At 35.5% G+C, this 218,857-nt stretch overlaps 1 protein-coding gene and 2 long non-coding RNA genes across 3 annotated transcripts in view; 1 reads left to right on the top strand and 2 right to left on the bottom strand.

Moving 5' to 3' along the window:
* Window positions 1–13,600: 13,600 nt before the first annotated feature.
* On the bottom strand, window positions 13,601–193,740 carry CNTLN (centlein). The gene is made up of 29 exons (XM_064405240.1): window positions 193,549–193,740; window positions 193,219–193,410; window positions 176,555–176,641; window positions 164,262–164,348; window positions 151,628–151,762; window positions 150,867–151,046; window positions 144,446–144,579; window positions 134,778–134,937; window positions 125,575–125,599; window positions 116,327–116,496; window positions 109,833–109,955; window positions 104,767–104,888; window positions 84,455–84,500; window positions 84,001–84,027; window positions 83,940–83,955; window positions 78,467–78,558; window positions 75,115–75,635; window positions 72,489–72,538; window positions 70,267–70,546; window positions 62,776–62,824; window positions 50,702–50,788; window positions 47,765–47,929; window positions 44,425–44,522; window positions 42,637–42,763; window positions 40,903–41,031; window positions 40,360–40,545; window positions 23,703–23,888; window positions 22,354–22,431; window positions 13,601–14,531 (listed from the first exon to the last, which is right to left on the bottom strand). Exons 1-29 carry the CDS (start codon window positions 193,738–193,740, stop codon window positions 14,430–14,432), a joined length of 3,846 nt encoding a protein of 1,281 aa, XP_064261310.1. The 3' UTR covers window positions 13,601–14,429.
* On the top strand, window positions 95,196–96,252 carry LOC135289315 (uncharacterized). The gene is made up of 2 exons (XR_010352093.1): window positions 95,196–95,352; window positions 96,027–96,252. It is a non-coding gene; the product is annotated as an uncharacterized LOC135289315 (long non-coding RNA).
* A 23,306-nt stretch (window positions 193,741–217,046) lies between the features above and the next one.
* LOC135289576 (uncharacterized) overlaps window positions 217,047–218,857 on the bottom strand; it is a 42,083-nt gene continuing 40,272 nt past the window's right edge. Inside the window, exon 6 of the long non-coding RNA XR_010352323.1 lies at window positions 217,047–217,107. This is a non-coding gene — a long non-coding RNA (uncharacterized LOC135289576). The remainder of the gene's footprint in view (window positions 217,108–218,857) is intronic.

Here is a 218,857-nt window from a genome sequence, read left to right as displayed (position 1 = left end):
ACTAACCTCAAGGCACACTCTTCCTTTGTGTCATGATCTTTGCAGTGAGAGTATGAACTCTTCATATATCCCTGGCACCGTAATATCTTTCTCCAGGAAAAGAAAATCAAATTTATGCACTCCTTAGGTGTTTTGAAAATGGATTTGAAAGGAAGAAAAGCTCTTCACGTACAAACAGGGTTGGTTTTGGGGTTTTTTTTGTCCTGTTAGAGTAAAATATTATGAAACTCTGTGTCACAAAGTACTTTTTAACATTGCTGTAACACCAGTAATGGTTTTTTTTGTTGTTTTTTTGGGGTTTTTTTGTTCTTGTGTTTCTTTTTTTTTGTTTTTGTGTTTGTTTTTTTTTTCTGGTGGGTTTTTTGTTGTTTTTAATGAGATGATGCAGGCACTATTTTAAGAATTTACTGAAATAGCACTTTGGATGCTACTTAATCCAAAACTTCTGGGAGAAAGCAATTTTTCTATTGAATTAAAGACTGATTTATCTTTTGCTAACTAGGACCTCACAGGGCATTTCTGCGTGATGGTGCACTTGCAGAACGCACATGAAAGGCCTTGTGATGCACCTGCTGTACTTTTGACATTTCTCTTGGCAAGGTTTTGGCTGTTTTGGCTTTTTGAGAAACTGCCAGCACCTGTCCCTGTCTGACAGAGCCAGTGCCAGCCCACTGGTGACAGTGGCAGCACCTCTGAGATAACTTGTTTAAGTAGCAGGAGGGGGAGCAGAGCAGGGAGTGAAATCAAAGAGTTGCTGCAAGAGCAACTGCAGCTGCAGAGAGGAGTGAGAGCATGTGAGAGAAGCAGCCCTGCTGATGCAAAGGTCAGTGAAGAAAAGGGGGAGGGGGTGCTCTGGGCGCCAGAGCTGAGATTCCCCTGCAGCCCATGGTGCAGACCATGATGAGGCAGCTGTGCTCCAGGGTGGAAGAGATACTCAGCTACAACCAATGCAAAATCCCACACCAAAGCTGTGCCCCCATGGAAAGGAGCCCAGGCTGGAGCAGGTATGCGGTGTGACTCTTGACCCTGTGGGGAACCCATGCTGGAGCAGCCTGTTCTTGAAGGATGGCAAATCACAAGGGACTCACACCGAGTAGTTGGTGAGGAACTGCAGCCTGTGGTAAGGATCCATGTTGAAAAAGTTCATGGAGAACTGCCTCCCATGGGAAGGACACCACACTGGAGGAAGGGAAGAGTCAGGAGAAAGGAGCCGTACAGATGAGTTTTGAACTAACCAAAACCTCCATTTCCAGTGTACCTGTGCTGCTCTTGGGGAGAGGTAAAGAGAAAGTGGAGAAAAGTTGAGCCTGGGAAGAAGGGAGGGATGGGGTGAACATGTTTTAAGATTTGCTTTTGTTTCTTATTACCCTACTCTGACTTCCTTGGCAACAAATTAAGTCCGTTTCCCTGAGTCTATTTCACCCGTGACAGTAATTGGTGAGTGATCTCTCTCCATCCTGATCCCAATCCATGAGACTTTCATTATATTTTCTCTCTCCTGTCCAGCTGAAGAGGGGGAGTGATGGAGCAACTTTGGGGGGCACCAGGTATCCACCCAGTCAACCCCAAGCACAACACTGCACTGCTGTGTAGACACAGATTGCAGTGTAGACACAGCCACAAGGTCTGAATCAGAGGTGGAGCCATCCGTACAGCCAAACACTAAACTGAGGGCTGTGTTTATAAAACTCAGTATTTAACAATGGGACCAGTCTGCCTGTACTACTTTGCCCATGTCATATACAAACAAATTCATTTCCTACAGGTTCCTAATTCTGCTTGCAGGATCTTCTCCCACCTACACTGTCTAAACATGCCAAATCAGATTGAAAAATATTAGGCACACAACAAACAACAAGGACTACTTTGATTTCTGCGTCAAAAGAATCTGGTCCATTTTCTCATTCTTGCCACATAGAGAATCCTGAAATTTAAAAGCTCAGTATTACATCTGAATCTGGATGGAGCATGTTGCTGTACAAGGTGAGCACAAGGTAAAGAGACTTCTAGTGAAAAGATTAAGACATAAAGTTTCTGACACTTCTTCCTCCTGCCTGCTATGACAGGCTGGATTTCTGCATCTGTACAACAGTCTGGATCAGGAAACTTACACAGCTGAAAAGGTGCCAAAGAAAAGAAAAAAGGTTGAGTTTTCATTTATCTAGATAGCTGCCAGCACCAGGCCATAGACAGTAGCAGGATGTGCAGCCAAAGCAGGGAAGGAATGGAGAGATCATTACCTTTAACGGCAACCAGTTAGTCTGTTGGTTTAGGGAGATTATAAAACTACACTGCCTGGTCATCATGTACAGAGGAAAGAAACCCTGACTGGAAGGATGGAGCAGCTAAAACCCAAATATTGTTTAAAATCTGTTCAGATGAATACAGGCTTTGGGCCTGTAGACATGGCTGTTCGAAAAAATTTAAACAAAACCTAATTTTGCTAGCAGAATAAAGGATGATATTCGGTTTTGAAGCACATGATAAATTAAATGCCTTTTAGTTGTTGGGCAATGGTGACTGAATTCTGTGAAACCAGCAACAACAGTACTCCATACAAAAAATGAAATATAAGAAAAATGTTCCAATTTAAGGAAAGTGCAAAAAAGAGCATGTGGCTAACCTCATTAAAAAAGAAACAGTCTTATGATTTTGAAGGACTGAACAACTGTCGAGAGAGCAGATCAGGAGAAGATTCTGGGACAAGAAGTTCAGAGCCGTCATGGATCAGGTGAGGTGGGGTGAACACAATGCATTTCTGACAGAACAGTAAGACACTGTCAGGGGCAGGAAGTCAAGAGTCTGTAATGAAGCTACGCAAGAGTTCACAGCACTCTGTAACTGAGCATCCAATTTGAAAGAAACAATATCTGAAGAAGACAAGTGCCAAGTTTAACCCTGGTGGGCAGCTGAGTCCCAAGCTGCTGCTCATTCACTACCACCCTGGGGGGATGAGGGAGAGAATTGGAAGAATAAAAGTGAGAAAAGTCATGGCTCCAGACAAGAACAGTTTAATAGATAAAGCAAAAGCTGTGCACACAAACAAATCAAAATCAGGAATTAATTCACCACTTCCCATGTAGGCAGGTATTGTCATCTCCAGGAAAGCAGGACCCCATCATATTTGGCAATGACTTGGAAAGATCAAACACTGTAACTTCCTCTTGCTCCCTCTTTCTCTCTCAATTCTTACTAACCAAGATAATCAACAAAGAAATAAAATTCATAAGTTTACAAACATCAGCCAAGCATGTTCACTGTACATATATGTGCTCAGATAAGATCTGTCAATGGAAAATGCTGTATAATTGTGGCACTTAGGTACCAGGCACTGGAGGCAAAAACAGTGTCACAGCAAAACAGAAAGTATGGTAAGGAGGCAAATAAAATACAGTGATGAGTTTACCCTAACGTAGCAATACCATCAGAATTTAAATAAATTAATTATGTTCTTCGCACTTTCCCCTTCTGGTATCTCTAGTATCAAAACCATGGTGTAAATGAACATCATTTGTGGGTTGAACAACCAGCAAGGTATACACTGCTGCTTTTGGTTCCCTAAATTCAAAGATCTCAGGATTCTCCCATATTTAAAACTAACAGAATCATTTATTCTGTGACTTGAGTTTGATTAGGAATCAACACCTAAAGCTTAGTTCTATTCTAAATTAAAAATTGCCTCTTCTTGCTGATTGTTTTCTTGCATTTACAGTGGGTCATAAAATTTTAATATAAATATTAGTAAGCAGTACATAATAAGATGGATTATAAACATAATGGCGGTCAAATAATTTTATCTAAGAATTTTTTTTTCAATGAAATATATATATAATTTTATCATAAGCAGGGTTAGGACAGATAGCTTTAATGGGCAACTGCACAAAGTCTAGAATATATATAATACTGACAATATATCTTAATATCAAGTTTAACTCCCAGTAGTTAGCAAGTTATTTATGCTGTTCCTTTTGCTTTAAGGTGGTTTTTATGGCAAATGAAAACTACAAAAAGATGAGCTTATTAGGAAGAGTCAAGGGCAGGCAAGGAAGAATGTACACATGTATATTTCATTAAGCCAATAAAAATGATATATAAACCACTGCAATGTCAGAAACAATTTAAGGCTTCTCAGGGTTGAACTACACTGAAAATTTCATGAGCATCGATCAGGATTATTTTGTGGCACAATCTATAGACATGTTACAATTGATTTATTTTCCTTTCCCTAGTTTGATAGACTTCTGTGTAACCCCTGTGAAGTAAATGCTATTGGATATTTCACAAGAAGGAAGACTTGTTTTTCTATCCATCAACACTTCCTTTTAGCCAAGTAATTGTTTACTTGGGGACATCAGCAGCTGATGAAAAGGTGGGACACTTTTCATTCACTCATAGGAAAGTCACTAAACTTTTAGCAGTGTTTCAGGATTTATGGCTTCAAACTACAGACCATAAGGAGGGGAATATTTATTTTGATTCATGTACTTGGCATTTCACACACTATCAAAAAATATTGTGCAGCAAAGAACCACACATGAACAATGAGTCACTATTGTTTTTTCAGTCAGCAGGTTTCAGAAGAATAAGGCTTAAAAGTGAATAGCCATTACTTTTATTATTATTGTTGCTGGATAATATAAAAATTATGACATGTTTTCATCTCAATTTATGATTTTTATAAAAATGTATTTTTTAAAACCATATTCTATATTTGTGTGCTTTTTTTTTCTTTGAACTGTTTGTAAGAGACAAATTCTTAGCTACTAAAAAGTGTTTCTAAGTTTATCTCCCTTTGGACAGTTTCCCCATCCTTTTCATAGCATCTGCACCAACTTCCAGTTCTTTGATCACAGATTCAAAGCAATCTCTAGACTTCGAGGTTAGGTATCTAATGTACAACCTGCCAACACAGGAGACTGCAACAACACAGCACAACAGGAGAATTAAAATGTAGGAAAAGCAGTGTGGGTGCCCATTGGAAAGAGGATCTCCACAGGCTGTCATATCTGATTATGATTGTGGTCGGTGTGGTGCAGCACTTGAAAACACAGCTCTGGTTTTTATGTCTGTCTTGGACTACAACTGACTCATTCCACACCTCTGCATGGACATAGTAATCCTGTTGCCCAATTTCAGTTTTTGGATGTAAGACATAAACACTACTAGACCTTCTAGTCTACTAGACCTACTTTACATCTTTGTGTTGGTTTTAATCAGTGAGTTTAAATATTAATTACTAGCCAGATGATGCTAGTATGGTTCCAGATGCTGCTGCCATGTGCCAGTCTCCATCACACAAGATAAAATCCTACTGACCTCAGTAATTTGTGGACAGTGGTGGAAAAATTAGGCTTGGATTAGTTTCTGTTACCAACATAAAAATTGGTAACATAAGCCCCACTTAGAAGTCATAAATAAGAACGTATTTTGGAAACCCCTGAAAAGTTGTTACAAAATAAACTTTGCATAAACAGGAAGCTGGAAGACTTCATCCAGGTAGGTTGTTGTAAAAATTATAATCTTAATATTATTACTGCTATGTTTATTGTTTGAGGAATTTTTTTTTTTGTATGAACTGAGCAGTCTCTGTTACTTTATGCATCTCTGACAAAATATAGGATCATATTCCAAGGTAGTACAAGCATCAAAATTAACAGCACGCAGTTAAGGACAAGACTAAAAATTAATCATTATGGTTTCAAAAAGAACAATAAAACAAGGAACATACTTGTATTCCTTGCAACACCAAGAAATATTGTGATTTATTTTTTAAGGGAATTACATGAAGGAATCAGCCCAGCTCCAGCAGATGGCCTTTGTGTCATAGCAAATGACAAGGAACTTGACAAGTTCTTTGACATGTACAAAATAGGAGGGATCCTGCCCTTTTATTGCTCTGCTAAACACAAGACTTCTGAAGACACAGAAATTCTAAGAAAAATCCAAAACTTAAAATTATTTCTTCAAAATCACCCCAAAATGGAATGTTTTGAGACTTTTCTTCTGTAGAATACACAGTGGGCACAGATATGAGAAGGCAGGAAGGAGACCATCTGACGCTTGCATTGCAGCATCATTTTTCATTCTTCATGGTCAGCTCTGAATCAAGAGGATATTTAATATCCAGAGGACTTCTCCTGTGCTTTAAATTCAGCACATGCTCAGTTCACATCCTCATCTGGATTGCACCATTGCAAATCCTTCATATTAATGACCATTGAAATATCCCTCTTAAATAGGAGTCATATATTCAACTCTCAGCAAACTGCATATGTCAGTCAGTAGGTAAGACAGCTTCACATGAAACCAGACAGCTACTTATGCTGCACTGAGTCAGGATAGAGTTTGCACTCTGCCTTGAAGTCTCAATATAAATTTTTTAATTGTCACTATATCAAGTGCCTGCTAAGTTTCTGTCATAATGCCAGGATAAATTCTGAATCAGACCTCACAGACAACTCACAAATCCTCTTTGCATTGCACCTACTATTTTGGGAGAGGTTAATACCATGAAAACCCCTTATCCAGTTAGTTCCATGCAGAATTAAGCTTTATAATGGAACTTAGCCTCTTCCTGTACCCTACTTGGCTCCATAGTGTGTACTTCAGAGCCATCCAGTGTTAGACATGAGGTCATTTACCTAAAAAAGCAATCTGATACTTTAATACTTCAGTTCCTAATTTACCTCTCCCAGTTTATAGCACATCTGTCCAATACACACTAATTAAAAATCTTGTAGAAGAATTAGTTTTTAAATTCAATTGCAGAATTGCAAGTGATAAACATAGAAAAGGAAGAGGATCACAATGATCTGAAAAATTCTATGTCCTGAAAAAATAAAGGATCATTTGACTCCTATTTCTCTTAGTGGCAGCTCATATCAGTTGGAAACAATGCACTCCCTGTCCATTTATTGTTTGGAGAAGTCTGTATTATCTGGAGGGAATGGCTGTGTCCATATTAGAAGGCTGAGAACTTTGTGACCACTTCCTTCCATAAAAAGCCCCATTAAAAACTTCCTCTGAAGGAGAGAATTTTATTGGCAAAATATTTAAAGAATTATCACTGCTTATTTTCTCTTTGAACTGACTCACCATGGAATTTCTTCCATAAGGAAGGGACCATGGTACTTCATTTTGCTGTCTTTAAAGATCACAATATTCAGTCAGTGTTGAACTGATGTACTAGATTTTTTTACGAGCTCTAGCTCAGACTAACACCTCACAGACATTCTTACCAAATATAGATTGCTTCTAAAATAATAAATGAATGCAACCAGAGCCTCAACAATTACATACAGACTTTCATTAACTCCATAGCCATGTAATCATAACTGTGAAGGCTTGGAAAATCATATTGGAAGCAGACCCTGAGCCAAGAAAGAGCAAGGAATCAAAGCAGAGCTAAGAAAGAATCAGCACAAGGGAGCCTGATGGGCTGAATTGGGAAGTGAAATCTGGAAGCAAGAGAAAGTGTCTCAGCCCAGGCTGAGCTATACCCCAGGAATTCTTGTCTCCAGTTCTGTCTCCTGTTTGGCCTTCCTGGGCTGATGCTGGACATGAGTCATCACTTCAGTTGCCTGATGATTGCAGGCTGTCACTCAATACACAGCTGTCAGCAGCCTGCTCGTACAGCTCCTGGATCCAGGTGCTGGAGGAGACTGCTCCTGGAGAAAGCACATTTCAGGGCCCAGGGAGGCCAATGGGTGAGCCCCTGCTCACACAGTATCTGTGGCAGAACATCAACCTGTCCTGTTCTAAACACACAGTTCTCCAGAGCTAGATCTTGTGCCAGCTAGTAGCCTCACAGGCTTCTTTGGCCTGGGTAAACATGCATGAAAATAGAGAAATTGACAAGAGAAATTCCTATCTTGAGCCAGGTGCTGAAGGATAGGCAGTACTGAGAGCACGTATTATTTTTCTTCAAAAGTTAAAAACTCTAATTTTAAAAACAAGCTCAGAATCAGCACCTTCACTGTGTGAACACATCAAATTAAATTTTATAGAGATAGTTACATAAATAAGTGTTCATCCAACCATTCACCCAAGCTTTTCTAGAAGATCAACATTATTCTCCAACTTGTGCTCACAATAGGTAGATCATACAAAAAAATCAGTATTTTTAGTATAAAAATAATTACAGTTTCAACTTACACTTTCAAACCTTGATTTTCACATGGATATGCTATAGTTAGAGCTCCTGTTGGCTACGGTTATGATTGATGGGTGGTTATCAACAAAATAAAAAATCCTTATAGAATAAAGGCTAATCCCTTGAAAAAAACTGTTCAACATGGGTTCCTAATGCAGAGTTTTGGCTAAGAGGGTAAATGTAGTCTGTGCATGTATAACTAGAGAAAGATCAAAGAGAATAAGGAAATAGCACTACTTTTTTCAATAATTATTACCACATACTGAAGTTATTACTTGACAGATATTTTAAAAGTTTTTCTGCAGAATAAGCAATGTCCAAAGATACATCAAAGATGCATTGTAAGGCTTGAGGTTCACTGATGCCCTTTGTCCCCACATGTACACCATGACTTATAAGTTCTGTCTAGCTCACAGCCTTCATTACCAGTGTGGAGGGACTTTTTTTTGATTGACATTCATAAATACCAGGCTTTTAACCTGAATCTAGAAAATTTCAATGGGAAATTTTGAGCTGTGAGAATTCTTGATCATAGAGCTACTGTGCTGGGTTCTCTATCACATAATTTCTTCAGCCCAGGTTGACTACTGTTTTTAAATACAAATTGAAGTTTTCCTCCACAACAATCATGAAGAAAATCTGTCATCCCTCAAAATCTAGGATTTGTTGAATGACAGACATTCAACAAATGTGATTCCTTTACCAAGGGAGTTTTCCTATACCAGAAAATGTCAAATCTGTGCTCTGCAATAGGTTCAATAGGTCAGAGTCACTTGAACCTCTTCTTTATACTGTCTGATAGAGATTTCCAAATAGGCTCTTGATCTGATAAGCTTATTCTCTCACAGGATAAGAGAGGACAAAGACAGGAGCCTTACATTTCCCCAACCTGTTAAACATGCTGTAAAGTAACCCTCACAGAATGCTGGACTTATATGTAGCTGAGCAAGATGTGAATACTTCGCCACTTATATCAGAAAGGTTGTTATCTTCACCTAAAAACCAAGATACTCAGTAAATATCCTGAAAGAGCTGGACCCTTTGCTTACCTGGCTCTGGACCCATTTGGTGTCATATTCCCTTCAAATACTAGTTACATATCAATTTTAAATCACATAAAGCAATCCAATGGTGATGCACAAACTGTGTACAATGGCACACAACTATGGAAATTAGCTTTTGTTTTCCTTGTTCTGATATTTAGCTTGGAGTGTAGCTAGATATTAATTCAGTTATAGAAGTGAAACAGAAAAGAGAATTAACCTAGCTGAAGGTATGACAGAATTAAAATTCAGACCTTCCTGACTCCACAGCCTTTCTGCAATCCTGAAGACAAAAGCAAAACTTAACATAGCCAGCAACACTAATTAATTTCTAAGTTTGTGATTATAGCAGAAGCTAACAAGTGTTCCCAGATCTCTCAATCACTTACTATGTTACAAATATTTCAAATAGTTACACACTGCAAATTCTCAAATCACAAATCAGGAAACTTCAAAACTAGATCCTTACTTTATGTATGAGAACATAGACACTACAGATAAAAAATAATGGTTCAATCAAGTTTCTTTCTTTCAAGAATACAAAAAATGAGATATTACATCGTGGCTATATGAATACTTTGAGATGTTTTAAATCTCTCCCTGAACTCCTCCTCCTCTTAGGTCTTACACTTACACTTCAGTCTCATTTAGAATACCTGGCCTTGAAAATTGCAACCCATTCAGACAGTGAGGAAATCCAGAGGCACATGGGGAGATACACACAGTGCCTTCTCTAACAAAGAATCCTCAGTACAGAAGAAAATGGATGTCATTTGTATGAGATCTACATTTAGGAAGACTTGTATCTTTATTCCTGTCAAGGTAAATTAGGATTTGTGTGGGTTAAACAGATGGCATTACAGAAACCTACTGTGAGAAGTGACGATTACCAGATACTTTGACTTTAATTTTTACATTTTAGAGTACAAAATCATAGAATGGTTTGGGTTGGAAAGGACCTTAAGGATCATCATTCTAAACTCCTTCCACGGGCAGGGACACATTCCACAGGTTGCTCAGAGCCCTATCCAGCCTGGCCTTGAACAATTCCAGGGATGGGGCATCCACAACTTCCCTGGGTAACCTGAGCCAGTGCCTCACTACCCTCACAGTAAAGAACTTCTTCCTAATATCCAACCTAAACACATTCTCCTTCAGCTTTAAGCCATTCCTCCTGTCCTACTACTACAACACAGCCTTTCTTTCCAGCCTCCTTGTTGGCCCCCTTTACATATTGGAAGGCTGCTCTTAAGTTTTCCCCAGAACCTCCTCTTCTCCACACTGAATCATCCCAACTCTCTTAGTCTTTCTTCACAGGAAAAGTGCTCCAGTTCCCAGATTATCTTGGTGGCTCTCAGTTATTCCTTTAAACCTCAGGAGGTTTAATTCATCCTGTGGCAAATTTTAAAACACCAACAAAGTAATTAAGGCACTTCACAAACTTGAGCTGAACAAACTTACAATTAGCTAACTTCAACCTATCCAGACACAACAAGGCACTTCCTAAGGCATTGACAGGAACTTTCTAGTCTGGCTACAATATATTCTGAGAAAAATTAGGAGAAGAAAAAGAGAAAGAAAGAGAAAGTAAGGATAATGGTAGAAAAGGATCAACACCTGTGGATCCATCAATGAGACTTCATTGTTGCATTTTGGTGTCGATTGGTCGAAGTGATGGCCACAGTCTTTATTGATCTGGGGTAGGGGAAAACCACAAAAAACAAATTTCAGTGGGTTAATATACACTCAAGTTCAGGTGGAACACCCAAGTACTTCCCCTGGGGTGGGTACTTTTACACTGTCTGATGCAACACTGTGTAAAACTGTGGATTATGCCCATTCCTCTGCTTGAAGGCCCCAGAAATTACTCTGGGAGCATTTTGGAGGTCTTTGATGGTTTATGACACCTTCTCTCACGTCAGTGTAATAGAGCCATTTACACCCCATCAGAAGGGATGATTGATGTGAATGTCCCAGCAGCTTTTCCTGGCAGGAGGAGGGAGAGGAATGTTACAACTGAGCCAGTTGTGTAAGAGATGACACTGCTAGAACTAAAAGCATTATCCTACCTTGCAGGATCTGCTTATCAGCCTCTCCCCTTCTCTAGCTCAAACCCCAGCTTCTTGCTAAGCAAAGGTTGATTTGTTGTGGTCATCCTCTGGTGCTCACACCTGCTGCACACAGGTTGTTTCTTGAGCGTCAACAGCAAAACACCCAGATTGTTTGAGACATGAACCATCAACGTTTCAGTCCCTCACACCCTCCTGTGGACCTGCTAGTGCATAATGAAGATTTTTGAAAGAGCTAAACATTTAAACAACTCTGAACCACCGTACAACTTTGCATATTTCATATTTAATGAACGCGTGCATAAACACACACACACACACGTTTCTATATACATACATATAAAATTTTATATATATGCATGAATATAAAAATTACCTCACGCTTGTGTCACTGTATGTAAGGACACAGTCCATTAATAGGTTTAATGCGTAAACAGCCCCTTAATTTCACATGCACAGACGTCAGCTGCGGCTGCCCGAGGGAGGGACAGGCTTGCCTGACACAGAACCTCAGGGGCGGCAGGGAGCAAAGCTCCGAGCCCATTTTTTGGACAAGTTTGCCATCTAGAGGCCGCATCAGGCAGCATCAGGAGAGGAAAACCACCGTAACAAAAGAAAAAAACAGGATTAAGTGGATTTTCTGGATGTCCGTAGGCATAGTTAGTTCAAAAGAGGACTGCCTTTAATATATTTAGTGTTTAGCTTGGTTAGCAGCATCATCTGAAAGTGTTGAGCTGATGCTTTTCCCCAAATCAGAATCAGTTCTTCACTCAGTGTAATGAGCTTGGTTATAGTGAAAGGGAATTTAAAAAATATTCATCAAATATAACCAAAATAATGAATATTAATCTTTTTATACTAATAAAGATATTTTCAGAGACCATCTCCTGTTTGACTGGTGCAAGAAAGATCAAATAAGTAGTAAAAACAAGTATGTTCATCGCAGACAGAACTCAATATTTGTGTCAGCAAAAAGGCAAAAATTTATTTTCTTTGAAGCATCATCCTTTTTGTTGTCCTTACAAATATCTCTCAAACTACATGCTGAAAAATGTTGACTGGTATTTCTATCTTCATTTGTTTATATCAAATTAGAGAAGAAAATTATTTTTGAATGAAAATACCATCTTTCTTAATCTTTTAAAGGCATTTTAATGGTATTTGGCAAACTTTCCACCAAAGTTTTCGGAAAGACAGCAGTGTTACAGTTTCAGGAACATTTGTGCATAAATCTGTCTCCAGCTGGGTTAAAGGATTTAATTTTGCTCTCTCTTTTCAGATGAAGTGGATAGTAATTTGGTTATGCAGTGTTGTTGCTTACTCTTGCATCAACAGAAGATGTCTTCTTGTACCCAGTTGCCCAGGAGATACAGAAATTTGCAGGGGCAGTAAAGCAAGATATTTGAGAAAGAGACAGCAGTCTGGAAAATTCCCTCTTTTTGAGATGTATTTTCTAAATGAATTAGCTGATGCTCCCTGCATTTTCACTATGACAAAAGATTTAAAGATCAGCATCAAGATCAGACTTGCACCAGTGGGTGTTTGGCAATGTGGACATGAAGACAGTGGGGATAATTTCCAGAGATCTTCGGCCTCCTGAAGCTCTTTTTACTAAGCTGCAATAGACGTTTTGATGAAATTATTTTCAAATACATCTTGCTGGAATTACTGAACAAAATTAGAGCAGGTTTCCACATGTCTTGATGGATTTATCTTTCCTAATTTTTGTTGTCATTGTTTTATTGGCATTGGAATAATTGAAATAATCCGTGCAAATGCTTAGCTTCTGTAAAATCTGAGGCAAACAGTTCCAACAGCTCAGTTTCATTTGCATCCTTTTGCTTACTTGAATATATCACCACACAATTTCATATGATGGCCCTTATTTCTTGCATTCAGCAGCCATTCCTAAAGATGTGGCAGGGGTTTTTTTATAGAGGGATAGTTCCCAGTCATAATTTACAAGTGTAGGTGGACTATGTATGATTTCCTCTAATTCCAATAAAAATTCTCTCAAGCCCTTGTGTTCACCAGGTGCAACTGAGCAGAAGTTTAGAGACATCTTCCTTTTGTCAGAGACACCAAATAGTGAACTCAATAAATTAGAAGATACATTACTACATCCTAGGAAAACACTGGATTGACATGCAGAAAACCTCTGTTTCATGCTTCATTTAAGTGAACTTAGTCCAATCCTTATTCTGATTCCCCACCCAATATGGATAATGATATCTGTTGTAAAACAATGTGATATCCATAAATGAGACATATATAAGAGCTAAACATTATTAACACATGAACTCAGAAACTTGTGTCTTATTTTTTGCCAGGTAGATTTGTCCAGAGGAATTCAAAGTCTAAGATCAAAAGTGTGAAGAACCAGCAATTATTTGTTAGTAGAACCAGAGAAATGTTGGTGGAAATAACTGGCTAAAACTCTACACTACTTTCTCAAGGCAAGTGAGAGCATGCAGCTACCTGCAGCTACCTGCTTGCAGCTGAAAAATAACTGGATCTACTAGTGAAAAAACCATAATAGAAAAAACTTTATTTTATTGTATTTTTAAAAATACATTGCACATGTTATGCTCCAGTATGCTCAGAGAAAAGTACAGCTTTTATTGCATTACTCCACACAGGACATTTTATTGTGCAATCATTCATTTTTTCTAACATAAAAGCATATCATTTCATGTAGCATATATAATAAAGTTTGGCTTTACAAAGAAACGAAAATAAATTAGGTATTCAAAATCTCAGTGATATTCCCAGTTCCTTTATAAATCCTACTTCTACTGTTCTGATTAGTACAATGAGGTGTACTTGGCTGCTTTTTTTTCTTTCAAAATTGTACAGATGTGTATTATTCATAACAAAGACATCCTTCCTCTACAAAGCCTGCACATGTGTTCACTGCCAATGCATTTAAAGGAAAATAATTTTGAGCTTTGCATTGATTTGCAGCAATTTTTCTCTTCAGGAATCAAATAAGACACTGCTTTCTAATAGGAATTTAATTAATTCCTCTTGTTCAACAATTAATTAGTTCATGGTTTCTGTGTATGTATTGAACATGCATATTGACAGTTCTTTATGAGAAGAGGAAAGACATGAGGAAACAGCACACATTTCAGTCAGACTTTGCAAATACACATCTTAGCAATATCATACAGTGCGCTTCATGAGGGAACTGTACTTTTCTACCAATTTCTTCTTCTCATTTAATTTTTCCAGTACAGCATCCATTAAGTATGAGGCAAAAGGAAACTGAAAAGAAACAGAGTAAGAAAAATGATCATTAAACTTTATTTTTTTCTTCTGAAATACATTTATTAAATATCTTTAAACTATCAGATTTCATTTAGTTCTGACAACTACCACACACACATTTCTGATCTTTAAAGTTCATCTGCCTGGTGTAGTGTCTGAAAATTTGCTCTCTATCATAAAAATGATAAAAGAGCAGTGTAAAATGAAAAAAGATAAACTCCTTATTGAACAATTCATGCTTTACTGACCATGTTAATGATGTAAACTGCAGTACCAGCATCTCTGTCATTTATCTTCAATCAGCTGATCAATAAAAGGTTACAGTCACCTCTAGGGCATGCAGAAATGGTAGCGTATGAGTGTAAGTTCACTACTCTCAGGAGGATGAGACAGAACTACCAGTATAATTCTCAATGCTGTAGCAAATTGCCTTAGACTCACACACAGAACCTTGTAAATAATTAAACAACAACAACAAACAACAAAAAAAAATCCCAAAAAACAAATAAGAACAAAACCCCAAACTAGAACAAACAAAACCACAAAAAAAACTTCTTAAAGCAAAGTAAGATACCAAACCTCCAACTGCATTAATTGGAATATGACACAAATGTCTGCTTCTCTAAAACATGATACCAAAAAATTGCAGTGACATACCTACAGAGAAAAATTAAAACCTCTTTTAACTTCTCTGATATAAAAGATGCATTTGCACAACCAAGAACTTCAAAGAAGATTTGGTACATTTTTCAGTGTCATCGCTTTAATGCTTAAAGAGGTTTTCTTTCAAAATCTTGGTATATCAGTGCACTGTTTGCTGGGAAGTATTTTTAGAGGTGGTACAGAAGAGTGGTCGTGGCAGCTCCATCCCAAGTGGCCAGTCCTGTGCCAGATGAGAACAGGACAGTTTTCCTTCACTGCTGAAAAGTCTCTGCCAGCTTCACAGAACTCTGTCAGCTTACTGAACACATGGTGAGACCAGTGGTGAGTCAGGGGTCAGTACTCCACCAAAAGTAACATCTCATTCAGAAAGAGAAATAACTTTACATTATAAAGCCACCACAAATAAACAAGGTAAAATATAGAAGCTGGTGGAACAAACTGCTGGCCAATCATAATTTTCTGCTTTTCACAACTTTAGTTCAAAACAACACTTTTCCATCTAGAACTCCTGTCTAGTTCCACACTTCAGTATTGCTGCTATAGTTTCATTTTTTCACTTCTCTATGCTGTATTCCAGATAGCGTAGTGCTTGTTTCCTAAATAGACATGAATCAAAAATTATAAAAGAAAGAAATAAAAATCCCAGACATAAAGTACATTAAATGTAAAATGTAGCATTTGAACTGATATACAGACACAAATCTATATACTGATATTTATAATTGCTATAATAATTCAGAAAAAAAGATGTAAAAAAGAAAAGTCTTTTTAATAGAAGGCAGGTACTGTGAAGAGATAAAATGGCATCCTAAACGCTGCTCAACAATCACTTTGTAGTTATAGAAAAAGGACAACAATATGTATTATTTTCTTTTTCTACAGGAAAAGTGGTTTTCAAGGGCTGGCCAAACATGTCTCCATGGTGCTTGCTGGCCAAACATGTCTCCATTTGTCATAACTTATGTGTGTGGTAAGAAATTTCTAGAAGACATCTACACCTGTGTGCTATTGTGATGATTTTTGGGGAATAGAGGGCTCAAATTCACTGAGCACAAATCCATTCAGTATAATATAAGAAATAATCTTATCTGAAATTCTGTGACTTACTTGCTACTATGCTTTAAAAACACTGACTCCAGCATCCTAATTTCATTCTAACTTCTCTCCCTTTTTTTTCTAGGTATGTTTATTACAAGAACACTGCATCATTACCTCAAAGTCTCTACTTCTCCTTGCTTACCTACATCAATTTCTGATACATTTCACCTCCTTAATACCATGCCTGAGATGAATGGCTTTTTATTGATGTCTCTATCTTGTATCATTCTAACTACATTTTACTTGCTGCTCACTACTCTCTGTGGCTTCCATGTCATAGCAAAGTGATCTTTCAAGAACTCTTGCCATTGAAGTGATTCATTTAAATCAAGAGCATTTGAAAGTGGAATATTATGTCATTCTTTCAATATTTGTTGGTTTCAGAGAAAGTGCTGTATGTTTCTCTCTGGTTTTCTTTTCTTGCAGACCCCCAGAACTGGATGATCCGTACAGTCTTAACCTGTAATAGAAGCTTGTCAGACTTTAATGATGACTCTGTAACTATCCTGGGATACCTCCCTTTGCATTTCTCCACAGAACTTCACAGCCACTGAAGTCATCTCTACTGTAAAGCATTCATACCAGCTTCAAAACCTGCCATATGCTTGGGGAAGGCACTGCAAGTTCAATGAGTGCTAAGCGCACACTTAAGGAGTGAAAGCTTGTTTTTACCACTGATCATGAGACACTTTAATACAGAATGATACTTCTTTCAGATTTTTTACAATTATCTGGGCCACAATCCACTTAAAATTAGTACATAATGGTAGGCTTTAACAGAAGTAGTATTTAATTGATTCATGTGATTTCACAACATCTGAATGTGCAAACTACATCTGGGATAAAATAACTTATTTATTTGACTTCCCAGATTGACAAATTTCTTCTTTGATAATAGGAACGTATATAACTGAAAACCATATTTCTTACACAACTTATCAGAAAGATAGCTTGGTGTATGGATAAATGGAAGGTGATCCTAAAGAGTCAGAAATAGTGACAGTCAATTCTCCTTCTCTCACCTATTTATTCTGACCCTAAATTTGCTTCTTTTGGAGATCCCTTCTGTAAAAAAACAAACTAGTAATATTTATTGACCTTAAACCACATGGCTGAGTCTCTGTCAGCACAGAGTGCATAAATACAAGTGCATAAATATACACCAATCTGCCAGTGGAAAGTATTATAATAAATGCAAGGCAATGTTTTTGTTCTAATGAGGCATAGTACCTCCATTTGCAGAGTGGAGCATTACTTAGGCTTCTGTCTCACAAACTCTAAAATATGTTAGCATAAATATAAATGTATTTAGATTTTGGAATATACAAGTTAGTGGTTACAACTATTTCACACCTTCCCATATGGATCATCAGTACAATACATTTTCCCAACAAAATATTATTCAAACACACTGCAGAGCTGCCTTAGGTTGAATTAAGTGAGCCACAAAAAACAATATGAAATAAAACTAGGCACTAAGACCAACAACTAAAACATCCTAAAATCATTAAAAAATAAAAGTCAAAAACTAAAAAAAAGAGAAATGCTTCACTTTATTGTTGTTGTCTTATTCTTTGCTCTTATTCTACTTCATATGGTGGCTGCATATACATCATTATATAAATATATATGTGCCTTTTATCCTGAGTGACCAAGTCAATTTCTCCTTGTTTGCAGTTTAGGATGAGTGATATAATGTAGGTTTTTTTGTGTGCATGAGATAAAACATAGATTTATACTGTAAGGCATTGTCAGTGCACAGGATTAGGCTCTTGTTCTTATAATGAGAAGAAAATCATGACCTGGTATCAGTGCTAATGGTGCCCAGAATGTGGTGCAGACTGTGCTGGTGCTGCTTTTTCAGGTGCAGATACTTGAAACACCTGGTGATGGTGTCAGTGGTGATTGCACACATGTGTTTGTACATTGGTGAATAGACGTTTCTGGGTGTGAGCTGTTCAAAGACACACACAGACTGCAGAGAGAATAACAAAAGCAAAGCAGGCGAGTTGCAAGCCAAGAAATTTGGAAGGAAACAACTGTAGCCATCAGTGTCCATTCCCAGATGACAGCAACAGAAATATGCCTTTAGAAGCCTGTGCAAATCCTAAAAAGGGGTTGGGGAAAATCCTTACTGATGATTAGTGAATATAGTGTTCTAAACCCTATGCTAGAGATGTGTTACACAAAGAGTGCCTCCAGAGTAGAGGAAAGTGAGCCTTTCTGGAGGTTTTCACTATTGGAATATGATTTTTAGACCCATAATGAAGTCATGTGAGGAAAGATTTTATTAGGCAGATTTGTTAGTGTGAGATGTCATATCCCGAGGAGTGCATGAAAGGCAAGTGCTGCTGTAAAAACTTAGGCAGATGATTTGCATTTTATTTCAAAAAAATTATTGGAGACTTCTTGGAGGCAGTAATCGTGATTGGGTTACCATGCTGTACTCACACACAAAATCATTAACAGATTTTTCTGAGACAGTGTGCCTTACAATAAGTCACAGAAAATGAAAGCCAAGGGTAGTATAAGAAATCATGTTCAAGTTACATGAGAAGAAGTCATCCTCTTGGCTTAGCCATAAGTTTCCTATGATGGGAAAAAGCTAGAAAAGATTGCTTTTGTTTGAGTTTTAGGGGGAGTGTTTATGATTATAAGAGAGTGTTACTGTAAAGAGCCAGGCTCAATTAATAAGACATACACACTCAGATATGAGGGATAAAGTGGGCAACAGCCTCATAACTTGCCTTGCAGGATATAAATACACATACATGTTGAAATGACTATTCTTATTCCCCCCTAAATAATATAAACCACTAAAAGCTTAAACATCTATAACACGAGAATTCTCCCAAGCCCAAAGCTAATGTGTAATTAGTCTGATGCCTCTACACATGTGCAGGTAGCAAGTATTTTCGTGCAGTCATGTGAAAACTCTCTGCAAACAGGTTCTTCACAGGCCAGAGAACCTTTTACTTTTATCCCAGTGTCAATTATTGAGACGATTTATTTTTATTCTTTCATTCTTTAGTGAGAACAATCTAGAGTGTTACTGTATAAATACAGAGATAGCAGGAAAAAAACCCCACTTCTTGGCCATTAAAGACTTAGATTTAGACAACAAGTGACTTTTATCAGCTCTGCTGAGTTTATAACATGACTGTACTTCCCTATTATATGGTTCTTGTTTACATAATAACATCACTATGCAGAGATGTCTCTTTCAAATCATAAGCCTTTTAGCAGTGGTCTAGTTTCTTGACATAGTAGTTGATAAAACAAGAACACAAATTCTGTCTGGTATCTGTGAGTTTCAGGAATGTAGGAGTATTTATCACTAAAATATTAATAATCTTGTAAAGCTGAAAGATATGAGACTTTTCCAAGTCATAAGAGTATGGAAAATAAAGGTACAGATGAAGTGAAAACAGAGTTGTGGTATCCTTTGTCATTACACTTTAGGGGAATCTATAAAATGACAGTAAAAAGCAACTAGTGCTCACTCAGTCCCCCCCAAAATTCTAATGCAGCAGTAAAATGGCGTATGTCAGTAATAAAAATAAAATGTCTATGACATTTTAAATGTTATCGTACTGTCATAGTAGAATAAAATTAGCTTGAAGAATGATCTAAAGGGTTATGATGCAGTTCATTATGTATAACAGCAATAGCAGCAGTTTCCCAGTGTTCATAAAGGTTTCTCCATTAAATTTACCTCCAGTCAATAATTAGGAGTCCACAAATAAACCTAGGCAATTAAATCAATACTGCTGGGCAATTATGTTTCAAAGTCCTGGCTAAATGGCACAAAAAGACACTATATCAAACTGCAATATTAAATGATCTGATGCAATTTTCCACTGAACATTTACTCAGAAAAACAGAAAAGGGCAATCCCGCATCTCTGTTCAAGATGCAAATGGGCAGCACAGTTTGCCAACATGTAACACTTAGCAGGCAGTCTGTTATGAGCAAAACCCTGCAGAAAGCTTACATTTCACTGTGGGCTTTAGTTTACTGATCAGAAATATTACCAAAGCTTACTAAAAGAAACCACAACCAAACTCTGCAAGATATGAGTAAAGCATTTTAAAGGTCACAGAGCTGTTCCATGAGCTGCTCTCAAATACAGATGAAGAAATCTTAACTGTTTCCATCTATATGCCTTAGCATGGACAGAAATGAAAAGCAGAGCTGGCTGCTCCCCAAAACCACTATGATCCTCTTGCAATTCTAAAAACGGTTTGCTTGCCAAAAATTACTTTTACCCTCAGTGTTTCTTCTGAGGAACCCCACAAGATGGAGCAAAAATCACAGAAAATCACTATTAACTTGTACACAAACGTACATGGCTAAGAACAATGAGCTCTTCTATCCTTATAGAACATTTGCAATCTTAATGTACCTGGTTTCATTAAACAAATCCTTCACTCTCCATCCCTTGTTTTTTTCTATCTGTCTATAGCAGATGAAGAAAAGTGATAAAATTCTGCTTAATATTTTTTAGCGATTTACCAAATTACAATGAAAAAACAGAACAAGAAGTCTTCATTGTATTCCATGGATCTGATTCACATTTTGGAGCCTATAATATGAACAGAATCTTGAAATTTATATATATTTTTTTAAATTCTTAAAATTGAAGCAATTAAGTGAATGTAAAGAATTGTGCTTTTAATGCTGAATTTCAAGTAGCATTATGAGGTTTAATTAAAATGCCCTTTTTTTGGACAAAGCCAGTAAAAGCACACTGATATTTCTATTTCCTCTGCTGCAGCAATTAAGCAGTCTTCACAGGAGTAAATTTTGATAATGAAAGAGGGAAAACCTGTCATTTCTTAAAAATCTGGCCACAGGATACAATCTCAACACAAAAGTTATTGATGGTTAAATACATAAATCTGATGTGTGTTTTTCTTCAAGATGGCTTTCAAAATATTTTCAATCATTCACATTCTTAACTGATACTAACTACATCACTAATGGACCCATGCTAGTGAATATGCATTTTGCACTGGATTTACAAATCAAGTTTTATTTCTTTCCAGACATCAGCTGCCCATCATTTAAATAAAAGAGAAAACTAAAAATGTAGTAGAAAAGTTTTAAGAGTCAGGGTATGTTGTCAGTGATGTCCAAACAAAAGCTGACTACGGGTAGAAAAGCTGGGCTCTCACCTGCCAATAAACTGCCCTTGATCACTTACAAGAGGGGAGCATCCCAGCAGACTCTGTGTGTATTAAAAAAAAAGACTTGAAAGAGAAGAAAAAGTATCACACAGGTCACAGCAGCAGTCTCAATGGACCCCTCAGGGATTTCTGCTAGTCTCAGACTTGTCATCCTCTATGCAGCTTTCCTCTCTGCCCAGAAAATGTCGATAGGAAAATGTTTGAGGGGCCTCTGGTGGAAATTTTTTCATTCTTTCTGCATTGACAGGATGCCAAATCAATATTTACTTCCCACTAACAAGCTGCTCGAGGTCTCAGTAGAAAATATTGTAGAGAATGCGAGAAGACACGATAATAAACAGCTGTCTGGCTATGAGGAAAACATGAATTGACTGGAAACAGGTCCACAGTAAAAGGTCACAGAAACCCATGAACTCCTCAGGTGTCCATAACAACTAGTAACTTTAAAGGCACATAAAAAAAAGTCTATTTTTCCTAAGAGTTATGAGAGAACAGATCATTTTCACTCTAGCTAGCATTATACAGTGTTTCAATAATTCAATTAACACATTTGCCAAGACCTGTGCTGGTTTTCTTCAGCATTGTTTTACTGGTTATGTTAGCTTAAGTTAGCTGGTAAATTAGCTATCACAACTCCAGTTTTAACATCTCCAGTTTTACACAGTAACTCTGATTTTAACAGAAATACAAAGGAAATGCTACAAAACAAGGATTTCACATTGCTCAACACAGTATAGTTTGAGACCATCAATTACATAATTACATATTTACCATAATTGCAAATACAGTGTATTAATTACAACTTAAAAACACATAGCTAATCAGAGCAGAAAGTTATAATTCATTATGGGATTATATAAATTGAGCACCTGTCCTTCACTAAGTTTCTGTATATGCTGTAGCCATTCTTTATCTTTTTCAAATTCCATTTCTGTTTCGGCTGTTTCCTAAAAATATAAAAACATCACTAGCAATAAAGGAAATGTGTAACTAGGTATACATTAAATATAGAGCATGTGGAAGTCAGAATCACATTTGAAAAATTAGTTATCTGAAGAATACTCATCAAGTATCAGTGCTCTATTACATTTTTAAACCCACCCTTGTCTGTGCATGCCTCTAGAAATGTGCATAGCATGTTCTTTCCATATGAATATACTGGTGTATGTGTGATCTAATCTAAATTGCATGAGCTCAACATAAAGGTGCCTGAGCCTATGCACTGATAGATAGAATATGTAGTGTATGCGTAGTGTAAATTCATCTCCTGTCTAATAAATTTGGTTTATATTTATAGTTAAGTATGTCTATGTGTTTTATACATATATTCACAGTGACTAAAACAAAAAGATACAGGATGTAGAAATTACTCTGAGAATGAGATAAGCATGGAACAACTCTGTCAAAGTGAATCACTTTATAGGTTTGTATAAATGTGAGTAAACATGGCAGGGATCACCCATTTTATTTGTATTCATGAGTGTAATCCCTATCAGTGCATACATATACCATGCACTGCTGTTTCACCAAGAGGAAAAACTTCCTTTTTGTGGCCTCTTTAATATAAAGTTTCACCAAGGCTAAATCTAAGTCATCACCACACTACTGTTACAGGCAAATAATGGCCAGCTCCTAGACACTTGCTGTACAGGCTTTTTCATATATTATTTGATCAGGACTAAATAAATCTGGATAAGAAATCCCATCACTGCATCTATTTAATAGAGTAATTTGATGAAACACTATCAAATATTTCATAGTAAAATGTATGATAGAATCAACAAAAAAGGCTATGAATTCACCCAGAAACCATCTGCCTACCAGAAATACCTTTAATAGGTATCACAATTCAAAGAGGAAGTATCAACAAAATCAATCTGGCACGGCAAGACATACATTCTAATTTTGTTTCCTTTAATGCAGAAGTCTATTTAAAACATACAATCCTGTCAAATGGCCTCACAAAAAGGAAAATAGTGAAGAATATCTCTATATACACATGCTCAAAGCACTATGTGCATATTTATGCATACTGTAAGTCTTGCCACCTTACGAATCTCTAACTTTTTTCATGTAGATTAAATCCTTCTTGATTTCTGTGCTGTATCTTGCACAATGAAATTTCAGTCTTTACTTGAAAATGCTTTTCTTCAAGGAGGGATATAGTCAGCATCTTCTCATCTATGCCTTTTTTACTGAAGTCCTTAAAATAACTTACCTCATCATCTCCTTCTTGTAGTATTTGATAAAGATCACTTGTTGAAACATTAAGGATAGACGCTGCTAACTGAAAACTCTCTTGGGAAAGACCCTTTTTGCATGCTTTCATTTCTCCCACTTTTTTTGCCAGTTTGATTTTTGTTCTCAGCTCTTGTACACTGTGATGTAATTCTCCGGTTAGAGACTAGAAGACACAAGCAAAAAATACTCTACTATCATTTTTTTAATAGTGAAAATAAGATCGAAAAAAGAGTATCATTTAGACTAAGCTCCTTTAGATGGGAATTATCTTCATTCTGTGTTATTGGTGCAACAGGATATGTGCTGGAATATTAAATAACATGCTACTTAGAACACAAAACATGGATTAATACAGTGAACCAAAAAATGTTCTTAAATGTACATACTGTCTTGGTATGTCTTTAGCAAAGTAACTAGTCTTATAATGCCATTATTAATAAAACAAAGCAGCTTCCACAGAATCAAAATCCTTTCCTGACACAGTCTAACAGAAATGTTCTTGAAATAAGAATGTGTCAGGCTTCACTGTGGTCAAATAGAGATATATTTTTTTAAAAAAAGCTTATTGACATTCTCTGCATGCAGAAACACCAGTATACCACTTTATTCAAAATCTGAAATTTTGTTTTCCACCTGGAGAGGGTTATTCAAAACTGTCCTGGCTACCAAGCTCCTACCTTACCTATTTCTTAGGTTCTTTGGTTCAATGAAATAACATTAAACATCAGCGTAATTCATCAGTTTTATAACTGAAGTAATTTTGGTTTAATATTTATGCAACTATAGCAAAAAAGATTTCATCAAAAGCTGAGTAAGACAATTTTATTTAAAAATTGTCGACTAGCAAACAAGAGTACTAATCAATTTTCAGAAGATCTTCCTAGAATATTCAACTTCCATGACTCAAGTAGAACCGTGATTGTCAACACAGACACCTTGGCTGAGTTGAAAATGAGCAAAGGTTTTCTTTTGATCATCCTAGTGAAGCTCATCTTATTAAGATACATCTCAACCGCAGCCAATCACCTCCTCAAAATTATTTTTCTACAGAATACCTTCATATCTTCGAAACTGACTACAGGATTATGAAACCTTTTTTTTGGCATTTTGGGTAAAGTATTCTACAGCTTCTAGTGTATCTGAAACAGTCATCAGGGAGCATTTGCTAATACATTTCAACAAAGGCACAGCAGACTCATCTAATTCCAAGATATTTTTTCCTACCATTTCCCAACTTAACATTTTTCTGTATTTAATAAAATTTAATCATTACAAATAAAAATACACTGCCACAAATCTGGAGAGAGAAGGTACAGTGAAATTTGTCCCATTTCCTGATTCAAGTGTGGGTCCCTTCAACCACAGAGTTTCCAACAAACTATTTCGTACATAAACCTATCTGCAGGTGCAGAGCTGAGAGGAATGAGCAAACTTGACACATAACGAGCAGGGATCTAGGGTAACTTGAACTAAGCTCATACAAGGAAATAGACTAAGAGAAGAGGGAGCCCCAAAAAGAAAAGCACACACTTTGAAAAGAAAAATACAGTTAAATCACATGGTTTTGTAGCCTTTGAAATGGTCTAAGAGTAGATCGGCTCTTGCAACATATAGGAGATATATTTGACAATGGAAAAATAAGTTCAACCCTACTTTTTTGATCAAATTGAATCAGCTTTCCATGTTTTAAAAAGAGATCTCTCTCAGGCATTAGTAAGTACTCTAGAAAATGCACATGTGTAACCTGATGCAAAGAGGAAATGTAAATTAAAGGAGCAAAATAGCAAGAAAATTACCTGCAAATCCACTTGGAAAGGCTACAAAAAAACTACAAAAAACCAAAAACAGACAAAAAAAAGCATGATCATAAACAATGTTAAAAATTCACTTGAATGCCTTAGAAGACACAGAAACACTGCCAGGCAATAGTCATTTGACATTATTACATAAATGTTATTGGTGTATCCAAATTCCAAAAGAATTTCATGAGGAATGAGCAAGCTGATAGCAACAGTGGAACTCAGAAACTGCAACTCCAGTGTGATTGGCTTTTAGTCCACAGTTCCAGAAATGAAGGTGCCAGAAAAAAAGGTATCAGAAAGACACGGAAGAATCTATAGCATCAATTTTTTAAAAAGGAATAAAAAATGGAAAAAAAATTTAAAAAAAAAGAATAAAGAAAAAGCAAGTTTAAACAAAAATCACAGAAAGAGAAAATTATAATGAATAGATTTTAATATGCAAGCATACACTTTATATAATCACAGCAGATCATTCACATGGAGGACTTGCACTTCAATTCCTCTGTCCCTTGAGCAGTTCAAATAGACTAAAGCACATGCAGAGCACAAAGAATATGTGAGAAATAAGGCTACTTTACTGACTTTAAAACTGAACTTTGAGAGACTAGCTATTTTTGAACCTCCTTCCTTCATGTTATTGATATAATGTTTTGATATAAATTTTATCACTAAATTAGGGCCTTGAAATTATAGTCTCCCTATGACTTTAAGTTGCTTTTTCTTCTGTTATTTTCTCATCCATCATATGCTAATGTATTCATGTGCTAAATTGTTTACTTATTACTGCTTTAATTTATATGTTAGTTCATGCTCCAATACAGAAATGTTCAGTCTCAAGCCACACAGCTTTTATAAACTGAAAGACCCATTTCCAAACTCAAAAGTACAGACTCAAGAGTTAAGCAAACAGGTTTTACTGATGAGTGTACTGAAGGCAGTATAACATTGTTCTGTGATTAAGAATTTAATCCAATGCATTCTGGAGCCAGGTGTAGGACTTTGAATGAAAACATTCCCCTCTGTGTATTTCAAAATTGTTTATTTTTAAACTAATAGGTATACATAGGTGATGCAAGCTACCTAAATGAAATCAGTGCAGTACACGACTTCTGTATTATACTGATTTATAACAATGCCTTTATTAGTACCAGTAACACTAGGATTTGAGATTTTATCTTTGTTTTTTACTTTTGCTGTCAAATGTATAGGATATTTTGTTAGCAAAGCCATTTTCCTAGCTTAGATGTTACTATCAGAGTTATTCCTGTGGGACACACTTTGCTGCTAACAGGCAACTAGAATAGGAATTCTTGATTAATTCCTGAAATGAATCTATACCGCTTCTTGTCAAACCAGTGCAACTACCACTGATCTGACAAGGAAAAAAAGAAGCATAAAATTCTAACATAATTTCCTTAAAGTTCCTAGTCCTTTTTAATCATTAGCAACTGTTGAATTACCAACCAACTCCATACGATTTCTATAATATACATTACAGATGTTGGGTTACAAGTAATTCTGAGATATCTCCATTACAAGCCTTTTTACTTTGTTTTCACTACCTCAAATATTCATTCTTAAGAATACATTGTTTTCAAATTTGGCCTCAGCATGTAATCACTTCTTAGCACTGCATCTTTTGCCAGTTTTGAGATGCATAAAGACAAAGGTCTTCTTTCAATTAGAAGGGCATATTTAATTAAACACTCAAAGAAGTCTTGGTGGCACAAAGACCCTGACAGCACACTATTAATAAGGCCTTCACATCCCAAAACACTGACAATTGTTGATCCTGGAATTAACACAATTTGATCAATGGCCCTAAGTAATGTTTTATGAGCAAGGCAATGCCAAAAAATTTTCCTGTAATTACCATGTTAATTTACATACTATTATTGTTTGTAGAATAATAAAACTTAATGGTCTCAAGACAAATTCTGACACTGTACCTACGTATAGCCAGCTTTCAGTCTTGCACTGGTGCAGATCTCATGTTAGAAGCCATGGCTCACGAGTCATGGATAAAGTTTTACTGTATTTTGTACTATAGTAATAACAGTGTGTTGCATCTGTGATGATGTTGCAGTGTGATGATCACAGAATCATCAAAGTTGGAAGAGACCTTCAGGATCACCTAGTCTTTAACCACAGTGGCCAAATTAAGGTTCAGTTTAGTTTTGACCCTTCTAATTTTCCCTCCATATACTTGACAACATCTTTGTAGTTCCCTCAAATGATCTATTCATCCTGCCAGACATGCTACACTCTTTTTTGTCACAAGTTTGAGCCTAAGGTCTCTGTAAAACCAGACCAGTATTTTTCCTGCTGGCTTATCTTACAGCACAAATGGAGATGTAGTTCATTGTCTTCCAACAGCTTCTAAGGTGCAGTGTTTGTAAGGGATTTGTAACTAAACTAGTGCTGATAACATACCAGACATAGGTAAGCAACACTGGCACAGCACTGTTTCTCATGCTGCCACCTCAGCAAGTTGGCTTGGCACAAAAAGTAGAGAGGGAACACAGCTGGGATGGACAACTGGCTCCAAGTGACCAAAGCGACATTTCCCACATACACCACTTAACAATAAAATCTAAGGGAGATGATGATTTGTCTGCTCAGAGACTGGCTAGGCATTGATCTGTGTTCCTTGGGGGATTTGTTGTCCTTTATTTCCCTCATTAAACTGTCCTTACCAACACACAAGTACACAAGTTTTCTCACTTTCGCTTGTCTCCAGTCCTACTGGGGCAAGCAAGCAAGCCCCTGTCAACAAAGAACAATGTGATGTTTAGCTGCTGGCAACCACCACGGCTGTTGGTCAACCAGCCACAAATACACAGAAGAATATAATATACAAAACAACTTTATATGTAGTATTCTGTGTGTAATTCAATATGGAGATGTCCTTAGATACAAGTAATATGTTCTTAGAAACTCACTTGTTTTGTAGATTAGAAGAGTATATGGATGTGGTTCAAAGAATTAAACCAAAAATGAAATGGAAAATATTTTCTGAAAAAAGGTTAGTTTCCTAAAGAGTCAAAAGCATTATGAAGATGTCAGTGAATAACAAGAGAAATTTCAGAGAACTGAACACTGAACACTGAGCTTAGAGAACTCTACTTCTGTGGTGGAATATTTATTGCTGCCCTAAAGTTAGGCCAGATCCTAATGCTGCAAAAAGGCATTCAGAAAGAAATACTATGACCCCAAATACCTCATAATCAACAAAACAAAACAGAATGAATAGACACAATTACACAAAGAGATGATGTCATACACCATTTCAGCAGCTGAAATAAGCATTCAATGAAAGTAGTTATTTGTTCCTTATTCCTTCTCTAAAAATGACTTTTGAAATACTTTCAGTAATAATGTTTGAACTGATATCACAGCATGACTGAAACCTCTTCTATAGTAATTCAGTTTTTAAAATATGTTATTTAATATATATAACATATATATATATATGTTATTTAAATTACCTCAGTTCCTTCACTTGAAAAAAACACACCTTCTAGGCATAACCTTTTTTTATCAGAAAAGAGACAAGACACAAAACCAGACACTACGATGGACTTGTTTTGCTTAGGGCTATAACATGTAGCATTCTGACACAAGGGAAGGAGAAAGCCTCGGGAGGTTGATTTAATTCTTATGATTCTCACAGATCACATGTCATTTTTAGAGACTCAGCAGATGCCCTGTAAGTAAAGATGTAGAGGACATACAGACCAATCTTCACCAAGTTCAGTATTCAAACTTCTGTGGCAAAATATTAAAGTGGGAATAACAATATTTTACCAATGTCACACAGGTCACATTTATGAGGTGATGAGTTGGTTTTATTTACTGTCTACAGTCACAGTTTCTGCTGTGGTTCCAGAATTTACTAATACACATGTTCAAACATGATGTCTCATAGTTTTGTGTATTTGGAGGAATTAAGATATTTTATTATCTTTTCCATTAAGAATAAAGTAAACAAACTTCAATTCAACAGTCACTGAATTTGTTAAACTCCCCCAAAATAAAAAAGATACATTTAAGAGAATATTAGTGTGATACCTAAAAGCTAGCAGAGATGCCAAGTTTCAAAGGCTAATTCAATAAATATCTGAAAGGAAGAAACACATCCTCTAAAACTAGATATCGGACCAATATATGTGATTTAAATTAACCAGTCTTATGTTGATCAGCACTAAGAATAGTGCTCACAGCTTCACAGAGATAAGTGGGAGATGAAGCACACATGGCCTGGAAAAACTGCCTCACCTCATGACCTGAAAGAATTCTACTATACATAAATATAGAGAAATTGCAGTCTGAATGTAAAAACTAATGTGATACCGTATTTGCATCTGCAACCTGATTTTCCACGAATTCCTGATTTTTCAAATAACACAGGCAAACCTCAACACAGATGAGGATAACAAAGATTCTAATAGGCAAGATTTGAAATGTACATTTAAGTAATTCAAAATATTATCATTCTCTTCTATCCTGGCAGCAAAAGCTATCTCCAATTTTCAGTCCAACATCCTAACCTAGCCCTGCCTTCACCATGGCTCTGAGCTATGGATGACAGACTGTGAACTAGAAAAGGTAACATCTCAAACCACACATCTGAAGAAGTGTACACATATTTGCACGGTATTTCTTTTTCAACTACTCAAGCTCAGGCCATTGTGGCTTTTCTGAAAATCCCTCAAGTCATACAGTACAAAACGCACCTGATGATTTCAGTATTTGCATAAAAACTTGGCACTTAGTACTGAAGACACCAAAAACCCAGTTAAAATGCAGTAAGAATAATAAGATACAGTGACAGGAATTAGTAAGTGCATTGCATAAAATTTGAAAATCTGATCCCTATCAAGGGCAAAATTTTTAAAACCGTTTGCTTAAATTGTGCTATTTCTACTTGCCATTAGGGGTGGAAGTCTTCTTTGGCTCACTCCCCATTTCTCCAAAATACCTCATCCTACACATTTGAGCAAAATACCATTTCTTCTAGGTTGAAAACTATTAAAAACAAATGGTTTCTTAATAAGCATATATTTCTGAGTACAAAATTGAGAATGTTCTTTTGACTGCATTTGCTTAACCATCTCCAGGTGCAGAAAACCACAGGGAAGAATACTGAAAATATTTCAACCTGTATTTGACATTATAAGAAAAAGAAATGGAATACATTGTGCTATGTTCTAAAAAAAACCTTAATTTATTTACAAATAAATTTGCTTACAAATACATAGACAAGTGATTTAAATCATGGACAGATGGACAGTTTTTGATGTGAGATTGTCTTCAAAACAAGCCACACTGAAACAAAGATACAGGAATGGACTTACTATGGCCAATTACAATATAGTTTGTATTTCAATATAGAATATACCATACATTCTTAATGGTACACTTCATTTCTTAAAATTCCCTGTGTGAATAAAAATTAAGGGGCTTTGTATTACTGGTCAGCTTTTTTCTCTTTTTGTTTTCTAATCTTCTCTTGAGAACTGTTTAGCTATCATACTTTAGGCTTAAAAATCTGCTTTTTTTCATTATATTCTTTGTAATACCTTTAAGTAGAATTTATTGCATCAGCTGGACACTTCATTTATAGAACATACAGCAGGTACCTACTAATATGGCAGACCTATGGTCATATATAATTTTACAGCTTTACAATTATCTACTCTCTCCTGTACATTAAACTTTAGGACTGTCCAAAATTTGAACTGTAGACCCAAATGTTTTCAGACTGATGCTGGTTGTTAGGTATCAGCAAAGACCCCATAGTTTTCATTTTACTGTTGCTAAATTTTCAGCACAATTACCATGTTTTGTGACCTATAACAGAGAAAAAATAATAGTTTTCTTTATAGCAGAGAATGAGTTGAAATATGTATAATCAGCATGGGATGACAGGCAGAATATTTCTGTCAAAATATATTGGTTTCTAAAATTCTATTTATGTGGAATGGGCAATAATAATAATTTAAATGCCTATTTACTTCTGCATTTAAGTACTACCTCATTTATATTAATTTTTTGCCCGCTGTAAATTCTTTGGTTTCAACAGAATTTCTTCTGATTTACACAGGTGCTAGCAAAACTACCATCATTCCTTTAAAACTTCATATATTACAGTTATTTACACAGAGGGGGGGAAAAAAGGCACTGACAGAAATTAGAGCTTCACACATGTGTAGCAAGAGATGCCTGGGATCTTAGGGAGTTTATTATCTTGAACAGTTAGGGCAGACAAAGTCAGCACAGTTGTACCAGATGTAGCAAACAAAGATATTCAGGGCAGACCTGAAATACTGAGGTGAAGCAACACTCCAAAGGTCACATAGCAGGTCAGTGACCAAGATGTGAAGAACACCATGATTTTCTGACACTCAGCTCAGTGTCTAAGCTTATGCTATCTTTCTGCAGAAACACACAAAAAGCCTAAGAACTATAAATCAGATGCTCTGTGTAAGACCACTGCACTGCGGAAACAAATGTGTCTGAAACCCAACTTAAGAGGTCATCTCTGGCATTACTTAGGTTCTTTTAAAAAGCCCATAAAACTTACCAACTGTGTTTTCTTAAAATGCTGTAATTTATTTGGTTTCTTAATGATTCTGTCCTCCCAGAGCTCTTCCTACTTCTCTGTAGCCCTTTTGGCATGTGCCTTGGGGAATCCCCTTAACTTCCAGTTTCCTAAGTTACTGTGGACACTTCACAAGACCCTCTATATGAATGAGTGCTTTATGCTCAGCTCGCTTTCTTAGAAATTTGATTGACGTACATTAAACAATTATTTCTACATGAACTCTTACATAAATCATTACTGGAGACCTTTTTCGTCCTTTCCAAGTTTTCTCCAGTTTTCTTGGTTTTTTGCCAAAAGGGTTTCTGATCACCTTAAGCCTAGAGCCTTTAGTATGTACTCGTATGTCCACCCCTGAAATCTTCCAGTCATTCTTTTTTCCAGTCAACATTGTTTCTGACTTTTAGACTCCAAACTGCCATTATCTTTAAACAAAGCATCTTTCTAAGTCCAGCAGAGAATGGAGTAAGAGCTTTAAAAAGAGGTCTCACCAACCCATTTAAAGAAATCCCAGATGGATCTAGACACTTCCAGGAAGTGCAGTACAGAGTTTCCAAGCAGCACCCAGACGATGTAGCTAATCCTGTTTCAGTCTCATTCTCTGCTATACTTACTCTGATTTTTTTTTTTAATTGAGGCACAAATGGATTTTTTTTGCAGAGTAGTGGAATGTGTTCAAATTTGTTGGATCTGTTCACATGCTATCTACAATTATAGTCACAGTCTGTGAAAATGGCTCTCTTGCACTCTAAGAATGAAAATAGCACCATTATCAACAAAATCACCTGTGTATGTCAGATATTCATCTAAACTTGGCATGAAATATACATGCACAGCTACAAAAAACTGACATACCTTACAACTTGGTGACATAGTTGAATCATCTAAATCAACATCCCTAAGTTCTTAATACAGAATTAGATAAAAAGTAGGATTTACAAACACTCAATGTATTTTAAGCTGCATCTATTATGGTCTTTGTCTATCATAGTAAAAAACCAAAGTGAAGTGCTAAGTCTAAGAAGCAAAGAAAAAGTAGAAATGGACATGCATTTCAACATCTTCCTCTTTATTCTTCCATTTTATTTATCAAGATTTTTCCATTAAGACATCTACAGTATATGCTGTTCCTGGCACACTGTATGTATCACCAACCATATGCCTCCTGTAAACCATAAGAATTCAGCCATTCACTTAATTCATTAAAATTCACAGGGCCTATTATTCTGTTTACAGTCTAATAGATATTCACTGTCACTACTCAGGCCTCTGATTCAATTTGCTTAAATCCCAGATGCAGAGTAATCCTGATGGAGATTAGCTTAATTTATCACCAATTTCTTCTCAGAACCAAGAAAGGTTGATATTTCATAATAAAAGCTGTGTTTCTACTTTTTTCCCTGAAGTAGCATGCACAATGAAGAAGAAGCAATAAATGCCTAATTTTTTTTCAATGATGAGACTTTCTCAGTTACACAAATTTTGCTTTTCATATAGGACACCATCTTTTAAGGTGTGTATTCTACAGGTAAGGATACTTATCATAGTGGAACATATTCCTGGAATCAAATATTATGCTGATTCTGACTGAACACAGATTGGCAGACTTTTCATGTACTCCACACAATACAAAATAATCACTCTGGGTATACTTTTCTAGGTGAAGTGTTGACAGTTTGGAGTGTAATAAATGAAATATACTTATCTTTTGGCTCTCAAGTGTTCTCAGGGGGGAAAATCTTCTAGCAACTTGAAATCATATTAAAGATGTCCACTTCCAAATCAAAACTGACAGTGCTGATTTATGTGATAATATCTGCTGTTGTTTGCAAAATGTCCCAGTGACTCACTGAAGAAACTTTTGTTTGGTCAAACAACACTTCCAAATTGGCACAGTTTAGATACAATTGCATAAAAATTTCAAAATAAACCAGTTTTCATCTGCACAGCATACCATAGTTCTATTTCCACAAAAAGTTAGTCTGTTTTTGCCAATTATTGAGTTTTACAGTTGCCCATTATGTGCTTCTTTTTTTCAGATAAAGAAACAAATGATCATTCTTCATCTGATCTTGGTACCCACCCGAAAAATGACATTCTGCACATCCTGAGCCTGAAGACCTTGGAGCACTAGTACTGCCAGGAAAACTGAATCCACAGAGTTTGAGAATATATTCAGCAACAGCAAAGTTCTATGAAGAACATCTCTTGCTGTCTCACTGTAACTGGAAAATTCTGAGAGTTGCCTGCAAGGATTTCCTTCTGTCTGAAGAACTGACTTTGTGATTGAAAGACTGTAGCAATGTACTTTTGATGCTCTCACATTGTAAACCTGAAAAAACCAACTGAGTATTTCCCAAATGTTTGTGCCTTCCAACCTGATTAATTATGTCTAACATTTTTGAAGTTCTATTTATAGATATAGAGCAAATAGGACATGATCTCTATACAGCCATCCTGAGAAGAACATACTACTAGCAATGCTCTATTTTGAACCAATCCAGAAGAGTTCAAGACAAAAACACAAGGATAGTAAATAACCAGAATGTGCTAAATAACAGGATTTTTAAATATGACTAGTCATTAATTACCAACTGTTTGCAACAGGAAAAAGTTTTATGTAGCATTCTCAGTTAGCACTGCCACTAAGGGCCAGTCCAGCCTACAACTATGTAAACCTGTGCCTGTTCTGACCTTCTGTGGCACACAAAAGCTGGTGTTGTGGGTTTTCAGAAGATTAATTGAATTCTCATGAACTAGCTCAAAATCGACCCAGATAATGTCTATGATGACATTTCAAAAACGGAGTAGGGAGGAAGTTGCATAAGGGCAGAAATGAGGAGTGAGGCTCACTCAGGGGTGTAACTTTTCAACAGAAGCATTAACTTACCTAAACCTGTATTTTGATCTAAAGCCCAAGATAGCAGTGAGGAAATATGTTATGGCAAAACTTATGTCAGCATTCAAGATAAACTTCAGAAAGGTAATAGAGACCGATATATATCAGGACATAAAGTAAACTGACTGAATGGCAAGTAACTGGCAGAACACCACTTGGCCAAGCCAAGGAGAAATAAGTCCTCTGACACATGTGGCTGGTCAACATAGATGTATGTCAAACAAGAGAGTGAGGGGGAAGTGCACCCAGCTTAAGCCCAGCTCTGAGTAGCCGAAATGAGGGCAGCTGTCTTAAGAGGGTGAGTGTTAGATCCCAACTTAGATCCATTAAGCTTGCCAAGTGAACTGCCATGGGTCTTGATTTTGGCAGTCAGTTTTATCAGATGGTTGTACTGGAGACCGATCAAGAACAATGCCAGAACACACCAGATGTGCTCTGTGCTGCAGAGGGTATCCTCAGTGGAAGGCACACAAGTCCCAAATGACAGAGGTAGTATGGAAGTAAGAAGTGCACTCAACTGATTTTGAAGCATTCAGCTGCCATCACCTACTTATTACCACCACAGCTGAATATAGATGCCTTATCAAAACAATCCTTCTCAAGGTCAGAAAAGTTATGATATTCTCATGCTCAGACAGGCATCATCACCACAGATTAAAATGAGTTTTGCTAATGTACAAGTTGAATGGGACAGACGACACTACTGAGTCTTGGCTTACAAAAGCCTCTAAGAGAAACACACAGTCAGTCAAAGTCTAGAGGAGAATAAAAAAATAGAACATACTGGAAAACAGAATTCATGCAGGAGTTTGGACAGTTTCGTAATAAACTAGTATGTTCTACTATATTTTTGATAGAAATCCAGTCAAGCAGTCTAATAGCAATTTTTTAATGTTATTCAATGGCTGTTTTCTGCATGAGGTCTCTCAAGTACTACAAACACACAACAAAGAACATTTTGCTCTGGTTGCTGTGCTTCACGTAACTGGCAGATCCACCTGAGGATCTGACAGTACATGTTATAGAAAATCCTGAGCAATGGTACACCATAAAAATTGAATGCATGATTCAAAGAGAATTTATGGTGCTGAAGGGAGCAGGGTGTGATAAAGACACGAGCTCTAGAAAACGCACTTGAAGTACTCTCAGAGCCACCTGATCCCTCTTCCAGGTAGCTTGCATTTATAAATATAATAAAATGGCTTTATTTGGCTCAGTTGATATATTGACAGCGCTACTCTCATTATTAATTCTTAGTTTGATACATACTACGAAAAAATTTTATCAGGATATGAAGTTTGTGAAATGTTTAATAATCAAGTTTAGTTCTGGTTGTTATTGGAACTGTAAAAAACACCTACATTTTATGATTTATTTTTCAGATTGACTGCATGAGCTATTTTTAATCTATTTAAATTTAACATACTATTAATACTGCATGGGCTATTTTTTTTGTCTGAAAATCTCAGTGGTAGGTCAGACATCCTAAAAAAAGATATATTAAAACAAACAGTAACCTTTATGAACTGACTTGTGCTACTCTCCAGAAAAAAAAACAGATTTACTCAATACAAGTCACTTTTCATAAAGGTACTCTAACAAGTATAACTATACTCCCATGCTTTACTACTTGAACAATTGAATTTCTTATCAGTATTTTATTCAGAAATGATAAAATACTGCCTTTTCTGAATATTGACTCAATATTATTATTCTTTCAGACTCTAGGCAGTGTTGTAACATATATGCACTGACTTTGAATATTTATTCAAAATGAGGATCAGCAAGATAAATATTTCTTAACCAGCTCTATGAAGTGGCAAGCTATAAAAATTCTCTATCCAAAAATCCTACTTCTTTCTAGAAAATGTTAAAAACTTTCTCTTCGCTACTAATAGATTAAGGATGTTGCAGCATCTTCACAAAGACATCAGCCTACTTCATTCCAGAAGTATTCATTTTATCATATAAATTTTATTTATTTAATATTTTTATTCACTCTATCTTTTTATAGTTACAGAGTTGTTTCATCTAATAATAGATTACATCTGCCCTGTAATAGCTACCTTAGTAGTAGAACATTTTTAAATCCTGCCTGTTTACTACTGTTCTTGGCCTTGCTACCCAAAGATTTCCTCTTACTTACTCAGGATCTTATCCATCTTCTATATTCTATTCTTGCTTGTATTTTCAGGCTATTATTGAGAATCCATTTTCCACTTTGTTTATGTTGCCTTTTATTTCTAAATATTTTGCTCTCTTTCTTACAAAAATGAAAGAGATATTTATAAGGAATTATCACCCAATTATGAAACAGTGGTTTTTTGGTAATTTAATAAACTGTTACAATTTCTATTCGTATTTCCTACTAGCCTATATCTTCCTCATAACAACTTTGGACAAATAAATTGCTCTGAATTAACGTATTCCAGGTGCTCTGTCAGTTCCCTCAGATATGAAAGTCATTCTGCATAAAATATCTGATCCTTATCCCACACTCCAACAAAAATGAATCCAAGAATCCCTTAAAACATATTGGATACAGCAACCTTTGTTTACAAGCATTCCTTAGCATATTTGGAAACCATTACTAGATTCTACAATCTAATGATTTTAGCTCATTGTGTAAGCGTCCCAAATTGGGGTGACCACACCAATGCAACACTTTATTACATTCCATTACAAATATGTGCTCAATTAGTAAGTCATCACATCCTCTACAGTGATCCACTGGTGTATATCAGATTTCTACCACAAACCTCTTCCCTAGGTTTTGTAACTTATTTTCTTGACCCAAAGAGATCCAGGATCCTGTGGTTCTGTATTATCAATAACTTTAAAATTATGTAACGCTGCCTGCTATAAACGCACTCTTCTCTGAAGTTACCCTGTTCTCCCATGTAATGCTGTAACTAGCAGCAAGTTAATTAGCAACTCAGAAATATTTAATTCTTGTATATTAAAAAAGAACTATATCATGTCAAAAGAGATGTGGAATGGGTAGAAAAAGTAAGTGCATTCAATTTGAGAATGAGGAGAAAATTACAGTTGCACTCCAAAAAACAAGTAAAGCTTATGAAGGGTCAGAATAGCAAAGATTAGAGGATTGTATAATTTTGTTAACCTGTTTAAGTGAGATATATATAGGTGAAACTTGATCTCTATATAGAAAAAAATATTTGAATTACTGGAACTGGAATGAGAATCAAGATCAGGGGACAAAAACCTGACAGCTATCCAGAAGAAAAGAAACAAGGCAGACCAGACTTCAAAAGAAGAGCTGTACTCTTCAACAGGAAGGAGTACTGCTATTATTACAGTAAGTTTTATCACAATATCTCATTATAACATCAGATACACAAGAGATATTTTAACAGGATTTACATGATATGCTGCACAATTCCACTGAACTGCTAAGGACTTTACTTTTTTACAGTGGCATATTGCTAATAAAATCTCATTTTAGCATCCGACTTAACAAAGTAGTTTACTTATAGACACTATCTTTGTTTTCAAAAAAATTATTCTGCAGAGGAACAGCAGTCAGCAAAACTGTTACTTGAAATATGCATGAATATTCTTTATATTCAGGCAAGAAAATAGGTGGTTGTTGTTGTTATTACTATTATTATTATTATTATTTCATATTTACATTTTTTCACATCTAGTCTAACCAGGAAAGTGCTAATGAATATGATAATTAACAATGAAGCTGTCATCTCATTCAACAATGAAGTTAAGATAATTTAGACAAGTTGCTAATAGGTGATCCTGCTCACTACTTTTACTTCTGAGAACAGATCTTTTATTTTCTCATTTTCTAATTTTTGAAAAAATTTTCATTATGGAACCATGTGGCTATCAAAATATTGATAGCATGATTTTTTTATCTCCTTATTTCTGTAACTGCTACTTTCACTTTCTTCAGTGAAAACCTTCCAAAATTCATAGCAGTCTAAATGGAGACTGAATTGCTTCTCTCCGTCATCAGTGACATAGGAGTACTTTAATTAAAAATAATAGATATTACATTAGATTAATTCAGGCTTTTCCATATTTAGCCAAAAATAAGCATGCAGCTGTGGAAAGAACACCTATATCTTCCTCTTAGAGTAAGCATTCAGTATTAGAAGAAAGCACATTTTCTGCCATAAAAATTTATAGTCTGTTCAAGAACAGGCAGCATATTTCTGAACAAAGAGGCATAATGATCAGTTTTATACCTCTTTTTCAACAGGTACATCAAAAAGCACACAGAAAATATTAATCACTTTAATAATAAACTTTAAAAATAAAATATCTAATTTTTTAAAGAACAGGCACTTTTCCATGAAAACCAATCATTATTTTCACCTTAGATAAGTCAGCTTATGAATTACTTGAATTTAGGATTCTAAAGCAATATTGAACATTGTTCAGTCTTTTTTTATAAGGAAATTTATATGAACTTAGCAACGGAACTGAACATGGGATGATTTCAGGCAAATGTTAAAGGTCTGAACACTTCCTGTAGAGTGACTTCAAATGCTTTCTTTTTCCAGTGAATCAAAATACCATTACTCTTTACTTTGAATGTTTCAGCCTTCTCAAACATATCTGAAAGCAGCTCACTTCTACAGAAATCCAAGACCAGTAGAGAAGTAGCTGTTTCATGGGTTAATAAACAATAGTCTTCTTGAAAGTTGGTATACAGTAGTTATATACTACATTAATAAAATCACAAAATATTCTGAGTTGGAAGAGACCCGCAAAGATTATCAAAGTCCAACTCCTGGCCCTGCCTAGCATTACCCCCAGGTATCACACCATGTTCAAACCTTTCCTGAACTCTATCAGGCTGATGCTGTGACCACTTTCCTGGAAGGAATATAAGGAAACAATATTCTACACACTGCTCTTAAAACTGCTTTCCACTTTGCAACACAGAGGCTTCCTTATACAGTATTTCTAAAACAAGACGCACATGCACATGAAAAAAATCAGTAATTCACAGTAATCAATAGATATGAATTACTCTATTAAATGTGTTGGGAATTTATTCGCTACAAAGTAATCTGATACACAAATAAGGACTTTCTTTTGGGACCAAGTATATGTCAGCCATATACGAAAAGATGACCAATAAAAGTCATGGAAGTATTTGAAAGTCTGGGAGAGAGGCAGTGATTCTTTCTCCTTATTCAGACCTGACACCAGAACACTGCAGCAACTACAAACACTGTTCTGGACCAGGGAGTGCATCCAAGCCTTGCTTAATCTTTTACATTTTTATTTCAATCAAAAGTACCTTTACTCAGGTGTACACTCAAAAGAAAATCAACATTCAAGCCTTCACAAATGTCTTGAACTCTTCTACTTTGTCACTGGCGAGCAGCAGCTCCTTCTGTAGAGTCTCCAATGCCTGTGTATTCTGCTTAGTCAAGCCATATAGTTGTTGAGATGCAGCAGTTTCAAGCTCACTCAAAGCACATTCAGTCTCAATCACTTTTCTCTCTAGTTTAGCAATCCTGAGATCCTGAAACACATCCACAGAGACACAGCAGTGCTATGACAAAAGCTGATGGTAGATTACAAACAAATGAATGAACAACCAACCTCCCACACCATAGGTGACATCATAGAATAGTTCACTTGCAATATATAGTATGTAATTTCATGGCAAAAAGTAATTTCATTTTCAGTCATTACGTCCATGTTTCAGTACCTAAATTTCAGAAGTGTGACTGAATTACATCAGAGAAACAGATTACTATTATTCTGCTATTTTCCCCCTTTCTGTACTGAAAGTTTAAGCTGATGACCTTGCAACTTTTCATTTGAAATTAAGGTAAGAAAAAGTTCCACAGTGGAGCCATCAAAACTCTAATTATACCTTTTTCTCCAAATCATCTTTAGCTTTGTGATACATCTGCTCATACTGAGACTTCTCTTTCATAGCTACATTAAACCTTTGTTTCATTGAGTCAATGGAAGCTTTTTTGTCTTCAGCCAGTGCCTTCGTCTGAAATAATGAAAGGCCAAGAGCATTGACTATCAAGATAGAAAACTTCAAAATTTGAATAAAATCAGAACTAAGCATACCTATACTACGTAAAAATATACAATTACATTACTGAAGTATCTTTTTCTGAAATTGCAGACTTTAATAAATTTCTACTGTTGAGAAAATTTCTCCAGTAGAGATCAATTCATACACAACCTTGTTACATAAAATTTTGACTGGCATTGAATATAAAGAAAAGCTCAGAGCTGTTTATTCATACATATTTTAGACTCACAGTACTTTCAAAAGGGAGTTAACTACAATTTCCACTAATTTCTTTTGTCAGAGATAAAAACATAAATTCAAACTCAGTTGAGAAAATAACTGTCTATATGTTAATAGTCTGTAAAGATTCTTAGGTAATGAATATCTAATGCAAACTCTGATTGGTGTGAAGTGGGTAAAGTGAAAAAAACGAATGCTCCTAAAAATCGTTCAGCTTTCCTATAGTGCTAATCACAAAGTTTTCCTGACAATATTGAGTAACAGGGAATTTCTTTGATCTTTTGCAGAAGATAATGTAAAATTTATCAATCAGATTTTCCACATGGAATAATCAAAATAATGTATGGAATATGATTCTTTGGAAATGAAATGTTTCAAATACTCAAAGTATAGCACTAAAGCACATTATTCCATACTAAATCTTTTATCCAAAACCAAAATCAGGTATTTTTCTCATGTCATACCTTAGCTGCCTTGCTTACTTGATGTTCTCACTTTCTGGCTGTGGGCTTCTTAATAACACCTTATGTTTAGCATGGAGGGTTATATATTAGCTCTCTTTGGAGCTGAAAATGCTGTATGACTGCAAGCAGGAATAGTGCTTGTGTCACTCAGCAAGCACTTGCATTCTAGGCAAACAAAAGCAATCTGGCAGGTTGTTTATTTCTATTTTGGAGTCATAAGCTGCATAACCTGACAGACAACCAAACATCATGATCTTTTTCTGGCATTGAAGGCCAAAGTGCAATGCATCAGTTGGATAAGAAATATGCTAAATCATATACAAATTCTCTTACCTTCAGTGAAATCATCCTAAAATTTTGCAGGAGAAAGTAAATTGCTATAGAAGTCAAGCACTACCTACACAGTTAGAATTACTTTAACCTAAGAAGTGTGAATCATTCATAACACTGTAGAAGAAAATAGATTAACATATTAAAGCATTTAACTACTATAGCCAGGAGAGCTGCATGGACTTAATTAGCATATGTCATGTAAAATCGCCCTTGTTTCAGGTCTACTATATTTTATGAACTTACAGTGCATAACACTAAATCCCACTACTTACAGCATATCCTTGTAACTGTGTGTTCTGAATACTTTAATATTTAATTACACCTATAACAACGATAAATTAAATTATGCTGAATCCATTCAAGCTATCACCATATACTGATTTCATACAAATTATAGTAGAGGGAATTACACCCTTCAATTAACTGTATGTTCTTTGCTTTAAGCAATATATTGATTAATATGTATAGTGTGTTGAAATAACTTCTGTAAATCCACCAGCTTCTGTTTTTTTGAAAATTAGAAATAACAAGAAAGAAGTACCTTTCTCTCAAGACTTTCCAATGTTTCATTTGAGGTTTTCTTATTTTCTTGATTTGCTTTTAGGCAAGACATTAAGTCTTCTATCAACTGTCTTTTCATAGTAACAGCCCTCTCCAACTTAGAAATTCTGCAGAGGAAGAAGTTGGACTGCATATCACTGCTAGAAAATTTGGTTAATATGCAACTAAAAGGTACAAAGGCAGTAGACAATCTATTATACCTGCAGCACTACAATACTTTCAAAAATGAAAGCTGATGCAGTTCTTGCAATTTATTTGGTTCTCAAGTCTCTTATTAAACAGACCTTTTTAAAATATGCAATATATTTGTGATTTGATTTTTGCTTGTCTGAACGGAAATCACAACAGTTCTGAAACTATTACCAAAAAAAGGAAAAACAAACCTGCTGAGCCCACAAAAGTCAATTAATTAAATTCCTTTGATGTCGCAAACAATCATTCAAACACTATATTTTGCTAAATTACTTTCAAAAGAAAGTGAAATGGGGAAGACTCCTTTCCTCCAACTGAGTAACACATGGAAATAGTTGAAAAAACTATGTGTTTTGCATTTTATCTCATCTGACACATCCCTATGTGTCAGATGAGATAAAATGCAAAACCTAGAAATAACATCAGCTTTTGCCAGAAACTTCTTGTAAAACCCCCAAAACTCTCATGTACTAAAAAGTAATCTTTGTTCAATGAAAAAATTATGCCTTATAAAATCCTTTCACTATAATAACACAAAATAATATTTTAAATATAAACATAAATACCTAAATATGTCCGGGTATCTGGACTTTTTCCAATGAAATCAAAATGAATGGTATTATATTCAGGTATACAATACTTTTAATAAATGTCAATACTGTATTTTAAAAAAAACCCCAGGAATACAATGCATCTAAAAATTTCTTTGATCTATTTCACCTTTATACTCTTACTGCTATTTTGATTATTATATTTTACAACCTATAAAAAAACAACATCTATTTCATAAAGAGAGCATGCTATCCAATAACTCTTTGAAATTTGAAATCTTATGGTGGAAAAATCCACTTTGAAACAGAAAACAAACAATCTACAATTTAACCATTTTTAGAGCTCTCTATATTTCAAATTAACTATTTTCAGATAAGCAAACTGCATTCTTTCTTCAATTAAAAAATCAGAAGTGTTAGAGGAGTTAAAATCTTAGACAGACAAGAAATTCAGATACACATAGCTTTTTATAGTTGATATAATAATATAATTGAAGAATAGTATTATATCAGTTACAGTAGGTAGAATAAAAAAATCAGTTGCGTATTTGACAATTTTTGAATTTCAAAATGAATAACAGAGCTGAGTCAATTCAAATAGAAATAAATACAACTGTCCTTTTGAACTTTTTTATGAATATAAGACTAGCTATTTAATCTTATTTAAGCATCTGAACCTTGACATGTCTCTCAGCCCCTAGGCAAAGAATTACTGAATTTGAAAGACTGTGTTTAACAGTGCTGAGGAATTCATTTTGACTTACATCAAGGATAAAATAGCCTGAGTGCCGACTTAAGGTATTCTTACTGTCATACAGATACTGTAGCTAGCTGCATCAGTTTATAAAAAAATGGAATTTAAGCATAAACTGTTCCAGTTTCAAAAACATCCCTGTAACACAATGCAAGACTGCAATAAAAAGAAGACATCGCTCTCTTAAGAATCGAAGAACAGTTGACGCTGTAGCAATTTCACAGCTGCCACTGGGTGGCACCAGACACAATGGATAGAAGGGGCACCATACTTCGCTTGTAGTTCCTGAACCCATTCTTCTTTTTCCTGGACTTGTTTTTTAAGGGACTTAATGGTGGTCGATTGCTTAGCGATCTCAGTGTTCGAATTCTATATTGAAAAAGATTAAAATATAAATAAAGTAGACCGAATGCCACTGTTGATCACAGTCAACAGTAAATTTTGAAAAAAATTATCTGAGTAAATTTCCACGTATTTTATGAAGGTTCTTAGAAATTAGCTGGTAAAAAAGGAGTGTTCTTACTTTCTAGAAACACTTAAGCAGAAGTACATTCCTTGGAAAATATGATGAAAATCAGTACATTTCTATCGTTCTAATAATGTATGGCTACTAGATATTCTCTGGACACTTGCAAGCACGAATCAGGACCACATTTTCTCTTGCACAGCAGGGTCAGAATAAAATGTAACAGAAGAGAAGTAAAACTTTATCTTCATTTGAACTATATCTTTGAATGGTACAGTCCTACAGCACAAGGAGTCTACATCTATACAGCAAGAATGTCCAGTAATTCCTTTCATCTTAAGTATTAAGAAATACAAAACAATTTACAAGAGCGATTGCTTTCATGTCTCCTGAAATTCAAAGCACAAGACAGACACATTTCCATTTGTCTGTACTAACACAAATTCTACATTTCACTAACAACCAGGTATGATCCTAATTTTCAGGCACATGTCATTTCAGTGAAGGACATTTATACAGTTGTTGGCCATTCCTCATCTGTATATAAGAAAAAAAGTGCTTCTATTCCTCCAGGAAATTACACATCATCTACCCAAGATTTAAATGCAGAAAAACTGAATCATTCTAAAGAAAAAAAAATAGGAAAGAAATTTAACTAAGTAGCCATCTTAGCAATCTGAACACATGCATTGAATGCCATTGCTGAAATGGCAGCTCACACACACCACACAGAAATATTTCAGAACTTCAAAAGGTGTTGCCAAAAGAGACATGTTAAGCATACTCACAAAATATGCATCTGCCTCTATGTATACAGTTTTAGCCACTGTACTACAGCTTTTTATTTGCTATGTATAAACAATAAGCAAACAGATCAGACATGCTGTATGATACTTCAGGAGAATTTCTCTGCTCGGTGCAGACTTGTAATGCCTATTAACATTAATGGGAGTATTGCACATAACTCTGTGCACCTCAAGGGGAGTATATATTCTAGTGTGCATAGTTAGATGTAAAATATTGTTCTTAATAACTTGTCTAGTCTATTTACTATTATTATAATGTGAGGTATAACCAGAAAATTGTTAAAATGATGTATGCTAGCAGAATATTCCTGAGTTTCCTGAGACCTGTTTGTGGAGATTGAGTTCCATTAGTGTAAAGCAGAGCACCCAGTTACGTGGTTTACACACCAGACATGAACTTGAGTACTTTGGTGGGCCTCTGCACACATTCCAAGGCAAAGACATATGCTTATGGTATTTTGCCTCCAAACTCACCACCCACACTTAACATTCTTCCTGTTGGAAAAGATACAAGGAATCATTATATACAATGTAAACAAGCACTGCAAAGATAGCGCTAAAGAAAAAAAAGTTAACCAACAAGGCCAGGTACTTGGACATTTTGAGCTATAAGGAAAGCTTTTGCTGCTTAGACATTCAGATATTCAGGAGAATAACTACGTGTCTCATCTTTAAGTCAGCCAGAACCCCTGGAACAATAATTGAAAACCCTTTGTGAAATTCTTCTGCTAAAAAATAACTTGCAGGACTTAAACCAGCTTTCAGTAAAGTTAAGAATTTCAGAAACTTGATTTAAGTAGTTTTTGAGCTGCTTATATTTAAAACTCTTATCCAATTCAGAAACCAGTGAATTTACTCTACTACTTAGCATTTGGGGTCACAGACAATCTCCATCCTAAATATAGTATTGCATACATGATTTATTTTTCATTAGAAATTTAATGTATCTTTAAGAAGGAATTAAAAATCATACTAGTATTTTTGATATCAGATTTATATATGCTTGCTAAATATTTCCTCTGCTGCAGAAACAAAAAAAACCCTTTGATTTTTCAGAAATTTGTTTTGCTGTTCACATTTGACAGACAAATAGAGTAGGCTTCTAGCATGGGTATTACTCTTAAGCTATTTTAAAAAAATCCCCATTTTTTTATTTTTTCTACCTGCATACATCAATTGACTCCTAAGTTTCTGGATCATGAAGATACTAATGCAAAAGGTACAACCGTAATTAACAGGAACAGAAGAAGATTATTCAATACCAAACCTAAAAACAATACTCAAGAAGACAGTGTGTATGGTTTTAAGACCTCTTTCTCATAATTAAAGCAGATCAATTTATGTGCCTTTTCATGGCTACTCCCTGCTGGCCTCATCTCTTTATCAATGTGACCTACCTTTACTAATCCCTGAATTTAGATGTTATACATCCAGTGTGCAATAGCCACGATCTGTAATACCATGGTTACCATCAACAGCTCAGAGGTCTGAGCATCACCCACATCTCATGTGCTAGCACAGCTAATCCAGCATTTAGAGGCAGCTATGTTGACCATGTAACACAGCCTTTTCTCCTAGCTGATCCTTTGGCAGACTTCTTGCTACTGTTGAGTTTCTTCTAGCAGCATGAAGCTGCACCATTTTGACCTTTTCTCTTTCCTCTACTATTTAACAGAAAACAATTGGAAAAAAAACCTGAAGACATACTGTTGCAAATATATTTTCTCCAGTGAGAAGAGAAGAAGAATTAATATGTTTGAGCCAGCCACCTGCTGAGAAAGCTTTCAGAACAACACAGTCGAGTCTCTGCATCATTCACATGTAACAAAATCACCTGAGACTGAAAAGTGAAATCATCAACCAGTCAGGATTTTCCTACCAGCTAATCTACAAAAATACAAAATAATAAAAAAGTCTCTCTGAAGACAAAGACAGCACTGACACACACACAACACTGCTGCCCCATTAGCTCAAATTCTTTGCTCCACTTTAACAGACAGCTATTGCTTTTCTCCTTAGATTAAGAAAGGAACCAACTGAATTCTCATCAAACTAATTTCACAGCACCTTCCAACAAGATGTACTTAGTCATTGTGCAAAAACCCAGCAAGGCTCCTTGTTTGGCCTATCTGATATGCAGAAATTGTTTTAGAACTTTTAGTTCTGTCTATGACTACATTTCTACTTACCATCAGAGGGAATCTAACACCTAAGCTGCTAATCATTTGCTATGATATACAAATGTTAGGCGTATGTGAGTATATGTATGTCTGCTTGACCCAGTTATGAACTACTGCTCATACAAATTATCCTCAGCACTAGATAATCTGTTCTGTCACCTTTAGTTTGCACTGCAGCTGTTTAATCTCTAAATCAATGTTCTTTGAAGGAGCTGGTGTGGCTTCACTCTTGCCAGCAGTTTGAGACAGATGTTCTCTCAACTTTAATTTTCCTTGTAAATCTTTCTTCTCCAATTGCCACTTGGCCAGGCTGGAGGCCAAAATCTGTTTTACAAAGAATAAAAAAATCACAATTTCATCCTAACAGTATTTCTGATGGATCATATGAGATGCTTCTCCAGTTCACCATTCAAGAGGAATGAAACTGTATACATTCACTGTAATTACATTGCATAGCTGTTGGTTGAATTCTCTAGTACAGGCAAAGATGAAATATGGCAGAAAAAAGAAATCTACTACCACAGAAAACAAACAATTATTTTAAGGCAAAATAATTCAATTTTGATTGAATATGTTGCAGTTTTAACTACAACAGACAAAAATTATCATACAAAACTGTAACAGCAGTTACTGTTGAAACCTGTTTACCTAGAGCTTCCCTGGAATTCAGCAATTATTTCTAACAGAATATGAAGAAATACCATGGTGTTTCAGGTACCAGTGTGAATAAAGGGTAGTTAGATGTCAAATCTGTTCTAATGGTGACCACTGTAAGCTCATTTGAATTGCTTGTGTTGCTCAGCAGTTGTGTTGACAACTGCTATAAAGTGTACACTCTTCTCTTGGCTTCTGTTTTGATATTTCTAGGGCTTGTAGAGGTTAAAGCAAAGTGGACCAGCTGCACTAAAGATCTCCTGGTTGGCTGGTCTTTACCTATGTGTTATTTCATCCCTTTCAATATACACACTATAGCCAGAGAACTGCACATTCCATAACCTTGACTCTAGGGCTGAAGTACTTAAGTGGTAAAAGACAAGCTGGAGCAGGACAGGATAACAGATGTTAGTTGTTTATTCCACTGGGTAGGTCTTACCACCCTATACTGCAGCCAAAATGCTTCTCACTTAGCAACAAAAATGCTAAGTCCAATTAGCAGACGAACCTTGTTAGGGATTTAGTTCAAATAAATATTGTGCAAACAAACTCTATAGTCTTGTTGCACTTGACCGACAACCAACAAGACTTATTCCATTTTTGTACCAATATATTTCACATTACTTTCAGAAGTAATGTTTTAAATAATTGCTTTAATTTAAATAATATTGAATGTTATTCTGCAAAAAGGGAACAGAAATGATCTCCATGCCAGTGATTAACTTTCACAAAACTGCAGTCAGCTGAAAGCCAACAATGGCCTAACAGCTCTCAGCTCCTTACACGGGTTATTAAAATGCTATCTTATTATTCCACATAAGACTGTAATACAGTAGCTTAACATAAGAAACAATTGTACAAATTGAAGTATTGAAATACCTCAAAATGCAAAAAAACCCCCTTACTTTGTGAAGAATCCTGATCAGAAGCATGAGAAGATACATGACAGCTTGAAATAACTAAATGTGTGCCTGATTAAGTGCTGATACCAAATGAAATACCCAATTAGAAATAAAAAAAACAAACACAAAAAAAACCAAAACCCAAAAAACCCACAAAAAAACACCCGTAAAAGCAAACAAAAAAGGTGAAAGTTAAGTATTCTATTCTCAAGCAGTTTATTATTTAACTTACATATTAGATTTTATCCAGCTTGATATCATTAGGAAAAAAAAGAATACACATGTGTTTATAAAAACATGCACTTCCATGACAATAATCTGAAGATCATCTATACAGATAAAAGAGAGTCACATTAATTCCCATTATGAATGAGAAAAGAATATCTGTATATTTTGCATTAGCCTAAAAAAATATCATGGGTACAAGGAAAATTCATCTGGTATTTAAAGTTAAAAATATAACAGTATTTATTTCATATTCACCAAGTGCACTTATTAAAGTCAGTGGGCATTTTACATATGTATCTGAGGTAAGTACTGTTCTTAGTAAAGGAGCTAATCTTTCCATTCCCTTCTGCGCCTGCTGTCATTATTAAACAAGAGAATGATACTGTATTTTCTAATTGACTATTCCTTAATCTGATGTATTCTTCTCGTAATTACTACATTTGCAGAGTAAAAGATAAAACAAGGACTATTTCAACAAGAAAAAACAACATTAATACAGAAGAATATAGTATGGAAAAATATGAAGATTATGTTAATTTGTCCAGTATAACCAATATTTCAACATGCAGAATTTCATGATTCAGTGTCTCTATAATAAATTATTCATAAAAGGAAAAGAAAAAAAAATCATAGCTAGATCAATATTTCTGTTCAAAATTAGAAATGCCTGTATCTGCCCAAGATAGCTCGTGACTCTCAGAAGTTTCTCAGGCTACTGCTGCTGACAATATGCATCAGTTCTAAAACAACAAGAATTGCACTGGCCACATTCTCAAAAATTATAACAAATACATTCAAAAAGAAAAGGTCTTCATGTAGGATATGTACTAAAGATGACAGTTGCTTACAGAAACCACTTAAAGAGGTAGAAAAAAGGATCTTAAGAATCTACATAAATTCAGAAACAGCACAAGAACTACGGATGGAGTGAAAGTAGCATATGATGTACAAGAGCCCAATCCGCAAAAGCAGACAGGCATGCAATTGCAATCAGACATTTGACATAACTTGTCTCTTAATACTGCTGTAGACATTGTAAATTTACTACAGGACTGATAATTCTACTGCATTACTCTTTTATTTTTAATCCATTAAACAGTTATGAGAAAATCCTATGTAAATCCATGTTGGATATAAAAAACAGCCCCCCTGCCCTATCAAGAGATTTATACCTAAAAGATACTCCTTGCATTTACTTAAGAAACAAGTTTATTACCCTGGTGTTCTTCACCACTGCCTATACTTTAGGTCAAATTTTTAATTATTTTTCTTTTTCAGACACAACAAAAGTTTTGTGTGTGTGTTACCCGACACACAAATCCTGAATGACAGAATAAGAAGAATTTACTCCAGGGGAAGAGGTCACCAGGATGAAAGGTAGAAGAATCTTAAACATCAGCTAGACCAGATGTTGGTAAAGGCAGCCTACTGCTGTTCCTCTATGATGTAGCGGCCTTTGTCTGCTGCACCTCCTCCAGAGTGTTTTTGGCTTAACAGATGTTTATAGGTTCAATATTTTAACATCCATCTATCTTAATCTCCTTGCTCCTGGTATACCCATGACACTCTGTACTGCTGTTCACAAAGGAGCAAGTGATGAAAACTCAGTTTCTATGTAGTCAGTATAAAACTTCCAGTGACTCAGCAAGGCTTTTCACTGTGAGCTCTCTGCTCAGAAAGACAGCTGTGTGGAAGGCCCTATGGGTTAACACAGGAAGTTCCTGGAATGGCCTATTGCTCCTTGGCACCACAATCACTCCATAAGGGGCTTTGAGCTCATTTTTGAGAAGTCACTATTCTAGTGCAACTGGCATGTATGAATATAACACTTCTGTTGGAAGGAGCTGATACTGTACTGCTACTGAAGTCACACAATCTCACACATTTCTAGTTGCAAAATATATTATATAAAAATTATGAACCAGGATGTAAATCAGGCATTCCTGACACACTTTTAAAGCAGTGACATAATCTTAGCTTATTACTCATTTTTCAAACTAAAGCTAATATACTTTGATGTGTAAAAATCCCATTTTCTGTGAAGCTTCCCACCCTAAAATCCTGGCAGATGCAAACACTGCTACGGCTGTAAGAAAACTGAAGTTAACACTCATTTTTCTTTTCTCCTAAGAAACCTTCCTGCAGTAGGTAATAGAATACATTTGCTATATGGATAGCTCCTATACAAAGTTCTGTCTTAGAATTTAACACTGCTTCTATAAATGTTTTACATAGAACACTATTTTCAGAGTTTCTGCTTGATCATGAAAAACACACAAAATAAGCAGTACTTGTTGCACATGTAAAACATAACTTTCCAAAGCATGCTTGCAGGCAGAGAGCTAGGTATTTATGAATTTACTCATTCTCTCAAATATTATTACAACATAAGGATAAACCTATTTACAATATCCAGTTTATTGTGTCAATCCCATTACTCTTGAATGAAAACCTTTCTCTGCCTGATGGGTCATAGGAAAAAAAAACCCCAAAATTAATAAAGATGGTATGCAGCTATCTCAAAAGATATATACTAGACCAAAAAGCCATGGTGAATATTTAATGTGATCATATAGAGAAAAGGCAAATAACTTCAAATCCTGGATCAAAGTTCTTCTCATGCAAGTGCTGTAAGTGGTTGATTACTTAGTATTCTAGACATGAAGACAAAGTATCAAACAGAAGACTCTGGTGACTTAATATCCCATCTCTAAATTGAAACAAAGACCCCCCCAAAAGCAAGACAAACTTCTTGTAAAATGTAGAACTTATTTGTCATTTATTCTTCTGAAATTTTAGCAAAATCTACTGAATCATTTAGTTGTAATTTTTTTCAGCCAAATGCAGTTATCAGGAGCTGACTATTCCACAAAATGTCAAATAAATGAAGGTAATATAGAGGACTTTTTGCCAGCGCTTTAGCTAGTTGTTAGACTTCAGTAGCCTTTAGAGACCATTAAGTACCCTTTGGCTAATTGGCCAATGGTAGATTAATCCTCTTTTTATTCCAGCAGCACTATTTTAACACCCTTTGCACTCTGTCAGTGTAGTATCTGAATGACAAAATAATATTGTGCATGAATAATAAGCAGAAAAGTTAAATTAACATTTCATGTTTCACATGCCATACCTATGTGTCAGGAAGAAGAACCCTCTTTTAAAGCCACTGACATTCAACTTTTTTAAACAATCTCATGTTGACACCTTACTGAAGTGAATCTTCCTAATTACTGCTAATTGCCTATCAAGAAAAAAAAAATCTTTCCTTGAAGTGCAGTTGTCTAGTACAGATGAACACAGCTCCACAGTGCACAGTAAAGACAGGCATGACACTTGAGGTGTGCTACATTATTATGAGGTCATACTAAATATGGTTTGCAGTGAACAAAGCAGCTTTTAAGCATGTTTAAGGTACTGAAAATGTCAATCTCTCATGAAGTGTTTAAATTAGTTCCCCAAAGAGAAGTACAGACATTAACCAGCAGATAAGAGGTACATTTCTCATCTCAGGTATTTTACTAAAGAAAAACATTTGGCCTATTGATAGTGGTAACACAATTGCAATTCATCTGCTTTATAACAGCAATATTTACATTGGAATTGCCCTTTCACACATGCAAATTAGAAATTCAGCTGTTATTGGAAAAACATTTGTAATCACTAACCACTCCCAGACTCAAAGATTTTGAGTGTCTTCTTAAAACATGTACTGTTACTGATCAATCATCATTTAAAAAGGGCTATTTGCTGTATAACACTTCATAAACAAGGGTTTTACATGCAATTTTAATTCAGGTACTTACAGTTGACCTACAGCTAAATTTATTCTACAACTTATAAAAGCCTAGCATTGCAACATATGGCTACAGCAACTTATTAAATAATACAGAAAGAAAATCAATGGACTCAGTCCAGACAGGTGCTTTTTGAATTTTGTTTTTTCTCTTTTTGTAAATACTAATAATATCACATAGATCAAGAGCAGAAATCACAACTACATTTTAGAGAAACATACGACAGTTATATATAAATGTATTGGAGTAACAGATTTTGGGCCCAATTCTCCAAGAAACTAACTGCTTCTCTAACAAAAGACAAGTCTGAGCACAGAACTGTGCATTATGCAACCAATGATTTTTTTTAAAATAAATTAAGGGAAGTAAGAAAAAAAAACTTAGTAATAATGTAAATCACAATTTTTAAGACAATGAAACTGCTTCTGATATATGTCATCTGTATAATAATTATACCAATTCAAAGATAAGGTTTTGTCCTGCAGCAATTCTATTTTAGACTTAATTTTCTATCACTTCAATTTCATGTCTCTGTACAAGTAAACATTGCTGCATCCCATGTCTAATTTCTGTACGTATAAAGAACACTATCTTGCTTTCATACTAAAGCAGATGCTGCACTCCATCTGTCCTTGCAAATTTCAAGGGAATATAAGGACTATTAACTATTTATTTAACAGTACTTATACAAGCAGTTTCATAATGATCAATTATATGATCACAACTGTACGATTTAAGTTTTGTTGTGATTGATTTTCCAATATGGAGATGTAAACTGACAAAATATACAGATGGGCAAGACATTGTCTGAAAGGCCTTAATATTTAAACATAAAAACTACAGAACTTGAAGAAAACAATATTTAATAAAAATAGTCAGTGTTTCAGGATATACTATATTCAAACTTATTTGAAGCATTAATATCTGCCAGACACAGCAGTTCATTAAACTGTTTTACTACAAATAAATTAAAACTGAAAATATAACTGGAGACATTTCATGACACCTTGAGCCATTTGAAAATATCTGAGTATTACGGCAAGCCAGATGTGAAGATGTGGCTGAAGTTCAAAACCAATGTTTTCATGTTTCTTCCACTGCTATTTAAATAAATATTAATAAATACTAGTGTTCCAACATCTAACATGCCTGTGCACATCAAGTATTGCTATATACAGGGAAAGACTTCCAGCCCTTGCATAAAATTTGCCCCAAGGCTTCCATGGCTTTATACGTACTAGGGAACTTTCAATATAAGACATGGTATCCATGCGATCTTTTGTAGTTAGGACCAGGTTTTACTGCACGGGTTTTTTTTCAGAACTAGACAGTATTTATCTGATTTCCACCAAACATGAGAGTTGGGGCAAACTCATAAAGATTGAATTTTTCATCTAGGGTCAGGGATAGTGCTTGCCATATTCCCCCTGCTTAATCTTAACACATCTAAGCACTGCAAATGAACTGCTTGCATGAGAGCCAGTCAGGGAATTCCACAATCCCTACAACTCATTACAAATTTAACAGCAGCAATACTAAGTATTCATATGTTTCAGATAACACATACAAATATGCTGCACTAAAACTCATTGGGGGAAAAAATTAATAATGCTTCCATCTGTTTTCCGTATAACTCACATAAAATAGAGAGAAACCAAACTGAAAATGCTATTTTAAAGATTGTGTTTAAACTTTCTTTTGATTTACCCACTTAGTTCCAAAGCATATAGCTTCGTATCTTTATATCTTTAGAAATGAAAGTTATTTTTAAGAGAATATACAAGAGAAAAAAAAAACAAAACCACAAAAGAACTGAAAGAATGGTGAAATATTAATTTAACCTCTCCTCATTTCCATGTGTTTTAGAGAGTGAACCATTTTCTACTGAAATATTTCTGCATCTCTAAGTGGGCAGGAAATCTGTACTTGTAGGGAAAGCTTCCCTCCCCCATATTGCTCTTTATATAGTATTATTTTACATATTATTTTATTTTGCTCAAATTTATATATTATTTTCCTTTGCTCAAATTTCAGATTTTCAACTGTTAAAACCCATTCTCTTTCAACCTACTTTGAGAAAGTGATGTAGCCATTTCAAAATAAGAATTACTAACATGTAAGTAGGTTATAGGCATTCTCAGAAGGTGGTTGCAATATTCAAGGAACAAAATGTATAAAGATAGCTCTATGCTTAATTTTGTTCAATTATTTAAGTATCTCATTTGCAGCCACTTCAGATATCAATAAAAGCAGAAAAATGTCCTCAGAAGGTCTCCTCATTTGTTTTTATGCAGACAGATGTGTAAAAGCAAAACATTTTAAATATAAATTGTATTAACAAACTTAGGTAATGGAGAAGTTCTATATTCTCATAAAGAATAAGAAACATAGAAATAAATAACAAAGAATTGTAGAAAAAACTGTTAAGTATCTGGAAGAAATTTTTCTGATCACATAAAGATGATATTACACAAATATTTATTCATAATTTACATTTTTTAAAAGTAAACAAAGACATTGCTAACCACTTCCGAGAGGTATGAGAAATCTGATGACAAACATGTTGGGGGGGATGCAAAGACAGGAATATTCTTCAAAATAATGAACTGCACTTAAAAATTATTACTAAAATGTACTTCATATAAATTAAATTGGTAATTCATCCCTGGATTCTTGTAAATGAACCCCCACTGTCTTATCTTTAATTTGTAATTTATATTATCATCAGAACCCTTGCTAAAATTACAGGCATAAATGAACAGTTTAGGGTAAAATACTCTTTACATGACTATATTAGTTATATACAATTTATGCCTATTTAATATCTGAAGAGACCATCACATGAAAAAGCCATGTTTTCAGTCTAACGTATAAAGTGAAATATACTTTCCTTTATCACGATTATCATCAACATTATGACTCACTTGGGCAATTGATTATTCTCCCATATATGAACAGTTTGAGGACAACATTGCAATTCCAAATTCCATCTTGAATGAGACCTACAGCTGCACAGTAGTTCCCTTGTTCTCTTCTGCTGGTTTTAGCAAGGTAAGAGTACAGACAAAATGACCCATTTTGTGTACACAATACCCTAAAAACCACAGGAAGACCTTTAAACCCAAAAATAAAGAGAAGACTGTGCCCAGTTCAGCTACCAAAGAGCAGATGCTTTCCAGTGCCTGAGAATCTTGTGGGATGTGCTGTGGCTATGACTATCCACATAGTTCCAACTGCTGAGAAAGGAAGTGAAAATCATGGCACTTTAAGCAGCAGAAGTAGAATGGAGTGATGCAAAGTAAACCTGAGCATTATACAAGCAATGGGAACAAGCAAGTCCCATGACTACCTCATTAATTCCCAATTAAGCCTTAGGAGAGCAAATCAGACCACACAAAAAATTAGTAAAAAAGGATAAATATTCTTCAACCTCCTCTAGCAGTCCATGACGTTCAGGTATTTCAGGTAAACCAGCACCTTGTCAAAACTACAAAATTCTCCCTTCGAGTTACAAGGACAGTAAGAGTGTCTGACTTTAGCAGGGATGCCATAGAATCCTCGGAACTAGCACTCATTCTCTGCAACAATGTCCCCTCTGTCCAACACAGAGAATAACTAAGACAATCCCAAAGAGGAAAAGCTGTAGATATGTATTTTTTAAAAGGAATCTCAGGTGTAGTTTTCTTGTCTCAGAAATGTTCTTGTTGTAACACTTTTTTTTTCTACTCTTGTAGAAGATGTTTTAGCTCTTGACTCCCATTCCTTTATGCCCAGAAAGTCCAAAAATTCTCCCCAAACAAAATAAACCAACCAAACAAAAAACCGACCAACCAACCAAAACAACAACAAAAACAACAAAACCCCCCAAAAAAACAAATTTAAAAAACCCAACCAAAATCAAACAAAAAAAGCTTTAAGAAGGTTCATGCATAATCCTTGGTAAACTGATAAGAATGTCTTGCACTTCTGGCTGTTGAGGTATGTTTCAAAATTTCTTCCTGTAGTGGAAGGGAGTAGCCAGGACAACAGAGCACCAGCATTAACTTTGAATACATAAGTTTAAACAGAGAACTGTGAGAATGAGAAAACTGGAGTAAGATGCAAGCTCTAACAGAAATACCAATTCCCTTCATGCAAAACAATCTAGACAAAGAAATCTCACCATGTGACAGGTAAGACAATAAGGTCAAACAGGAAACTGCTGCTTTTCCGACCTATCAGTGTGGAACTGGTGAAGGTGAAGATGCCTCTCCTGAAATCTAGAGGAGTCCAAAAGAACTCTTTTTCTTGAAGGACAAGATGTGGGAGCTGTTATTGGTCCTTCTTCTGATCACTCTTAAATCTTACTCGAAACCAGAGAGTAATAAAATGCATGGAGGAAACAGAGGACTTGGGAGTCCAAGGAGTAAGAGTTTCCAAGGTTTCTAGTTTGAGATCAAGTTCAAGCTTCTAGAGTTCAAACTTTTCTCTATTAAGGTATATTTTCTGTGCTAGTTATCTTAAAAAAAGGCCTTCCATTTTGAGAATGGGGACAAAAATATTAATTGCTAAATAAGGAAGAATACATTAAGATGTCAAGAACACATTAAACATAAAACATGTACCAAATAGTATAAGGAAAATATTCCTGAAAATTTTTGTTTAAATCCAGAGAAGATGCTCCTGGCAGCCATCCTCAGTGTCCTCAGAGAGAAAATGTGCATTATATATAAGTAGTCCTTTTTGAAAAATTAAATCCGTTCTCTTGAAAGGATATGGAAGAAAAAACTGACCACTAATTTTAAATAGTCTTTTATCCATGGAAAGGTGAGTATTACACTTCTGTCTTTACCATTAATCTGTTATTGTTTTTAGAATTCATTAACTACAAACCTTCAACCTTTCTTCATTGTTGTTATGTTTAAGATTTATTAAAGTTCTTGTTCCTTTCTTCCAATATATGATTTATGCCAAACCAAGGTGCAATATTACAGAGTACTTTGACGTTGCTGAGTAGAAAAGGAAATTTTGTCTGTGAAACTCTCTGTAAAAAATAATGCCTGACACACTAGCAATGGTCCTGCCATGAAGAACAGTAGTTTGACAAGCTGGTGGCCCTCATGCTATGAAGTACCTTTGTGTTCCTAAGAAACACACTATTTGTTCAGCCTGTGGAAATTTGCAAAATCAACACACATATCTGCAAAACAAAATAAATCCTACAAACCAAAGCAAAACCTGCAGCAAACACAAAACCACAACCCAATCCAAAAACCAACCAACTACTATTTTGACTTTACCCACAACTTACTGAGTTTTACTTTATGGTGGATTTCACATAGAGTAATCTTGTAAAGGGAGGGATAACATGTAAAAATTAAGGCCTAGTATATACATGTATTTTTTCACGACCAACAGCAACAACTCTCTCCCCTCTAGGTTTTACTCTTTACGTACAAATACTGTAAAACATTTGAAAAAGTAGATAACATTTCTGTGGTCATTCACAAGTGCTGTTTCAATTAAATCTTGATTTTGTCCTTTGGGATTCAAACAACAGAAATTATTTTTGAAAAACAGAAGAAAATGCTTGGTAGCTTTGGAAAAAAATCCCAAGATAGCTTCACTCAGAACTTCAGTTCAACAAAACTTCTTTCTTCTTACTTTAACTAATAACTGATTTTTAAATTAAATACAAGAAGACTGTAAAAAAGATTTTAATGTTCAAATTGAAAACAAATTTATTGAATATATTTTTTTCATCATGGCTAACTTCCAAATTGTTACTGTTATAATTGCTTTGGAAAGAAAACATGTAAATTAATAATTACAGCTGTTTGTGACTTTTTTATACCAGAAAGCAATTTTTTAAACTGCAACACCATCTATAAAAATGTCTGGAAAAGTGACAAATAGAGGAATAGTACATGGAAGTTTGGGGTTTTGTTACATACCTTGGTTCTCAGTATTTTTTTAATTATCTGCTTTTGATAATGTTTTGATAGCAAAAATGTGCAGCCATTCTCAATCATATTTACAAAGAAAGAAAATATGTAATTATCAATATTACGACAGTTTTACTCGTAGAGACTGTCACACACCCTTTCTGACCACTATTACTTCATGAGATCTTACTGACAAACACAAATTGCCACACATCTCTATAAGTAAAATAAAGTAAGGAAAATTAAATTCCTTTAGAAAATCTAAGCAGAATTTCCTGCTTGCAGCTGTACAGGAATCGTCCACTTGCTACAAAGAAAACAAAAATTACACACTTGCAACACTTTAGATCACTTTCACTGACTTAAAATCTTGTTCTCCCAAGCGACTTAAAAGCCTGAGAAAACCAGCAGTATGTCTGCACTGTACAGGGTGTTCCTAGTGATAATCATACTTTCTTCAACACCTAATACAAAACACAGACATTGTTTTAACAAATACCACTTGGCTGACCTAGAAGATATGATGAAGGAATAAGAGAGTCACGTCCAATTCCTCATGGATTCTCAGCTTGAATCCCGGATTTTGCACAGTTTACCTTACGAACATGATCCGAGTGACATTTCACAAATTCCTGGATAAATGTTGCTACACTCTGCCACCACAGAGACTGGCTGTGTCATGCACAGATCAATAATAGCACTATGTTTCATCAGCCTCGAAATCAAAAGTGCTTCATCTGGCAAAAGCCATGGCCCTTGAGGATCTGACATATATAAAATGAATACTGTACACACGATGTCTACTACAAAAGCTGCTACTGTAAAGACAAGTCTAGAGACACACAGTTCAGTATATGTAAATAGGAAAATATATATTTATATATATAAAGAAGTTTTTAACTCCTATTTAATAAGAGTGTCACAACACAAAGCAGTAGCTGAATAACAACAATGAAACTGACCTTCTATGATGCCTGACAGAAATAAAAAAAACACAGAAAAATCCAATATTCAAGTCCTTGGAGGAATTCTCAAGAAAATAAAAGGACATTTTGAACTGTACACAGTAGTATCTATGATAGTGGGCTGCAATAAAATGCACACTAAGCTATATATAATGACTTCTAATCAAAATTAGGTTAATTGAAAACATGCTTTTATCTTCTCCTTAACTACTCAAAACAGAAGTCTTGAGACTGTCAATCACCATATACTACCTGTAGTTTCAGTCCCCAGTATAGGCCTTCCTAAAACAACAACATAAATTTATGTGTCCTGCCCCTTAGGCTTCTTCATATCTTAGTCTTTTGGTGATAGAAAAATTGTAAAGTTTTCAAATAAGTGCAGCACCTGTAGATTTTTAATTGAAATTACTTTTTATTATAATGCATCTCCCTCATTTTTTTCACAGGAAATGTAGTTGTTTAGGGTTTTTTTTTCTGCCAAAGCTTATATTGCAAACAATACTTTGGGAAGTAAGTATTTTTACTGTTTTGAAGTCAAACCTTTAACAATCTCAGCTTCAGTACTTTATCAAGATTTAGACTAAAAAAAAAAATTTAAAATTAAATTGTCCCTATGCCCCCAATTAAAATGGAAAGCATTTTCCTTAAAAAATTCATGACTACCTCACTAAAAATGTATTTTCTTATGCTTAATCCTCCTGGTAAAATATGAAGTAAATATTAAAAAAATCATAATTTATCTTTCCTTTTCTGCATTTTCCTTTACCAACTTACATACTACCTACATCAAATACCTTAATCTTCTCTCAGCTCTGCAATCAGCAAAATTTAAGGGGTTTTACAGGACTAACATAATCCTATATTCTCTGTATATTACACAAAAAAGCCATTTTTTCTTCTCTGCATATCTTCTGCTTCAGACTAATGATCTTTAAATGCTCCTGTTGCACACCATGGAATGGGCCTTTCCTTTGGGTTACTTCCTTCATTTCAATACCCATCTTCCCTGTGCCGTGACTTTATATGTGTATGTCTCCAGTGGTGATGTCTTCTTCCTCTGCCTCAGAATTTCAATTCCTTATAGCCTGATGTTTGAACACTATTATAGCACTCCTGCCTGGCTTCAGGTAGATCCTTAAAAACAATCTTAACATCTTGCTTACATCTCTTTTCTGCATTTCTTCATTTTAGCATTAATTTAAAAATACTGTTGACAACCCGAGCTCTATGATGTAAACTCACTTCCCATTGCTTCAGCTGAGTGAACAGTGTTACTGAAGTTGAGAATTTACCTTCCCGTTCATACTTTCCATTTATTAAGCTCATGCTCTCAAACAAATACTCTCTCTCTGCGTTACTTCTTCATGCATCCCACAGACCCAATATTTCTTTTATTCCTTTAACAAAGAACCTGCCCACAGCTAACCCCAAGCGTCTGATTTCCCTCTAATTCCTTTTTAGATTAGTTGGCCAATATCATTGCCATTGTCCGACTCCAACTGGCAAGGGTCAATTAGTCACCTAAAAATTACAGATATCATATGTGGCATGTTTCTATCTTTGCTATTTTTTCAACTTTCCTTTGCTAGACTGATGACTCTACAATATTTCTTTTTCTTGGATATTTAAACTTGAGTTACCTGCTAATTTGTGCTCTGAAAACCTCACATTTGTTCTCTGGAACAATGTACTTTCAAATCCTCCTCATTAGTCTTCAGGTGCTTTTAAAATTAATTTAATTTGGATTCTGTGTATTAGAACTACACGCATTATTCTAAGACCAGTCAAATTATGCCAGTTCAAGAAAACATATTCTTTCCACTCCTCTTATATATAACTCCTCCAGTTCATACATTTGAGGACTGTATTTTTAAAAATGGCAATGGGAGTTCATGCTCACTCTTACCTCCTAGGACTCTCATTTTTCTTTAGAGTCCCTGATTCCCAAGAGACAGCCATTCAGCCTCACTCAACATGAAATTTGAGCAATGTATTGGTTTTCATCATGATGTAATGATTTGCTCATTAAAACCACTGTGAGATCATAACAATCCATACTCCTCAATCAGACTGTGGTGGATGATTGAAAGCTTAAGAGTAGTTGTCAATGACTGAAGATATTCTATTGCACTGGCTTGGATTTTTTATGCTGACACTAATTTTTAAAAAATTATTCCAAGATTTTACTTTTAAAACAAACAGCAAAAAGATGATCATTTATTTCATAGTAAATCCAGATAAAATAGATATGTAAGGTGTAAACCATTATCCTGGTGAAAATAATAATGTTATCATTGATGTGAGGGATAAACTGAAAAATTAATTTCATGGTATGTGAGATTCTGAGCTAGTGAAAATGATTAAGTGCTACATATATGCATCAATTTAACCTTAAGGCATGACTGGAGACATTGAGTCTCCATTGTGTTTCATGTAGCAATGTTTAGTTAAATGCAAATACTATGTAAAACCAAGTATGGTGGAGACAATTTTTGAAATTTTATTTTATATTTACACTTCAATAAGCAATGACTGTTGCACAGAGGCACCCAAAAAATGAGTGAATGTGCTTATAAAACTTCTGATATTTTTAAGTCACAGAGCTATTTTTGTAATCCTATGACCCTATTCATCCAACTTAGAAAATGCAACTCCTCAAATAAGGAACTATCTTTTACCAATTCCTCTAGTCCATGTATGTACCTTGCTAACCATACTAAGCACTTGCCTCCACCAACCTTCTGTTCTGTATCTGTACATTGAGAAAAAATTATGTAACAGATTAGGACAGGAGCAAGGAGAAGGAAACATAGAAAAGGAAAGTAGAAGTAACGTAGAAGAGTCCATGGGGAGTGTGCAGGAGAATCAACTCATTTAATGTTCACAATACAAAAGTATCTTCCAATTTCTCATGAGTCTTGAAAACTTTTCCTAAGAACATAATTGGGAAAACATTTATCTAGGCTTTGAAAGAGAGAAAAGAGTGACTGTTAGGTAAAAATCCATCACAAAAACTAGGAAGAGAACTGGAACTTCCAAGGGAGGATATAGAGCTGATGGAAATCCAAAGCAGCTATTTCTTGCATGTTATTTCACAGTCTATCAGAATACTAAATCAGAGAATATTAACAAAAATTTGCAGCTAAATCCCCTGTAGTTGCTCCTTCTCCAAAGGTTGAAAACAAAAAGGAACCTCTCACCACAGAGAGATCTATATGCAAGATTAGAGACAATAAAACTTAATTTTACCATGATAAATAGGATGTCTTGAAATTTCCTTGAACTCTGGAAACAAGCACATGTGTAAAGGATATAGTAAAATCACTTCTATAGTTAAGAGCAGCAGTTACTAATAATGAATAATCAATGGACTGCTCTGGTGAACAAACCTAAGAGCACTGGTCCAACTGCAATGCAAACTGGTTTTCTGTGACAATCTCTTAGAAAACCTAATCTGCCAGATCTGAAATGTAGTCTCTTAGCAACATATGAATACTTATTCCAAATCAATGACATTCTTTGCATGAGATTTATTGGTGAATAAATATCCTCTGACAAAACCATATATTATCTGTAGAACTTTACATAGTAGAGAATGTTTAAGAATCCAGTGTAGCTTTATGCTTAACTTTAATTATTGTGCAGTGAATTCAATAAAAACACTCATGTGAACACAAAAAGGAAATCCTGTTATGACAGTATATGTTGAGTTCTTTCAGGTCTCAAGTTGTATCTTATTTGAGAATTTATTTACAGGATAAAAATGCAAATTGAGTTCTGTTTTGGCTCATGGTATTTTTTCCAATAGTAAGATTAAGAGCTAATGCAAAGAAAAGTTTGATCAAATCACAGGGAAGGTGAATAAAAAAAGCTTATATCACATGAAATTAATAACATAAAAATTACAGGATATCTTCTGTATCATCTATATAATCTAAATGTCTGTTCCATTACTATATTAACCTATTGGATATAGATATATTAGCTACACTTGCAGAAATGTGTACAACCTCTGTAACATTACAATAACATGCTAATTCTTTTGATACAGGTTTTTTCTTCTAACATAGAAAAATGCTTTTTAGTATTTCTACATGATACAGCAATATATATTATACTGATTGTAAGTATATTCTTTGAACTTCATATAGTTTTCATAACTTTTTATTCATAATATATTTTCTAGGATTTACTTATCTCTAAGTTATTTAATTTTGACATAAGTCCAGTGTAAGTCATAAGAAGCACAGGTCTACTAGTCCTAGTTCATGCCAACTGTTCTTTTTAATTTATGAATGAGTCCCATTTCCTACATGCAACGTATTTTAAATGCTGTTCATCAATGATGCAACAGATCTACTGTAATTTTTGTTCAAAGATCAATATAAATTGTAAAAAGTATTTAGTTTTATTTTTGTTTCATAATGATGGCACATTTTCACGCTAAATATATTTTACATATAGATCCATTAACAAAACTGATTTCAGGATGTTGTAAGCATTTGATGCAGCAAAGTATCAAAATAATTTAAAAATTCTGGTGTATATGCATCTTAAAAGGTCAGTTACTTTCATGTTTACCCTTGGCTATTACTTATTTTATTTTCAAGTCAACTTAAGGAGCAGTACTGAGTCAGTGGTCAGAGGCAGCATTACAGATTTCCCCATTTAGTAACCATACTGTTTGAGCAAACATATTTGACTGGCTGACTGTTTCATTCAAGGTAGAATTTTGGAGTAGGACTTGAAAAAGGTGAATTCCAGCCTCAGAGGTCGCAGAGCATTTTCTGTCTCTGTTCCCAGCCTTTGTAAGTGTAACTGCATACTGGAATGTTCAATTTATTAGGTTCAGCAAAGCTTTAATAAAAATACAACAAAGCAGAACCTATTCTTTTCAATGTTGTCAATTCAAAGCCTTCAAAAATGACAAGTAGTGCCCAGAAATTAAAAGTAAATTAAAAAACCTGAGGTTTGAGGTACATTACAGACAATTTTTCCTGCCTACAGATAATGCTCCTGCTCAGGTGTGGAACAACACAGTGAGTCTTTCTCTCAAGAACACATAGACTGGGAGTGTGTTTTGAGCTTTTAACTATGTACTGTGAGGGCAAAAGAGATCATTTTAAGACACATATAAACAAGGGTAAAAGCAGTGTGATGTGAGAAGTAAAAAACAGAATTTTTCAATCTAATTTTCAGAAAACATCAGTCTCATGCTGATACATAGTTTATTTCAATTACTAGATAAACCTCTGCTGTCCTAGACTGTATTTGAAAACTCTGGAAAGGTCAGCAGTATATCCTGGTATAACCTATTTTATCATAGGTTTATCCCTTCTGGTTTGCCTTTCAACTTCTGTTGCATTTTAAGAAAAAGAAGAACAGAAAATTTGCTGCCCTGATTTGAAATATTTTTGGGAAACCTTGTTTACTTCTTTTGGAGTATTGGGCCCAAAGATTACAGTTCTTGTAAACCAACCTAAACTACTCTTATTGAAAGTAGTTAGGACAAGATTATGCTTCTAAAGAAGGAGGAAGAAATCATGATTCTCCTCATGTATTTGGCAACAGATTTTGCCTAAACAGCTTCACAGAATTCTTTGTTTCATTACAATCTGTGATGACGGTGGAGAGCTGCAGAAATGATTTAGCATTACATTTGTGAAAAGTGTTAAATATGGTGTATACAGGGTTTTTATTTTTAAGACAGATACAAGCAAGAGGTTCGAGACTTAACTTTGCCATGTAAGAATGGAAAGGGACATTGTTCAACAGAGCAGAAGCAATTTGAACTCTTAACAGATTATTTTTTACGAGATGTGGTCATTATCAGAATGTTTGCTTTTTCTTTCTTTTACTACTTATATATATGAAAGTCAGAATTCCTGCATATGCTATTGATATAGCAGTAAATTCATGCAAAGTTTATTTCTATGAATTACTATTTTTCCTTAACTTAAAGTCTTCCAAATTTCAGTAATTCTAAAACTTTTAATAAAATTTTATCATCCAGATCTTCTGTAGCTATAATTTAAATGATCTAATGTACATAATGAGAAATATCTTTTCATGCTACCAGAGAAAGAAGAAAATCCAATACTCAGAAGAGGTGACCACTAAATGTAGACTCTCTTTCATGAACTTAATAAAAATACACAAACACCCTGGACTACATCCATGTAAGAGACTTCAAATATACAAAACCAGGACATTTATAAAAGTGTTTTGACAGGAAATAACTGGATAGGTTTACAACCATTCCTAACTGGACTGCATTTATCTAGAAAGCCCACCAAGTCTGTCCAAGTAATTACACATTTGCTGGAATGAAAAAAATTTGAGGAAACTGCAAAAGCAGTTTCAGCTACTGCAGGATAATTACAAATAAAATTCATTTATCATTTCAAATTTACTCCTAAAATGTACTTTAAGGAAACCATAAACATACATTAATTGTTATATATTTATATACATATATAATTGTTATATTGTGTGATAGTACATCTAGTACATAAATAAAGAGTGAAAAATCTTTAATGAAAACCAGAGTTTAAGTGAGATCTTTGCATAAAATAATACTTCAGTCAATAATTTCCAATGCATCTAAATTTATCATAATCTTCTTTGTTTCATTGCAACTGAATAATAATAAATTGTCTGATTTACTTTTATTTGGGTACATAAGAGAAGGGAAGCTGTGTTTTGCAGATGCAACACTGAACTCTGGCCTATACTTTGATACACTGAGCAATAAAAATAGTCCAGTGAGTATGTAAAGTAAGCCACAACCTTTAAAGAATAAAAAGCTTTCTTTAGCAATTTACCTTTCTACTTTTTATGCTCACACCTTTCTATGCTTGAGATAATCTACTAGATAAACAAACTATGATCTCAGGGGAAAAGAGTTCCCTTAAAATTCAAAGGAAAGTGAAAATCAAATATCTAAAATAAAGTTTGGAGGTATATTTAAAATGCTGTCAGAAAAAAAAAAAGGTGTAGTCTGGGGCAGATTTAAAATATGCTTATAAAAAAAATTAAAAGCACCTTTCCAGTTCAGCAAAAGTGTAGCAATATATCTGCAGGAAGGCATCTGAAAAAAAACTTTACTTAAACCTTCACATTAGCCTTTTCAAAGAATGATTCAGCATTTGATTGGACAACTTGTTCTTATTCTGAGATTCAATTTTCCTGCTGAAGTAGACTTACACAGACACTTTGCAATTGCCCACAGTATTCTGTAAAGAAATGCAGCTTTCCTATGACATCACCTGACAAACACTGGAGATGCAAAAATATGGTACATTTGAGCAGTAGACCTTTGAATAGCTTTCACATGAGTAAGAGAAGCACTAGTGATTTAAACTGTTTATGGTTTTAATTTCTTATTCAACACACTGTCTGGATTTTTGCCACTACAATGACACTGCAAAAAAACTAATTATGATCACTGTGTTGTATGCAATAAAAACACTCTTATAAGTACTCAACAATAGAAATTAGTAGAGGGAATACTAAACCTTAGAGAAAAGATCTTGAATTTTTCCAACAACTTCTTTTAAATGCTTTTCTTAGAAACTAAGAAAATAAAAAATACCATGGCTTCTGCATTAACTATCTGCTCCAGCTGTGATTTCTATACACCAATAACAAAATGTAACTACTGTACTTCTTGTACAGATGGTCTTGAGTCAGTGTTAATGTGAATCCTTGGAGAATGCAAGTGTTGATTCTCACATGTGCAGTCACTTCACAGCCATTTTTTAAAATATGCAAGGAATCGCTTTTGCAGAAATCAAACAAAGCCAGATATCTACGTTACTGCAAAGCATTTATAAGGCCAAAAAAACCCATAACTTAAATCCAGAATTCTGAACTCTTAAGAGCAGACAAATATACACCTACATACACGCCTGGGTGGATTTTCAAGAAAAATACACAAAACCATGCATGTATATGTTCTGAAAAATCGACATATACTAGACAGTCCTTAGGTTGCATGAACTGCAAAATCTGTCCCAAAATGAACATCTGGAACATTTAAATCTTAAATCTAGAGTTGATCTTCTAGAGTCCCTGGGGACTAAAATGAAGGACTGACTGCACAAACATCTGTCCTTGTCTGCTAAAGGATTTATTTTCTTAGATAAATTCAGGCAAAATGGCATCTTGTCCAAGCCATGATGTTAATGTTAACACTTGCTAGACTGCTAAACTTACCTTAGCCTAGGACCAAAAGTTCATTATTAATGTAAGTTTACCCAGAACTTTATGGTTATGGCAGTTAACTGTAGATGCTTATTTTTGGATATTAGTAATTTTGGCACTCTTGAAGTATTTAAGATTTTCTCCAAATCCAGAGATTGTGTCAATATTTTTTTTTCCATGGTTTGACTGTTTTTTACCTTCTACCTCTCAAGAAAATTCTAAAATATAAAGTAACAAATGTATTAAACAAGAAATCTTAGTAAACATTATTTCCCTTGCAATATCTTAAAAATTCACTTCTATATAGTATTTCTTACCAAAAAAACCCAAACAAAACCAACCCAAAGTCCCCCACACAAGTGTGTGCTTTAGCACTATTAGATCTGTCGGAATCAGGGTTCTCTCTCTAAAACATTAGTGTACCCTGCAGTGACTGCGTAAGTTCTTTACCTCCTTAATTTTCACTTGGCAAGTAGCCCAAGCCTCTGCTTTAAATTTCCCACATGGTAGTACTAGTATGGCACCTGAAGAGTAATTAGTTGTAAGAAAGGGAATTTGAATTGTTTGCTGAGAAGGAAAAAAATGTGCAAACCTAATAAAGATTTTTTCCTTGAGTACCCGAAACAACCTTTATTTATTTTTGCTTAGAATGCACCACCCTTTAAATAGACCAGCGACCTCTTTTTTTAAACCTTCCATAAAAACTGAGTGATAGAAAACCAGTTTGGTTTTAAAGCCATGCTATTTTTTACTCAGTCTTTTCTATTACAGCAGCTCTTATCTTTACATAAATTTTGTCCTCCCCTTTTCTTTTTTTTTTTAACAGTTCCCTGATAACAGCATATTCTATTTCATTTCTCACATTGCTCTTCAATAGACACCTAAGGAGTAGTCTTCTAGGAAGGCAAGTCATGAAGATGTCTGAGAAATCAGAACATTTTTGCTAAATTACACGTATCGTTCCCTGTGAAGTTTATACTGTCCATGAAACTTTATATTACGAAATTGTTTGTGAGATAGGTAGATCTTCAATGGTTCCAATAATCATGGAAACTCTTTTTAAACAATTCATTACACATACATAGTTATGCAAAATGAGTAAGAGAAATGAAGTTTTCCCTCCTCTAGAAATTAGCAGTTCCCTAGTACTAAGAAAGTGAAAAGTGCTGCTCCTGATACTGCTTCCGCCTTCTGTGCAAAGACAAAAACACAGAGAAGTTTGAGGGGGAGGGGATTTGATTTCTTTTTTAATGTGTGCCTCCTTCCAGCAAGTCCATCTGTTGTAGCACTATAATTCTGGAAGCAGGATGTGTGTGTGACCAACAGGAGACAATTACTGCATAAGTGTTTGTTGATTCAGCTCTATAAAGGGCAGGCCAATCACTACAGTATGAACAGAAAAGAATTCCAGCTGAGGAGCTGCATATAGATTAACACAAAATACATATATACATGAGAATGGGGAAAAACAGAAAGGAGTAATAGCGTAGAAAAGGATTAAGAAGAAATGAAGACTGAAGCAGAGAAGAAAGTTTGTGTCCTTGGGTTGTTAACTAAATACTAGTCTCTCTTTCCACAAACTTTGTTTTTTGGCTTTTCACCTTAACAGAAAAAGATTGGATTAAATAGATATGGAACAGATCTGAGTCCCCTTTGGAAGAAAACTCTAGTAGTTGTCTTGGGGTGTATGGGGACAGTGCCTGTTCTTCACAGAGGAACAGGTACTAGTTCTGGACTGATCAGATTCTCAGGAAGGTTTGCAGATCACAGGCTAAAAGTGAAACTTACTTCATTCATTTGAATATACGTAAAAAATCAGCACGAAGACCACTTTATTTTCAAAAGAATAAATTAACTATGTAGATACACTAGCCTCAATATCTTCCGTACATAATAAATGGCCCACACAAAGCATGGTAATATATAATATCTCATAATTTTGACTATAATAAATTAAAATACAAAAAATCAGTGTTATCAAAATTTTACAGAAGTGCACTAGAATTAAGGTGAACATTGTAAGACACTATAATGAAAAGTACTTTACCTCTATGGTCACTTGAGACTTGAAGTCTCTGATCAGGCAAATGTAGCTGACTTGTTAATTTGTCATTGTTTTGTTTAACATTTTTAATGGCAGACACTGTTGTCTTTTTTTTCCTCTGTACAACAGCTACCTGCTTCTTCAGTGGCTTAATTGTTTTCTGTAGTAGAGTAACAGAGTAGCCCAGTTTCTGAATAGTGGTATTTCTCCCTTTTGCTCTGTTCACTGAACATAAAATGGCATATTACTAAATGAACGAAATCATCACAAGTAACATGATTTATGATTTTGTTTTGGCCCTTCAAAACACTCCTGCAATCCCTAAAATATTTCTTAGTAAGTATACTGGTAAATTAACAGCTGACCTATAAAAACATAAAATATATAAAACAATCAACATATAAACACTCCATGTTGTGCTTTTTCTTAAGTGGCAACAATGCAAAATCAACAAGGACTTGGAAGTTACATGTGTCTCGAATTTCTGATTAAGTTTATCAAAAATAAAGGCTTCAGTGTCTTGTTAACAGGCTGGGGGATTTTTAAGGTCTACAGCAAAACACATTTAATTTGTTTCACTGGCTATGCTGGGTACAAGGGGCAAACATGAACAAAAAGTAATGAAAAACCTCCTATCAGGCAGCAGATTCACTATGTGGGGCTTAGTAAAAACTTACTTTAACTGTATGAAAAGATGCTGTTTGACAGTCATTTATTATATGAGAATTTCACCTTAAAATAATGAGCTAAATATCTGAAAATACACATACAAATTCAAACAAGCAAATCTTGCAACAGCCTGTCCGTGGGTTTGTGTACCAATTTACTAGGTATTAAATGCTCAGTGTATATTTAAACACTTTTGATCAGGAACACTGCAATATTTCTCCTGTTTTTTAAGTTTTCAGATTTCAATTTCTAGGTCATATCATGTTTCATAATTCTGGGAATATTTGTATCTAAAATAGCTGTTAAGCAAATTTAAAAGAGTAAAGACCATCACATTCTCTACTAACTGCACTGAACAAACTACTGACATTGCAGGATAAATTAGCCATGAATTCTAGATAAATACAATCACCACACAATTTGAAAGACCAAGAACTGAGCTCTCAGCAGATGACAAGCAAACAATCCACATCTGCAGCAAAAAGACTGAGATCTCCACCCTAAGCCACAGCTCTATTAAATGTATGAGTGGTAAGAGAGTTACAGTAACTCTGCTGATACTGCACAGGGTGTTATATATTCCTACCACGTGGAGAAAAAATGACCAAGTCCTTGTATCACAAATGGTCTCATCTCCAACCCCTTGCACAGCTCAAGATTTTGGAGATATCTTTAGCCTCTCTTTGTATGAGAATACACACCAGTAAGGTCCTTGCATCCTCTGGATGGATTAAAGAATTCTGTTAAAACTGGTGCTCCCAAGTGCTAATGCTAAACATTTGTGCAATACTTTATTTCACACTCATAAACCATGTTTTCAAATCCTATTGTTTCCTGCAATAGGGGATTCTATTGAACCAGATTTAACTGCTTAGGGCTCTCCAGACACTTCCCGAGTCTGCTTCAGTTCCACCAGTCTGTTACAAATGTCTATCACAATGTATCTATCTTCTCCACAAGGAACACAGAGTAAACGTAATACAGGCCCTACAAAAATTGTACTACCAAGCAACAGAGGACAGTGTCCTGGGTTCCCTGCCTTGCATGTCCTCACTCAGGAGTAGAAGGAGATTAACAGGACCAGCATACTTTTGTCAGATCTTCATATATAGCATATGCACCCAATCATACTATGTATTGTTACCAACAGATTAATGGGTAAGAATTTTCCTTTGTTTCAGTTTATTTGATCAAAAAGTATTGATGAAATAACACCATCAAGAATATGTAACAAGACCACAGAGTGTGCACTTGCACTAAAATTTTAGAAACTAAGGAAAGCTCTTTTTTCAAACTCTGTCACCATTCAAAATACTGAATTTCAAACTAGTCATCTAAAAGGAGCAAGTTGTTCAGTGTTTCAGTATTCTGTTTCTTAAACTAAGAAATAATAATATCTGCTTATGCTTAAAATTCTATTAAGTGATTATTTGGACAAACATAGGAGGGAAAATCTACTAGGCACTGTTAAAAAGTCCAAGAATGAGTCATCTCTTACAGATTGTAGGGAGCCTCTTAAGACCTGGGACACAACCAGCTGGGCCTCTTCTGTGAGAAAACAGCATATAGATGTTAGCAATGAGACAAGCAGTTCAAATCCCAGACAATCCATGTAAACAGGCTAAGAAGAGGGTAAAAGCATACTTTTCTCAGACAGAATATTCTGGACACAGAGAGAGTCAAAAGTCTCTTTCTAAGATGGAGGAACTTGTCCAGTGCACAACAAACAAACTGAGAGACATTTATGTTTGATTAGTTAGCACACCATTTGGCTAGAAGGGAGCTAGAGAGGGGTGGTGCTATCCCCCTGTTATGGGTTAGGTCAGCCTGCTCTGTATGGTGCTTCTGACTGACAGAAAGTTTAATGGGATGTCTGTGGCATTCTTTGTCCAGACTGTGAGACAGCACCACTAGCTTGTATAGCAACTTTACATTTTTAAGTAATCTTTTACATTCCTGTCCAAACAGTTTTATAGGTATATTTGGTTTGTATGGCCAAGTTTTGGTAGTGGGGGAGCTACAGGTGTGGCTTCTGTGAGAAGCTGCCAGAAGCTTCTTCCATATCCAGCAGAGCCACTCTCAGGCAGCTCAAAGACAGACCCACCATGGGCCAATTAGAAATGATAGCATCTCGATGATAACATAATTAAGAAGGAAAAAAGTTATTGCAGATGTAATTGTGGCCAGAGAAGAGCAGAGAGAGAATACGTGAGAGAAACAACTCTGCAGACACCAAGGTCACTGCAGAAGGAGGGGCAGGAGGTGCTCCAGCAGGTGCTGGAGCTGAGATTCCCCTGCAGCCCATGGTGCAGACCATGGTGAAGCAGCTGCAGCCCATGGAGGATCACAGGGATGCAGAGATCCACCTAAAACCTCTGCAGGAGATCCACACCTGAGCAGGGGATGCCTGGCAGGAGGCTGGGACCCCGTGGGAAGCCTGTGCTGGGGCAGGCTCCTTGCAGGGACCTGCAGACCTGGGGAGAGAGGAGCCCACACCAGAGCAGCTTTCCTGGGAGGACTTGTGATCCATGGGGGACCCAGGCTGGAGCAGCCTGTCCTTGAAGGACTCCACCCTGTGGAAGAGTGACCCACGCTGCAGCAGTCTGTGAAGGACTTACCCATGGGATGGGGATGTCCCACTTACCCATGGACTTCTCACACTGGAGAAGTTAATGGAGAACTGTCTCCTGTGGGAGACACCCCACACTGGAGCAAGCCAGCTGCTAGTAATAAAGAATGGTATTTTTTAAAAAGCAGAAGAGGAAACTAAATTAGGATACTTCCCTAAGTTTTTGAGAATGGCACCTTGAAACTTCAACAATGTTCACTTTTCTACCACAAGAATTCCCTAACCTAACATTTGTACAATTATTAAAAGCAGTATTTATGGCTAGCATCGAGTGAAGCTATGTAAATACTTTTCATTTCAAACTTAAAGTGGAATGACAATGTCCTTGCTTAATTTTTTCTTAAAGAGAACAAAACAGCAAATTAAATACTCACCAATTACAACATGCATACATGTTTCCATATATGAAACATGTATGTTTTTTATTAAAATCAGATTTGCAATATTTAATTATACATAAAAAACCCCAAGCTTTACATTAATGATAACAGCTGACTAATTACATGGTTCTTAATTTGTTTTCTCTCTCGAGATACTATGTCCAGGAACCCCTTATTTTGCATGGAGAGAAGCAGTAGAAAAGCTTCATTTGCCACTACTCATTTGCTCCATATGACACATAAAGGCTATGAAAACAATTCTATTTTCTTTACTCTTTTCCCATATTTCCTGTATCTTGGATACATACAGGCTTGAGAAATTTCTTTGCTTGCCTCTTAGAACAATGTCCTGAAAGACAAGGTGTGATAGCCATTTACCTAGTGGCTAACTGCTGCCTCCTCAAGTATATGGGGACATAATAAGGAGAAGCAAAAATTCTCATTGTTTATATGATGCTTGCCAGTGGAATTTTCTGAGAGCCTTTTGATTCATGACTGGGATTGTATGTGGAAACCATCACCTTTAAAGATTTTTAACCATCATTCAATTAAAGTTAGTACAATGACTGCATAAAACATACAGGAAATAATTAGTGTGGATGGTTCTTAATTTAAAGGATGTTAAACAGCTTGTAGACATCTGCTAGCAAGCTGAAATGGGTCATTCAAAATTTATCTAACTAAATTAAGGGGAAAAAATGTTTCTCCTCCCGGGTCGGCATGTCACAAGATAACTAAACCGACTTACTAGGCTTGCCTGGGAATCCTTAGCTGTCAGTGGTGAATATGCAAAAGGCCAGCAAATTAAATCAACCTGCCAAACTGTCAATTTCAAGCCTCATGACTGCATGAAAATAGCATCACTGGAAGAAATCAAGCATTGCCTTCTTTTGGGTTTCCTGGCACCTATTCAAATACTCATGCAGTTGTGGTTAATTTCGCATGCAAATTTCAGTCAATAAGCTCCGAACAAGACCTCCCAAGATATTTCAAAGGATCTGACAGTATTTTTTTTGAATACCAAATCAACAGTAGTTGAAATTCAATCTCCATTTGCTAGTGCTTTACATATGCACAGTGTCCCCTCTACAGGGCTAAGTTAATGAGAGCCGTACCTGCTTTCACTCATATCCTCCCAGCCGTCCTTACTGAAGTTCTCAAACACATTACTCATAACCTTGATGGACTGTTTGAGAAAAGCTCCATGATGTCCCAAAGAGCTCTTTTTCTTGGCTGTTTTTAATTTAACCTTGGTGTCTGTTATCTTGCAATTACATTGCCCAGAGATTGCCACTGCTTTGGATTTATCCAGCAAACACTTCTGCTCCTGCACTTGACTCAGCAAATCTTCACTTTCATTTCTCAACCTGTTAGCTTCTGTCACTTGCCTCTTCAAAGAGGCAGCTTCTTTTTCCTTCTCATCAATCAAGAACTGAAGTTCTGCTTTTTCTTTTTTTACCTCACAAATCCTCTTAAGTACTGTTTCCAGCTCTCTTTTTCTTGTGTCTGCATCTTCGTTTTGCAGTTTCAAAGATTCTTTCAAATACATTTTCTCATTCAGTAAGTCTTTATTTACTTCTTTCTGTTTCTTTAATTCCCCTTCAATAGCTTTGAATCTTCTTTCTAGTTGTTGTACCTACAAAAAGCAATTTTAGCATTCACAATATTCAGCCTGTCTTGAAAAACTCCAAACTATGTTTTCAGATACATTTATTATATGACAATAATATCACACGAAGAGCAAGGACAAAAGCTATCTGTAGTCCTTAATTTTAAAATAATTTATCATAGTGCAGACTAAAACATCTTAGCCGCAATAATACAGCTGTTGAACAAAGGGCAGATGGTAAAATAACTTAAAATTCCAGACAAAATGACACAGAAGTTTAAGTATGCCATGCTAATGAATCTTCCTGATGCATATTGAGCTCATTACTGATTTTGTTACACATACTAATTGAATTTTAAAAAACATTTTAGGAGGATTACTACTTTGAAATATAGACAATTTGCACTAGCTATCTGAAGCAACAAGTTCTTTCAAGTGTCATAAACATAGAAATAAAATATTAATTTGATCTTTCAAAAAACCTCAAACAAATTCTAGCAAGATATATCAGCAACTCAGCATCTAAAATATGGAAGATAGTATGTGTTTTCTATTTACAGAAAGAAAAAATCTACTGTGTTTCAATTAATAGACTAATTTTCCAAGTTCCTCACCTAAATTTTGAAGAAGACACTATTCTACCTACATTTTGCTTCTAAAGTACTTTGGGATTTATGGATACTGAAGTACATTAACAATAAACTGACTCTCTGTGATGTTCTGGAATATCCACATAAAAGACAATTTCCAGAAAAAAGGGGCAATTTTAATTTTAGCAGATACTAATGTGATTATTAGTCTGTGAGACATCCCCAGAAGCCTGAAAAGGACATCAGAGGAAGTTTCGTGCTTAGTAACCACTTACTCCAACACCTGGAGAAATATTTTTGGATGGTTTTGTACAAGCTCAATCCCCACTCTTTCACTAAGGAATATGTCAGGGATTCTGGGTTTCTCTGTACATTGTTAGGAAAGACTGTTTTTCCAGGAGCTATACTAGCATGTGCATGGCTAACTTGAACTCCCAACCTTGTAAGATACTGGCCAGTTCCCACAATTTGTAGCAATACAAAATGTCAAAATTATCTTTGACACTGAAAATACTGAAACCATATTATTTCTGTAAGTTTTAACTTTTAGGTTTTTACAACAATGTTTTGCCAACACTTAAATTATTTTAAAATTTATGAAATGTTGTACAAATTGGGTACTACAGATATGATTCGGATAAATGGGAGCTCTTGATGTACAGGGCAAATTAGGACAAGAGCTACTCAAACTTCATATGTATTTGTGAACTGGATACTGAATTCATGAGTTTGATAGGAAATCTTTAATATGAAGAGACAACACATTATGGCTACATAAAGTTAATGGGTGAAATTAGAAATAAAAGGGATTTTTTTTCAAATGCTTTAGTGAAACAAAGGGTTATAATTAAAATCATAGTTTGCACTTTCCACCCCTATGACAATGTGTTAGACCAATATCTTTTTTCAAGCACCTGCCTAAACTGAGATTCTGCTATTTTCTCAGTTCTTTAAAGGAACCTTTTGCACTCAGTAGCACTTAAAGTCATGTATGACAGCTGGAAGGAAATAAACAATAAATAGCTTCTACACCTATCCCTAAGGTACCATCATAACTCTGTATATCCATAGGGATAAAAATTATGTAGTACCTGGCAAACAAAATTATAGTTCTGAAATATAGATGATAAGCAAGCATAAACTGTGACATTTCAGATGGTAGCATTCATATTATTTCAATTACTCACTCTACCTTAAGATAAATGAATGTGAGCACTTCCTATTCTGTGTGTTATTATTTTAACATGATGTTTGTCATTCAGTAATAACGAGATGACAGCCTTCATTGCCTGACCATATGGCAAGCGTTACAAGTATATGCAATCACATCATCTGCTGTAAATTACCATATTTCCTACAAGTTAATTCACAGATAAAAAATAAACAGACATACCTGAACTGACATTCAAAGTTATAGATTTGTGTTTATTCAATTTAACCATGCTTTTAAAGATTTATAAGTAATTAAACAAATAGTTTTGCAAAATGACAAACAAAAGGCATGATACTGTTTGAAGGATGCCTTTTCTTTGCAAGCAAACAAAACATATGGTAAAATACAAGTGAGCCCTCTTAAGTGAACACCTGTTAACATAGTAAACTACTTGTGTATATTACAAATATCAATACAAATATCAGCTAGTTAAGAACATCCCGTCACTGTATGAGGCAAAATCTGTAGAATGTTAAGCAGCAAAGATAAAATACTTATCATTATTTGTTGAGCTAGAGAACACTGCACGCATATAGTACTATCTTGTAAAAAGAGTAATAGACCCACACACGTAGAAAATATATGCACATGAAACATTGTGTTAAAATTTAAATACAACAAACAGTGAAATTATTATTATTATTATGCATCAGTTCTATTATGTAGAGGAGTTCTATGGAGATTAAGACCTGACATCATCTAAAGTTAAATACCCAGCAAAAAAAATTAAAGTTCCCAAAGTTAAGGGGCAAAATTTGAAGTTAAGGGACAAAATGCTATTTACAATTTAGATAATCTGTCAGCTTTTATTATTACACGCCTAAACACTCTTTTCATTTTTTCTGACATTACCCATGTTTATCTTACATAACATTCACAGCAATTTCCCTAGAATTAATTTCAGAGCAAAATTCCAGAAAGACACGTTTTTAAATTTTGAAGGAAAATTATATCTTAAATTAACAGTACCGACATTCACACATACATACATACATACATACATATATAATTCTTATATTAAAATTTAAATCTGGTTGTTGGGGTTGGTATCTTACCTTCTGTAGCATCTTGTATGAAACTTCTCTCATATATCTCTTTGAAGCATTAGCCTTGGCCGCATCATCTTCACTAAGTTTAAAAAGTGGCTCTGTCAGAAAATAAATAACACATCTCTATCATATAATAAGTAAAATACATAATGACACTTAAGTATTTCACTAAAACAATCCATAGACATTTTAAGGAAATGCATTCTTTACTTCTCTAATTATTTATAATGTGGTCTATTTTCTTGACAAGCTTTTTGGTCAGTTTCTAAAGTGACCTCTCTTCAAAGTGTTCTGTCACATAATTATGAATCTCTGTAGCATCACAGTATGTTTTTTTTCTGAGTACAAGCTTTTCAAAGGTACAATAGATCTGCAGGTTAAAGACACTGCACTTTCATTCCAATTTTTATTCTTTTACAGACTATTCCCTCTATGCCTTAAAAGCAGAATTCATTGCCGTTTTATCTACACAGTCACTATCAGTTTTGTTCTCTAGGTCTTGTCCCCTGCTAGGAGGATCAGAGTGATTGGTGAACAAAGCAAACAGTAACTGAATTAGGATGGATGAAAACTTTAAACCCTGGTTTTTGTTAAGTTAAAGATCATGTACTTCACTAGATAAATCACACAAATCATTCAACTGAAATACTGTGAAACCATAACAATTAGAAATTGATACAGCTAATGACAACTGAAACAAATCTAAGCATCACTGTCAGAGACAGCTATACACTTTAGATACTAAAAATCCCAAGTTAAAAAGTAGACTTATTCATTAAAAAAATGTTTAGAAGTACCAATACATATGGTCAATCTGAAGTCAAGAGTTTAGCATTCACAAATTGCCCACTGCTCACAGAAATGAACAATTACATACATCAGAAGGATTTCATCTTAGAATATGAAATACTGCATTACAGAATAAAAAAATCCCAATATTCTAAAAGCACCACAATATTAGTATTTCTTTTTTGGTCCTTCTTTCCCCCAAACGAACTTAAAGAATTAATCTTAAGGGATAAATATCTGTGCTACATGGTGGAGGTCTGCTTTGTAAGTAACATTTTAAACTACAAGCAGACACTGCAGGTCACTTAAAAACTTTTTGATTTATAAACAAAGCAAGCGTAGAAGAAAACAGTGTTACTCTCTGTAGATTCACAATCCTCTTGATATAAACAGTGACTAACAAGTTTGTTAGAGTGAATTAGACCTTTCTTTTGTCTTTGGAACATGTCATGGCCAATTAATACTTCTGTATTCATGAAATAAATGGAACACTATTCTAAAGATAATAAAAGCTGAAAAAGGTAAAACTATGCATCTGGGGAATATGTACCTTTACCTTGATATTAATATGTTAGTTCCCATGTTACTTCAGACTACAGTCCCCCAGCACAGTGGTACTGCATACATTTAGAACATTCTTTAAGTAACACACAAAGATAATACGAACATGCTTTTCATCTTTTTCTAAATATTCACTCATTTGAATGCCTGTTGTAGCTTTTATATCAGCATTTACTGTACTCCACTGAAAAGAAAAATTATTTCCCATAGTCAAAGAAACTGATCAAAGCACACAAGGTGTTATGTTTATTATGTGGATGTATTAAAATGCAATTTAAAACTCTATAAATAGACATATTATATGCAGATAATAAAGAATACCACTGCAAAAGGGATAGAAAAGACTATACATGTTCAGTATTATCAAAGAAGATACAAGCAGCATAAATTAAAGTGTAGCCAAAGGTCACTGAAACTTAACCCTTTCTATTGAGCAGAAAATATATGGCCCATTCAAGTCCCTTTTCCCCTCCTCTCTTCTAATTGTTTTGTAATTGTTCATAGGAATTGGTCAGGGAGGCAGTGAAAGAGCATCACCTGTAACTGTCTATCTGGGATAGCAGAAAGATACATCATATCAGTCAACTCAGCAAGACATGCTCTGCCTGTCATACTTCTACATAAAAAAATAGCATCTTCTCCCTCAAGGAATAGACCCACAAGTCATAAAGCCAACTATCTTCAGTCATCAAATTATCATGGTCTTACATAAGCATAGTTACATCCCACTGAGAAAACACAGTTAACTGTTAGCCTTAGAATGTAAAACTTAATTCCTAATTAATAGTCACCAAATCTGATGATAACTTAGTTTAACACTGCTGTCAAAATGGTACTTGAACTATGAAACTACAGCACACTACAGAAAGCCTGCTTACACAAAGAAAAAAACCAGCCCCTTAAAAAAAAAAAACACAATAGAGTACTGTAATAGTCATTTACAAAGAAACTATACAAACCACCACAGGAATGACATTTTTGCCTGCAGTACACACCAGGTGAAGGATTTCCCTAACAAAAAAAGGCTCCATGGCGCACAAAGCCACTGTGTTACTGACTTCAGCGGTAGGCACCCATGCTCCTGGGTAGAAAGAAACTTCTGGTGGGAAACACCAGGGTGAAGACAAGAAGAAAATGCCACTCAAATGGATATATATACTGAGGACACAGTATATTCAGGAGTCTCATAATAAAAGATGCCTTCAAACTGCCTCCTTGGAGAAATAGCAGGCCAACAGTTTACTGCTTTTAAAGAAGGAACTTGCTATTTTTCTGAATAGGATTTGATGGATCCACTCTCCTGCTTTTGGAGGAAATGGCATGACTACCTGCCAACACATCCTTTACCTTCATAAAAAAATAAGGACATGAATAGCATGAACAGAATGAATAGCAGTGCACTGGATGACTACCAGTAAATAATTGGGCAACAGAATAAGAATGGAAAGAAATTGGGAATGGTAGGAACAGAGTTTCCTTTTCCCTTGACCCACTTAATCTTAGACCAGGATTTGAGGATTTGAAAAGTTGTATGGAAGGACAACAAAACTATTCATTAGTTCTTCCTGACAAACACAAGTGATATCCAACAAAGACAGAAAATGTTAATACAGGAAACCTCAGTCTCTTTTTATAGATTTTATCCCTTGATTTTAGAATGCCTGATGAAAACAGGTACCTATCTGCTAAGATGAAGGTGAATTCCAGCATCATTGATAAACTGAGGAAACTGACATCAGGTTTCCTTTTATAAAATACAACATACTGAAATTATGAATGAAGTGTATTTAGAACATATCAAGTTTGGACTCCCAGCAAATTATTGAGATGAGGTTGTATTTTTATTTTGGAAGAAGGCATTTAATCCCCTTTTTAAGGCAGAAAACATGCACTTTCAGAGAACATGAGCGAGGATTTTTAACATTCCACTCATTTACGCTCAAAGATGGACATCCAGCTTCACTCATTATGGTGCAACCTTCTAGAAAATCTCAAATAGTACATGTATCATGACTGCAACTCCCTTTGATTTTCAAGGGGAACAATAAGGAAATTACATTCAGAGACCTTGTGAGCAACTATTTTCTTACACTTCAATAGGTAAAAATTTGGAAACAGCTAGAATAATCTCAGTCTTCTGTACTAACAGGAAAGTTTTGTTAATACATATCTTTGGACTTGAATCTTATTAGACATTTTCTTTTCATTAAATGATACCCACAACACAGACTGGAAAAAGTAAATAAAATTTGCCTAGAACACTTTACAAGTAGTTTAAACATTTTTCTTAGTCGCCACAAAAGAATAGCTCATCATTATACTAACTACCAAATCAGAAATGTGTATCCACCCGCAAATTTTTAAAAGAGCATATGGTTACCTGAAAAGAAACTGAAAAAAAAAAAAAGAAAGAAAATACCAATTGTTAAAACACTAAACATGTCAAGAACTGGCAGTTCTGGAGATCTGACTGGTTTTTGGAAAGTCCAGATATTGCTCAGCAGGCCCTTAACTCCTTCTCACCACTGGTTATCGTTCCCCTTCTCTTTCTGCACAGACTAACTCAATTGGAAAAAAACAAAGAAGTGCTTCTTAAAGTCTTAAATTCTGTGGCTATGAACACAACACAGAAGAAGTAATAAAAAAGAAAAAGGTAACTTTCAGTTTGCAGCAGCTTGATATTCCGGCCTAATTTTAAAGACAGAATTTTAAAGTTAAGGAAAAAATCTATATTTTTTTTCATTCAAGTGGTCAACATTGTCTCAGAAAATAGAAAACAGCCACCAGGAGAAAACTGCAATAAAGAATGGTAAGGCTTTATTGCTAAGAATGTGTAGAGTACTTCTCCAAGTCTCCTACTTACTTCCTTTGCACAATAAAGAATAAAGAAGCATAAAGGATTCACCACAGATGCAATATCCAAATGGACTGTAATTATGCAGTCTTGAATATTTATCCCAGATTATTCAGGAGCAGCTTATAATACACAGAATCAGAGGAGTGATGGAGAAGCAGTGGCAATATATTACCCATCTGACTGACAAAGACTCATCTTCACAGAACCATCAACTACTGTAAAGATTATAAAGATAGAATATACTTATGATCAACTCTTACAATTTCACCATTTTGATTTACTTTCAAATTCAGATACGTGTGAGACTAGAATTAAAAGAGAGGTCTGACAAAGCATGAAATTTCTGTATCAATTTATGTATTTCATAAATAGGTAGAATATACGTATTAGTAGCAAATGTATAATGTGTATCAATAATGTGCATATCGATTAATATAAACGGTCAGACTGAATAGATGTGCAGACAACTAATGAGCAAATATGCTTTCAAATCATATGTATGGCCATATCATTACAAAATACACATTCATGAAAAGGAAATCAATCTTTGGAGAGAAAATAATCTTATATAAATAATTAGAATTCTGACAAATTACTGTACTGGGTTTGAATGGCCAGGTTTTGGTAGCAGGAGGGCCGACAGGTGTGGCTTCTGTGAGAAGCTGCCAGAAGCTTCTTCCACATCCAGCAGAGCCAGTCCCTAGCAGCTAAAAGATGGACCCACCGCTGACCAAGGTTGGCCCAATCAGAGTTGACAGTAACATGGTAACATAATTAAGAAGGAAAAAAGTGATTGCAGATGTAATTGTGGCCAGAGAAGAGCAGAGAGAGAATATGTGAGAGGAACAACTCTGCAGACACCAAGGTCACTGCAGAAGGAGGGGCAGGAGGTGCTCCAGCAGGTGCTGGAGCTGAGATTCCCCTGCAGCCCGTGGTGCAGACCATGGTGAAGCAGCTGCAGCCCATGGAGGATCACAGGGATGCAGAGATCCACCTAAAGCCTCTGCAGGAGATCCACACCTGAGCAGGGGGTGCCTGGCAGGAGGCTGGGACCCCGTGGGAAGCCTGTGCTGGGGCAGGCTCCTGGCAGGGACCTGCAGACCTGGGGAGAGAGGAGCCCACACCAGAGCAGCTTTCCTGGGAGGACTTGTGATCCATGGGGGACCCAGGCTGGAGCAGCCTGTCCTTGAAGGACTCCACCCCGTGGAAGAGTGACCCACGCTGCAGCAGTCTGTGAAGGACTTACCCATGGGATGGGGACGTCCCACTTACCCATGGACTTCTCACACTGGAGAAGTTAATGGAGAAGTGTCTCCTGTGGGAGACACCCCACACTGGAGCAAGGGAAGGAGTCCCCTTCCTGAGCAGTGGGAGAAAGAACATGTGATGAACTGACCATAACCCCTGTTCCCTGTCTCCATGGGCTGCTGGGGGGAAGGAGGTAGAACTGGGAAGGAGGGAGGGATGAGAAGAAGGTGGTTTTAATATTCGTTTTTACTTCTCCTTTGATTTTTTAGTAATAAATTCAATTAATATTCCCTAGCTGAGTCTGTTTTGCCCATGACAGTGCTTGGTGAGTGATCTCTCTCTATCCTTATCTCAGCCCATGAACCCTTCCTTATATTTTCTCTCCCCTGTCCAGCTGTGGGGGAAAGTGATAGAGAGGCTTTGGTACCTGCCTGGCATCCAGCCAGGCTCCACCCACTTGAATTACATCCACAGTTATAAAATATTATACCCTTCCTTTTTTGTTGTAAGCATAGTTCCTGTGTTATGAATTTACTCACAGATTGTTGTATTTTCATCTGATCCAATTCATCCTCAAGATTCAGTCTACAAAAGAGGAAATAAAAAAAATAGGTACAATCACATAGATGCCACTAAAATAATTTCAAAAATTAATCCAAACCCATACCAATGTATGACTGGGAATAAGTTGTCAACACTCAGGCATTAGTTCTAATTTGACACACTTAGCATTATTTCAAACATAAGGAGTCCTTTTGTACAAGAGCTTTTTAAAGTATGTAAATCATCTGAATTTCCAAAATTCATACACAATGCTGATTGTAACATACACTAAGAAGTTTCAGCTCACCTTTTTTAGACAAAAAAATATTTGAGATTAAAAGAAGACCAGTAGAAGGTAGAATCCTTTTTAGAGGTAGATAAATACTCTGTCTCAGGGGAACTGCCAGCCAAACTTGTGAAGATATGTCTTATGATCTAGCAACTATTCAATAAACTTATTAACAAAATAATTCCTCCCATTTTCCAGCCCTGATGGACTACCATATTACTACCACAGTTTATTCTGTAATATTAACCAGCTGAGCTCTGCACAATAAATTGAATTACTCCTTTTTCAATTTAATAAAATTACATACAAATAAAGTTGCCAGGATAGCAATACTAAGGTTTCAAAGTCAAATTGGGAAATATTAGAAAGAAAGACATTGTTTAAATTGTTTATTTATTCTTGTGTTTTCTGACACATTCTCTATCTATACAGTTGTACACTATTTCAGCAATAAAACCCTCACTTGTTTCAGCCAAAGATCATACAATACACAGAAGGGAGCACGGTCATTTAATAGGCAGCTTCTGCTTAAAATAAAAATGCATTTCATGCACCAATATACATTATTCTATCTCTGCTGTGAAAGTTTAACTGCTAGTGTTCTCACTTATTTCACTTGTACTCCAAACAGCAGCACCTGCTCCAGAGGAAATTTATGCTTTTCCCTACTTTGCCCTCCGAAATAAGGCACAAAAAAAAATCGGGCCAAAATATTTGCCAACTTAAAGAAAGGACTGAAAAAAACAAGTCTTTTGGTACACACAGTACATTAAAGCACATTGTAAGTCAAGTGCACCTCTGACTCAGTTGTTAAACATACCTTACAGAGAAAATTATAAACTGAAAAGTTAAAGTAACTTCCTTTGCATGACACATAAGAAATCCAGCTATTTTTGGGATCACTCATCTGCCTTCAGAGGTTGATTTTCTTTGCTATTCTTTCATTCTCCAAAACTCAGTCATCATCAGTTTCTATTACACAGATGACAGTGGCTTTTGTCTTCACACTGTCTTAACTCTTCACAGCATGTTTGCTTTTTGCACTGAATAGTAAAATATTTCCTTGAAAAAAACCTTGCTTATGTAATTAAAGACTGAAATCAATATGACATGGTTTCTGCCTGAACCTCTATCTTCTAAACCAGTTACTTTTCAACTTTAAAAAGATAATTTGAATGAACACAGTATATATGTTTATGAACATATATACTGCCTCTCTGGACACTAATTGATAAGCATGCATTAGTGATTGTACACAATTTTTAAGAGTGAACTTCTACACATATCTTTTTTCTTTCAGCTGATGAAAGACATGCAGAAGTAAACTAATTATATAAAATAATTAAGGGGAAGTTAATAGTCAGAATAACTGAAGTGCCTCCAAATATATTATCTATGAAATCATCTCCAACTGAATTTATGATACCTCTAAGATGGAAAAATTTTAGTCAAGTCCAAACCAAAAATTTCTATGTGCAATACAAGATTCAACCCACTCAAGTCAATGACTGGCTCAGTGAACGTTATAAATGCCCATAGGGGTTAGCCAGTGCCAAGTCCAGCCATGAGCAATACTTACTATGTCTCCCACAGAGGCAAAAGCATATGCTACTCAAGAAAGACTAGAAGCCTAACAGTTTGTGCAGTGTGATTCCAATTTTTCATCCTGGAAGTGGCACACAAGCACTACTTTTTATTTCTTCTGCTTCAACTGGTTCCCAGTTGCTAAAAGGACCTTTCCTTCAGAGCAAAAAAAAAAAAAAAATTTACAGCTTTTCATGTGGAGTTTATTAAAGGCAATTGAAAAAATACAGATCGGATTACTATTACCACACAGTTGCTGTCACCCTTCTGCAATTCCAGCAGGTTAATGAAGCAGGATTTTCTTTTACAGGAGCCACATTAATGCTTCCCCAGTAAAACTGTGTTGATTTGTGCTTAGTGATAGTTCTCTCTACCATGCTTTTTTTGGGTTGTTTTGGTTTTTTTTACTTTCTCCCTTTCACCCTCTTTTTCCAAAAGACTGACTACCATGTTCAAAGTATGGAGGCAGCCACATTACTGCAGCTCCCTCTGGAGCCCATTCTGTAGATGGGAGTTATAGTGGCAACCTGCCAGTGATTGGCTGTTAACAGTTAGGTTAGAGTAATTTCAAACTTCAGTTTCTTCACACCTCCGTGAGTGAAGAATATTAACTTCAATATATTTACAAGCAACTACTCTACTTGACCTCATAATTGCTGCACAGATACTTCAAATAGGTCTAATGCCTTTGATCTATCTGCTGCAAAGCATACATAAGTTGTTGGCATCTTCACCTTTCATTTAGCATAGAAACATACAATCACAGCATGGTTTGGGTTGAAAGATATCTTAACAATCATCTAATACAAAATACCGACCAAGGAAAAGACTGTTCTTTTAGGCCTTGAAAACCCAGTATATCATTTTAGACTGTTATCATTCAGCAAACCTGTGAACTTCCTGATTGTTGTCTTTTTCACTCTATTTAAACAAAATTTTACTGTAATAGCTTAAGCTTTGAAAACCAGTCTTCAAAAGTTTTTTTAGGCTTCTCAACTTCCCACCTGCATTTGTCCTGTCTCTGTTTACTGGTCCTACCTGTTTCTCAGCAATGCAAAATTAAGTTTTAAATGCTGACCTTTTCCATGTAAGAGCCATAAAAACTTCTCCAGTCGCTAGAGAGAACTCTTTAAGACTCCTTGGGGGCAGGGGATGGTTTGGAACTAACTTTTATCTTAACTTTTTCAAATTGTAGCATATATTTCAGGTGGGTTTCAGCTACAATATCTCTCTTAACAGTCTCCAACAAATGTTTCTTTACTGCTTGCTCTAGAGTTCAGGGATTGATTTTTTGACTAGTTGTTTCATTTTCATTTTATTGATTTCCTTTCTGGAAAATGAGCATCCCTACGCCAATTGATTTGGTCTACTCCCTTCTGATATTATTTAAATTAAAACAAACAAAAAATTTACACAAACCCAATAAAGGCCTTCCTTCCTTCCCTAGCAAAGTCACAGAGCAAATCATCCTGGAAATAATGTCCAGTCACCTAATAGACAAGGTGACTGAAAACAACTAGCACACATTCACCATGGAAAAATCTTGCTTTACCAACCTCACTACGTTTGTAAGACATGACCAGCTGTAAGAATGAAGGGAGAGGAGGCATATACCTTGAATTTGGCAAGGTATTTGAGATGGTCTCTCATCTCCTTATTGCCAAAGATTTGAGATCTGAATTGAAAATTAGATAAGGTGTCTGTAAAATTGGCTGAACTGTTAGGGTGAAGAGGTGATGACCTGTCATATGGAGTACAACTGGTAGCTAGCAATTATAAGCTTTCCTCAGGGATCCCTTATAGAGCCAATATTGCTTACTGTCTCTATTAACAACCTCAAAGTTATGCTAGAGTACCTCATATCAAGTTCATAAATTATATAACTCTGAGGGAAGAAACTGAGAGCCCAGTAGAGGGCTGGACCACTGCTCACTGAGATTTCACAGGAAGAAAAAAAATAGCTGATGGGAACTTCATGAAGTCTACTTAAGGCAAAGTCCCCTTAGAAAAACTTTGAAAGAGGACATGCTAAAAGCATGTCAAAAAGCAGCTTTGTAGAAAAAAAATTCTGTCCTTGAACCAATATGACAAACATTAGCAGTGACATGACTTTATGGTGAAGGCTAACTACATGCTAGCTGTGTAGGCAGGAGTCAGTAATCAATTTACAGAAATGATTCAACTCAGCACTTCTGAGATGGCATGTGTGGCTGCATCTTGCTTTAGGCTCCTCCAAGAAAGACATGTAAATAGATTAAGTGTAGCAAAGGGGCATCACAACGGCCAAAGTTTAACCATGTGTTTTATGATGACAGGATGAAAGAAAACTTCTGACTGTCAGTACCGGCTTCCTTCTATCCTGAAAAGAATTCCTTTATGCAGGACCATTCTTGGTGCAGGAGGATATTATCACATCAGTTAGAAAGCAGGTCTCATATTTCACTCATGGTCTCATTTAAGAGACTCAATTCCTCGTGTTGAGCTCTTCTTTCTTAGAGTTGTGCTCTTTGGCTGACAGAAATATGTGTAGAAAATCATACATGTCACACTACACCAAACTGAATAAGCTGCATGCCACTGGGGGGACTCCTACCCACATTCTGAGTTTTATTGTCTTGATCTTGTGAAGGTAAAACAGATTTAGCCTGCCTTTTTCAACCAATTACTGTCATCCTATCCTATCCTATAATCTCCCATCCTAATTAGTTAGTTAGTTGGTTTCTTTTATTATTTCTAACATCTGAAGCCTGCTAATATTCTGTTCACTAACTTATAAAATTTTGAATGCAAGTATTAGGCTGCTCAAGGCCCACGTGTTTGCACTGAGCAAATTTCTAAGTGTTTAAGAAATCTGAAAACAGATACTGTACTGATTTCTGCTCATACTTTTTTTTAAATCTGAAGAACAACAAAATAAAACCTTTAAACTACTCTAGCTAGAATTTGTAAAAAGGAGCGAAAAAACCCCCCACTGTATACGCATTATAACAAGATATACACATCTAGTCCAGTTCTCTAAAATTAACCATAAAAGCACCAGCCTGTACTTTTTCTACGAAGAAGAAGAAGAGTGGTCTTCTTAAAGAGCACAGCTCTTTGCAGAAACTCTGTAATTGGTACGTTCCTCAAGAACAAGTGAACAAAATCACTTGAAAGAAGCATCACAGAAGGTTCCAGTAGGAGCTTTCAAAGAAAGAAGGAATGTCAAGGAATTCACGGCAACTGAAGAACCCACATAAAACTGCCAAAGTATAATTCAACACTGAAAGAAATTACTCATCCTGAAAGAACACAGTGGCAAAAAGCAGGGATGGGGGGAAATACTTGCTTTCCAGTCTGTCCTTTACAGCATTATCTCCTTCAGTGTCTCAGATATGCCAATTTAATAGCTAAGAATTGAACTGTTTTTCTGAGATTCTCCCTCCCTCTCTAAAGAATAATTTAAGTGACTCTGAATATAAATATCTCAGTGTGTTTTTTTACCCAAAAGTGGGATTGCATTTGACAAACTATGTCTTCCCCATCAGACTTTTAAATGATTCACATACAACTCTAAAAGAGATTAAAAGCAGATTAGGTACCTAAAAGTACCTGTGATCCAGCTGCATAGATTCCAGTGACAGAAGATGCTTCCCTCATTTACTGAGGGTAAAAGAAGAATTGCCTCTGCAATCCTGCAACTCAAAGGATCAAAACCAAGTTCTGCCTGTGGTGATGAAGACTACTAACCTACTGGAACTACAGAGTCAGAAGAGTGACTCAGAGTCACAGCAGTGTCAAATTTCAGATATTATGAACAAGAGTTTCTAAAACAATTTCATCAGATTAAGCTAATATTTGCTGTTATTATCTTAAGCATATACTCAGTGGATTAACTGCACCAGTTTCTGCATCATTCATTTTCAATGAACACAACAAACAATGAAAATAAGAAATGTGTCGGGTTCAGGTCCTAGCTGAAAAGGGAATTTCTCTCACCATTGTGTTTGATTTAGCAAGTGCTGAGCAAAGGGCACCATGTTTATGTCATCTGAAACCATCCAAGACACAAACTGAGACTGAAAGATAGAATATTTTGAGATATTTCAACAGTAGGAAACTAGCTTCTATCTGAAGTGTTCCTGATTGCAGACTGCAGGCATGGAAATAGAAACTAAAGCTGTAAATATTAGTACTTGTCTTATCCATCTTTTGACAGTAGAAACACTGAGAGTTGATGATATTTCAAGACTAGGCAAGAAATGCCTTACATTAATATCCATTTAACTGTGTTTATACAAATTTCCTTCTCCTAGGATTTTCCACGGATTTCACATTTTACAATTACTGTAACTACAAGCTTGATTTAAAAAAGAAAAAAGTATACTTTAAACTTTTTATACTGGATATCAAATAATTTTTTCTTGTAATTCATCCAGCAGTCACTAAATGAAGTGAAAGAAATTTTAAGTTTATATTAGGTTCAGTACAATTCCTACTTCCAATTACAATATTAAGTGGCACGAGTAATTGAGCACAACTTTCTTTCCCAGGAGGGAAATTCAGCAATGAATGTATTAAGGAACTGCAGGAGAAGCATAAACCTACAAAAATTTGCAATCAACTGTCTATTTTGGCAAGCAGTAAGATCAAACATGGAGGATGCTTTCAGTTTACCCTTTCACAAGCTTCCTAACGACAAGGTATCAGCTGACAAGCAGAGCCAGTTTTAGTTCTCTTCTTCACACTATATATCTTTTTGCTTGAGCAAGGAATTACATACAGCATATGAAATTTATAAATCGGCATTTTTTGAGGAGAACCAATTATCTGCCTTTTTAAAACTGAAATTTAAAAGTCTATGGTTGTATGGCTGTATTTGTGTTATTTCTGTCAGCATCTCTTAAACACAATCTCAAAATTATGTCTAAACAGTATTAAAACCCCTCAAACTCCTAAGCATTTTGCAATAAATGAGGAAGAACTAAAAACTAAAATTTGTTTAAAGTTGAAACTCCCATACAAAATGAAGAGTATGCTATTTCTAGGTACTCAAGTGTCGCTAAGCAAACCATATGCAAAATCACAAAAACAGTCAAGTTCTAAATTGAAATACACACAGCAGTGTAGAACTCAAAGTCTATGGCTATCACAAAAGAAAAACAAAGGACTTTTCTATGGAAAAAGGTTTGCTCTGTAGACTCAGAGAAGCTAAACCTTTGAACTATAATTCAAGAGTGAATTATGGGGTTTGGATGCAATGAAAATATGCAGGCCAAGAGAAAAGACAAAGCAAATAAATGTGAGTATTAACTGGTTGCTTCCAGCTCATAAATTAACATTTCAACATTTTGTCTCTTGGCAAAATTGAAGACTAATACTGCATTTTATTGTCTTTGTCACATTTCTGTTGTGTACTCATTCTATTATTTAACTCAACTTTTAGAAATGGAAGTTCCTGGGATGTATTTTAAAATAATAGAGAGATATCAGATACAAACCAGTACAAATACTGCAAACGATTTTGACAATTTACACAATCTTTTTATTGATATAGGAATTAGTTGAAACCTTGCAGGGTGTTGAAAAGCCACAATTCTGTAAATAAGTTTTGATCCATTAATAAATTGATGGAAAAAATAGAAATAAAACTTAACTAAACTTGAATGGGTTTTAAAATTAATACAAAAACTGTTCAGAATTGTCTCTTACACAAATAACAAATACATAAATAATGTCAGGCAAAGGAGATTCATTACAAGGAATACATATCAGCAATTCTGAAAAAAAGAAAATAAGTAAGCACTGAGTTCAACTTGTATAAAGTTTCTTTAAGCCTAAACTCAAATCTTCAATGGCAATGCTAACACAGTGAGCCACTTCTAGAAGCTTGCAAATGTTGAAATTGCAATTATCACTTGGCCTGTATCTCGATGCAGGTTTTTCTTAGGTTTATTTTGATCACTATGGGTTGTTTTTTTTTAAACTGAAAATATATAAAACATTTTCAAATCATGTCAAACAACTCTTTTCTGATTGCACTGTGAGAGTCTTTTCAGTCCTGATTAGATTATATTTAAGGTTTAGGGAGTCCTAAAGGAGACTGTATAAGTAGAAAATGTATCCTGAAAATTTGCAGTACCAACATACCAAATTTGCCAATAATGAAGGTTATGTAATTATGAGTGACATACAAGACTGCAATTTCTTATTTTAGGACTACACTAATCCTATGTCTGTCTACCAGATGAATTGAAAATGGTTTTTGAAGTAACTATTCAGCTCCCACATAGACTTTTCAGCTTTTAAAAAGATAGGGAAAAAAAAAACCCAACTTGTTTTGCAATGCAGTTGAAAGAGTAATAAAAGCTAGCAGACTGAAAAGCTCCAGAATTTATTACTTCTTCCAGAAGAAATGTCTTGCTCTTATTTATACTCACATGTTTTACTTTCTAGCAGTGTTGGCAAGTTTAAATGATAGCCCATCAGGCGGGGGAAAAGTGACTTAAAAACATACAAAGCCTAGAAACTAGAGTACTGCTTTTCAGCTTTATTCACGCCTGAAACTGCTTAATGGCCTTGAGTCTTCTGCAAAAAGAGGTTGTGCTGCTTTTAAGTGTATCAGGTAGATTTTCGTGTGTTTCTTCAATCAGTCTTTGTCAGCAATAAGCATTTTCTTACTTCCAAAACCAGCTGACCTTCTGACAATTTAATCTACTCCAAAGTAGTTTTTAAAGATCGCTTTGCTGACAAGAAACACGGCAGCAGCAATCCTAGGTACTCTAGACTAGGTTGTCAGAGAAGAACTTCCAGCTCCAAGGAAGAGACACGGAGTCCTTGATTTGAGAGGAATCAGCATCCTGAATTAGCAGGAGTCTACTGGGATTTCTTAGAAGACTATCAATGTCTTCCAACATGGCAGGTCAGAATTCTAATCATGTGTTTTTACATCCTGAGAACAACCTCAAAGTCCTTGGTTTACCACAAATAACTTCATGAAAAAGTCACTCTTTCTTACTTGCAACACATATAGAAAATGCACCATCAAGTGCAGGAAAGCATGCAGCATCCTGTTTTATGTAAAAAATTTTTATCCTCCAACTATGATTGCCACACTCTCTCACCTGGCACTATTAAAATGATGATATTCAGAAATCAAGAGAGATCAAATCTATGCAGATAATAGTTTATGGTGGCATTGCATGCATTTTTGAAGGTACTGATCTTGACCCACAATTACAGAATCTGCTGTTTTCAGTATGATACAACAGTCTGGGCTCTATTTTTCATAATGTAATACTTTTGATTTTTCCTCCTTTTTTTAGTTTTTTGGTTTTTTTAATACTTATCAATTTCAAATAAAGGAAGAGGTAGCATATTTAAAACTGTGCTATAGAATCAGTTATGCTAAAATAATTACTTCCAATTTCTTTTAGATTATAGCTAGGCATCAGCAAGAAATTCTTTGTAACAGTTGCTTACTTATCAAGTATTAGAATAAGAGAAATGCTCCCACCATCTGCATATAAGCAGGGCTTCTGCAAAATATACCCTCTTGCTAGAACAAAATATCCTAGTACTCATCATTTTTAATTGTCAGCAGTTCTAAAGATACCATCAGGAGCCCTCACACAGCTCCAAATCTAAGGTACATGTACACATGTGCACTTGGGCCTCAATGCATTAAAGAAAAGGTAATTTAGAAAGACAGCCTGAACTATAGCATAAACTTTCTCTCTACACTTATGAGTTTAAAGGGCTCCTTCCCTCCAGAGTTGCTGACCCTGGGTTAACCCATTGCCAGAAGACTCTAGTTAGTCCTCTACCAAACAACCTGTATTACCTCCTGAGTAATACACATCCCATAAGTCAGCTATTGCTCATCAGCAGTTTTCAGCATTCACAAGTAAGACAAGCAGGAGACTCCTACACTCCCCTGCATACAGATAAAAGGAATTAAGAGAGGAGGCTCATGGCAGTCTAAAATAAACATCCAAATAAACACTAAGACATTTTTCCCATTTGTCCCAGGGAATTTTATCTGGAAAATAAAACCAGAGAATAAATGCAGAGAATCTAATTTCTAATAGAGCTGAATACATAAGATGGAATAACCCACTGAGGAAACCGACTCCTTCCCAAGGATTGCATGTTGTGAAGACTGCAGCAGGATGACTCTTTGGAGAAATAAGCACAACCAACCACAATCTCCTAATGCATATTGTTGCTGGTATGGACAGATATCAGGGGGCTAGTCCAGGAGCTGCTGCAGTCAGGGAAGCCTTCCTCTGAGTCCATGAGGTTAACCATTGCCTTTGCAACCATTTTCCTCCAGAGTCATGGAAGACTGTTAAAGACAGGAAAGCCAAATGGAGAAAAAAATCAGACAGAAAAAGACTGCTAACCAAGCTTTGCATGCTCTTTATCACAGTCCTTAAAAAGGGACAGCAGCATTGCTTATTACAGTAACCAAAAATAAGTTCTAAAGACACCAGGTTGACGGAGTGTCAAAGAATTTTTTTCTTATCCAAAGCTTAAGTTGAATAGCCTAATAATCCTTGCAACAAAAAATAGAACAGCAGAAGCAGCTCTGTTTTCTTCGCCTCAGAAAAGAAAGATGCTTGAGAAGACAGTATATCAACAGAGATATATCCAGGTAAGGAAAGCTGAACTGCACTTTCTCTTCTTTATTCTTCTAATTTTTAGAATGGTAAAAATTCTGCTCTGTAAAACTAGAGTACAACACACATGCACATTACACATACTTCTGTAAAAAGCCCACATAGAAAATACAGGACAAGGCTGTCAAAAATGGTCTTATATGTCATAATGCAAAATTAATTTGTCACAGCAAATGATTCTTCCTACAGCATTATGATTCAAGTACATTTGCATGCAGTAAGGGCAAAATATACTCTTTTCATGGGTTTGTATATTTATGACAGCCTTGGAAAATGAGAGAAAACCTGGGAGTAGGTCTTTGATATAGACTGTGGGAGAGCAAAAACCATTACACATATGTCTGAGGATAACACTACCAAGGTAAGAGTAAAGCAAAAATACTAGCATTACTCCCACTATGTGATCATTCACACTATCCAGAATGATTTACCGGAATTCCTTTACAGGAAAAATATTGTAAACTTACAGTTTACACTAAGAAATGTATACTCTTAATTAACCAAGGAAATGAAGTATTTGACTACATAGAGTCTTTAAGCTATCTATCTTGCTTGTGCATCCACTTCCCAGAAATATGTCTTTATCATTCTTGTTTCCTGATTCAGTTGCTTGTAGGATGGATGAAAATTGCAGGAAGAGATATCTGTTGTTGCTAAGTAAAGTCTCCCAGATTTACAACCCACATTCAGGAGCAAACAGGATAAAAGCAACTCCCTCCTCAACAGTCCAATGTCTCTTCTCATAACAAAATAGTGAATAGTGTCATAGTTGTCAAGAGTGCTTTTTGAGATATATTTCAGGTCAACAGTCAATCTAAAGTCAAAGAAGCACTAGTGACTAAGATAGTTTCAACATGCAGGATAACCTTTAGTTTGCAAAAGGATGGTAGAAACCCATGCCTAAAATTTTATCTACTATTTAGCAATTTTAAGTTGTTTCACTGAAGCACAAAATCCATCTTATTTATCAAGAAGTGTTTAACAAAAATATAAATGTTACACTGTGTGAATTATGTTTATTATTCTAATTTGCAGGTTTCCATTCCTTTAAAATAAGACCATCAGAACAGCCTCATAAACAGTGTTTGTACCTGTCATTAGCTCAAAACAGATTCAACCTCAAGGGCCAAGACTGGGGTACAACTGCCATCAATATCACTCAGAGAAGAGGGTATGTCACCCATCATATGAATATCAAGAGAATTTTGGTGTTCTATCAGTCCTTCTAATCTTTATAAACCTCATATGACAATACACTAAATTCTATTGCCTACAGACTGCTGTTAGTATGGAGCTGGTTTCCAATAATGCAAAGGAAGGATAAAAAAAATTCTTATTTTATTTCTACCACTGAAGTATTTGAGTTTCAGGAAAATTATGATGATTCCATGCTTATACTCACATGACTGTGTTTGGAAAAAAGCAAATATAACACTAATTTTTAGAAAATGTATTCTGAATTCCTTAGAAATTAGAAAAATATCCAAATGCATTGAGATAGGTTAAACTTTTGCATGTATATGCATATTCTGCCTCATACAACAAAAGAGGACTAAGTAGTTTATCACACAAATCATGCTGGGTCATAATAATGGCTCACTAAGCACCATATTTGACTTTCTAAAATTACGAAACACTACACTTTAGAAAAGGGTTGAAGAGATAAAGCAAGAATACATTATCAATGTTTAATAACTTTCATTGTAAACTATTATTTTATATTATAAAATAATATTTTCATAATATAAAATAATTTAATATTTATATTATTCAGCACTCTCTGAAATAAATGTTTCTACACTTTCTCAAAATTCAGTTGTTGAAGTTCCATATGGTATTATGAAAGCTGAGATACACGGAATAATGAAAATTTATTATGTCTCTTCCAAAGTCACTACTATGCAAAGACAAGTGGAAAATTAGCACTATATGTTAAATTAATCTAGCCAGAATGTAAAAAGCACTGCTACTTTTACTGGAAATCCCAGAACTTTACAAAAGGTACTACAGAGAAACTTATTTTCATTACTTACTCCTTATTCTCTTCTGACATGTTAGCAGCAATCAGTGTGCTTTGGTATTACTGACTGTAGGTTCATAGACTTCTTCTATGAACATTCTGTACAGTTTAGTATGACACACTTAGTAGTTCTTTATTTTTACACGTGCATGAATATCTGTAAGACTAATAAATCAGATATTTCCATCTAAATACTGAAGACCTTTTGTCTAGGCCAGACAGAGGGATAAGAAAAAGACAGTTCTTCTGCAGGCAATATGCTTACCACCTCTACAACAATTCATTTCTAAACCAAATAATCTACAGAAATTACTCTGATCCAACAGCGAGGCAAGGAATAGCTCTGAGCAAGAAAGAATACCAAGGGAAGCTAACAGAGTCCTTAACTTTCTGCACCATCTCTGTGCCATTTTTGTTCCTGAAATGTCCAAATTTTATCATTAATGCAACTTCAATTCTGCATTTATCTGCTTCTATATTATGAAAAAAAAATGTTTAGCAGCACAGTTCTTGTTTTTAACATCACACAATTCCATCATGTATGAGGGGGCACTGAAGTACAAGACAAACATGTCTGATTAAATATGAAGGAAAAAAGGAAAAGCACGAACACATCTGATATTAAAAAAACACACTAAGTCCTCAAATTTGTCTGTTAGCTAGGATGCATTAAATTACAAGATATGGTGGACACAGGTAAGAAATGTTCTAGAGACAAGCTTAACAATTACAAAGCATCAATCTCATTATCCTTGACAGAACCCTCTCACTGAAAAGCAGTTGATATAGTGCTTGGTGAAAATGTAACTGGAAGCTTGCTAGAAAAAGACCTGATTTTTTTCAAAAAAGGGCCATTTTGTTCATTATGTTCATTAAAAGCCCCTACATGAGTTCATGTGGCATTTACAGTTCTGACTTTGGTCCTTTAAAAATATCTTATAGAAATTATACTCTGTATTACACAAAATACTTCTGATTTTTTATATTTTAATTTATTTGTAGTGCAGTATTTCCCATTCTCACACTTGAGCCTGACTGTCATTTTCCCTGAGCAATACTCAGTTCAGTCAGTAAGCATGCACTTTGTCAAAACCCACAGAAAAGTCACAAGACTAGCTGCAGAACTTAGGCTGGAATTGCTTTCAGTAGAACTAAAGCTGGTATTTCAGATTATTGTCTACCCCAACCAGAACAAACATATACACACCATCATTTTAACAATATATGCCTTTGAACTACAGAATTACCAACTGCAGAAAAAAGTAACCAAGAGCCCTGATCTATTAGATTCAAGTAATTATTAGTAAGATGTCTGCTCTGTCCCAGCAGAGCAGAAAAAACCTAAAACTGATAACCAGAAAGATTACTTTACAGAGAAAACACACAAGTCAGAAGGGCTACATATTGTAGGTGACACTTTTTAACACTGATGTAGCATGAATGCACTTTGTTACAAATAAATCTGCTCCATGCTGTAGCTATTGAGTGAAACACAGAAAAAATGGCTGGGATATTTGGATGTTTCACCAAAAAACGGAGGTTTAAAAATAAAAGCCTCTGATGACCAGGCATCTCCTATTGCCTGAGACAGTCAAGATTATCAAAACCACATTTTTCAGCAGGTTCTCTAGTTAAAGAACCAGGGAGGTAACACACATTCAAGAAGCAAAGGAACTAAAAAAACCTATTTCTGGTTTTTACTGCTAGCATTCCAGCACACTTAATTCAGCTTTTTTCCATCATACCCATTCTGATAGCTAGAAAAGGTAAGAGGCATCACATGGCTCTGCTGGTACTAAGATGGGCTCCTGTCAACTAGCTGATCACATGCCACTACACCAGGTACACAACAGTTGCTTTAATTCCACAAGAATAAGGAAAGCAGAAACCATGAGGTCTTGTTTTCCTAAAAAAAGAAAGCTTATCAGAAACATTTATTAAATAGCTGCTACAGCAGAGGAAGGATACAACTGAGCTTGTAGTGATTCCATATGCTTTGAAGACCCAGAGCACACTTCCTATAATGGATGACATGCACAGCTACATAACACTCATACAGACAACAAATTTCCAGCTAGCTATGAAAATGATACCTTGCATCATCATGTCTAATGTTGAAGAACGTTCTTTGTCAAATAATTTAGTGTTGCTGGTATCTATTACAAGGTTGCCTAAAAATAATACAAAATGAAAACTATAAAATGGTAAAGATTCCACAACAATTTATATCCAGTCATCTATACGTTTCCAAAGTCTGTACATGAAGGCCAAAGGGACAGGGTATCCCTATGCTCCAGCTATCTAGCTTTTGATATCGAAATGCAAAAATAATTTAATTAGCCAGCTTGCAATCAGATTTGCAGTGAAGCAGTTCTGTGGAGTGGGACCTGTCAGTCCTTCAGGTCAACAAGCTGTCCATGAGCCAGCAGTGTGTCCTGGTGGCACATTAGGAAGAGCACTGCCAGCAGGTTGAGGAAGGTGATCCTGACTCTCTACTCAGCATTGGTGAGGCCACATCTGGATTGTGTGTCCATTTCTGGGTTCCTTACTAGAAGGGAGTCATAGAGCCCCTGGGGAGGGCTAAAACCATGATTAATGTATGTGCATATTAAAGACATTTTACATCATTGCTCTATCCCTCGAAGATGGGAGAAAAAGTCTTTCTTACAGATTAAATACATAAACAAGCATCAACAAATAATCCTATCTTCTAAACACACGCTCTGTGCTTTAGTCAGAGACAGAAATTTTACCTATTCCAAGTTAAAACTACTTAAACCAAAATACAATCCCTACACAGACACTCTTCTTTAAGAAACAGTGCATTGGTTTTGGTTTATGTATGGTCTACATCAACCTAAGATAACAATCAGTAGGCTCTATCCAGCTAGAGTACATTCACAAAAGCTATGGGCTAACCTGATTTACTTTACTTATATGCTTAATGTTACACTGCCTGTAACATTAAGCATATAAGTAACTGGTCCAACTCCATAGATCACGTCCTTTATCCACAGAACATAAAAAACAATAGAAGCAGGATAAAGAAGCTCTATCCACATATCTAAAAAGTACAACAAATTTAGTATTGACTTTCTTAAGAAAATGAGCTGAAATCCTGAGATGGTGACTTCCTTCAATAAATTAAAGACTGTCACTATTAGAAACGGTATAAACCCCGCAATTACGCATTCATTTCTTCCTTACTTCAACTAACAGTAAGTGACATTGCCCACAAGGAACAAACAGCACCTAAATCTATACAAGGAGTTCACCTAATGAACACAATGCTGCACTGGCTTCTTACTAAATCCTTACTATGCAGACTTTTATGAATCCATTTTGTCTTATAAATCCTGTATCTTAAAGTGCTCAGCTATCTGCTCATGACACCTTACCACAGTCTAGTCAAGGTCAATCATCTGCAACATATAAGAAATAAGGGTGTTCCCATAAAAATATGACTGCACAGGAAGTCTAGAAAAGCAGTCCAACTTTCATGTTGGATATGCACAATATATAAGCATGGCTTTGTGTGAAAAAAGATGCCTATGTAATTGCTCTTGAGTTACTATTGCCTGTGGTGAATGCATTCACTAGTGATGGATGGGGACTTACATGTATGCAATTACATGCATGGCAAGAAAGTGTTCTTTCCTACATAAAAATAGAAAATGCAAGACCACAAAATAATTGCACATGATAATTTGTAGTTATAGCTTCCAACAGCAAAAGAGAGGTGACAATGAAGTGAGAAGAACAGGCATGCAATTTTAACTGGCAGATATAAGAACACATGTAACACAGCTACTGGCAACATTGCCTATAATACACCAATGGAGATTATGGTCAACACAAGGACTTACACAGAACAAAACAATTTGCTGCTGTTGAAATTCTGTGATAGCAGCCTTCATGGTATTGCCACAAAATGGGCTTACATTGTGATCCATTGGGAAAACGCATTTTTTTTAATGCTGACAAAAACAAAGTCAGAATAAAACTTTCTATGATGTCTTGATTCTTAAATTAAAACAAAAAATCATAGTCACTTACAGAAAGTGTTAAATCACAGCAAAGGGCTAATTATACCATACTAACTTCCTTTTGTCTAGTATAAAAGGACATTTTTTTACTTTGCCTGGCTGAGTGTAATAGCCTATGAATTATGAGATCAAAGCAGCAAACTGTATGTTTTCTAAAGTAAGAGTTTCCTTCACCAAGTTTTACACTTACTACAGCTGAAAGAGCTGTGTGAAGGGATCAGCACTAAACCCAAAGGACAGGCTGTGCACAGCAAGAAAGAGAGCAACTCCCTCGTGCTTTCTGCAGGTCACTACCAAGGACCATGTTAGCAGATCCACACCAGACCCTTAACAGGCAGCTCTGCTGCTACCAGTAATTAGCTTGGACAGCTCTGGCTCCAGGAGTAGCAGCAAGGCTACACCATAATGAGCTCAGCTGGGATTAGCAGGACAGGGCAGGGAACCAAGAGAGCTGAGGCATTCTGCATTGCGTATGTATCACAGAGATCAAACAAGGATGGCTGGCTAGGTTATCCCCTCACCACCTCATTCCAAAAATGAAGCATGGCAGTGTGTAAAATACAGGCTAATGAAGAGCGACACCTCCAACAGATGAGAGCCACATTAATTAACACAATCCCTAGATCATGGAATACAGTTTCTGTTAGTGCTAGCAAACTTGTAACTTGTCACTGATTTAAGGGGGAGAGAGAAGTAAGAAAAAAAAAAGAGCTGATGTTTTCCTTTTCTGCTTTTGGTAGGTGGTTTTATAATGGAATTTTGCACGGAATTCCTCTTGTATGGCTGTGAAGCACTTCAGAAAAAAAACTAATATGTTTCCTTACTTAAACACCATTTAAGAAACAAAGTCACTTCTCAATCAGCAGCTTTTTTGTACTCCCTTTTGAAAAAAGCCAGTTCATCCCACATCACATCAGGATCTTCTTGACAAAGCTGACAGGAGCCTGTATGCTGGTATCTGCTTTTACTATTTTCAAGGCTGTCTATGAGTTAAATAAGGTTGTTTGTTTTCAAATATCTAAATGTTTTAAGAGAACCAAAATAAAAGCACCCCTGCTCTCAGAAAGTACAGATTTTCAAGTACAGCATCCATTGAATCTGAATTTTGTATGAAGCATACATTCTGAGGCATGAAATCTTAGCTCTGGTAATAAAGAGAAGTTCAATTACATCGTTTCAGACAGATATGGTGCTGGTATGACACCAAGTCTCCCAGGTGACGCAGCAGAATAGTGTCACCCATGTTCCGACAACATTACTTTAAATACTGATATGAGAAAGAAGTTGTTAAAATGATCACATAATCTCTTGAAAATTAAGGGAGAGTCATCAGCTCCCCTAACAACCCAGCAAACCAATCTGGAAGTTGCAACTAATGCCCACTCGAAATCACACTGTTGTTCCACAGTTTAATAAAGGAATTAACTATCTATGGACAAGATGATATATTAAGAAAAAACATACTGACTTTAGAAGCACAGAAAAATAAAATTAAAATATTTAACTGTTTTTCTGTCCTTAAAATATTTTTAGGTATTTTAATTCTGTCAAAGATAAAAATTGCATTAAAAAATCCTTTATGTAATCAATTTAAACTCTGCAATCCAAATTCCTACTGGGCATAGAAATAAACTCTCAGACAATGTGGTAACCTCCTAAGGCCCCCATCATCTTTGCAGTCACGTACATCAGTGCAAGTGGTATGTACACTGACAGGTGTATTAGGTCCCATCAGCTGCCATCTCAATAACAGATATTAATCTATGAAGAATATGGAGAATGGGGTCCTCCATCACTTAAAAAGGTTCAGAAATGCCACATAAGCACCTGATACTGAGTTCTTAATGCACAATTTACATTATAGCAGACTATACAGCTTTTTGAGATACCAAAATAACAGAGTCTTATTGTTACAGACTGCTTTTATTTGTGTCTTATCTACTTTCCTTTGTTTAAGAGTATTAAAAATGAAAACCAAACCTCCTTTAATGTGGCTTCATACAAATCTAACCTGGTAACAAAGATTATTGAAACCCTGTTATTTTCATCTCATCTTAAACAGAGATGAAAAAATTAGATGACTAAGTGAAGACTGAGAATTATATTCTTGCTAAATACATTCATTATAACACAAGCTCATCTCATTTACTTTAAACAGAAGTCAGTTTTGTCTCTCCCTTTTCTTTTAAATTGTTTTAACTATCAGAACCAGAACACCCAGTGCTTCACTGTATATCAAGTTTAATGTCTTTATCTAGTTCATTTTTTTTTTTATCTTGTTAGCCTTGGACTCTCAGTGGATATGAAAGCCTGTGTAGGTACTAGACACAGAATGAAATAATTTCATTGAATTTACTAACTATCATCCTTAAGTCACTTCCAGATTGCACTAAATTTAAAACAATGAACTAAAAGAAAAAAAAATTCCGCATTTTTCCTAAAAAAACCCCAAAACCTTTTAATTATAATTTACCCAAATATATTTGCCTTTATGCTTAGGTATTTCAAAAAATGTTCCTGTGCTACCACTGATTCCTGTAGCAATTTTGTACTTCACCATTGTTTCAATCCACACCTTTTTTTCCCCTTTTTTAAAGACAAACTGTTCCTACATAAATGCTAGTATTTCAAAGCAATGCAAATCTACTAAGATAGGCTGTAGCATTACTTATATGTAAAGAACAGTTTATCATTCACAGAAGGATGCTTTATGTCACCCCAGACTCTGAATAGCTACCAGTTTTGCAGCATTTTCTGTGACTCTCTTTCTCTTCAGAGAAAGATAAAGTTAAGGTCAAGATCAGTCAGTATTGTTCTAATTGCAAAAATAATTATTTTTAGTAAAACACACAAGTGTTTACTGAGCTGTTAGGTGCATGCTAAAGCCCTGCTAAAACCACAAGGAAATTACTTTCTTGAAACAAGTCCTGAAAAACAGCAGTGCTTGATAACTGAACTGCTAAGAAATGCTTTCATTCCTCCAATTGCAGCTGTTTACCAAAATATCTGTCTGCTAAGGACTTAAAAAAAGAAGAATTTCTGCATAAAATTTTCACTGTTCTGTATAGAGCCTAAGGGAGAATGATATACAGAATGTTCATTATGCAAATTTTATGTGGTAAAGTCTTTCCTCTTTCCATTAATGAAGATATATTACTGCATTTTTTGTAAAATTATCAGAAATAATTTATTTTTAAAAAAATTTAACAGATGAAAACACCCTGCTTTCATGCACATATTATTTTACTTTTCTCCTAGAAGGAAGGAGATTTTAGCCTCAGTTAATATATGAATCCCTAAATGTTAGAGAGGGTATTATTTCCATATTTTAATGAATAAAACTATTTCTAAAAACTATTTGAAACATAATGAGCAACTGCTGTGTTACAGAAAATTAAAAACATACAGTCAACAAAACAAATGAGTGAGAAATTAGACAAAATAAGTAAGCAGTCCTAGCTGACCTTTGTCCAGTACTCAGGCTCTCAATAAAATAAGTCAAGGTGTCAGCTGAATATATTTCCTCTTGGCTTCAACTAGAATTTTTCTCACGTGGGTTAAGCTGTGTATTCTGCTGTAACAAAGGATAGTCTTGATCACCACACAGTAGCTTCTTCCTTCAAATCACATTCTCTTTTGAATAACTATGTAATACTTCTGTTCAGATTTCATGTGTAAGGAAAATGTTTTAATGAGCTATGTAACTTACCTGCTATTGCCCTCTTCCCACTGCTTTAATTGCTCTTTTAGCACTCTGTAGTTGGGCTGTAACATCTGCAGCCTTTCTTCATGTTTTCCATAGGCTGCTCTTAGCTCATAAGATTCTTGAGACTCTATGAAACCAGAAAAACAAAATCAGAGTTGGACAAAATATAAGAATGTTACACAGATCACATGAAACAAAGGTTCTTTTTCAGCAACTACTATGAGACTCAGAAATCTAAATAGAAAAATCAGAACTCACAGTCCTTGAAGTCAAAGTTTTCTTATTACTACTTTGGAAAATTCAGCTGATTTAGCAATTCACTTAAATATTATTTTCACGCTGCTGAAAGTTTTAAGAATTTACTACCAAAATGCCAGCTTTTATGTGGTGAATGCATAAACCTAATACATTTTAAAACACATACACTGAAAAAAGATTGTTGGCACTGTTTTTTCATTCAAACTAGTTTCTTTCCTTTTTTTCCCAATGGAAAACTGATCTATGTATTTTCAAGGGAAATACTGGCCACATGAAAAAACCTTACATTTAAATGGTTTCATGATTTCCTTACATAGTAAGTTGTTTCTGTAAATATATATAAAACTGCAACATCCAGACTTTGTCCTCTAGTAATGCAGCAAATAAGAAATAAAAACAATTTTTAAAATATCTTTTATATAATCAAAACCATACAAAAAATGTAGAGAACAAAAAGTAAAATACACCTTGATTTATATTACAGGATAACACCATGTAAGCTTAAAACCAGACTTTCCTAAATGACAATACAGCTCTCTGGAAAAAAAAAACACTAAGAAGAAGCATTTCACACTAAAATGCAAGTCAAACTCTGGCATACACTAGTAAAGAATTCACCAGCAAAGAATTCATTATGCTGTAGCAAAATCTGCAGTCAGAACCTCGTTTTCAGTTCAATGGGAGCTCTGCTTGTAGAGCAACTACAGAACTAAATAAATTGGAATACCTTATTTACACTGCTTATATGTTAGGAGGACTTTTCAGCATTAATCAATAAATTAGACATACCAACAGTCAGAGCTACTACAATAAAAATTGAATCCCACTATAAAAACATGGCAAGGGTTTCCAGAGTATTCATAACTACAAAGTACCTATACTAAGCTTGGCTTATCAAATGTAGCCCCGCTTTCATGATGCACAAAGTTGAAAGATATCACCCAAAGCTTCAAATGGTACTACATACAAAATTTCAGTAGGTGTCTGGAAGTGACTCAGGAAACAAAAAAATATGTAGGAACACAATCAAGTCCAAAGTCCTACCACTACATACTTTACCAAAGTGGAGGTGGTAGGTTTCCTTTTCCTGAAACAACCTCTAAATCAAATACATTTATAAATTTTGAATTGCTAAAAAAGTACTTTTAACTGGTTTTAAGTGACTCATGTAAATACTACAATGATATTAAAAACAATCACATAAAGAGCAATATAAATCTTAGACTAAGAACATAGAGACCATTACCAAGCTTTGCAGGAGAAAATTTTCACAAGAATACAATTACAGATGTTGTGATTTCAAGAGAAGTTCATGAAACAACTGTTCTGAGATTGTTTGATACTGCTAGCAAAAACTGGTCAAGTCTGGCAGGGTACTAGAAAATAATGTCTTCAATATAAATCCTCAGAAGCTTATTAGTGTAAATGCCCTTTCAGAGATGCAGCCAACTGTAGAATTTGGCCTTTCCTATTTATGAATTTGCATTTTTCATTATTACTTACCTGTTCTATTATCCATTCTGTTACAGTTATTGCCTTCCCTTATCAGTTCTGCCCTTGCAGAAATAGAAATTAGGCACTTAACTGCCCTAATTAATCTCTCTATTGAATTAAGCACTTCAGGACTTAAAATATTTACTGGAATTTCCATAATTTGTTACATTAATCTCTGTCTGAATTATGTTATATTTCATAAATAAACTGTCTCACACACAGTTTTGTATATATTCATAGACATGGGACAGAGCAACCATCTCTAGCAGTGCTGGACTTCCAGATTATTCTCCAGCTGCCCACTGTCATCCATAGTACTTCCCATGCAATAATGAATAACAGTAACACAAAGTTCAATCTGCAGGAGGAAAAGCAGATTGAACTGCCTATGCCTTTTTTCCTTTTTGCAGGCTGCTCAGACAAGTCAAAAGATTCTAATCACTAATTCAAATTGTTATTGAAGTTGGCCTTCTATTACAGTAAAAAGGAAATTTAAAAAATTACACTGATTCAATTATTTGACTGTGCTTAGGCTATAAGATCTGAGGCCCCTAATAGTTAGAAAAATAGTTTTTTCCAACACAGTTATGTGGATATGATGCAATATTCATCCATTTTCAGCATTTGAACGCTATACATGGAGTAGGACTGTGTATGAAATATGAGGTAAACGTGAGTGTGGTCTTGCTGACACAAACAAGTATTAAGGTGGCCCTAAAGACTGGTGTGCATATTCTAGTTTTATTTACCTCAAAAAATTTTAGAACCTAAAAAGGATGAGAAAACTCAAAAGAAAAGCTCCTCTTGGTTTTGAGACCTTTCCAGTTAAAGCCAGGATTATCTCCCCTAGGTTACATCAGCGATCACAGCTCTAGAAGCAATACAGGAGAAGATCAATGTACTCTTAGTTTGTATCAAATACCTACTTCTCAACAATCAAACTCTTACCCACTTCTTAAAGACCCATAGCAGATTGAAGTACATATGTTTTGGACCAATTTTGGACCAATCCAAATAGCAGCTTAATAATTGGTTATTTAAAAGCAAAAAAAACCCTCTTATTTATTTAGATGTTCTCTTCCATAACCAAGGGTGCAATCAGACATGCTCTGTTACTTTTTAGTATGCCCAGAAACAAAGCCAATTCTGTGTAAAAACTCTGAATTTAAATGATCATCCCATTTATGGATGAAGCAATGAAGATACTAAGAGTGAACTTTTCTTGTTAAGAAATGAGTCAGCTGCGAGAACTGGAAAAACCTGTGAATGGTTGACCTTTTCCGCTCCTTTGCAATACTGACTGGGGCAGGGGCATTCCTGAAAACCCCAAAAATAGACCTGTTATTTTTTATTTTTTTAATGTTACCAATTTTTTGAAAGTACTAATGTATAAAGTCACCATTTCATGTTCTAGACATTATCAGTGTGTGTGTATTGACAGAGCAACCATTTTTCTGAGCAAGAAAATTTCAAGTAATCATATTAACAACAGTTTGTTTGAAGAGGCAATAATGCAAGGACCAGTTCTGAAAATGTGGGTCAAATCCATTTTTCAGTACTGGAAACAATGCCTGAGAGAAGGCTAGCATTAAGAAATCACAGAATAGCAACAGAAATGTTCTGATATTAACTTTATGACTGCTTAGTTCACTGTCATGCCAACAGTAGCCTCATTGAAATATGAATGTAGTGCCACAACAGTGTTAATTATGATGGCCTGGGCCTCTACAGCTTCTTTTCAACCCAGTAAAGCATTCTGCAAAAGAAGCCATGTAGATTTTCAAGAGTAAATGCAAGAAGTTAATGTGTTCACTTTCAAGGGGAGTTTTAGCCCTTAAAGACATCATGGATGTCTGTGATAGAGATACCATGCCTGTAACATCATAAAGCTGCACAAATTTTTAATTTATACTTTAAATAGAAGATAAGCAAAGGCACTACGGTGAATGGTGCAAATTATTATATGAGGTTATGCACAGACAGTTGTTTCTCTTCTGCATCTGCTTTCCTTCACTCCTCCTTCCAGAAGAAATGTGTAGCTCTCTATCATTTAAGGCAATAGCCATAGACACTGAAGTGTGTTTTGCTTCCAAGAACAGAACAGCTGCAGCCTACAGTTCCAGAATAATCTGTAGCATCAGCGTCAGGCAGGCCAAGTAAGAGTAATGGACAGGAAGCCTCCCAAAGGCCAGTTCTCAGGTTTAGCTGGTGGTACATACCATAGAATTCTCAACAGAGAGAAAAAACAAAACAAATTAATATTCTGTCTCCCAGGAACAAGACAACCTGGAGACTGAATCTGAAGTCTAAATAACCTCTCCTGTTCATATACTCTACATATGTTAAGACAATACTTTAAATTCTCCCAAGTATACAGATGGATGAACTGTGGCATTTTGCTGAAATATACTTCCCACTTACAGTTTTTCTAAAATTAACTTATCACTATGGTTGGTAGAACTTCCAAATTTTTTCACTTATATAACTTTTATTACAAGATGTTCAATACAACCAATTCTCCTTTAGGCGACACATACTTGAAAATATCCTTCAAATTCCATAACTGAACAACGACAAGCAACACAAAAAAGAGAAGGTGAGGGAGGAAAGGGAGGAGAGGAAAGAAGAGGATGATTTTTAAGTGTTTAAGAAAATATGACTCAGGGTTTGCATTTTGTGTTCAGAGGTGCAATTTTAAACCAACAGTTTGTTCAACAGTTACTGTATCTCTGTAGCAAAATACCAAACCAACAAAAACACAGCTACAAAAATATGTGAAACAGGGACAAAATGAGCAATTGTGAAACAAGCTCAATTAAGATTTTCTACAAAGCAGGATTGTTGTTTTTTTAAACATCTTTTAGGCCAGGATCTTTCAGACCAGCAACTAACTGAACCATAACTTAAACAGTTTCCAGGGGTCAAACTTTTTTAAGTTACTGACTTCAGCATTTTAAAGTGTGGCTTTATTGTACAGAAAAGTAGTCTTTGTACTTTCAGTGCTTCTACTTTCTAATTTGCTTCATATGAACACATTAATTTCTCAGAATATATATACTCAAACACAAACGTTGAAAATGTATTTAACAAGTATGTGTTATTGATGACAGCTCAATTAAGCTTCCACAGGACTACAAGATTACTCACGCTGTAAAGCAAAAAGGTAAACTAATGGAGAGTACTCTGATGCAAAGAGATTACAGTCCATAAAAGTATGTGTATTTTTAATTTTTAAAATGTCTGTTTGTTTTGGTATATCTTTATCTATGCAAGCTTATAGCTAGCAGGCTTTTTATTTATTTTTATTTAATGTTCACCTTTAGCTGTAATGTCTTCTCTAAGTTTTCAATCTTCCTCTCAGCTATTTTAAGCTTTAGTTCCTCTGACTCTCTAAAAGAGCTCTTTGGGGACAGAGACCTTGAACATTTCACAGGTGGTTCCTGGAGAATAAAACAAGGACATGGTTGAACTAGTTGGAACACCGGATTATGAAAGACATGCAGAATTAAAGAAGAAGTAATTTTGAATACTAATAATGAATTATAAAAAAAAAAATCTGCATGGAATACCAGAGAAATAACAAGCAGAATTACCACAGCGCTACCACTAAAGGTTTCTCTGTGACTCGTTAATGAGAATATTCATTTACATTTACATTGTTTCTTTCAGAATAATGATGTCCCATTAGGGAAGACTAAAGGGTTATAGACTCAGAAATGCAAGAAACCTCATTACAAAGGAGGGGATAGAGGCTGGTCTAATTGCTCTATAAGGGTCCAAGGTTACACTTGATAGGACAACCAGAAACAAGAGGGAAAGGATTTTTTTCCCTTTGAAATAGTTTAACACACTGTGAAGTTGAAGGAACAATATGCTTGAGGAATATAAATACAACAGACAGTAGATCTTATACCATAATGACCATATGGTCATTAACTATAATGTGACTAACTAGAGACAAGAATATGTGTTTATATTATGTACAGCTTCATACAGCAATCTGGAGAAAGAGTATGTGAAAGTAACACTTAAACTGGGCAGCTTTCTTGTTCACCCTATGTCATATGTCCTTATGGCAGAGAAAGAAAGGCCTCATAAAATTATACTTTCAGATTTTTGGAATAACTTTGGTTAAGAACAGTGAAATACCAACACACACTTAATGCCAATCAGACAAAATACAGTTGTGCCAACACATAAAGTCAAACAGAAACTTAAGGTAAATTGTGGTTATTCTTGTTGCATTATGCCACTTTCTCTGGGAAAACACTGATATATAATAAAAGGGATAAATTCTTCTTCAATACTGTAGATATCAATATTTCACTAGTCCATTAAATTAATTTAATCTTGAAGAGTATCTTAATTAGCAACTTATATTTTTATCTTTGACCACTATCTTGCAGCATGAAATATTTATAAGACATTATATACCATTTTCATTTTAAATAGTATGGATTTCTATAAAGAAGAAAAAAAAACTATCACAAAATACCAGAGAACTGCAGCATCTCATATTTATATTTATATTTATATTTATATTTATATTTATATTTATATTTATATTTATATTTATATTTATATTTATATTTATATATATATTTATATTTATATTTATATTTATATTTATTAATGTAAATATTTCCAATATGGTTTTGTCATTTGATTTCAGGATTCTTTTACTTATGACAGATACCTGAAAGAGACATGAGAAAGTTCAACAAACAACCCAGCAAAATTTTTTTTAGAAAAAGTGTTACCCTCATAAAAAACCCCAACCAAAATCAAAACCAATCCAAACAAAACAAAAAAAACTCAACAACATCAAACCAAAAAAGCATAACCCAAAAACCAAAACAATTCAAAACCAAAGAACCCCAAGAATAAACCAAACCAAACACCCACACACCGCACTCCCCCCCTAAAAAAACAAAAAACAAACAAAAAACAAAAAACTAAAAAAAACCAAAACCAAACCCAACCAAAAAAACAAAAACAAAACAAAACAAAAAAACCCCAAACAAACAAACAAAAAAAAAACCAAAAAAAAAAAACAACCACCAAAACCGAACCAGAACTAACATCTGGAAAGAATTTTAGTGCATTAAAATCCAAATACAAAAAATATAATCATCTTCAAAGTCCCAGATTTTGTAAATAAAATGAAGAGCTTTAAAAAAAAAAGCAACCAAAACCCAACCTACCTTCTACATTCGTCAATCATTATATACAGTCATAGTATACGTATGACTGTACTATGCATTATTTTTCAATAATTATTTTCTAGGTAAACTTTATCCTGTTATAGAGAAAATTTGGAATATACACAGGTTCTCTGAAGTCAGAAATAGAAGGTCAAAGCACTCTGCTGGCTGCCGAAGTGAAGGACAAAAAAGGAAAAGGAGTGGACCAACCAGCACCAGATTTTTAAGAATTAATAGGCAGAGATAACCTGAGAAGGAACAGAGAAAAGAGAAGAAAAACACAGAAAAAGAAAATTCACTGTCTTGCTAGTCTAGTCACAGCTGATCAGATACAATGAGTACCTGAGACTTTTTATATATATATGTATAGATACATATATATATTATACACACATACAGAGTTATTTGGGAATGTGCCAGAGCCAAGGAATATGAAAAAAATGATAAAACTTTAGCTACTTATGGATACTGAAATGATTCCCTGTGACAGTGGATGGGATTGGTGATATGTATTAAGAACATTCTATTACTTTCACCTTTTTAGTGATCAGACTAAAGGTCTGTGGAGAAAGGGTGCTGGATCTGGGCTTTTCAGTGGCACATAGGTAGTTTGCACTCAATCTTTGCTAAGGAGGTAAAGAGTTCTATCAAGACAAAGGAGACTGTAAAATACACTATAATTGGATTGCCTGGGGCTGCTGCAAAACTCAGTTTGAAAGAAGGCATCTGTAAAAATCTTCTCACATGTGCAAACTTTACTGCTCTTGCTGCAGTCAAATATAAACATTAAATTTTTAATTCAGTCTTCAAATTCTACAGAAAAATTTTAACATACCTCTATTTAATATATACTGAAATATAGATAATGTTTCAAAATGTAATGTTTCAAAATTTTTATGCATGTTTAGGAGCAAAAAATCCCTCCAATCTTATCAGTGAAGATTGCTAATCCAAGTCAGTAAAGGAATTCAGATCAGAATATTTTTCATTGAATGTTCCCTAAACATTTTTACTGAAGACTAAACTAAATAGCAGAAAACCAGAAATAAACAGAGTTTCTAATATATAATATATATGAAACTTTGTGACAGAAGATTTAGCATAAAGAAATAGCAGGTAAGTGGATGAGACACACATTAACTGATAATGGAGACACACACAAGCAGAAAAAGAAAACATGCCTATTTCTAGACAACTTTCCATTACCTGTCTGCACAATGAAAGACACCATGGGACGAAACTGCAAATAGTCACGTTCTTGAATTCAACAGGTTTCGTGTTGAATACAGTGCCAAAACAAGCCAAACAAGCAAACCCCCAAAACAACCAACCAAAAAAAGAAAACAAAACAACAAAAAAAAAACCCCAAAAACACCAACCAAAAAACCCAAACCAAAGTAGGAAAGTCAGAACTCCTCCTGAAATGTCTTAGGAGTACTTTTTCTGTACAGGCTTGATATCAATGACTGCCAAGATATAGTTCTGAGGACAGTGGGCAGAAATCTTAAGGTCTTTATCAACTGAAGAAACAGAAACATAGTTTAGACTGAACCCAAGACTGACCTGATAGAGGTGGGGGTTTATAGAAAGAAAAATGGTAAATTCTTGATTTGCTATGTTTCAACAGGAACTTTACTAGTACTGCAAAGTTAACACATGTCTTTCAGTATCCTGGCACTAGAGACTGAGAAGAATGATACAGAATGTACATGAATAAAAGGCAATTCTAACTCCCATGCACCATACCATGGAAAAGCTTAGCTACAAGAAAACCACAAAAGCATATTGAATTAGCCAGCAGACACATGAATGGCAGTTTTATCAGCTAACAGAAATCATATATTGCTCACAAAGTTTAAGTTCCAAAAAGAGCTCTAGGAAGGTCAAGTACTGACTCCTAAGTCTTCATACTCAACAGCATTCAGCTACACCACTTTTCACATGAACAGAATTATGATTGTGACAACTGCCTCTAAATGCACACTTAACAATAGCATGAAACAGGACATCACAACCACATTTAACAAAGCTTTTAAACACCTCTCAAAGAATAAGCTGTTTCTTTTACTCAGTACAACTGTAGGCAAGGGATGTAGATTTCTGCAACTCACAAAGAAACCAACACAAGGCTATAGAAGCATCTATGGTGTTGCATATATAAACACAGCCGGAAGCATGCAGTCATGTGGCCATACATCTCAATTTATTGCAGTAGTGCCAAATTTCTGTTTGTACCATGCTCTTCTTTTCAACACCTTTCCAACTATTCCTTCTTTCAAAGCCTTTGAACCCATTTTAGAGCAGTAAGTCATTAAAGCATTGTCATTCTGATCAGAAGTGATTCCATGCTCATTTGTTTTTTGTATCCTGGGAATGTACGTAAGGAGGGAATGAAGGGCAGCACAACAGTCTTTGTAAAGTCAAAAGGATCATCTTTTTAAAACAAACATTGAATATCCCACATGCTCTTCCTGTCAAATCATGCACTAATGACTTCTAACAGTAATGATTTTGTCATAAAAGGCTGAAAAACAAGGGAATGAGAAGATATTTCACTGAAAAGGAAAAGGGTAAAGGGTAAAGCACTACCACAGCAATACTACCTTCTCCATTTTAGAAAATCCAGAGTATTTCCACAATTTCACTTACTGTGTTGCCTTTGTACAAAGGAGCTTGTCAATTGAGTTCCCAAAAGTTTTAATAGAAACTTGTGTGCTCCTGTGAAAAAGTGAACATATCAAACAGCTTTGACTATTGAAAGAGCGTGACTCAGACCTATATATCAAAACAGGAAGAGATTTTCTACAATAGGCTTTAAAATTTGTATATAATTTTACTCAAGGCAGTGTAATTGCTTTATTTTGACACAGTTCATGATGAACACAGCAATCTCATTTACTTTCCCCTGAGGAAACAGAGAAAGACACTGTGGAGGGCTAACCTTGGCAAAGGGTCAAACACCCACTCAACTGGTCTCCCAGTTTCCTTCCCCACTGGACAGGAGAAAACAGGATGATAAAGCTTGTGTGTTTACCACTCAGCATGATGGGCTGACTCAACATGAAGAAAATCTATTTCAGTTATTGCCACTTAGAATATATTTAGGTTATAAGAAATAAAGAAAAAAAAAATTAACACCATCTTCTGTATCCAAAAGAAGCTCCCAGCTTCCCAGGCATAACTTCATTCCATTGCTCCTGACTCTTTTAACATCTGCTGAGCCATGCAAGCAGAAGGTTCACAATCAATGCTTAACAGCTCCCATTGGGCCATTCTTTCCTCCTCACACTTTTCTCTTACTCCCACACACAGCCTCTTCACAGGCCTGAGTCCTTCAGGATAAACCTATTCCACAGCAGGTCTTCCATGGTCTGTGTAGACCAGTTCATGTAAGAGAGGAACCTGCCCCAGCATCTTCTCCCCTCCACAAGCTGTGGCTTCCATGAGCAAATTTCCACTGGCTCTGGGCTCCTCCACAAGCTGTATTATTGACATCTGCTCCACAGTGATCCTCTCCCCGGGCTGCAGAGAAATAACTGTTTCCAGCACATGAAGCTACTCCTTCCTCTCCTCCTTCCTAACCTTCACATTTGCCAGGCTGTTTCTTACCTTGTGTTCTTCAGTCTAGACTGCCTGTGTAGTATTTTGTTTTTTCTTAAGCACATTTTCACAGAAATGCCCACCACATGCTCCTGAAGAAATGTTCTAAAGTGTATCTTTTCCCAAAACTAACATACAGTATAGATCATTAAGAAAGAACAAGCTATACATTTTTTAAAGAAAATGTTATGAGATACCATATTCGGATAAACTAGAAGATTTCAGACGAAATGGACATGATGGTCCACCCTTGTACATTATTTATACCACTCAGAATCACATTCACCTTTGAAACCTTGTTAACAGTTTCCCATACTCCATACAATCGCTATAAAAAATAGACGAGGAAGAGTCTGAACACAATGAAAAGCAACATGATTTCATCTAATTTAATAGATCTATTTAAATAATGGCATTTTTTACAGATGTCACGCATTTGCTATAGCTTATAGGTTTTGTTATTTTTATTTAATACCTAAATCAAAGAGTGAGATTCTAAGAAAGAGGCAATTCGGCACTCTACAGAGCTGAAAGTATAAACTTCAAAGGACATTCATGTCATTCTTCCTAGAAAAAAAACACTATAATCCACTCTAAAAGTCAAGAATTTGGGAAAAAATATTTTTCATTCAAAAAATAATAATAATAATAACAATAACCATTTGTATTTCTCTCACTTCACTTACAGTGAAAGATGGTCATTCTAATAAACACCACAAAATATCTGATAAATATTCATTTTAGCAAACCTACAAAGAATTTTTCCTGCAAATAGTTCATTTAATTAAGAATCCCTTATTCAGTATTTAATAAGGTAAAACCTTCTACTCCCAACAGCTATTTTAACAAGTCTTTGGCAGATAACACAGGAACTATTCAAACAAGCTTCCAGAATTATAAGCAGCGTCAATAGATATTAAAATTATTATCTGGGCCCATGAGCAAAAATGTTTGGCTTCACCAGCCTGACTTACACACAAATACACCAGACAATAAAAGTACCCTACCTTGTGCTTTCTTCCAGTCCTTATATTGCTGCTTTCCAGTGTATCTGTAGTGTACAAATTATGCTCTGCTAGGTTAAGATCCACTTCCTTCAATTTTTTCTGTAAAAGCTCCATTTCTGATTCTTGCATAGTAATATAGTCTCTAGCAGACTTAAAGGCTGTTGCAATACCTAGAAAATGATAGTACAGGTATATCATACTGGTAACAAAAAAATCAGATGCATAACACACAATTTACATAAAACTGCCTAGAGAAACATATTAACAATATTACGGAAACATGTAAAAGCTGCAAATAATTCTGCTCTCACAAATGACTCATGAATCCATAATCAAAACCAGATCTCAAAATATTATGGAAACATTTTTTGACCACCACATTTTTTAAATCTAAATTTACATTCTTAACAATGGTTTTTTTATACAGACATTTCTTCTGCAGTAACTTATTCTACTTATTAGACGCTATTTTGTATGTCACATGCTATTAAATTTCTTGACAAAATATTGCACCTTCTGGACTTGTTTCTAGTGGAACTTCAAGTTGCAAGTATCAATGGCCTAACAAAAAAACCTTAACTGCATATTCTGGAACTAAACATATTGTTAGTTAATAACTGCTTCAGAAAAGTGCTTTTTTACTGTAAATCTACAACTTATAGCCATAACTTCCTTAGACAGCATGAGTGTTGTGGTCAAACTGAAGACATAAAGAAAAAAATATATTCTAGCTCACAGTGTTGCTCAAGGTTAGTACTTTATTTTGTTAAATCATTGAATTCCAGGACCTCTCCTAGATATCAATCCATGTGCAGCAATTCCTTGGCACAATACAAGGGTGCTGCATACTGATCAACTTACACTAGCTACCAAACCTCTTCAGAGAGGACATTACCATTTCACTGGTAGCAGCTCCTGTAAGTTATATCCCTGATATGCAGTAGCAGGCTCATGTATGCATGTCTAAGAGCTCTCATGTTACCATGGCTTGACAACTGACTCCTTGTCAGCTGTGTTTTCATTACCTGGTGTGATCACACTCCCCTCTGTAACAACCACTGGGCAAAATTTCTTTGCTTAGTGTAAGCAGCAGCAATATACTTGTTGAGTCACCTTATGGCAATCACAAAGTAAAATGCTTTAGCTCAAACCTCATCCTCAGTGCCATAGGGCTGGGGACAGATACTCATCTTCTAACAACTGTGCCAGACAAAGACGATATAATTTCCACACGGGCAATGCATCCAGGTAGCTGGAGGTTAACACCTCAGTGCCGTTGCTGGAGAAGAAATGATGTAAACAGCCTCCCTAACTGACTGCATAACTAAAAGGGATGGGTAGATTAAAAGTCAATGGAAGTGTCTTGAGCTGACCTTGGACTGCATTGATGAGAGGAAACTCATGAAACTATTGCCAGTGGTGTTCTGACAGCAATGATGAGCAGCTGGCAAGCAGTAAACTCTTCAATCAACAAACTCGATCCACATTCTTAAGACTAACTAGAAGCTTTATTTTATCCCTTATTAACAAGATCCTGACACTGAAACTGTTTGCACATATTCTTAACACAAATACTCATTTCAGAAGAGAAGATAAAATTTGGTACAATTTGCACATGGCACTGTGATCTCAAATACTGGTATTCCCCAAATAAAAAAAAGTCAGGTATACTGACAAAAGTTACAAAAAGCAGTGTAAAAAAAGGTTAAGTAAATAAATCTCCAAATTCATGCCAATCAAGAAGTGAAGTGGTCCAAAGCTGATTAAAATCAATCAAGCATACACCTTAGTAAGCTTGGTATTTGTCAGAAACAGACAAATGGGCACAGCCATTTTATTGATACAGAATATGCTTTTCATAAAGCCTAAGATAAACTCATTATTTCAACAAATTATAAATTAAAGGAGCACTTTTTTATAGAGAAACCTCAACTCTTCATACAGCAGTATACAAAATAAGTATAAGAAATTTGTCAGACAGTAAAAGTTGCCTGTGCTTTTGCTGACTGTTCCTTAAATACATTCTGTTCTTCATTTTGCATAGTTTAGGCCATATGTGGATGCAAACAGATGTCATTACCACCTATGATCAGTAAAATGCCTGCTTATAACCATTAGCTCATTAACACATGGGGGGAAAAAAAAAAAAAGAAAATGAGGAGTAGACAAGCCATGCAATCAAAAGAATACATTAAAGAAAGCTGGACTTCATGTTTGTATGAACAAAACCTGAGCACTATACAAAAACGAAAAAAAATTCCAACAAAACTGAGAAGACAGAAATAGTGTCAGTAGACAAGGAAAATGTAGTTATACTCAGGGTCTGGAATTGATTTTATTACTTGAACTTTACTCTTTCTTTTTATAAAAGAGAGATACACCTAACAACTTGACACACACATCTTAATGATTTCTCAGCTCCATGTAAAAGAAGAGCTCCATGTGAAACACAAGCTTTAGAACTATATTAGTAACTCAAAAAAGAGTCAACAACTTCAATCTGTCACAACAATTTAAATTCACATTATTGTTACTTTAAAAAGTCTACACCTGTTAAGTGCTCATAGAATTATCTAACTTTAAAAGGACCTTTAACATCCTCGAGTCCAACTCCTGCTGCTTTTAAGCCATAAGAATTACAGAAATTTCACTAATTATTAACTTCTTACTGTATCACTACTTTTTATTTTCTTGTTTAAAAAATGAAATACTGATTACTTTAAAACAATTCCATTTAAGTTCACTGCATTAGTCACAGACTACATCAAAACCTGCTCCTCCATGTCATGCAGGTTCTGCTATTGACTTTAGTAGGACCAATATATGAACAATATTATTTTTAATTTTCTTTGAGGTTATTTTCCTATTCTTTTTTTCTTCCAAAAGAGATTCCTAGAAATTGCCATGCTGTGATACACATTTTAAATAAAATACCGTATTTTTATTGTAAATTTATGGTAAATTTACTTTATTTTCTAATAAAACCCTTACAGTCTCTGTCCACATGGCTATAGAGACATATTTCTTGGAAAACTAAATCCAACAAATTAAGTCTTAGATCTTAACTAACACCTCCAAAATGCCTATGCTTTTGCCTTAAAATATTCAGTAGATTGCTGTTACCACAACATACTTACCTATAGAATTTGGGTCTACAATATCCTGAAAAACTGCTCAATTTTTTAAGTATACTTGTGAAATTTTTGATGAAATAAATTTAAAAACAAAAGTAATGCTCATCAGTGCACTCCAGCTCAAAAGAAGTTTGGCATCATTTTCTGTTAAATTTAACATATCTTTGAATAACTGATAAATATTCTTCTAATTTTCCTAGCCTAAAGACTTTGTTTATTCAAATATAAGAGAATGTTAAACATTAACTTTTGAGACAAGAAAGCAGATCTTCCCAAGACAGAAATTTGGGTGAAACTTCTCTCGCTTGTGTTTTGATTTGGATTCATGTCAATTTAATTTAATACTTCCAGGCTTCTGTAGTCAAGTATCTTTGGATTAAGAGCAAAAAATAAATTATTAAAAATTATTAAACCCAAATTATTTAGTGAAAAGATTTGGTTACTATGAGAACAACCAACTTCTTCTGTATACACTCAGCAAACCAGAGTTCGAAGACTAGCACATGAAGAAAGAGTGGCATTTTTACAAGGGGATGTAGTGACAGGACGAGGGACAATGACTTCAAACTGAAAGAGGGAGGTTTGAATCAGATATTATGATGAAATTCTTTTCTGTGAGGGTGTTGAGGCACTGGAACAGGTTGCCCAGAGAACCTGTAGATGCCCCACCCCCAGCAGTGTTCAAAGCCAGGTTGGATGGGGCTTTGAGCAACCTGCTGTAGTGGGAGGTGTCCCTGCCCATGGACACCGAGGGGTGAAACTAGATGATCTTTATGTTCCTTCCAAGACAGGCCATTCTATGATTCTGTGAAATGCAATTCCATCAGAGCCTCAAAGAGAGATGTGATCTTTTCTTGGCTTTTCATTTTTCACATCTAAACTCTAATCTGTAATCTAAGAACTAAGGGAAGTATTACAAATACTAAGGCCAAAATGGCAAATATTTTGGCTATAATGGAATAATGACTTTAAAATCTTAACACTATCAAGGAAAAAAAAAACCAGAATAGTGAGTTTCAAGACTACATAAATCAGTCAATGTCCGAGGTCTGTATGAAGGATGGAGTCCAGTTTCATAATAAAGACCAGAAATCTGCAATACAGAAAATTGCAGTCTGAGAAGCAGCACTAGGCTCTTCAACAGCTTCTGCCTTAGAATTATCATTTTTCATATTATGAACTGAAATAGTAACTCACAAAGTAACTCAGTAGAGAAATCCATGAAGTTCACTTCCTACAGTCTATTCTGAATCCTATGTCTAAATCTAAAATTCTTATGAGACAATCATTTCAGTGTACACATAAAGGTGACTCTCTTCACAGTCTATCCATCTACATGCTGAGTGCAGTAAATATGAAGTTTTTTTTTAGATTTAAGCATCTTAGAGTCCAACTGTATTACAAGCTTCACAGATTAACAGTTTCCTCTTTCACACAGCAATATCAGTTTACACCACATACTATTTTACGAAAGATCATGTGTCTACTGTGATACTGAAATGTGGTGCCTTAGAAGCAAAATATATATTCAAAATAAATGTCAGAACTTGAATTTATGTTTTAAACAACAAATACAAGCAAGAAAATATATCTATCAAGCAGATATCTCACTACTCTTACAAGTCTTTTCACAGTGAGACTCTGGTGATTGTTTTCTAGATGCATTAATCAAGTTGAAGCACAAGTACCATATTTGTAAGAAACCTGTAGTATACGGGAAGCCATCCACTGGACTCACAGAAGGGAATCCAATACCATTGTTGTCACCTATTAAAAGTAGTACAAACAATATGGAAAAAATACAGCTATGCTCCATTACATTTCTATTCTGCATGACTTTTCTACACTGGCAAAAGAGAGCAGGTATGAATACCTAAGAGCTTCAGGACTAATTACAAAGCCTAATATGTAACGTCCTTATGCCTGCTTGTGCTCAGCTTTCTCAGCACAAAGCTGTGCTAAGACCAACTGCACTATACCATCACTCTGGGCTAGGAGAGGACAGAAAGAGCCTGGACAGTCTTTCTGTGACTAAGATGCAAGCTCAACTCTGCTTCAAACTAGTCAGCTTAGTAAAAGCTAAAGTCTCAGAAACAGAGCAGAGTTTAGACATACAGCTCAGACCAGAAAACAGGTGTACAAGATTACCAGAACAACTGAGTTAGGAAAACAGTAATTTTGACCTATGGCACCTAACTAGACTATGACACATACCTAAAAGTTTTCTTCAGTCAAAACACCTGGAATCCAATGCCAAGCAAAGACATAATGAATGAAATTATCAGAAGGAGTTTCCTGTTACTCTGTTACAGAGTTAGACAGCTGCTAAGTCACACACAGTGCTCACTACAGCATCCTTTGCTAACTCATTTCTGCAGCTTGGGCATCCCATTGTCACAGCCTCATGCCTATTCACTGCAAATACATCTAAGATGGGCAACAAGTCTTGAAGAACAACTTACCCAGCCTGGACCTTGATCTCATATCCCCCTGAGCTGTAAAAATGTCCTACAAGTCAGAAAAAGGGTATCCACCATCCATTCACCCTCATAAGACCTAGATTTGCCATCCTCCAAAATTCACATGATTTATATCATAGGAAAAAGAACACTCTGATCATCTAATACAGAAGAACAGGGAGTTGAAAAAAGGATGCAATTCCTTTGTGAAGACCATGTGGCCACTACATCAGAAACATTTCCCAAACCCAATATGAATGATTTATTTTATTCATCAGGAGGATTACACGTCCTGGTATACAATTTATGCTCCAAATTATTGGGAAAAATATGCAATTACAAGACAAGAACACTACTTCGTAGTCTGGAAAAAACCACTTAGAAGAATCATCACTGAAAGAGTAAAGACAAGGCTGGATTTCATTAAGCCTTTCTGTCAAACTAGCCACATATTTCCTCGTGCATTTGTTGAACTGGCAACTTTTTAGTAGCAAGTACAATAAAACTGGATCTTTTTCCATAAAAATGATCATAGCACAGCAAGCAAAAGTTGAAAACATCAGTCCTATTTGCTCTAATACATTATAATTAGTAAATATTAAAAACAGACTGTAAGACTACAGAAGCCCAAGTAAACATTGATTAAAATATCTTATACTTTTGGAACAAAGCCTTCTAACTGTGGTTTAGAAATTTCTAGTAAGTATTATAGTTTTTTCTTCTTTTTTCTTAAGAGCTCTTACAGCATTTTCTGTAGCATTTTAGTTTTTAAAAAGCTTATGAAAAAGTTACCAGACAATTTAACTAGACCAAATATACAAAAATTAAGACAGTCTTTCTTCAAAGATTTGAAACTATCTTTAGATAGACAGACAGATATAGATTTATCTCCATACTTGAAGTTACCAGGTAAGTTTAAAGAAGAACACTTTTCTGAGTCTTTACTGAGTCTCAGCAATGCAAAGAAAAAATATATATAAACTTTTATATAACAGTGAGGCTGGTCCAAAAAAAAAGCAACTTTGTTGTCTGCTGAACTATTACACTATTATCACAAGTAAAAATCAAACCTGTGCACTAATGGTGTAAACTAGGGACTGCGCTTGTTATGCATTATCATCTCTGTACATTAGAACCTCAATCATACTCAAACAAATTCACTAAAGTGTGGTTTTCAATCTGCTAACTATGCATTCCATAATAGCCTGTAATTATTAAAAACTGACAAGAAAGCTACGCCACCTGTGTTTATGTGAAGCCAGGTAATGAAAAAAACAACAACGCTGTCATCACCTCTCAATTCCTGATTGCATTATCAAAACTGTAGCCGAGTTTGGCATCTGGGTGTGACCTTGTTAACTGCTAGGGTAATTAAATTTATTCTATTGGGAAAAGGGATGATAAATTATTAGCAAGAAGATTTTGTTCACATTTTATTAAATTGGCCTGTCAAAGGGTCGGCCAAATTATCAAGGGCCTCATTTATTGGAGGCCAGCCATATTGCCACATCTGTTACAATTATTTATAATTTCAGCAGTTGAAAACCAACTGAGTTCGGCATCCGCCATGTAAAGTAATTTACAAATTATCTGATGAGGGAGTGTTTTAGCTTCTCCCTCATTTCTAGCCAGCAGAAAGCAGCGCTGTAATTACAGAACACGATTAGGTTCTTTGGGGAACTTATCTTGCACTCATAGCCATAGTAAGATGCAGCAAGAACATATGGAGGAGCTTGTGCTTCTACTCCCTGAAGCTCGTGACCCGCCTGCCGCTGAGCCCTTGAGTTGAATTTGAATGAGAGTGCCATGGCTAATGTTCTACACATGCACCATTTATGCCACAAAACAAATCGGATCACTGTTAATTATGAAGCAGCTATAATCAGGCCTTCACATCTGTGTAATGTGAAGCGCAGTAGGCTGTATTCCAATAATGTATGACTACCTTTGGGTCGCAAATTGCGAGCCATATTGCCTCAGTAGTAGTTACTGAATTCAAAGTAAGTCCTTTGATAAAAGCCCATCACAAAGATATTTTTATCCATTTTTTTTTAAACACAAGCCTTTCTTTATCAGCTATTGACCAGAACAGTTAAAGCATATGGCACAAGTTCATTAATGAACAGTAGCACACAGCACTCTAATTTAATGAAACCACTTGAGCCATAAAAATCAGATTTAGTTAATTCCCCCCTCCCTTTTTTTTCTTTTCTGCATCTAGCCTATACCCTGGACTCCAACATAATGTCATGGGTGATCTTGCTGTAAAATATAATTATTTTCTCATACATTTAAAAACAGATTTTATATTTTAAGAGCCTGTGCATTTTCCAACATGGAATGTGAGGGTATTGGGGTGTGTGAGGACAAATGAAAATAAATTGAAAATTGGAAAGAAATGTCCAAATAGTTTCCTCTTCATAATGCAAAATTTAATCTGGTAACTATAAATAGTCTATATATAATTTCTATTTTAAAAATTGTCTGGCAGCTGTCTTCTAACAAAAAAATATCCTTTATTCAGTGAAAAATCTTTATGTGAGAAAGCAGCTAAACAAGCAGCACCCAGATGGCAAACCAGCTACAGTTTAATTAATCCACTAAAAGCCATTCAGTTTTCAGTAAGGGTAATGTAATTTTGAATAATTGTAGGGAAAAAAAATCACTAAACGTTCTTAAGTTTTATTATAGCAGCATGAATAGTGCCACTATAGAGTAGTTAAAGTTGAGTTGCTCTTTGCATTATAAACCCCACATTTTCAGTATCTTGGTCCTTTTGATTCCTGTAAAATGAAAATAGATAAATGGAATATCAAACTAAAGGAGAATGAAACTATTCTTCAAAACAGATTTTTTTTCCTGTCTTTTTAGCACCCTAGAATAGAATGAAGACTACTTTTCAAAACTTATACTACTTCCTAAAGTACATTGCATTTCTTTCCCTTCTTAAAAAGTAATTTCTAAAGCTGCACAAAATCACTGTTCATTGTTTTATAGACAACACATACCTGCATCATGGCACACATACAACATTGCAAGTGAAGTTCCAAATTGTCATAGTAAAACAAATCCAGATATAAATGAAATTGCATTTTATGATGATCAAGTGCTAGCATACTGTGAACCCAACAGCAACAATGACTTTACAGACTTCATTAGACAAGTTATAATGCCATACAGCTTTTCTGAGGCAAAAAACCACTTAGAAGTCAGTCCTTTTTAAGTGTATTATCAGCACATGTGCAGTTCAAAGACTTTTTAGAAAAATAATTATAGTTTAAGAATTGCCTTTATTTTCTCCTTTGCATGTGGTTTAAAGGACATGTATACAAAACATGGTAAATACAGTTTCACAACACACTGGTATAAGAAAACATGTTTGGAAAGCAAAAAATTATTACTGCTTCTCTGACTGAGAAACAACCAGACTTGTACTAGCCTTTTTAAGTGTTTTGCTGCAAGTCACCATAATTAATTTGATATAAAAAAATAACAAAATAAAAATTACATTATTAATATTGAAAATTCCACGAGTTGCAAATGTAAAGTTAAAATTGTATTCATCTATGTATTTCAAACCCTAAAAAATACTATTACTTTTCTATCACAGATTTGAGCATGGAAAAAGTACAACTTTGCAAGCTATAATTTATACCTATCCTTATTGTAAGGGTAATAATCTGAAAATAACAGACAGTTAGCAGTCAGGGAATACAACCATTCGAAAAATGTTATTGGTATTTTCCATCATTAAATCCTAATTATTTACTGAGTGCGTTGTGCCACATAAATTGATCAATTTCAGCTCCATATTACTTTCTCCAAAGCTTGAGCCTTCAAGCAAACAGTGATAAATCTTTTGCTTTCCTCAATGTGCTTCAGTGTTATATAGAAATAATATCAATTATGATTTTATTTCGTCTTGTCCATTACAAATATCTTTTTACTACAGTATTTGCTGATTGCTTTAAAAACTACATTTTGACTTCTTTATGATTATTTAAAATTACTTTTTTAATGAATTGAGTATTTCTAGAAACTTGAAGACAATTCTGTCAAGTTTTGATACACAAAGGGTGCAAGAATGAGAAGTTGTTATTGTATATAAATTAAACTTAAGTTTTCTAACAGTAAAACCCAAATAATAGAAATGTAAAACACATTTTGTTAGGAATATGTGATCTCTCCTTTTTTTAATGCTGTATAATTACCAAGACAGGAAACTAAGCTCATACATGGATTTCAAATATTCACACTGAAACAGTGGGTATATTGGACTAAATCTAGAACTGCCAAAATAAACTAGAGATACCCAGTCAAGCTAAGTTTGTTCACTATTTGTATTTCAGTCAAAATCAGTATTTTAAAGATTCTACTACATAAGTCTAATAACGTGAAATCACTGAAAAACTGATGATAAAAACCAGTAAGTCATCTGAAATGACTTACTGGTCTGAAAATACATCTTGATGGACTTTTGCATGGCAATAATGGGTGCAGTTTTGAAATATTTCCTTTATGTATTTCTCATATGGATCTAACTTTGTATTTTAGTTTAAAAATCTGGGGTTTTTTTGTCTAATAATCATAAGTTACATATATGTGCAATCTATGTTCTTCCATTGTTTTACTGTAATTTCTATTCTGACTACTTTTAGAAACTTCATAATGGCAAATTATGATACTGTATTAGGTAGATGTTACAGTTTGACAGATGTCCAATTTAACAGATGTCAAATGCTACAGTTACAAATGGAAACTTTACATGCCTGTTAATTACTGTTTTTTGATCAGTAACACCTCTTTGGTGACATTGTCTTTGGTGTCTGCAGACACGCAGAAAGTAGGAGTCAGGGCAGAAATGACTGCTTCAATTCAGTAAATATGTTTACATATTTATTATTCACATGGATAATAGTTATGGTATACTAACTGAAACACTAAGTGCATACATAGTAAGATGTAAATATAAATTTTCTGTAAAGCAGACTGAAATATTTCATTACACACATTGCCAGAATAGCCAAATAAAAAGAAGTAAATATTTGTTCTTACCAATTAAGAATACAGCATTTTAAAAAAGGCATTTTTACCTTTAATGGAAGAAAACAGATATTCTTGCTAACAAAGTCAACACTAAAAAAACAATTTTTGCCTGACTCAATGTAATCCGAACAACAAGAAAAATTCAAGCCCAGGAAAGAATCTCTGTAACACACACAACAGTGATGTACTATTCTCATAGCTACTCAGTATCTGAAGAAGATACCTCACTGTGTCAACAGACTGTTAGCATGTCTCAAAGGTTGAATAGTCAGCAAGGCATTAATCTGAACATGCTCAAGAAATCAGTATTTCATAGCAGAAATAAAACTTTAATAATAAAAAACTTTAATAACAAAAATAATCATTATTTTCTGAAATTTATACTGGATAGTAAGGGTGGTGATGGCAAATTTGGCTGTCATCAAAATCCAGTCAAAAATGAACTTTATGATACATTACCAAGAGGCATACTCCGGTCTTTCAACTAGAGCAACACTGCATGTTAACAAAATTTGGGATATTTGTTCCTGGAATGTAAGACTGACTTTTCATTTTATTCTTTGTGTTGTCACTTTCATTCAAATAATATAATTCTTCCTCCCTTTCATTTGTTTACATCACTTAGGAATTAAAGCCTTTGAAAAACAACCACAACTTCTAGATTGGGAAAGTACCTAACATTTTGTGAGAAATTTGTAAATATTAATCAATCATTTCATTCTTCTTCTCATTTTCTACTCCCATAGGCTCTGAAAATCCACACAGGACAAAGTGAATTACTTCTTGCCTTTTTCCAAGGCAGATCAGAGATCATGTTTCTGAAGCAAAACTAATTCAAAGTCCAGATAGATTGATATTTCAAATGAGTCCAAGTCATTAAACATTTTCATTGAATTTTTGTTTGCCTTCTGGATCTTATTTATATTTATAGGTATAGTTATATATTTATATTTAGAAATGCTCTCTAGAAATGCAAGTTCAAGATTAGCCAATTTCTTATGGAAATAAGTATCTCACAGGAAAATAAACAGTTCATTTATCAAAACCATATAATGTCCTTCCAAATGAATGGAACATCAAGACACAGTTACTTCCAGCTATAACTATATAAGCTCATTAGCTAGATCATACTGGTATGACAATTTGCTGGTTTTATGACTAGCAGTACTTAAGTGGTTATAATTATAGTATCTGAAAGGTAGCATCCTAGTAAGATGAATGGAGCACATCAAAAATATTATGCTTTTTCCTAGTTGGCAGCCACATCCCCTAATGCAGCTAATGGAGTTTTTTGGTAGTCAGCATTTGTCAGGACAAGACAAACAGCATGTCTTTTGCCTTGCACAAACTTTTCCAAATTTTCCTGCTTTGAAAACAGTACTAATAAAAAACATTCAAATATAAAACTAACTAAATCTACTTGTAAAAACTGTATTCACACAATTCATCTTTTAAAACTATGGTTCATATACTTTTTTAAAGTATAACACCAATGTACTATTCAATAGCAGATGATAATATTCAGAATTTTTTAAAGGAATTTAACATCAGAAAATTTAAAATTTAAAATTAGCTGTCAGAAAATAACACAGATAACCGAAACAGCTTCCAAGTTTCCATCTGGCTCCTCTTCTTTTATTTTTCTGTTTTGTAGATCAAATAAATGCTTAATATTTACATTGAATTATTTGGGGTTTAATGCTCATTTATGACCCAGTCTTGGAAGAAGCACCATATTTAATTACATCGCAGTAATCTCATTTCAAAATATTCAGAATTGCACAGCACAATATTAATAAAGTCAGGTGTATAGAAACAGGATGTAAAACAGATATCAGAAGACTAGAGACATAACATTGCATTAGAATATCCAAAAGAAAAGAAAAAATATGTATATAATTTATCTCAGAACTAGCCAACTTCACAGAAGAAAACAGTGGAATCTTGACTATATGTATGTGAATGGTTATACTTCACTTGAATGGAAATAGGACATGAGATCTACACAGTAAACTTTTTAATCCCTAAGAAAACTTACAATAATAAATTTTATTCATAAGATAAAAATAAATAGAAATATATTTTAAATAATTCCTTACAACATCTTATGACATTTGACAGTGGGGAAAAAAAAGCACCAGCAAGCAACACACAACTGCTCTGCAAAAATTGTTGACTGACTGTACATAGAGAATTTCTTAAACAGTATAGCTATCCTATCTCTGACAGGCAGCTTAAATTGTTACAGGTGAAGATACTTAAAAACAAATGAGAAAACATTAAAGGTATAAAAATAAGTACACTGTAATAGATTTAGTCTATATGACACATGAGCATTATTCATCAGTCAGAAAGGATAAGTAATTTAGCTGAATTATACAAAAAGTAAAGTATTCCATATTTCTCAGCTATCTTAACAATTTCCTATATTGATTTACCTGATTTCATCAGAAAACACTTTTTTGGTACATCAATGAAGAGTTACTTGAAACAGAAAACAAAATACCATCAAGAAAGCAAACAAATGCGTAACCAAAGCCAAGACCTCCAGAAGCAAAAGATGGAACTGTAACAACTACTCACATGTAATGGAAAACACAGCCTGATAATGGTGGGAAAAGGAAATACTGACATATACTGAATTTGTGTGATGGCAAAATTATCTTACGTCACACCAAGAAAAGCAGAGAAATTTAAAAAAATAACCTAGTAAAACCAAATAATCAACCTATGCTATTATCACTGGTATGTTAACCATAATTGTAGTGCAACTGGAAAAAAACTCCCTGCAGAGTGAAACAGCTGAAACAAATTACCAACACTTAACAAGTGTGCAGGGTTTATTTTAAAGTAGATTTAGATTGCTCCTATGCACTAAATGCCAGCTAACAGCCAGGGTACATTTTTTCAGTTCCATGATCCAAAAGGTATTTAGTTGATACTGTCATTAACTTTTCTATGATATCAACTGAAGTATGAGAGTAGGGTCATTTGGTAGACTTTCTTCAAAGTTTTTGGTGAGGAACTAACACTATGATCCATCTAAAAAATGTAACAGTAACCACATTATATGGACTGTGTATAAAACAAGTATTCTCCTACATTAAATGTTTATCACTATGCCCATACCCTAAGAAAGTATATTACAGAGACCCAAATAAATAGAATCATAGAATCACTAAGGCCGGAAATGACCTTGAAGATCATCAAGTTCAACCTTTGACTAAAGCCATCATGTCATAAATGATAGCACTAATTGCCACATCCAGCTGTTTCTGAATCCAAACATACAGTAATATCCAACATATACTAATGACATAAATTTTTTAAAGTTACTCTAAATTAAGACAAAGTAAAACAATAATGGAAATTATTACAGCACTATTGCAGACATTCGTGTTAGAACCCACGCTTTTTAAGAGAATTTGAAAAGAAAAAGGGCAGAAATCAACTGAAGAAACTCTAGGGCGAAGGTGAAGAGACAGCCCAGACAGACTATCAGACTACATACATACATACAGCACATTCATGATATTTAGTTTCATTTTATTTATAGTCACTTTTCCCCTCACAAATAATTGAATATTCTGCAGATATCAGTCTACACCACTACACACAGGAACTGCTGTCTGTGGTCTAAGAATATCCGTACAGGGTCCTTCAAGCATGAAAACCATCGCCCATGAGTGTCCAATTTAGTATCACCGTAAGAGACTCAGTCTATGCAGGATTTCTTCAACTTCACCCTAAAGGCACATCAGATACCAAAATCTATTTGCCAGAATGTGGCCAAGTGTACTGATGTTTGGCATGCAAGAAACAAAGACTACCTTAATTAACACATTTTCCAGTTGTACAGAACAGTATCTGACCTTGAACTAAAGTGTGGGAATCTGTTAAAGATCTGAGTTCCTCAAAACCTTCTTAATGTAGACATAAAAATGAAAATACACTTATGTGGGCTTCAGCATATTGACTGGACATGTAGTTTCTCTCCTGCCTTATCATATGTGAAAGGACTTAGGCTTTTCATTCTAATTTGAATAGGAACCTGCACTACCACTAGCATTTACAGATCTGTATAGGGGTTTAGCATTTATTGTCAGAATTTAATAACGCTTATAAAAACACATTTATTTTTAACCATGCTTAAAGGTTGTTGTAGTTACTGGAATAATACTGGAAGTGTAAAACAACCACATTGTGCTAAACACAGTAATTTGATGTTCTGATGACAATTTTGTGGGCTTGAAGGAAAGCAATCTACTTCTTAAAGATACCATGAGAAGGACTACAAAGGCAAATGCAGGTACAAAATAACATCTGAAAAAATATCTGTCATGCTCCTACTTTTATCTCCTTGCTGATGCACTTGATGCAGATTTCTGCGATGCCTCATCCTGGAAACTCTTACTGTGCTTTTTAATTACTATATCTAAATAGTCAAATTAGACTACTACAGAATTCTTTTCTTCATCCACAGACATGCACACTACCACTATTCATGGTATTCTCTATCTAAGAGCTGCGTTCCAGGACATAAATGATAATTTCCTGTTGAATGATAATGTTATTTCCACTCCACAAAAAGGCCTTCCACTGAACAACTTTTAATCAGTATGATTAACATGGATCCTAAAGGCCACAACAGATAAGCAAAAGTAAAGCATTATAAAAACAAAGGCCTTAAACTGTAAATTTTAGAAAACTGTGATAAACTGGTGAAGTACTTCAGAATCTCTTCTTGTCTTATTATCCCTAGTATTGATTGAAATTTCTCCACCTTGAAACTGTTGATGAGGACAAATCTATTGAGTCTCATTAAATCCAGCATAGGAATGAAGTCCCCAGAGCATTTGGGACCACTAAAGCAGATGCTACACATTTTAGAAAAATATTCTCTATCCTTGAGAATATGAACTACAGCTGCAATATGAAATAGACATCAATTTATTTCCATAAAAGCTCTAATGTAAAGGAGTTATTGTAAAACACAGCATTTTAAAATTTGTACTTGGAGAAAAAGGGTATTTGAAGTCAACCCAACTTGATAAAACAGGTTACAGATCTTTACATGCTGCTCACTACAGCTAGACTTGAAAATTTGTGGTCGTCAATAAATTTTCACATAATTCAAAGCAAATTTAATATCTCAGATTTATCAGAAATACGTTTTCTTTTTTCAGTCTCCTGTTTCATACTACACATCAACATCAGCACAAAAACCTGTTTTTCTCAATGGCACCCTGTTAACATGAACTTTGAATATGTGACCCAACCATACTGCTTGAGCTACAGCACATAGTGCCTATCTGACCACTAACAGAGAGGTCATTGATCTTGCTGTAAGGGACAATATATCATTGGATGTACATGCTGATAGGCTCAATGCCATTTGAAGAAGTAGGAAAATATTCCTTTGTGACTTTATTTATGGAACAGCTGACACATCCTTATCTAGCTGTTGCAGACTGCATATTAATAATGCAGGGAAGACAAACAGAACACAGATTTGTCTGCAATTGTTTGTGCCTCCCTCATTGAAGAAAAGAAATAGACATTTATATTATTTCTATAGATTATGAGTTTTTCAAAAGCCTGCTGTGACTTCAGTAGGACTGCATATTTGAAAAATCCACATTGCTTGACACAATTACAATTGGTTGTTTCATACAGCTCTGATCAGAAATACAGAATAGGGTTGCCACAATAAATTAATTCCTTTCCCCTTCCAAAGTTCTCTTAACTCAACTTGCCACAAACATTAGCTCTATTCCGCTGTGACTCAGGAGCGTCACTTACTCCTTTTTTCACTGTTTTTCTCTCATTTTTCCATATTTTTTTTGGGTTTGATATTTTACAAAAAGACAATTTAGCAGTTCCATAAAAATAATTTTTTAGCAGGTATGAGTTGGCTTTTGCTAGTTTAAGAGAGCATACTGCTCCATGTTAAAAAATATTGAATTCAACATCTCCAGAAAATTTTAGAGTCTTTTGTAAACTGGGACTATTTGGCAGCTATCAAAATTTAGGGCTTACCTTCTAAACCACAATACTCTTGTTATAAGATAGGCAGAAGTTTTAAGTCCTGCCTAGACTGACTAAGAACTGTGAACCAGCCTGCTGAAACAATCCTAAACACTGAACCAAGCCGAGATTAAAAGTGGCTTGACCCTATAGTTATATTAATATAAGTATCAATTTTACATATTACTTAAGCAACTATTTTTCACAGGACAGGTCAAACTCTTTCCCATACTGAAGAAATACTGGCAAAATCTCCACTGTGCAAGGTAAAGCTACCATTATAAAAAGTTTTTTCATGCTTTAGAACAGTGTCATGAAAATCCAGTTTTATTTTCTTTCATATTGTACTGCTGTAGAACTTTTCTGGAGGAATATGGTTTTATATTCACCAGTGAAGACACGTCTTCCCTTTTCTTTTTTTTTTTTGAGTGACTCAAATGATTCATTTAACACCTTCAGAAGCACTGACTAGAGAATGGGAAATAAACTAGCAACTCCTGACACCTCCATTCTCTTTTTTTTTTATCCTAGAATTTACTCTGTCTGGCCCTAGACAGATAAATTCCTCCTGCCTTGGACATGATCTGAACAACTTTGACAGAAGGTATACCTGTAGCTTGACTGAGCTACCACTGCAATGCAGAAATTATTTAACATCATCATTGTATCATCACTGTATCATCACTACAGACAAATAAACTGCTTAGTTTTCTAGGGTGTTTGGGGTTTTTTTCCACTCTTTTTTATATGAAACAGCTCTTTATGCTGGCATTTCACACAATTTCAAATTACCTTAGCAAACCACATCACATAGTACAGTGTGAAGTAGACAAGAACGTGCTGGGCACTACAAGCTATGAACACTAAACAAACACATCTTTGGAAACCCAGTACTGATTCTGGTTTGACCCAGATCTAGCTCCACAATTTTATTACAATCTGTACACTCTTAAGTAAGATGACAAAGGGAAGAAAGAATTTTTGAGAAAAAGCACTGGCAATATACAACTTCAGAATGCAGTTCCAAGATAGTAGAAGGCATGTGAAAGTTGTTTATACAAATTCTTCCTTGCCTTCTTCCTTCTTAATTTTTCTAAAAAGGAAGCAAACATGTTTCTTATATTTCTTAGAGACTGAAAAACATATCATAAGTTCATAAACCTGAAAGAAGTTCTGAGTAGCGAGTGTTTGACAGATCATGAGTGAAGATTTTCCCTGACATTCACCAATAATATAAAACTCTTCTGCAAATACATGTATTGTTCCAACTTTGTGAACTAGTTAATCATTTCAAAATATATTATAGCAACAATTTTTCCAGTTAATTTTTATACAGCAAGTTTTTATGTCTCAGACCACTAATATTCTTTGTGATTCACACAAATACTTTAGTGAAAAGAATATTGTCCCCTGAACTATGAAAATCAATTTGGAGAATTTAGTAATTGAAAGCTCCAGTCCTACAGAAGAGGAAGAAGAAAAACATAATTAACACCAAATCAGATAAAGAAACTCATATGCTTGGCAATTCAATCCTACTTTTCTTCACATGCAATGAAATCTTAATTTTTCAAGGCTGATCAATTCAATGTATGCAAGGGGCCATGTATGCTGGTACACAATCAGGCCAAAAAACTCAGACACTCAATTTTATTTTGGCAATAACAGAGAATAATAGAGGTCTAAAAAATGCAACACTACAAAGAGCTTTGATTACTCTGTGCATTGATATTGTACAGAGGGATATGAAAATGAACTCTATGAGCATAAAGCAGAATAACATACTTTTTGATATGTTGTTTTAGCTGTGTGAGCATATTCTTGGGCTTGCAGTACTTCTTGTGTATCAGCACTGAGAGCCTCTAGCTGCTTTATCAGCTCAGCCTGCTGTGTTCTATCCTCAGTGTTTTGTCTGTAAAGATTCTGTAGCTCCTCTAACTCCTTCCTGTGCAAAACAAGCAATAAATAGAAATTAAGAAAAAGAACAATGACCTCTGTTAAAAAATTGTATGCAAATAATTCTGTTGTAGATAATGAGCTTCCTATCTTCATTTATTTTTCTGTCAATTACCTTACAAACACTACAAGGTAGATACAAAATACTTACTATACACTTTTGAGAAATATCTAAAAAACAGTTAACTTTCAAAATGGAATGCCTTTCTATTTTCCTGTAATGCTTTAGCTGCTCTAAAATAAATCAATTTTCACTACTTCATCTTTTTCTAATCAACATTCAGTTAACTTTAGCAGCAAGTGTCAAAATGTAAAATACACAGAACACATCAATTGTAAATAAATTGTCAGGTTTTTTAACCTAGAACAATCAGAAAAAGATAAAACTTTTTCCTGAACTTGCAGAGTATGTGTGAAGCAACCTTTTTTTCTGACTTGCATCTACTTCCTAGACACATGAATATGTTTGCTGATAAATTACTTTTTGTCTGCAGGTAAGGCATACTGCAACAACCATAAACAAAGTAAGCAAAACCTTTGGTGCACATCATATAACATAATAAAAGACCTATAAAGACAATAAGAGGAATGGTGTTGTAATGCAACCGTAGGATAGATCTAGTATAATCAGCTTTCTAAATAATTTCACTGTACTACTGATGGATTTTCTAAATTAAGATCAAAGCACAGTAACACTTACTGTGTTTACTATAAACAATGATTAATACTTTGAATATTTTCTGCAGCACATATTGAAAGTACAGATTACTCTATTAATCCCTGCTTATGTATTTTCTACTTATTTCCCTTTTAATTCACAAGCACATTTCAAACTAGTATTACGCAGAGATACCAAAATATATATTTACCACCCCAACTAATTTTTCTCCTTACTTCCTCAAAGAACTGTCTTTTTATCCTGTAACACAATTGTAATATTTCTGTGACTGGAATTATCATGAACAGGTGTTATCATTGCATTTTTTCTAATGCTTCTGGAGATATCCAGGTAAAGATTAATGTATAAAAGGTAAGCAGCAATAACAACTTCACTGTTTTCTTCCAGGGAAAACAGAACAACAAATAAACAATTTTAAGGGAAGTTCACAAAGGTTTTTCTTAAAACCCGTGCACTAATTAGAGTTTGTGACTGAATGATTATTCAATACAGATACATCTGAATAATTATATAAGAATTTAAACTACATGTGCAGTACAACAGTCAGTTTTCTTTTGTAAAAAAGTACCATTTTAGAAAGCCTCTTAAGAGAGCAACAAAGGATAACACTTAGGACACACTAACCATGCTTACTAGGACTCAACACTAAGTCCTGCTGCTCTGAATGAATTGTAAAGCAGTTCCCCAAAGTTAACAAAGGTAGACGTACACTAAAGACTCCTCATGTAGGGAAGTGCAACTGCAGTACGTATTGCATATGTACTGATTTAATTCTGTTCAGAAGAATAGCAGCAGAACTACAGACAAGTGATACACTAGTGCTTTCTGACAGCTCTAGAACAGGCTTCCAAACAAGCTCTTGTTTAATTTCCCTGACTGCATGTATATAATAGAAAATACCACATCTTTTCACTGCAGTTGAAACACAGATTATATTAATTTTGCACAGGTTCTCCAATCAAATCTTCATTTTTTTGTGGAAGGGAAAAACATGGGATAATGTTGAATCCTCAAGACCAGACTGCTATATTGCCACTTTTTAATTTGTATGCAAACATCAATGCAGTTATCTGTGTCTGTCACCCGAGAATGCAGTATTATGTGTTCTCTAATGGTCTGCCCACAAAGTGTATTAAGGTCAATGGGAATCTTTTTTGTTGACTTTATCAAACTTCCAGTTATATTCTTAAGGGGAGGCAGTGGGAGGGGGAAACTAAATCTTGCAATGACACAAGAACCACAGCACAGTCAGAACACATGAACATGTTTGTTTATGTTAAATTCAAAGCTTTTCAGTATAAGGAAATTCAGCCACAGTTCCATTACATTTTAGAAATCAAACTTTATTTATTCATACTTGGACTTTAACTTGCTTTTGTCTTTAGTGAATGAGACCCTATTTTTACATTGTAAATCAATGGGGGAGCCTTTTTTTCACTTTTACAGACCAATATTGAACTTATGCTAACTTTTGCCAGGCACTATTCAGTACCAATGTGCAATACAAACAAATACACATAAACAAGTGCTTTGATAACAGATGAGCCAAATCAATTAGGGGAGTTTTAAATTAGGAAAAGAAGGGATCAAAGATGCCAATGAAATGGCAACTGAGGAAGCTGTGGCCTGAACTGCCAGGCAAAAGCAAACAGGTAGATACGGATGGAAAAGATCTTGTGATGAGCAGCAGAATGTTCAGGGAGGATGTTCACTTTATGCACATAACATAACTTTATGCACATAACATAACAGATTGCGGACAGTATGAGGGAGATTCATAAGAGTCTTCCTGCTGAGGGGAGAAATGGGTGATAATGTCTTCACAAACAACTCATTCGGAAAGAACTAGTGAAGTTCTGGAGAAATGGGTGTGGGGGTTTTCATGAATATCAAGCAACTCTAGTTTGTTGCAGAACCAAGTGCATGCTGAACTTCAGAGAAAAATGTGCAGCCTTACTAGACTTACGAATATTAACTTCTCCAGCCAGGGTGGGCATAAAGTTTATTTTCACTGCCACGCAATGCAAAACGGAGGTGAAGGGGATACATCTTACAGGGGGAATGTAGTAGGTGATTCAGGAAGGCTGTATCTTCCTAGAACCTCAGCCAATGCGGAAAGGAGGAGGGGAGCAACATGTAGTCAGGGGTTTAGGATAAAGGAGGCTGTGTCTTCCAAAAACCCAAGACTCCTCGTCTTCTTTGCAGAATCTGGCCTTTTACAGTGTGATTTTCCAAACACTGGGAAATTAGCTCAACTGGGTGCCTATCTGAAGCTGTTGTTCAAATGGACACAGCACATCTTCATGGAAGACAACAGGAGGAATGACCTGCTGGACTCACTAGGATAACAGAGACAAGGTGGGACAACTCACATGACTGAAGCACTTACATGCATGGATACAGATTCTTTAGGAAGGCCTATGTTTAAAAAGAAGGTTTTGGGAAGGTAGAGCAGTCAGCTACATCTTGGTCCTTGAGAAGGTGATGGACCATGTAGTGGAGAAGATGATCACTGGGAGTCATAGGGGGAAGTAAGTATTTACAGACCCATAGAATATTCCGAGTTGAAAAGGGACCACAATGATCATCAAGTACAACTTCTAAGTAAATGGCTCATGCAGGAACTGAACCCACAACCTTGATGTTATTAGCACCATGCTCTAGCCAGCTGGCCTGGCAGCTTTCTCTGAGGGAATTCCTATCTTAGTGAATAAGGGGTGAGCACCGGATGTTCTTTTTGACTGCAGTAAGACTCTTGACATAGTGTCCCAGAAAATGCAATAGACACGACTGATGAGGTAGAGGTTAGATAAATGGACAGTAAAGTCCCCTTGAACTGGCAGAACTACTGGGTTTGAAGAGTTGTAATCAATGACAAAAAATCCAGCTCAAGGCTGAGCACTAAAGGAGTAGCCTAGGGGCTAAATTAGGGCCACCACTTTCCCACATCTTCATTAATGACCCAGACAATGAGACAGAATGCAACACCACAACTATGCTGATGCCACAAAACAGGGGGATTGCACAACACATGTTTGGCTGTCATTGAGAGGGACCTTTATGACCAGACAAAAGGCTGGACAGGAACCTCCTGAATTTCAACAAAGACAAGTGCAAATTACTGCGCCTGGGGGATAAAAATCCTGTGTAAAAGCAGTCTGGGAACAGACAAGATGGAAAGCACCTTATCAGAAAATGCCATGGGAATCCTGGTGGACACCTGTACGGTCATCAGATAGCAATGTGGCCTTGTGCCAAATGCCAATGACATTCTGAGCTTTGGAGAGGATACTGCTGCCAGCAGGGCAAGGGAGGGGATACTTCCCCCTTAGTCAGAAGTTTTAAGGCACATCTTGGTGCTGTGTCTGGTTCTGGGCTCCCCAGTACAAGAGAAACATGGAGATGGCTGGAGAGAGCCAATGAAGGGCAACAAGATTATTTAAGTATTGCAGCATCTGCTGCATAGAGAGCAGCATAGAATACCTGGAGAGGCTAGGAAAGCTGGGTCTGCTCAGCCTGGAGAAGGGAAAGTTCAGTGACAACTGAACTATTAACATCTATAAATACCTGATGGCAATCTAGAAGGAAGATGCAGATGGACTCTTGTAAGTGGTGCTCAGTGACAGGAAAAGAGGTGATAAGCACCAATTAAAAACAGATGAAATTCCTAAGCTAAACATAATAAAAATATTTTTATTCATTGAAAGAGGCCAAACAGTGGAAGAGCCTTCTCAGAAAGGCTGCAGAGTCTCCATTCTTGGACATACTCAAATTGGACACTGTACTGGGCAGCATGCTGTAGCTGATACTGCTGGAGCAGAGGGCTGGATCTACTGGAGAAGCGTACTACACCATCTCCAGAAGTGTCTGCCAGTTTCAGCCACTAAGGGATCTCTGTGACTCTGTTACTAATTTGCTTGTCCTGTGCTTAGAGTATTCAAAATCAACCTCAAAATATTTATTAACATGCTTACTCTAAGCAGCAAACAATAAACACTCTACCAGACAGACACCTTTATCCTGTCACTGCAGCAGGATAAGGATGTCAAGTCCTCAGAAAAATTATTGTCTTGGGTGAGCATGTAACAGAAGAAACAACCAAAAATTACTAATTGAATCTAACAAGTATAATGAGTGGCATTTAACATATACGAGCCAATATACACACACACACATATATATGATATACAGGCATCTATACATACATACAGATATATAAAAATAAATACATCTACATATAAAATATGTAAATTATATGTAAACATGTACATACATATACATGTATAAACATAAGCACATGGTAATAAAATGTTCCAACATACCTTACACTTTAAAGAAACAATGTTAATAAAAAAGTTGCCATGAGCAACAGTAATTGAAAAAAAAACACTGTCCGCGAAGACCCAAACTGCAACACTTAAGTCTATTTTTTTCCATCACCCCAAACTTCCTGTGCAATAACACACCATGATACACTGAGAGCTTTTTCAATTTTTTAAGAGAAAATTTAGCAGATAGTACTGAGAAATAAAAAAACCCACCTCTCTGTCTCTAACCTCATATCTTAAAATGAATACAATAGGAAATGAAGAAATTTACAGAAAGTGACCTGAAATTTACAGAAAGTGACTTCAAGCAACAAGAAAGATCAAACTTTTTTTCATAGCACATCCTTTCTCACATCAAAATAGAAGAGCATTACTAAATTATTTCAGTCCCTGAATTAAGATTGTTGGTACAGTAATCTTAGTAGACTTTGCATTCAGTTGGATGCTACATGAAGACACCACAAAACACACAGCAGCAAGACTCAAGCATTTGACACCTTATCCGAAGTCACTACTATTGCTTAGAGCAGCTTTGGTGCTCACAAACACTACCTTCTATCTCTAAAACATAAGATTAAATAAAACCTTTCCACCCTTGCAGGGCAAGGGGCCTTACATGCTCTGATCAAAGGTTTTAGAGTAACCTGTGGCTTTCCAGAGATGTAAATTAAATTAACAGCTATTGTCATTCCACAAGCTATGGAATGTGCTGTGCTACAAACAGAATTAAAAACATACACATCACTTCAGGTGATGCTCTTAGCCTTGTTTCGCAACCACAGTTCTGGTGAATATACTGGGATTTTGAACATCTCAGCTGTCCCTATTACCAAGGGAATACAACATCGTTTGGGGTAATTCGAGAAATCTCTAAATCCCACTACCTGCAGTTTAAAAATACAACAGAGTGACAAGTCCTACAAATTATGACTTCTCATGGAAATGCCATAAATACTACAAAATGTTTTGCAGCACACAGCAAAGAATAACCTGAAAAATCCAAGAGCAGCAAAACAAGACCAGAGTAAATATCTGACTGCCTCATAATTTACAGCACACAAGTTAATAGTAACTGCTTTGAAGGGGTGGTGGGTAGGGTGGGGGCACACATGGTGGGAGAATAAAAATAGAAATATTATTACAGAAAAAAAATGTTGGAAAATCATTAGGGAGAGAGTTGGACTAGATAAGAATCAAAGGAATTAAGTCATGGCCCACATTTCCACTAAAAACATTGGGGCAAGAAATGAAAATTCATTTTAGAATAGATTTTGCTATATTTGCAAACAGTTTAATATTTCCTGGATACTTGTGACAGCAAGGCTCAAGCCTCAGTGAATCAATCAAACCTATCCAGTTTGATGTTCAGTGCTCCACCAGAGCTGTGTCAGACCACCAAGTTCTAGACCCTGGTACTCAGCACAATTTTAAAGCAAAAATGACCAAGCTCGATAACATGGAAAGGTTACCATGGACTCCAGAGATACAGAAAATCTGTACTGAATTAAAACATCAAAAATATAATAAGAAAATGCATGTCACACATAATTCAGAAGTTTGAAATGAAACCCAGCCAGGTGAAGAGTGCTTTGCAAAAACTAAGCCAAAAAAAGAACGGTAATGGCTTCTTAAAGACATTCACTATACAGGATGTGTCCTGTAAATACTGTTCAGTCACTGGTCCTAGAAAATTTATCTTCCACACCTCAAAAGTATGTAGCAGACTTTTCCTGGCATATGGCAGTATTTTCAAAACCACCTTGTTTTTCTGTAGAACCAGAGTTGCACTGGAGTATTCCTTCAAAGTTTGATCTCTGCTAATTTCCTGAAGAAAACAATTCTCTTGTTGTCTACAGACACATCTACTGTTAAACTAAACAAATCTCTTGCCAACAAACTGACAGATATGCACAACATGGGAAGTGGTGAATGCACAAAAACCAGAGCACTAGCCCAGGATGTACATATGCCCTTGAAGACTTCCTTCTGCAATTGAACTTACCACATAGTGTAAAAATTTCGGACAGTATTACCAAGTCATCAGCAGAAGGTGAGTTTTTCTGAATCTGCCTATGCTGTATCTGAAAAAAATACACCAAATGAAGGAAGCCAGTTGCCTTTCTTTCTTCTTCTAGAGCTTGTTTCTAATAATTTCCATTGTGTTCCTGCTGTGTTTTCACAGAATGAGAGGGTGGGGAAAGTAGGAAGGCAGTAAACAGTGAGACAGGGCACTGGGGAGAACAGAGAACATTTGCAAGCCAGACTGTCTTTTTCAGCTCTGAAGCTTGAAATTGATGATGGGAAAGTGAAGATACTAAGGAGGATGGGGTATTTTCCACACTATTTGTGGAATTTTCTGCCAGCACCAAATGACAGCCAAGCATTCAATGTGACACTTTCATTAAGACTAAATTTTAGATGGATTAAAAAAAAAACCCAACAGCATTATCATAAATAGGAAAAATTAAGTGCTTTAATCATTAAGTCAAAACAGTTGCAAGATTTTGGTCTAGGAAGATGGGAAGATGGAAAGACTACATTTTCTCCTCGGATTTTTTCCTTTAACTGAGGAGTTACTTTAATTTAAATAGGACTTTGTCTTCCTTTTACAAAGACTTGCTTAATTTTGACGCATTTTTAAAATGAGAAATAACAGAAAAGTAATTTTCTCTACATACTGACATCTCAGAAGATAAGGAGAAATTTCAGTATTATACTGTGAAAGTACAGAATATTTGCAATTCTTAGTAAGTATTGCAAACTACTAAAATTGTGAATTTTACATAATATAAGCTTAAGCCTTCTTTCTTCATAACAGAAATTTCAACAATAAATTTGTAGCTGAAGTTCATTGAGAAAGATTAGCAGACAACAAATTATGATACTGATCAAACACAGAGATACAGACATGTGAAACATAACTCACATAGTAGTGATATCCAAAAATATTACTACTTATTGCATTACCACTAAGCATCTAGGAAGGAAAACATTACAGCACACAAAATCCCCCATATGACTGATTTACCAAATAGTTTCCCATAAATCTAGAGCATTGGTTATATGGAAAAACATAGAAGAAGACTTCACTTTAAAATAGGTTTAGTCTTCATCTCTTTATTACCTCATGTTCAGATCTTATGTTCAAAAATGTCTTTATTTTATTTCCATGTTTTAATGAGGTGTTTGTGCTAAATTCTAAGAGGTTGTTCTGCAAAGAATATCAAAGAATTCATTTTGAGAAATTTGAAGTTCAAAGTTTTGGCCAAGTCAGACTGTAATATCTGAAGCTGAAACCAGCAAGCAGCAACTTTGCAAACTTGATTACCTGACTCTAAAATGCTTTCTTTGCTGTCCCCAGTCCTCACACATATATATTTTTCTGAGAATAATTTCAGGAGATAAATTCTATTAGTCCATTGCTGAATTTCACAAATTCCATTGACTGTCTCTTTCAATACAATCTCCCAATAAGCTTACACATGTTTATTGACTTTTTAAAACCCAATTGGTATTATTTCTTTTAAACATGAAAATAATTTTTTTTGTAAAGGCATCATCTTTCTTGTAGAGATTTCAACATGACAAGAGTTCAAGATGACAATTTAGTTCAGATGCATAAAAAAAAATATTTCTTGGTTTTTGTTTTTTTGAAAAAAAATACTTAGAAATTGACTCCCTACAGAATATTTGTGCTTGGAAAGTAAAGAGTATCCATACCAATGATTTCTACTCCCTAACTGCAGCTCACCATTTAAAGAATATTGAAGGGAATATTATCAATCTAACATAGCAATGAAACAGTGTTTATGCCCCTGAAAATAAGAAGTAAAACATTGCCAATTTCCTGACAATTGACATAGAGTTACCAATTATCTTCTGACATTACCTTAATTCTGGGGAATTCAGTAGTCTTTTCAATTCATATAATACATTCTGTCCTTTAGTTCTTTTCCAAGACACAAATAATGCAGCACTAATCTTACAGGTTCAGTGTAAAGAAATAGTGTGTGAGAACTAAGATTAAACTGAAATCACTGCACTTTAAACCTTTAGCACAGGCCTACGTAGACTTTTGCTGACTTGTCAGATTTTACTCTAAGTAAAAAGTTACACTTAGGCTTAAAGCTTTTTCAGGTTTAGGGTGTTTAGCCTCTCTAATTAATGTTCATGTCACTAATCATATTGTTACTTAGTTACTTTCAGTCGAGACTGGTAGTTCTCTGACACAATGCAAATTACAGAAGTATAATTTCTTAAATCTGTCATTACTGAAAAACAGGTAAGATATACAAGAGTCAAAATGTATCAGAAGATACATCAAAATGTATCTACATAAACTGGCAGACTTCCAAAAGCCTTGTATCTTGTGAACAGAATTGTAAAACACACTGTTGCACAAAAGTATCTTCAATGCATGTAAGGCTTTCTAACTGGAACAATAGCCTTTTTGAGAGGATTCAGACTAAAAGTTATTATGAAATACTTACTCAGCTCCGACCACATCACAATCCTTTTGGAAACGTTCTTCCTGTTTCACATCTACCTGAGATGACAAGTTACTGCATATACAGTGCAAACTTTTTATTTGTTCTCTTGTCTCTGCTAAATCAGTTTCCAAATTCTGCAAAGAAAGCAACTGAAATGCATTAAGAAGAAATAATTAAAATCTGCTATGCAAGTTATCTATGTATACAGATATATGGATGTGCCCATACATACATGCATACATTTACTGAAGTCTAAGCAAATACATACAGGTAGGTATATGTGCATGTACGAAAAATGTGAAATACCAGGAAAAAAGGTGTATTTCAAACTTTACGTGGCCACCTTTTCTTTAAGAAGTTTTCCTTAACTCAGTTGCTGGATGTGGGAGGAACCTGAATCAAACCTTTACAAAACAGTAATTCCCTATTTAACAACTAAACTGATTAAACCTTGTTTTCTATGTAGAAGTTCCTTAAAAAAAACAGCTATGCATTCATTGTTTTAACCTCTCACAAAAATTCACAATATCATGTATACGAACAAAGAATTATAGCTACAGATTAATTTTTGAGACTGCTTGTTAAATCTGTTCTTATTTTGCACTATTTAGCGCAAGGAATAATTTCTTCAGGAAAAGAAACAGCATACCAGAAAATTTCTGAAAGTGCTCACTGAAAACAATGCAAACAAGCAAGGGTCTGCCTTTTACCATAATCCCTACAGCAGAAGTTAGTCAGCAAACTGCAAAGGTCTATCTAGGAAACACAGCAGCAAGGCAGCTTACTCAAACAAGACTTCAATGTCTACACAAAACCTTGCTGGAGTTCCCTAAGAAGAGCACATCAGTCCTTACCAAGCTTTGTATGACTTTTCTCCCCAGAGTTTTTTTGATGCAAGAATGGAAATATAAATATTACAGCAATATCAAGAACAGAATTTCAGATGGTGACAACAGCCTTAGACCTGCTTTGGTATTTTGCTACTCACAGATGCAATCACTTGTTCTCAGTAAGGCAAATATTTCATGATTCATTAATAATTTAAAATAAAAGTCTCCTCTTAGAATATCCTAATCTACTGCCAAAAGTATATTAGTTTTCCATTTACATACAGACTTAAAGAAATAAGAAAATGCACACTTTTCCCTTTCAGCAATGATGTCTCAAATACTGAGGTTATCTAAATATTTCTATAACTGAAAAGTGAATAATTAAATTCTAAATAAATTAAATTCCTTAAAATTGGATAAAAATGTCTTATAGGTATTTAGATGTATCAGAATTTTACTACAATCAAAGTCCTAGAAATTGTATAAAAACGATCATGTTAATAACAGTAACATTGATGTACGGAAATAGCAAAATTCACAAGTGAATGACGTAGGAAATAAATTTGTTTCTTGACATATATCAGGCTACATACCAGGTGTACCCATTCAATCCCAAAGGCTAGGTAGAAACACTTAATTTTTCCTTGAACAATGAAAAAAATTCAAAATTATAGGCATTCATTCCTAATGTGTTCACTGTCACCACATAAATTGTTTTAAGTGTAATAAGGTATTTATAACTTGCAGACACGTAACTGCAGGTTTTCTCCTCAGTATTTTTTTCCTCTGCAGCCAAAGGTATTGAATATGTGAACAAAAATTGTAATAGTTCATATATTCTGTGAATAAGTTCTATTTGCCCATTTCTAATACCATGGTTTTCCATGGAAGAGATGAAAAAAATCTAACATTACCAATGCTTTAAGTTCCCATCATCCATTGCAGAGTACAATACAAAGAATATGTAACACATTATTTTGCCACATATAAAACTTCAGAAGTTATCCAATGACAGATTTTAAAATTAGGAAAAAAGTATGTTTGAATACTTCATTTGTGACATATTTAACTCCAGCTTTTGGTTTCAAGTAAGAAATTAATCAGCTCAACCTTCTGAATGTATTTTGGAAACTCAAAGTTTTTGGAAGAATTACTGAAAGCGTAAAACATGAAAAAATGGCAAGAAAAAACTTGTTATACAAATACCTTAGATACTGAAATAAGTTCAGCTGAATACTGAAATGTAAAATAGAATCATAGAATGGTTTGGGTTAGGAAGGATCTCAAAGGTCATCTACTTCTAACTTCCCTGCTATGGGCAGGGAGCTCTCCCTACTAGGTCAGGCTGCTCAAGGCCTTATCCAACCTGAATTTGAACACTGCAAGGATCTGCCCACTCCGTGGGCAACCTGTTCCAGTGTCTCCTCATCCTCATAGTAAAGAATTTCTTCCTAATCTCTAACCTAAATTTCCCCTCTTTCAATTTGTAACCACACCTCCTTGTCCTATTACCTCAGTTCCTGACAAAGCGTCCCACTCTGGTTTCCCTGTAGGCCCTGGTCAGATCCTGGAAGGTTGCTATGAGGTCTCCACGCAACTTTCTCTTCCTGGACAGCCACAACTTGCTCAACTTGTCTTTGTAGGGAAGGTTGTCCAGTTGCCTCATAGCCCTCCTACAGACTTGGTCTAGGGATATCATGGGAATACCTCATGTTGGGAGCACCAGAAATACACAGGGCACTCCTGGTGGGGTCTCACAAGGGCACAGTAGAGGGAGAAAAATCACCTCCTTTAACCTGCTGACACATCTCTTCCAATGCAGCCCATTACACAGATTTCTGGGCAGCAAATGCACATGGCAGGCTCATGTTGAGTTTTTAATCAACAACATATTTTTGACCATGAAATAACCTATAATATTTTACACTCAATTTCTGAGTATCTGCATTTTTAAGATCATATAGAATTTAACACATTCCCTTCTTGTTAATACAGTAGCCAAAAACATTAATTGTGTAAACATGCTATGTAAATTTGTGAAAATTTACCTAGCACAAATACTCCTAATCTGGGTTTTTAAATTACAGTTCATTTCAATGGAGTGTTTAAGATTCAAGCTTTTAAAGCCTATTAAAAAAAATGCTACTTGAAACAGTTAGTCAAAAACATCGAATAATTCAGTTATACAAGAGCAAAAATGCATATTTATAAAGGACACAGTGCAAGACAGCAAGAAAAGGTCAATTTAAAAGAATTTCAGACATGAAAAGCATAAGAAAACCAAGGCATGAGGAAGTACAGTTATGCCCATTATGGAGTCACTATGAATTAACACCACCGTTTTGTTATTTGTACCTTCAAACACTTTGAAAGTCGCTTTCAAAGACAGTAGCTTTGTTTTCATGTTTTTTCCTATTATATATTATGACAGAAGTGAGAGTAATTTTTCAAGGTCCCATCTCAATAAAACTCTCATTTTTCAGTGAAAATAAAAACCCAGGATCCTCTTGAGAGAGATGGCTGTTTCTTTGGAAGTTCCAACCTTCAGACTTCAGAAACTTCAAAAAGTACTGTGCTAACTAGGAATTAACAAAAACAACCAACCAACCCACCAGTAAGCAATTCCACTATCTTTTACTTCACCTCTACTTAAAATCTGCCAGCCTGACATTTTTTCATCTACAGACAAAGCCTTCTGTGAATTGAGTTTGGGGGAAAATATATTCATCTTGATACTAAACAATAATTTAGGTAATATCTCCACCTAAAGAACAACCAAATAACTCAAATAACTAATTTTTAAATGGGAGACAGCTAGCTGACTGACGACTTTTTCATTTGTTCACTTTCAAGACATATAGAAAGCTCATACATAAGCTCTGGGAATCACAAAAGAAGCACAAAAAGTTCTCAAGAACTACTTTAGGCAGAAAACAAAGACTTTGTAACTTTCTGTACACTATACATTATTTATATGAAGGTACATACAGAAAAGAAAAACAATAAAACAGAGCCTTTTAGCCACCTTATCAGGTATCCTCCTATTAACCTGTCTCACACTGATTTCAGCTAACATGACAAAACGTGAAAGAAATGTTCTTTAAAAGGACAAACTACCCATAGCAGCTTTTCCTTTCTCTCAATTCGAAGAAGTTGAATTTTATACCTGGTTATCACAGATTACAACAACAATCAGTCTTTAAAAGTGAGAAGTGTTACTTTTCTTGAATAAAAATGGTTTAAAGACTGAAAAGGAAAAAAGAAAAAAGAAAAGGCTAACACTTCACTTTTACAGGTGACCACTTTTCCTAAGAAGCAATGTGATTTAGATCACATATTTCTAATATCTAATACACATTTTAGAAGCAATGTTGGGCTAGCATATTTTGATAAGGATTCTTTTTATTCTTTCAGAGGGAGAAGACTAACATGGATAACATCTGTATACAACGCATCTTTAAGACTGTTAAATGTCATGTCTATTACTGAAAAATATGTACAAAAAGATGCCGATTCAACTCCCAAAATGAAGGGTGAGAAGCAGCCAACACTCTCAGCACCCCTGGATGCAGTTAATTTCAGGCAGTCCCAATGGATGTGTACCAATCAAGTTCTCTCAGATATCTTCCAACACATCCACTCTCAGTGCTTCATACTGCAGTCTGTCTCTTGGTACGAACTTTTGGGGACACCTTGGAGAAGACTGAGGCAAAGACAATATTAAGTACTCTGCTGTATCTATTAACTTTTGTAATTAATTCATCATTCAATTTCAGAAGCAGGTCCCCTTTTTCCTTGTTCACTGATAAAGCAGTTCCAAGAAATTCTGGTTGTATCAGTCATTATTTGCAACTCTCAACTGCACATACGTTAACACCACCCTTCAGTGTCTAGACAATGTTTCTGAACTCCCCCTCTACAGCTTTCACTGTTTCCACTTCCTGAATACTGTTTTCCATCTGCAGCCAGCACTAGTGGTGAGATCTGTTTAGCCAAGTTGATCTGTTGAGACAACCACTTTTTCTCCAAAGTGGACCATACTTGGGCTTGGAGAAAGCTGTCTTTAAAGAAGTTATAGTTTTTCTTGAGCTCTTTACCCTTCAAAACTGCTTCTCACACGATTCCACCTACCAGTTCCCTGAACATCTGAAGACTCTGCTTCTTAACTCCAGGGCTGTACAGCACAACTTTCCTTCCATCACTTACTCAAGGTCTTGACAACTTCATAGTCATTATAGCCAAGACTGAAAATGATTATTATCTTAACAAGTTCTTCCTAGTTTGTAAACAGCAAATCCAACTCTGTGACATCCCTGGCTGTCTCAGGCAACACCCATCCCCAGAAGTACTCTCTTTCACACTCTGGACAACAACCTAACATGCCTTTAAACACCCCTTTGAAATACCAACACCACTAATTCCCATCCCTACAATCACCCACCTCTTACATTCATCAGCATGCCTCATCAACCAGGAAGAGACAGAGAAGTTATTCTGACTGTGCTAATTGAAAGGACAGGTAACAGATTTTTCAACAACTTGTCCAATATTATAAGCACTACATTTGACAACTTAAAAATTATTTTTCAGTTTGGCACTTAAAAATTTTTCTCTCCCAATAATCAACAAGTCATTTCTTGCCCTAGGAACTCTATAATCCTTTCATCACAGCCAGTCAGAAGAAGTCAATCTGCAAGAACTTTACTTCCCATGTTAAGAGATCTGAATTAAGCTCTTTCGAAAGAGTTTCTATCACCACAACAACCCAAAAATTGCTAGCATGGGAAAAAAAGGGCATTTCTGGGTGAGGTATTAATTAGATAGTTATTGCAATGAATGTACTTTGATAATGCAAAAGAACACAGCATTGCAAGAATACATTCATCATGCAAACAAAAAGAATCCACCACCTAAATGTGTATATAAGCAGCTGTTGAACTAAGATTAGCCGTGTTTGTGGCTCATTTCTTGGAGGAATTTAAAAAACACTAGCCAATTTCCATGAAGAAACGAGAAAAAGTATGGTTTATATAAAAAAGAAAAGACTCTGTACCACGTATTCGGTTATTTTCTTTTTTGCTTTATCATAAACTATGAAAAAAAAACTTTTTAATATATTATAAGCAATAATAAGACCCCTCATAGAATAGAGACGTTTGGAGACTAGGGCGCAATTTATTTGGAACTACATGTTCTTCCAAAACAACAAAGATCAAGGCTACTGCAACAAGATTATAGGTAAGTAAATTACAAATCAAGAAAAAAATTGTGGTAACACTTTTTAATTTTTTATTATTTCACACACACATATATGTGTATATATATATATATATAAATATATATAATCTCAAAGTACAGCATCTTTTATTTTTTAATGATTACATTTTAAGATGAGTATTTGAAGTCAGATTCCTGCTTTGCAGCATCAATTTTTAAAAAGCTGTGGGTCTTAAGTGATAGAATGTAAATGAATGCAAGTCCCCACTGGTAGATTTGAATATATAACTTGCTATTTAAAGAAAATAACTTGTAGTGAAATGTCTGGAGAAGTTAATTTCAAATAACATCCAGGAGTCTGTTCCACTTCGTACCTTTATTCTGGTATCACTGCCAGATTTTTCTTTTTTCCATTGTGTCTCCTGCTTCCTCAGTTTCTCCAGGTCACTTAGCAGGTCAGCACAGCATATATTTAATCCCTTATTTTCCTCCTCCAGGTTTTTTATAACCAGTCTGTTTTGCTCTTCCTTCTTCTGTGCACACTCCTCAGTGTCCTGTAGAACAGTACCACAAGGGCCGATAAACAAAAAGTGAGAACTAATCAGCAAATATAAACTGTGCAGTTTTACCCTCACAGCAGCTTCTATATTTGATGGCCAAGGTCACCTGTGCACTTTTATTGGCCTCTTTCATGCAGGTGGAAGGGTCATATTTTTTAGCTGGATGACAGCTTTGATGAGTACACATTTGCAAAGAGCCCATTAATTGATCAAGCTGCCTTTGATGCTGTCCCCAGCTATTTTTGAGACCCACACAGACATATCCTCCCAGACCTCAGCTTTATCAATTAATAATGCCAGTCCCATCAGAATCTAATTACAAGAAGCCACATCTTCACACTTCTACTTTCTTTGCTCCATTTCCATCATTAACTATTTATCTGAAAGTTATAAAGCTTGGATTCTTGGCTTTAAAGCATCTTTCTCAGTTAGCATGTGAGAAAACAGTAAGGTATAGCAAGGCCTAAGGCAATTTTTTCTCCAAGCTTGTCACTTTCTGTGCCACAAAGGCTGACACTGCTTAAAGAACTACTTCAAAGATACAGTCTTATGAAACTATGTACAAGTCAATATACCTTAAGTTCTTGGCTTTTATCTTTAAATTTCCGGTTCAAGTAACCGAATTCATTCTTCAAACGGGTATTTTCCTCATCCACAGCATTTTTTCTCTGCATTAAGCTGTTTATCTCCTGCTGCTGTCCTGTGAGCCTCTATTAAACCCCCCCCCCAAAAAAAAAACCCAAAAAAAAACACCACCAAACCAAAAAAAGGAAACCTGTTCATAGACAAAAAATGCAAAAGACCATGCATGTTCTGTGTTTTAAGCCTATGAAATGTAATTATCTGACATATGCAGTTTTTATAGCATTATTTTAATTCCATTAGTACTTTAATCATACTCAAAACTGAATGACTATAAGATACAGTAATGCAAATGAGGAACCAAATATGCTGCTACTACTGAACAAAGAAGCCTATAAATGCAGAACTGAATGGAAATTACTCAGTGAAGCTTATGCAAAAACAGAAGTTTACAGAAGTTGTACCTGTGTTTATGGATTAAAACAAGTACATGCATTAGAATACTGTTTAGCTTGCACTTATAGCATAACAAAAAATCAAGCCAGAGCTGAATTCAAAATTCTGCAGAATTTTCAGAACTTGTCACAGTAAACAGAAATGACTATTGAGGGAGTCTACCAAAATGATTATGATAAAAAATACTTTTAAAGATAATTAAGTCTGGCTGAATTTGTAGCTCAAGGAAAATAACACAACATTGCTCATCACATCCTATGGGTTAGTTCACCCACATACAGAAAAATCTCACTGCAATAAGGGAAGAACTTCAAGTTTCTGCAATGATTTCATTCGATTCTCATGACACTTGCATTAAACACCCTCACTCTTCAATGCCTATTAGAACCCTGTGTTTTTCTCCAGGAGTCTGCTTTAATTCCACATTCTGTTTTGTCCCATCTCTTTATAAATCAAAAGGGCTTTAATCTATAATATTTTCCTAGCAGTGACACCATAACTGTGGTACAAAACTGATAAAACTTTCATGTCAGTACTGAAGTATAACTGCTTTGCTTTTAATACACAACCTAAAATGAAGTATGTACGGAAACATAAAAAATCGTCAACAAGACAATAATCCTCTAGATTATTCTACAATACATCTGATGATGTGAGAGTTTTCAGTGTCTAAAGCTTACATCTGGGTCATAAGTATGTCAGACATAAAAAAAAGAATGAAAACATGCTGAGCAAAACCAGGCAAAACAGTATATTTGAAGTTGCACTTTACCATTCAAAAGACAAAACATTTGTTCTTTGGATATATTATTACACTTAAAGTAATAAACTGTTGCTGGCAGAAATTATTTAGATGAATCTTTAAAAAAGTATGTATCCACATTACAATGGAAAGCATCAGTAATTTTGTCTGTTACCCTCCCACTCCACAGGTCCTCATGGAATTGGAGTAAGCAGCTCCTTCGAGTCTTCCTTCTAGCTCATTACTACTTGCTTAACATTTATCAAAACAAAAGTCTGTACTTGGAGACACCCTTAAAACATCATTAAAAATCTCACCTATCCGAAACAGACTCTTGGCTCTGAGCTAAAAATTCACACACATATTTTTTATAAAAGCTCCAGCTCTTTAAAGGCATCTAATTTCTGAGTACACAGGTACATCATACTAATACTGAGTTTCATTATACACTGGGCAGAAACTGGGAAGCATATGTGTATTTGTGAAGTGAAATCAGAGCTATTTGGGTTCTGTCTTAAATGGGATGCTTTCCAGCAATTTGGAGAATTAATAAAGACAGAATGGTACAAAAGTGCAACTAGCTATTTCAAATGTTTTTTCTGTATTACTGAAATTAAGTTTTCAACTGAAATAAACTACTTACTGTGAATACTCACTAAAGTCAGACAGGTTATCCTCAATCAGACTTGCACACTAACTACGTATGTCTACAACTGAACTGTAACTTAACACTTTAAACCAATCAAAAAGCAAATATACCACATCAATTATTAAGCAGAAAACTCACCTGAGTAGTCTACAAAGTCACCTACTGCAGCACTAGTGAAACATTATCTAGGTGAGTTACACTTGCATGGAAAAAAAATCCTGTTATGTTTGAAAGCATTTTTCTGAGTTACCAATTTGCATCCTCTTATCTTTACCTCTAAATGAATTGAACTTTTACTCCTCTATCTGCTTATTTCACATGCTTATAAAGAAGGGAAAAAAACCAGAAGTATCAGGAGCCATGACTGGATAGAAATAAGAATCATATAAAGGAATTTCTAAGATATAGACAATAAAGTAAATTATCATCTGCCCTTTCCTATGCAGCTCTTTTTGTGCTTTGCTTCCTCAACCCATATATTACTTCATATAGCAGGAGAATAAAGAATGATTTCTTATTGCAGAGAACACAGTGTTCCTAAAAGATCACCCTATTCTTGTAGGCAAGTGAAACAGCAGGGGAAAACACCATACCTGATCAACACACAGCGCAATCTCCTACATGAGGTTATTTTGACAGATTTCACAAGGTAAAACACCCATCAGGAATTAATCTATTCCCATAGTATCTACTGATATTGGTCTAGATACTACAGAGACAGTCTGACACTACACAAGAACAATCTCAACTTACACTTTGAGTTGACTCAGTCATATTTATTTGAATACAACAGGGTAAAAGCAATGTTTGACAGTTTGGTGGTCAAGAACCATAAAAAAACATGTAACATCATGTAACTAAGGCATCTAAACAACACTTCAACAAACTTTCAAGAAAGAAAACTATTCTAAAGTGAATTTGCTCCAGTGAAAACCAAAAGAAACTGATTTTACCCTTCTTTGATTCTGGGAAGTATCAAAGAGTATCCCCTGTATACTGCTGGATCCCAGAGTGCTCCAGGCAACAGTACATAGAAAGAAACACTGTGACCCTGGGAGCAGACCTTTTGATGTCTCAGAGGACTGTCATTCCCAAATTCATTTTCATCCTTTCCCATGGCATCTCTTTACTTACAGCACAATACACATTTTTTTCCCCCTTCCATAATACATTGTTTACTGGCAAATACTATTTCTTTTTTATATATCTTCATAGTAATCTAAATAGGAAGCAAAATCACATACCAAGTCAAACTGAAAAAATCTGCTATGAAAACAACAGATTAAAACCAAAAGGTGACAATAGCTCTTTCTTGTCTTAGCACTGAACACATCAATCTTTTCATGTCACTAGGATGTTAAAATTATCTGTCCATATTTCATGTGAATAAACACAACCTTGTTTATACCCATGGTGAATTTAGACAGTACAGTACTGTATGGAGACAGCGAAAGTGGCAACAAAAGCAACTTCTTAATGCTAGGAGTCTGATTCCCAAAAAAAAAAAAAGTGAATTAGGCTACAACTACTAGAAGTTATGTACTGTTTAATATTACAGATATCATCATTAAAATTCCAGTCTTTAGTGAAATATTTAAATAAAATAAATAAAAAGCATGTGAAAAGAACTACATAACAAAAGCTGTACATGTTATTATTGCTGTGTTTTCCAAATTTTTATAAAAAAAGTTGGAAAAACCAATCCCTAATTTGAAATCAATCAGACTGCACTACTAAATCAGTATTGCACAGCTGCCTCTATACAGGCTTGTGAAATGTAAGCAAGAGTGGGTTTTATTTCATGTGAAGAAATTAACTCAAACTGGAGTAAAAATAATCTAAGAGAAACACAAAACTGACACATCCTTCAATGTTGCTGCTAATATAGAAATGCAACAACACACTGGGTGCTGAAGCACTTAATGAAAAAATACAAATCTATGCACCACAATATAGAAGGAGTCCATCTATGAATGCAAAAAAGGGGCATGCATTTGATTTCTACTATCAAAAAGGATAACGGAAACAAATAAATATTGAATTTTGTGCTTTCTTCATCACATTCTTTATCAGAAAGATACACTTTCACTGTACAGTAGTCCACTTCCAATATACCGCATGGAAAAAAGTTAAAATTAACATAAATTGATGAAAAATTGAAGTACTGAAAATACTGACATTATTTGAGGCAATCTTGATATCTTCTACAGAAACAAAATTAATTTAGTAATTAAATTATTTTATTAAAAATTAAATGTGGAAATATAATTTATTTTCAAGTTCTTCTTCTCAGAATTGCTACTTCAACATTTTGTGACATATTTTCTCCCTTTCATCATCTCTTTTCCTTCACCAGGTAGTTGAGGTTGACTTATCACACTTTCAACTTCTCCTCTCCATCCAACTCCTGTTTTCATTTCTAGCAGGAATTTAACAATAAGTACACACCACTAAAAATGCTCCAGTAACATTTTATACCTTCCCTTGATTAAGCTTTCTTAAATTTTTCTCTATATTTTTTCAACTTTATTAATCCTTGTGGTTCTTGAACATCTATATGCATGTTTAACAAAAAGCACTGCTAGTTATATTTTCATACAGTCCCCCAAAATAAAGAAAAAAAGGAAAAAAACACCTAACAAAAGCAATTCACTTACTTTCATCTCATGACTTCTAGATTAGATAGATCTAGATCTAATCTATATTAGATTCTTAAATTATTTTCAGACACAGGATAAATAGAAGTACAAGGCAAATAATTCACAAAAAGGTGAGTGTCACCAGCTGCATTCTGCAGTCTGCACAGTGTCCTTTTGGAGTCTGACAACAGCTAGTTATGATACAATATATGAGTCATTTTTAAATCCATACCTCTCTAAAAGTAAAACACCAACAGTGCTACCTGATTCTACTGTACATAAGATTCTAAAGCGTATCCGTATTTGCAGCTAAATATTCAACTTAGAACTTGACTCTCAACAAGAATGAAAAAAGCCAATGAAAAATAGCAACAGACATATACTACATTTAAATGTAACACATGTAACAGTATTTTGAGTGCATATCCCATTTTTCACTCTTATTACTTTTCATTCCTAACCTTCTGCAAGAACAATCTTAAACAAACTAAAAAAGCAACCACAAATAGACAGTAATTGAAGTGTGGGAGTTCAGTTGATTTTCATACCACCAAAGTTTGTTCTTCCCTGACCAATCCCATGCTATCCAGGATTCCCTGAGATAAACCAATCTGAAAAAATGGTTTCTGAGAAAAAGAAGTATTAACCTGCAAGCAGGTATCTATAAATCCATTCCCAAAATGAATGACAAATTCTGAATGCCTATTTCTATCAATATTAGACATGAAATACAACATGGTAACTTAGAGGAATACAAGGAAAAACATTCTTATAAACTGTCAATTAAAATGTGTTTTCATACCATATATGTGCTAATGGAAAAGGACAGGTCTGTTTTGCAGTAGAAAAGAAAATCAAGATTCTTTAAAACATTTTTAAGAGGATCAAGTAAAGTGGTTCTACAGAGAAGCAAACCAGAAATATGAGCAGCTGAATTCATCCTGCAGGTGGTTAATACATATTCTTACTTACTTACTTCTTTACTATTAGGCAGCGTTGCTCCTGAATTCTCACCTGACCCATAGATTATGGAAGGGTAAAACAGCATAATCTATTATAAACACCTATGTTCCCTACTGCCATCTTTGTACTTCTCTGGTGTGATTAATTTGGTATCTCAGCAAAGTTTGCTATCTTAATTGAAACACCTGAGAGAATTTTTCAGTACCTGAACATGTGGTGGAAATAAACTGTGGCTGTATGCAACTCTAGCATCACGCTTTCACTAGCAGCAACGGAACCATCTCTTACCAGCAACCTACTGAGTAGGTCACAGCACTGAGAAAACTATTTTTTTGATGTGCACCACCTCCTTTTCACTCATGCTGGTCCTTAGCACTCCACTGCAGTACGCTCCTTCTCTCATTCACTAAAACAAAGCTTAACTAATATTTTCCTCAATATCTTATGACCCTTTGTACCCCTTTCGCTCAGTTCCTTCTTTTGCACAGGTATAATGCAAGCAAGCACTGCCAGCAGCTGCATTTTTTGCACCAACAAGGAAGTCAAACACCGTTTCTGGCACATGTGGTTTTCCACAATAGGTTTTCTGTCTCTGAAACACGGAACACAGAAGCTCCTTGCCCTGAGAAGGGGAAATATTTAGAGGCATTTTTTTGCAAAAACACACCTCTAATTTGTAAATGAGACAGCATTTTGTCAAAATAGAAAACCTGTAGCTCCATAATAAATTCAGCATCAATACCAAGCAGTATAGCAGGTATTGCAGAAATGTGTCTGCTACACTTTGAAATGGACTGTCAATTTTACTCTGCTGAACTCTCCGAAAAACTGCAAATACTGACAATATAATCTAACAGTCTTGCCACAGCTAGTGATTCTCTGCACCAGGACAGATCAGATTTTCTATACAAGCCATAACACAGTGCTGTACAGCAACACTGCCTAAAAAAAGTAGTCTCTGCCTCTTTCCTCTCTCCTTAGCAGCTCTACTTTGAAACAGCAGCAGCACAACCTTCTAGGTCAGAAAACAGAAAATCCAAATTATCTTTCTATCCTCTATTCTCTCTACTAATTTCAAATCAAAACCAATATCCTGCTAAGTGAGCTTTTCTCTTATCTTCATTGAAGTGCACGATATTGATGGAACCAGGCTTAATTTTTTTTTCTATGTTTTCCTCTCCAGCATATACAAGGTCCTCAAAGGAGTTATACAAGGCTTATACAAGGTCCTCAAAGTGAGTTAGTTTTGTGGAAGAACGCACGACGACCTGAGATCTGCAGGAATTGATCCCTACCAGCATCATTCCCTGACATAGCAGTACTTCATTACACTCCTTTACATCAATGCCGCCAGATCAGGTGTAGTAAAGAAAGAACAGCTGTTGCTATGATCACCTCTTCTGACAAGCTCCTTCCAAAGTGTTGTTAGCAGATTCACAAGGCCAGAATCTAATCTTACAGGACACTGCCTGCTTCTTTCTTCTGCTTCATCCTTGAAGTATAACCATTTTCTTGACTTTCAGGAAATCTGCCTGTATGCAAGTAAGAAGCCACAACATATGGAAACTTCCTTACCAAATGTCCTTAAACAGGGAATAAAATCCAACCATCTTAAAACCATACTGACTTTAGAACTAAAAATTTAAAAAAAAAGTCACTACGATGACCAACTAATATACTAAAAACAGTAAAGAAGTTAATATCTTATACAGTAAAAGCAGATTCCATTGGCTATAGAAACCATTTTTAGCTCAGATATAAGGCTACCCTGCTTTGACTCTCATCGGCTACATAACTATTCTGTGCTGGAAAAAAAATTTCCCAACTAGACACTAGCTGACAAGAGGATGAATGAGATCATGAAATAACCTCCCTCTTCTTTCCAGGTTTGACTACTGAGCTCTGCTCAATAGTCAAGAAATCATGCATTGCAAACTAGTTTACTGGGCAGAGGACAAAAGACATCACATTTTTTTAGTTATTTTTCATTTTTCTGTCTAATCCAAGTGCAGCTACCATCTCTGTAGAAAAACCACTAAAAATATGAAGGCTGAGTAATAAAGATGCAGAAGCTTCAGCCATCTTCAGACATGGCTACGCATATGAATTATTGAAGAGATAAGGCACAGATGTACAGCACAACTATATACACCCAATACAGCTTCTTTTCCGCAGAACTAAGTAGGAAAAAGTTAAGTTTAAAAACTATTTCCTCAGAATGGAGGAAGCTACCTCACAGAAACATATTTTCAACTGGTAGAAAAAGCCTTCCTACTGGGAATGCATACAAAAATATTAATGCGCTGTAAAGGTACACACTGTAATTCAGAGGTTATTAATTTCATCAGTCAAAAAAGCCCACAGCTATCAGCCATATCATACTACCTACCTCAGATAGCATTCTATCGATACACCAAAACCAGTTATTTTCAACTGTTCGTATATTTTTCTTCCCATGTTTCTCACTGATATCACCTCCTTAACAAGGTTTCCTTCCCTTAATTTTATAAGAAAAACTAACAAGAAGATGTCAAACAGAAAGGCAAAAAGACATGATAATTCACTGATGCAGTTCAAAGATGCTACATAAAACAGGTTCCACCACTGAAGGTTGATCCCTTTTCCAATGCAAAACCTGATTCACTTGTTCTTTAAAGAAAAAAAAATTTGTTAGCGTCCTGTTCAACATGCTTTGTCTGCAGTATATAAGAATCTTATTCACTGGACAAACTTTTTTTTTTGCAAAGAGTTTATAAAATTCACATAATCTCAACACTGAGACATTCATCTGAACTCCTTATTACCAAAATTATGCTCATGTCCCCCATTACCCAAGAATAATTAAGCTTACATGCTACTGAAAATAAAGTATTTAGATGGTAATAATGTCTGTATACATTTGTTCTAATTCATAGAAGTATTTTATTACAAAGAAAAATATAATCAGGTGAAGGTACAAAAGTTAAGAAGAATTTTTCAATATTAATTAATGCTTGAAGGTAGAATTATGCTTCTTTCAATTGGACCCATTAAAGGGGCTTTAATATAGATTTGCACAGCAAGCTGAAGATTTTCAAGAGCAGATAATGAGGCAAGCCAGTACTATTTTAACCCCTCTAGAGTATAATCAGTTGATAAGGTTTTGAAACGTTACAAGGTCTAGGACAAAAAGATTAGCTTTAGTTCCTCCAGATCAAAATTGAAAGCTAATTAATTAACAATGTTATAAGAAAAGGTTTACTGCTATTTTTACACGTCTTTAATGCCATCTTCTAAAGAAAACAGGTTAAGATATTTTAATTTATCTGTTGTGTGAATGGCAGAAGACTGTTCCCTGCTCCAGCATTATCTGCTGAACTAATTGCTTGAATTTAAAAATTTCACATATTCCCCAAAAAAACCTCACCTTACTTTTTAAGGAAAAAAACAGCATCAGCGATCTACTTAAGATACATGCAATTATTATAAATTAAACATGTTTAAAGTGTTTCCAAATAAAAAAAAAAACAATGAAAATATTTCTGCAGCAAAGTATCAGTCTTCAGAAGAAGTAAAATTCTAAGCATCCTAGCCACTTAAACATAGCAGTGAGAAATTCTTTCCATTGAAACAGAGAAGTGATGCATGTACGTAATGGATATATAACTGCTAAGAAGAGAGTTTTGCAACACTGCATAAAACAAAAATAACTATTAAAAAAATCAGTATAGCAATCAAGACACTAACCTCAAAGGAATAAGATTTTTACCACACAGCATTTACAATAAATATATCTATATGCCAAATGAGGCCCAGTTGTGACTATCAGGACCAAAAGTTACAAATACACCAATTAAAAAAAAAAAAAAAAAAGAAGGCAAGAAGGGAAAAGAATGGAAAACTCAAATACACTACATTCTGTGCTGCATTTACGTGCAATAATAGACAAGAATAATCTTAAGTGCTTTAACAAACTTATTTGAATATTTGAGTGGTACATCTTGAAATGTTCCACACTAAATAATATTTTAAATGTGTAACACAATATAAAGCTTTGGAATAAACTCATGAATAAAAAGGTCTTATTCATGTATATAAAACTGTAGATTACAACACCATAATTTAGGAGCAGTGAAAACATGAAGTTGTACTAAACAAACAGAAGTTCAATGAATATACTGTAGTCCAAAGATATTGGACAGCAGAAGCTTTGAAAAAATTATGATTTAGACTTTTATCCCCAAGTCCCATTTTCATGAGTATCTGAGCACTTTTCTTCATTGTTAGGTTATAAAAATGTGATTAAAGACCATATTACTTCTGAATCATAGTTTCCAAATTTATTATTTTACTTGATTTTCAGTAATAGCCATTAAAACACAAACCTCTATAATTCTCTAAATATCTCTTTATGAATTAAGCTTATTTAGCTTTCAGTATGAGCTAACTATATGGATGTATCTCTTCTAGGCTGTGGAGAATATGCTCTCATATTTACAGAAATTTTTATGTCCTTTTAGACATGTCAGGATAAAGTCTAAGCAAGACTAATACAAAACAAGAAATACAATCTCATGTTCTCCTTATACAGTTTTGTTGTTATTTCTAGAAGCAACAGAAGCTTACATCTATGTCAAATAATGAGATTGCCCATTGATTTTTCTTTTTTTCCTTACTCACCATTGATTTACACAATCAGCTTTTTGGTGGCCACTCAGAAATTCCTAGACAATAAACCCTACTACAAACTATCTTGTTGCAACTTGGTATCTCTTTGTGATGCAGGAAGGCGAAGAGAAAAACAACAGAAGACATGACTGGCTAATCTCAACTTCCTAGATGTAAAAAATTAGTAGACTGAAATACACAGCCTTCAAGTCTTCCTGTTTGTACTTTACAGAAGAGAACATTCATCACCATGACTGTCAAAATACACATTTTCACAAACAACCTATTTGCATGTTAATTACATAAATAGTATATTTTCTTCCTTAGATGAACGAAGAAGGAGCACATTCAGTAAAACAAAATAAATAAGTACACTACATCACTTTTTGACCCAGCTCCATTCTTTGATACCAAATCACTAAAACCTTGCACTCAGGAAGCAATCCCTCTCTTGATTCAATCCTACAGCATCCCAGCCAACGGATGAGGCAAGAAGGTCAGCATGACATCAGCTCTGTACACTGCTTCCATACACAGCACTGGCACCATCTGGTGCCCTTCAAAACCTGTTCCCCCAAGTCAATGATACTCTAAGGGAAGCTAATTGTAACGGCTGCATTAGAGTTGGGATGATCATCAAAACAACTTCTGTTCTCCTCATCTGTTAGAATCACTGAATCACAGAATATCCTAATTTGGAAGCAACCCACAAGAACCATCAAGTCCCACTCCTGGTCCTGTACATGAAAACCTCTAGAATCACACCATGTGCCTGAGAGCATTGTCCCAATGCTTCTTGAACTCTAGCAAGCTTAGTGCAATGGCCACTTCCAGTGGAGCCTGTTCCACTGCCCAACCATCCTCAGGGTGAAGAAACTTTTCCTAATATCCAACCCAAACTTACCCTGACATCTCCAAATCAATCCCTTGGCACCTGGTCACCAGAGGGAAGAGATCAGTGCTGCCCCGTCTCTTCCACTAATAATGAAGTTTAAACCACAGTGAGATCTCCCCTCACTTTCCTCCTCAGAAAGCTGAACAACCCAAGTAACCTCCATCACGCCTGTCTTCCCCTCAACGGGGCTTCCTCAAGGCCCTTCACCACCATCATTACTGTGGTAATGATGGTCAAAACTGCCCCCAGCACTCAAGGTGAGGCTGCCCCAGCTCAGAGCAGAGCAGGACAATCCCCTCCCTTGCCTGGCTGGCAATGCTGGGCCTGGTGCACCCTACAGGGCTGGCCCTCCTGGCTGCCAGGGCACTGCTGACTCACGTTCAACCTTCTATGACCAAGGATCCCTGTATTTTCTCTGGGGTACTCTCCAGCCTCTCATGCCCAAGTTTGTATGGATATCCAGAGTTTCACTATCCTGTTGATGAGAACTCTTCTTTCTTGGCTGCCAGATTTCCATGGTTTTAGTTGCATTTACCAGTCTCTCTCCATTTCCACATGGATGATGTAAATTCATTACACCATCAATTTCAGATTTCTGATCATTTAGAGCTTCAGCTTCTGAAATTGATCTGAAACCACAGAGAGCAACCTCAGGGAGAATGCACATCATCCAGGTTCAGACACTGCCACAGCAGGCAGCCTTCTTGAAAGCACAGTACTGCATACATACTCCTATAAAGGTCTTCACAGGTCTTCTTTACCTTTCAAGTAAGGATAGGACAAGAAATCATACATTGCTGGTTTCTAAACATAATGTGTGTGGACGCACCAAACACATTACACATCACACCTACAGCCATGAGACACTACACTGAAACTTCAGCCACTGCTGCAATACAAATTAAAGCTTATTCAATAATAAATAGTATTTTAATTTTATTTACTATTTTATAGATAATTACATCTTTCATAGATCTACATATTATATGCAATGTAATACATAATATTACATCTAATATATTAAATATTGGATATAATTCTAAAATATATAAAGCATATAACACAGATTATATATGGGATACAGATAATCTACTATATATACATTATATAGTCTCTATATTAAACAATTACATAATAAAATATAACATACCTATTATACTTCATATAATATATTACATATGTATGCTTTCTATATATTTGTTTAAATATTAATAGATTAAAAAATAAATAAAATAAGAAACACCACCAGTTCAGTGGTTTTGCCTGTCAGGCAGAAGGTTAATTATTTTGTACTTGTCAGGATGGCAAATCTTACCAAAATGTGCATGGGCACACTACAAACCACAACACTTTTCTAGACTTAGATCCAAGTCATCTTGGATCTAAGGCAATGAACTGACAAGATTTCTCAGAAAAAGTTTAATCAAAAATGATATGAACTTTTCAGGTAACAGATCAAATGTATGAACAACACAGAAGAGTTTACAAAATACTTAATCAGAAATTTATAATCCTTGAATGACTTAAATTTTTTTTTCTTAAGACAAAATACCAAACTATTCTCTCATTTTGACAAACATAAATATGTTGTCAATGGCAAGTTTTCTTAACTGCTCTATTTAAAGATAATGCAAACCTGTTCTAAAGATTCTATTTCGCTGTCTTTGTCTTGCAAAACCTTTAAAATGCTTCTGTCCTTGACTTCAGCTTTCCGTTTTTCTCTGGAAACAAACAAAAAAATAGAAACTTTATTAGTCATAATTTGCAGTTAATCATTTGAATTTTTCATGTCCTGATAATGAATGTCATTTTAAAGCACAGAAAATTAAATTATCTGAAGCTGACAGGCCCAGCTGAATTAATCAGGGAGCATATGGCAAGTGACAGCAAATTACATCTGTAAACATCTAACATAGCTTTGTTCAAAAAGAAACAAAAAGAAGAGGTCTTAATATTTTTAAAACAGCCAAAATTATCTGCCTCTTTTCTTTCCCAAATGCAGAAAGTGTATTTCAACACAGAGTGAGCAAAATGCTTTTGCCCCTTCTTTGCAATGTAGAATCAGCAAGCTACTTCAGTTTGTGAAGCCCTTATCTCAATTACATTGCATTTTTATGTCTGAAACAACACTTTTGAACATAATTATGGATAATTATTAAAAATTATTATATAATTTGGATAATTATTTTACTATATTCCAGGGGGACAGAATGTGTAACTTATACCAGCAGAAAAAAAAAAAAAATACTCAGAAGCTTGAGTAAGGGGGATGAGCTGAGCCACACTATATGGTTAATAAGTGCACATCTATTATCACCTCTGCAACACTTTGCTTTGTTTAACAAAGTATCTCATCTCATTACTATCTTATTTCTTAACTGAGTTTAAATATTGATGGCCTTGCTGACTTCCATTTTAGGCAGAAAGAAAACAAATGTTGCAACAATAAGGATATTCATATTCCTTAGCACAAGAATTCTTATCATACATGCGACTAAAGGGCTGAGAAATATATATTCCCTAAAAATATCCAAAAATTTCAGGCAATCCCAGCACCACAGGTGACAGAAGCAGAAACTCATTAAGATTATCTCTAGTCTCACAATACAGTCAAAACTTTTATCAGGGCTGGTATCAGCCACCTATGGAAGCTAGAAAATCCTACTTGAGCAACTCTTCCTCTACCACATAAGGAATATGTCAGAGCTGGAAGGGAATGAAACACTAGTACACATGAGTCTGCAAATCTGTCTAAAGTGGATGAAAATATGCAGCTGTACACAAAGGGTTTAATCTGCCAAAGCATTCTGTAACAGTGACCAATAAGGATAGTACATAGATGAAGGATTATTTTTCTCCACTATTAGGTCTTACTGTATAGTCTAATGCTAAGAGAGATTTTAAAAACTAAACTACATTGACATAATAGATCACCCAATAACATGGTGGTTTTTAATAAAGTTTTATGACTGCTAAAATATCTAATCCAATCTTCAGTAAACAAAAAACTAAAGAAAATTGGTATGGAATTTGAAGTGAGGGTTTTGGAAACTCAGGTCTCAAGGCATCGTAACTCTAAATACATCTCTCCTATTTCGAAAATACAGCAAGGATATGCTGTAGGACTTGAAGAAAACTAAGAAAAACCTATCTGAAAAGGTATGCATTTAAGCTACATTTATCTTAGGAAAAATAAAAATATATGGGAAGCGGTCTTAGTCAGTTGTATTGCATTAAAAAAAAAAATCTACTTCGTAAAGAAAATAACTCCGTGCTGTGAAATCAGATGATTAATATTCAACAAGTATTCCAAAAGACATTTCATATCTGAAATGTATTTAACATTTTAAGTGAGAGACAGAAACTTAACAAAAAAATGAACATCAGATACTGACCTTAAAGCATCTCATCACCTGCAATCAAGCCATTGCATGATAGGTTGCTAGGAAGTCATAAGAAGTACGGACAGTTTTTCATAGTTTATTGTTGCAGTTTTGGAGACAGACAAGCGACATGAAATTCCATGCAGCAACAGCCAGTGTTTACTGAAGGGCAGCCCCTTTTATAGGGACTTCAAATTTCCCACTCATACAGAATCCACCAACAAAGGTTTCAACTCTGCCCAGTTCACTGACCAATGATGTGGGCGCATCCTTGGTTCAAGGAATTGGTTGGGGTCCCTTGCTTGAGCCTGAATTCAGCCAATCACTTTCGCACTTGGAGACTTGTTTACTTCAATGAGCTAACAAGCCAGCTTCTCGAGTTAAGTGCCTGCCAAGGCCGAATTGTTTGTGCAGGTAACAGACCACCTGTAGCTGTCACAGTTTATCTTTGAAAACCTACAAGAATGTAACTCAAGTAGACTGTGACTACAGAAATTCATGCAAATATGAAATTATTTAATGCCAAAAGTTACACTGTGATGGCCTTTAAAAAAAAAAGCACCAGGGCCTAAACAACAAACAGGTTTCAAAGCATGACAGGTTATGAAACCCATTTACCTTGCCTGTAATACATATCTAGCTTACAGAAGTCACACTCTCAGCCATGTTTTAAAAAACGGTAAAAGACTTTCTGGTAAGTATATAAATAGGTACAACTTAAATGAAACAAAAACTGTTCCGATATAAAAATATTAATGTTTCTTCATATTACATTATTTTGCTGTGGGATCCTAAATGGCTATTAACAATTACCCTTTCTCAAAGGCAACAGTTGCAGTAATCAAACCCAAAATATCTGGGGAGGAAGGTTGTCACTCTCCCATAAGCATGCTACACCATAATCTACCTGAGGAAGTGACAGACCTGTATTGATCTAAACTGTAAGAAATGTAATATTCAAAGTTTCCTCAGGTTTTAATTACAGCTAGACAACTTAAGATTAGACACACACTAGCTGATCCAAAATCTTAAGAGCTGTAGAAGACAAAAAGGAAAGTAGGTCATTACTACAAAGTACTTGGAAGAGTCAGGGGCAGACACAGAAAGAACATAGCATTAACCACACACAAGCTGCATGAAGTACTGAATAGCAATGTATCCAGCCGTCAGAAGTATCCTGACCCTAAATCTACCACCCACGATAAGCCATCATCGTCCCAACTCTAACCACCATCTCCTCTCTCAAAGTCAAACTTTCATAAATCGAGACTCAATCATTACACAAAAACAGTATAATCAGATAGCATCCTAACTGAACTATGCAATCATCACTTGAAAATTATTATTAAACTTGTTCTCTAATGCATTAAATGATCTGAAAATCTGGTAAATTAGATAAGTTTCCCTAAGGAACTTTACAGTTGTGAGTGGTTGATTTTTTAAAATTTATTTTAAGGAGAAAACAAAGGAGGTGAATAAGTGAACCAAGAGCCAGGTAAAAGAACAAACAGCTGTGAAAAGCAGTATGCACAGCTAATTCTGATTTATTATTGGTAGTTAAGAATCTATTGAGCCCTCTGACTTTAGGACATGGTTTCAAAACACGGGTTCAGAGAATAAAGTCTGTGACTGGAGAGCAAAAGAAAGAAACAGATCACTGTTAAAGCAAAAAATATGACCGTAACAGAGCTACATCGTAGCCAACAGTTCACAGCACGTTTCTAGTTAAATGCAGCATTTTCCACCTATCCAATGCTTGGTAAAACAGTCCTTCAAACAAAGATGTCAAAGAACATTGGGTTTATAAACACAGATCTATCATCATCATAAAGAGTGGCGAAAGTTTAAATATATTTAATATATTCTGTCCTTACAATGTTTTCTTTCAAGTTCTCTAGATACCACATGCTTGCTAAGGCCCCCAAAAACAGTTTAACATGTAACCACCCATAGATAAAAAAAAAAAAGTTTAAATTATTTGAAGTTAAGTACACAATGGACGTTGTCCGAAGCCTAAAGTATAAACTGCAACCTCAAATGCAACTTTATCAGCAGTTTCTCCTAATGGCATAGGACATTTTCCCATAGCTCTCCACAGACACTCAAGGTAGTATTTCAGACTGCAACTTATATATCATATTTGGATCTGCTGTCACACAATAAAATGGGACTTGATAGGAATTGCATTCATCATCTCTTCTTCTTTTAAAAGGGTAACAAATATTCAGAAAAAAAAGTCTTTGAACAACTTCATTCATTGGGCTATTTTGTATTAAAAATGTATTTTTAAAAGTCCATTGGAATATGGGGGGAAAAATTCAGGCACTGTCAGGAAGCTGATGATGATCAATGACTGAGACAAATTCCTGTTTAGCTAATTAGAATCACTGATGAGCAATAATGATGTGAGCTAAGAATATTTGCAGACTTCTTTAGGATGAAAAATGGAGTGAAGAGAGGCTGTCAATTTGTACAAGTTCTAAGCTCCAATCAGTTTTCCCATGAGTACTACCTATTTTAAATGTTTAACACAGATGCATTTAGCTACAAAGATTATCAAGATTCAGCTTCCCACAAAACTAAAGAAACTGAGAAAATATTCTTAAACTTGACATTATGATTTTCTTCCTGTATTACACTCTACTCAATTATAGAACAAGACAACGTTCTTGATGTTTGGCACCATTTTAATGGCTTGCCAAAAATGAAACATTAGACTTTGAGAAAATATTTATCCATGAATGTGATATAAAAACAGCAAAAACCTTTATATTTAAAAAACCAGAAGTCTGTTCAAGTTTTTAAACAACATCCTTTCTAAAATCTTCAATAAAAGCAGTACAAGCAAAGAGGTATCTTGTACTGTACCACAGGTCTTAATCAAACAAGCACTTAACCATTTGTCAAGAAAAAGTAACTCAGAGTTGCCTATAATTATGTCACATTTACATCAATTAAATGAAAGTAAATTTAATTAATAAATTGAATTTGCTGTTTACATGTTTCAAGGAATACATCCTATCAGTTTTACAAATCACTGAATTAAAAAAGCCGAAACAAATCAATAAAACAAAACCAACCAACCAACAAACCCCACAAAAAATAAATACAACAACAACAAATAAACCCCACAAAAACAACCAACCACCAAAACCCAAAAAAAACCCCAAAACATCACATAATCAAAATCATATCTACAAATTTGGTGTTTTAACAGAAAGTTAAGACTACACTGCAAACTTTGGACAGTGTGGTAAAACGGTAAAGGCTGCATTTTAACAGTATCTCTAAATATAATAAACTGCTTCTAGAAACACTGTGACTTCTGAAAGACATTTCACTGATTCTAAAGGGCTGCAGAACTAGAAAGGCTATAAAATATCAGTTTGTGTGATGCAGCTTTCATTTGATTACCTTATCTCCCTGCCCTCCAACTTCCAAGTATTTTACAGACTTCCATACTTCGCACATTCTCTGTTTGTATTAAATAGATAATTAATCACCCATGTGCAAAGTAAAGTTATAGAGCATAGACTGTCAATGTTATGGTAAATATGACACCAACACTGTAATTACTGTGTACAGTCACATCCCTGTGACTGCACAGTCATTGGTCAGTAGAAACAGAGCCTATGCCTTAATCTTCCAAGTAGAAAACTCACTGTATTTCCACGTACTAAGAACTGATTAAAAAAAAAAAGCTAAATCATTTTCACTTACTCATGAGTTTCATTTCATCTAAGGCTCTAGAAGATCCTTATACTTCATGAACTACAACTGATAGACATAATTACTTTTTTCTCTTAATACTTATACTTCGTACTTTTAAATGAGCATGGAGCAATAAAGAATTTAAATGAATACCACACATTTTATACTTTTCTGCTTTTCTAACAGTAGTTACTTTCTATAAAAAATTGTATATACCTATTTTTCTTTAAAAAATAATTTAAGATCTAATTACAAATGTTAAATGAAATTGTTTCCTTAGTAAATTATCTATAGAGCCAATTATATATTGCACGCTATGCGTCAAAATGAAAAGGCATCATTACAGCAACATAAATTTTCTTGTTCTAACTTGATTGATTTAATTTATTAGATGATATATTAAGGAATAAGACTCTCATTTTAAGCATATGATGTCTTATTTTAAGCAACATATATAAGATACTAAACGTATTTTTGCACTAAAATAGTACAAAAAATAGTGAAATTTTTGTCCAATAATTTTGCAAACATTTTTCATCTAAAATACACAAGTCTTTTACAGTGTTCAAAATATCAGCACTTCAGAACAGACTGCTTTAACATCTGCACATCACCAGGGTTTCCCCCAAGGATTTTTAAATGATGCCTGCCTGTGCTGAATAAAGTGCTAACTTGCACCTTGCATTTCAAACTGTGTCCTGAGCAGCCATCCAGTTGGTACAACACCAGCTGAATTCCCAGAGGCCACTGTTCAATCAGGCTTGACTGCAATTATCATGTCAATATTTTGTGCTCCGATATGCAGATATGCACACATGCAAACTGCATAATACCTTCTTCTCCATGGAATGTTGACTTATGTTCAACGTTCTGAGAATTTTTAATGAAACAGGATATTAAACTTTCATTAACTGTAGAAAATCACAATTATTTGACCTTAGCCACAAAGGTTGTACTCTTATGCTCTATTATTCTGTCCACTATATTGTGATCGTAACTGGACAGTCCACTGTATTTTAAATTCAGAGTGACAAAATGGTAATACCTTACATCTTGTTTACATCATTGTCCTCCTGCCATTTTGTTTCCTGTTAATTTGTAAAAGGGTGTTTTAAGAAAGCTTCTACACAATGTTTACCATGCCTTCAAAAAGATGCGAGATACAGATTTTTAATTTTTTCAATTAACCTAGGCACCTATAGTGTTCATTCATACAGCACATATTCACTTATCCTTTTTACATAAAAAGTACTCGCCATTTTCAGTAAATCTGCAAATCAGCAGATCAGTGAAGAATCTATGTCAACCTGTTTATGTTTTTTCCACAATTTGCTATTCACAGGATGCTGCAAACCACAGTGTAAGCTCCTGCAATTACCTTTCCAAAAATTCTTGGGTTATTTTTGATCTCTTGCTTTTCAGCCATATTTTTGTCCATCTGTTCACCTTTAGACAGATGTAACTCCTCAGGAAGAACAAGAATAAAAACTCTCAATCACTGGCACTTACATTCAGGCTGCCACTGTTTCTTAAGAGTAGCCTGAAATGATAAAGCCAACCTTTGCCTCTGTTAAGACCTGCAATACACAACACACTTGAAATCTAGATGTGGAAAAACCTCTGCATAAGGCAGGCTTGCCAAAAGAAAGTACACCATCTCACATAATACAATCCCCATGTACATCTACCAAGTCTTATATCATTGCCACAGTTTGATTGTTAATGGATCCTGCTACATCCCCCTTCCAGAAGAAAGGAAAAGAGTCAGCTAGAAGCCCTAGAGGAAAATTAGTCTGTTGACTCATCAAGCTTGCCTGTACTATAGAAGGAAGAGTCTTAAAGCAGAGCTCTGAAGTTTGCAAGAATACTTCAAAACCATTCATACTCTTGTCTGAACCCAACTCCATTTCAGTTTACACATACATTTCCTTAATATGAGCTATTTTCTAGCAATTTTTTTTAAAATCATAAAGAACAATCTATCAAAAAGCAGCAAACTAGAAATAGCATATTCTTTACATAATACTGAGATCAATAGTATTTAAAGTAGCTGAAAAGTATACTAACATGAGTAGTCGTTTTAAAATGGCTTGTTTAAAATACCTGGAGGCTTTTACATATCCCAAAGGTATTTCTCATTTGCACAGTAAAGATAATTTTTTGTTTATATCTGAATATTAAATTGGGAATGTAGTTACAGTTATCCAGCAAGAACTGCAACGACTGCTGAAAAGTATAATATCATTGGTGTATTACAGGAATCAGCAGCATAACCTTAAATAAGTACAGGCTATATTTTCACAATTCTAGGGCAGGAGAACTTCTATTTTGGGGCAATGAAAGCATTTGAAAATAACAGAGAAATAACAGCAGGGTACTAGTAATTTCCCCCTATGCCCCCCAAATTGTATCTTTTATATTCTCCTGGTTTGTTTGGCAAAAGATACTGTAAGGTATTTTCTAATGCTACAAATACAAATTACCTTTCTGTAAAGCTAGTATTGCCCACTCAATTCCTCCTAATATGTATTTTCTTTTCTTCATCACACACCTGTGGTGTAAATTGTAAGGTTCTAAGTGAAAATTTTGTCCTGCCTCTTTCTATTCTTTCTGTAATCTTGTGAAGAAAGCCTAGCTGTCTCTTTCATCAATTTAATGATTGAAATATACTGAACAGCATTTGATTCTTTTTATATAAATATATATGATCTAGGAAGGTACACATGACTGTGCTTTCTCTAGGTTCTGTATGCCTCCATTACTTATATGGCTTATATGACCTCAGGCAGTCTCAAAGATTTGGTGGGGAATGGAAGTTTATCGTCCATGGAATTTTTGGTGGAAAGAGCACACGAAAAATGAAGCTATGCAAACACTAGTGGTATCCATGTCACAAGAAAAAAAAAAAAGGTGTAAATCCATCCCATCCCATTCTGTTTGTTTCTATCTCAGAATCTCACCATAAGCCTGAGTAAGATAGAAAAAGTTCTGAATTTGAATATGACTGGGTTTCTGTTGTTCCTAACATAGATGAGACAGAAAAAAAAATCTGTAAGATTTAAATGTTTTTTATTAGATTTTAGTGTAAATTTTCAATTTCCAGCTTATCCGAAACTCTGTATAGTATAGAAAAAAGCAGCACAGATCCTCCCAAGTGACATTCTTCACAAATCATCTTGTTTATAACAGTTATCTGATCATCCAATCTTTTAAACTCTTTGGACCCATGTATTTTTCCCAGATTAACAAACCCAGAAAACCTATTGTCCTGTAATTTTCTGGACAGCAGCAGTGGTAGATAGCAGATTCCCTCTAGAGGCTATCAATGTACTAGAACTAAGATAAACTGATGCTAGCATAAAAAAAACACCCCATATTATTTACTCCTATAAGGTAGGGAGTAAGACAAAAAGTTTTCTGAAAGGATGAGGGTGTGAAGAGGTATGGTCATGAAACTGAAGCTACTGAGGAGGAAATCATTATGCAGAGTAATAACAGGAAAAGTTAGGATAAAATTTATGGGGCTGTAATTTGGTTGTGCAGAAGTTTCACGGGCAAAGCTGGGCTAGAAACTATTTCCAAAATGGCAATTAGACCATTCTCAGGCAAAAGAGATTAAGCTACATCAATTAAAGAGAAAAACACACACTACTGCTCCATCTGTCAAATCAAAGCAACCCCGAAGTTCAAAGTTGTGATTAATAAAACTCCTATATGCTGAATGGGTTTTATCCACACCTATTCCAGGATTCTCAGGAGTAATGATAACACCTAAAAAGATGCTGTGGAAGCAATTTCTTCTTTCTTAATTCCATAATTCAGAGAAGCATGGAAAAGCTGTGATATACATGCATAGCCTCGAGTTCAAAAAGGTTCTAAAGCATTAGTGTAATTCTAAAGAGTAGAGGGCAAAAAAAAAATTGGACAGAACATTAATAGAAGTGTGTTGGCAGGGTTTCACATAGCAATCACCAGCCTCTAAACAGTGCAAAAAAATTTCAGCTTATTATCCTGCTTTTGTGCATCAAGGTGGTATATAAGAGGGCCATATTCACTGTAACAACAAGGATAATACACAAAATTACCAACTTCTGTTCTAAATAAAGTATAAAACAATTTAAAGCAAGGGACATCTATCAAGCATAAAAATATCTGTCGACATGAAAAATAATAGACAAAGAAGAGAGATGTGTAGACACACAATTCAAGAACTCCTAATAATCCATTTGTTGACCATTATTTAAATATATGCTTTCTAACATCTCTGTGCTTCAATTCATTCTAACATTCTGATTATTTTTATATGCAACATAAATTAATAAGCCTGAACACTTGCTTCAGCCTTCTTAACCTTCAGGTAAAAGAACTACAATTTTCCATATTGTTCAGCTATCTATAAAATGTGGTTAGGACAATAAAGTTTTTCATATTTTTCACTATAATTATGCTTATATACATGCAAAGTAAGTTTACATATATTAAATACTGTATTTATATGTTTTAAGCAGTTCTCTCTTTTTTTTTATGTTTTATGAAGGAAGATGAATTCTACCACCAATGTCTTCACAAAAACATGACCAAATTTTATTATGAAACAAACCAGTATGATTTTGCATTTCAACATAAATGAAGAATGCTATGAATTTGTGCATGTCTTCATCATATATTAAAATTATTTCCCAAATCAAACCTGAAAACAACAGTAAAAATAGTATACTGTCTAAACAGCCAAGTTATTACTCTGTGCAGTTAAGTGTCCCAGTACAAAGCCAGCAGCTACTTGATATCATCACTGGAGACCATATGTGAACCCCCAATAACAGCTGTCTTCAAAATAAGTTGCGTGGTATTCACATGCCCTCTGAACAGAGTGGAATTATGAGACAAGCAGAGAAGAAGAAAAACATAATTCTTATCTCTCTTGATGTGCTGAATGCACATGGAATGCAATATGGAGATTATTTACCCAAAGTGAGGATGTTTTGTTCCCTTGGCCTATTAGGGCCAAGAAGTGTGTGTGAGTTGAGACTGTCACCAGACAGTCACGAGAGAATCAGAGATGAGTGTAGTTCTGTGCCGTTGTGTGCAGAGTGAATGCACGGCAGATTCAATTTAGATGCAATGTATATAGTATAGAATAATAAAGTAATTTTTTAGCCTTCTGATGATGGAGTCAGATGCATCATTCTCTACCTCACACACATCGTGAGTCGCCCTTGCTTCGATAAAGCTGCATGTTCTTACACCATCACTGTCTTCCTCTGGATATGAATCCTTGAGATTATTACCTCTCGTTACATGATTACACTCTATTTTTGGACAAAATTTTTCAGTGCTTTATGCAAGGTAGAGCAGGGGACAACACTATAAAAAATAGTGAGAGAGAGGGGATCTCATCAATACATATAAGTATCTCAAAGATGGCTGTCAGGAAGATGGGGCCAGACTCTTTTCAGTGGTGCTTCAACATGAGGCAGAACTTCTTACACTGAGGGTGGCAGAGCACTGGAACAGACTGCCCAGGCAGTTTGTGGAGTCTCCCTTTCTGGAGACATTCAAAAACCACCTAGACACATACTTGTGTAACCTGCTTTAGGTGACTGCCTTGGCAGAGGGCCTGCACTAGATGATCTACCAAGGTCCCTTCTTTACCCTAACAATACCACGATTCTGTGAAATGCCCTCCCAGCTACAGAAGTTAATACTGTATTTTCACAAGTGAAAGAACATGACAGAAGAAGTTCAGGAAGGAAAGATGTGAACAAAACATGTCTTCTAAGCTCAAAACACTCAATGGAAACCCAAAGGAGCCAGGACCACTCATGAATCTATAACAAGCTTCCCAAATAAAATTGGCAGGCAGTTTAAAAAAGTTAAAATCCATTCTTTTTCTCTTTTTAAAAAAATTCCCTTTTTCATTTTAAAAAAGAGAACTCATTACACCCTAAGATAATTGTTTCAATTCTGACAGCCAACTCATTCACATTCTCCTTATCTTTCGCCTACAAAAAAAATCTGAATTAATAAATATTAGCATTCCAAAACAATCAACTGCATACTGTGATAATTAACTAACATTTATAGGAATCAGATAATAGTAAGTACCATGAATAAATCACCACCATTACTATCCTCAGAGGAATAAGCTCCAGAAGTAAGATCCTACTTGTCAGTGTTAATGGAGAAAGAAGCTCTTACAGTCCGGGACAAGTTCTTCCCCAGCAGGTGGTGAGGCACTGGAACAGGATCCCCAGGTAAGCGGTCACAGCACCAGCCTAGGAGAGTCCAATAAGCATTTGGACAATCCTCTCAGGCACATAATGTGATTCTTGGTGTACCCTGTGCAGAGCAAGGTGTAGGACTCAGTGATACCAACCTCTTCCAATGCAGCATGTTCTATGATCCTATGATAGTTACCTCTTCTATTACCAAGACCTAGCTTTTCACTTCCTCAAGAATTGAGATAAAAATACTTTATATATAACTGTTACCCAACAGCTTATGACACTGGAAAATTACCAGTCATTTTCCTCCTCCTGCTCTTTTAATAGGAAAATAAAATACGGCAAGACATTTATAATTTTAAAACAGTACTGAACTGCAGCACAGCAATTTCAGTGAGAACAGATTTCAAAGTATGCTTCAACTTGCACCAAAAAAAGGATAAAATTTGTAATGTATTCTAGGCACCCTTGATGAAATTTAACAATTAAACTTTCAATTCATTTTTAGAACTCTACATAGTTCTCAATTAGAAAGATAAAGAATATGGTATCAGCAGGGGAGGTTGGTTGCTTTTTGGTTTTAGAAGCATGTTAAATCTTCAAACTCAGTTTTCCACAACCAAGCTGACGGCTTGAGTAAGGTCTGGTTTTGACACCTGGAGATGTTTCCAAAGAGACCACACAAATTCTTTATCAGCCTTAGAAATAAGGGAAAAAAAAAGAAGAAAAAACAGATTACATGTATAATGCCTTTTACGGACAAAAAAAGGTTATACTGATCATATTCAAAAGACAATTGCCAAGAAAGCCCTAATCTACTGAGAATACCCTGCAAGTTACTCACTGTTCCATGAAAACACAGCCAACGGTTCTCTAGAATAAACAAAATTTTAACCATACAGAATATTGAAGTAAAATAAACACCTACAATTTTTTTTACATTAAAATAGTAAGCAATGTAACATATGGCAGCAGAACTTACATTATTCAAACAAGGCTGCTTTTTGCTACATCTATTACTGTTACTGACACAATTTCTATCAAATGCTAAGCCTAGAATACCTACTTCACCATTAAGTTTTACCACATGCAGCTCTTTATTTCAAAATATACAGTAAAACAGTCTTCTAACACACAGGCACCTAACCTGCAGTATACAGAAGTTTCTGAAAGAAAACACAAGCGAGCAAGGAAACACTGTTGTTTACAAATAGACTTCAGAAGGTTTGTGAAAACTAGATGTCAGCTAAAAGCTTTCCCACATTTGTATTTTCTACTACACATTAGCTGTTAGTTTTGACTGGTGTCTTGTTATTTCAATATGATTTTACTGGAAGGACCAATATTAGTTATTTTACAATCTAAACCCATGTGTTGATGATATAAAAATGTTAGGGGAGAAAAATAAAATCCAGCAAAAGACAAAGACCAGTAAGGCAATATGTGTATATAAACCATAGTCCAGACTAGGATGAGACCTACTAAAACAGTCTCACATAAAATTAGGAACTAATGAGCTAAACCCACACCATACTGGCAGCTAGGCCTATTCAACAGGCAAAAATAATTACAGTGCAGCTATGTCTTCTAGTGTTTTGGAAATAGAAAATCATTTAGACTGGAAAAGACATTTATGGTCAAGGCATCCAACCAGTAACCTAATATTGCTACATCCACCACTAATCCCTACATGCCACATCTACACGGCTTTTAAATATTGACAGGGATGGCAACACCCCCCACTTCCCTGAATAGTCTGTTCCAGTGCCTGACGGGAAATTCCTTCTAACGTCAAACCTAAAAGTTAAAAATCAAAGTGCCCAAAAGATCTTGTAATCCAAGACCATTATCAACTTATGCTGATATGCACTACACCAGAAAGAGTTAATTTTTCTTAAAAGCAGAAAAATTTAAACTGTGTTTCACAGATTGTGCACAACTTTTAAAATGCTGTGTTTTTTGAATTTCCAAACAAAATCAAATAATTACCAAAAAACTTTGTTCAAAAAGAAAAGAGAAACAAGATGTTTCTGAAATACTTGAGAAAAACACAATCCTTCTCTAATCAAATTAGTGTAAGCATTCTTTTCAAAACTGTAAGTGACCCTGCTGCATGTAAACAGTAACTAACTGGATTATGGTGCACTACATTGATTTTTAAAGAAAGGTAACACAAAACCTGAACTGAACACAAGATAATTAGTAATTCAAATTACTTTGCATCAGTATCCAAGTCTTTGCTCAGTACAAGTGCTAACAATAGGTTAACTTTCAGCTCAGAATTAAGTTAAAATATAAAACACTAAGCACCATATTAATTGGGATACTAATGAAATAAAAAAGTACAACCCCTAATTTCATCCTATCACCTTACACATTCAGTATACTGAACTTCTATGTATCAGTGGGAAAGACTATGAAAAGAGTGCCCTTGTTTCACGTCCTCAGAAAAAAAGACACTATCTCCCAAAAATGCCTTGCCAGGCCACCTGAAGAGTTACAATGTGTGTAGACTGTGAACCGGCATGATCTACTGCTTCTACTCGGGCAGAAACAGAATTAAAAATAAAAATTATTTTCAAATTTGGACAACTGCTGCAGGCTTCCAAAAAGCATTAGGATCTACACAGAAGCCGGATTCAGAGTAATTTTAACATCCAAAAAAATCTTGTGTTTATGTTGGTAAGCTGGGGGGAAAGCAAACAAACAAAACAAACACACAAAAAACAAGCCACAAACCAGATTAAACCTCTCTAAACAATAGCAAATAAATTATTTCAAAGGACATTAAATCAGTAGTCCTTCCAGCCTAAATGACACTACTTTCATAGAATCAATTAGGCTGGAAACAACCTCTGAGATCAAGTCCAACCTATGACGAAACACCACTGTGTCAGGTGGTCCATGGCACTAAATGCCATGCCCAGTCTTTCCTTAAATACCTTCACGGACAGTGACTTCACCTCCTTGGGCAGCCCATTCCAATGCCCCATTACTCCTTCTGTGAAGATATTCCTCCAAATGTTCAACCTACACCTCTCCTGGCACAACTTAAGCCTGCGTCATCTTGTGCTATCACTGGTCTGTGAGAAGAAATCGACCCCCACCTGGCTACAGCCTCCTTTCAGGCAGCCAAAGAGGGGATAAGGTCATCCCTCAGTCTCCTTTTCTCCGAGCTAAACAACCCCAGTTCCCTCAGTTGCTCCTCACAAGACCCACATTCTAGACCCTTCACCAGCCTTAAATCTATGAATCATAATAACAGGAATAAATCACTGCATCTACTCCAATTTTAGAATACTTTTAATTCAAATTGCTCAACTAATCAGAAATATGGAAAGCAGAAATTACATGATAATAGCATTTGAGCATTTATATTTAATACAGAATTCACTGTGTCTTTTATACTAAACTGTCATAAATCACTAAGAAATCAGTCCAAAGGCCACAAAATCATTACAGGAGAGAAGACCCAATATAACGAAGTGCTAATAGTATTCTACCTGAAAACACTCAGAAATCCTTAGTCAAGCAAACAGTCAAAAGTTTCTTATGCTGATTGATGACTTCATGAGCTATGTTTAGGTAAGTTTGTTAATCTATTTAAAGTCTTGGATCTGCTTATGAGCCTGCTTCCTTAACATTTCCCTTTACTGTCCCAAATACAAAACCACAGAGGTAGCTGTTGGGTTTTCTGCTTAGTTTTTTATATATTAGAAGAGCTGAGACCCTTGGGCTTCCATATGAGTCTAAGAAGCACTATCAAACACCATGAAACTCCCTACAAGCAGGGGTGTCTGCTTTTTGTCCTACCATGCAAATTCATATATATTCCTGGTCCCAGCTGGGAAACAGTTTGAGGCAATCCAAGAACATGGAATAGTACGCTTTCTTCTGTTACAAAATAAAAGCAAAAAAAATGGAAAACCACAGCAAGAGGTATTGAATTGTTCCCAATGAACAAATATGTACTATATACATATGTACAATATGAGGGAAGTCTTCACATTCCTCCCATAGTTTTTGCTCAATATACAGCATTTACTGAGCCGCTGACAACTGAATTTCCACCTAAATATTCCAAAATCTCCCTTTGGTAACACAAAATTTCAACAAACATTCCTAATGAGAACACAAACACTCAGGTACAAACTATCTCTTCTAACAAGCAGTTTAGTTCAATTTAACCTGTTACTATTCCACAAACAGGCTACTTTAAGTTGTCCAAAGAAGAGTAAAAATCAGCCACAAATTTGTACTCATGTCAGTTATGAAAGGAATGGCAATTTCACTAAGTTCTGTAACTCTTCCATCAGTGCTAAAAGAACACTAGATGAAACAACATTAAAAACCCCATCCTAACTGTAAAATAAAAAATCTTCTTTGTAATAATCAATGTTGAATGACCACTCAACAAACTTCAAAGAAACAGCTACACAGAACAGGCTAAAAGGTGTCCATTAAATGATAAACAAATAACAACTGCAACCACAAAACACAAACCAAAGCCTTCACAAATCCCATGGAAGTAAGCAAAAAGTCACAGGAATTTCCAAAGCTGCGAAACAATGATATTTCAATACATATTGTTTATTTTTTATGATGACAAACTGATATTTAAAGTTACTACTGCAAATTATGAATGAGCATACACAGAACTATAAAGAAATGCTGCAAATATATCAACAGATATGCTAAATTAAATCATCATATGCCTTTCACTGTGCACCCAGTATGTACTTTAACTTCTCTAAATGCACACAAAACTAAGCAATGTTCTGCCTAAGTGTACCTCTGCCAAAGGAATAAGGATGCAAATGCATCTTCAAATGTTACCAGTAATGAAAAAACCCAATCAAACAAAAAAACCACGAGTTCATCCAAAGTTAAAAATATGAGAACTTTATTTCATAAAAGGAAAGCTTACACAGAAGTTAACAAAATTTTTCATTATTGCAACAAAGTATTACAAAGAAATTAGTCAAAGAATGTTGAGTTACAATACGTGAATTTCTTCTCTTTAACATGCCAAACATTTTAATGGCTATCTCATTTAAATCTCAGTAATATGATTAATTAAGCATTATGTATAATGGAAGGAGTATGAGTTAGAAATTATTAAAGTTTAAGATGAAAAGAAGTGTAAACAGCCTTTTTAAGCTCTTGGCAGAATTCATGGACTTGGTAAAGTTTTCCCTGCATGGCCCTGAAAGCCAAACAATTTTTGTGGAAAAAAGACTGCTTACTTACTTACACTGTCTGAAGCTGGCACAGAAAAACACTGCAGCTGTCAAGGCCTGGGATGTATCAATCTTCAAAGAACATTCAGCCCACTCAAGTGCACGTTAACAGCTCAAGAGGTCAGCAAGAGTGTACCTTGAACAGCTGAGATCTTATATAAAGGCAGAATACAGATGCCATTTGAAAGCTAGCAAAAATTACTCATTACTTAGAGCATATCTAATGTCAGATAAAGACGCTCACCCTGCAATCAAGTTTGCATGAAGGGCAAAAATACTCTGAAAAAAGGAAGGAGCACATTGTGTATTCCCTGAAAACTGACATTTTTCCCCCCAGCCTACAGTTGAAGTGATTGTAGTTCATCATACTGAGAGACAAAAAGAAATTCAGACTATCCTAGGCTTTAAATGTCTTCTTTGCAAAGCAAACTGGATTTTTCTTACTGATTTTTAACAGGAGCAAGCTCAGAAACATTGACAAAAGATAAGTCGCTAACAAACATTATAAGGCATAACTAGCTACAGCACAAGTATTTGCTTTCAAGTGAAGCTGTGAATTTATAAAACATCAGCAGAAATAAAAAAAAATAGGAATGTCTCTGACTTACAAGCTGGGAAAGACAAATATCCTTATTCAAAACCTTTTATCTTCCTTTTGGAAGGGAATTCCAAGCACAATTATTTCACTGGCTATTCGATATCAAAAATACCTAAAACTGTATCAATATTGCAATTATTTGTCTAATGGAAACTTAGACCCATAGAATCTTTTCAATATTTTTATACAGTTTTATCAAGGAGAAGTAATTATACTGAATTTACTAAAGCAAAACTTTTAAATTAGCAGTGAAACAAGTATTAAAAGCATAAGCAGTATCTTTTTTCTTTTTTTTTTTAATCTCCCAGAAACTATACAATTATAACTGTTTGGGTTTTACTTTTACTTATAACAGTTTGGGTTTTACATTTACAAGTAAGTTTAGGTTTTTGTTTAGATGTATATCATGCACTGTGTTGAGAACAAGGATAAACTGAAAAACTTCCCCCCTCTAACATAAATTCATACATCAAGCATCTCAGTTACCTGCAATTTGAAATCAGTACTCTTTTTGATTTTCATTGTACTTATTTCTAAGCATGTTAATTACTGTTAAGTGTTCCTATCATACCTTAAATCTTTACAGCATTATACATTATTATTCACTTATTATTATTAATTTTCTCAAATCTAAAAGACAATACCCTCAGAGCAGAAAAGTAAAACATAAACCCCAACCTCTTCACACTCAATCCAAACAGCCTCTTTTGCACTCCCACCTTTCCTATCATCACTACAAAAATATAGGACACAAACTCTCATTTCAGTTCTTTAATCAGTTTATACCCCCAAGTGGGAAAATAAAGCAGTTGGGAGGACAGAGGGAGCTATTGGTTTGCTGTTAATTTTTAATAAGAACTCTATAACAATCGCATAACAATAATTTTCTGCGTTATGAATTGAGTATTTCAAAACACATGATTGTCAGGCTGGAAAAACTTGTATGGAAATCAAAATACTACATGGCATGGGGTGTGAGGGGGGAATGCATGAAATAACCTGGCTGGCTGGTATAAACACTGAAAAACCTGCAAGAAAATTTTGTCTATGGATTGTTCTGGGCTCCCCAAACATCTACGACAGACTAGTACACTTCCAACTAAACAACTGAAGTCTTTTATCAAGCTGATATAAACACTTCACATGCAAGTGACAAGACTTCTTTCTTGATGTCACAAGATTTTTAAATTTATGCTGCTGCATACTGTCAGTTCAGACTCTCTTGACCCACTGTGCCAGTGTTTCTTCGTGTTTTCCAGTTTTCCATATTACATTCCTAAATAAGAGGTATTCTCTGTACAACCATGTCCTGCTGAGTAGTCACAACACTACTCTAACTCTTTAGAAAATCTATCTGTGAGGTGCTGTGCTTTTCAACAACCTAAAAACTCACCAGAAGACTGATCAGTAACTTACAAGAAAACTTAGAACCTTAGACATACCCGGCTCTTAAAATAATACTGTGTTATTTTCAAGTTCACAGAAATCACTCACAGACAGTATGCACTGTTAACATCTAACTATGAGGCAGAAATTCGTAAGAGGGTTGTAGGCCATAGATCTGGCTGTAGACTTGACCAGACTGACTGCGTTTTTTTAACGGACATCATCAGCAAACAAGAGTATTTTCCCCCATCCCGTCAATTCCTTAATGTTGCAGTATAAGTGAGACAATCAACATATAAATGCATTATATTAAAAAAAAAAAGTTTCATGTATATTTCTCACTACTTTTCTATTCAAAGAAATTGCTGTTACATTGTCTGTGTTGGCAGTTTTTGCAACAAACGTATGTTTGATTCAAAAAAGGACAGTGTAGTATACTGCTTTACTTAACACTTGTGCGTAAATATACACGCACACACACCCTCAGACACGCAATCCATTAAAAAGTAAATTCTTACTCATTACTCTGCTGAATGCAAACAGGCACAATAAAAATAATATAGTGTCATTGTTACAATGTTGATGCCCTAACAGGGTTCTAAGCAAAAATACCATCCAACTTATACTGAAGATGCTGTCCTTACACATGATTTAATCAGCATACTCTCAGATTAGTTCATCAGCATAACAAAAAGACAGCAATGAACTTAAGAATATATAATGAAATTCTTCAGTTAACTGGCATAAATAACTGACTTACCGTGGCATCAACTGGCAAGAAATACGAGGTACTCCTTGGTCATGGCATAGTAAAAAAATGAACATCACTGAAGGCAGATCAGTACCATCACAGGAGGAAGGAACAAAAATAAACATCAATTCACTCATAGACAAAACTTACCAGATAGATATGGATCTACCACACACAATGCCACCCTCACTGAATAGCAAAAAGTAAATTACTTCTTCAGTGAGCATACAGGATGCTCTGTTTCCCTTCATTCACTAGAACAGCCTTCTACCACCAGTTGCTTTTTTTCTGAATACTCGATATTGGAGATGCAGCACTTGATTAATGTAGGAAATCTTTTCAAAAAGGAGAAAATGTGAGAAATCAAAAGTTTTCTTTTAATCCCTTTCTACATCACGGATAGGAAAAGTGTTCTGCCAGCATTCATTTCAAACTATAACTTTCTAAACTACTTCAATTAAAACTAACTGCAGTCATAGAAGTAATTGACACAGAAGATGCACAGAATTGGGTAGGACATGAATTTTCCAAGTCACATAACTGCTTTCTGTAAGCACTACAACTCAGCTATTGTAACAATTCTATCACTTACTTGAGAGTACAGGATCGTTTAAAAGCTTCAGTGCAGCTCTCAGAGTTAGTTTTGTTTAAATGTAATGCTCTGGATTAATATAATCATAATGCACTTGTGATTTTTAATCCATTCAAGAGTACAGGAATGCATAAATAATTTTATTTTATAGACAATGTAACCACATGTATGCATTTGGGTATATTCCCTCTGTATTACCATGACTAACCAAGTGCAATTTGGGTCCATTATTTCAACTGTGCCTGAAATGGCATGGTAGTGTTTTCCAAATCCTGTGGACAAAATAAAATTGTGGACAAATACGAGAACCCTTCTACAGGATCACTGCTTCAACAGAACCACATCCACCATTTAATCAGACTGCTACCATCATCTTGACCAACAGGGTATCAGTGTCCTGACACTGTTTCTATACGATTGCCTGTATTTTACTTTTCCAATTAAACTGTAGTTCTGACTTGTAATGTCTCACTAGCTTGCTTTCAAACCAGTACACTATGACAAGCATGGATGACAAGAGGGTACTTAGATACAGGAAACATACTTCACCAAGGGCAAACCATGCCTGTGATTACATCAGTGGATAAATGAAGGGCAACACGATTCTTCAGTGGGGGACACCTACCTCCAAAAAGCCGAAAGGTTGCCTCGGCTGCTGGGGTCCAGTCCAGCTAGCTATAGACCCTTGCCCATAGATACTTCATAGACGAAGGTAAAAGATTGAGAAGCGCTCTCCTCCACGTGGGAGAAGTTGTCCTTTATTCCAAGAAACACATCAGGCAGACCAACCCATGGGAGAAAAGAGGGCATTCCCTGGCAGCAGGGAGTTTTTATACCCCCTGGGATGGAGACAGGGAGAGGTACACAGCCAATGGGATACCAGTGAGGAGTGGGGAGGGGAGGGGTAACCCAGGGGAGAGACCACCAGGGAGTACCGGGATAGATGAAGGGAAAGACCATGTGATGGGGAAAAGGGGTAACAAACCACATGATATAACAGAAGCTATACAGTGCAATATAAAACTATTCTGTGCAAATTCCTAGTCACCCAGTGGAAGAGAGCAACTAAACCAGTGCACCACAACACCCCACAACATTCTTGCCATTTGTTTGAAGAACTAATGGGTTTGATGGATGCACTATTAGATAAGTAAGGGTCTATGTCCCTGTCCAGAGGGTTGCAGTTAACTGCTCTGTGTCCACATGGAAACCAATCATAAGTGGTGCTACTCCCAGGTTTATACTGAAACCAGTAATATTTAACACCTTCCTAATTACATCTTCATTATATAAACAGTACCAAGCTGAGCACTGCACCAGCAGGAAGGGATGCCATCCAGAGGGAATGACATCAACAGGTTTGAAAATCTCAAAAGTGAAACAAGGCAAAGTGAGAGGTCTTGCACCTGGGTTTGGCAAAGCCCATCATCAATACAGACTGTGGGATTAATTGATTGAGAGGAAAAGCACTTGCATGAACTGCTGGACAAAATGCTGAACATGAGCCAGCAGCATGCACTTTTACACCAGAAAGCCAACTGCATCCAGGGCCCACCCCAGGTCACAGGAGACAATTCTCCCTCTCTTCTCTGCCGTTGTGAGACCCTACCTGGAGTACTGTGTCCAGCTCTATGGACCAGAGCAGCAGAAAGACATGGTCATATCAACACAGGTCCACAGCAGGGCCACAGAACTGATCGGAAGCATTTTCACACCTTTCCTGTGAAAAAAGGATGAAATAGTTGGGTTTGTGCTGCTTGGAAAATACATACAAGGGTCCTGTTTGCCGCCTTTCAATACCTTAAGGGCGCTTGTAAGAAATACAGACTTTACCAGAGTCTCAAGTAACAGGAAAAGGTTTAACAATCTTAAATTGTATCCTTTTCAATTTAAAAATATTTAAATTTGGATTAAGTATAAATTCAGATTGAACATAAGGAAAGTGGACAACAAGGTGGTGTGGCAATGGAAGAAGATTGCAGGCGCCTCATCATGGAAGATTTCAAAGACACCTTGGGTAGGGTTTTAAGCAACATGACCTACTGAAACACATTCCTGGCTAAGGAAGTGGGACTAGATGATCTTTAAAGGTCCTTCCAATTCAAGCTATTCTACGACTCTAATCTCTACACCAAATTTGGAATTCCCACTGACATGCTGGGCCAATCTGAAATATTCACACACAGACATACTGTGAATAGGGAATGACTTTATGAAGCGCAAAAATATACTTTTTTCAGTCTCACTTTTAGTTAGTCTTCAGTTTTACTTCTATATTCAAAATCAGTGTTTTTCAAAAGGAATACCAGATATGAAAAAATTTCACTGCAGTTAACTAACATTTGCAAGAAGTAAAATAAAGTAGAAGAAAATAAACTTAGGTATTCAACCACACTACTTCTGTATATAATACAAAAAGAGTAAGGCCTTTACTAACAACACCTGTACTAACCAGACTCATGTGATTTACCCTCCTTATGGCAAAATATAACAGTATGAAATAACAAAAAAACCACCCAAAGCACTAAACAGCTGGCATCCCTTGGCACCAATAAATATGTGGTCTTGACTTAATCACTAATAAAAGAAATTAGCATTTAATGAATGGAAGAACTAAATACTTTGCTCCCTTTCAAAACAAGAGGATGAATATCAACTGTTTCTCTACAAGAAATACTGACACACTCAAATTCTCGTACTGGTAATTTACAAAAATTTCAATTTTGGTCACAAAATTGATGTGACCAAATGGAGAACAAAGTCAACATAAAAATATATCACCATGGAAAATCAATGTTTTAGTGTTCTGGTTTTTTGAGGTTTTTAAATTTATTGTTACTTTCAATTCCCAGATATTGATTAAAAAACGTTGGTGATATGTATCATCAACATGCATCTCCAATATCTAGTCACTTGTTATGAAGCAACACAATGTCTTGGTGTGTCAGTTAATTTTGGATTGTAAATAAAGGAGAGGGGTTGTTAAAACTACATATAACTCAATAGTAACATGGCTACATTATTTTCAGTGGGTGTGGTGGATATTAAATTGCTCCAGAATGAATGAATAAAAGCACCCATTTTCACAGCTAATTAAATGTTTTCTGTTATCAGTGCTAATGATGGCAAATAGACACAGAAAGTGGTCAAAACTAGACAGTTCCACTGCCCACAAAGCACTGTTATTTTTCTTCAAGCACACTATAAAACAGGACATAAAGACCACAATGGATCTATGCATAGCTTTTCACAACAAGCAGGAAACACAGCATGAAACAAGTCAGGAAGTGATAGGCGTCTCTGTCACTTCACTTCCCACAAAGCAGCAGCCACCTTTCTTGATTCTCTTTTACCCAAAAATGCCTAGAGATACACATAGTCAGTTCTTCAAGATTTCTTTCCAATCCTTGGTAATAAACACAAGCAAAAGCAGCAGCAAGTATTGGAAGATCCCTTTATTACTCATTTGTATTTACCACCTTCTGACACAAGTGCTGAAATGCTACCAGTGAATTTGTTGCAGCAGAACCTGATCACCTTTAACAGATCACTGATCACCTCCTAACTTTTTGACTAATGGCGAACTATCTATTTCTAGTGGATAAACTCCATTTGTAAATTGAAAACCTTACAGAGTATGTTTTCTTTGACTAAACAGTATGATCTGCAGACTGCTGCCAGTTGGCAGACTCTACTTTTTGGGCTGTACAGAGTACCATGCAATGGCGCACTAAATTGCTAATACAGTAGAAGATTAGGCATTATAACTATCACTGACAGAAGAGGCATATGAGCTACAGAAGATAACACTAACAAGACCTCCCTAAAAATAATACATGTATTTTTATGCAGGGAAAAGGAAAAAAAAAAAAAAAAGAAAGAGTAGTTCAGCTTTGGTAGAACCATAAAGTTAGAAAAGAAAGCCCTCAGGAAGGAAAATACAGTATCATTTTAGCAGAAAGATGTGCCACATTACCTTTGAAATCAAAAAGCTGCAGTGAGTAAACTGAAGACTAATGTCCTGTTTTATAGTGTGCTGGAAGAAAAATAACAGTTCTTTGTGGGCAGTGGAACTGTCTTGTTAGTATCACCAACAACATAAGTAAAACCAGAAGATAATGTGCTTGCTTCTTCCAACTTTTTGCATTACCATCAATCTGGGACACTGTTTAACATGGAAAATCCAGTCCAGAATCACTGTCTTGTTCAAAGCAGGAATTTAATGCAGTTTCCCATCACAGAATACCTGAAAGAGCTGTTCCTATATTTTTAGTTACAGAATGGGGGAGCATCCAAGTGTCTATTCTAGGAAGAGCCTGAGAGCTAGGGCATCAATCATCAATTTATCAATGCACATTATTTTACACCAAATAAACTGTCTTGCACCACAATAGGCTTCCCTACCGGACGCCAATGAATAAGCTATGAATCTCTACAGACCAAACAGGTGGTTTAAAGAAATACACAAGACTAAAGAGAAAGCACATAAAGCTTAAGAAAGTAATCCTGGCTCAGAAATTCCACCCACAGAATGAGCTTCCAGAGATATATCACCCCCCTTACTAAAAAAATAAAGCAACAAAAATCAAAACAAGCACAAGGAAAAAAACAAGCAAACAAATGCAGACTAATTTCCTACACCAGGAGCCATCATGTTTTGCAAAAACAGCATATCCATCTGCTCCACCACTAAAAATATAGTATCACAAGGGAAAATAAAATGGAGTCAGATCTTTTCAACACCAAGGAAATAATACAGAGAATAATAAGAACATAGGTACTGAAGATATTGATATTTTGAGGTGGTAGGCAGTAGCATAGAACTCTGAAATAGAATACCACAGTTAGCACAAGTAATAGAGACAAGATGTGACATGACTTACTATTTGACCTTTGTCTTTTCCACTGCCCTCCAATAATGTCAAGCCCATTACAGAAATGTAAAAAGGTGCTAAAGAAAACAAGAAATTTAAAAATAAATAGTAGTTTTCTGTTTTCTTTTCAGTTGTTTTCAGGAACCACAACTTTATTTCTCAAGTAATTCTCAAATAAAATAAGAGCACTGAAATTAAAAATAACTAGAAAATGTCTTACTGCAGACACAATCATAATTTTCCCAAAACAGCATACTATAGAGGTACACCTCCTTAGCTTTATACAAGGCTTCTCAGTAGACAATCTGGGAGTTTTGGATTATTTTCTTAATTTAGCTTTCTCACGACAAAATTTGGCTTTAGCTTTCTCACCACAAAATTATATGTCAATGTCAGTTTTCAGAGTGACTGCAAGAAAACTGTGCTTTTAACAGGCCCCACTCCAAGATCTTGCTGATTACTAGTGACAATCCTGCAATTGTTTGAGTAGTATTAAAGGAAACATTAAATACTACCCCACTTTAGCTGCACAGGCCAAGACTTAGTAATAGAACATCAGCTTGAAAGTAATAAAAAAAGGAACACGTGCACACAAAAAAGTATTAAGAATTAAGAAGTATTAAGAATACCATATATGACTTTTGTAGGCACCTTTACTTCATGGGAATTGTTACCATAAATAAAAAATAAAAAAACCCCAAACAAAAACAGCATAAATGTGAAAAAGAACATTGTTTTGAATGTTTTGAATGAACATAAAGGCCACCACCCTGGATGACTAGAAGAGTCAGGTTCTCCAGAATTCTGCCACAGAAAATAACCAATATCCATAACTAGATGCCTGGAATACCGGAGGTTAAAGCAAAGCTAGCATGCACAATACTTCCACTAAGACTCAGGGGCTTCACTAGCCAAAGTAGGCTCCCATGTATTTAGCCAATAGATCCCAATCAACAGGCTGCAGTTCCCAGAAAAGATTTAACTTCAGAAGTGCAGTGTATATGACAATGAATATAAAGTCCAAGCAGGTGTGTAGAAGAGAAACATCACATAATTTATTCAGATGCTAAATCACTTTTGGATATATACATCTTTTGCTAAAACTGTTCAGTTTAGAACCAATTAAAACTTTAGCCCCAATTATTTGATAAATGTATTTTTTTCTTTGGGGGGGAAAAAATATCCAAAAGGCTAATACCTCAACCAATACTTAAGACTTAAGTCGTTTAGTTCTGATGCAGCCTTAAACTACTAAACTAGATTTCAGCTGCCAAGGTTTTTTCAGAAATGCATTTTATGAGCCTGTGAAGGGAAAGGGAAAAGGGAAAAGGCTTGGGCAATTTTATCCAGCTGCTGGATAAAGTTAACACCCTCTCACTAACATCTTTTACAAAGGCACTTAGATAACTTTTCTATCCAAAATGCCTGCTAAGGCACTCTATGAAAGACACAACCCTAACCAAAAGCATAGAACAGAAGACAAAGAAAATCTTAATAGAAAGTGAAACACTTTTACTGTGATACACCTCCACAGGTTGTCCTGAGAGGTGGCAGTCTCCAGGAATGGAAATACCCAAAAATTAACTAGACACTGTCCTGGGCAATCTAATCTAGGGTGGGGTGCAATAGATGCTCTCAAGAATACCATTCCAACCTAAATGGTTTCACAATTCTGATTAACAAGACATGCAAATATTAGGAGACAGCACAGAAACAAAAGAAGTTCTTAGGTCTAAAGGCAATTCAGCATACCACAGCAGATGAAATGAAATTATGCTCAAGAAATTAGCTGGTCAGCAACAACTTTATATTTCAACTGAAAAGATGCTAGAAAAACACAACATTAACATTACCCATATGTATTTATGCTTTCAAATGACCTGCCTTTACGCAAAGTTTTCATATGAAATATAACCTTAAAATGGATTAACAATCTACAAATAATTCCATCAGTAGACTTTGAAACCACTTGAAGAATTTTACTGAAGTCCATTCAGTAAATCAGGCCATTTTCGTTCCCATTCCAATTCAGAATATCTTCACAGAACTTCTTTACAAAGTTAATAACCTTAGAGAAATGCTACACTGGAAAACCAGCCTAATTGATGAGGCTATCACCTCTTTTATGTATTAAAATCTGGCTTCTCTCTTCTTTCTGTAACATACACATGCTTAAACATGTCAAATGTATTGATGGATTAGTAAAATGGTAAAGCATGTAGATGTCTACACTGCAGTACTTTCAGAGAATCTCAGAGATTCATGCTTCACTTTCTTTTTTATTTTATTAATAATCTGAAATATATCCTGAACACATGCATCCCCTGTCGTTAGAAGGATGGTACATGCTAGATTCTACCTTGAGATGGAGAGATTACAGACTGGGTTCTGTTTTCAAAAGCTGTAACTAGCTTCCTGTTCATTTTTTGCTTGCTTTCCTCAAAGAAAGCTATCTGATCTGATAAAAGACAAAAACCCAAGAATGGCAAGATAATATGCAAGAAACTTAAAATAAACACATTTCAAAATACTTTGCTAACTTTCAACACCTGTGGAATGTGTTCATCAAGAAACAAGTAGAAATGCACACGTAGTTGAAATTAATCTAAAGGGGAAATCAGATGCTTAACTACACTTTGTACACATCAAGTGACTGAAGTGATTAGAAATTCACATTTGCCCTGTTTCTTCAAAGTTTCCAGCACGTATAATGCTCTTCAAAAATACTACATGCTGTAAGATTTTAGTAATACATCATTTATGTTCAACTAGCAAATGAGCAGAGCACAGGGCTTCCTTCTGCCTCCACCCAATTTTGTCTGATACCATACACTCTATTTACTAGGAATAGTAAACAGTATCTTTATAGAGAGTTCCCTTAACTTCTCTCACAAGACATTGAAGATATCCCCTAAACATTTAGCATTGTTCAGCCTTTCCAAACAGGATTTTCACTTGACAGCTCCCTCTCCCCACATATCTCTTATGCAACATGTTTTCTCAAGAAGTCTTGATCCAACCCACGGCAGGAATCCAACACCAACTGTCATGTCTATCAATGCTGCTTGAAGCAGGAAGCCTCTACTAACTTTCAGATGGATGCTTTCTTCTGATTGCTACATCAGCCCAGGCCTTCACGGCTTTAACCAGACTACATCCCACGTGAAAATACTGTTTTGGCTGCCTGCAGCATTAGGTGTCACCTCCCTCTCTGCGATATACTTTTCTTGTAATCCATGTTTGCCAGAGAATTTTCACTGATTTCTAGAACAAGATCTCACACTGCCAACGTTTTTATATTCTTCAATAAGCACACCTGACTATCAGCGAACAACGACCAACTGGAAAAATGAGGAAAATGTACCTATGAAGGGAGGCCACAAGGCAAGACATAGAGGAGGAACTTTTGAAAGTACACCCATAATTACTCATTAAACCTTCCCTTCCCAGAAACAGCCCGGGTATATTTAATCCTGATGCAAGGTTGTGGGAGAGATGAAATTACCTCCAAAGGCTCCTTCAAGACTTAAAATTCTCTAAAATCCCTCTGCCTGTTCATTCTCCCCCGCAGTTGCATACGGCAGTACCTCGGGACTTTTACTATTTCAATTCAAGCGAACCGTGGCTTCTGGAAGGGTGAACAAAACAGCTTCAGGACAGGTGGTTTTATCCAAAGCAAGGGCCCAAGCCCGATTTAATTAGTGTCTTGGAGGCGCCGGGCGCCCGCGGCCCCGCTCCTCCTCCTTGCCCGCCGGGAGCGAGACGCGAACCCGCGGCCCCCGGCGGGACGCGGCCGCCCAGCCCCGGGCCGGCCCTCGCCCCGCGCTCAGGTACCTGGCAGCGGCTCAGCTGCTCCGCCAGAGCCCGCAGCTCTTCCTCCAGCTCTGCCACCCGCTGCGTCGCCGCCTCCGAGCACCCCGAAGCCATCGCCGAAAGCCTCTCGCCATACCTCCCGCGGAGACGGCGAGGGGAGAGGAGGGTCCGCGTCCGGCGGAGCGGGCTCAGGCAGCCCCCGCCCGCCCGCGCCTGGGGCAAAGAGGGGAGAATCGACGCCGTGAACCACGCAAATGAAAACTTTCCCCCGCACTCACGGCGCGGGCGAGCGCCGGAAACCGCTGGGAAGAAAGAGGACGCGGTGGAATGACGTCACAGCTCCACCGCTACCCCGGCGAGGAGAAGGGGCGAGGGGCACGTTTGAATTCGCCCGCCCGAGGCGCGGCGCCGCGCATGCGCCGCGCGGGTGCCGGAGTGGGGCGGGGCGCGGGCGGTGAGGCGCTGCGCTCGAGCGGCGCCTGTGGGGCGCCTCCGCCTGCCGCCCCCTTCTCCAAGGGCCAGGGGCACCTGCTGCCCAGCCATGTGCTGGGCGAGGGATGTTGGAAATGCCTGGGAATCCAGCAGGTCGCCCGCCCTTCCTCCCAGCCGTGGGAGCACATGTGTCCCGCCTCTGTTTAGATCCTAGATGTTTGCATGTGAACCGTACCGGTCAGACTCACAGACAGAATGGGTCAGGCTGGAAGGAACCACAGTGGACCATCGGGTCCAACCTGCCTGTTCAAGCAGGGTCATCCCAGAGCACGTGGCACAGGATCGTTCTTGAGTATCCCAGCGAGCCATGCTTCCACAGCCTGTGGGCAATCTGTTCGGTCACTGCACAGTAAAGTTCCCCCTCTTCATCAGGAGCTTCCTGTGCATCAGTTTTTGTGCCTTGCCTCTTGTCCTGTCGCTTGCCACCACAGAGCAGAGCCTGACTCATCCACGGACACCCTCCCTTCAGATACTCACGGACACTGCTGGGGTAATGACATGTTTGTGGGTGTTCTGCGAGGTGCTGAGGCTCCAGCACACCTGAGTCAGATGTCTCATGCTTTTTCCTCTTTGTCTCTATGTTTCTTTTTTCTCTGAATTAAATAATAACAATTGCAAGACAAAGAGTCAGAGACCTGGGTTGAGGTTAGGTCTTGATAGTGTTTTAAGATGCATGAGCACACTTGTTTCTCAGACAGGAAGTTTTCAGATTTATTAATCCCCGAGTTGAATTTCAGAGCCTACAACTGAAAGCAAAGGAAGGCTTCAAAGATCTAACTCTTACAAATATGTGAAATATTTCGGCTGGTGCCACTATGTAAATGTACTGTTTAAGATCCAGATATGCAGAGTACCTAGTTTTGTAATGAAGGGTTCAAGAGCATTGCCAAAGCAAATCCTTGTGTAGCCTACATGGGAAGCAAAATACTCATAAAAAGCATAGACTTTCTCCCAAACGGAGAAAGAAGTTGAAACAGAATATATTTTAACCTGGAAATTGCATTTCACCAATGTCAGTATCTTATTACAGAAATACTATACTTGTTTTTGTAGAGAAATATATTTTCTTTTGCTCTCCATTGTAACTTTTGCATGGTTTCTAGAAAAGTTGCCCTTAATGTACCACTGTGACAAGAAATTAAACTCCTTGTGTGTATGTGTGCATGCAGATAAGCAAGCAGGTTTCACACCATGTGAATTAGGATATATATTAAAATGTCCAATCCTTCCACCTGTGGCCCTAGCAGAAAGATTCCTGCATCCTTGGTGATAGCTGTGCCTGGCAAGTTGATTTTTCATCACATTGATGTCCAGGAGCCCTTCTCAGAAGCAGAGAGTGGATACAGTACTCAATGCCAAGATTTTTCACATAATTTTTCAATTAAAATTTTTACTATTACTGTAGGTATTGTCTGCACAATTATAAATGTAATCATAAAGGTGGGAGGCTGCATTTGAGTCTTCTCTGTTTAGGTATATGGAGAATTAAGGAGATTCAACAATTATTTTATCAATACCACATCTCTCCTTAGAACAGCCGTTATAATTTTTATAGTTCATCACTCATTGTGTTTTGTGTCATCTCATATTTGTGATCTTGCACTTCCTGTCATTTATCTTTCTGTGTTATTAAATGTTCAAATATCCATATGACGAAAATGTCAATTCTAACATGTTTACATTTTAAAGTTTTTCTTTGCTTTTAGGATCTCCTAGTTCTCTTCTACCATAAATTCACTGTCCAGTCATTATGATTCTATGTAGTCTTCACTTTTTCCACATCCCTGCCTTTTAGTAACCATCTTTTTTTATTTTTCATCTGTTTCCTAATATTTTTATCACTGTCCCCTTGACCGTTTGTTCCCTATTACACTTGGGCAACAAGAAGCTAACCTTACTTAAAAAACAATGTGCTTAGATTAACTGCTGAACAGCTACAATGGTAAACAGGATTTAAAAACATTTTCCAAGTACAAGGTCATTCAAAGTTGAGCTGAGAAGATTCAATTATTACAGGGGCTAGGCTCAAAGCTTGACAGAACACAAAACAACAGACTGCAATTCCTTACATCTTTAGAACCTTAAAAAAGAAATTCGTGTATTTGCTATTTGTGTAGACACAACATGTTGCCACAATAAACCCAAAAGTAACACTCCCCCATAACAAGACACTTATTTAAGGACATAAGATTTTTTGTATATTGTTTAACTAACATCACATTTGTTTTCCTGCTATTTCATAAGCTTATTATTCTCTATAATATAAAGATTCTAGTTATTAACCCAAACAGTATTCATGATAGTTCTTAGAATACCTAAGAAAATTTAAAATGTGGAGTTGGCACGTTTTGGTGAATTGGGAGACATTGACTTGTATCAGAGTATTTCGTACATTATGTTTCTCCCTAGTCTTCATATTTTGGCACCCCTGCATTTACAGTCATCAAATCCATGACACTGTTAGGCTAAATTCTTTCAAAACTCCTTTCCCTTTGGATTTCACTTTTTTTTAAATTAAATAACATCTATTAGAAATATATTGCACCATTGAAACCTATTTGTTATGGCTTTTACTCACTTGCAGTTCCTCTGAATGTTACACAAATGGAAGTGCTCCCCAAGCTGCTTTGGTGACAGAGGCAAAAAATATTTTTTGTTTGGTGAGTTTTTTTTTGCTTTTGGGAAATTCCACATCTTTCTTTGATACATGTTCATATTACAAACATGTTTCATTTAGTCCTATCACTAATTACTTTTTTTTTCTGATTGTATATTTATTTTCCTTATTATAATGTGAAATATAAAGTTTCTCTATCCATTTTGGCAATCCCAATACTTCATTATTAAGGTAAAGACATGCAAGTACATAATAGAGCATTTTCATTTTCCTTTAAACAAAAAATGTCCTTACTAGCCTGACTTTAATATTTTTGAAATACTAAAGAATTTGCTTTTCTCCTTGGATATTTTTATGTGGACTGTTCATGTTTGCCACTAGTAGTTTTCTAGGAAACAGCATCATCAAACAGGTACATTCTGAAAGATGTTTCTCAGCTAAAGTGAAGTCAAAATTGCTGAAATTACTTCTAGCAGTTTTTGGCAACGTCCTCAATATTTTAGGAATTTCTGTGTTTCTCAAGAACATATTAGAACCCTAGAAACATGTTTGATCTTGTTTAGACAATTAATTCAAAGCATACTTTTCTCCAGTAAAAGTTTCTGGGAGTTTTGTGATGTAGGTTTGCGTTTGGGTTTGTTTGGTGGTTTCAGGGCGGCGGTGGAGATTCTTTCCACTTCTGCGACAGCTGTATATAATAGCATGATTATGGTCATAGGAAGAATGGGGAAATAAAAGTGGAAAGGTCTGTAAGGAGATAATATCTGAGATTGGATCACCCACCATAACCAAGAGGACAGACAGACATTTGGTTGTAAAAAAGAAAACAAACCAAAAACATACTCATATTGAATTAGCTGATTTTGAGAAAGCGGAGCTGGAAAAGGTCAGCATGGAAGCCTAGATTCACTGATGTACAGGCCTGGAGTTCTACCACTAGCATGATTTGCTTTTCACTCAATGAAAAGAAAGTATCATCTTGTTCTCATAAGCAGAGAGTAAGGTAGCAGAGGTCTGATTTGTGCCGGAAAGGACAAGAGGTAGCACCAAGTGGCCTCTAGAATGTATCAATTTTATTGCTTTAATTTACTGCATACTTTTCTACTGCACACTATGTCTTTCTTAGAGGCTTGGTAAACATCAATTAACAAGTTACATTCTCCAGAAGGGCTACATCATGATGCCAGTCTCTAACATGGCCCTGTTCCACTTACCTTTACCATGGAGAAGGCTTTGGTTTTTCATTTTCTTTTAAATGAGGTCACAGACCTTGGCACTACACCCTTCAAGGCAATGAAAAATAAAAGCCAGTAATATAAAGTAGGGCATGTCAGCTGAACAAAGCACAGAGGGAGGAGGTGATTAACAGTTCTGGATGAAGTCTTCCCCGCCCCATAGCACCTGCCAGAAACTGGAGGTCGTGAGGGAAGGGCAGACAGCTGAAGGTCATTAAGAGGGTGAAGCAGATTCCAGGGTGGCTGTCCTGGCAGAAGCAATATTAGGTTTGTGTTGTGGTGAACTGAAGAGATGGGTTTTGGTGAGCACTGGGAATTGATTGTTTCTTTGTTAATTTGTTTCTTAGTGGAATTGACCATCAGAAAGAAATTGAGCTTTGACCTTGCATGCGGTGTGTAGTCTGTATCATAGACTAACTGGGAGAGTCACCTGGTTATGGAAGGATTGCATGGAAAATCAAGAGTTTACTGTCATCACTCTGAGAAAGAGTGTTAAGAGTACATGGCCACCCAGGCTCAGTAAGTAAGACATGACACCCTTGTTAACCCAAGGAGTGGCTGCTGACAGGGGAAACACCATCCATGACCACCCAAACTTTTTAGAGTGCAGGAGACACTGAGACGCTCCCTCACCCTAGGGATTGCAGCTGAGAACATACACCTACGTGTCCTCTCATTGCAGTCATGCACATGCATACAACACAAGAGCCATGAACTTGGGCAAGTTCCTCAAAATTACCCATTTTTAATACTAGAAATCAGGTTTGCAACAGTTTGTATGTGTTAGTATTGGACACTGCTGCACAATGTAATGAAACAAACTGATTTTTTGACTGGGGGCAAATTAAAGGTATAAGTAGTGCAATTAATGAAATAAGAAATTCAAATTCAATTTAAAAATTGCTACATTTCAAATTTCTGTCATTCAGAAATAATAACAGAATTTTGAATAGAAATTTTAAAGTGAATGACTCAGGCAAGCTGCAAAATTGAGGGAAGTATAGCTTACCTCATTTTACATGACAGAGAGGTTAATGTGTAGTCAGGCTAAATCACTGCAGAATGCACAGCAGTAGCATTGATAAAACTGCAAATATTAAAAAGGGCATAAATCAGAACTCAGCAATTTTTTTTCCCAGAACAGAGGGAAGACATAGGATTTTCAGGTCTTTGTTTAACAGTTCATACTGTGTTAAAAAAATAGAGGCCTGAGGTAAATAAATAAATTGAAGCAAAGTATACACTAGTCATTTAGTCAAAAACCATTTGCTGCGATTGAAACACTTTTTCTGGTTTTATCAATGTGCTTAAATTAATGTTGTATACGTTATTCTACAGACACTAGCTTTTAAAGAAGAAAAAATACTTGCTCCCACTCTAAGATAAGGAGGTTTTGACATCTTGTTATGAAATTCCTCTTGCCTCAATAACCTTGCTGAGTTCTTTAGCTAGAAATTCTGAGGTAAATGTCTGTTTGTTTTCAGATTTGCAGTTGACCATCAGGTTTAACTTAGAGTTATTTACAATCACTTGAATTCAGAAACTACTTCAGATGAACAAGCAAGATTCTATTTTTATTATCTGTGTGCACCATGGCAGTAGCTAAGAGTTACTGGGAGGGCACTTTGTGCTGCAGTATTTCAGTTGCTAACACTGTTCCCAAAAGCGCTGTTTGCTATAAATTCCCAGCCCAAGGGAATACAGAATAGATACTGCACATTGTATTCTAGGGTGGTACTGCAGATTCAGCCCAACATGAACTCTTCTTGCAGCCTGAACTCCATCATCACAGTGGGATTCAACTGACTCAATTCACCGAGATAGAGCTCGTGTATTTTGGCAGCGGTGCAAAGTTGTGCATTTGAACTTTCCTTTCCTTTCCTACTGTGGCTGATTTTAGAGTAACAAAGTGAGACTCCATATTTGTTGATTTAAGCTTTTAGACACAGTTTTTACTCAACAGAGTTGCTTCCTTTAGAGACAGAAAATATTTAAGAATAAATACTACCTAAATATCTGTATTTAAAAAAAATTAAAAATTAAGCATTGTAGTGGAAACTGCATTTAAAATTACCTGGAATAATTCAAAAACAAAAGATAATTCCTGCAGAAATTAAGGGGGTTTTTAATACTGAATTTCGATAAATGTGTTTGTTTTGGTTGGTTTTCTCAGCAGTTGTATCCTATTAATTTGCACAAGATAATAATTGATTTAAGCATGTAAAATAATTTAATTATGTCTGAAGGCAGACAGTAGAAGGGTTTAGAGGATAGGTTTTCATGCTTACCCATTTGTGAGGGGGACAGGCAGTTGTCAGATCATATTCAGTTTTGAATTTACAAAAAAAGCATAAATAGAATTCTTGGTACACTTTATTTTCAATTCAAAAGTAAATAACATTCTAAAAGAGTATTAGAGTTGCTTGCCAAGAATAATTACATTCCCTTTTTTTTTCCAGAAAACGAAACTTAATTATTACCAGCTCTCACAATTCTTTTGGAAGATCCCTATTACTTTCCTTAAAACTCCTTCTGGAGTCCATAAGAATTTCTAGGGTTGTTTCTTATTATGCTTTTAGCATTTCTATTACACAGTATAAAAATATGGCCCAAATAGGACCTAAGAGCTCAAAAACTGAAAATCAAATATAAATCAAATACAAATAACTAATAGAAATCACAATTTTATTTTCTCTCTGACCAGTGGTTTTTGGACACTTAGCATAGATAAACACTAGATATCTCTTTAATCTGTGAAAACCATAGATTAAAAAATGCTAATTTGGTTGCATGACCCAAGCAATGGTAGAAATATGCTAATTGAAGACTAAAAATTACAGATACTAAAAAATTGATACTAATATTTTTTATTGCTTCAATTGCCTGAACTTAATACAATATGATGTTTTGAGACTGTGAATGTTACAAAGGAAATACACAGCCCAGACAGCAATTACATTAGATCACATGGTGATTTTCTTCCACTTTCTTCACGGAATGAGGTACAGTTACAGGTGGAAGAATATACAGTCTCATGTCGCAATCTAACTCCACTTTTTCATTATCAGTTGAGTCTTTGTATTCCTAGTGAGGGTCAGCTTGACATCTGCCCCCCCGACCAGTCCTGCATCCTCACCACATAATCTGTTTTACAAGTGTGCTCAAAATTATCCAGTTCCTGAGTTGCTCTGATATTCTGCATAAGCTTTCTGGCAGTATTTTGTGATCTAGAAAACATTTTGTGTTAGTCAGTCTTTTCTAAGGTATCATTTCTGAGTATCCAATCATGTTAATTCAGATGTCAGTACTTTGACAAATGTCCTCTGAATAATCCAGCAGCAGCTTCAAATAGAATCTTTGCATCCCTGGTCCCCTCTGCATGGCTAAAACTTCCACATAAGCTCTTATATGAGGAACAGAGCAAGCAGCAGAAGACAGTAGCTTCTTAAAATGTTGCAGCTTTATGGATTAGGTGATAATATTTGAATAATTTACAGGAACACTCAAGAAGATAACTTGGGGTCTGTGAATTCTTATCTATGTGCATAATTTTGGTTTTGTCTACTGTAAATAGGAAATACTCATCTGGCATATTTGAAGAATCAATCATATGTTGTGCTAATTCATATTTTGCAGGCACATTGCAACATTCCTGCTAAATACTTTAATTTTTTTTTAAAACAGATATGGGAAGCTTGGTGCTAATGCCTCAGCATGCTTGGGCACCATTTTAAACTTTTTTTTTTTGTGCTAATAATACATAAGTCTGCCAACTCATGGAGACCCACTTCATTCTGAAACCTCTTGGTATGACCATAAACAGAGGAAATGTAGTCTCTCACATTTCCTACAAGTACATACCCAATTGCATAGTTTTTATTAGAGGGCGGTTCTGACCTCATGCTTCACAAAAAATTATTCTGTTATTCTTGTGACATGCAGCACAGGGGAAATAGCTATTATGTTGATTAATATTATGGTTGAAATGTTGTTTGTGGGTCCAAGGTCACAGTAGCACTCCCCTGACTGACTTCGGGAAGACAACATTTTCAGTCATTGTCCTTTTTCTAGATCCCGCCATTGTGTAGTGACAGGCTGACCTTTCTATTTGAAAATCTTTTGCACAATAGTATACCATACACCTATACTCACAGGGAAAGAAGCTCTGAAATAGAAGGAGGAATTAGAAGGCCTGTATTATCAAATCACACTGTAGAGGCATAAAGTAACAATGCTTCAATGACTGGAGGACAAAAATGGAAAGAAATATTAAATCTAGAAGACAATATTTATGCAAGAAAATTTCAGCAAAAATAGTAATTTCTCCCAGTAGCTAAACAAAACCTGTTTATGTCATTGCTCTTAAATAGGATTCATATTTTTTAAACATAAAAATACATCACCATGGGAGTTCCAAAAGATGAACTGTGCCTGGATACAGAAGAAGATTTAGTATTCCAGTATCCCAGACTAAATCAATAACTGGCATCTTATCTGGTCCATTTATTGAGAGAACATGATTTGCTTTTTCTTTGCATCATGTTAATGGAATTTTTTTCCTATTGAACAATATCTCTGTATGAATACTGTTTTAAAGCTTATTTGAGTGGACATTTCCTTTGTACAGATTATATACTTATATAGTATTATATACAGTGCTGCTTCCAGAAGTGCTGTGCTTGGATCTGTTATTTTCCAGTAACCAAAATAATAAAGAAATAGTGTGTTTCACTGTTAACTTCACACAAAGGTTCAGGTAACTATGCAGCCTCCATCTCAGTTAGAAAATGAAACATCTGGATCTACGCATCTTCATCAGCATTCAGGGTAGTAGAAAAAACTTAAAAACATATAACAGAAGGTAAAACAATACCCTTCATTAATCTGATTTTTAAAATAATTATTTTCATTTAAGTACTGCTGGTTACATTGATAAAGAATTGTAATAAAAATTATGGTTTACAGAACCAGAATTACTGCAGATTAGTTTGCATACATATTATTAATTAGCTTAATTTTTTGCATTATCTAACTTGCCGTTTCTTGGATTGAAACAGTAGTTGTCTGCCACTGCCAGCAGACATACTGCCTTTGCCTCCAAGCAAAACCTCTTACTGAAACCAGAGAGTGCTTTTCTCTAATCTTGTACTCATGTCTAAACAATATAAAGTATGAGTTGCAGCTCTACTGACCTCCAGGAGGCCCACCACTTTCTTTCACACTCTTTTCCTTTTATGCCTAAAAATTTCAGCTCTGTGTTCTAATTATTACAAGGTTTTTATTATTATATTTATTGCAAAATTTTATTTAGAACCTTGTCAATTGTCACATTATACCCCTTTTGCTCATCAGTGCTTTTCAGTCTGAGTGGTGGAACCTCAATAGTGTCTTTTTACTTTTAAAATCTCTCAGAAGTGTTTGTGTATGTCAGTCTGTGATGACTTGTGGATATTAGACCACAAGAGATATCCACTTGTGGATATTAGACCACATTTTTTTATTTCCTTCATTCTGGCATTTTCAGGCCTTTCCTTGACCATTCTTCTCTCTGATATTTCCTTTTCTTTCCTGAAAAATGTGTTGTTTTACACATTAGAAACTTGCTATTTCTAAACCTGATTCTTATTACCACCTTCTGTTCATTTCTGTTTTGATCATCAGTGCAGGTAATATGTGCCTGTTTTTCTTCTCCTTCAATCAGGCCCTTCTTCCAATTTATCGCTGTGGTAGTGTTGCTTAGTAGGCCATTCTTCTTACTCAGGGTTGGCCCTCCATGTTCTTTTTTTCAGTAGTATTTACAAGTTCTTAGGTAAGCTGGCAGTTTCCTCTATTCCTTCTTCTTCCAGTGTTCTCCTACAGTGTGGACTGCTATAATCTCCATCTTCTCTGATCTTTAGAGCATCCATAAAGTCTTTCAGTGTCTGCATACAGTCACCTTTGTCAATCACTGTGTGGCCTTGCCAGTCACCTTACCACCTATTGCCCGTTCTTTTATTTAGAAAAATTAAAATACATTTTCATCCCATTTACATCAGTGAGTTTCTTCTGCTCAGTTGGATGAGCCCGCACATCACTCTGCAGCTGTCCCAGAAATTTTGTTCCTTTCTCATGTCTTGGGGTTGAAGTAGAAGTTGACTACCGATGAAATGCAGTATTGTGGGAAGTACTGAAATTTTGTCCTTTCTTGCCCAGACCAGTTACTTGCATCACAAAATCCTTTTATATGACGTAAATGTACAGACTGCACCTACCATTTATTTGAGACTTCAGAGGGCACATGCTGTCTGTGCAAACCCTTTCATACACAGAATTTCTCATACATTTAATTTCGCTAAATGACACTACATACTACTATTCTAATATAGAGGAGGAGACAAGACCTTCCCATGTGTGCTGGTTTTGGCTGGAGTAGAGTTAATTTTCTTCACAATGGCTGATATAGGGCTATGTTTTGGATTTGTACCGAACACAGAGTTGGTAATACAGAGATGTTTTAGTTACGGCTGAGCAGGGCTTGCACACAGCCAGGGCCTTTTCTGCTTTTCATGTTGCCACACTGGGGAGGAAGTTGGGGGTGCATGGGAGGCAGGGAGGAGACATAGCCAAGATGGGTGACCCCATCTGACCAACGGGGCATGACCCCACACCACGTAGCAGCATGTTCAGGATATGAAATGGGGGGAAGAAAGAGGAAGAAAGAAACACAAAATTCCTTGTGTTGCTTGGCTTTTGTGTACAGCTTTTGTTTTCCCTTATTAAATTGCCTTTATCTCAATCCACAAATTTTCTACCTTTTACCCTTCTCATTGTCTCATGGATACTGCTGGTGGGGGAGTGAGCAAGCGACTGTGGGACTTGGCTGTCTGCTGGGATGAAACCATGATGCCATGAAGCAGCACTCACCGACACAATACTCAGTAGTATATGCTGGCAATAGGTCCATTCCTGCCTACTGCTTGTTGACCCATGCCTTCTCTTTTCCAGCAGTCACATGAGATACTGGGCCAGCCTCCCTTCCAGGAGTCTTTTGGTAGATTTCACAGAGACCTGGGCAGAACACAGAGCAAAACATCTGCTCAGCACAACAGGAAAGGGGATGGTGTCTTTTAGGAAGGGGGAAATAGGAGAAGTAGCATCTGCTTCAAACAAAATGCCCAGCAAGTACAGTTTACCAGAAAGACAGTGAAACTCTCTCCTTCACTACTACCATGTTGGCCAGTTTTTTATCCATCATATTGCAATGATAATGACCTGGCTAACAGACAGCTGCGGCTTACAGTTCTAAGAATTTAATTTTATTTCACATCCAGATGGTAGAAGAGTGTAAACTAATGGATTTTAAGCCAATACACACTGGCTGGGAGCCTATGCTGAAGGCTACTGCAAAGTCCCCAAAAGAAAACTGGATATAATATAAATATGGTTAACAGGGCTTGTTTTAGCATACTCGGTAATGTTGGCTCAGTAAGAGTAAAATTAAAACTTTTGGAAACTTCACATATAAATTTTATAGAACATAAAGACTTACAGAAAAGAGCTAGCAACTGCCAGTGTCAGATAGTCAACCTGATGAAAATGGAACAGGAGAGTGCTCAAATGAGGTCAATTGCAAATTTTCCTTTTGTTTCTTTTTGGTCATCGGTTTGGGTATTTTCTGGGGGCTAGGAAGAGGAATGAAGCTTTATTTCATGTCATCTTGAGTAACCTTAGATATTCAGACTGTATTCCAAAATAGCTCTCCTATATGGATTATAAGAATTGAAAGAAACCATTAAGGCGTGTCCTCGACACTTTCACTTATTTACAAGAAAAATTGTAACTGTTTTCAACAATAAAAGCTCATGAAAGATCATGATCTGAACATATACTGTAGTGTTAATCATGGCAATGCAAACTATGTAAGTCTATTTTCACATCTTTTGTTGCTTTACATGTTATAATATGCTCTATTGTTTTTTTGTAAAGTGTAGTTCTTCCACTATGTTTGGGGCTTAGGTGATCTCACGACTGTCCAGTTTTTTAAGAATATACTGCCAGACTTTTCTGAGGGACCTTATCTAGTGTTGGTCCTTAGAGTACTGTATGTGCACAGTAAATCCAGGTTGTCAAATACAACCGACCCCATAATACATTGTACTCTGAGTAGGACAAATATTACATGCACTGTGAAGTTGATCTGAACATGCTTGTATGATATGTACACATGCTTCTTCCAACACTAAATCTGGAGTAGATGTGAAGTACTAAGCATCAAGACTATGGTGTAACTCTCAGGGCCTCCATCAAGGTCTTAAGGTCTCAAGGTTTTAAGACCTCAGCACTAATAGGCAGCATAAGATAGCATAAACAAATGCTTATTTGGTTATTAAGGTTATTCTACAGCCTCACATGTAAGAGGATTGTCCTTTCTATTCATGTAAAAATATAAAAAATTACAAATCTTAATCAAGATCATTATCACTGCAACATCAGGGTATCTAAACTTCTCATAGAAACACCAATGTATTTTTTCTCTGAAGTACACCGACAACATAACTAAAAGACTACTTTATACTATTCAATAGTATAAAATAAAGAGAAGTAATGTAGAGGATGTTAAGATGTCAATTTACTTAATATAATTTTATACATTTTCTAAACACTAAAGAAGAGAGACAAAAGCAGTACTGGACATTCCAAGTGGAAATCCTGAAAACAACATACTATTAAACTACTAATGCTTCACTAAAAATAGTAAAGCTAAGAATAATTTGGGCCTGTAACTAAATGGAGAGGCAACCTTGGTAACAGAGGGCACAGAGAAGGCGGACTTACTGAGCACCTTTTTTGCATTGAACTTCACTGACAAGACCAGCCCTCAGGAATCTCTGAGGAGATCAGAATAAAGGAATGTTGGAAGGAACACTTTCCCTTGGTTAGGATTGGGTGGGAGAATACCTAGGCAAATCTGGTATCCACAGATCCATGGCTCCTGATTAGATGCATCTAGAAATGTTGAAAGAGCTGGTGAACACCATGGCTGGGCCACTTTGAAAGGTCATGAAGAATCAGGAGGGGTTCCTCTGGACTGGAAAAAAGCAAATGTCACCCCAGTCTTCACAAAGGGCAAGAAGGAGGACTCAGGGGACTACTCGGGGACTCCTCACCTCAGTCCCTGAAAAGGTGATGGGCCACCTCATTCTGGAGGCCGTCTCTATCCGCATGGATGACAAGAAGGAGATCAGGATGGAGTCAGCATGGCTTCAGCAAAGGGACATCATGCCTGGCCAATCTGATTGCTTTCCACAGTGAAACAACTGCCTGGACAGATGGATGAGGGGAGAGCAGTGGATATTGTTCCACCTGGACTTTCAATACTGTCTCCCACAACAGCCTCACAGGCAAAACTCAGGAAGTGTGGCCTGGGTGAGGGGACAGAGAGGTGAACTGAGAACTGTCTGAATGGCAGATCGCAGAGGATTGTTATGAGTGGCACAGGGTCTGGTTGGAAGCCTGCCACAAGTGGTGAACCCCAGATTCAAGAGTGGGCCTGGTATTGTTTAACTTCTCCATCAGTGCCTTGGTGAAGGGGCAGGTGCCTCCTCAGCGAGTTCACTGGTGACACAGAGCTGGCAGCAGCGGCCGATACCCCAGAGGGCCGTGCTGCCCTTCAGAGGGTGGAGAGAGGGACACTGAAGAACTGTCTGAAATCCAACAAAGGCAAATGCAGCCTCCTGCACCTGGGGAGGAAGAACCCCAGGCAGCAGCACAGGCTGGGGCTGACCTGCTGGAAAGCAGCTCTGAGGAGAAGGACCTGGGGTTCCTGGTGGACAGCAAGCTCTCCATGAGCCAGCGGTGTGTCCTGGTGGCCAAGAAGGTCAATGGTGTCCTGGGGTGCATTGGGAAGAGCAGTGCCAGCAGGTGGGGGGAGGTGATCCTGCTCCTCTACTCAGCCCTGGTGAGGCACATCTGGAGTGCTGTGTCCAGTTCTGGGCTCCTCAGGACCAGAGAGACACAGAGCTGCTGGAGCTGGTCCAGCACAGGGTGACAAAGATGATAGGAGCATCTCTCTTAGGAGAAAAGGCTGGGGAAACTGGGTCTGTTCAGCCTCAAAGAGCCAAGACTGAGAGGGGACCTCATCAGTGTCTATAAATGTCTGAAGGGGCAGTGGCAAGAGGATGGATCTAGGTGCTAGGTTACCCAGAGAGACTGTGAAGACTCCCTCACTGGAGATATTCAAGAATTGTACCATTTGTGTATTTTTGTTTTATTAGTAGATTTCAAAAATACTCCAATTTCCAGGAAGGATGAGCAGTAAAAGCAATGCGTCTTACAAGAATGCATGAGTTTGATAATAATTAAGGTTCCTGCAATTATGTTCTTGTACAGTTTCTTTATTATGCTGTCTCTAAAACAAGCTGTATTTGTTAATAGCATTTAATATCTAGAGGTAATTTACCACAGATAATATGTGACAGCACAGAGCTATATGAATGATCTGTAAGCTGAGAAAGCATTCAGTTTGATTGAGGGCCTCTATCCCAAGATACAGCACAAATGCTCAAATGTTACCATTTAAGGCCTAACATAATTAGCCAAATGCAGTTTTGACTTAAAAAATGTTACAGTATGTGTGTAACAGCAATAATGTTAATACAATAGTTATCACTATCAACAGTAGTAACAGTAGTAATAGTATCTTGAAATTGGTGGGTGGGAATAATAAATATACAGTTTTGTATAATGTTAAATACCAAACATTCAAGAGCACTGAAAACTATTAAAGGCAATAAAAGCTTTATTTACTTTATGTTTCAGCTCCTGTTTTGTTTGTTTCTTCAGGAATTTGTTCAGTATTGTTTCTTGTCTTTTGCCTAGAGTAAATCATGAGTCACAACGTAATTGGAGTATGATTAATGTTCAACAGACACTTTCCAGATGAGCATGATGTCCCAATCAAAGATTGCATGTTTCCTCAGACTTGTATTTTATGTTAGTATTTACTGTCAGTAAATTTTATGTCAGTATTTAGACCTGACCACAAGTATAAAGTGCTAAACCCTCAAAATCATAATGGGTTATAATCATTCTTTCTTAAATAATTATGTATCTATGCTATAAAATGCTTGGAAAATCATGCCTAATTCCTGAAAATTCACAAAGCTCTTGTCAGGATCAATTTCTTGCAGAAAGAAAAGTAACAGTGATCATATCACTCTTTATTTTTTATCTAAGTGACTTCATAATTTCTGTCTCAGTGTTTTCATAACCATTATAATACTAAGGATGAGGTCAGGAAGGCATTTTTTGGCTCTTGTTTTTCTCTGGTTTTAATGTCTTCTGTTATACATTCATGTTTTTGTTTTGATCATGTAGATTACAGCATTTATAATCACACAGGTTTTTGAGAACTCTATTGTATGAATTACCCAAACAACTTAATACACTGAAGCATATAAAGGAAGAATAAAAGTAATTTATAGCTTTTTCTTTCTTTATTCAATTATTAATTATTATGATAACAGAGGAAATAACTCACAGATGTCTAGCTTATATTGACAGAAAGAAATATATATATAATATATATAAATATATAAACTTTTATATAGTACTAAAACTACTTTAAAATTTCATTAACAATGTAGCTAAATATTCAAACACAATGTGCATTCATTTAGTATCTTGGATACTCATGTTAAAACAACACAGAGATTCTTCTCACAGTAGACTTGATTTTGTTTTTTTCAAACATACTGTTGCTGCAACATTTTGGAATTTTTGTACTCTATACATCATCAGGTAAGTGCAAGTCACTTGTGCTACTATCTACAGCCCATGAAGGTAACAGACAGACTCCTTTATCTGTACTAGATTTTGGATTGTGTGTTCTTATGCTGTTCCTTTGTACAAGCTGAATTTGTACAACTAGAGATTCACAGATTCCTTCCCCACACCCCCTGCCAAGAAAACAGAAGGAGGCAGGGGTGTCCCCACTGATGTTTTAAAGATACTGTTAGCACATCAGTTGCTCCAATTCAGTTTTAAGTTAACAATAGTTGTATCTATATATAAAGAGAAGTTTTTGGGGTGTTTTTTCTGGGTTTTTTTTTTTTTTTTTTTTGCATTGAGATAATTCAATAAATCTTAATAAGTAGATTATTTCTACACATTTCTATTTCGGAGTGAACTACATTTCTATTCAGAGTGAACTAGTGGGATTTGCATTCCTCATGACAATTTTAGCACTACTTTTCTGGTGTTTAGGTAAACACACAGGATTACTTGAGGCAGCATCTCACTGTAATACAGGAAATTCTTATTCTGGTTAATTCTGCCCTAGTGTTTGCTAGGCTTTGGTTATGTTGCTGTCGTTTAATTAGCTGAATGCTATTTTAAGTTCCTGCTGTGTATTGGCCTAGTCATGGGAATTGAATCTATGTCTCTTCTCTATTTTTGTGTGTCAAACAAGTAAAAGGAGTTGGAATGAGATGAACACACCTTCATCTCATTAGTGAAAGCCACAAAGTTGTAATAGCTGAGCTAAAGCAGCACTTGATTGAAAGGACACTGAAGTATCCAAGGAGAGATTAGGGGAAAAAGTATCTGTTTACTTCATTGGAGAGAGTAACAGGCCAACTTTTTGCTGTTCATGGATATTAATAACATATTTGGTTCACTTTTTTGTTTCATGTCTGGTCTTAAGAACACACAGTACCAAGTGCACCTACTTGTAATTCCTTCAGAAATGAAACCAAGAATCTTTCTTGTCCAATTCACCGCTCAGCTCTGTGGTGGTTAGCCCTTCCTTCAGTTAGCACCATCAGCCACCCAGTCCTACTTAGATTACAGCAAAAGTCTTCTACGTAATCCTACCTGCCATGCTCTACACCACACAAGACCTCAGTTGCTGAAACAATAATTTTAAGATGTTTCTGAATAAGAGTTTCCCCTTCTGAAACCTGAGTATAGAAAATTGTTCTTTTTTACTCTTGATTATCCCAAGACTGAAAAGGCATCCTTTTCAGGCATCCTGAAAAGGCATAATCCTTTACAGGTAAAGGATTCCTAGACAAATTTAGGGACTATGACAATAGTCAGAAGTGTATTTCCTGGTGATATCCATCAGGATATTCTAAAAAACATATTCTAAAAAATTAAAATTCAAAACAAAGCTTGTCAATAGTACAGATCTTGCTTGGTCATGAAGCTGTGCTGTAATTCCTTCTGTTCAAGTGGAACTTCATGTTTTCAGGTGGACTGTGTAGAATGGAGCTTTTCCTTAATTTTAAAAGGCCAGTGTAAAGTTTCTATCTTTAAAATCTTGCTCTCAACCAGCCACTGTTCTTCCTGAATGGGAAAAACTAATCCTGTTAAGAGAACTGAGAGATACTAGAGATGAGAAGAACCTAGAGTAAAAAAGGAGGCTGGATGAAGCTTGAGAAGGGACAGGAGATATGATGAAAATGGGGATAGGCCAATAAGTGCAATGGCAGCTAGAACCCTATAATTTCCAGGTACTCAACTAGAATCCCTTACAACATGAGATTTCCTTGTTTTAAGATTCCTATGCTTGGAGGAAACTATGTCAATACTTTTTATGCACTTTCTTAAATCTGGATAGGCTATCAGTTCACTAGCACATTTTGTACACACAGTATCTCATTGTGAAGACTTTCTAGATTTGAGTGTCCAAATGCTACCTTGAATTCTACAGCAGTGTTTCATATCTCACAAAGCATCTCAGCAGCTTAAATTATGTACCCTTCTTAGAGCTCCTCTCTCTAATTTATATTTCATGGCTTCAGGGTCATCTGAGCAATAGAACAAAAATATAAAGATTTAAAAAATATTTTATAAGGACTTTGGAAACCAAAGAGATTCAAATTTATGAAAAATTCTAAGTATTCATATTACTAGCCTTCATTATATTCATGTAAAATAAGGTGACCTGTATTGCAGGAATGCTGAGTAATCACAGCTCTGTATAGAATTTTTTTGAACAAAAGCTGCTCACTGGAGGCTATATGAAGATAATGTCTTCTAAATTCTATAAACATATGACTTCTAAACCTTACTTGTTTAAAAATAGGCATGAACAGGCAGTGTTTGTGCAATTAGAATATATTTCCTTCCTTCAGTTTAACTTCTCAACTTATGGTTCCATCAATATAATAGCTTCTTTAACCTTTTAATTGAAACTCATAGGTTTCAAAGACCCACAACGATTAGAATGTCTTTAAAAAAAAGCTAAAAAGAAAACAAGACCTGAATTTTTTTTTTCTGCATCGTAAAACAGAGAACAAAACTCATTGTTCCTTTTTTACCTCTGTTTCTGATCACTGTTTGCTAAAACATAAATCTCCATTGGCAATCAGCTGCAGCAGTAAAAGAATTTATCCCATCCTATCCCATTCTGAAAAGTGAGTTGTGCCACTCAGAGCCAAATACAGATTTTCCTTTTCATGCTTCTTTAAAGATTAAAAAGGAAATTAATAAATCCTTGAAACATAAATTACTCAAAGTAATTAAAATCACCATAACTACCATCATTTACCTGCTATATTGCACTTTCTTTTCTGATAAAACTGTGAAGGTTTAGATACCTTCTGCATTCAATACAGTCCATTTCTGTATTAGGTATTCTTTCTTTCTCCTCTGACTTATTTTAGAGAGATGCTCATGTAGTCATAAACATATACTTTGTTCTGAACTGTGTAGTATGATATATACATACAGCTTATAACCAACAAAACAAATCTGGTCAACCTTAACATATTGGCTTTTTCTCTGTGGGCATAAGTTTATGAATGATTTTTAAACATACGGTAGTATTACATAATTATGAAATTACATTAGCCAAGTATATACATTGATAAACCCTCATGCTTTAAGTGGAAAAAGCAACAGTAAGTGGGCTTTCACTTGAAATATTTAAGTACGTAGTCTTTTTCAAGTGAAACATTAGCAGAAGGTTATGAACCTGCACTTAAAACCACAGTTAATCAGTGATCTAAATAATTATTCTTTGGATGAAGAGCATCTGATATAGCCACAAACACCACAGTGTTAATGCAATAGGAATTAAATTCTCAATTGATCTTGATGATCCTCTGAACTAAATCTGAAATAGTGTCTGTATACTGAATCCATCTAAGTGCAAGAGACAGAGACTTCTCCACGGCCTTTCCAATTCCTGTACAAAATAAATTTTGTAGTTTTCATACAAAGGATATTCTGTTTGGTTTATTCATTTGGTTTGGTATTTCCAATGACAATTCGCTGTGATGTGATCTTTAGCAACTTCCTCGGACAGTGTGTGTACTAAGGCTGACAATTATAGAAGAGTCTTGAATCATAGGAATCTTAAGAATTAGCATTTGTGAGCCAGATCTAGAAGAGCATGCACCTTTATACTTTATGATACGTAAAACATGTTTAAAAATGTAAATTCATGTAGTTGAGTTACACATATTTCAGACATGCAGACTTCAGAACAACAGAATAAAACTGATTTTGATTAACAATATGAAAACATGTGGAGACATTTCCACATTCACTAGTGCTTTTGTATTCTCTCACCTAAAGGTGAAGAAGAAAAATGTTCACAATGAAAATAATATTTGATGTATAACTAAATTGAAGAGAAATATAAGCAGCTTTTTCTGAACATGTATTAAAAAATTACTAGAGTAATTTTAAGGGGTTTCTTTACTTAACAGATTTGCAGTCTAGCATGGTCATATTTCAGTTCAAATTAACTCAATAAATGCACACATCGGAATGAGAGCACTCATCAGGGATTCAGCTACCTGGAAAACACTGGTGAAGTTAGAAACAGCTGTCCATAATAAAAACCAAAAAAAACCCCTTTTTACATACATACAAACAGATAAGTAATAAGTATATGATAATAGGATTTTGCATACATGTAGTATATATTTTTCTGTGCTATAGCAGCAATAACAAACAAAAACTTTGAGACTCCCCTAACGAAGTATTCCTGTATTGCAGATGAGAAATTTTAGAGAGAACATTATTGAGTGACTTTCCCAAAATATTTGAATTCATTTTGAAACTTACAACTCAGTTTACAAGTCTGAGATTCTTTTTGTACTATCCTACAGAACTTCTCCTGTTTAACAAATACATTCTATGCTGCCAACCTGCCTATAATTCACACTTCTCTCTGGAGGAACTAAGATGGCATTTTAAGTCTGTATTATCTGTGCCTGCATGTTGAGATTTGCATTTATATGCTGTACTGAGACACAAAACTGTTGAAACTGCCATCTTGCTTCATTCCCAGCCTTTCACCAAGGACTTACAGGTGCTTCTGGGCTAACAGCCTTGCCAGAGATATAAAAATCACACTTTTTTTTGTGTGAACCATTCCAACCATTTGGTGTTTTTTCCCCCAAATATTCTTACATACAATATTCATATGGGTCTCATTTGGGTAGAATTTACTTTGGGTTCATAAAGTCCTATTCACAGTTATGTGATCACATATAAAAAGACAAAAACAGCAAAGCAGCTAAAACCCAACACAGTATTTAAAACAAACACTGCAGATATTCACTTTGTTATTGTCTGTATTGCTAAGACTCCACAATTTTATAATAATTATTATTTAATGGGCATACTAAATATCTGGCCAGATCTATGGTAATCCAAGAGATCAGAAAAATTCTGAGGGACTTGATACAATCTCTTTTGAAAATAATACAAAGTTAATGGTAATTAATAAATGTTTTAGGCATTTGGATTGTGTATTAAACAAACTAAAACAGTTCCAAGGGAGCTATTCCGTCCTCAGACAAAAAAAAAAAAAAAGCCTTTAAAAATTTTTCATAAGTCATATTTTTGTCTTAAAAAATAGAAACGAAGCTAATAAATTACATTTAGAACTCTGTTTAAAGACACTCATGCAGAGACTTATACTAACAGAACTCAAAAAATTCAAACATGGTATTAGAAATATAAATGTAAGAGGGGTGTAATTCATGCCATTATACCTGTTTGAAACAATTTGTGTGAGTTAAGGATAGAGTGCCAGCATAAACTTTGAATTTATTGGCTTTTGTTGCTTTAAATCACACCCTTCACATTATTTAAACATAGTTTTTGTATTTAATATTCAGAATGATAGAACACGTACATTTGGCTGTAGATAGATACATAATTCATGTTGGTAGAAAGCATACCTTATAACACTTAAGTGTTTTATTAAACTTGTTTCATCTGATATTGGATAAATTCTGTAATTGACAGCAAGTCATAGGCAGATCATACATTTATCATATTTAAGATTACCTTATATCCTTACGGTATAGAAACTATTCTGCTTTAGCCTCTCATGGGTTTGGGGTTTTTTTTTCTTCTCTTGGAGAGAAAATACATGAATTACATTAATGTTCTTTAAAAATTACTTGAACCTGAACTCCAACATTAAATTAGTTTTGTGGCCTCAGCTCAGTCCCTGGCAGACAGTTGAGTCTATCAGGAAAACCATCATATGTACTTTGGCACCAGTCAATAGGACCAGCAGCCTCTGATCTAAAGAGACCTAGGCAATGAGCCTGGGGAGGTTAAATGACGTCTAATTTTAGGGACCGTGAAATCTTGAAGGAAGAAGGGGGTTATATTGTGCAGGGAGATTATCTTTGTACTCCTTGCTCCCTCTCAAGCTTATAGTTCATAAGGGAATTATTTGAAATTACTCCACCTATTTGATGAGGAGGGGTAGAAAAAGAAAATTAAGAAGATTGCTCTTTCAGACAGTGAATTCTACTCAAATATGCCGACACTAGAGTTTTATTTCAAGTCATTTCTGTTATCTGTATAGCTTTACCAGTATGGACTGGGAAGAGCCTTAGTGTGGAGCAGGCTACAGATAGACCATATTTTTACAAGCATTATTACATTTAACATTTCATTTGTCTGCATCATAATGGACTGAAATGTTAAGAGCCAGTGATAATTTGTTTGACTCCTTGCTCCTGCTCTTGGCTGTTCATAACTATAAAGCGGTATTTTAGAATGGAAGTTCTAATGCTGAAAGGACATATCTAAATTAAGTAGATGGGTCAAGGTGACTAAAATGCCATAATGATTATGACACAAGAGGGGCTAACCCCTACTTCTTTTAAAGAATGGATGAAGGTAGACTATTAGATATGTAAATTCAACTGGTATATTTTTCTTTTATTTGTTTGGTTTCTTGGGAGTCATGATGCACCAGGTTGGAATTATGAGAATAATGGAATTAAGATATTTTTTTCCTCCAAGATAAAAGCTGTATAAAAAGGTGAAAGAACATTACAATTGGACTATATGAGTAACATTTCTCTTGATTTTAGTGTTTGTGCCATGTACCATTTTTCTTTATTTTTCCCAGAAAGAAATTACTTATTTAGAGAAAGGTCCCAAGAGATTTTTTAAAAAGGTTGTTAGAAGCTACAAAATAAAGAAGGCTTTTGGAATCATTAAATGAGCAAACCATCATAACTAATTCTGCCTGGATATGTATCAGTGTATAGCTATCTACCTACCTGATTGTTTTCCTTTGAGTTTATGCTAAGTTTCCAGTTTTTCATTTGACTAGTTCCTCATTGCATCTCTGCAAAAACAAGTTTCTCTGCTTATAAATATGATGCATTTACTGACTTTCTTAACTTCATATTTTATAATGTACAGCCATATTCAGAGATATCGTGTTTGGATTGCAAGAGAGTAATTGAGTTTCTGTTTGGTGTTGCCTTTCTGTTCATGTCTAAGATTCTGAATAATGCAGGGGGCAGAAACCTGGATGACACTGTAACAAATTATTTTGTAAGGAGAAAATAAGAATATTAACGGTAAAGTTGTTAGTGGAGCTCTTGTGACAGCAGTAATTTTTTTTCATATTGGTAACTTTACAGACAAAATGGATGACTTAGGAATCTAAATTTTGTGAAAGTAGCCTCAGACTTCAGGTGGACATTCATCTTCTCTTTTAAATTTTTTTTAAATTATAAGATAATGATAATATTTTCATATTTTTGAGACATTATGGAATGGTTTGCAGTTTTCTCTGATGGATATTGAATTTATCAGAGCAACAGAATAAGATTTTGGATTCTTTTCCCTCAGTGATCAATTAAAACATTATTCAAAGGGATTTTGACACTCAAAGAAATCAAGTTTCTTAGGAAAAGTCAGGTTAAAAAGTCAGGCTGAAATCCTATGGAAACTCTTGTTTCTTTTCACCCCGTATGAAATCAAGATGATGTTATAATCTGGGAGATGAGAGACATGGGGATTGACGATTAAATAAAGAAATGGCCCATTTGCATAGGGCTATTTCAACATTGTCATTCAGAGTTTGAGTAAGGAGATTACTTAAAACAAAGCTCTTGAATGGGGAACCTTGTTGGCCTTGAGGTGTGACTGACTGAGTGACAAGTGGAAAGAAGCTTGTAATTGTCAGTAGAGTGGAATATTCCAGTTGAAGTAAAGAAATAACAAGGTTACAGCCCTAGAGTCCTCAGTAAAGAATTTACAGTCCTCAGAAAATGTGTCCAGCTGTGATGTTGCTCCATCAGAGCACTGAAAGAAAAGAGAAAATTTACATCTATTAGACAGATGAAAATTGTCAAATTTGTTATCCTCCCAAAGCAGACAATCTTTTTTGGCATTAAAATAAGAACTGATGTAAAGATTAAGATAATCCTCCTTCTTTTTTTTCCCCCCCCAGAGATTGCATAAATATTTTGCAAATAAAGTACTTTTAGAAACTTTTTACCATTGTAACAGCAGTTCACATACATGATTCTTTTTGATTCTTTTCCAGTGGGATGCAGAAAACAACCTTCTTTCATACTCTTGCTGTTTATCCAAGAGACCTCCAAAGTTAATGTTAGAAAAACAGACACAAATCATCTAATGCTGAGCAAATTTCACTGGCACCATGTTTCATACTGATGTGTCTTGGACTTAATTTAGTGATGGTACGATCAGTTTTATATCATTGGCTGTGGGCTGTGGTCTTGAGAAGTGAGGAAAGACCCACTTTTCTCCTCTTATTTTGATTGCAAAATGCTCAGCTAGCTCTAGACTCCCAATGACCTCAAGAGAAAAGCAGAAAATTAGGACTCTTAAACTTTACAGGATTGGTCCAAGATGAGTATGGCTATCAGTTAATTTTACTGCAGTTGTGAAATATGAACCATAACACATCTTTTTTCAACAGCTGAAAAATTATATTATAACATACTAATTTTCCCTGTAATGCATTTTACTGTGGGACTTGAGAGACAGTGTAAACAGTTGTTTGATACACCCTCAGATGTATTGGGACAGGTGGGACGTTGCTTTGGGACAAAGTCATTTTTTTAGTAACATTCACTTTACTTTCTATTTAACATAGGATTTGTATTGCCTTGTATATATAAAAACAGAAAACCAGAAATTATAAGACTTTTAGCATCCTTTTTGTAGTGTAATCAGGCATTCTATGCACTCTTAGTTTTCTCAGTCAGACTATAAATCCTGAGGGTTTTTCCCTTGCGAGCCAAAATTTTCCATCTCTTCTTATCTTGATGTGTTGCTACATCAGCCTACAAAGTAATCTCAGTGGGACAAACTCCTGTCTCCAATACTCCCACATAAATTGAAAGCAATCCTATAATTATGATTACACCAAAACCAGAATTTGACCTAGTGACTTGAAAGAGCCAGGCAGGCAGTATTTGCCTTCAAACAGTTAGTTTTCTTCTTGCTTTCTGAACCAAAGTGCTCTGTGTCTTAATGTGTCCTGTAGAATTGTATGAACAGAAAAAACCATGATGAGTAATGCTTACAACTTGATTCTTAGCAAAGTTGTTGCCCTTCATTTCCCACTGAAGTCAATGGAAGCTGAATGTGTTGGAATGAAAGGTGGCACTGAGTCTCCACAAAGCTTTACAAAGCACTGATGGAAAGGGATTATTGCAGTTAAGCGTAGTCAGATAGTTAGAGCTGAAAAAGATCTATGTTTAGTTTAGATCTAATCTTTATGTTTAGTTGTAACAATGGTCTAGGAACTGCTTTGGAAGACCTCAAACTCTGTCAGATATAAGTAACAGCAGCACCTTTTTAAAGATCAAAATGCCATAGCACCCATTCAAATTGCTTGTAATATTGGAATTATTTCTTATACTAATGAAATTAACTGCCATGACTGTGCAATCTACTTCCACTATATGGCGTTGCAGTATGCAACACCACATAGTGGAAGCAGATTGATTCTTACAAGTAGATTGATTCTTATGAGTAAAAAGTCCAAGTGTAGCCTAATCTAATAAGTAATTTTCAGCTT

Source organism: Passer domesticus, chromosome Z (assembly GCF_036417665.1).
Source record: "Passer domesticus isolate bPasDom1 chromosome Z, bPasDom1.hap1, whole genome shotgun sequence".
NCBI lineage: Eukaryota > Metazoa > Chordata > Aves > Passeriformes > Passeridae > Passer > Passer domesticus.
This window is presented reverse-complemented; position numbering and strand designations above follow the sequence as displayed.

What these genes read in the sequence shown, in the direction of transcription:
- CNTLN (XM_064405240.1), bottom strand. Translation starts at nt 193,740, where the DNA reads ATGGCTGGGCAGCAGGTGCCCCTGGCCCTTGGAGAAGGGGGCGGCAGG. An exon ending in GGACTGGAAGAAAGCACAAG is followed by an intron (nt 109,956 to 116,326) that starts GTAGGGTACTTT and finishes TTTATTCTCCAG; the next exon opens with GAACCACCTGTGAAATGTTC. An exon ending in CTGTCATTCAGGATTTGTGT is followed by an intron (nt 47,930 to 50,701) that starts GTCGGGTAACAC and finishes TTTGTAAAACAG; the next exon opens with ATTTTGGCCTCCAGCCTGGC.